This window comes from Phoenix dactylifera, chromosome 13 (assembly GCF_009389715.1).
Source record: "Phoenix dactylifera cultivar Barhee BC4 chromosome 13, palm_55x_up_171113_PBpolish2nd_filt_p, whole genome shotgun sequence".
Taxonomy (NCBI): domain Eukaryota; kingdom Viridiplantae; phylum Streptophyta; class Magnoliopsida; order Arecales; family Arecaceae; genus Phoenix; species Phoenix dactylifera.
In genome coordinates this window covers 9,261,423-9,478,951 of record NC_052404.1, presented here as the reverse complement: position 1 = coordinate 9,478,951, position 217,529 = coordinate 9,261,423, and the positions used below count along the sequence as shown (strand labels likewise).

The window sequence follows — 217,529 nt, the reverse complement described above, 5'->3', positions numbered from 1 at the left end:
TGATTCCAGGGGAAACCAAAGTTTGCAGCATAGTAAGTCCAAGAAGAAGGCAGAACAACTGAACAACTTAAGTAGGAACCCCCAAGCTTCCACAATATTTCCATAATCTTCACCTACCAAATCCATAACCTTTATAGAAGTGATCATCTCCATTCTTTGTGTTTTGTGAAATTTCATCAATAGTACCCCTTTCTCTCCTGACACTAAACTGCATGTGTTGGTACCTTTTAATTGTCTACCTTTTGTTGGCCTGAACCCTACACAAACACTCCATAATGTCTTGAGATGATACTTTACTGGTCAAAATATCAAATTAGTGGGTTAGATTTACATGTGGATTCCTTCTCCAGGATATAGGAAATTTGATGACCAAGTACTACAATTAAATGTGGACGAATCAGGTGTAAATTTTAAATAATGACCTAGTGCACCATATTAGAGGACATGTGTGCCTTGTGAATGAAACTTTCTTTGTTAACTGTTCAAAAGCAGTTGGCTTGCATTTTTTTCTTCCTCCCTTTTAAATGCAAGAAGGGCTGATTATCACCAAAAGCTTATTTTGAGGATCAAGATAGTGCACCTCAAAGCACCGGCTAGCAGAATTAATAGATCGTTCAGGAAGTTGGAACTCCACTTATGCCTATATATATATATATAATTAGGCTTGGTGATTCAGTCTTCCTGGCTTCTTTTTGATGCGTTCTTCTAACTCTAAGCGCCGTCAGTTTGCTTGAAATTCTGCTTCAATATATTTAGCTTTAATTTAATAATAAGCTTATTTACAGAGATCTATAGGAGTGCTTACATTAGGTGTTTCCACGGACATCTGCATGTAAAATCAGCATACGTATACACTCACATAATAAAAGATGAGGAACTGTATTTTGGCTTATTGAAGTTCCTGCATTGGTGTAGAAATTGTTCTTACCAATCTTGCTATTGTCTTCCATTTTCTGTCTTCTCAAATATGCCTGAGCATTGCCAACTATTTCATACATGGATTTTAGACACTCCAGCATGCTATTCTTTTATAGCATGAGGGGCTGTTCAGATGCCCTAATGCTTCATCTGGAGAATAACTGCCAGCATTTGGTGTGGTCAATATGTGATAGAGAACAGGGAGAACAGAGTCTAGAGACTCTGGATCCTTGGAAATAAATCATCCACTAAATTGACTATTGTATCCAGTACATAGATAAGAATAGAGGATTCTATTCAGAGCTTAACTACTTGTGCTGGTGGACTTTAAACCAGTGATTTAATGGTGTTAAATTTGATGCCAGTGCATGCTATCCATGTGCAACACAAAAGTCATCCAAACATGAAACACCTCTTATTTGGTGCCGAATCATTATCGGTTCATTGGATCATTAACATCCATCTGTCATCATGCATGCATTAAGATCCATCTTTGCCATTGCTAACTCCCAGCTTTACTAGCAGGGAATGGTTTTGGATATGATTGTCGATATGACAGTCATTCCCAATCATGTTCATATTTGTGACAAACTATATTCTGACTGGTGAGTCACAGAACATGTTGTTCTTTCTGATTATTTCCTTGGTGTGGGCATGAAAGCCCCAATGATTGTTCACAGCATGGTACACCGTACTGGCCCGTACGAATCGGTTTGAGCTGGAACCGACACTGGATCAGCGTGGAATCCGGTACCGGAAGCTTTTCATTGAAAAACCGGCTGGTACGATTTTCGTACCGGTATGGACCAGTACAGAATCGGTACGTACCGATTTGGGTCATCACCGGTACGTCGATCGGTACCGGTACGGCGGATCTTGGTTTACAAGATCATATTTCTCTAAATTATAATAGTTACATAAATATTCTGGTTTACAGGGTTAGTTTATAGTTTTGTTACTATCCATCCACATGTATAAAGCCACTCATGAGAGCAGGCTTGGTTAAAAAATAAAAAGCAAAACGGAAAAACTCAGCAGTATATGATTGCAGGGATGTGGGAATATCTGTCCTTGGTAAGTCGGCCGACATTATCAACATCTTTATGATAACTCTGCAGTGAAGCAGCACTTTGTTTATGTTAAAATTGATTAATGAAGGCAGTAGGATACAGGGAGGAAGATTGAGATCAATAACTGAATTTGAAGAGAAATTACTTGTATTCTAGAAGCCATCTCATGGCATTAATTTCTATAGCATACATGATATATCCATCCGGTAGTTTAAACAAAGATTTCAGATTCAACCTTCTACTTCTTTACATGAAAGATGCTATTGAATACCACTCTATTCGCTGTCCTTTCCCTGTTCTCATGTGAATAGACCAACCCCCATGCAACAGCCATCCACCCTGTGTATTATACCAGTCTGCAGCTGCTACATAGGACAGGGGATTAGTAGTAGATTGATGATCGTTAACGGTGCTCAAGAGAGATTGCTCAGGCCAGTGGTGGATCCTCAGGAAACTATTCTCGGAATAACAGTAAACAATTCTAGCAACAAGGTGGGTCTATTTGCTTTAGTTGAGAATCCAATGGGAGTTTATAAGTTCCAAATCTCTCTGTGTAGAATAAGCAACAGAGACCAGCTGTGCCCATTGCTCTCAGGTGAGTTGGTAGTGCATGCCCTTTTAAGTAGATGGCAATGAATAAACCAGGAGGAAGAGTGAAGAGATCTCAGTATTATCAGTCAGTATTAAGTAGATGGTAACTCATTGTTCAGCCACCCTTCCTTTGTTGCACTAGAGCATTAGTCAGTCTCAGTATTCGAAAGTTGTAAAATTGTGCAGTCGCAAGGCATCATGATTCCTGAAAACTACACGTTAGAAGAGAAATTGGCACTGCCTACCCTTCACAGCTCGCAACATTCTGTCTACTTTCTTTGCTCATGAATCCAACTCATGTTGTGGATATCACAAGAATAGGATGGTGGAATTCTAAACAGGCCCTGGAACAGATCCTATAGACGAGAGTAATTGAACATTTGGAATGGTGCCTAAGAGTTGAACACCAACCGGCAACTGTTATGAAGAAATTGACAGAAAACCCAGCGATGGGCCGCATAGCTTTTCTGCTTTAACATGAGCAGCAACCTTAATAAATAAATATGAGCAGGAAACTGGAAGCAGGCAACAAATCATCTCAAACCCACCATTGGTGATGGCAGCGCTAGAATCCAGCAAACTCATGAAACATATGGAGGCAGTTGAAAGGGTGAACCGCAAGCTTCGTACTTTTGCGAGCTACTAAAAAATGACACATTCTGCTACAAGTATGTTGTACAAAGTTTTAAGGATGAAGAGTTCTATATTCACAAACTTAACAGTCACAAACCCTAGCTCACATAACAAACATACTTGCCATTTTAATAGCAACCTAAAACTTGTCTATGCTGATCCCATCTCTGAGGACTTCGTATGCACCTCTGCTCCTGGTTTTCTTCACCCCAGTGGTAAAATGGACCTTCGATCCCTCAGTTGTGACACAAGTCACTTTTGCCCAAATCAGAACTTTGGTCTTCATTCCCTCGATATCTGCTAGTTTTCCGTTCTCTAGATACCCAGTCACACTGGTGAAAAAACGCAAGACAGAGGAGTCCCTGTAACCAACCTCACATACAGAAGGTATAAACACAGTGAGCTTCCGTGTCTCTTCATTGAACTCATAGTTGGTGGCATCCCGAGGGAAGAGGCCTATTGGCAAATCATACTCCTGCAGAAGATCAGGCAGGGATTTCTGCATCTTTCCTGGAATTATTCATTTTTCAGTGAGGCAAGTCATGCCATCAGTCATAGCAAACGAAAAAATGAGAATAAGAATAAAAATAAAAGTTTGTAGTGAGGACATGTCATGCACCATGCATATTGAATTTATCAAAAAAAAGACCTAATAAACAAAGAAAGAATTTTTATATTTAAATTCTTTCATTTTTTTGAAGTATTCATAAAAGGATAAGTCAGAAGAAAGGAGAAGAGGGGAAGTCGGCAGCAATATTATCATATATCCCCAGAGTAACAAGAGGAAAAACTCTTTCCTTGACAGTTACAGCAGATTTTGAGTATGCAATAGTCTAAGCCAAAAAATGTTGGAGCAGAAATCAAGTTAGCCAAGATTGGCCCTGTAGTTCTCTGATGTCAACTAAATCGAGTTTTCACTTTTCACTTGAGACAATCATCATTTCATCAATGACCTAACTCATGGTCATCATGCCGCAGTGGTTCTCATCGCAAAGCAATTGCAATGCCTAGCGGCTTGAATGATGCCACCTTCAGTCCCACCAGAACATGAAAGCAGCATCAGTTCAATGAAGAGTAAAGATTCTTGAAGGAAATTCCAAGACCACTACAGGTAGGCTATCACATATAGCGAATGCCTAATGGAAGCATCATGACCTGCATGAGGCAAAGATGCAGTGATATGAGCCTTGGACAGGGCAAAAAGTTCTAGATATTACTTGTTTGAGAAAGAAGAGTTGACTTAAACCTTTGGAAACAAGCTTGATTGTAGGTGAAAATAGCAACGGCAAATTTTTACAGACTCAAGATTGCACTCATGGATCGTCCAAAGTAATTAAATTTGTTAAAGGCACAAATTTGATTTGGTTATACACTTATATGTTGAAAAGAGGCATATATAAGATAGATGCCATTAAATTTGTTAAAGGAACCAAGTAAGTACAAACCCTATAATGCAAGTCATCTTCCCCAGAATAGATATTTTGGTTACATCCTTGGAAACTCAAGAAAGTGCAACAGATAGCAAAAACTTATAAAATGAATTTCAACCGACATTGGTAGGAATTCACATCAAAGAAAAAAAAGATAATGCAATAAGCACAAAGGGAAATCTGAAGCAAAGGCTCCTGCTCTAAAACCAGTCATTATGAGGATTTTTTTTTACTTACACTGAAGAGAATGAACTGCTTAACATGCAAAAACGTTAAGACTGCAAATGTAAATGAGGACAACAAATTGAAATGTCAAATGGTGAAGAAGGATACTACACCTTTGAGTTTATTGACCAACCACTTTGCTCCTCCTTCAATGCTGCTAGAAAGTGACTGATTTCATCATTTTCAAAAGCTTATGTCAATACAAGAGAAAAGTCATATGGACACTTCAAAACTGTATTAAAAGAGAAAGCATTGGTCCAGATATGAACATAATATGAAAACATTTTGACTTGTGCATCATTCAGAAATCATGACCTCTTATTGAGGAAAATAAATAACTCTAATGATCAAGTATGTAAGCAGCAATTGCATCTCTAATACTCTTGGAAGTGTAGGACAAAAGAAACCTTTGTAACGCAAGTATTTGAGAATTGTAACCAGCGGATATAATAAGTGTACTAGCAGTCTAGCTGGCAATAGATATTAACCACAGTGGACTCCAGCCATTAATAACACAGATTCTCCTTTTAGCTCAGGAGACAAATTTGATATCATTTGACAGTATATTTGACTTATATTAATCACAGACATGGGCAACAACAGCCAAGGACCATGGAAGTGAGGTGGTTCTGAAGTAATTATCTACAAGCTTACAAGGTGCTCGAGTCAAGACACATTAAAAATAGTTGACTTCCAAACTTGTTCAGACTAGTATTATCTGCTGCATCCAATTCTTTGAATCCAACTATTGTCATTTAGTCTACCCAAAGAAATCAGCTGGCAACCATGAACAGTGTTTTATCATTCTAAAGTCAATTTTCTAGTTGGTAACCGAAGATATAAGTTGTTCTATAAGGAAATTCTCGAGCAACTCACAACTTTGCCTCATAAGCCTTCCCTCTTTATCTGAAAAATGAATCAATACGTAACCAAAAATTCTTTACAAGATCGAGCGAAAATTGACAAATCGATGCGAACAATTCACAGATTACTCCTCAAGGCCTTTCTTTTCTTTTATTTTATTTTTATCACATGTGCCTCGTATTCCCTTTTCATTTTTTTCAATTTTTTTTAGGTGCATTTGGTTCATGACTAGAATCGGAATCGGAATGGCTATATCCCTTGATGCATTTAGTTTGTGACCGGAATTGGAATCGAAATTGGAATGGGATTTGAATATTAGGGGAGAGTAAGAATTGGATTTTGGGAGATTGAGGCATTCACATTTCTTCTTGCAATTAGAATGAAAATGGGACTACCTCCAACCAAACAGCTGGAATGAGAGATCATTCCCATTCCTATTCTAGAGTTCAACTCCCCCCAACCAAACATGTCCTAAATGTCTAATCCTAATCTTATCACTTAACTTTCATGTCCTTGATATTTATTGTAACAGTGCATAGTGTCAATCCAACATCTACGCACAAAGATCTTCAAAGAGTATCCCTCAACTAAAGTTCCCAGGAATTCACAGCACCTACATGTTCATGAAAGATTTAGATGTCCTGAAAGATATATAGCACTCTTGTCAGCCACAGGAGCTACTGTAATCTCTCCCCAGCATCTCTGTTAATGATGCAGATCATACGAATACCAACTTTTCATATGCCAAGGAAGATGAAATAATTGTCTTGCAATAGGCATGCATATTTGACATGGTATCAGACAGGGGTTCATCCAAATTCTGTGCAACTATGTTCCAAATTTTTTTGAAAAAAATTATTACTGGGTACTACTTATGGCTTTTAAACAAAGTCAGGTGACAAGATTTAATAAGAGAAATAGCATTCTGATTTTTTTGAGTCATGTTCATTGATAAACACTTCTCTTTGATTCTTATAACATTAGCTCTTACCCTTCCCTCTTGCTCATAAACTCCCAAACTAGTGACATCAGTAGGTTTTTAGAAAATGTATCTGCTCATATCTTGCCGCTTTCAATCTTGACATACCAGATCATTATTCTTTCAATACAAAATTAACAAGTGAGAAGCCTCTTTTGGTTTAGCGACAAACTCTTCTGATGCCTTTTTCCTATGATCCTGTCAGTACTTGTTGGACATATGCCAAGTACCACAAATTACTCACAATTTCCAATGAGTGGAGAGAGGGTTAATATGGCAAAAAAATATACCTGTCATTAAAACCACTAAGGATAGCCAGCATGTTATCTTTCTTTATCTTCTCTCCAGAAAAAGAAAAAAACTCTTTATCATCTCCAACTTATCTAAAAGTATGAGAACTTAAATCCATCTGAAAATGAATGTGTTCCTGTCCTCTTAACTTAGAAATCAACCCTATGGATATCTTTTGTCCAAAACCAGTCTTCACAGGAGACGCTAAAACACTAAAATCACAATTAACTCCTCAAAAATTTTATTTGAGCATCATACTTGCTTCAGTAATCCTTCTTGCACCAATACGTTATCTAATTGTCCATAACAATCAGTTATCAGAAAACAACATTCTTGTGGAAGAACTTTCTACTTTAATTTCCCACACCACGACAGACATAATTAACCAAATCTCTCATATAAATTGAAGATCCTGAAGGGCAAAACTCTGTTCTGAACTCATTTATTCGACATATAGCATTAAATCTAGATCATGTTTGGACTGGACAAAATTCTCAATAACCCATTAGTTCATGATGAATAGTTCCAAGTAAAGACAAAAAGACAGGATCTTTATACAGGTTAGAGTGTTAGACTACAAGATCACCAACAATAATAAGTTCTGCTTTGAGATTAAACATCTGCATACAACTAATTCGCAATTTAAACCCCAAAACCCAATATTCTATTCAAATCAAAGCTTCCCTTTTCTCCGATAATTGATTCAAATTATTAGCCAGATCGAGTGCGAGAGAACAACAAATCAAAGCGATGAAAAAGGACAATTGCATGGAACCGAATTCTACTGCGGATAGATGGAGGAGAGTGGGCAGCTTACGTTGATGTCATCACCAACGGAGGAGATCTCCTTGCTGGCTCTCTTGTTCAACCAGTAGCCCCCCACCTTGTTCAGTATCTCATCCATCTCCCTCTCTCTCCCCCCTTCCTGTGGAGCCAAAATCTCAAAGTTCTAAACCCCCCCTCTCTTTCTCTGCTGCGGCAAGAAGAAAAACTACGAGGGAGCGAGAGGGCGGTAGGCTCGTGGATTTTTCTGGGACGCGATCAAAGTAGGATTTTTCTTCCACTAAGAAAGTCTTTGATTGGATTAGACCGTTCGGAGGGTCGTCAGATAATGGAAAGGTCGCCCATCGCAATTTTATACATTCAGAAGCTGATAGTGCCCAAGAATAGATTGCCTCATACGCAGCCATCTTTGAAATCCTACCAAAAAAAAGAGGCCACGTGTTATATTTATAGAAGGGCAATGTAATGTGGCCGCCATACCAAAAATAAAAAAAGTCAATAATATACTTCGCCTCGGCTATTTATAATAAATCAGTTTCTTAGAGTTCTCATCCATTTAACCCATGTTAACACAAGAAATAGTTAGGTCAATCCAAATAATTATAATCTAGTCCATTTAGATTTCAATTATTTAAAACCTACATAAAAAATTAAATCTCATTTAACCCGTATAAAATTTATTTAATATTTTAAAATTTAATATAATTTATCTATTAAATATATTATATGGATGGTCATATATTTAGTAAAGAGATCAGATTCAACATTAAATTTTTGATAAATGAGTAGAATTTAAGTTTGCCTCTACATCCAAAAAAAAGCCAAAGAACAATAAGTTATGGAGTGCTTTAGGTAACTCTTTCTCTCTAAACCATAAGGCTTCTCTGAAGTGATCGATATAAGGTCACTCAATCCACAACCCCATTTGCCTTTCTATAAATATACTTGTCTGGAAAGCCACGCCGCCACTAATCATGGTCCGAATATTTCGAAGCAAAAGGTGGCACCCACCCACGCCGCCAGTGGATCTAATTGATCACCGTAGTTGAATCATCCTTAAACATGACTATTCTAGTCTGCAACGCGCTAAGTATAATTCAAACCGGCCTATGCCACTCACAGCTCAGCCTCTAAGATCGAGATGTCGAAAACTTGACACCTACTAATAATAATTATTTTGGAGATTGGGCCTATAGCCTCCATCTCTACCATCCTAGGTATTCAAGAAAAGAAAGAAAGAAAGAACACATGTGATGCTGAACATTTGGCGGCCTTCCGATTCTGTTTAGAGCGCCGTGATTGACGAGGATGTTGGACGGTCTCGATTCAACCGATCTAGCGCTCTGATATCGATTATCGCCTCAAGTCTCAATATTAAGGCGCAATGGTAAAAATGTCCAACCCTTGGGGCCCTCATAATGGCCCTCGGCTCGAATAGAAATCCTAGGCGCCGTGGCGGTCTCTTTCCCTCGCTCCATCTCGGCTTCTCGCCCTTCCCCGCAAGGTACTCCCTTCTCCCCACAAGCTAGGGTTCTCCTTGCTTTCATTTTCTTTTCCGGGTCCACGCCTCGTACGAGTCGATTTCAATCCCTCTGTTGCTGGATTTTCGGTTGTCTCAAAGTTTTGTCTCCATTAGCATCGCTTGTGAGCTTTTTCTGAATACTGTCATTGTAAAAAATTGATGTTTTTTGTTTCCGTTTCTAGTTCTTGTGTCATTTGATCGAATCCTGGTTTCGTTATGGATTTCATTGCCGTAGACTGAGCAGGAAGAAATTAAAAAAGTTTTATTAATGTGGTGTATGCTTAGGTGTGGATCGAACTGAACATTTTATCAGAAAATCCAGTTTTATCACACCATCAGTCTACGGATTTGCTGATGCTCTTAGAATCAAACTAATATTTCGGATATAACTATGATCGCATTTAAGATGTAAAGATTTTTTTTCTTATGAAATTTCAGTTGTATATGTCTTTATATCCGTTTTACAAAATGCATTCCATATGGTTTTTAATTGGAAAGATTCAGCATATATTAGTTATTCTATATCATCTTGTACTCTTTTTACATTGATATATCTCTAGCTCTATATTCATGCGTCGTATTGGCATGGTTAGGCTACGAATATACTGGTTATGTTTGTAAAAAAATCATGCTGATGGTATCATTCCTTTGCCCCAGATATATGGTCTTGATATGTTGGATTTGTTTTAAACTTTCTTGTGGATGTAAATTGACCTATTAAAATCATCTTCGAGGGCATTCTTCGTTACTGTTGGACTATAGAGTACATAATTTGCATTATTTACAGGAGATGGCATGTCTATTGATTGCATATTTGCATAGATGATTGGCAAGATATTCTTATTAAGCAGTGTTAGACACAATTTTTTTGAAAGGTTGAAAAGCTGTTTAAGGAGGATGGCTTTTGATAGTATTAGTTGTTTTAATTCTTGATTTAGTATTTCTGCTATTCCCTTTTGTAGGTTTACGTTGTGGGCCTGATCAAAATGTTTACTGCACGGAAGAAAATTCAGAAGGACAAGGGCCTTGAGCCATCAGAGTTTGAGGAGAGTGTTGCTCAGGTTAGTCATGCACGAATTTAAATGTTTTAAGCTTCTGCCCATAGATTCTAAAAATTTGTTGTTTTATTGCAGGCATTATGTTATTTGGAGAACAGTAACCAGGAGTTGAAGAGTGACCTGAAAGACCTTTACATCAATTCGGCAGTGTAAGCGTGGTTTATTTGTACTTGTGTGAATGCTTTGTACAACTACTTAGAGATGTTGTTTGTAATTGTATTGGGTCACTTGATGCAGTCAAATGGATGTAGCTGGCAACCGGAAAGCTGTTGTTATACATATACCCTACAGACTTCGGAAAGCCTATAGGAAGATTCATGTGAGGCTTGTAAGAGAGTTGGAGAAGAAGTTCAGTGGCAAAGTGAGGCTTCCTTTTTCTAACTTGTAATGCTTCTTGACATTTGAAATCAAGTTGACTGTTGTTGCAAGGAAAGAAACAAGAGACTTAAACATGTTTGATGAACCACAAGTGTTTCTCTGTTTGTATCTATATTTGTTTCTTAGATCATTTTTTCTTGTATGCTTGATGCTAATGTACACTAAGTCTAAACGGTTTTCATGTGTCTCACAACATTTTTCATTATTAGATTTTTCTTCAACTTCATCAATAGAGGGTCAACCTGGTATATTTGGTTTTACTAATAGAATAATACTTAAAATGGTTTTGATAATTATTCAAAACATTGCTTTCTCTGTGAATATGAGTGGAATGGAGAGAATGGAATAATCAGGCATCACAGCAATGTCTGATGTTACATCTGCCTAAGCGTCTCAGTTGTATGCTTGCTGTGGAACAACTTCACTTTTCTGAAGTCTTATAGTTTTTTAAGGATTTCACTTCCTTGCACAGGATCTGTTGAAATATTTTATGGATTTCACTTCTTTGTAACAGACTGTTGAAACAGCAAAACTCCTTGCATTTTTGCTGCTAAAGTATGTATGCTACCCCATGAGTGTTCATGATACATGGAATTGCAGATTGCAGGGAGTTCCCCAAAGCTGAAAACTCTTTCTGGAAAATATTAACTTGCTTGGCTCTATGGTTACATGAGCCAACTTTGGCCCGAAGCATATCTGAATTTTGTATTTTCTCCATAATTTCAATTGTAATATTTTCTTTCAGTAATTAAAAGAAAATAAGTAAAATTTGTAAAGTCACCTTAGGTGATGGAAAACATTGTGCTTTGGTTATGACTAAGTATGATGCTGCAATTTGATTGCATAGGTAAGTGATCAAGATAATTTTTCTTTCTCAGCTCTCTATCTTCAATTTCTGCATATTTCAGATTCCTATAAGGCCTTCAAATAGAATAGTTTCATAGGCTTCTCATATGTTTGTTGTTGTTGTTGTTGTTAATATTTGTTTTTTATTTTATAAACTCAAAACTGAGTTTTTGTCATGTTACTGACTCTGATTTCTCTTGTAGGATGTGATTCTTATTGCAACACGAAGGATATTGAGGCCACCCAAGCAAGGTTCAGCTGTTGTGCGCCCTCGCAGCCGCACCCTCACTGCTGTTCATGATGCCACCTTGGAAGATGTTGTGTACCCAGCAGAAATTGTTGGGAGGCGTGTAAGATATCATTTGGATGGATCCAAGATCATCAAGGTTCTCTGGCTGATGTTTCTCTAGTTCTCTTATTAGATATTCTAGTTGCAGCTTATTGAGTCTGTTTCTTCTGGTGGAGATAATGTTTCTTAAAATGAATATGAGAGTCCAAAAGGTTTATATCTTTTATATAAGCGGGACAATGATTCTTTCCTTTTTAGATGCTGGGGCAATCTACTTTAGGGGAGCAAATTGATAAACTGTTTCTTTGGTTTGGTCCTTGCCAATGGCGGATGCGCCTGTTAATATTAATAATTATAATCTGCCTATTAATAATCAATAATTATAATCTGCCTATTAATAATTAATAATTATAATCTTGATAAGATTCGTTCGGCACCCCTTGATAAAGAAAGCATCAGAAAAAATCTAAAGATGTTTTCTGCATCATTGACCGGATGAGCTTACCAGGCGAAAATATATTTTGATTAGGAGGTTCTTATTTTCTAATGCTACCTCATTATTTGTCTATAAAAATAATTAATTTTCTATCTTCTCTTTTGGTCTATCTCTGTTCTTTTCAAGATCATGTACAATGTAAACGATCATGTGTGATGCTTGATTTCTGCAGTTTGACAACTTTATTGCAGCTACTTCTGTGCAAAACTGAAAACAGGTGCTTTCTTGTGACAGATTTTTCTGGACCCAAAGGAACGCAACAACACCGAATATAAGCTGGAAACATTCACTGGAGTCTACCGCAAGCTTTGTGGGAAAGATGTGGTGTTCGAATATCCAGCGACCGAGAGTGCATGAAGGTGCTACTATGGGTTGTCTAGTGAGAGTGCCTAGATCTTTAAACTTCTTAGTTGAGAGGCATTTGCCTTGGTTATTTTTTTATCATGGGGAATTAAAAGGTTTTGATGCCTTGATATTTATATAATTTCAATATTTTGTCTTTACTGCCATCTCATATAAGGGTTTTTAAGCCTTAAAAATTATTATGCATTCCACTTATATCTGAAAAGGACCTGTAGACGTTCTAGTTTCATTCGGGGCATTTGGTAGATGGGTGCTATCCTCGTGGAGAACCCAGTTGAATGGGTTCCTGTGCTATACTGGGTTATAGGAAGCACGTATAAACAAAAAGTTCTTGTGTTGCAGGAAGCTTCCCATCTCACAGCATTTTACCGAGACTCGTTTTCATTCCTTGGTCGCCATCCTAGCTAAAAGGTGAACTTCAAAGAAGGAAAATCTCACATTCGTCCCTCTTCTTCTCTCTCCCTCTTATGTTTTTTTTGAAAACAAACTCCGGCAGCACGACTATTAACCAGAGTTTTATTTTTTCAGGCATAAAGGACGTGAAAATCAAGTCATTTTGAAGGCCTGCAAATTTGTAAACGGATTGGTTTGCTTATATGAACACTTGGGAGGCCTCGAAGAAGTTCAATAATTCAGCACATTGCAGAATATCTGAGACTGCATCCATTAAATAACCGTCCAAGAGTCTTCTTCAAGCTAGATTTTTGTAAATTTTAGTTGTTGAGTAAGCACTAATATTCCTTCCTAGGTTGCTCGAACTTCTGCTTGGGATACAGAATTTGACGAGAATTTCCCAGTACTAGCATAAATAACAGAGCCAGTGAAGTCCCTAACAAATGTAACCTGCCCTGCATTACCTTCCCTCAATGATGATCGGGGCTTGTTTTTTTTTTTTTTTTTTGGAATTGCCTATCATTTCGTGCCATCCATATAGACAATGCGGTGTAAGCAACAATAGATTTGTTTAGTAAATTTGAATTAAATACTGACGACCAATCCAGCAGCATTTGCAAAGATGATAACTCAGGAATTGAAGGACAATGTTGATGAATTACTGACCAAACAATGTTGTGTATTCTCTATTGCCCCATTGCAAAGATCACTTCTTGGATCCAAATGATGAAGAAAAAAACCTTAGATTCCAACATTTGTTTGGTAGGTAATCTTCTCCCTGTCCGCTTTCCAAAAGAAAAGACAAACTCTAGGGGCTGTAGCCATTTCCCAAATCCGTCTAAAAACACCATCGTTTCTATCTTCCGGTACATTTTGGACAAGTGGGCTATTGGAGTGGCGCTCATCCCAATGATCGGGTCTGAGTCGCGCGCTTAAGCGTTATCCATTTTTGGAGCTAGTTCATTCAGTAGGTGAGTTGTTACACATTCTTTAGGAGATTTCAACTTTTATGACCACCATCGTACTATCTTAATCTACCAACACTCTTTGTGGAGCTTGGGTTAGTGCTCAATTGAGCACCATAATCCAGTTTCCATTCTGCTTACCAAAAATGACCTACTTAGAGCTTTCGATTCCGCATCCATATCTTTCACTTTTAAATGATCATCTTGCATTCCTTTTTTTTTTTTTGGTAAGTTGACCTCTCACTACATTCAGCCGTGAGAAGCCCAGAACAGTCACAATACAAAACACGATCTAACGCCAACGGCACAATATCAGAAATACCCCAAAAAATACTTCCAAAGTAGTGGGCTGTAAAGGAGGCGACCCAGTCCGTTGCACTGTTCATCTTCCGAAACACATACGAAGCCCGAAATGAACTCTTCCACGAGGCACCAAATATCTCGAAGTAGTGGGTGCAACTCAGACCTGGCTAGGAGGTAGGTAGAATGCCCTATACCATCTTCCACATGAACAAAGCACACGTGGATAGACACGTAACCACCAAATCTAGCACCCCTCCAGCCGGTGGGCAAACCCTGGATCTACCATCATCTAGAGATTAACTGATTGCGACTCTCGCCTTTCCGATCCGGCTCCAAACCCTTCTGCTCTTTCGTTCTCTGTACAAGAGACATTTGCTTCTAGCTAGGCTCTAGATCTACCTTCTACGATCCTCGTGCACCAGGCCTAACAAAGAATATCCCGAGCACGTTTGGAAAAGATAACGTCATCAGGGCCATGGATATTTGCCTTACGATTTGTACCATTTTCATGATGAGCGGCTATCTTGTTGTACGTGCAGTGCACATGCCCAACAGGACGGCTATATAAACGGTGAGCCCCCAAAGGAGCCGGCTCCGCTGAAGCCCTTCGCCAGGGACAAGTATCGTGTGAGTTCGTGGCGTGGGTTGAGAGGGTGAGAGAGAGAGAGGGAGCACTTTCTGCATCGCCGAGCGCTCGCTTCGATTGCCTTCTTTCCTCCACGATTTCTTCTCATCTTCTTTGAGTCGAGTGGAATCGGGAGATTTGGAAAGATGTCGAGATCGAGGGTCAGACGGGGGGAATTGCCCCCTCCGCAAGAGGTGATTCTCTTCGCTCTTTCGATTTCTCTCTTCTTTCTCTTTTTCTTAGTTATTTGTGGTCTTTTTCTCTGAATAGAAACGAGAACGGGACGGTGTTGCTTTCGGTACCAAAGGTTTATCATTTCTTGCTAGGGTTTTGAGATTTTAGCCTGTAGCGAGACTGGGATCTAGGGTCTAGCTTTCAGGCTTAGATCAAGGCATTGGATCGGCCGAAATTGATTTCGGGACTAAGAAAGACGAAGTACATAGAAAACGCAGTAAAATCTGGTGTAAGCGATTACAACTTTGAGGTTTCATTTGGAAATCTTGCTGTTCTTGGAGTAGCTATCCTGAAGATAGCCTGGAGATTCTTGATCACGAACATGATCGCATTTTCCCCCTTTTTTTAGTTTTTCCAAGAAACTTTGATTTTGTAATTCTTTTGCTGCTTCACATGGATTTCAAGGCTAATGGATGAAAGAAATGATCTATGATTGATGTAAGTTGCACTGTCTTGTAATTGCAGACTATAGAGAAGTTGGAGAAGATGGTGGAGGATGGAAATTATTATCCGGCCCAACAGATATACAAGTCATCTAGCGCAAGGTTTGGAGTTACTAGTTGTATTCAGCTGGTCATGTCCATGCTTCTTAAATTAAAAGCTTTTCTTATGTTTGAGATAAAGTTGAATGTGTGTGATAGCCTTCTGATAAACTTTATCATTTAAAAGTTTGAAATCTTAATAACCGTGCTTGCTGATTTTGCATTGATTATTATTTTTAAAAGTAAAGAAGCATCGTCTATCCAGTTCAGTCTCATGATGCGACTACAAAAGAGTAGCTGGATCATGGATGGTCTATTCTGTTTGATCAATCGTTAAATCTGTATTGTTGCTGATATTGATCTTCTGCAACAGATACATAGCTGTTCAGAAATATTCTGAAGCCTTGGATATCCTTCAGGCAGGCGCTTTGATCCAATTGAAACATGGGCAGGTTAGTTGCGTGATAGTTTCTTTTTTTGGAATGCCTCCCTAAATAAAAGATCCACTTGATAACCAGCGAGCTAGTCTATCATATCTTGATAGATCATGGATAAATTCTTACACACAATTAAGTTTGGCAATATGTTTTACTTAATGGTAGAAAAAAAGTTCTGACTGGATATTTTTCCATGAACTTACATTAAATATAATGTCCTTGAAGAAAATTAATTATAATAGGACTTCTCAGTGACACAGGAAATTTTGTTCATGATGAAAACAGTGAAGAGAAAAAAAAAAACTAAGAGAGTGAAGATAAAGCCAAGGCAATGCACTGTTCCATTGCTCTCGTTGCCCTAACTACAAGCAACTAAGTGGGCAGTAATCAGTCTAGTAATCTCTATGGCACTCGTTCAAGCATATAGAACATTCATTCTGTAGGTGCATGAAAATAAGTTTCTTGAATATTTTTTTTTTTAACTTCGAATTGTGTCCCCATGAAAGGAATGTTTAAAAAATCACCTAATCATTCGAATCTACGATCTATATGGAAGGGAAGTTTTGTTGATGCTTTCATGTTTAGAATGAAGAAGATCAGAGAAAGTCTTTTGAGCAGGAAAATTTGGTCACGTAGATCTTCTATTTCGCCGGAATTCGTCATAGGGGGGCTAGAGGTTCTGAAAGAAAGCCCCTTCTACTTCTACTATAAAGGCTCATATGCGCATTCATTAGATCAGAGGAAGAAAGCAAAAAGGAGTTCCAGGCTGGCTATAGGGAGGTGCAAAAGAAAGAGGTGCCGGGGCTGGAGATGCAAGAATAGCTTCAGCCGCATATGCCTTTAGTATAGTTAAGGTGCTTTCCGAAGGTGGAGGGTTAAAAATGCCTGCCATGTAGTTATTGAGTTCAGGAGATCCACTTGAAAGGATATTTGTCACCATAATCTTGAATAGCCAACTCTGAACCATAAGTTGGAAGTGGAAACTATTTAATATGTTCGTTAAGGATTTTTATATCATGTCTGAGCAGGGCAGGAGCCAGCGCAGTATTCTTAATATATCATGTAAAACACCAAGTACATTTGGCTGAAGGTCATGTGACAAAGGATTATAAGATAGACAGTTGGCATCTGGTTAATCAGTCTTGCTAGCCTCTTCTTCCATGTGAGGGAGCAAAAATTTGTAGTGAAACTGGAATGATGATCTGGTAGTCACTTATCTTTGTCCTGTGCCAGTTTTCTCCCAATCATAATGACCATTGGCGTGGTAACTTCATTCATCTTGTTGTCTACAACTATACATTCACCTGTAAACAAACTGCAAATGCCATGTTTATATATTAACTAAAACCCAGCTAATCTAAGCATAGCATTCTGATCAAGGGACCACAGTTATCTTTATCTATTTTTTCCTTAATATAGGAAAGGCCATATAGTGACACTCAAGTTTCACCACGTTTCACCCAAATTAACTAGGATAAATAATCAAGCCCACATCTTATATTCTCCATCATTATAAGTTTTTTCAATAGCTCTTATCCAGTCAGCATTTTTTTGTTGAAATAATTTTAACTATTGCATTTTGTGTTCTTGCTATCTATCTTTTTGTAATCACCGAGCTTAGATCAATTAATGTATTCCATTTTTTCTTGAAACTTAAAACTTCCACAGCAGATGGAGGACAAAAGGGGGAAGAGTTACCCTGTTTATATTCTCCAAATAATTTTAAAGAAACTAAATGAGCCCTTTATCATCAACCATTGCTGATTCCCAGGTTTCTGGTTTCCATCACATAATAGAGAAATTTTCTATCAACTTGGATATCTGCCAATTGCAAGTCAAGATTAACAAATATTCAGACACTTTTTGTATTTGAAAATCCTTGCACTTAAGTCTACTTGTGCTATCAAAAATTTGTGTACTTCTCAAAAATATTCTGTTTTACAAGTTAGCTTATGTACTGCAAATTTTGAATTAGCTATACGAATGCTGCCTTGTTACCTAGAGCTATAAGATAAGAAAGTTTTAATTTTTCTTTGTTCTTTTATAGAAATCAGTGAAGTGGCAGTTGGATCCCTTAATTTACTGTGTTCCCTTAATTTCTAGAACACTTATATCAAGACTCGTTATGGCCTTGGAGCTAAATCTAATTCCTGTTTCCAACTGCAAGGTTTTTTCTCTTCTTTTCCCTCTTGCTTCTCGTAATTTTAACATTCTTAGTTGTTGATTGCTTCCGTTGATTCTTTGGGAAATAATTCCTTGTGGGCAACAGTGTTGATGATTTTGCCCCCCTTTTTTCATACTTTCAAATGGTAAATCACATTTTATCTTTACTATATGTGGTATTTTAATGTTGCTATATCCTTCCCCTTACCATCTAATGCTCTCTCTCTCTCTCTCTCTCTCTCTCTCTCTCTCTCTCTCTGGGGTTCTACATTACTTTTTGAAGTATTTTTTCCCTGAAATAAGTTTTTATTTGACCTTAAAATCCTTTTGTCTCCTGTCCTCCTGAGCATAGTCCATCAATACTTGATAATATGAGAGATCTGCTGCAGCCTTCAATATGTTGCCAGAAATAACGCATTGGAAAGAAATAAATTATGGTTCAGCCCGATTGAGCCACTATAGGCTTTATATTGTTTTCACAATTTCCCGTTGAAAATTGGAACTTTTGTCTTATACAATTGCCATGGCTGCAGGTTACTTGTGGGGCTGAACTGGCTGTGTTGTTTGTGGAGACACTTGCCAAGGGAAAGTTACCCTATAGCGAAGAAACTCTGGGTGAGGTTCTTTTCTGCTGGTGCAATATAGCTTATATGTGTTTTGCTTTCAATTATGTGGATAGTAACACTGGTAGTATTGCATTTAACATGTTAATTTTGTAGCTGCGTAATGCACTGGGTTATGCGCTATTTTCTTTGACGTATGAGTCCAGTGATTTTCTGCCATAATGTTTGTGACTGATATGATTTATCTTTATTTATATATGGAAAGGCCTCATGAGCTAGGGTCCTTTAGAATCAATATGCTGTAGATAACAAGGGTTTTGGGGAATCTGATTACCTGTTTATTCTAGGTGCTAAAACTGAGAACATATACTTGTTTATGTAGATGGATAGTTTTTGCCTAATCCAGGCTTTTTAGTTATTTGCAATTATGACTGGCTAGTTCTCTTTAGATCATCTCAGGAAGATTTATCAAGGTTTCCCAAAGATACCTCTTCCACAGAACTCGGGAGATGATGACGATGATGACATGCAAAAGCTCTCAGAAGCTTTGATGGCGGCAAAACTACGTGTTGAGAGTTGCTCATCATTTTTGAAAGCTGCAATTAGGTAATTTGGTTGTTATTGCTGTTGATCAATTGAAGATGACACACTGATACCATTGGTCTTTTTTTTATCATTTACATGCTATTCTAAGCAAGTTTTGGAATCCTGGTTTTTATTTTTCTATGTGTGTGTGTTTTTATTATTTCCTAAGAGCCTTGTCCATGTTAAAAGGAGGGCTCAAAGAACATAGTTCTCAAATCACCCTGGGAAATCATGGAAATGAACTTTTGTACTATTTGAAATACTAGGCTTATAATGACTTTTACCAACATTCTTGATGAAGGAAAGAGATAATAATGGTCTTGGTGGAGAGGAAGTTGGTTTCTTCAGCGGCAACACATGCATATGGGACCTGTATTGCCTACATAAAACTAATTTATAGTTCCTTTGCTCTGGCAAAGCCTTATTGTAATATCATTTAGCTGATCACATCTTTGCACTAAAGTGAATCTACATTTTGCATTGTTGAGATTGCATAGTTTGCTAATGCGACAAGCCCAAATGGGAATGGTGGAGGCTGAGGTGATGGCAACTAGTAAAAAGAATCTCAAACTGTATTATAAATGCTGATTTGATATAACTGATTCCCGATGGTTAGGTCCAGGTTTCATAGTTATTGTCACCGCTCCGTGTATAATCAAATCTCTTTTTGCATATTGAGTCCTCAACAAAAGAAAAAAAAGCCAGAAAGGAATGCCCCACAATATATATGCATGTATGTATGTATATATGTATATCATCTGCTTACATAAAATAATGATGTCTGCAAGATATATCAAGTTGCCATCGTCTGCCTTTTTACTATACCCTTTGTTTTCTTCCTACTCCTACCCAACTTTCTAAGCTCAATATAGATTCTGGTATCTTTATTTCCTAAACCTTGTTTTTCTTTGCATGCGTTTATGTAATTTATGCATGTACTTACACTACTAATGGTCATTATCTTTTCGTAGGTGGTCGGCTGAGTTTGGGGCTCCCAAAAATGGATCTCCTCAATTGCATGATATGTTGGCGGAATATCTATATTCTGAATCTCCTGAGCCAGTATGTTGAAATATGGACTACCATTTCAACAAAGATCAACGATTACAAATTATATTTTGTGGATATCTCAAACTTATTAATGGCAAATTGTCACACCTCTTCTTGTTCTTTTTCTGGGACTACTATCTCTAAATTGCATGCTGCACTACAGGACATGACAAAAGTTTCTAGCCACTTTGTTCATGGAAGTGATCCAAAGAAGTTTGCTTCCACCCTAGTGAACTTCATGGGCACGGTAAGGCCTGGACCTTTTCCATAAACTAACCTAAGCAATTTTACTTGGGGTGCACTAAATCTCGTCTACTTATTTCATCACTCCAAGGCACTGTTCTCATCAGTCTAACATGATAAAGTACTTGTGGGCACTCTTCTCATCAGTCTAAACACTCCAAGGCATTGTTCTCTTCAGTCTAAACATCCCACCACCGAAACTTACAAGAAATTTCGATCTTTTTTATTTTTTTGAGCTCTGCTAAGAATGATGAATTACAGTTCCATATTATAATTGCATGTAATATGTTTAGTGCCAGTCAAGAAACATAGGCAACAAGTTATTGATATTAGTTGAAATTGCTCCTTTTAACTCCTCTGAAATCCATTCACATGAGTTTGTCTGCTGTAAATATGAAATGACAAACCATGGTTGTGCATGATGCATTTGGCATGTCAGGTGATTTTTGTTCTTATACATCATACATCTGGCTGTTTATGCCTTCATTGTTGGTATTTTCCATTTGATTTATGATATCTTGTTTTATTGAATGGGTCAGGATTTGAACTATAAATTCATTCTGTATAGTGTGTATGTGTGTCTGATTATGTGCATTTGGAGAAGCATTTGTCTGTGTGCAGCATTGACATCTTGGTCATGAAATATCATGGTCTCATTTTCATAGCTAATGAATCCAACTCAAACTACCTTCTTTTGCTCTTGTTTTAATCTTCTATTCCCTGTTATAACAATTGTCTAGGCCGTTTTAAGTAACTGAACTTTTGTTTTTGTGAATAGTGCTATCCTGGGGAAGATGATGCAGCAATTGCACGTGCAGTCCTCCTGTAAGTTTGCTTGATATTCGATACTTCTCCATGATTAGTGATGTCATGCACCTATGTAACACAATCTAATGCCAGTGTTACCTTGAGCAAATATATCCTGGTTGCTTCCAAGTATCATGCCATACTTGATTACATTGGCTGTTCAAGAAATTTAGGAAAAAGATCTTATAACAAAGCAGATGTACAACATAACTTGCAAACAAGGGAAAATGGGCCTTGCTGGAACATTGGTTAGGCATATGTGTCAATAACTTAAGTTGAACTGTCATATGCCAAGATTGTGTTATCATCATTTTCTTGATAGGTACCTATCACAAGGGAACCTGAGAGATGCCAATTACCTCATGGATGAGCTTAAAAAGCAACTGGAATCCAAGCAGCTTGATTTCCCCTGCTCAGATTTGACCCAATTTATCGAGTATCTTCTACGGACGTAAGTCTTCTTTGTTTCCCGTTTCTGCTTGATCATTTTTAAGGATATCTGAAGGCCTGTTGGCAGTACCATGCATAGCTTGCAATATCAAAAATGAAAGTCTGGAGTTTGTTAGAGCAACTAAATGATTTTTCTCCATTTCTTTTTTTTTTAAATTTAAAATAGTAAACTTTGAAGAAACATATATCTCTTCATATAAGAAAGAATGAAATCTAGGCATTGTTAAGCTACGAATAACTCTTTCATATGATGTGTTCAAGAGAGCATGATCTAGGACAACTTCATTACATATGCATATACTAACTACTATTTGTAAATAGATGACATTGAATTTAGAGAAAGAAAAGAAGAAAGGAGAAGCCAATAGAATTGCAGACTACTCTGGGTTCCTTTAGCTTATGTGCACTTTACATAAAGTGGAACTGTGAATAGATCCATCTCTAAATTGACTGGAATGGCGTACTTTCAATCTATGGAATTGAGAATTTGTTAAAAACAATGAAAGAGAAAGAGGTAGTATATCAATAAAAACATGATAAGTGCAAATTTAAGTGCTAAATCTTATTAGGCATTCTTTCATATAAAGCTAGATTATGTATGCCATAATATGATCTAAAACAATTTCCAGACAAGTTTTAGTAGATCTAGTTGTAGTATTGAATAAATGAAACAAATTTTCAAGTGAAAGAAGTCTTTTGTAAACTAGTGTTGATACATCAATGATAGACTTCGTGGCAAGAGTATTGTCCTTCACCCATGGACTTGTTGTTTCTCAACCACTATATTCTGTGGCTTCTGTAGTTTCTGCCTCAAGTTTTGAAACCTAAGAAACCTTGAAGAATTGCTATATTGTCAAAATGATACCAGATGTATGGATGGATGCAAAATTTCATGCAGTTGTTGATATGTCTATACACATACAAAATTTTTCCTTATGGACCATAAAACACTAACTACCCATATAATATACTAGTTTGTTGAGCACGTGCACCGCATGTGCTAGTCGCTAGAACGAGAGAATAATGCTCACAAATGGGTTTTGCAACTCTTCTTCAATAGTTTGATGACAATGTAATAATCCTAAGTAAAAGAGAAAGCTGGGCTACAATGTGAGCCGAAACACATTAGCTTAATTTTAAATAGACGATGAACTACTTTTTCCAACTCCATTTGTAAAATCTACAATTCCAATCTATCTCTGCACTATGGTAAAATTTGATAGAATCCAGCATAAGATAACCGTCAGTTCTAATAAAAATTTTGAACATTGCAAAGTCAACAATAGAGAAAAGAACAAATAAATAGAGAAGATGGTTAGAGCTGTGGGATTATCAAGGAAGAGTCGTTGATCTTGGCTTTGCTTTTATAGTAATGTAATAATTGTTGATTCTATTACTTGGCCTTTAAAAAGTGTTTTTCCTTTAGGAATACTACAATTTGAAATACCACGATATACAAGGATGACTGAAAGCTAAACTACAACTAAAACAAAAGCAAGTTGCCCCCTCTCTAATTTCCATCTGAAGAAGGAAGTACGAGTGTTATAGACCAACCTGCTAGAATTCTTGTGGGCAAAAACAATATACTTTCCAAACAACACACGAGCATCTAGCAGGATATTTAATTATCATTTTCTCAACAGAGTTTTGAAATGCATATAAAGAATTGACTGCAACTTTAATACGCTTGAGATTGGCTTGCAAGGAAACCATGGGTACATTTAATAACATGAAAATAATATGGAAAAAATAAGTTACCAAGGTGTTCCATCCACATGTTAACAACCTGAGTTTCTTATATTTATTTTTTTGTCAGAAAGACGCATTCACATGTTCTATAACATTCATTTCAAATAACAACCATGAAACTTTGAGTTTATTAGAAAAATATAGAAAACTATGAACATGTTATTCATTAAGGCTCTAGGTGAACTGGAGCATGTCTACATATCTCACAAAACACTGCAAGAAGTATCCTCAAGCTAGAAGCATTAAAGCTAGGCAAACATGAACATTACACAACTTTAAGATATGATTAAGACTTATTTTTTGAAAAGAAAGAATAGATTAAGTGTTATACACGGCAATATTAGCTTTCCATCTTCATTCAAGAAGGAATGAAGAACAATTGTAATGAAAACCACTAGAAAGGTTTAATGAGAATTAAAGGTTGACATAAGAGTTGGTTGAAGATTTAACCTATTTACTTGCTTTGTTGCCTTGAATTTAAGGATTGTAACACTCCCTTTGAATAAAGATACTTTAAAATATATTGGATATTATACAGCCAGCAGTTCCTCAAAATCATCGAAGATTAGTTGTTCTTCTGAGCCATTCTAGTTCCAAATATATAAATTCAAACGGTTAGGCAAGCAAGATCACAGAAGGTTTAGACGGGAATAGATTAACCTTTTGACCACCCACAGGGTATTATATATTATAGATAATAAATAAGAAGGGGAAGTAAAAGAAGAAACTGGAATCTCACGCAAACATATTGGTAAACATAACAAAGACAATCCCATAGCATTACTCTGGACTTCCAATACAATGAAAAACTGACACCAAAGATGAATCCCATATCCTTAGCTATCATCGGCCAAGGAGTCCAGTTATCCACATATTAGGATCCAACTTTAAGATGGAAAAGAGGCACATTTAAAACAAAGAGGGGAGAGGGGGGAGAAAAACCTGTTCAACATGGCTCGGCGGCCCTCCCAATGGATAGCAACATCATAGCTTCTGCTCTAGCATCCCTTGGCACGATGCTTGAGACTTGTCTAAAGTCAATGATGGCCTTGTGTCCTCCATCAGTACTTGTCTTTAAGCACCTTTCCATCATGGTTGTTGGGAGTTAAATGATGGTGTCTGAACAAATTGACTCAACCCACACCAAAAACCTATGGAAACCAATAAAGTCCAATCACCACTAATATCAGACCCAGTCATTCGAATTAATGTTTTAGGCTCGGTGGGACAAAATGGCGGTTAGGATGAAACAATATGTAGGATGAACCTTACCACTTTTAGATATAGGTTATGAATATGTGTATGTATGTGTGTGTATAGAGAGAGATAGAGAGAGTACTTGTTGCAGGGTTGAAGCTTCAATCAGATTAGTGCAGAATCAACGATGTTATTAATTTTGTATATATTCCATTCATCGTGATCTTCAACATCCAAAATATCTAGAAACCAAAAATCATGTGTTTTTTTTGTCTCCGCTTGGTATACAGATCAATGATTTCTAAAACACATGATTCTTGGCTTTAGGTTTTTTACATTGCATGCAGTCCATGTCGATTTTTCAGGAGTTTGGCCATGATGGGTCCAAAACATGGAAACAGTCTCTCGGCATGCTGGGTTAAGGCTGCATACATTTGACCCTCCTCAGACCCCGCAGTGGCAGGAGCCTTGTGCACTTGGATGCCCTTTTATTTATCTATGTATGTGTGATGCTTTGGTAGAGAACAAACAATACTGATATTTGTATTTGATTTCGTGTTAAGCAGGCTGGAAAGGGATGCTTTTCCACTTCTTAAGATATTAAGGCAGAAGTACAAGTCAAGTATTGACCGGGAACCTTTATTTGATGAGGTATTTTTTTTTTTCTTTTCTCAATAGAAGAACTATTGTTGGTTTAAAGCATCTAATTTCTGGTTTATTAGGCTGCTGGGATATTATTATATAGTCTTCCTTCCTGTTTTTTTTCATCATTTTATCACTTGTACAAGTGCCACTAAAAGTAGAATGGGGATTTGTATTATGGGAATATTGATCCTTTTTTCCTGTATATATAATATATTAAAAAATTATTAATGATGGGATCCTTAGGCATGAGTCTGAATATTGTGCAAGTGCGTGTCTGCATTCATGATTTGTGCTAAATCTGGATTACAAAAAGGAAGCTTGGTCTGCAGAACCATGTCTTTCTATCAATTCATGATTCCAAAACATAAGTGCAGTGAAGTTAATAAGATTATAGCATCTTTGAAGTTTTTTTCTTTTTTCATCATCAAATGCCCCCCACTTTCCTCATTCATTTGTCCACCATCCTACCTGACATCAGATCTCATGTCTCATCCTTCACCTCCCTATGGCTGTTGGTTGAGCCACCACCTTCACTAATGTCCGTTGGTCTTACTGCAGTAACCAAATACAATTTTGCTTCTTGCCTTCTAATTTGAGTTAGGGGGGGGGGGATTGAAAATCATCACTTCTAGATAGAAGGATTGTAGAATATCTGGTCATTGAAAATGCAGTAAGGTGATTAACAAGTTGAATGGAAGAGCATTGTTAGACTCCTGAGGAGGTTGGGCTGGTACAAGGCATCTTCCAAAATTAGGCAAGACCATCGCTAACAGCCTGTTAGGGTAATTCTAGGTGCTAGCAGCTTCTGGGATGCGTTTGGAGGACTGAAATCATTGAAATTTATCGTTGATCTTGTGAGGTGTTATGTTTGGCATCTGTTTCAGATTAATTTTTAAATGGTAATGATGTCTCAACCAATGTCGACTTCATAGATCTCATCAGTTTTCGAACCTCTTGTATGACTCGCAACTTGTATCTGTTTCATCCTCTTGGAACAGGGCAATATAAGATCCTTTGTAATTAGAACTAGAGCTTGTTCCAATAATCTACCAAGAAAGACTATGAAAAGGTTCTCAAAATTTCTAAGCCACATTGTGTAATGTCCATGTGATCAAGATATACTGTAGCTGGGAGAGCCATTTAGCAGTGGCTGCTAGTTCGAGTGGAGAGCTGTTGTATCTTCCTTAATTATTTCAGTATGTTTTCTCTCCAGAGTTTGGCTTATGTTAAGAATCCATGGTTTTCCAAAACAAGATCAGTCTAAGAAGGCTCCATGAGAGAATTTTATTGACTTTTTGAGTTTAGTATTCTACATGATCATTGATGTTAATACCATCCTTCACCTGGAGACAATTTTTGTCATGTCCTTGTCGTAATAGGGTACATAGCTCAATTTTCATGGGAAAAGTTTGATGGTAATGTCATTTCCTGTAATGGCACGTCTAATTTGGGTTGTGCCAAGCAAATAGCTTTCGAGCTAGCGGAGAATGCTTTATTGGCAAATTTCGTTTCTATAAGACTATGGCATGCTAAGCAATTTACAAGCAGAGGATCTACAATGTGTCCCATTATCATCTGACGTAATCAAAAAGAGTCTCTTATTATCTAGTCATTTTTGTTGTGTTTGTTGGAAAAAAAAACTTTTATAGTAAAACTTTAGATACTCTGATATTTTTATTGAATGTGTTTCATTCAACTTACCTGACTATGATATTTGTTATAACTCATAATTTTGCAGTTATTAGATGAAATTGCAGAGAAGTTTTATGGAGTGCGGCGCAGAAGTGGCCTACAAGGCATATTTAGCGATCTTTTCAAGGTAGGTATGGTTGCCATTTTAGTTGTAGATGCTATACTGATTGTTTTTATTGAAAAGGCTCTGACATGTGAAGTGCATATTCTGAAGAGCACTATTGTTTACCATAAGATCGCTACGGTGCCTTTCATAATTTTGTAAAAGATCTCTACAGTGCCATGTTTAATGTATTAGAAGCATATAAAATATTCCAAGAAACATGGAACTCAAAATTTATAAATAAAAGTAGAATTTGTAAATATCATGATCTTCTTCCTTTGTGGTGCCCTTTTTGCTACCAAACAAATCCTAAAATAAAATCTTAATTTTTTAAATCCCAATTATTTGAATTAAAGACAAAATTTATAACTTTGGTAGTAAAGGCCTCTGGACAATGCCTTTCCTTTTTAATTGAAATTGTCTCTTCATCCAATGCGAGGATGGAAACAACTTTATTCCGTATATATTTTTCATCCTTTGAATTTAAGTGCTGCATCAGCAGCATTTAGTGGCCTTTATGAAATCCAATGTTTCACATGCCGAGGCAGTATGTAGCAGAGGCGAGGCATCATGATCATATATTATATTATGCAATAGTTTGACAAGAAGCCTCTAATGTTGAATAAGCAAAGTTATCTAAAGTCTAAACATTTATAACAGATGTCTAAGTTTTATGTTTTAAGTTTGAGGTTTTTACTTTAATAAGTGAGTAAACAAAACTGGAATAGAATTTAAGAAACTAAGATGTGTAAGCTACAAAAAAACCATCCAAGTGGATGTGATAAAGCATCATGAATGGATTGGAAATACTGCCAGTTTCAACTGTTGATGCTAAAACCACCAATTTGTACATGTTTTAGCTGCTTGAATCTCATTTTCAGCATTTTCCATTGGAGAAATAAAAAAGAAAACCCTACTTTAATATCACTGCGAATTTTTTGTTTTTCTGTCGGGGTTCTCAGGTCTGATAAAACTAATTAAGACAATTATAGGTTTTAAACTTGCATTCATGATTATCTATCTTGAAGACAATTGTAGGTTTCATTCTGTCCTATTGATTTGCACTCATGATATTCAGTATTATGTGAGGTTTGAAAGCAGTATGACCACCAGCTGAAGGTTGTAGTTGGCAAGATAAGAGCAAATTTGTGAAGGCCACTGATAATATTTACATTCCCCACCGATACATGAGCTAGAATTACATCTTTTTTGGCAGATGATGTGACGAGCAGTGCAAAGAATCGTATTCTTATCCACCCTCAAGACTCGAGCTTGGACACAAAGCTTGAAGTTTTCTGGAGCGAAGTCAGTCTAGAAATGACGACACAGTAATTGCGCAAGCTATCAGTGAAGTCAGTCTTCTCCTAACAAGCATCATAGCGGGGATATCCTCTGGACAGCAGCTCAGAGGCAGATTTGACTGTTATTATCTTCTGTTGATCGTGAACTAGGTCTAAATATAACTTCAGCATTTGTAATAAAATTATCCATTCATGAAATAATCAGGCATGTTGCAATCAATTATGCTCCCCAAATTTGGTACGCTGAAATTTGTTTGGTTTGCATTTGTAGAGGGATATTGGTTCGTGAAACTATTGTTGAGTTGCTTGTTGAGAATATATGATAAACAGATCTGACCTGAATGTGGGAGCTGCTGAGACCAAACGGTTTATTGCTCTTCAAAATTGATATATATATATATATATATATATATATATATATATATATATATATATATATATATATATATTCTCATAAAATATTTATTTTGTTATTTTATTTTTTATTTTTATTTTTACATATATATATATATATCATCTAATATTGTTAAAAAATTAATGATTTGAAATTAAAATGATTAAAATATTTTTAATAAGTAGATGTGCAAAATGGAGGATAACAAAAAATAATTTCAAAGTTTTATTTTATTTTTAATTAAAATAAATGTGGTTTTTATTAATGGAGGACTGTTATGTTAGGAATATTTCTGTAAAAACAGTGTTTTAATGGATATATAGAAATAAACATAAATTTGAAGGGAGTATTTATGTAAATTTGAATTTGTTGAAGGTATTTACGAAAAAAAAAATTTTTTAGGGAGAGTGAAAGAAGCGCTTCAACGGTCTTCTACAGTTTGCGACACCTTTTGATCCAAGGTAGTGGAGCACAAACTTCGGTCGAAGGCAGCCGGCCAACTGTGTTGGGTGAGGAGAGCAAAGCCCAATCCACTATAGCCCAGCCGGCCTGGCCTCTTCTTCATTTGATCCCACAGGTTTGATATCGCTTGGACCAGAAATGTCGGGCATCATATACCATCCTATCCTATGTCTGATAAAATTAATATCAGAAGGGGCTACCCTAGGCTTTTCCACTAAATCTCCGAGCTCCGGCCCTTCCGACATGATCCGGCGTCCGAGGAGATAACGCTCATTGTGGGACGAGTGCTTTCGAATTAAACGAGATGCTGTTTTGATGCTCCAGATCCTCTTTATTTGCAATCCAAGGGGTACGAAGTTATTTGTTTTCTTTATGAAGTTCGATATTTCTGACTGTTGTAAAAAGTTGTTGAGCGTTCCTTGCATGATCATCAATTCTCTATGATACTCAGACTCCATCTAACTGTGATTCCCTTTTTGTTACAAGCTTCCCAAAGAGTTTTAGCTCAATGCTCTTTAATATCCTTAGGATGGAAGATATCTTTTTGGCTAGACAGTGGTTTTAGAGTGAAAAATAAATAAATAATGCACGTAGCTTAGTGCTTTTGGGCCTAAAAGATTAAAGCAGCTTAATTGTTTAAAGTTTAAGCACCACTGTTTAACTATCCTTCTCTCTGGGAAAGGAGCTTTGAACCCATTAGCTATTGTAAATTTACAGTTAGTGACAAACCACTATGTGATATCTTATTCTGGTTTGGAGCACTAACTTTATTTTGGGAACATCAAAAGTGAAGGGGCTTCTTCGCCAGAAAAAAAAGCACAAAAAGAGGGGGCCGTAAGGAGCTCCACCAAAGCATTGTATGCAACTTTATATATGTTACTCATCGTATATCTTTCAAGGCCTGTGGCTGAAGGAAGTTTGTAAATAGATTTTAATTTGCTGCATGTTTTTCCAACACGGCAAAAAGAGATCAAGTTGCCGTATCTTGTGGGAGAAGAGGTCTTTTCGTGCATCTTTACTGGTAGATATGATTTGGGACAACTTCCTCGAAACTTGTTGCAGATCCCCAGTTGTAGTTGTCCATCACTTGGTGGTCCTCAACATTGGCTTATGCCTTCCAAGGCTGGGCACCAAGCTTGACCAGGAGGGTGGAATAGAGAATCCAAACAGATCGAAGGCGAGGACCATAACTTAATCATTTCCAATCTTTTCTTTAGATACGCTTGGACTTAAGTAGAAACAAGATAAGATCAAGTGGAGCCACCATACGTCTGTTAGATTTTGATCTATCCTGCAACCAACTGCATGTTATTCTGTCCTCTGATGCTAGGTGGGAAATTTTTTAATCTATAATTCAACTACAACTAGCAGTTTGTTCATGGATTTGATAAGAATGCAGTTGAGCGTCTGCCGTTGTTTACAAACGGTACAACCTAAAAATTGTTTGATCTAGGACCTTGAAGGTTCACACTTCAAAATAAATTGTTATTAGCATGGCAAGTTTTATCTGCCATATACCATGACACTGAGAAGAGATTGACAAATAAAATCTTTCTTTCTCAAAATAAGCTCTTCAATTCTCGGAGGGAAGAAGAAGAACAGAGAGCGTAGAAGGTCTATGCAAGTAGTGGTTTGGTCTAACCATGTATTCTTGACAAGCTCGAAGCAGGATACTTATTTACAATCATGAAAAGCCTACTATTTTTAGCCCCTATTTATCCCCAGAAGGAACCTGATTCCAAGAAAAAATTTAAATTCACCCAGGAGCCTATATCAAAGCCTAGGTGGATAAATTATGCCCGGCACCATATGGTCATGCACCATACCAATCATCTCATCTCCTTTCTATGAATCTCATTTATAATGCGCTTATCTTGGTGATTGGCTGACAGGAAAGAGATGAAATAATTGGTATGGCGCATGGCCATATTAATGCATGCTGTTTATGATATAATTTGCTTAGATAAGAAATCCAGATTTCAATTTTAAAAAGCCTAGTATTTTCAGCTCCAATTTATCTCCAGAAGAAGTCTTGGTTTTGAGAAAAAGTTTCGATTCGCCTAGAAGCCTGTATCAAGGTCTAGATGAGGAAATTATATCCTACACTACAGGTACCATGTGGCCATGCATCCTACCAATCATCCCATCTCTTTCTTATGGACTTCATTTATAATGCACTCGTCTCACAGGAAGGAGATAGAATAATTGGTGTGGTGCATGGCCATATTGGTACATACAATTTGGCTTTTTTTTATTTTTTATTTTCCCTCATAATACTTGACCCCCTCAGCCCCTTTTTTAGGATTCTGGGATCTATCCTCTCTCGCTGGCGCCTTCAGGCGTGTCTGCTGCCAAACTTTGTGAGCGAAGGCTGAATTAGGGGCTGGTGTTAGCCAAGAATATTTTTGGTGGTGAATCACTGTGTGGTCAATTTGAAGAAAAGGCTCGGAAAGCGACCCACGAAGAAGAGGAGGAGGAAGATAGAAGGGTCTGGTGAGAAAACGGGTGGGAGGAAGAGAGGGGTGGTGGGAGGTAGAGAGGGTTCGATGATAAATAAGAGGCCACGGGGATCTATTAAAGGCAGCCTTACCAACTTGCAACACAACTTGCAAACCATCCCACCCTTTATTTCAAGCAGAAACAGTACGCAAGAGGAGGGAGAAAAGAAGAAAAAGGATAAATAAATGAAGCACAGAAGGTTGGCGATGCAAGAAATAGAAAAGTCCCTCAACTTGGCCTTCTTTTAGGAACAAGTTGGGGGTCGTCAAGGACAAGTTGCACAGCGGGCCAGCTGCTGATTCACATCTGCATCTTAATGCAGCATGCATCTCCATGAATAGAATATAGATGGGACAGTGTCAGTTTTTCCATTAAAAATTATAATACGTACGAAGGAATACATTTGCGGATGAAAGATGCATGGCTTGCATTTGAGTAGGAAAGAAAGCCCAACCCATTGTCAGTTCTTAACAGTTTTAGCTACAGTATTATTAGAATGGCTTTGGACCATAGCAAAAATATGGATGAGGTAGGAAGAAGTTTCAGACTTCGTTTTCATAACAATGTCCATATACAATGGTTGTAATTAATCATCAACAATAGTGAGGACATGATATGTGCTGTGTGTGGGCATCGAGTACATACCCCATCATCTCACAATTGCACAAGTTCAAATGGACATTCACTTTTATTCAAATGATTTGGAAAAAGATCTCTCTAGTTCTCTTTGCCAATGAACAGTTAGTGCAAGGACCTGGACTTTCATTTCTAGAAGAAAAAAAAGGGAAAAAAATGCTTGATAAAACGCGTCGACGATCCCCAGAGGGATGTATGAGACGGTTATTATAGGATGCAGGCATAGCAGGGTCCTTGTAGAAATAAACTCCATTAGGCTCTTCACTGAGTCCAAGTGGATACCTTCCTCCCACTCGATTCGTATTCCATTTATAGAGACACTATTACAACAAACTAGTTACAAAGACAAAAAAAGTGTTGGAATGAATCTAGATGGAACAGTGTACTTAGGGCTCAAAACGAACAAGAATAAAAAAATTCAAAAAGATAGAGAGAAAAAAAACAAAACACAGCGTGCACAAGTTTATCCGGTTCGACTGTTCGTCTGTATCTACAAACGAGGATGGAGCAGAGATTCCACTATAACCAAAAGAAGGGGGAATACAAAAACAAAGCTAGCTACCTTTCGGTGAACCCTAACCCCAATGCGTCTCGTCTCACTTGTCTTGCTAAAATGAGAGGCAAAAGATAATGTATATCCAAATGAGTCGAGTCCATACCACAAGAGCTCCACCCTTGCACTTCTAGAAGAGATCAGCAATGGGCATCGGGCTTGGATTTTTTTTTTTTTTTTATATGTATAGATTTGTGAACTAAATCATAAAACGAGATAGATCTCACACTTAACAGTAAGTTATAACAAATCCAAAAAGAAAAGATTACGACAAACCAAAGTAAGACAGTCAGTCAGCTAAGCATCACTGATGACTGATTGAAGATAAGATCCAAGTCTCCTAAGCTATCATTTGGTCGCAAGTGGACAATGGTTATATGTTTTAGAAAAACAATTACATTAATCAATACCCAACAATGTTGGCTGATGCTCATTAAAAAATGTTTTCGGGCCATAGTTTCTTTATCAAATGCACTGGCAAGGTCACATTGCATAGCATGATTGATTTGATAATAGTTTGAGGATAATGAAGTTTAACATTTAAAAAAAAGGCCAATTTGCTGCTTGTAGTATCCACCGATAAGCTTGAACTTATCGTCAACATGCATTACCCCGTATATATGTTCCACATTTGGAGAGCTTGTTTCATCCAAAAAATATTTTTAGACATTTCTTATACTATAATAATGAGAAAGCGATGGTATTAGAGCGTGATATTAAACTAATGCAGATATCATGACCTTTGGAAAATTTCTATGGTAATGCTGGGGAGGCTAACTATGCAGCAAATTGAGAAGCCAACGGTAGCATAATGACTAATTTACTAACAAATGCTCCTTGGAGTGGAAAGGACGGATGTTCTCCAAAACAGCCAGCATGCTTGAGCGAAAAGAGATGACATCCTTTTTTTTTTCTTGTCCTTCTAATCATGGTTCAATGTAACTAGCCAACCCTTCTAATCTTGGCACTTTTCAGCAATAGTTTTATTTTAATACCAACTCATCACACTAACAAACCACTAACTTCATATTTTTTAAGAAAAAAAATATATGATAAAATCATGGTAAGAATGTCACTCTTATTTCAAATCTTAATACAAAAAAAAAAGACTCTAATAATCAAATACACCATCCATTGCAAATAGCGCCTTGGATCACACATTTTATCAAAAAGATAAACCTTGCTTTAAAAGCTGAGTATGAACAAATCTCATACACACACAGAGAAAGAGAGAGAAGGGAGGGGGGACCCTATTCACAATGGTCTGTAATACTTGTATTTATCCTAAAAAAAGGGGGAGGGGGAGGAAACGAAAACAAAAGAAAGAAAAGGGGAAAAGAAGAAAAAGAAGAGAGCTGAGGCTGGTGCTACGCGGTACGACGAAATCGTCGTTTCGCTTCAAGTGGGTGGGCGGGCGCGATAGCCTCCACGCCGAGGGGGAGGAACCCAGGGGGGGAGGAAAAAAAGAGACAAACCATAGAGCTCGCAAGAAAAGGCCCCCCGTTCCAGCACCTAATTACGGGTCTGCTCTCGCGACGGCGCCGCCGCGCCGGGCGAGGTTCTCGGCCGTGCGCGCGAGCGACTGGAGGTTGCACTTGACGATGGTGTCGACGAAGACCCGCGTGTCCTCCCTCGTGTTCCCGGCCGGCACGTCCACCACGTACGATTCCACCACCACCGTCCCCCCGCCGCCAGCGGCGGCCTCGTGGAGGGTGGTCACCGACCGGTAGTTGGCCAGCCGGTGCTCGCCGCCGACGACCCGGAAGCTGAGCACGTGGCGCTCGTCGTCGAGGATCTCGAGACGCTCGGTGCTGGTCACCGCCGGTAGGCCGGAGACCACCCGGACCTCGCGGAGGGTGCCGACGTCGCCGTCGCCGACGAGGACGTGGCAGCTCTTGACGAAGTGCTTGTAGGTCTGTGGCTTGTCGAAGCGGCGGACCACCGACCACACCGTCGGCACGGGTGCGGCGATGGTCTGGACCACGGCCGAGCAGCACTGATGCGGCCCCAGCGCGTGCTCGTGGTGCCGCGCCACCTCCTCGGGCACCGCGTGCGCCGTGCATCGTTCCTCCGCCGCCACCTTGCCGCCGGCTATCGGCCCCTGGGTCATGCCGTTCCCGTTTATGGCCCCGACGCCGGCTGTCGTGCTGAGCCTTTGGCGTTGGACGGAGGACTTCGGAGGAGTGCAAGGCATCACTCAGCAGTTCTAAAGAGAGAGATGGTTATTGGGTGAGTTGGGAAAGGTTTATATATGAGAGAAGCGTTGGGAAAGTATGGCGTTACATGAGATTTATTTATTTAAAGATTTTTATAGCTTACAGGAGATTTATTTAAAGATTTTTATATATTTAAAGGTTTTATTTAAAAAATATTTTTCTAAAGATTTTTTTATAGGGTACTAACCTTGGTTGTAACGCAAATTGAGCAATTGGGCTTTTGTTTGTTGGATTGAAGATTTGGGAGGGTGGATTTTGGTGGTGTTTCCAATGGGCTGTTTTAGTGGTGCGGAAAGTGGGGAGAAAGCGGAGTGGTGGCGCGGGGGAGCTGGGGTTGGTTGGGCAGTGTAGTGGTTAATTAAAATCAGGGTGATTGATGTCTGTGGGTAATAAAATAAGGAGCCAGTTGGTTGATACCCAACTGTCCTTTGGCTGGACGCTTGTGTGATTTCCCACATCACCCTTTGCTTATTTCTGATCTTATATGAATATCCAACTTGTACATTGTTATGCTAAAAATATCACCATGAGTTATAAATTGGCTTTTTTTTTTTGTGCTTGAAGAAGGGGGGCGGGGGACAAGCCAATTCTCGCATAGCAGCCTCCACTAGGCCCCAGGGGGGTGGACAAGCCAATTCTCGCGTAGCAGCCTCCACTAGGCCCCCACTCCGCAAGGAGAATGTTCGATGCGGGCAAAAATGACCGTGTGTTGGACACCCTGGCCGGTTATACTCATATCCTCTCCATCCGTGGGCCCGGCTCGGTTATCCCTCTGAGCTCCGACACGAATACCATGTATGAGTGCGTCACATTTGGTACCACCGAGGCTACCAACAAAACGATACGCCCTTCCAGACCTCATGTCCGAGCAGAGAGCATCCGGTCTCCACAATTTAATCGACGCTCGTGCATTTCAAACTCGAAATCACTTGGTTAGAAGTAAGCCCACGCTCCCATTGGGCTACCACCTCAATGGCAAGTAGCACTTGTTTGCCAATTTGTTCTACTTGGTATGAGCAGTGCTCGCTCTATCTACAAAGCATATAATTGTAAATGGTGGTTTTGAATGTAGATGAACTATTGTGTAGCATTTGTCTTGAACATGCAAACTTCATGAATATTGCTAGGTTATAAAATTCTCGATGGTCGTTGCTGAGATGGCAAAGTTTATTATATTTTCATATATATATATATATATATATATATATATATACTTAGTTGGTGCTTGTGTCACGACATGTAATGAATAATATGAATGAGATGTAATATGCTCATCTCCATTCATGTACTCATCTCCATCCTTTTTTTTATTTAGGTTTCTATTGAAGTATATCTAGTAAAATTCTCTCTCTTTTTGACATCGACCATCCAAAAAGAGAAAAAATTATGTGTGCTAATTGTTATAACTCAATTGTTCTATGATGTGGATGCTTTTGAGTTTATGCAAATGAATCTTTTATATAAATGGATCTTTCAGTGTCATGTGACGCCAACACCAATTGCTTAACTTTTTGGAAAAGGAGCTTGTAATACCAAGGACCAAAAGTAAGCGAACCCTGTATTACTAATGACAATTCTACAATTTGCTAATAAATTATTAAAAGTTCTGAGGTCACAAACTCAAATATTCTAAGCTTAGATAGCACGCTTTGGGCATAATGGATTTTGTAAGAAAATTGCATCAATGGAGAAAAGAGGTGCTTGTTTACAATTTATAGTACACTCCATTTAGCAAAAAGGACAATGATAGTTCGGACAAATCTATGGTCGTCTTCCCTATCTAACCTTGAGGGTTATATATGTCATTCAATTAAGGACTAGCCCCATACAAGTAGGTGATATTTTACGGATTACTAGACAACATGATGCCCATTCCCTAATTTTCTAGCTAAACAAAGTATTAGCAAATGGGTGCCCAACTTGCAGGGCATCGTGAATTGATGTATAAGATAAGAATCGGATTAAGACTAACAACAAAGCATTAGTGGTAAAAGAACAGCTCGAGCTTGACTTGGAACAAGCTTGGTTTGAAACTAAATAAACCAAGCTTGAGATAGTAATTCAAGTTCAAAGATAATTTCAGACCAAACCAGAAAAACATCCAGCTCATTCAAGCTTGGTCCTATAATGCTTGGTTTTTTATAGAGCAACATAATCAATAGGAATTTAGTATTTGTTTTTCTAAATTTTTGTTTTATAATTAATGCTTTAACTAGCATATAATTTGAAGTATGGATCCACTAAAAGTTTATTTAAATTAAAAAAATGAAATCAAGCTATAGTTCGAGTTTGAACCGAGCTTAATTCAAGCTTGAAATAATTTTTTTGGCTTGACCATGGATTTAAGGCTCCTCTTTAGTTTGGGTCAAAATTTGGCTCAAATTCTCGATGAGCTCAAAATAATAATAAATGAATCAAGCTTGAAGGGGCAATTCGAGCACAATACTAATTTCAATCCAAGCACGATCAGACCTAATCTGAGGCTCCGTTCATTTACGCATCCCCCATCCCCTTCCCCTTTTTTTTGTGGTTTTATGGTACAACATTCATTTACACCCCTGGACGGGAGTTAGAGGGAGTAAAAGACAAATGAGAGAAATTCTGTGGACTTCCATGAAAGCTTTTAACCTCAAACTCCTCCCCACATGTGCCGCCGAGTGTGAAACGCGCTGCGACGCTTCCTTTTCTTTAGCCTTTACTTTTATTAGTTTCGTAGTTTTAATTACGCCCACCATCACAATTTTGTCCCTCTCTTTGAAGCAAGTACATGTATACGCGAGATTCGGCGGTATGGTAGACCCCAGGGCTAGCCCGCGGGGGTCGCAAGGCTTTTTTTAAAAGAAAACCAGGTCCTTCGGTCTGCGCCGACGGAGGCGACACTGGATCCGGTCACCGCGAGAGACAGAGCTTTAGCTGTGACCAGCTGTGATGGGAAGGTTTTGGCTTGTGTGATGGATGCCAATAAATATTGCGACCAGTTTCCTAGAAAGCAGTGTGAAGTTGATATTGGATTTTTTTTTTTTTAAGGTAAACCGAAATCATTAAATCAACCTAGGACGTAAGCAACTGAAAGAAAAAAAAATCTAACAATTCAAAACAAAATATCTCACGCCATTGTTAGTGGTGTAAGTTCTGTATGATCATCCAAACTACTGTTCTATTAAATTCTCAATAAATTTGTTTCACTTCAAAAGATAAAAAAATGATCCGATTCTCCAACAACCTTATCTCAAAGAATAACTATAAATTTCTGTAGATGTTGAATCAGTAAGCTACCTAATAATGGTCACTTCAAATAATATTTGACGTCTTCAAAATTTTAGTTACATGCATCATACCTTCCGATGCAGCACGTAATTCAGCGATGAAAACTAAGTATCAAATAATCTAATAATTTTTACCATCATTGTTGCACCACTTGCATTCTTAATGATAAAGCTCATTATTATTTAAAATATTGCCATCAAAATGAGAGGATGGTTTAGCCATGCAAAGCTGTTCATGTTGTACATGGAAAGATGATTAGGAGAATGAATTTTGATGCTCTTCATCTACCGAGATAATTGGGTAGCGAGTTACACTCACTATTGCACCATTTAAATGGGTATTACTTAGTCAATGCAGGGTAGTTAAAATAGCATGTAAAGAAATCGAAACATAGATTGCAGGCGGGTCCATCATTCATTTAAATGACCTACGAGGCCATGATGCCATGGGTCCGGCTTGGAATGTTCTGAGTCCCACTTGTCGTGTCAAATAATTTGTTTGGATAAACCTTTGCAGCGTTCCTGATCGAGGGAAGATGCCGAGTCATGGTCGCCCGTGATGAGAGGAACACTTGGAGATGGAGATTGGACCAGCAACACTATAATTTTGTTTCTTATGATTGTAGACGAGTTGACATCTGGATGATGGTGATCGACAGGCATTCCGAGATGCGATCGAGCTAGCTCTTGTCCAAATAAGTAGCCATTCTCATGATGTTGGAGTTGAGTGAAATGTCCGGCAAGTTTTTAGATATCTATTTAAAATATAAATATTTGTTTTATATTTTTATTTTTTGCGTTTTTGGCATCATGCTTGAAACACAAATTGTAGAGGAAAAATTATTTTAGAGTGCCAATCGAGCCTACTATTTTATGAATCCAATACTAGATTAGAAACTCGCTATTCAATCTGTAATGCACCAATTCTCTTGAGGTTCGGCTTGTAACTTCTGCAGAAAAAAATGGTTTATTCTTTCGCAACTTCAACTATTGAATCATACGATAGCCATATCAAAATTTATGCAAAATAGATAGAAAAAAAAATAGTGTCTTGAGACTTGTGTAAGATATGATGCAACAATTGATGTTGCGATAGAAGCACCCTTAAAATTACGCAATACTGAAACTCATTAGTGCGACAAATAGCATGAAAATGGGAATCTAGTTTCTATTAGGTAATGATGTGTTCATCCTTGTTCTCAAAACAGAAGTTTCCATGAGTCAAGAAGCTGAGGGAAGGGAAACACTTCTTACTATTCTAACTGTAAGAAACCTTTTGTAACAAAACAGTTGTTAAATTTTGTTTATCTGCGCAACCATGGCATGCATCTGATTATTAACTTTATATACATACATACATGCATATATACATATACATACATACATACATATATATATATATATAGTGTCGTCGCTGTCTGGACCAAGTCACGTAGTCGAGTTACTTCCTGCGACTAGGGATCCACCGTCAGTGGAGGTAACCTGTGCCTCCTTTGCGAGGAAACTGGGGAGGGCAAACTTGGGCTAACTCAGCCCAGATTTGTTCAAAAAAATCCCAAGAGTCTAGACTTGGTTATTTTTTACTCTCTTCGTTTGGTCCCTATTAGGGAGAATCCATTGGATGGTTTTTTATTTATTTGTGCCGCGAGAATAGATATATGGTAAGCCAATAAGTCCTCCCCAAATGATATAGATCACCAGCGAACTTTTATCTGGCAACAGAGAAAAAAGTGTTAAGCAGCCTTGCAGGATACAGCCCCAAGTGCGCTTGGCAGTATCTGAGCTGCTCAGAGCTATGTTGTGATTGTTAGGGCCTTCTAAGGAGTATAGCTTGTCTCAGTTGCAGGCAAGAAAGTTTAATCTGTTCCCATCTATTAACATCTTATGTTAAATCTTCATCAAATATCTTGTACAATTACCACCAAGGTTACACATACAGGTAGGTATCAGTACGTAACGACCATACCGCACCACACAGATACTGAACTGATATATGATATAAAAAATATACCGACCCTCGGTATACCAAAATCGGAGAACATACTGAACGTACTGATATTGTAATAAGATGGTACTAATACCGAGACGAAACAATGAACATTGATTACCACCAAAAAAATATCATACAATTTTAGGATTATAACATTTTCATTATGATTACATTTCTGGTTTGCCTATAGTTATATCTAACACCTGCTTAGAGTGGATCCGTTATTGGAAACAACAAATAAGAAAAATCTGTAAAGTGGATGACCTTAAGTACAATATGTAAACTTTTCTCCATAAATATTGGTTTCTGCTAGTACCACATGATATCTTGTTGATACCCAAAAGATAGGAAGGGATGGCATCACTTTCTCGAAGCATGCTTCTCCTTGCATCTGAATTAAACCACTACTACTTCCACCGATTTGTCCTCATAAGCACCGTTCGTTGCCTTTGTCCGAAAGTCTGTCCGCCTCAAATTTCAGCTCTGCTGCCAAAGAAAAGTTTGTAAATGAGATCATTCACGTACATTGGCCTCCTGCCCAACACGAGATGTTGACCACAACATCTCTTCTTGCGCAAAGGAACTGCTGATGAAACTGGGAGAAAAACATGCCTTGGCAGCAAGCAGGTAATGTAACCTTAAGTGCAGGAAAAGAAAAGGTTGAGAACCGCTGAGCCACAGTATTATTGTTTACAATAGCATGATCACATGATGACGTCTACTGAGACCGAATCTAGTTTTAAACAGAGCTAACTTATCAAGTCAGCTGGTTGGAAGCATGAGCTTGGTCATTTCCAATCCTTAAAAAAGGTCAAACAGGGAGAAAAACAAAACCCTCAAGTTATATAAATTCCTTCAAGATTGAAAAATTGAAAGTTTTGAATTTTTTCAAATATGATCATTTTCTTCTCTGTGAGAACTTGGTAGCCCAGGCAGGAAGTGGAAGTAAATGTGAGTTTGGGTGTGGTAAGAAAGGAAGCAAACTGCCAAATAACAAAGATTATGGAAACGCCTATTGTAATGATATCATCGGAACACATCTATTTGATTATTGCATCTTTAAAGAGAAAGTGTAAAGGTTTGAATAGTTAGAAAAATTAATGACAAATATTGTTTGATCAATTTTGATGAAAGAGAGGTAGCATGGAAGACATTTTTATCACACACGGACACCATGAAACAAGAGCCGGAGTGGGAACAAGATTCTGGAGAGGGTGTCCAGCCTGGTTAAGAAATTCCAGATACTTATGTTTGACTAGAAAATCCTGTATGTGTTAAATATTCTTTTATCTTTCAAACAACATAGATGTTGAATAAACTATGACCAAAAAGATGGTTAACCCCCAAATCCTTGCATCCACTTTTTATGTTTGGTAAATATGACATTCTACAGCCATTCTTGTCCATTTTCCATGAATTTATACTGCATAAAAGACCATTCATGAGGAGAAAATAGAAATGCTACCTTATATTCTGATCATAAGTAAAATGAGGCTGATGGCTATGGAAAAATTGGTATCACCACGAAGCAGGATGATACAATCTCCTATTTATAATATTATTGTAGAATGAGATTCCATAATTCATAGATATGAACATGGAACAAACAAATAACTTACTTGTTATAATGGTTAACTCAACTATTTCAACATCCTAGCTTACATGACCGCCAATAATACATAAAACTCTCTCCCGAAGCTTCTGAACAGCCTGCACACAATCAAAATATGTTACAGAGAAACTATATATATTGGAAGCAACTGATGCAAAATCAGAATCGTCTTTTTGAATATTCTAGTTCTCACCCAATATGATACTTTTGCCCATCTCTGAGCAGAGTCTGCTGCTTCCTTGAGATGTAAGCTGCTGGGAAGTTTATAGGAAACACAATATGTAGAATTTTCTGTCGCCTCTGCTACCCAAAGATGATTCATTTGGTCCCTTGCTCGCTTGGCAAGATTAAAGAAGCCAACCTGCAGAGGAAGCATAAGACTTACATTACACAGGAAGATATTCAGTAGCAGCAAACTCGGTAGTCTTGCAAATTTGAAAGGGAACAATATATATACAAATGGCTATTACTGAAGCTGCATGTAAAGAATGTCATCCTTAAGATAGTTGAATACCCAGTACCTAACCCATAATGTCAAAATGACTATAAACATTTAAAACCCATTATATTTTAAGTAATTATATGAAACAACAAAGAAGATGACTACTCAATCATCATATACTAGGAATTTGAAAATCATCCAATTCCAAAGTTTTAAGAGCAATGCCAATATTTCTTTTAGTGTTAGAACGTATGATACTAAAAATCTTCCATACAAACAAATAGCCCATCACATACTGTGCTTCCTGAATAGGTGTGGCTGAAAAGTGCAGATGAATCATTGTCAATCATGGGCGAACAGAAACTGACAGCAAGCAAACGATCATATTGCCCTTCAAACAAAGATTCCGAACTGCATGTGGATCCATCAGTCAGGAAAATCCACTGCTTTTTCTGGCATCCAGATATATAAACGTCTCCCACATGCACGATTACAGCTGCAATATCAAACTCACTGGAAGGAAAATAAGACTAATTTATGAAGGGAGAATGATAGGGGGAGAAAATGGAAAGCAAAATTGCACAACATTCACCTTGCTAGAGGTACCTCACCCAAATTTGACAATGTAATTGATTTGCGAGGGGTGAAAAATGGTCTGCAAAAAACAAATATGACATATCTTTGCTTCTGAAATTTAATCAAAGAAAAATGCAGCATTTGCTTACTCAAATTTATCAGTCTGTATGGCACAGGTTGGTTTCCATACTGTAGAAGATCCTCTAGCTTGTAAGTAAAGGATATTGGTACCAAAGTTCAGTGGCATGAGTCCAGCAACAGAATATATCTTTCCTTCAACAAGATCAACTTTCTGATGCTCAGGAATGACAAATCAAAAAAAAGAATTTCTTTTAGAATGCCTTGTGGAAATAAACTAAGGTAACAGAAGATGCGGGGAAGGGGATCATAATTTAACTGAAGGAATGCAAGTAGATAGACAGTTCGAAAGGGGGTCCAAAATAAGGAATTTGGCAAGTAAAATGACTTCAAAGATGCTCTTATCAACGAGAGGGGATGTGGAAGCTCTGCATGTCAATGTATCAGAAAGACAACAATATATCAATGCATCTCTCTCCCCTTTAACTTTTTTTTATATGGCTTTCTCATTTTTCTTTTTGGTACGTGTTTTATTTTCCCACAGGGTGGAAGAAAAAAATAATAGTAATATGAAGCATAAGGTCTCAACCACACCTGCTTTTCAGTTGGATTCCAGATTGTTATCAAGCCTTCCCTTGGTTGGCACTTTCTGCATGAGCCCTTACTGGTTAATCCCACCACCCTCACTCTCATAAAAGGGGTTACATCCCTGGAATTGAGGCCTGCATCTTCAAAAGATTTCTCAATCTTCTTCTGAATATAAGACTGCCTGAGTGCCTGATGTTGGATGAATCTTCACTCAGTAAAGTTTTTACAAAAAATTATGAAGAAGATTTCTTAAAGCACACCTTTTGCTTTGCCTGATAAGCTGAAAAAGAAATTAGTTGTTCGGAACTCATATCTGCCATTAACACCTCAGGCTCAGCAGCAGCCTCAAGAATCTTTAAAATATTTGCCCCTTCATCGCTATCATTATCATTGTCAAAAACATCCTGTTGCTCAGACATAATATCGTCTACAATTTTTGATCGCCTGAAAATTTATCTTGCAATCAGAAGCTGTATTGGAAAGAGTGCGATTGGGATTACTGTTCTACAGCAAATAAAGCGGGCAAACAAGCAAAAAGAGATGCTGTTCCTTATATCATGAGTAAAGAAATAATCTAGGAAACACATTTTGAATAACCAGGTTGACACCACAATGAGTGAGCAAGGTCGACTACTGTTTTTCCATCCAATAGTAAAAAATGTTGCCACCCTCCCACCAAGCATATTGCCAGAGCATTACCAATTCCAATCAAAAGCAAACATAGCGATAAAGTTACTCTAGCTTATAATTTACCATGCCCATTTATCACTACAATCATTACCATCAAGTTGTCGGATCCTACTTATATTCGTGCATAGAATCAAACGTCAAGACTATGAGAAACAACAGATAGACTTAAATTTGAGAGAATACAAACACTATGAGTTCATTATCTCTAACAAATATTCAATGCAAAGATTTTTAAGCTTCAGCAGTACTAGTCCTATCTGTTTAGGCCGAAATGGATCAGTTTGCATCAAGGGTAAACACAAACTAACCCCTAATTTTAGGTTTTCTTTAGTTTGCTGACTTTTACTTAAATACCTCAAAAATAAAAGGGCCCCCTTCGGCCCTTGCTTTGAACAAAACAGGAGACCGGAGTGGAGCCCTCTTCCGCAGCTTCCCGGCAGCTCTCTGGCCTCCGCCTCCTCCGCGCAGCAGCTCCCCGGCCTTCCGTTGGCTCTCCGCCGGCCTCTCTCGGCCTCCCCCTTCTCTCTCTTTTCCTCTCTCGTTCTCCCTCTCCCCCGCCTCTTCTACTGTGTCGGTACAGGCCCGGCAAGGTGCAGGCCCGTACCAACTCGTGCCACCGGGCAACCAGTACGGTGCTCAGTACCAATTCCGCCGACCCTGGTGTCAACTCTCAATACTTTCCTTTTTTATCTTGGTTAAACAAACAAACGTAAACCTTGATGGTCCAAATGCTTCAAAAAAAATCCTTTCATTGTACTTTGTAGGGATTAAACAAAAAACCAACAAAATACATTACTCTTCTTAGTAGCGACATTTTTGATATAATGTACCGCTCATTTAATTAATTGGCTGCTTAAAACTTAGAAAAAGAAATGCTTAAATTCAGTATAATTGTGAATTCTACTAAACAAATGATGAAGAAAAATATTGGAATGCACTAGACACCAAAAAAGTTTTAAAATTGCAAAATATAATGAATTTTTAAGCATCTAAAGTTCAAACAAGTAAACCATCTATGTTCATGGTACAAAATACCGGTATGTTCTATTAATGTTATTTATATGCAACATGAACTTCATTCTAGACCTACTGAGACCGCACAAATACAGAACTTGTACACCAAAAAAATACTCTAAATGTTGTGAAATAACTTTCTTGGTTTCTTTTGTTTTTTTTCTATTTTTACAATTATCTTATCTTTCCAATTTTTATGACTGGAAAATGGAGCAAAGCTGCCTATTCCAAAACTCGTAAGCCTGACCAAAACCAAAATCCAGTTTTTTCGAAGCTTGATTTAATGTGTAGTCAAACTCTGTCCGTTGGTGGTTTCTATATATCACTCATTATACATGCACTTCTATTCTATCAGGTTACCAACAGCAAAAGCAAAATACCTCTGGTGGTACAGTTGAAGGGCTTTATGTTCCATCCTTTCTGATCCTACAACAGATCCACCATCAGGGAACCTGAATTGCACATTGATGAATTGATACTAGGAAGATAAACATTGTGCTATTCTTGCAAGACAACAAAATTAGGACCAAATCACTATTCACCTCTCCTTATATAAAACAGGATAAATCCTGGTAATCCCAACCAATGTCCTTGGAACTTTACCCCCACCTGCCTTTATGCAGCTAAAAGCCAATGGAGCCCCAAGACCCTTGCCTGGAAATACACATGAAGAAGGCATGCTGAAGAAGGCCACAAAGAACATAACAATAAAAATAATAATAAAGTGCAAACAGATAAACACCAAAACAAGTCTCAAGACTAGTGTCGCAACTGGAAAGTGCATACATAATCCCAATGCATCAGCCCAGTGTGCCCGATACGTCCCGTTACTATGTATCAGTAAACTAACTGTTTTTGATGCCTGAAAAGAAGCAAAAGACAATGATAGGCTCTAACATTCCAAATGTCAATCTTAAATAGTTTATAGAACTTGATAGACAGAATGAACCTCAAGCGGTGAAACAGGTCCAACCCAACCTTGCAAACCAGCACCCCAGATCTGAAAAGGTTTATTTTGTCAAGTGTTGAATGGCTGAAATCTGATAAGAAATAATTAAATAATGTAGAAATATCAATGAACATCCAATGTACCCGAAGCTTCTGGCCAACAAATAGCTTTCCGGTCCGGAGTTGTTTTGACAGTAACACATCTAAGAAAGCATCCAATGAATACCTGCAACAATGAAAAGTTTAGAGCTCCAAAGGAGCTTAGTAATCTTTCACACAAGGCATAACAAAGGCATCCATTCACCATCCATCAGTAAATTCTATTCTCATATTGCGGTTACTTTCAACTGTAATTGAGCTGGTAAGCTTGTTGTTATTCTCATTTGGACCAGTCATATCATCCATTTTACAGATCTCTGTTTCAGAATAATGGATTGCTGAAATACATAGAACCATCATAGAAGAAGGTAATGCATCCCCATCCAGAATTTTCTTTATTGCTGATCTATGGCCATAGTTGACTTCTCTCTCATACCTGACATCCAATGATAGCACAGACATTATTCCCATGCAATTTAAACTTTTGCATGTTGGAATTAGAAGATAGTGCAAGAATTTCACCTGTACTTTAATTCCTCGAGCACATTAGACACCGTTAAGTACTTGCCACTAGCTTGAACCGGATAGCATCGTTCGAGGCTTGCAAGTTTCCAAACAATCCATTTGTAGTGGTTTGCGACCCACCTAAAGGGAAAAATATACAAGAAAAACCAAAATGTAGCATCTAGCTAAACAAAAACTAAGTGAAAAATTAACAATTATCTAATTAGATGCAGGATTGTTTTAAATAATAAGCACATCTCCAAACTTCGCCATATATAGAAGAGCCACAGAAATTGCATTAATCACTATCTCATCCAGGATAGGAACCAATTAATCGAACTTAAGTATGCCCCAGGGGAAGGTGAATGATAATACGTTATGTTTGCCAAAACAAGGTTAAATCAGCTTGAATCTAAAAGTTTGTGCCAAAGTTCATGTGTCTTTGCCTCTCCACAGGTGCCATTAAAGGAGACAGGAAGAATATGAATTTAGGTGTTTGTTCATGTGAAACAGAGGTCAAGGGTTGCTCAAATATAAAACCTAGTCACAAAATTCCCTAAATTTTTGAAAAGAAAATTTAAATTTTCTAGGGAAAGTTGGTGGTACTGCAAGTTATTCTATTTCAAAATCAAAACTAGCACAACCCTAGTTGCCTATAATCAAGGATTACATGACTCTCAAATTCAGGAAGCATGCACATTAAAGAAGTGTCAATATCAGGGACATTGATCAACAAAGGAAATAAATAACTAATAATTTGATGGTGTTGTTCCTTTTTTTCTATAAATGAACTTGGCTGTTGTATGCTAAACATGCCATATGATTTAGAAATAGCAACACGGTGAAACAGCATAAGTTTACCATATAAGCTAGCCCAACCTAAGGTTGGTTTTCATATGATATGGTAGCAATTCAAAATGAGCAATCAAAAAGTGGGTTAGAAGCATCAAAAAGCGAGTGCAGGTGCAAGAACAAGATAATATATCCCCAACTAAAAGATCTTGATACAAAAATACAGATTAAGATGCAGTAGGCAGCCAATGCTGTAACCTTCAATTCATAAATAAAACGAAAGAAAGAAGAACATATGCTGAAAATAGAATAAGAGTATAAGGGTAATATCTGAGAAACAGGGAGGAAGCACAACAAAACAACCATGCTGAAGTCATTGGAACAGCACAGTCGTTTCTCTATAACATATTCTTAAAGATGCTTCCTTGAAAGCTGATTCCTTTCTAGACATATGACAATTAATATATGGCCCTTAAGACAAACTCCCTAGCCCACCATATTTCCATATATGGAGTCCAAAACAGCATCTAGGATCAAACCAAACTTTTTGATTAGAAGCTCTATTTCAAATTTATTGTGGCCCGACAGAGAAAACATTACCCGTCAACTAACATATACCATTGATTATTTATGAATTAGTGTAAACATTTATGTAGATGTCACATCTACTGAATAGTCTGAATTATGAAGATATTTTCAATAATAACATATGAACTATTTTTGTTTTAATGTGTTTCACCGCTGATATTTTCCAAAACTTCTTTAGAATTTTTGTTGTGTTATAAGATTTTGCTCTTAAATATTTTGACGATTTGTATTATGATAACCAAATTTTCAGTAGAAATGGTTGAGAGAGGCAGTAGAAATGGTTGAGAGAGGTAGCTAAAACATAATGCAGTTAGGCTGAAGCTATGAAAAACTTGAAGAAGCTTTGAGCAATAGAGGATCACTATAATTTTAGGTCTGAGCTTTTTTTCTACAACTGGCTAAAACCAAACATCAAACCAAGGTTTTCAGTCTCAGAACCAGGGACCATATAGGTACCTTAGCAGCATGGCTTGGGTGTGTATGGTACACCACCATACTAACACATGATATGCTGCTGGAGTTGGCACAATAGCTTACAGTGCTGTATTGAGCCTCTGTACCATACCAGATCGGTACAGTATGCACCACACCAAGCAGTGCAGGCTGGTACCAAATCCTTGTATCAAATTTCAGCTGCGCTCAGGACAGTATGGAATCTTATTGCTTCAATTTTGGTGATCATTGATCTAGTTTGCAAAACACATAATCAGAATGAAAGAAACTTTTCTTTCAAATTAGGACCATAGAACTACAATGATATACAGGTGAAATTTTAAAAAGATCAGCAGAACATACTCTTTAGTTGCACTTAATAATGAAGCACCAGACTGAAGCAGCATATTTTGAAAGGCTTCTGGCCCAATTTCATAGCCACCAGATTCATCACGAAATCTGTATTGCAGTGCATTATCTGCATTCATGTGTTTCACTTCATCTGGTAGATGTGCCAGCTGAATAAAAATACAGGTCAATATACTGACAGATAAATACAATATATAAATAAAAAGGAACTTCTAATCAGAGAATCAAATACCATGTTTTGCTGACTAGTGCATTTGCCAAAGAAATCCTTAATATTCTTTCGCTTAAATTGAAATGGATAATGAGAGGACACCCTCACTCTGCGACAGCAATTTTCTGACATGGATGTATCTACAAGAAGTAGGTCAATTAATATACTGCAAAAATATGGTAACCATACTTTCAATAACATTGCACCAATTACCAGTAGCCAAGGAAGAGATGCTGCCATTTAAAGGAGCAGTGAACCTGAATGAAAGCTAGCAAGAACACATCATAAGTACAATGACACATTGGAAATATGATACTGCATGAAATTACAAAAAAAGAAATGGAAGTCAAACAAACCTAGAACTACGTGGCCTTTTAAATGGAGAGACAGAGCTTCTCCTTCTGAGCCTTTTCTTTTCGCTGGAAAGCCGATTTATATTTGCATGATCCAAACTAATGTTATTTGAAATATCAACCAGTGTTCCACCTGATGGTCTGCATTCTGGAACCATTTTCACAAAGTCAATGACGGTATGAGTTACATATAGGTCTTTGTTTGAAGCCTTTGCATGTGAGACTTTTTACCATTTGAATGATGAAAGTTCTCCACAACAAACTTACCGATATTCACTTGATCTAGCATAACACCCAGAGAATTGGTACCCTGAAGGGGATGTGATGACGCCTTTTGATTGGCAAATGATTGTATGCAAGGTAAGGGTTCTGACACAGATTTGCACTTTCCAGCATTTTGGTGCACAGACGAGATGTTTTCTTTATTCCAAAAAGTCCTGCCACAATCGCTCTCATCTTTAGGAACCAAGATAAATGGTTGATCTGCTTTCTCATCATTCTGTAGAACTTCAGAGTCTGAATCAACAAGAAGGCTCCTTGCACGCTGTAATGCATCACTAGAAATCTGTATAGATCTTCCACCTGCAGTGTGGAATTTAATATGCATCTGGGTAGAATTAGATGAATGCAATTCAAACCCCAGAGGATTTTGAAGTGAATCTTTAGCCAACTGGTTTCTTGATAAGGAAAAATCCTTTGAATATCTTTGGACTGATTGTGCATCCATGGGGTCAATTCTAATTGAGCCAGTATTACCAGAATTCACATCCCATTTGAGCTTCACATGTGGATTTTCCCTCGGAGTAGTTATCCTGGCATCCAAATGATCCATTGCAAGCTCGAAACATTGTATAGAAGGGTCATTATGCCCCTCCAAACCCAGCAAAGCAGAAGCCCTAAGAAGACCAGAAGAAGATAAATTTACAGTTTTACCAGAGCCTGTCTGGAAAAGGGAATCAGAGAAACTGGAGTTTCCATCCACTGTATGTTTGTGCAGCAGGTCTGCAAATTGAAATTTAGAGATTAACAAAATCCGACAATCAGATAAAAGAAATATATGTGCTAAAAATAATTGATCATTGGCATTTATCCATACATACAAATCCTTTTTCATGAAGACATGAGAAATATGTAACAAGCACACAGCATAGTTATTATGCTTGTGGCCAATGCGTTGGAATGCCAAGGTAAAGGTAATCCACGTTGATTGACTTAACTGATATAATGATATTTGATTGAACAAGAACTTGTCCATTGATATAGTTGCGTGGTAACAGATCACTACAAGGCTTCACTCAAGGTGTCAAAGCTCAACCATGCCATACCAGACCCTGTCTCATGCCATAACAAATAAATCAACCTCCACTGATACAGGAGTATCATCCAGATCTGTGAACCATGGGTAGATATGAAGGCCCATATCTCGTACCACACACGTATGAATGATATGGGGGCAAACCTACGGGATTTGAAACCTTGGTTGAAATTTAAATCCCTGCTGCTTAGATCATTCTCGGATATAAGTAATGATGTTATAATGAACAAGCATATAACATAGCAAATGTTCGCAAATAAATTAACATCGTTGATTGGATCATCTTGACAAAATTGTTGCAAAAACAAATAGGACAAAAATTTGCTGTATGTGGAACTACATTATAGGACAACACTTGTCTTAGTATCTATTGTGCATTCTGTCATTCATTTTAAGCATTTGGACATAGATCATGCATTAGTCATTACACAGCTTCCATGAAAGCATCTATTACCGTGGTGTCTTACTGATAAGGTATGAGCCATAGTCTGTTGTACGGGTCAGTACGGACCGGTACGGTACAGCTACATTTTTCAGTTCCGACCATTCACAATCTATACCGGTCGGTACCGGTACGTACCAAACCGGTACCGGCTCGAACCGACCGGCCCGTACCGGCTTCAAATTTTTTTTGGCTTTTGGCCCGAACCAGCCAAACCGGTACAGTACCGTTCGGTTTGGTACGGTACCGGTATCGTACCAGTACCGGCGCCCACTGGTATGTCGGTACGGTTAGTACGGCGGACCTTACTATTGATTCCACTACTAGGGGACCTTCATAAAAAGTTTAGGTACCAACAACTGCAATCAGCTCAACTATTGTCAATTACCTAAGTTGGAATAAATCATATTACTGTCCTATGCAATTTAGTTTCATCGGAATAAATAACTAAAAAGCATCATCAAAATCTAACAAGTTACGAACTTATGTCTCAGCCAACAAGAAAAGCTAAAAGAATTGTTCTTCTAGCATTTTTTACATCACCAAACTAACATAAGGGATAAGCAAATAATCTCTCTACATGGGTTTTTTGGACATCCCCAAAAGTTGTTAGAGTAAGAAGGCTTTTCAACATTCCATGTGGTACTCCTTATATGGTTCTGTAACACCGCTGCTACGGTAACATTGCAAAGGCACTTCATATAATATATAGCTAATTTTCACCATCGCATGTGCAGGTTGATACGAAAGAGGTAATTCACCTTGAAGAATATCAAGCATTATTTTGAAAAAGAAATAACAGAAACCAATACAGGCCCACATAATGATGTTAGTGCCATGTTCATCAATGTGTCACGTGCATTGTTGGCAACAAATGGGCATGCACCTCATCATAGCAAATAGTATTTATTTATGCAAGGTCATGCAACAGATAGCGATTTGCAACAATAGTTGGTATTGCATTTAGTGGTGCAGGTTAGTTGGGGAATTCTGTTGTTTTTGTCATTAGCATTGTAAAATTGTTGATTTGACATCCAACCATACATAGGGAAATCTTTGCACTTCTTGGTTTTCTTTCTATCCTTCCCTTAATAGCACAGAGAAAGAGCAGAAGATAGGTTGAGTATGGACAATACAACAATAAGATGCAACCACCAAGATATATTGATTGCTCATTGCTAAGTCTTTTCAGCCACGCAAAATGATAATGGTCTAGAATCATATTCAGCAAAGAAGATTCAAGAAATATATACAATTCTATTATATGCACTTAGCACAAAAAGGTTGAATTGCTTTCAAGTCAACTCGGAATAAGAAAAAAAAAAAGAACTAATATGCACAGAACAAAGAAAAACAGATCAAAATTAATCACCTCTTTCCAAATTATGTCCATCTTGAAGAACAGACTGTGCTTTTTTAATAGAAGGCGGTTTTAGTAATACAGACCTCCCAGATTCAGTGCAAACATAGTAGCACCATCATTATTGCTACCAACTTGAAGAGGGTTCAAAGATTCCAAAGTCAGGGGAAAAATACAGGTACCAAACAGTGAATGGCTTATCAATTGAGAGAGCAGAGAATATGTAAAAGAAATTATTTTCAAATATTTTATGAACCTACGAACATGATATATTTATGATCCTGCACTTTGAGAACTTTAGAGTATAGCAACTATGGTTTATAATCTGCTTGCAGAACATTAACAATTGGCCCATAGGAGTATGCATGCTCATAGGTGGGATAAAGTGTTGAATACTTAAATTACAAGGCCTGAAAGAGTGCAGGTTACCTTGTAACATCACCATCCAACTATAAAGCAGTATCTAGCTTTCTCATGCCAATTGGATTATGCCAGTTGACACTCCTGGGAAGTAGTGCTGGAGATTTGAGGAGGGAAAAGAAACCATACTTAGGGGAATAATGTAAGGTATTTGAGATCGCAAGGCCCAGATGATGGTCAAGGTTCACATATGTGTAACAAATGTACAGAAAAAAAATCTAGCGTGGAGAAAAGCGCAGGGTTAGGCTTCAGGTTAACGTAATTTGGGGATGACCAATAAAAATGGTGAACAATTTCATATACCTGAAGATAACGACTTCGTTGGCTATATACAGAGAGATTAGGACGTTGTTGGTGAATGTTTTTTCTTGAGCACACCGCAGAACAGGTAATGCACAATATGAAATATGAATCTTTCCTTTATTACTTGATGGTTATAAATGCTAGATGTGAAACTTTTCTGACTTGTCACATACAATGCACTAATCAAGTATATCATACACCAATGTTCGCACTTTACCGGCATCCTTATGGGGTATATGAATGCACTAATCAAGTATATGAATATATGGGGTAAATAATGTGCACTCACATGCATACCTCATTTAAAGTTTCAGATCAAGTTTGCACTGTTCTATTTCAAATGACAAAAGATTCCAAGGATTTGTTTGACCAAATTTGGTTTTGAGAGACACGCAAATAGCAACTAAGAAAGATACCATTTCAAAATACAGAAATAAAGGGCAAAAGCAAATAGACAAGAATTAATTAAAATAAAAGATGAAAAACTGACAATTTACCTTTCTTAATATTTTCTCCTTCAAGAACAGCAGTTGCCTTCCTGATTGAAGACTGACTCACCATAACTGACTTTCCCGATCCAGTACAAAACATTGGAAAACCCCCATCACTGCCACCACCCTCCAAAACTGTTGCAGCTCCTAAATGCAAATAACACATATATGTAAAGAGACAGTGTGAATGCAGCATTAATTAATGAACTGTACCCAAAATTATTTTAGCACGTTTCCATTTAAGAAAAAAATAAAGAACAATGGAAGCAATCATGTCATAAAATATATTCTTATTGAATTTATTGAGATGTGCCCAACAAGAAAAATAGAGAAAAGAAATTTAATGTTTTATGATTTCTAAAAGATATGTAAAATCTTACAGATTATGTTTATTTTCATCTATAACCAATTCAGAATTTTTTGACAAAATATCATAATGTGTTGCTTTAAAATTTAAAAAATAAAATAAAATTCTGCTGGCACCACAGACAAACTTAAAGTTCCTCTAGATGCATTTATCATTTTAATTCCAACATACACGAGCAATAATTAAAAGAAAGCAGGGACACTCTTGGTAATTAAACATCAGCAATATATAAATAAAGGGCAAGAAGTGGTTAAAATCAGAGTACACAAAGAAGAGGAGCAACAGAGTCACCTTTGTTCGTACCCACTGCTTCAAGAACAGCTGATGCTTTCCTGATAGAAGACTGCCTCACTCTAACTGACTTCCCAGAACCAGTATGAAACATTGGAAGGTGCTCCGCACCCCCATCCTCTAAACTTATTTTAGATCCTAAGATAAAAATGTATATCAACATAAGCCGATGAACAAAAGGCATGATTCATTTGTGAACTACTCCTAGAACTTTTCGCTATTGGATAATGAAAACAATAAAAAAAGAAGCAAGATTTACCTTTCTCCATATCCACTCCTTCAAGAACAGCTGCTGCCTTCCTCATAGAAGACTCTTTCACGGTAACCGACTTCCCATAACCAGTACGAAACATTGGAAAGCCCTCTGCACCGCCACCATCCTCTGAATGAAAAAAAATAAGGTTTTATAACTATAAATAAGAAGAGGCACGATTTATTTGTGAACTTCTCCCAATCTTTTTCTTCATTGATTGAAAAAGGAGAAAAAGAAATAAAAGAAAGAATGCTGGCAAGCGGACCCATAATAATTAAAAAACAAAAATTTTACGACTCGATGGTGCATTTTATCTAAGAATTTACATAAGAACTGTTGATCTACCTCTATCGGTAGCATCTCCTCCTTCAAGAAAAGAACTTGCCTTCCGAATCGAACTCTCACTCACCGAAACGGATCGTCCCAATCCCGTACGGAACATCGGCACTCCACAACGAGCCCCATCACCACCTTCTATGACCTTCTGACGCGCTGGGGAAAAAAATAATCACAAAGAATCACGACGAATGGCGGGAGAACGCCTTTTCTCAAAGATTAAATGGGTAAAAATACCTTGGATCACGAGATCTTCCATGGATGGGAGGCGAGAATCGGGGTGGTTCTCCTCGCCAAGAACAAGGGTTTCAGGCGGCGGCTGTTCCGGCCGGCGCCCGGGATCTCCGCCTGCTGCGCTCCACCGGAAGTGGCCGCCGGCAGTCGGAAGAATCTGCCACGTCAATCGATCCCGCGACGTCGGCATGTGCCTTTTTTTCCGTAAGGAAAGAAAGTGAGGAAGGATGAGAAATTCTGCGGTGCGAAGGAGTGAAAGGGGAGGGAAGAGAGGCGGGAAGATGGAAAGTTCTAAAATAGAGTCGGTGCCGCCTCCAGAAGGGCGAACGCCAGTAAAAGAACGCAACGCCTCCGGACCCCGGTGCTCATTTGTTGAGAAGCCCCGGACCCGGCAATTTTTTTTAAGGTATATTCGGGTTATCATTTGGATGATTTAGCTAAAAATTTTATTAGATTTATGAATTACAACCATCGAATTATGAATTGGGTGAGATCTATATTCATAAACATTCAAAAATAATTTTGAAGTGAACTGACTATAAAATCTCGATAATTTTTTTTTTTTTATCTCTATAAATTTCACACCAGCCTACACTGAAGTTATTCCTGTATACTTATATGAATGTAGGCCACAGCTGGTAATCCTACAATTTTTTTGATTATACTTTCAACCTATAAATTTAATAAAATTTTTAGCTTAACCATCCAAACAAGTTCTTAAGGATATTTTTTTTCCCAATGGATGAAACAATAAAGGAAAAATGGAAATGAACTCCCATTTCATGATGCATCAAAGTGGTAGCTTCAAAATCAGCATTAACTCCAATTCTCACTGGTTCACGTTTAATATCTTGTGAAAGTTTCTATAGTCCGGCACACTGCGATCCTGAGACTAGTTCATATCTACTTCTATGGCCAATTGCGGTTTTTTTTTTTTTTGAAATAATACTTCTGCGACAAAGTTAAACTAGTGTTTCATTTTTATTTCTATGACCAAAAAAACAGTCTCTTTCCGAGACTGTTTTTAAAAAAAAATCCTCTTGCCGCGAGTTTCAACAAAGTTTCTGGTATGTTGGATTGCCGTAACTGAGAAATCCAGCGAGTTTCAACTAGACCAAGCACGTCGTCTGCTGACACTAGTCAATATTTAGCAAAATTTTTATGGGAAATTTCAACGAGTTTGAGCACGTCCCACTTGCTAAGATTAATTCATGCTTTACAAAAGATAAATTAATGTTGGTTGCAAGTTTCACATAGTTCCAGCATGCTACAACCGAGACTGCCATCATAAATCTCTTCAATCTTCTGTTTTACCAGTTACATTGCACCCTGCAATCTTCAGTTGTGTCAGTTATGCTGCACAGTTACTAAAGAATCTAGATGCAGGATAGATTCTTAAAAGGTTCTTGATCATGTTAGAGACCACTAAGTGGGTATTGACATGAAGCAATGTTCAGGATCAAGAATTGAAGCACAATATAGACCTCCCTATCTCTCTCTCAAAAACAAAACAAAACAAAACAAAAAAAACAAAAATATACACAGGCAGGGGCAGGTTTTAAAGGGTGCTCCTGTCTGGTTTCGGAAAACACACAGTAATTCCCCTTGCTCCGTGATAGTCAATTTCAGCAATATTGTGTTTTGCACCAGACGGAAACAGATAAAGATCAATACCATTTCATAGGGAGAAAATGCCACAACAAGAACTTTAAGGCAATGGATTCCCAGCATTGATCATATGAAGACCTATCACATCTGAATTAAGGGCAAGGATCCAATGGCTCCAGGAGATATCTAGTTTCAGCAACAGTCTTGAAAGTATTTCAGCCTGCTTGTAGAAAGTGACTGGGCTTCCATTGCCAGAGTCAAAGTTCATGAGTGACCTCCTCTGGAGTCATCACTTTCAAAAGATTGTCAACTAAAAAGTTTGGATTGGCAGGGGGCAAAAAGATAAATAAGCTTGGCACGAGGGACATGATTTTTGCCTCTTCCTGAGCCTGTTGTAATCAGCAATATGGTCCCAATTTTATTGGATGTCCTGAAGACACAAGCATGATTTGATATGTCAATAATTTTAAGATTCTGTCACCCTATTTAATTGTCCCAAAATTTAAAGATTTGGGATCCATCAAAACCTATTCATCATGAGTACAAACAGTCAAAGTAAAGCCTAGTATCAAACATAAAAATCATTTCTTTCTTTTTGGTACAAATTAAAATCATTTGTTCAGCTAGCACTTAACATCTCCAAATTGAATTCGTGAAATATGTCCAAGTCGAAATTTGTATCCGGCGAAGAATATGAAACCATGGAGTTGTTGCCAAACAGGTTTCCTCATTCCATTGCACCTGAACAAAATATCCAGTGACGTGTGTAAGCCAGTGAAGTCATCACGGTTCTCATAAAGAATGCATTAATTTCCCTACACTTGGAAATAGTTGTTTTGAAACAGTAAAAATAGATTCATGCAGCGAATACTAGATTCATTCTAATGGCTGATGTAAAGTCACGTACCTGTTGATTCTGCAAGATAACCGGTTGTTCTCCTATTTGTGATAAGTTATTGGTCCTTCATGCCTACTTCTACCAGTGTAGAGTTTAGTAAAATATTTTTGCAATAATATAAAATTAAAAAGTGAGGTTTACAGAATGAAACTGCAAGAACTATTATTCAACTTGCAGTACTACTTTTCCATCAGTATACTTCCTTTCCGGGTGGAAAATGACAAGGTGATATTCTCACAACTAGAGACAAAACTTATATCAAGTTGCACAATCCTCAGTCTGGAAACATCCAAGAAATTAATCATGTTTCTTTATCATCTGGAAGGTCTTTCTCTGATCTTCCTCCACCAGCTCCCTCAGAAGCTCATCATCAATATCATCAGCCTGCCTCGAAGAACTGTACTCAATGTACTGGCCAATGAAAATCATCTTTGACATCCAGCCCTTCCGTGCATTACTTTCATACTTGCCCTCTTCCCATGTCCCTGATGCCAATAGCAGATAAACGTACACCACTCTCTCCTGACCTGGCCTGAATGCTCGAGCGATTGCTTGCCTTGTCTTTGAGTGATTCCACTCTGAGTCCAACATAACCAACCTTGATGCTGCTGTCAAACTGATGCCTTCAGCACAAGCAGTGGTTGATGCAAGCAAAACCTTGCTTTTTCCTTTAACGTCTCCGTTGAACTTATCCATGATTTTTGCACGCGTAGACAGCTCTTGATCGCCTCGAAGCACCAAGACTTCTTCTTCCCTATGCCATCCAAAAACTAGCTCAAAATACTCTACGAGCAGGTTTATAGGAGAGATATTGTGACAGAAAATCAGAACTCGCTCCCCTCTGCTAGCGGACTTGTGCACAAGATCTATTACGAACTTAACTTTAGGACCACACATGTAGTTTTCTTTACAAGCATCAATATTCTTTAACTCCTCTGCACTGAAATAATTATCTACACCTGCTATTGCTTTTATCAGACATGGGTGGATAGAACCAACTGTGATTAGTGACTCCAGCTCAAGTGGGCACCTTTTATGTGTTACTGAGTTTTGCAGTTTCGTTAAAATTTGTTGCTGGAGATCTGTTGAAGACAACAGGAGAGTGTAGATTTGCAACCCAGGAAGCATGTTTGATATTTCGCCTTCATGAACGTCAACAAATCTGCTCGTGATTCTGTTTAACAAATCTAAACCTTGCTTTCTATCATCTTCTTCACTTGATTCAATTTTTTGGCCAACTTTTTCTACAAAAAGTTTTCTAGCTAGTCTTTCTTCACGATTTATTTTCTTTCCTCGCTTGTGCTTTCTGCTATGGAAAATATTGACCATATGTGGATCCAATTCACTTATAGCATCATGAATAAAGTGAGGTCTTGCTAAAGATAGGGTGTTGAAATATTCCTCAAAGTTGTTTTGAAATAATGTTCCAGATAGAAGAATTCTGTATTCAGTCTTCACTTTCATCAGAAGCTTTCTCAACTTGGAGTTTGTGCTTCTTGGGTTGTGACCTTCATCTAGAATCAAAAGCCCTGGGCTTTTCTGCAACACACCTGCCATGAACTTCCTATATTCAACATTTGAATCTTCTTTTGCCATGGAGAAAAAAGATGAGTAATTCATAAGAAGAATGCTCGGTTCTTCGTGCCACTTCCTTAACTTTTCTAGACAACTCATAATGTACATCATTTTTCTGTTTGGCCTGCGAGCATCTATAGAAAACATTCTAATTTTGCAGGCTGACAATTCTTTCCCATAGCATTCTTCCCGATGAATCAGGTATAGAGGAATTGAAACCTCCCATTTCTGAAACTCTCTGCACCAGGTATGAACTGCTGTCTTGGGAGCAAGCACTAGAGGTCGGCTTCGAGGAAATAGTTTCAAGTAGCTGACAAGAAATGAGATTATCAGCAGTGTTTTTCCTGACCCAGGAGAATGCGAGATCACACAGCCACCAGTTTTGCCTGACTGATGATTCATCTCTTCTGGCTTCAAAGATCCAGCAACGTTCCTCCATATAAATTCAAAAGCTCTCTTCTGGTGAGGATGTAATTTAGACCTAAAATCAGGTATTAAAGTCCATATATTGTCACACCCTTCTGACAATGAAATGTCCCATGAGGAAATAGCCTTACTTAAAGGATCCGATTCCAAATCATATAGCCCCAAGAAGCCAAGTTTCTTTACACCAAATTTCTCCTTGCAAGTGACCGAATAATCACCCTGAAACAACATGAGATAAACATGGAAGGAATTATGCATGAATAAGATGTGGCACGAAAATCATCAAAGGAATCATGACTGCTAGCTTTGAAGCTTACAAATGGTGGTGAAACATATCTTATTTCAGTGCATATAAAGTTGCATAACCGACAAATAACTCCAATATCCTCCTTCAGCATGTAATCATGACGGCACTGTGGCTGCTCTGGATCTCTCATTGAACTGTTGGTGGTGCCATCAAGAAATTTCGAGTCCAATACCTGAAAATTCCCCAATGTCTTTATTAAAGTAAATAAAAAAAATGAACATAAGTTTTTATAGCAAAAAGATTAATGGTTATTTAGCTTTTCATGGAAATGTTAACAGTTCTGCCATATTTCATTCTGTTGTGGGTTAATAAAGGCAATAATATATAAGGACCAATGTGTCAACCAAAGTAAAATAAATATTATCCTCGAAACAACAAGACAACCAGAATACATATACACCATTAGTGATATTTCTCAGCTATTACCTTTCACTCGGTATGTAAAGAACTGGTTTCAGAAAAAATCAACTCATGACTCACAATAATTTTATAGCAAGATATTCATTATTCATTATTCTCATTTATGATTTAAGTGTATTGATAATGCAAGAAATCAATAACACAATACATTTAGAAGCAAGAAACTTTTCTTTTTTTGCGCCATACGTTTCACTGCAGAGTCTTTCTGCCATCTAAAATTTTCTCGTTAGGTGCTCTTTCAAATATAACACAATATAAAGACACTACATCAAGAAAAACTATAATATTTTGAAAAACTTGATTGTACCCGCTTTTGTTCAAGAAGGGTGAGTGTAGTTAATGATTGTTCCATTTCTTTCCACAAGTCTTCATGCTCTTGATTCTGATGTTGAGTATCAACTGATGGTGTCCACCTAAAATATGGCGGTTCTTCTGGGAAGTTTGTTGGTTTATGTGTTGGCCACTGAACAACAGGTTCAATGTTTCCTTCAGTTTCACATTTGATGTTCCCCATGCACTGTTCAATCAAATGTTTGCACTCGGCTGCACTTAATAATTTCTTTCTGGTTGAACCCCTTTTCATATATGGCTGGGAAGAGAGATGGTCAAATTTATTAGATAATGAGGAGATAATTCCTCTTCGAACTCTTTTGCATAAGTCTTTCAGTTTCATTTTATTTTGGACCAGAGAATGATGCGAATGAATTTTCATACTCTTCCCCTCAGATATGTTCATTTGCTGCACAGTTGCAGCAGTTCGTTCTTCTCCAGTGGACAGACCAGATCTCGAAGAATAAGGAGTTGGTGTTTCATCTTGGTCCATTCTGTTCATTTCACATGTCACATTTCTCATAGAGCAACGATCAAAATTTGGTGAAGAATAACTACTAAATCGATCTGGCTGTAACTTGCGACGTTTAGAATGCCTCAAATTCATGTGATCATATAAAATCTCAACATCTGAATCATTGTCTGCATCACTATCATTTATATCCATCTCAATGGTTCTCTCGGGAACAGGCATTTCCTTATGTGTCCCCAGGACAAAAGTTTCAACCTTAGGTCGCAGATATTCATTGCATCTTTGAAAACAGATGACCTTTATGCTCTTATCAGAGCTTCGAGACACTACATCACTATCACCATCTGATTGAACATCAGTTGTACTGGGTCTTCCATCACTGTAAAGAATATAGTAAACTATCTTGTTTTGCACCAACTTCAAGTCAAAATCCATTCTTTTCAATGTAGATAATACAAGCAACCATGAAATTTCAGAAGAAAATGCGTCATTGAGAAGTTTACTTTTACTTGAAGAGATACAATCCTCGGTAGAATTCCATTGGTGGCATCCATTTTCACAAGGCTCATTTTTTAGCTTTTGAAGTATGGCAATATTATCAATTGTAACTACCTCAGCCACTCTTTCATTTGTGCTCCTTTTCATGCTGGTTGGGGAATTACTCTTGCAATAGATCACAGAAAATAAGCAGGCACATCGATTAACATGAGGAGTTCTTTTGATTGAGATAATTTTGGCATCATGCCATGAGAGCAACTGCAGGAAAGAGAGATATTTAAAAAAATAATATTCAGATTTAAAGAAAGTGCATATATCTATTGTCACACTCATGTATTAGCAGTTTATTATTATATGTAAACTGTTATCATGTCAGAAAAACATATAATTTGGTAAATCATAATAGTAGAATGCAAGATTCTGCCCAATAAAGATCCTGCAAGTCAGGTTGATACAAAGAGGCAACTACAAACAGACAGATTTGATTTAATTTATCAGGTGGAAATAAACATGCAATGATCATATGCACCACCAAATCATTTAATCTACAATCTACTTAAAGCTATGATAAGGTGGCATACAGGTGTCTGTAGTTCTTCATCAGAACTCGTCGCAATTGGATGAGCTGAAAGTACGCACACATCTATACCAGCCTTCAGGAAATGCGAGCAATCAAATGAGCTTGCTTTTCTAGACCGCATACGTAGACAATCACCAGTGATTTGATCCTCTAGCATAGATCCTCCGTGATTAAATTGAACAAAAATGCTTCCACTCTTGATGCTTACATGCTGGGTTCCATGCCAAGACCCATGATAAAATGCCTCAAAAGCTGCAAGTGAGCATTATATATACAAGAGATCAAACAGATTGTTCAATAGAAACACACAGAAATATGAAAGTTTTTTATTTTTTAAATAATAGTACAGATACTCAGAAGTTATGAAGGTTAAAAGCATTAAAACTGCAAATCAGAATCCTAGAGTCCAGTATGTTGCTAAATGTGAGTCAAAAGTGTTTTCTAGACATATCTAGTCCATTCACTAGAACCATTTAAATTTTAAGGAAATTCAAATTGAAGTCAAACAGCCAATCTAAAGTTCAAATATCCTTGGAAAATTATGAACACTTTTTCCTTCTTACGAGTTGCATCAATAGGATGGCTGCAGCGAGAAGTTGGTCCTTTCAGCATAATGGTGAGAAATGTCAATTGAAGCTTAACTCAACCAATCACACCTGTGAGACGAGAAGGTAGTTCAAATAAATGAGCAGTCACGAAAATCCAAATTTCCATTTTGAATAGAAATTATTAAAATAGGTTAATACAAGTTATGCATGGCAATTATTTGCATGGACGCAAAACTAGGATGAATAGGCATATCTATGTTCTAAGCATCCTATAGCTAATATCTAATTAGTCAATAATTGAAGAATAATGACACATAAAACTGAAGTCAACTGGCAGGGATGGGCTAAGCATGCTTTTAAAAGGTAACCCTGAATACCCGACCCTCCAGATTCTTAGGAAACTGATAACTAAATATATACATAGATATCCACGTACTATTATTTTTGAGCAAAACTACTAAACATATTTTACTACATAGAATGCTGATATTTGTCTCCGGCCTGATTCATGAATGGTTCAGTATGGGGCTGAATCTGATTCACTGGAATGGGGGCATGAGGTCGGCGGACTATCATTTTTCTTTTTTTTTCTTCTTATTAGTACAAAGCAATACATCAACTTTTTTACTAAATGAGAGTTGGACTTGGCTTCAATCAAGTAGATCTCCACTCAGATCTAGTCAGGTCTAGATCAAATAATGGAGATCTCGCATCAATGATCTTACTCGTTGGATATAATCTACTACCTCCAAATTGTTTGCATGCCAAAAAGCATGTAATTTGAAGACCCCTAGCCAAATGTAGCAAGTGGTCAAAAAATTGGATAGTTCAAACAGCACGAAATAATGCATTCTTTTTACCACTTGATGCATAGACCTGGAGTCTCCAAATCACGTGATTTTTTATTTGTAAACATTTTAAAGGTAATAGATCACATCCAACAACTCGAATCGTCGATGTGGGACTCCCATCGTCCGATCTAGACCTAATCAGATCTGAGTGAAGATCTACTTGAGTGTAGCCAAGTTTTACTCTACTAAACAATGTATCTAGATTTCTCAAAAAAAAAAAAATCAATGGTTTTGAAAGTTCTATGTGTTGAGAAATATCGGATTTGTCTATTTGTTACTTTGTTAATAAAATCAACATATTACACAAGAGAACTTAAATAGATTCTCATTCTATTATGATGAAAAATATTAACATATGTACAATATAGCAAGTTTGTAAACATCCTTCACCTCCTATGCACAACTGAAGTATGCATTCTAGTCTAAAAAGAAAAAGTTTTCATTCTGCGTAACTCTAATTTTATAATTAAAAAGAATTCTAGTGGGCCGAATGAACATGGGCCCCACCCTGTAATCGGAAAGAAAAGGTACAATTAAAGATGAACAATAATGTTAAAAGAAAAAAAAAATGAGTCAAGCAAATTTTGTTCTCTAGAATGATAAAGTACAGATTAAAAATTAAAAAAAAAAAAATCTAATGGACCATGGAAAAAAGAAATGTTTTTAAAATCGACCTGTCAGATTGGTCCAATCGGCTGGTCCGATGAAGTCAACAGGACATCACGATAACATCACAATTATATTTTTATTTTTTAAAATTTTCTAAACATAGGGAAAATTAGAAAAATAAGAAAAAAATTCCAAAAGAAAACTAGTGAATGGCAGTCAGGAAAAACTAGTGGCATACTTTATGGTGTCGAACTAGTGTCATACTTTATGCCAGTCAGGAAGTTATATCAAATATAGGCCACTAGGTTCATCCAGCAAGTTATTATGCGTGAATGACAACTACTGGCAGGAACATTGGCTATAAATTAACCCATCAACAAAAAATTAAAGCAACTTTCAACAAATTCTCATCATTTATTGTACAAAACAAATAAGTCATACGTCCTATATATGGATCAATGGACTGAAACTAAACAAAAACCCGGAAATTGGACTAATTTCAACATAACAAAATGGACCGAAACTTTATACGTTCAACTCAACAAAAACCCTAATTTCCATCAAATTGGACTGAAACTCTCTATTTTTCACTCAGCTCGAACAAGAATCAACCCTCGGGATGCCCAGTTTAATATTTCTATCGTTCCAAGAAGAGTTCAAAAAAAAAAAAAAAACCAATTTTTCGTGCAGAGAAAAACCGCGAGAAAACTCTGGATCAGATCGGGAGAGGGAAAGAATCAAATGAAAGGGCCGTCGTGATGGAAGGGAAAGAATCAAATGAAAGGGAAATGGGACAGGAAAAGAACGTGCACCCTATGTATAAATACACAAATCCAACATGCTAGCATCCGATACCACATAAAAGAAAGAGTATAACCACGTGCTTGTTATTAACCATGGAGGCCTGGTCTTTAAGAGCACATAGAGCATGCTTAAGTTAGCACTTCACACCAGAATCCAGATACTTCGACAAAGAAAACAAGAAATCCGAGTGAATATATGGTAAAAGATGCTGAGAGATTTCGGAAGGTCTGAAATTTTAGGGTAAATAATTAAAAAAAAAAACTACGAGAGGAGTAGCCAAGAGGGTGGACCACGTTAGCGCGGACCTTGGATCTTGGCCTCTACGTCCGTTCCGCTAGGAATCGTGCGAACGATCGCGATTCGGAGACCACGAAGGAGCAGAGAAGATGGGGAAGAGGAGGGATGTATCCTCTTCTTCTCGGCTCGTTGTAGGGTGACGGGCTATATAGGGAAAGATCGCAAAGCGGAAATCACTGCGATTTCAGTAACGATGGGGCGTTAGCTTTATATATATGTATAACTTTTGACCACATAGTCTATGGTCTTTCAGTTTGGGTCGGGTCGGTCGAATTCGTTGGAGTTTCAGTCGGCTTAGGCTAGGTGACGTGGAGTTAATTGATTTGTTTTTTTTTTAGGTACGGCCGCAGCTCACATGCGACGGATATAGGTGCAGTCGATAAAATTAATTTAAACTTTAAAAAAAAAACACTATCTAATTATTGATTTTGTAGTTAATTTTTGTGCCGGACGGTATCTGCAAATCTCTCGGTAAGACGAAACATATGCACCATGCCTCTTATGTTTAGATCAGGAATAATTTTTTTGAGTAGCATAGTTATATTTAACAATTATAGTATAAAAATATCTATACAAATTAAATAAAACAAAAGATTTTAGAAAGGGAGGGGGGCGGAGTGTCGGATATCATTATTTGCGGCATGAGTAGCCACCTAATTTATTGCAAGATCTATCTAAATATGGACTGCCTCAAAAGAACTTACACATAATTCTCTAGGTATTAGAAAGTAATATACGAACACCGTCAATATGAACTTCCTTTTTAGGCATCCAACTAGTCAAAATTTTTGAGTAGCCTACTAAAATAATATGAGATGCCCAAAGAATATTAATAGCATAAATGAAATCTTCTGACTCTCCTTTTAGCTTTGGAGCTATATTATCACATAAATGAAATCCACTTATATCTATAGAGGAATTTCTAGAACTTTGGATCATAAATCTACTCGGCCACAAGCTCCATAATCAATCATGCCACTATCAAAGTTATTTTTGAGAAAGTTAAAGCTAGTGAGTTCTAAGTAAAATGAAATACATCAGTAGTTACAAATTTGCAGATAAGGAACCATAGAATTTTTCTACCCATGCGAGACCCCCCGATAACATTGATGTGAGCCCAATAACATTGATGCGAGTGAACTTGGAAGCTCAAAGATAGGCCTCCATAAGTATTGATTAAAGGTTTTGTTGGTTATTTTCAAATATTTGCCCATTAATATCCTACATATAAATATATCATTGTTCTCCTGCAAATTTCTTAATGACTCTTCTTTACTATGATGAAGAAAGGAATGTTAAGGCCCAAAAAAGGGATGGTTGTTGCATTAGAGACAATAGTGAGCTTCTGCAGCATTGTCTGAAGGAAGTAAAAGGATAGTTTACAAATCAAGAATTAGAGATCTACAGCAATTATTTTCTTCATTTCTTACCGAGCAAACATTTTCCCTCAGTCCAAATTTAATTTCAACACCTTTCCTCATTACGAATCTACCACAGATCATGTTGACCAGCCGGACCCACACCAGACTAGGCCATCTCCATCTTGGCTTGACTAGTCCTACCAACCACCAAGGGGTCCCCTGGTGGATAAGATAAATAAATCGCTTACCCATCATCACTTCGTTTCATATTAAAAATAAATCAAAAGATTATCACACCTTTCTCGACAAATGCATAAGATTGCTGATAGAAAACAAGGGGCTCTATTTTTTCACTCATGAATCTTAATTACCGTGTTTTGTAACTGATTAGCGCACACATCCGAGACAGAGAAAGCCATCGCCGAATGCCTACAAAGGTGTAAAGAGTAGCCTAGAGACTACCCGCGCCCAATTTGAATTCAAGCTCAACTCGATTCGGCTACTATCAAACTTGAGTAGTTTGAAAAGTTTTTTTTGAGTCGAGCTCAATCCACAAAATATCCAGCTCGAAAGTTCCTAAACCTAATAAAAAAATATATATTTTATTTACAATATATATTATTTTAATATTTTAGAAATATAATATTTATATATTTTAAATATGATATAATGTCTAATTTCTAACTATAGCCTTTAATTATAATTAAGGTTCAAACTTAATTTTAAATATAGTTCTGTTGATATTCGAGTTGGGTTAATATTAAAATTTGTCCAATCTCAAATTGGGTTTTGAGCACGAATATTTGTGCAACATCCTCTTCTTGATGAAAAATTTTTGGTACCACATGATCGAGTTAGGAGCGAATACCGGAATTGGAGGTTTAACCTGTGAATTGGGTGTATCGAACTCAGATTGGGGATTTGGACCGTACATACAGCCAAAGTCAATTACGGCCGCTGTTACAGGAATAACCACCGCCACGCAGTGACGCAATAGTTTTTCCCCGAGGATAAAGGAAGCGATGTGCCACCAAGGTAGTAGCCTGGTGGTAAGGGGGCGATAATTCCGCCCAAGTTGCCCGGGTTTGAAACGCACGGGCGTCGATTAAATTAGGGGACCAGATGCCCCACGCTCGGCTGACTTGTTGGCGGTTATGCTTTCCTTCCACTTGTACCAAGGTGGCACTAGGGTGACGTACCCACACGTGAGGCGGTGAACCCAGTGGGGTGAGCCCACGGGTCGGGAAAGGCACGCGAAATCTGCGACCTGTATCGAACATTTCCTAGTGGAAGGGGGGCTCAGTAATGGGGCTGCTACGCGGGTGGGCTGGTCCCTCTCCCTCCCCTCCTATTTTTGACCAAAAAAAAGAAAGCGATGCGTCGGGGCAGCTCGTCACTCTTCCGGAACGTTTGGCTGACACGTACCAACAGCGACGGCTGGTTTCTCGCCACGACGCAGCCCACGTCACCCTCTGTGTTTGGTGCGCCCGTCGTTCGCCCCTGTAAGCAAAGAGGGGCACCCTCTCGGTCTTCTATGGTCGGTGGGAACGCAAACCACCTTCTGAAGAACGGACAAAGAGAAAAGGAGGAGGAAATATCTCAGCCGATAAGGAATCGAAAAAGACCGGAGCGGAGCCCTAGAAGAAGATCCAAGAAGAAGAAACCGTAGGAGAGGCTCACAGAAGGAGAAACAAGGTCACAAGAAGCAGGAGAGTAGCAGAAATGACAGAGCCAGAAAGGTAAGAAATCCGGTTCTCGTTTCAGTGATTTCGATTCCATCATCATCTTTGCTCAAGATTTACTTTCTCTTTTCTTGTCCTTTGTGATCTCGAATTAGGGTTTGGGTTCCCTCTTCCTCATCGTCACCTGGTAATTATTTCGAAAGTTTTTGTCTGGGATTTGGGTTTCCTTGAGTCTTTACTCCTTTTTTTCGCGTTGATCCTCGAGGCCTAGGGGTTGTAAGTTATGAGTTCGATTCGGTTGTCGTGTCATCAAGTTTGATGGATGCTGCGGTGCTATTTTGAGGACTGGAGTTTTGATGTTACAGAAAAGGGGAAGATTAATTCGGTAGTACTGGAATTTGTTGAATCTGGGTATAAAGTTCGCTGTCTTGCATTTCGATCGTGAAATTTCTTTATCGGGTGTGGCGAATATTTCCTAAAACCGAGTTGAACCAGGCCCCGCATCTTGAGGAGTAGCGTGGACCAGAGTGTCAGGCTTCTGGTTCTCAAATTTTTGCATATTTGATAGAGTTTTGAGTCTGAATTGTATATGGTGAGGATGGTTATCTTCTATTGGGATAGGACATACTCTGATCATCATCATCATTTTAAAGAAAGTGCACAATGAAGAGGACGAGGGAAATTGCATAACGAAGAGGATAAAGAAAGTGCACACTGCAAGACTGGAATTTATCTGGTAGTAAAAATCTTTCTTCTTTGAAAACCTCGAAGTAAAAAAAAAAAAGCAGTTAAACTTTACATTGTGAGACTGGAATTTAAATTTTACACTGTGAGACTGGAATTTATCTGGGAGTATAAGTTTTTCTTCTTCGAAAACCTAAAAATAAGAGAAGAAAGGCTAGCATATGGGGTAACAGATATTACTAGATCATCTCTGGAAAATTCTGTTGACTTGTAAAGAGAGTTGGTGCACTGGGTTCGAGGTAACTTTGGATGATGTTAATGGTTGTTTCATTGAAGACTTTTAAAGTTCATTTTAATGGGCTATTATTAGTTCGACTGAACCCCACACACCATCATTAACTGATCTTTGGCAATTATGTATCTTAACTAATGCTGCTCTCTATGATGATAGAAGAAGGCCCTTGATACTCATGTATCTGGGTAAAATTTGCAAACCATGTCAATCCAAGTGCTCTTTCTCTTCACGCAAAAATCAAGTAGTTTTGCTCATAGTCCATTATTTTCATATGGTTGCTATATAGCATAGATAATGGAGTCTGTTATTGAGAGATATGAGGTTATTGTTTGTTTGGTTATGAACTATATGGGAATTTGGACCATGGATGATTTGAGAGACTGTTCGAGATTCAAGAAAAATTGTGTTGAATTTTCACTTTCTAGAGACATTGAGGTGCATATCAAGCTGGCGGAGAGTGGCTGTATATTGGTTCAGAAGGAAGGGTTGGAATAAAAGTTTGACAAAGAGAGAGAAAAAAAAAACAGTTTGCGATAATTGACTTTCTAGTTTTGGTGATTCAGTCATGTACAATGCTATGTCTTATGTCAAAATGATTCCAAAGACAGGGAAGAACATGACAAATGTATATGAGTTGCATTTCTAGGGCGACTCAGCTCTTTTCAACATTTTACAGTAAGCATTGTGGCGGCCTGATTTTTTTCCCTAAGGAGTCATGGAACTGCATAGAAACATTTGTAATGAGATTTTCTATGTGAACATGATTGTAATTTGATAGTAAGATCAACTTCTTATTTTTGAGACATTTTAAAATTGTGTGATTGAAGTAGTCATCGGGCAATCCTTTTGCTACATATGATTCTGGAGATGAATGGAGCTTTACTTACAGGAGAACAAAGCCAAAATCGTGAAATAGAGATGTTATTGGAAGGCATGTCTTGCGACTCTAGTGGTTGACTTTCCTTTGACATCAGGGAATCTTGTTGGGAAGTACAAAGGCCTCAGATATTTATTGATGATGATCTTGGGAGGCCACCTATGTGCTCTTCTATAATCTATCATTGCTTTTTTCTCTTGTCAGTCTGAGTAAAATAGCTGATTTATGGAGGTCTGTATAATTTTACTCATCATTCTTTTAGTTTTTACTTGTTTTTCCTTGGCATATCCCATATTATTGGCATGGGGTTTATCGGGAAGAGGAGGAATGGAGATGAGAGGGAGGAAAACGAGGAAAGGGGGTGGTGGTTGGAGGTGGGTGGGTTGTAAAGTCTATCCTTTTTTCTTCTCATTTTTCTTTCTTTTCTTTCTCTTTTTACATTTTTTTTACTAATTTAAATTTCATAGTTTTATTTTGTATTCTGATTGATCACATGGTCTACTGATTGTATTGCATCTGTGCTGTGATTTTTGTTGAAGTAGAATTTGGAGAGCAACAAGGGATGGGTGCATTGATTGCATCAGATCACTAGGTACGAATATTGATAAACTCAATTCTCTTGTCCTTTTTTTGACTTATAAAACTTTCCTCCAAATCATCTTAGAACTTCTTATAGTGATGCCCCAAAACAAAATTGCTTTCTGTTAGTACTGAAGAAACTGCCCACTGTTAGTACTGAAGTTTCTTGTTTCAAAGTCCCACTAGGAGATGAGTTGTAGGGCGTGGAAATGGATTGAGGCCTCTAGTTGAAAGAAGCATATGTTAAAACAGAATATGTTGAGTTTGTCTGCTCAAACCATTATGAAGAACTCAAAACTTTTGTAACCAAATCAGGCAACGGTCTTTGTCTCCTAGGAGATGTTTGGTTGGCAGGAGTTGATCTCTGGAATGGGAACGAGAATGAGTGACTCATGCTTTAGCTGCTTAGTTAGGAGGAGTCCCATTCCCATTCCCATTACAGGAGGGAATGAGAATCCCTCTAATATTTAAATCTCATTCTGCCAGGTTTACTTTAAAAAAAAATTGATTTTCCAAAAATTTCTTTTTATTTAATTGATTTTCCAAAAATACCTTTCTGTTTAATTGATTTTCTGATTCCGATTTTGATTCCAGTCATCAACTAAATGCGTCGGAAAATATGACCATTCTGATTTCCATTCCAATCCATTCCATTTCTGATGCCGCTTGTGAATGAAATGCATCCCTAGAGCGGAGCATTCGGTTTTCAACAGATGCATGGGTCTTAGTTGTGTTTGTGTATGCTTGGTACGGGCCAGGATATTTCTATCCTGGCTAACTAGGCTTTGTTCTAGTAAATCCCAGAGATAGTGTCCAGGGAGTTTTGTAGGCATTAAGGTCTACAAGTTAATTGGAGAAAGGAATTATAGCTGAATGCCCTATTTTTGGTCAACCGTCCTTTTGATAACTTCATTATGGGTGCCTTAAAATGCGGATGCTTTTTGATACAATTGTGTGTGTGAGATTGGTCAGTTATTTCATCTTGACATTGCGTAGACATGGTTCATTAACTTTGCTAACATTCTGTAGTTTGTACATGAGCTGTTGAATGCTTTTGTTATTTCTTTTAATATTGTGAATTTATTTCTGAAGTTCGTGCTGTCCTATCTGTTCCTTTCCTCATGATTCTACCTTGTTGTCTACGGTTGGTCCCAAGTGTAGTGTTATTGTTCACCATGTAATTATACCGAACAATGTCTTTTTTCAGGAAGAGGAGAGCCCGAAGGTGTCGTAATGGACCTAATTCTGTGTCAGAAACTATTGCCTGGTGGAAAGAGCATAACCACAAGCTGGAATGCGCTTCTGATGGCCACAAACATATACAGAGAGCACCTGGAAAGGGTTCAAGGAAGGGTTGTATGGAAGGTAAAGGAGGACCAGACAACCCACACTGCAAGTATCGTGGTGTAAGGCAGCGTACATGGGGCAAGTGGGTTGCTGAAATCCGAGAACCCAGTCGGGGCAGTCGCCTGTGGCTTGGGACTTTCCCTACTGCTGTAGAAGCTGCTCTTGCTTATGATGAAGCTGCAAGGGCTATGTACGGCTCCTATGCCCGTCTCAATCTTCCGGAGTTTAACAGCTGTGCCAATACTCCAATCACAACTTCAGAATCCTGCGAATCTACCACTACATCACACCACTCTAATGTCTCTGATGTTTCAAACCCTCGGCAACCCATCGTGATCATGCCAAGGCAAGAACCAGAGGATGAGATCAGAAATAATGGCCTACCACCTGCAGCAGCAGCAGCGGTTGCCAAGGATGAGCCCGGCGAGGAATTATTTGGGCCACTCGATCAGATAGAGGATCTTCCTGAAGATAGGTTTGACATTGGAGACATGCTGAGGGCGATGGATGCTGATCTGACAAATAGGGGTGCTGGTGGTGAGGGTATCAATGGCATCGCATGCCAGTCGGGTCCTGTTGTTGGTGATATTAACTGGCAATGTAGCAGTCCCTCAGCTTTCTCATTCCAGTTGCAGAATCCGGATGCTAAGATGCTGGGAAGCCTGCATCATATGGAGCAAAACCCTGCTGGCATGGACTGTGGTTATGATGATTTTGTCAGGCAGATGGAGCACGGGCTTCCTGATGATTCGGCAATGCCGGAACTAGGATTTAGTGACTCGAGCTTTTTCTACAATGGGCATGAGGAGGGCGGAGGGGAGTGAAGCATCTGAGCAAGGTGCCCTGTGCTGGCTGTTCTTTTGACCAAGTTCTACCGAGATGGTTTAGTTTTAAACAGCAGGAGTTCTGACATCTGACCGTTTTTTATTCATGAGACTGACAGAATAAGTTCTCCTAGGTTTTTTCAAGTATGGGGACCGAGCTTTTGGTACTATTAGTATTAAGTGTTATTATCCATTCTGCTTTGTTTTGGTCCAATCATATATGCAGGCATTGTACATTACAGCTTTTTAAGCATCGAGTTGATCAACCGTGTATAAAAGGAAAGGACGTAGTAGCTTGATGTTCAGAAAGGTAGAATCAAGTTTGTGTCTGGCTCTTTACTCTGGGAGTTGATTTTTGGAAGTATTGATGCATCTATATGTTGATTGGTTTCATCTAAGACTTACCGTGAATGAGTTGAAAGATCAATTTCACAACCACTGAGCTGAACTCGGTGGTCCGAGCTGAACGTAGCAGGCTTGGTAGTGGTTGTGGTTGCTCTTAAATCTCTTGATTTCTAGATTTGGGCTATTTGGAGTCTCCCATATACCAGGTATTTGGGATCAATGGAGTCTTAATTTCATGTAAGCCAAACCATGTAAACGTTTAATCAAATAAATTCTGTATCCTTCATATACTCTTATAATAAAATAAGATCTGTATCCTTTTGAATATCCGCACAATGGAAATTTGTTGCGTTCATGAAATGCTGGCTTTGGCAGCACGGATTCCCCGTGTATCGCCAGCAACGGGAAATTGAGCAAGGAACATGGCTTGTTTTGGCTGATCAAATAATTGATGAATGTTAATACCAAAAAAAAAAAAAAATTGATGAATGCGATGACCATCAGCCCGGTTCAATCTTTATACAGGAAAATAAATCTTTACAGAGTATTATCTCACTTTCCAACTGCCAGACATTCTAAAGGCATGTTTACTCTATTTCTCACCTAATATTATCACTGTTACTCCCAGACATTCTAATGGAATATAATCTTTGTTTTTACAGAGTATTTTAGATCAAAGCCAAGATTCACAATTCGGCAACATCACTGTAACTGCCTGTCTGTTTGACGCCCTAATCAGGCCTAAAAAATAAAAGTATACCTCAACGGAAAATATACGGACCTGGAGATGCACTCAGGCTGTGCAATTAGAACTTGCGAGACTCTGGTGTAGTTCTCAATAGTAACTTGTTTAAAGTTAGCGGAGCGAGCCACCTGATGACGGGGTTCGCATCCCGTCCCGTTTTATCAGTGTCCTGCAATCCAATTGGAGAATTGATTTTTCCAACTTCAAACAGTAGGAATCCAATCAAAAACAATAACTTGGCTGCAATAATGCATTGTTTTTAAAATGAGCAAATTCATACCTATCTAATATGCAAAGAAGAAGGCAGGATAAGAGCTGTCTTACCACTACTTTTCAAGCTAGCAAGCAAAACAAAGATATGTGGTGGTTATTTTTAAACTTCGAACGTTTCTCCTGGTAATTCGTTCAACAATTTGTGTGTCAGTTTCCACTCAAAGCTTCTAAAATGGATCAATTAGTGAAGAGTGGTAGTTGAGACAAAGTTGCATCCTTTTAACCTGAGCATCAACCCGAACAAAAGAAAAAAAAGTCCAAACCAGTCTCATCTACAAATCAAGTATGCAGATAGCATAGTTATTCTCTCATTATTATTGAATAGTTACTCGGTCCATAAGCAGAGGATTACACAATATGTTATTTTATATGGACAAGAAGTTAAGAACTCCATAGCATATTCTATCAGCAACGGACCTGGGAATGCAACATGACCCGAATTATGTTGAGAATATCAGCAAGGATAAAGAAAACCAGTTCAAAGAGCACATTGATTTTTTTTAATACCCATGAACAATAAAGATTCTCTATGAAACAAGGAGTTTGAAAGAAATAAATTTTGTTCACCCTCAGCATCTTTTCTCCTTTTCACCCATTCACTCAGTTGTGCTATTAATCTTTTCATATTCATGTTCTGTTCTTCCTCTTCGTTTTCACCATACTTTTTGAAATATAAAACTGTCTTCTTCCTTCTTATCTTCTTTCAGTTCTCCTTTTGGCAATCAGAGCATCAACCTACAGTTGCCCTTTTTTCATCTCTTCTTCTATCCTTTATCTGATTTTACATCTGACCAGAAAAACAAACAAGATCTCATCGATTGTCAATTGTAAAACAGAGTATATCTCAGAAGAATGATTTCTGAGTTTTGCATCTCTCCAAATTTTCCATCTTTGAAACCTTGTCTCTTAATCCATTGAGACATAAAACCAGCCCATTTTGCATCTATTTTGATGATTAAATCTGTATCGATTTACAAAACATTTTCAGGCTAATGCAGCACGACTATTGGTTATATCAAAATATCACTTTATGCATAAAAAACCCCTAAACTTATATAACAAATTACATCCATCTCCATAAATGCAACACACCATATGGAAATAATTACCTAAATGTTCTCCTTCTAAACTTTTGATCACACGATCAAAAATAAGCATGACAATATGATCCATTGGACTCATTTGGTTAGCGGGTAAAGTAGGACCAACAGAAAAATGGAGAGATGCCTTATATTTGGTTGGAGTTTTCAAAAGAAAGAGATAGAAAAGTAGCTTTTCTATAGGAATAAGATTTCTATATTACACGAGAAAGAAAAAACCCATATAAGGCGCTGAAAAGTCTAATTCCCACCGGCTGAAAATTAGAATATATTTTTTTTTGAAAAAGTGTCCTTAAGCTTTTAGATTGAATAAGGTAAGATCTTTCCATTTATTAAAAGCATAACAAGTATTTTACATAACTTTGTTAGAAAAATCGATGTTCAACCAAACATAAGTCATTCTGTAATATGCTACTTTTCCATAGTCAACCAAACATATAAAAACCATTTTTTTTAGGCATGGTATACTTAGGCATCAGTCAGAAAAAATATTCCGAAAAATCCTTCTCGCAAACCAAACGATTCCATATTATTTTTCTCAGAAGCTTAAGAGTATATGAAGATCCAAATAATAGAGACCCCTCTCTAGAATTTTAAGTTGAAAATTTCCACAATTTCTGCTGATGTTGGAAATAAGTACCTGGTCATATTTTAAGTATTAACATCAATTTAAAAAAAACACAAATAATTTAGATCAATTATATGTAGCAGCAATCTAGCACCAATACAATATATATGCAACTTGCAACACCTAACACTTGAGAGATATTCAAATTGTAGGAGATGCAATCGAAGGATTTTTTTTTACAATTTATTAATGAATTTCATTCCCAAGATAGCCCAATTTCAAGATTTATGATAAAATATGCATCAAAATTCTTCAACTACAACAAAAGAATCCACGAGAACCAATTCAGGAACTCCAACTATTCATCAGAGATCAACTATAAAAAAGAAATCCATAATCTCTAACCTCAAGAAAGCACCTTTTTTCGGAAAAACAGCATTCCTTTCTTCACCGTAGCTTCTCCTTCACTGCGTGCTTCTTGGCAGTCTCCTTGACCTTGTCGATGTACCCCTCAATTGGCGGCGTGAGCGTGGCCATGTACCGGCTCGCCGGGAAGGGCGTGAGGTCCGGGACCAGCGCCGTCGCCCAGAGGTGGTCCGGCAGGGTGGCGATGGCCTCCTTCTTGAGCCGGAGCAGCGTCGTCTCCGCCGCCTGCCTCGTCCGGTGCTTCCGCATGAGCAGCCGGCTGTATTCCTTGGCGAGCCGGCGTCCATCCTCCACCGTGAGATCGTACTTGGGGATGACCTCCTTGTCGACGAGGCCGAGGGTGATGAGATCCAGCCCCGGCGTCCCCATAATGACGGGCTCCTCCTCGGAGGCGACACCGCCGGCCTTGGCGCGGGCCTTCTCCTGGTCGATCTCGCGCTGGCGCTCCTTGGATATGAGGCCGAGCCTCTCCCGCTCGGCCTCGCGGGCGCGCTCCTTGGTGGTGAGGTGGCGGAGCGGAGTGGGGGCGTTGAGGCAGGAGTAGAGGTGATCACGGGCCTTGGCCCGCCCAGCCCGTCCAGCCCGGCCCGAAAATTTTCGGCTTGGGCATTGAAAAAGCGCCCATTGGTCGGACCTGGGCAGGGAAAGCGGCCCGACCAAAAAAATCGGGCCGGGCCTGAAAACTTTTAAAAATGACCCGATTCGGCCCGGCCCGACCATAAAACATTGATATAATATATTAAAATTTTTTTGAGAAACCCTAAAGACTAAAGACTAAAGCCTCCCCCCCCCTTCCCCTCCTCCCGCTGAGAGCCGCAGCGCACCCCCCCCCCCCCACTCCCTCGCTGAGAGCCGCCGCACCAGGAGGAGCAGCGAGCGACGATGGCGGTCGACGACAATGACGAGGCGGTGATCGCCGCGCTCCGCGCCTCCCGCTCCAACATCGTCTCCATTCTCCGTGCCTCCGCCCGCATGGACAAAGGCCTCGCCGCCGTGGACGCCCGCCTCTCCCTCGGCCTCGACTCCCTGGACGCGGTCACCGAGGCGGTGGCACCGCTACAGTCGCAGGCCATGGCCACCAAGGCCCTCCACGCCCGCATCAACCGCGCCGTACCCCCGGCCCTCTCCCTCCTCCGCAGCTTCGCTCTCGTGGAGTCCCTCCAGCGCCGCCTCCTCCGCCTCTCATCCAGGACCTCCTCCTTACCCCGTCTTCTCGACTTCGTCGACTGCGTGGACCGCCTCCGCGAGACCATCGCCGCCGTGGCCATTTTTGCCCATTTCTAGATTCCAAAAAAAAAAAAAAGGGCCTGTTGGGTCAGGCCTGTCGGGTCGGGTTTCGGGTCGGGCCTCTAGGGTCGGGCCTGGGACCAGATTTATAAGGTTGGGTCGGGCCTGGACAAAAATTTAAGCCCGACAGTCGGGCCGGGCCGGATCTGGGCATAGCCATCGGGCCTAATTTCTGCTGTAGAGCCCGGCCCGGCCCGGTTTTGATCAGCTCTAGGCAGGAGTCGACCATGCGGTTGCCGCATCTGCTCGGCCCGATTTTAATTTTCACCGCACGACTCCTCACTCTTCAGTCCTCCCTAGGGTTTGTGACGTTTGTCCAGTCTCGAATTCACATTTTCACTGCGCCGCCCTCTTCCCTCAATGTCGCTCTCCTGATCTCCCCTCTCCTCTCCTCCGGATTCTTCGCCTCTGCCCTCTCCTCCGGACCTCCGCCTCCACCCTCTCCTCCCCCTTGTCGACTACTTCCGCCTCCCCGCCAACAGCGACCGCAGCAGGGACCCGAGCAAGCCCGCAGATTGCGATGGAGGTAACGGCGCAGCAGCTCAAGGGTTTTGACGGCTCGGATCCGAGAAAGCCCATCTACGTCACAATCCGAGGGACGGTCTCCATCTACTTGGCGAGATCGATCTCATAGTTCTGGACTAGCTGGACGAGGCAACGATGGGGAGCGGCGGATGGGTTGGGAGAAGGCAGCAGGCGGCGGCGAAGGAGCCGTGGTCGTAGTTTTATGAGTCGTATCTCTCTCAAGTCTCAATCTCTTCATTTCAAACCAGCAGGCACCCCACCTCTCTCCCTCTCTCTCCGTCGAACCCTCCCACCTCTCTCTCTCTCTCTCTGTCGAACCCTCCCACCTCTCTCTCTCTCTCTCTGTCGAACCCTCCCAACCTCTCCACATCTCTCTCTTGCTGAACAGAACCCCAAGGTCCCCAACCCCCCACCTCTCTCTCTCTGTCGAACCTCCCATCTCTCTCTCTCTCTCTTGTCGGAAGAAACCCTGGTGGATGACGGCGATAGCGGGCCGAGGAGCGCCGATAAGCTCCTCGGTGGGGAGGACGAGGGAAGCACCGAGCACGGCCTCTTTTATTTTGAGTATTTTATTTCTGATTATTTACATTAATATTTAGTTAAATGGGTAAGCATAAATCAACCCGACTTGTTCAATCGACCTGTTTATTAAACAGGTTAAATGGGTCGGGTCGGGTTGTTGGGAACCCGCCCATGCCGCTGATATTTCAAAAATTTTTCAGATGGCAGCGAAATCGGCATGCACGGGTTCGACGTTCATCGCATGAACGTTGTTTCGAGACCTTTCGTAATTAGATAAGAATTAAAACTTTTAAAACTATTAGGAAGATCAAATCTTCACCTTGTGCGGGTAGATGATCACCGCAAATCTGAATTCGTGGTTTTGGAAGAGGGTTCGCTTGAAGCCGTTCAAACGTCCGGCCTCTACGGGTATCCACACGAAGTAGAGGACTGATCAAATCTTTCTTGTCTTCCCGGGGTGCTAGCTCCCTTGCAAAGACTTTTTTTGATGGCTGATCTCCTCTCTTTCAATCAACCCTTGATTGTGCTTGAGAGGAGGAAGAAGAAGGATGAAGATGAGGAAGAAGAAAGAACCCCACGCAGCCTTCTTTTGTTCCTTGCGTTGGATGAAGGAAGGGAAGGGGAGGAGGCCGCCAACACTTGGAGATCCTTTTCCCTTGCTTGCGGCTGAACTAAGAGAGGAGAGGGGCTGGTGGCGGCAGCAAGAGGGGGAAGAGAGCACACACCTAGGGCGCCGGCCCTAGGTCCCTTTTTATAAGCATCAAGGGCTCCTACAAGTTAGGAGCCCTTGACAGCCTTCTTTCTTTGGAGCGCCGGCCACCTTCTCTCTTCTTGTCGCCCTAAGCAATTGGAGAGGGGCTGATGCCCCTCTTAGTTGGTTAACCTAATCCTCTTCCAAAGAGGATTAGGTGCCTCTCTCATGGTTTCATCCTAATCTAATTAGGATTAGTCAAATTTGGTTCAATCTATGCTAGTCCCAATCCAATTAGGACTTGAATGAATCATGACTCAATTGAACTCTTCAATCCTAATCCAATTAGGAGTCATGTTGATTCATTAGATTATTAATTAATTAGGACTTAAGGAATCCTAATCCAATTAGGATTTGTTTAATTTTAGTCCTAATCCAATTAGGACTCTATTTGAATCCGAAGTCCTAATCCGATTAGGACTCTAGGAATCCTACTCCAAGTAGGAATCCAATTTTAATTCAAAACTCCTAATCTCATTAGGATTTTAGGAATCCTATCCCAAGTAGGAATCCCAGTCCTACTCCAACTAGGATTCCCAGTCCTAATCCAATTAGGACTCTAGGTATCCTACCCGAAGTAGGATTCTTGTTTCAAGTCCAATTAATTAATTCCCTTTGTTCCTTCTTCAACTTCTTTATCAATCAAATTGATTACTTGTGATTCTTAATCACGATTTCAACCATCGGATCGGTCAATACTTCTAGTGTGTGTGACCCCATAGGTTCTATTCTGACTGGTAGTGAGATATATTGTGATCTCTATCTCAATATCATTGAAAACTCCTTTCAATGGGTTGGAACGATTCCAACTCAACTCATTAGGGTTTATCGATCATCAAGATAATCCCTATGAGTCCCACCATCCACCAGTGACACCTAGCAGCATGTAGTGGCCACCCAGCAGAATGGAATGATGAACCTCTAGGTGCAGTTAACATGTGATACAGTCCTACTATCGTGGATCCCTACAGGACGGAGGTCATGGACAACTCGTCAAACCCCATCGTCTGTCATATGTCAAGATTTGTTCGACTTGAGTTCGATAGTGGAAAACTCTTTTTCACTTTATATTACTGCCCTGGCCAAGGTCTTAGAACTCAGTCTAACAAATCACATAGGATCACTCCTTTTCTATCAAGGTCGATAGATTCCTTATAGGTGCATACCCTACTCCTACAGTGAACCTACTGCAGCCAATCTACACTGCATGGACCCATATGGCTAGAGACCATGTATGTGTGCAGTCAAACTACAATAACCTCACTGTGAGTAGCCGAAGCACCGCAGGTCAAAGGACCAGTCACACTACTGCAACATCAAGCAAGTCACTGACGAGTGGATAGACATCCAAGTGACTTCTTGTCTTGGTCACGCTCAGTACCCTTGTTCTCTAACAAGCACCTGCACTATCACTTCAGTGTCCCTACACTGTGGACTCAAGTCTCGTCCATCCAGAAGGAAAGTGATCTGTGCACTGATCGGATCGATCACCGTCCTCGTGATGATTCATTGATCAGGAGCATTTAGAAATTAATCACCAATGATACATGGCTCAAATTCTCAACTCTTGAGAATATGTATCATCATCTTATTAATTCCTTGGACGATTCATAGACACATAAATAATATGAATGAAAAGATGCCTTTTATTTATTCAATAATAAACAGTCAAGTACAAAATTATGTCCCTAGAATCAACAATGTGTCAGCCAAATTGGCTTCTAGGGCATACATCTAACAATCTCCCACTTGCACTAAAGCCAATTTGTCATATATCTTAGGCCCATCTTCTCAAGGTGGGCTTCAGTCTTTTGCTGACTCAGCTGCTTAGTGAACGGGTCTGCCACGTTATCCGCGGAGTCTACTCTCTGCACCTCTACATCATAGTCGCGTATGAAATGGAAGCGCCGCTCTATGTGCTTGGATTTCTGATGAGACCATGGCTCCATAGCTTGTGCTATGGTGCCAATGTTATCGCAGTAAAGTGTTATGGCATCTAATGACATTACACCTAACTCTGCAATTAACTTTTAATCAGAAGGTTTCCACTGCACCCTTAGATACGGCTTAACATTCAGCTTCTAAGGTAGAATCTATAATGATCGGTTGTTTGGAACTCTTCCAATTTACTGAACCACAATTGCACATATTCTGATGTAGACTTTCTATCATCAATATGTGTGCATCCTTCTACCTTCAACTCTGATCTTCTCCCAAAGACCAAGAACATGTCCTTAGTTCTTCTCAAGTACTTAAGACTGTTCTTTCACAGCTATCCAGTGCTTTTTTGCCTGGATCCGACTGATATCTGCTTGTGACACTCACAGCAAGAGCTATATCAGGTTGTGTACACAGCATGGCATACATGAGGCTTCCTATTGCCGATGCATAGGGAATCTTGCTCATGCGTTGAATCTCTTCAGATGTGTTGGGGCACATCTTCTTGGAGAGATGAATTCCATGCCTTAGGGGTAAGAGACCCCTCTTGGAGTTTTCCATGCTGAACCTTTTCAGCACCTCCTCTATGCACATCTTCTGTGAAAGGCCAAGCATCCTTTTAGATCTATCTCTATAGATCTTTATTCCCAAAATTTAGGATGCTTCCCCAAGGTCTTTCATGGAGAATTCTTTTGACAACCAGACCTTGACCGAGGTTAGCATGGGAATATCATTCCCAATCAGGAGAATGTCATCTACGTACAGTACGAGAAAAACGACAGCACTCCCACTAACCTTTTTGTAAACACATGGTTCCTCTTCGTTTTTGATGAAGTCAAACGTTTTGATTGCGTCATCGAAACGAGTGTTCCAACTCCAAGATGCTTGCTTTAGTCCATAGATGGACCTTTGCAGCTTGCAGACCTTGTGATCTCCATCACTGGAAGTGAAACCCAAAGGCTGTTCCATATAGATATCTTCATCAAGATATCCATTCAGGAAAGCAGTTTCTCGGAATCGATATCAGATATCGCCTCGTTGTAGGTTTTGGGATCCTGTATGCGATCCCTATCTCCCACTAGGAACATTTCCTCGGTATCCTCTTCTAGTATACCAAAGTATCTATCAGGAGGATGGGAGACCCTACTAGATCTACGAGGTGGTTGAGGGACATCGTGTACTGGCTCTGTATGAATGGGTTCAATAGGATCCATGACTCGTTGCTTTTCAGAGACTTTCTCTTCAAGCTCAATTTTCCTCCCACTGCCTCTATCAAGGATAAACTGATTTTCCAAGAAGATGGCATGACGGCTCACAAACACATTGTGATCCTCTGAGACGTAAAAATTGTATCCTAATGACTCTTTAGGATATCCTATAAAACGAGCACTTATGGTCCTAGCCTCTAACTTGTCCGCCTGTAGTCTCTTGACGTGGGCCGGATATCCCCAAATCTTGAGATGACCCAGACTTAGTTTCTTACCATGCCATATCTCATACGGTGTAGTAGGAACGGATTTAGAGGAAACTTTATTCAATAAATAAATCGCTGTGAGTAAGGCATCTCCCCAAAGGAACATAGGTAAATCAGTGAAGCTCATCATGGACCTGACCATGTCCAACAGGGTCCGATTCCTCCTCTCTGACACCCCGTTGAGTTGAGGTGTACCCGGAGGTGTCCATTGTGAGACTATGCCGTTTTCTTTGAGATAGTCCCGGAATTCTCCACTAAGGTATTCTCCTCCTCGATCTGATCGAAGAGCCTTAAGAGGTTTTCCAGTTTGTTTTTCTACTTCATTCTTGAACTCTTTGAACTTTTCAAAAGACTCAGACTTGTGTCTCATAAGATACACATACCCATACCGCGAATAATCATCGGTAAAGGTAATGAAGTAAGAATAACGTCCCCTGGCTAGCACATCGAATGGGCCACATACATCTGTATGTACTAGGATAAGTATTTCAGTGGTCCTCTCCCCATGTCCTACAAAGGGCAGTCTAGCCATTTTTCCTTGAAGGCAGGACTCGCAAACTGGATATGACTCGGAAGTCAATGAGCCTAAAAGCCCATCTTTATCCATTTTGTTCATTCTGTCTTCTCCAATATGGCCAAGCCTGAGGTGCCACAAATATCTTTGGTTTTTCTCATCTCTGGATCTTTTGGATCCTTTGGCACTCACTTCTTGCTCGGTAACGTTCACAGATACATCCATATGTAAATGATAGAGACTGTCAATCATGAAACCACGTGCGACTATTTTATTTCTTAAATAAATAGAACAGCAGTCTTTGTCAAATGTAAAAACATGACCTTCCTGTGCTAGACATGAAACAGAAATCAAATTTCTGCTAGCAACAGGTACATAATAGCAGTCTCTAAGTATTAAACTAAATCCAGACGGTAGTCACAGATGGTAGGTGCCTACAGCCACAGCAGCAACTTTTGCCCCGTTGCCAACCCGAAGGGTTACCGCACCTTCCGCCAGCCTTCTACTTTCCTTTAGACCCTGCATGGTAGTGCACAAATGAGCACTAGAACCAGAATCTATAACCCAACTAGAAGTAGAAGAAACCGTTAGATTAGTTTCAATTATGAGCAAGTCTATACCTTCCGAAGGTGTGTCACCTTTCTTGTTCTTCAGGCTCTCGAGGTATGAAGGACAGTTTCTCTTCCAGTGGCCTTCGACATTGCAGTGGAAACATTTTCCTTTGTCGTTAGCCTTTTTCTTTTGAACTTCCTTCTTTGGCTTCTTGTCTTTCTTCTGCTTCTTAGCAGGCTTCTTTTTCTTCCAAGTAGACTTTCTCTTGGAACCAGAAGTCAACTCAGCAGCAAGGACATTGCCCCTTGAACCTTTCAAGGCTCCCTCAGCAGTTACCAACATGTTTATGAGTTCAGTCTTAGTGCATTCAATCTTATTCATGTGGTAGTTTACTATAAACTGACCAAATGAATCAGGAAGTGACTGTAGGATCAAATCCACTTGTAATTCCTTGTGCATGTCCATACCGAGCTTCTCAAGCTCCTCTAGGTCCTTGATCATGGTCAGACCGTGATCATGGACAGACTGCCCCTCGCGCATATTCGTTTTGAAAAGCCTCTTGGACACTTCAAAACGAGCTGTGCGACTCTGCTCACCATACAACTCTTGCAGGTGTGCCAGTATGTCCCTAGCAGTCTTTATATTTTCATGCTGGCATTGGAGTTCATTAGACATGGATGCCATCATATAGCATTTTATTCTAATGTCATCATCCAACCACTTTTTATGCATTTCACGCTGAACATCAGTAGGACGTGCTGGTAGTGTGGGGATATCTGAATCGAGTATGTAGCCTATCTTCTCACAGTCCAAAACTATTTTGAGATTTCTAAGCCAGTCTTTGTAATTGGTTCCGTTCAGTCGGTTGGTCTCAAGAATACGGGTCAAAGGGTTTGAAGCCGACATTGTATCTGCAGAGAGTAAAGATTCTAGTTAGACTTTTGTACTTGATCCTAATCTGTTCTAAGGTCTTTTAGAACAAATGTAACTCCCACTATTTTCTCGAATCCCTCACACTCCCCTGGTAGGAAAACGGAAATCCCACACGACTAGGGTTTCTAGTGGGTACTGCGGTCCCACCGATTTACATGCCACCTCACCTAACAGTTATTGGTGACACATAGATGGATGAGTGTACAACTCTTGTATAATGCTTCTCAAGCATGTTGCAGTGTTACTTGGTCTCTAAGCCATGAAGACCTCACCTAACAGTTATTGGTCCCATTTCTTAGTTAAGTCAGACCCACCGTATAACCGTAGGAATAAAGTCGTCATTGGGTCCTCACCTAACAGTTATTGGTGCCCAACCCCACCTTTACCCTACAACATCTCATGTCTATAGAGAGGTCCAGCCCCCCGATGCAACTTGACCACTGTGTCCAGCCGAGACAAATCAACATCAGAAAAGCCTTAGCAGCTCTACTACAGTGGAAGACCTATTGACTTAATATTGGTTAATCAGGTCTTAGTGTTTGCAACTTGAGCCCTTCATAAGAGGTAATCGAACAATTGGCCAGGTAAGCAGGTGGGAGGCTCTCCTTACTCAGAGAGTAAGGTTCTAATTAAGTAACCACCTTTCATGCTTTTCTAGACACCAATTAGATCAATTAATCTAATATGACTTGCTCATGTCGGTTCACTCTCGACTTGATTGAGGAGGTTTTGATTTAGGTCTCAATTGGATTTGCTACATCACATGTAAACCTATCTACCCGACTCGCATTCACATCTCATGCAAACGGTACATCACAGGCAGTTATAATCGCAGCATCAAATAAAGTTAAACTTTAAATAGGTGATGATCATGGATTCTAATTAGGTCGTATTACAAGCACATGCACATCAATTGATCAAGTGGTCTTCAACTCTTGAATTGGTTCTAAGCCTCCTTGATTCGATCCTTGATCAACTCTTGATCCCATCGCCATCAACCGCTTAGATCACCTTTCATCTCATGCCTTTGCTTCAACTTGATCGTTGATGTACATCACATCACAGAAATACAACCAGATGTAAAATAAAAATAAAAATAAATTACATCTCCTTTTAGGAGGCACGCAGGCCTCTCAAAATATCAAATAAGATGCATGCAAGCATCTGAAAAATTACATGACATCGCAGATCACATCGCAGGTCATTACATTTGATACCAAAAGGGTTTGAATCCTATGATCATCACCGTATGCAACAATTATAATTTTCAGATCTGAAAACTAACTGATTGTATCATGACATAGGTCGCTGATCATGCTAATCATGATTCTAAACTTTGTAATCCAATTAACAATGTATTTAGAATCATCTTTTTATCACATAAAAATCAGCATGCAAAAAATCAGCACCCCTGAAAAATCTGCATGCAGAATTTTTCAGCATGCATGATCATTCAATTTTCAGATCTAATATGCCTTTAGATATTTAATTCTTACCTTAATCTACGAAGCCTAGGCTCTGATACCACTGTTGGGAACCCGCCCATGCCGCTGATATTTCAAAAATTTTTCAGATGGCAGCGAAATCGGCATGCACGGGTTCGACGTTCATCGCATGAACGTTGTTTCGAGACCTTTCGTAATTAGGTAAGAATTAAAACTTTTAAAACTATTAGGAAGATCAAATCTTCACCTTGTGCGGGTAGATGATCACCGCAAATCTGAATTCGTGGTTTTGGAAGAGGGTTCGCTTGAAGCCGTTCAAACGTCCGGCCTCTACGGGTATCCACACGAAGTAGAGGACTGATCAAATCTTTCTTGTCTTCCCGGGGTGCTAGCTCCCTTGCAAAGACTTCTTTTGATGGCTGATCTCCTCTCTTTCAATCAACCCTTGATTGTGCTTGAGAGGAGGAAGAAGAAGGATGAAGATGAGGAAGAAGAAAGAACCCCACGCAGCCTTCTTTTGTTCCTTGCGTTGGATGAAGGAAGGGAAGGGGAGGAGGCCGCCAACACTTGGAGATCCTTTTCCCTTGCTTGCGGCTGAACTAAGAGAGGAGAGGGGCTGGTGGCGGCAGCAAGAGGGGGAAGAGAGCACACACCTAGGGCGCCGGCCCTAGGTCCCTTTTTATAAGCATCAAGGGCTCCTACAAGTTAGGAGCCCTTGACAGCCTTCTTTCTTTGGAGCGCCGGCCACCTTCTCTCTTCTTGTCGCCCTAAGCAATTGGAGAGGGGCTGATGCCCCTCTTAGTTGGTTAACCTAATCCTCTTCCAAAGAGGATTAGGTGCCTCTCTCATGGTTTCATCCTAATCTAATTAGGATTAGTCAAATTTGGTTCAATCTATGCTAGTCCCAATCCAATTAGGACTTGAATGAATCATGACTCAATTGAACTCTTCAATCCTAATCCAATTAGGAGTCATGTTGATTCATTAGATTATTAATTAATTAGGACTTAAGGAATCCTAATCCAATTAGGATTTGTTTAATTTTAGTCCTAATCCAATTAGGACTCTATTTGAATCCGAAGTCCTAATCCGATTAGGACTCTAGGAATCCTACTCCAAGTAGGAATCCAATTTTAATTCAAAACTCCTAATCTCATTAGGATTTTAGGAATCCTATCCCAAGTAGGAATCCCAGTCCTACTCCAACTAGGATTTCCAGTCCTAATCCAATTAGGACTCTAGGTATCCTACCCGAAGTAGGATTCTTGTTTCAAGTCCAATTAATTAATTCCCTTTGTTCCTTCTTCAACTTCTTTATCAATCAAATTGATTACTTGTGATTCTTAATCACGATTTCAACCATCGGATCGGTCAATACTTCTAGTGTGTGTGACCCCATAGGTTCTATTCTGACTGGTAGTGAGATATATTGTGATCTCTATCTCAATATCATTGAAAACTCCTTTCAATGGGTTGGAACGATTCCAACTCAACTCATTAGGGTTTATCGATCATCAAGATAATCCCTATGAGTCCCACCATCCACCAGTGACACCTAGCAGCATGTAGTGGCCACCCAGCAGAATGGAATGATGAACCTCTAGGTGCAGTTAACATGTGATACAGTCCTACTATCGTGGATCCCTACAGGACGGAGGTCATGGACAACTCGTCAAACCCCATCGTCTGTCATATGTCAAGATTTGTTCGACTTGAGTTCGATAGTGGAAAACTCTTTTTCACTTTATATTACTGCCCTGGCCAAGGTCTTAGAACTCAGTCTAACAAATCACATAGGATCACTCCTTTTCTATCAAGATCGATAGATTCCTTATAGGTGCATACCCTACTCCTACAGTGAACCTACTGCAGCCAATCTACACTGCATGGACCCATATGGCTAGAGACCATGTATGTGTGCAGTCAAACTACAATAACCTCACTGTGAGTAGCCGAAGCACCGCAGGTCAAAGGACCAGTCACACTACTGCAACATCAAGCAAGTCACTGACGAGTGGATAGACATCCAAGTGACTTCTTGTCTTGGTCACGCTCAGTACCCTTGTTCTCTAACAAGCACCTGCACTATCACTTCAGTGTCCCTACACTGTGGACTCAAGTCTCGTCCATCCAGAAGGAAAGTGATCTGTGCACTGATCGGATCGATCACCGTCCTCGTGATGATTCATTGATCAGGAGCATTTAGAAATTAATCACCAATGATACATGGCTCAAATTCTCAACTCTTGAGAATATGTATCATCATCTTATTAATTCCTTGGACGATTCATAGACACATAAATAATATGAATGAAAAGATGCCTTTTATTTATTCAATAATAAACAGTCAAGTACAAAATTATGTCCCTAGAATCAACAATGTGTCAGCCAAATTGGCTTCTAGGGCATACATCTAACACGGGTTACCTGTTTATTAAACAGGTCGGGTTTAGGTTGTAATTTCTGACCTGCTTAATAAACAGGTCAGGTTTAGGTTTATACTTTTCTGACCTGTTTAATATCTGACCCGACCCGTTTATGTCTGATCCGACCCGATTGCCATCCCTACGTAGCGCCCAGATTTGTTCTCATCTCTTGAGAGCCCCCACCCTCTAGCTATTTTAAAGTAAATTTCGATGGAAGCTTGTCCGTCAGTGGAGATTAGACATGTGTGGTATTTGTGATCAGAGACCATAGCTCCAGACTGATTACTGTCGGAGGGCGTCATTCCTTTGAGGCCTCGACATTTGGGGCGGAGCTCAGGGCAGCATGGGAGGGGCTATCTCATGTAAGACATGTGCTGGGGTGGACATGATTATTTTGGAGGGAGATTCCGTTGTCTTGATTAATCACCTCTAGGCAGAGGGGCGGAAGGAGGTGGAGCACCCGATACTGTTTGACGTGCGTCGGATGCTACAGAAGTATCGGTTTATCTAGGTCAAGCACGTCCTTCGGAAGGCGAACCAAGCTACTAATTGGGTCGCTTCCTTTGTTGCTCAGCATTCTAAAAAAGTTTTTATGGTCTCAGCAGTCTTTAGTTCCTTCTGCATTCTATAGTATTCTTGATAATGATGTAGATGGCTGTGTTCATGTGAGAGCAGTTTAAGCAGCCGACCTACCAAAAAAAAAAAGAAAAGGAGTAGTCTCGGCCGAGACTATTGAGTAGATCCTATATAAGGGGACGTGGGCGGCAGATCATTCGCTTATTGGAGAAGTGTGCTGCGAATATCTATTAGAAGACGAACAGAACTGCAAACTGGATTATCCTTTTTGCTGCTCACCACTCTAAAAAATTTTTTCTGGACCATTATGTCTTTGTTCCCCCATCTTTGAAGCGTATTTTTTCTCTGGACTCTCACGGCAGTGCTCACGTGAGGCTGGCGTAAGCAGCTAATATACCAAAAAAAAATTAGTGAGATTTGGGTACACGGACCGGGTCAGACAAACCTGAGACAAAGGAACATATTTGGTCTAACTCTGAACCAACTGACCTAAAAGAGATTGGACCGATATTGGCAAATTATTGTCCAATATCAGTTCAAATTTAGCCAAAGCATCTAACTTGATTCGGGACAAATCGATTTAGGATTTTCAAATAATTATTCATCCTATATTTTCATATTTCTGCAACCAGGTTAATGCATAATTAACAAGTTTCTTCATACATTTTTTAACTGATATTACATGTCACCGCATTAATGAAAAATCAAAAATAGTTCTTTACAATATTTTAATTAATTTAGTGGACATCTCATGTCCTCGTTACTTACTGTAGAATGAAAAGTTATGAATAATTCTATTAAAACTTTTAAATTATATATCAGTTTGTGAGACATTTTCTATATATAGTGGCTACATAACCATTCTATCACCACTATGTTAAATCATGTCATTACAAAATTGACAAAAGTCCCCATTTTTTTTAATTATATTTCAGCGTATATTTCATTTCTTGGCGGTTTTATGGAAAGTTTCTGTGTAAACAGCAACCATTGTCGGCTCATGCGGTGCCGGAATTACCTGAAGAATATATGAATTTTACCGTAGCATGTCACGCCATGTCTAGTGCACGTGACATGCACGCGAAGGCCGAGTTCTATCCCTCCGAGACGCCCTTCACTTTCCGAAATGGCCAACCGATGCTCCGCGTCGCTTCAGGCTTAATAAGGCGGCGAGCCACTGACGGGCTCGCCGGAACCCTAACCCTAGCCCCGGCCTTTCTCCTTCTCCGCGATGGCGGCAGCGGCCCTGGAGGAGCTGATATCCTCTGCCGCCGCTCCTCCTCTTCCGCCTCCTCGCTGGCTTCGAGCCCTAGCCTATCGATCTGGCGGCGGAAAAAGGAGATGGGAAAGGAGGGCCTCTTCGTGGTCCAGCAGCTCAAGCGCCTGGCTTCCGTCGGCGGGCCGAGGCTCGAGCAATTCATGCGCTCGCACGTCTCCCGCCTCCTTCGAACCGATCTCTTCGCCGTTCTCGCCGAGTTCCAGCGGCAAGATCACGTCTTTCTCTCCATGAAGGTCAGAAAGCTTCTTAATTTATTGCTTCCAAGTCGATTTTTTCTGTTTTCTTGGCAAATTAATTTGTTAAAAGAAGAATCAAATATCTTATATCGGCTATTGTTTTCACTATGATTAGTCTAAAGACTAAGGTGGCCTTCATTGTTATTTTTCCCTATAAATCAACTCTACTACGTTGCAAGTAGACTTTGAATTTTTTTTCCCCGTAATATTTCTTCTTATATGTTCCCTTTCGGGTGCACCAACAAAACTTATCTTCCAAATTTAAGTATTTAGTTATATTTATATTCGAATTTGTCATAGTCTATGAGGAATATTAAAAGCCTATTTAAAAGGTTGCTCAAATTCAATATCATGGATGGTATTGATATACTTTGATAAAAATTTTATAGCAAGAGCTGCTATAGAAGATCATATGGAAGAGTCGTTAAAATCTGCTACGTCAGCAAATTTGTGGATCTCAGGGAAAACTTCTACTGAGCAGAAGGGGCTCTAATGGAGCTCCTGTTAGTTCTTCCTGGAGAGGATCCCACCATGATCTACGATCCCACCGCCCATGACTTTTCCTCCTCTTCTCCTCCTGACATCTCTGTCCACCACCTATGTCTACTGCCATCTCTGGCACCTAGTCGACCATGGACATTGTATTTTGTTGCTGACAATAGCGATCCCTTCCTCTTCTATTCCCTCCATCCCTGATTCTTTATTTCTAACCCTAACAGTAATTCCATTTCTGATCCCTAAACCTAGACACACAATCAATACTTCTTCTTCTCCATGGTTGATGTGTTCCCAAAGTTCAAGTTGCTAAACCTCCTTCTCCTGGTATTCTCTAGCAAGCTCAGCATCTCCCATGATGGCCTTGATTTCTAGCAATTCATGGTCACTCACTCCATCACTGGCATCATCACACACTGTCATGTTCCTTTTTGGCACTCTCAGGATTGGCATGCAAGCTTGCTCTCCTCCCTGCCGCACCCTCCCCAGTTGTCCTCTATTAGGCCTTCCTGTCCGTCCTCCCACTCAAGGGCCTTGTCAACCACTACTGTGGCCTTGGCACCATGGGCCTCACTGTTGGCCCCACCTTTCTATCTACATCTCCATTTGCAAGATCTTAAAGGAGCTTCTTTCTCTGGGGAATTGTAAAACCCAGTCACCCATGCCTTATCAGGGTTTCTTGCTATTGTGGCCAGTGATGCGGTGTTCAAACTGAAGCAGAGGTGGTGGTGGGAGGTGGTAGCAGGGTGGGATGAGAACTAGGGCTTATGAAAGAGGAATAAAGAATATTGGTCATGTTCAAAGAAGGCTAGGCTTGCATAACGCGGTGATGCTAGTGGCAATGCTGGCGTTTAACTAGGTGGGCGGAGATAGTGATAGTTGAGGTTGCTATGATCGGAGTTGTTGGAAGGAGGAGGAGAGAAAAGGCAGGGGTGATGCACTTCTTTCTATGATACCTATTTTGTGGGGTGGAATAAGAAAAGGGAGTGGATATGGCTTACTTCAAGAGAAGCCGGTCTTTTAAGAAAGCTTTTTATGGACTCAACATGATGTTTTATTCATGAGGAACCAGATATATAACATACAGACTTGACAGCCACCCTTACTACATGTCTAACCAAACCGGTCCATATCCTAACAAGTTAGCTACATGAGAAACAACACAACAACAAATTAACTATGTTAGCTTATTCCCATATCCTTTAATGGCTCCTAACACAAATAGCCTATATGGTCCATATCATTCGCCCTTGAAGCAACCTTGCTTCAAGGTTAGCATCAGTTAATGGATCCAACAGCGCATGATAGCTCGGTTGCTTCCAATTCATGTGTCACTTCTTCATCTTTGCACTTTTGTTCTTCCTCAGTCCACAAACCCTTCATGAAGAAAAGCTTTTGTGTCTTGCATCAATGACCTGTCGAGAATTTCTCAGCACAGTTGTAGCAGAGATCTCTATCTCGTCACTCTCTCGTCTTAGTGGCCTTTAGCAAGACCTTGGCTTCTTCTGTTAGCTGCTAATTTTTCTTGTAACCTGGTAAATCTGATTGCTGCTAAGAGTGATGAAGGCTGGAATGATTGAACACTTAGGAGAATCTCCTCCTTCAATCCTCCCAGAAAGCAGCCAATCACGAAATGCTTATCAAGACTTTCAGTATGGTTGGCTAAGGTCTTAAGGTCGTTCTGATAGTTTTGCACCGATCAATATTGTTGAAGCTCTGTTGCATCTTCATACTCTGTGGATCCAAAATGGACTTCAAGAGCATGAGTAAAATCTTGCCATCCCATGTGGCCCCTGATTTTTTTCCATCCGATGATACCATTGAATTGCTGTTCCTTCAAGGTGGAATGAAGCTTGGAGCATTCTTTGCTCTACTGGAGTTTGATGATAAGAGAAAATTGCTCCGCCTTGTATGCCGCCATAAGGATCGGTGCCATCAAAGTGGGATAGTCTAAGTGCATTGCTCAAGTTTGAATACCTCCTTCATACCTCTCTGTGTGGGAGAAGACTCAAGTTGATTCACCAAGTGGTTGGACGAAGATTCTTCCTTAGTGCGAATCACCTCCCTTATGCTGCAATCATTCTTGGAATCTATGTCTGCAATCTTCTGGAAGACCTCATCGAGGCGTTGATGGACAAATTCTATTGTACTTCAGCTAGGATGAGACCATGGAGCACAGTTGCCTCCCTCGATTGACTCATGACCTCATCTAGCTTGGTAGTTCTGATACCGTCAGCCATTGTAGGTTTGATGGCTCTGATAGCGATAGATACATGCTTCTTTCTATTATGGCCTATATTGTGTGATGGAATAAGAAAAGGGAATGGCTAAGAAAGCTTATATGGATGCAACATGATGTTTTATTCATGAGGAACCAAATATATAATATGGGACACTGCACTATTCAATGGATTCCACAGACATGCAAACAGCAAACGGCCTATATGGCACAAATCAGGGGGTCACAATGTAGAGGTGGGCCGGCATTATTGCTGACGGCTGACTGGAGATGGTGACGGATGGAGGTGGCGGTGGATGGATGTATTGGGAGGAGAAGAGAAGAGAAAGGCAGGGACTGAGGGGTCTCAAAGAGATGGTGTAGTCTAGTCCAATGTGTTGGGATCCTCTCTAGGAAGAACTATTAGGAGTTCTAGTCTATAGAAGCCTCCTTTAAGATCTGTGACTTTGTTGATATGGCAGATTTTATCAACTCTTTCATATGGTCTTCTGTAGCATCTCTGCTTTAGAATTTTTATTCATTGGTATGCAAAGGATCCACATGAAGCTGTAGTTTGACCCACTGCATGGAGGTAGGTTTGGTGGCAAAACATTGTGTCCTTGTTCTTAGGTGTGCCATGTTGGAATAACTGACAATCTTAGATGTGTAAATGCAGAAGCAAGGAGCTTAAACTTAATGTTGAAAGCAAGATTGCTTGCCTGACATTGTATTTCAAATTTATGTATACACAATTAATAGAAGACTTCAGTGATTACTGCCACCAAATGTGTTAAACTTGACATAAGAGTACTTTTGTGCATTGTTTGAATGAAGTGTCGCAACCCATGAGGAAATCTTATTTTGATTGATGTGCATCCACTGGTGATCTACTAATTGATAGGTTAAATTGTGCTCTGCCCATAGTTTGTCTGCATTACGAACTCACGCCTTAATAAGAGTTGATTTCTTCCTCATCAAAAACCTTTTGTTGGTCAGATGAAAAGGTTATGGCTTCTTCAATTTTGTCATGTTCCTTGTAGAAAAATCTGTTGGTCACTGGTCATCAGCAAGCACTCTCTTTTGAAAAAAGAGGATAACAATATTAAATATTCAATCATCTTTTTGAGATTTTTTCTCAGTTGAATTTAAAATGAATGACCATAAGTGGTTAAATGAGTGTTCAATGATTATCATATGAACAGCAGCTGCAATCAACACATCAAAGACCAATAGCTTGTCCCAGATCTTATCTTTATTGGGTTTTATAGTTTGAGCAGCCAGATTTTTTGGCGACTCACCAACATCTTTACATACAGAGATTTGTCATGAGTTTGAATCCTGCAATAAGTTATGCAATTTGTGTGACTCTGTGCAACAAATTAAGGATGTGCTAAAAACCGGCTGAACCACGAACTTGGCGTGAACTGGTCTCTTCAGTTCAGTTTGTATTGTCTTTTTTTTTTTTTAATTCGGTTTGGTTTTGGTTTGAATTTTTAGAAAGCTGATTCAATCCGACCCGACGCGGCCCATGTATGTGTGTGTATGTATATTTCAATTTTTTATTTTTGTCTTGTATTTTCTCTTATATGTAAAATAGAATTTTTATGTTTAGACTTAGCCCAGCATTTAGTCCAGTCCATTGAACACACCCTAGATAAAATGGAATTTTTATGCTGAGACTTAGCCCAGCCTATTTAGCCTAATCTATTGAACATCAACCTGATAAATCGAAGCGAACCGAACCAAATTTCTCGGGTTGGTTTTAAACGGTTTTTGTAAATGTTGGTTCGGTTTCTGTTTCGGTTTTAAGAAACTGATTTAGGTCGGTTCAGTTTTGGGTATATCTCCAAATTGACCCGACCCGTCCCATGCATGCTCATACAATGAATTCATGGTATATTTGTTATTCAATTTCTATATATGCCTGTTTAAAGGTTCTACTTACCCGTTTGTTTGATCAATCTTGCTAATGAGATATGGATTTCCACTTGATTTTCTGCTCTTTCTTTTTGTCTTTCTTGGTGTCGTCAAACAGATTCAAAACTGAGGACAGAATAAGATGCTCTAAATCTTGCTCTTTTTCTGCAATAGAATTTGTATTGTTTTGAATTCCAAACTTAATGAATTTTAATTGAAGCCTAAACTTCATGAGATTTGAGTGTTGTACTATCAATTGGAAATACTTTTTGAAGTTTTTGATGCAGAGTTAAAACTATTTTGTATCATGCCTGAGTTGGACATCAAGCAGTTGTGACGCAGGATGCCATACAGTTCTCAGTAATGAAACTTAGTAGCACATAAGATTACATAACTACCATCTAATGATATCTAAAAATATGGACCAGCTTTGTTTATTTCCCCATTTCTTGACTAAGTTGTGTAATTGCACCAATCAGCAAGGAAGTTCACATTGCTGCATTTAATGGCACTAGAGCTTGCTATTATTTTGATTGGTCTCTATATGATGCTTGCAGCAATTCCCTTTATTGCAAAAGATTCTCTCTATTTTCTTTCACTTCAATGATGTTGTCTTAATCAAGAGTTCCTTTCTGGCCCTGCAAGACCAAAATCTGTTTGCTTTTCTACCAGGTTGTGGCTTAATGAGGATTGCAAGTGCACTGAACTGCACAATATTGGCAAGGTTATTCAATCTTGATGTTGTTTGGAAGAGTGCAATATTCAAACGCTGTGTATTAAGATAGTGCATCAGCAAATCAACGTGAAATTTTTAAATATTATTGCTGAAGTATGTTCAATAACGAATGCTATATCTTAGTTAAGAAACCAAATGTAACTCCCAAATTAAAAATAAAATGCTGAGTTTAGGTACACATGATGTTGAATACACATAGGAAACTACTTAAATCAATTGCTTTTTTTCAGATATATGATTCAGTGCGGAAAGAAATTTGGTACCGGCCTGATATGTATTTCTACCGAGATATGCTCATGATGCTTGCAAGGAATAAGAACGTGAAAGAGACGAAGCAAGTTTGGGCAGACTTGAAGAGCGAGGGTGTCCACATTGATCAGCACACTTACGGCGACATTGTTAGGGCATTCAGTGATGGTGGCTTGCCTGTGCTAGCCATGGAAATTTATGATGATATGAGGAGCTCACCTGATCCACCACTCTCTCTGCCCTTTCGGGTTATCTTGAAAGGTCTAATACCATATCCTGAACTGAGGGAAAAAGTAAAGCAGGACTTCTTGGAACTGTTCCCTGATATGATTGTGTATGATCCACCAGAAGATTTGTTCGATGAGCAGTGATAAATGGTATCCTGTAATCAAATTGAAACCGATTTGCATTCACAACTAGCAGTGACACAAATTATCAGAAATTATCTCATGCAGAGAAGAAAATTGATCAGGGGATGCGGTACAAATTTGGTAGATGGAGTCTCATGGGGTACACATTTTAAGGGACAATCCGAAAGAGAGTTACAACTCTTCCACCAAGATGCTGAAAGATGATCATCTAGATGGAGAATCAAGACAGTACATTTTTGGTGCATATATTCTTGCAACTGTTTGTGTTTTAATGATATATCTATATAGTAAAAGGACTAAATCTTATATATGCAATCTTCTCATTTATGAGTGTATACTGTTAAAATTTACTCTATGAGGAGATGTCTTGTATTTTATATAAAATTTGGGTATTATAAAAGGGAGAGGAAGAAAAGAAACACGAGGCAAGTATTTGTGAATAATTACAGGCATCATATATAAGGGTTCTCTTTTTCCATCAATGTCAATGGCAGGATGCGAGACCATCATTCAAAATCAAGATGGCTTTATGATAGATGTCAATCTAACATCAACTGTTATCTAAATATTGGATCGAATGAGAACAAAAAGATTTGAAGTTATCTATACTTTATTGCAACACAATGTCTGCGAGGGGATAATCTTGCAGCTCTTGCCAATTCCCTTATGACACTTGGTAGAGAGAATGGTACTCTAGCATCACTGTTACTTGTAAATTGCACAAATATGTTCGTGTCATACGGCATGCCGTGTTGGAAATTGCATCACAGTTACTTGCAAATTGCACCAATACTCAACTTTGTCTTTATCACAATACATGATGTCTGTCAGGTGATAAGTCTGCAATGTATGATTTCAATCCTTGCAACTCATGCCAATTCTCTCAGGGTACATGGTTGAGAGAGCACTACTCTGGCATCATAGTTGGGAATTACTATTGCGTTCATGTTGTATAGCATGCCATAGCATGCCATGCTGGAAAATGGAATAAATTCTAGAATGTAGTATCATTCTTTTGATAAGTATACTCTACAATGTTTCTTTTCCTTAAGCTTTTCACCGAATTGAGAATGGAGGATGAGTGTGTTTACTATAACACAAGTTCTATAAACAGGTAGAAATTTCATTGAATATGGATAGGTATTAGTATTAAGGTTGCAAATGGGTCGAGCCTACTCATGATCTAATCATATTCCGATCCAATCCATCTTTGAAAACTCGTAGGTTAGATTGGGTTCAAATATTGATTCTATCTAACAAATTTCAATCGGCTTGATCATGTTAACAAAAAATACGTCCGACCAACTCAAACCTACTCCAGTCTAATCTAAAAACTTGAATCGTATAAATTTCCTTCTCCTTCATTTTGGATATCTTTTTCAATTCATTGAAGGAATTTTCATTTAAATTAATTCTTCTTTTTTATCTCAACAATTACAACTCCTCTCATCTATTTTTATTTGAGTATATTTAAACATTTATATTTCATTATTTATTTCTGTAAATTCTTATTTACAATGTCTTTAAGTATTTCAAGATATCTACTTTTATAATCGTAGTTTGTAGAGTTAGGAACGACCAATTACTTTGATAAAAAAAGTTCTTGACCATTCAAGGTCAAGTTAATTATCAGATATGATATTTTAGAGCTAGGTGCATGACTGTTAGCTCGATCCGATCCGGTCGTTATCCGAATCCGAACATTTTGGGTAATCTAGTTTATGCCCCGATCTAGTCCGAATATAACTTCCCTCTATCAACTGGACCCGACCCAATTTGATCGGCTAATAGATTTGGGCCAAGTCCAAAATCTTGATCCAATTATAAAACCGGGTCAGGTCCCCTGTCCCCGGTCCGACCCGATCCGTTTGCAGCCCCACTTGAGAAAAGCGGGCACTACGGAGGATATCGTGGCAGAGAGACCAGTGAAGGGCCGACGAACAGAGTAGCGGAGGGTTGCAGAGATGCCGTGCCTCAATCTTTCTACCAATGTCAGCTTGGACGGAATCGACACCTCCGCCATCCTCTCGGAGGCCACCAAGACTGTCGCCAAGCTCATCGGCAAACCCGAAGCCGTCGGTTCCCCTCTTCTAAACCCCTCTCTACCCTCCCTTCGTTTCTTAGTATCATCTCTTCTCCATCCGCCATCTCTTTATTTTTTTTGTGGGTTTTCCGTTTCTTGATCCATTTAAACTGCTCTGATATGAAAGACAATAACTTGCTTTAGGTTGTAAGCGATTTTCTATTATGTCTTGTCATCCTGTCAGTAAGTCCTTCAGTGTACTTCTTAATCTAATTTTCTTCTGGTTTGTCAACATTTTACTATTTGAAAGTCAGTTAGATTCGATTCGTATAAGAATAAGCTGATTTCTCTATGCAATAGAACTTTTTTTTAGGGTTGTTATCTGGCTAGGGTTACTGCCCTAATTTTATGAGCTGAAGACAGGATTTTGTTTTTTCAAAACGCGATCTTTTTATTTGTCTTAGTTAATTTTCTGTTTATTATTAGTTTCGGTGTTTTCCGTGATAGACTTCCGTGTGCATTGGAGATTTTTGTATTATGAAGTTCAATTTATTATCTGGGGAATTGCATCTCCACATATTTTTTTTCTATTCCATTATCTTGGGGGGTACCATAGAAGGTTGTCATCGAGTTTTTAATGTCCAGTCTAATTAACGATTGGTTCTTACTGGTTACGATCATTGCTGGGGTAACTTATATTAGCAGGTCAAGGTAGAGTAGAGTGAGGGAAGTGGAGATGTAAATCCCCTCATATTTTTTATATGTTGACTTAAGTACTAATCTGATGCCCTGCGGAAATATGAACCTTCATTTTATATCTTTTGTCGAACTTACTAACTCGTTGTCTGTAATCACAGAAATATGGAATATTGTTGCTTCAAACTAGTTTCTGCATTGTTTTTCCTAAGCTATTTTATTGCATGTTATTATCTTGATTTCTTGTATTCCTCAGTAAGGTTAGTTGGGTTTTGAATTTAAGTTGCCTGAGGAACTTAGTTCTTTTGGTCACCATAGTAACATATTAATTTACTTTTGTTTTTCGTCTGTTGACAGTACGTGATGATAGTACTGAAAGGATCAGTACCAATGTCATTTGGAGGTACTGAACAGCCAACCGCATATGGTGAATTGGTTTCGATTGGTGGCCTGAATCCTGATGTAAACAAGAAACTGAGTGCTGCTATTGCATTAATTTTAGAAACAAAGCTGTCTGTTCCCAAGTCACGGTTCTTTCTCAAGTTTTATGACACAAAGGCGAGCCATCTGAACTTTTCAATCTGACCCTAAGATGGGTCATTACTGGTTAATTGTTTTTCTCATTGCAATTTCTTTTCTTTTAGGTCCACCAAACTCAAGAATATGCACAATGTTTGCATGCTTTACATCAGCAGTAAATCATGTAAATAACCACTCACTGTTTAGATATTCTTAGTATTATGACCCATGTTTATCACCATTAGTTCTAGTTTTGAAGTATTTACTTCTTGCTAGTAAGAGTAGTTCTGGAACATAACATTTTAGTTAAGGTATTGATGGCTTTATTTTTTTCTACTTTGCAGGGTTCAAACTTTGGGTGGAATGGTTCTACTTTCTAGGTTCTGTGCTTGCCTGGTCTGTTACATTCATCTGCTGGAATGCATATGCTATGAACAAAATGTCTATTATGAACTTGAGACTTTAGTTGGTTTGGTCAGTTAACTGTGATATTTTACTGTTGATCATATCTACTTGGAAGAACATCAAGTTGCCAGTATCGTGGTCATCTTTATCTGAACTAGTGGTGTTACTAAATACATAAATACTGGATTCTGCATGATTTCTATTTCAGCTGATTGTCTTTGTGATTATGGTAAAGTATCATTTTCTGATGATTCTATTTTCATTACTCAAACTGAGTTAGTGGAATCTGCAGGACATGTTTGGTTGCAAGTATCTTTATCTTCAGTAGTTTTATCATTGCTTTATTTTGTTAGTCAATCTTAATGTCAAAAACATTGGAAAAAATGACCTGGTTATATTTTGGTATAAAATCTGGGGGATCACAATTTATGCATTAGTTAGCTTGAGTGTTTTGTCATGATGTTGGCTTCATGTAATCTCTATAAGTCTATATGCCGCTAAATAATATATTTAATATAGAAAAAGGCATGAATGGTCAAAAACATTACTTAAATTCTCTAGGCAGAAAGCTCAGTTCTTCTTCTTTCGTTTTTGTTAAAGGTTCCATTAGCAGTCATGCACTGGTCGTAGTTTAATATTTTTCTGATGGTTGCTTGGCTCACATTATGAAAAGCTTGTAAGAGCCGATGAGTTCTCCAATTAGTCAATTACTGTTCATCCAATTTTGTTGACAAGAGCATGGCATGTGTAACGTGGAGTCACAGAAATGGGGAGCTTTATGAAGATTCACTCGGAAGCTTGAGGGATATATAGTAGAATAAATTCATATCTGTAGTATCATGTCTCCAGTCTCATAGTAGCACTACCCATCCACTTCTATGTCCTTGTTTGTCAGCTTTCTTAGCTGAACGGTTGTTAACCAGCTCTACAAATGTTATATGAGCTAGGAGAACAAATGAATAATCTTCCCTGGCGTAGAAACAAATCCATTGGTAATAAATAAATAAGGGCTCTCTCTTTGACAGAGAGCCTTCCATATGCTTAAAGTCTTAGTAGAATATGGTATGCCTTTCTACTCTAGCTTATAGAATAAGGCAACTCTTGTCACGTAACTGTAAGTCGGAAGATTTAGGGCTGATGTATGCTTGTGCTGGTGGAGCAATAGGATCACCTAACACCACAAGTTTTGGGAATTTGTTTGTCTTAACATAGATCATTAGGTGTTTAACAAGAATAGAATTGTATAAATTCATAGTTCACATATTACAATCATACAGATCATTGGCCAAGCACAAATTTACATGGCAGCAACACAATCTTACTTTGTATGAGTGGCATAAATCCTAATCTCATGCTACTTTCGAAGGGGAAGGTAGAGTAATTCTCTGAACTCTAACCTCCTTGTTTCACTATAAAAGGTTCTCTGTTTGTTGGGCCAGTAGGTTAACCAAATCCAGCCTTTGATTTCCCACTCCATTTTCTTCCCTAAAGCTCTTCCACACACCTTCCACTTCACACTCTCTCCATACTCATCACCTGCAAAGATCACCCCTCCTTGTTTTGTAAAAGGCCTGGAGGCACTTGAGTCACGGTCTCTAAACCATGCTCTTGGTTGAAGTAATTCGAACTTTGAAGGCCTGGAGGAGAACACTTCTCTTCCTTTCACCGCATCATGAAGAAACCAATTCAAAGTCGCACTATCTCCATATGCTGATTGCTCAAATTTCCATGGTTTCATGCTCATAGTTACGGTTTCTGTGGCTGAGACTTTGAAACCGAAATAAGAATTTGGGGGATCAAATGAGCCTTCAAGGGCCTTCTCGAGGCTAACTTCATGAGTAGGATTGTCAGAAGATTTACTTAATGAAACCGACAACACATCAGACTGCAGCATTGGAGTGAGTTGCAAAGCTATACGAGATGGAAAGTGTTTCTCCTTAGATCCATAGCCTCGTTCAGCCATTAGAGTTTCAGATACCAGTGGGTTCACGTCGCATCTGGCATCAATGAAATGAGTAAGGGTGCTTCTAGTTGAATTATCACTTATTAGATAAACTAAAAACTTCAGAGATATGCGGTTCAGCTGGATAGTATGCATGTTCGACATTATAGTCTAGTTGTTGACTTTGTGAACATGTTCAGGATGGATTCTCAGGATTTTCCTAGTTTGTTTACTGACTGCAGCCAATGAATGACATGGATGTAAAGAGTATTGTCATGGGGTTATTTAGAGCCAGATGATGCTTGTCAGTGCATTCATAGATACATGTTTGATTTGAATTGATATAATAGCACACTAACCTTATGTTGTCCACAGTCACCACCACATCAATCCAGCTCTCCCGGAAGATGACCTTGTAAGCAAGTTGGATGACGCCTTCAAGTTGTTGGTACTTCAGAGAAAAGAGCAGACGTTCATCCTGTGTTGTAGTGCCAGGATCATCGATGCTCATGGCTATGATTGGGCAATATAATTGTACTTTCCATAGCCCACTTGCAGAGAAGGCATGTGAAAACAGGGGTGAAGGTGTTTTAAACGAGTGATTGGAGGCTTGAAACTCTAGAATCCAGTTCGTTACAGCAAGGTTTAGTGATCTCATCCATTGCTCTTCAAGATTGGATCCAAGGATTCGCACAAGAAGCTTTGATGCTTCTCTGGATCTTGAGCTTGCTAATTGGATCCTCAAAGTGTCCAGGCATCCTCGGCGAAGGTTGTTAGGGGCTTCATAGATGCAGATAAGGAAAGCAAGAGTGAGGAATGCAATATTGAACACATCTCTGAATTCATCTATAATTTGTACTGCAGGGAATCTCAAAGAGGATTTCTTATTGGGGCCGTACATGAGAACACTATTGATGATATCAAAGAAGAGATGGAGAACATCTTCTTCTTCCAAGGAAGGCTGAGTTTTGGTTTTCAGGTGAATAGGACTGGATGTCCAGAGGGAGATTGGCATATTAAAATATGCATAGATGGAGAAGGAGACATATGTGTTTTGGCGCTGGGAGCTTTTGGTGACTGAGAGATTCATGGAGGGATGTGTTGATGTTGTCGTACAGATGCAAAGAGATCTGAAATTTGTGTTCCATTGGGTGATTGGAGAAAGGTTATTGATCCATCCCCATACGTCTGGAACAAAACTAGAAGCCATGAAAAGGAGCTTGTATTACTAGAAACCCCTCTATGCATGCAAAACTTGGTTATATAACAGTGAACTTGAGGTCCACTAAGATAAGTCAAAACTCAATAGGTTGCTTACACTGATTCTTACATGGGAGAGTTTTATACTGTGAAAAAGTAGAATTTTCTCTTTCTATTAGGAATTTGGAGCAGAGAACTCGAGGTCTTTGAATGATGACCAACCTATCTGTTCTAATACCATCTCCTGACTCCATATTCCCTTTATCAACTAATGAAACTTATTCATCTGTTTCAGATTCTGCACATGAGGAAGTTTGCTTGTTCTTTAAAACCGATAATCTAGGTTTATTCATCATTATCCTATAAATTAGGCTAATCAGATAATTCTGTACTTTCAATTGGTGGATGAGTTAGGATGTGCTGTTCCGCACGCACTCAGAAAGAATCCTTGGTTTGGAAAAGACGGAATTTGGGCATATCCATTGCACAATGGCCTCCATTTCATGCAACTCATTCTGTTCTGTCCTTTTGAATACAGCACATATCTCTTCCCCATTAAGCTTCAACAAGCTTTTTCTTTGAAGCAAAGCCTAACTTACGCATTATTAGGCAAGTTAGGATTATATTCTTGGCTTCTAGTAGTTCTATTGTTGATTTTGAATCTTAATAAAGTACGAAAGTCTGGAAAAGGGGCTCATCTATTGATGTAGAAGGCCATTTGGAGCACCAACTTTCCTTGTCATCTTGTATGTATCCTTTCCAAGGGAAAAACTGTTGCTTTACATGTAAGAATTCATTCAAGGTGATATCTTTTTCCCAAGGTAGTTGATTCGGGAAGGGAATTCCTGCTCACCAACCCTCCCAACCCCTAGCTTCCTAAAAATAACGGATGAATAGTTAAATATCTACTAATAATGGATGAGTATGGCTGTGTTTGCAAGTGAGAAGTTTGAATCCAATGAAGGAGGGATCACCCTCAACCTAAGTTGCATTAGGCTAAAGATGACAGTAGTTCGTAGCCTCTCCCATGCAGCTCTTAGTTCAGCTTTCGTAACTGTGCAATGAGACAGATTTAGCAAATAACAGGTGCCCTTCCAGCTCCAGTCCCTTTTAGAGGGAGCGCTCGAAGAGCATGAAGGTCGCCAAAGCCTTGAGGCATCATTGGAAGTATCATCATATGTTGCTCGAATAAGTTCTTTAGCATGCCTGATAACATAGATGGTAATTTCATGTGCAATACCGTGCTTACCGCGAAAACTCTCGTATTCCTTCTAAGTAGTCAACCATTATAACAAATAATGCTCCAAACTCAATCATCAGTCATACTGTCCTGAAAGATTGATTCAGGTTAAGCTTGTGATTAAGAATATGCCAGGTTTGTTTAGCAAGATCACAATGGCATAGGATATGATTAATGTCTTCCTTCCCTTACAGCAGTCACAATACAAAGAATTAGACATGGGATCACAATGAGCTAAGAGGGATCTATGAGAAAACCTATTCCGACAAATCTGAGCTTTCAACGATCACTTAAAGAGCTATACCATCATTCATGTTATGGGAAGGAGAGGTAATGAAGTCACGCAACCTGATTTTAGAATATTTGACTCGACCCGCACCAATCAATTAGCACATGGATTAACAGAGATTGGATTGGAAGCAATGGCTTCAACCATCTCCATAGCAAATTAGCAAGCATCGTCTCATTTTCTGTTTTTAGTCGATAGATTCGCCCATTTTCCCAGATTAAACGTCAAAGGTGATCTGTCAAGTGGAATATTAGATAACCATGAGCTTCACAACAAAGTAACAGACCCACCATTATCCAAAATCCACCGAAAGGCAGATATTTTTCCAAGTAGTGTAAGCAGACCGAGTCGGGTGATAGCCTGCCCGCTCACCTTTATTCGGAAGAGACCACTTTGGAGGATTTGGGCGAAATATCTTCATAAACTCATGCTGCAGCGTCCTCTAGTCCAGATAAACTATGGGCCGAGTTCGTCTTAATACTATTTGTAATAACTTGGGACCTCATCCAAAAAAAGCTAGCCGGAATGTATTTTCTTAATTCCATATAAATACTCAAGATCTTTTTTGCAAATAACCGATGTGAGACTAAATACACATCTACACTAGTCCTCACATGTCCTTTTCCATAGCTCTTGGGTCGGCAAGCAGTCTTCCAAGCTAGCAGCTGAAGCTTCCTTTGATTAGTTGTATGGCCCCATGAGACGGATCAAAATATCTTCTCTTGAAAAGTAACAGCCGAATTAGAAAGAACATAGAGAGGGGCAGAGCAAAGCATAGATTTGACCAAGTAGATCGTGTCAGCAAAGAGCAGTTGACGCCATTAGTCCTCTTGGAAATATAATTGAAGTCTGGAGATACACTTTGTGGCCAGAAAATGGAGCACCTGAGTATCGCTGGACTTCTATTGGGAGTCCTCTTCTTCCATCTCATGTGCCCAGCGTGTGTGCTCTTTTTTTTTTTTTCTTTTCTTCCTTGCTCTGAGATTCATGCGGGGATGTTAGGCCTGTGCAGCTTTTCAAGCCGGTCAATGGACCGGGCCCTTCCATTATCATCAGCAGAAAAATGGATACGAGACCCCTGGATCATCGTTTCATAGCTGATAAACTCTCGAGGAACCATTCCAAACAGCATTTTGCTGTCCAAAAAGCATTTCAGACCACAAACTAAACATGTATGAGGAGAGAGGGCATCCTCGGCAAAGTGTAATAGGAGATGTAAACCAGCAACTAGAAGCACCATCAATAAATGACAGAGAAGATAGAATTAGTAATGCACTCTCGATCTAATAAGTTGATTACGGAAACCAAAATTATGAAGGACTGCCATAAGATAATCCTGATGACTGCTATCATAGGCTCTCTATATCCATCTTGTTCACCATGAGAGCTTTAGTAGTCAAAGCTTTTCCCATAGAGTGCATCATTTCTCGTGCCAGCATACATTATCAGCAATATTTCTACAATGCACAAAGGACCCCTGCTCTTATTGACATCAACTTTTTGGCTTATCGGATTGAATAAGATTTTTGCTACCAACTTATAGTCCATGTTACATAAACTCATCGATCTATAATCATTTGGCTCCCAATACTGCTTATTTTTAGGGATTAAAATTATAGAGGTAGATTTTTAGTCATTACTTGAAAAAATTCTTTCAAAGCAACAATCCTAGAAGCTCTTAAAGAAAACAGGCTGTAAATCATCGAGACCGAGGGCTCCTAGATTATTCTCAATCTCCACTTTTGTAATTGGAACAACCGATGAACTATTCTCCTCTGCAATCAGCATACAGCATATTTGGGATTGACGGGAGCTCTAATTGCACGGAGGGAATTAGAAGAGTCCATTTCTCCAAGAGATAGCACCAAAAATAAAACTGATTTCAGAATCTAATTCAGTTTCATGGACCACTTCATAATCTGAGCCATTTTGGTGATTTGATTTCTTCCTCTTCCTTATGATGGTAGATCCCCTTCAATGAGCTATCTCGCACAAGATTTCTGTCTCCAAAATATTAGATGCGTAGAAGATAAAGTCATGAATGTTAAAAAAAATAGGGATCGACTCGCGATGGATGAAAAGCAGATTAGGAAAAAAAAAACTATGAACTGGACAAAATTGACACTGCTTCATTCTTGGTTCGAACCAATCGAAATCCATTATGCGTGGGTATAATAGATCCTTTTAACTAGGCCAAAACCGCTTCCTTCTCGCCTTCCAAGTCAAAACCCCAGTCGCCTTCTAGTCTCATGGCCTCCTCCGCCTCGCCGCCCCTCCTCCCCCTCTCCACCGGCCAATCCGCCGCCGGCGCCGATGCCACTGCCCCGATCTCCACCCCAGCCTCCCGCCGCTTCCTCTCCCGCCTCTCCGACTCCATTCGCCGCTCCCTCGCTAACCGCCGACCCTGGTCGGAGCTCATCGACCGGTCCGCCTTCTCCCGGCCGGACTCCCTTGCCGAGGCCGCCTCCCGCGTCCGCAAGAACCTCGCCTACTTCCGCGTCAACTACCTCGCCCTGCTCGCCGCCGTCCTCGCCCTCTCCCTCCTCTCCCACCCCTTCTCCCTCTTCGTCCTCCTCTCCCTCCTTGCCGCCTGGTGCTTCCTCTACCTCTTCCGTCCCGCTGATCCCCCGCTCGTCATCCTCGGCCGCACCTTCTCCGACCGTGAAACCCTCGGCGCCCTCGTCCTTCTCACCATCCTTGTCGTCTTCCTTACCTCCGTCGGATCCCTCCTCATCTCCGCCCTTATGGTCGGCGTTGCCATTGTCGCCATCCACGGGGCCTTCCGGGTGCCCGAGGACCTCTTCCTCGACGACCAAGAGCCCGGCGCCGCCACCTCCGGGTTCCTTTCCTTCCTCGGCGGAGCCGCTGCCTCTGCCGGCCCTGCGGTCGGCATCTGATGTGGATCTGACGGTCATGTGGTTACATTCATTGAGGTTGGTTACGTAGGGCATTCCCTTCTCTCCCCATTACCTTGTATTGGTATTTGGTAGGTAGGAGAAGGAAGATATTCTTGGAAAATTAGGGTTCTTTATGTATATCCACGGATGATTGGTTCGAGAGAGGTATAGAACTCTGGATTCATGCAACTTTTTTTGGAATTGTTCTCCGAGTGCATCAGTGGAATTGTTTCAGATCTATTGAAGAATCTTTGCTGATATGTATTAGTCTCGTTAATCCCTGTGTTATGCTTTGTGGGAAAATTTTGGTGCTTTTTAATGTGGTTGTTCTGGGAAGTAAGATTAGACCTGGCTGTTTTGTGTTTTGTACTGTAAATTCATGTTTCTATACTTGATATTTATTTTATATGAATATCTGAGATTAATCACTGGAAATTTCAGATCTGGGAGCAGTTGATAGGGATCTTAGAGGTCGTTTCCGGGATTTGAAATCCAGATCTTGATCTATCTGCTGTCCAGCCTCCTATAATTTGCTTAGAGATGAAAATAATTTTATTGGAACTTACATAACTTCCAAATGTTTTATGGTATATGCTCAAGTTTTTTGAGATAGTTCTAACTCTTTTACTGCTGTCTATCTGACATACGACCAATAGGGCCTTGTCTTTTGTTATCATGTTTAAGTGATCATGACCTTTTTTTGTTGTCTAACCTTTTAGAGTTACGGATTTATTTTTAACTCTGGATTGCGAAATCAGAACATTCCTATGAAAATCACTTCACAAAATTTATTGTTTGTATTAAACTATGATATTGTCATTTTTACTGTTATGCAAATAACGGACGGCATTTTAGATACCCTGATGCTTATCTAGTGTTATCAGTCATAAGACATCTAGCAAACATAGGTTTGGAAATTTGTGTCAAAAAATAATTGATGATTATTTATTTTAGTAGGATTAGAAGTTGAAGGAAGTTTTTGTAGTACGTTATGGGGTCCTTTATCAGGTCATGGGAAAAGAATGTCCAAATTATGTTGCATCAGTTACTAAATATGTTTTGAGTTTCCTATGTATAATCAGTTCTACTATTCTGCTTCGTTTCTTCGTTTTGATTTTTCACTTTTCCATGTGTCATGTTTTGGATTTCAAAATTTCTAGATGATTAACAAGAAAGCATAGTTCTCAATAGCCTAGGCGTACCCTAGGCGATGGACCTTCCTAAAGCTTAGACGATAGCCTATGTGATGAGGTGACTACCCAGGTGAGGTATTTTGTACAAAATTTACAAATAATATATCTTCATATATTTTAATTTTTGATTAAAAATTGTGTTAGTCCCAATAAACCATCCATATAACATGATCCGAAGGTACAATGGTAATAATTAGTCATGAGTTTTACTTAAACATAACACTTCAAAAACTTTCGCAATTTTATTGTTCGTTCTAAACTTATAGAACATAATGCCATGGTTGTCTTAGCAACATACAGAAATCATATTAATTTTACATGGTGCTACTACTACGACAATAGTAGTAACACTAGTATGTTACTACTTACTACTATGATTAAAGTAATGATACTACTATGTTACTACAATATAAAAATTGTGAAAACAAAGCATAATACAAGAGAAAAAAAGTAGGAGATTGATTTTTTTTCATTTTCCTAAAATAAAGAAAATACAGCACAACAAAAAGAATAGAAGTCAAGGTAAAACTACAAAATCCCCCAATCTATATGCCTGCTTCAAACACATTTTTATATTCTATCTGATTCAAGCACATTTTTATATTCTCAATCCAACTCAAGCTAAAATGCAGAACACAAGCCAATATAAAAATTAATGCATCATCAATCACTAGAAAAGATCTAAAAACTCTCAATAACATCAACTGTAACTCCAATAGAAACCAAAAAGAAAAACAGAAGGAGAGAGGGAGAGACAAGGAGGTCGATAGAATCTCCGACTACTACTATTGCTGCTGCTGTTGCTAGCATGATTTCTACGGCTGCTGCAGCTACTCCTAATATTGCTACTGTTACTGCTTCAACTACTACTGTTGTTGCTCCTATTGCTGCTGCTGCTATCATTTTGGTAGAAAACAGGGGATGTAGCCCTGGAAATGGCTCGTCCTTGGGATTAGAACTAGGGCTCTATAGCTAGTGATCGTGAACCAGATACTTTGTTTCTAGGGTGGACATTTTGGTTCTTGGTTTTTTGTTTGATCATCTTTTGGATGGTTTGCCCTGAAGTATGCTTGGGGTTGTGGGGTGACCTCTGGCCTTCATTTTCCTCTATGTTCATCTTTTTTATTGAAGGATTGGTATTGAAGGGCACTCTGAGTAGAAATGAAGAAGGGGAGTTACGTAATAAAGAAATTTGAAAAATCATGAGCTGACATTTGTACAGGTTTTTTCAACCCAAAGATAGTAGGGGATGGCTGGCAAGATTCATGGAAGGGTGAATGAAGGGAATATGCTCTTCTACAGTGCTGTGTGATTAATGCATACCAATATAGTTGTAAGGGAAAGTATATTAGTCATCGGCAACAACACTAAGCATAACTGAGGTTATGATTATTATAATCCTTGGAAATGTGTAAGAGTTTACATAGATGACGATACAAGAGAGATGATTCCGAGATGGATGATGAGTGTGGCCATGTGGTGTTATTGTTTAAATCCCTAGAGAAGAAGGAGAGGGGAAGACTGCTATCTTTGTTGACATCATGAGTAAAATGGAATCAAATTTATGCATCAAGGGAGAGTAAAATTGGATTTTAGTTTATCAATTCTTATCTAACGCATGTAATAGGTTGTTAATTGGTAACACATCTCCATTTTCATTCAGTTCCTTGTGAGTTAAAAAAAGGAATCGGCACTTTCATGAGGTTGGCCATTTCAAAGTCCATAATACCATCTATGATATAGGTTTAAGCCATACTTTTCGCATCAACATTCAGTTCCTGATTAGTTGAGGAAAGAAAATGGTTAACCTTTGTCTTTATAGCTAAAGAATAGTTATGTCTATGATGCATGTAACTGTGGCCCCTGCACTTCAGGATCTTAAGAAACCACAATTTAGGTCATGAGTCTTTGAACTTCACTATCTCAAAAAGAAAGTCTACCATATTGAAATGCTGACTCATACAGCTTTGACTTTCTCACATGGTCTAGCATGGAATTTGAATCCAGTTGTGCTTTCTATAATTGAGTGTAGTGGACTGGTCAAAATTTCAGAAAGTCACACTAGAATGGAACTCTTTATTTGGCAATGGTACCTGAAGGAATGCTGGATATGGTAAAAAGATGTGTCATAAGAAATTGGTTTTTTCCCTTAAAGGCAAAATTTTGTGAAACAATATTCGGTTTAATGTTATGATATGCAATACTTGGATCTAGTTTTTTTGTAAAAATATCTGAGGGCATTCTTTCCTCTTTTTTTTTCTTTTAATGGAGAGACTCAGCTAGGACCTTTTGGAAGAAGAAAAGTGAGAAGAGCTATACTCATTTGGTGGGTTCTCTTTTGATCTTCCACTTGAAAGGGGATCTGCCTTTTTGGTTTAGAAGGGAGTGCAATCTATTCATCAGGGTCATCGAAGAATGGCGCCCCATAATGCCCATGTATAACACACAACGATATTGTGGTTGCTTTTGTTTATATGACAGCTAGTAGCAATTTGGTAAATGAAATTGCAAACATGGTTGTGAGATGGTGAATTATTGGGTAGTAGATGATGAGCTTCGCTAGTTCTCTATCCTTAACTTGTGGCATTGAATTTGTCAGAAGTTTTTGGTAAACTAATGTTTATCTGAATATTGTAAGAATCCTGCCGCGCAAAGCAAGCCATGGTTCTCCAACGAGTTTTGACAGGGTTCTGGTCTCCCAGATAATCAATTCAGACTTAGACTTATTTTTGGATTTTTTTTTCACATTTTAGGTCAAGACTTGACTTCAGACTTATTTTTTCCTATCAGGAGGTGAGTCTTGTCTCTGGAGGGAGAGGAGACCCGCGAGGGTGAAGGAGGCTCCCCAAGCCATTCAAGCGGGAACGGCCTCGTCAACCTTGAACTTGGCGATGAAGATTTTGTCTCCAATGTGGAAGTACCCATGAAGTGGGGAATGTCCAAAGTAGAGGAGACATGGCATTCAGAGTCAACATTTACATGAATCACAGCCGCCTGCTTGGGCATCATTGATGCCGGGAACAAAATCATCCCGAGTGAGCTGATGGCCTTGAGAAGAGTAGACTTGTGTCGGTATTTTAGATGCATTACGAACTAGGAAGCTCTGAAGTTGAGGTTGTGAGGGCGGCCACCATCTTTAATTAACCAAGGCTTAGAGGAGAGGGTGAAGAAATCACCGCAGAATTAATTAACATTTTTCTGATTCATTTCCTTTGAGGTTTAGGCTCCGTTTGGCAGAGTTGTTGGCGGTAGAGTTTTCGAAAGTACAACTTTTTGAAGTAAAGTTTTTATAAAAAGCTATGTGCTGTCTGGTAACTAAATTTTTAGATTGTTGTGAGACTTTAATCTGTATTTGGTAGATAAACTGAGAAAATATTTTTCGTATGACAAAATGACTATAAAGCAAATTGCATTAATATTATACAACATAGCATAATAAAATATAATATGTATTAATATATAAATATATAATATAGTATAATATTACTATAATATAATATAATATTATTATAATATAGTAATATAATATTGCATATTATATCATAATAATATAACATAATTTGATATTATATAACATAATATATCAATGTATTATAATATAATGTAATATTATATTATATTTATAATATAATACAATAATAAATATATAAAATATTATAATTATTATTATATATTATTATTATTATTATTTGTAATTATTATATTTTATCTTGAGTATTTTGGTTCCAAAAGAGAAAAATTTATAACTCAAAATAGCTTTCTGATGGAGCCTAAAAGTGCTTTTTTGGAGAAGCTCTAAAATAAAATTTCTTTCAAAAAGCTGTTATTTTCGAATATTTTACCAAACACCTATGTTGTATCTAAAAATACTTTTGGATAGCTACAAAGTGTTTTTTGGCCCTTCAAAAGCTCTGCCAAACAAAATCTTAATGAGTTTACCAAAAGCACAAAAAGAGAGTGTAACTTATTGGACTATGGAACTAAAAAAAAAAAAAGCTCATGGTTTTTTTTTTATTTTTTTGTTATGACGGGCTATTTATGTTATTTTTATATGAGTACAACTAAAAAAAATATATATATTTTGAAGTGTTTTTAAAGTCGATGTCAGGTTAATAGATGAGCCTTGTAAAAAAAAAAAAAAATTGTCTCCTCTCGTCAGTCTCCAGATATCCTGCAGCATATCGTGAATATCTATCCTCCTGTTCGGCTTCCGGATTCATTCGATTAGTGTAGCAGACATCCGTGAGGGGAATGAAATCAGCTCTCAAGATACATCGTGACGTCCATACGGCCCTCGGGACTGAGTTACCGTCCGCAGACTGCAAGCCTAGAGATCGGGGATGAATTAAGACACGACAACCTTCCGAGCCCTCGCAGATCTGGGTCGAAATGACTCGATTCTGTCTGCAATTCTGTGTCCAAAATGGCTTTAGTGACTCGATGACTCGATTATGCTACTCACGGTTCTATAGAACATCTTATGAGGACTCGCTCGACTGTCGACACGTGTCGGGCCTATGCAGACTCTCCGCTTCGTAGCTTTCTATTAAATTCTTTTTTTTTATTTTTTTCCGGTATAGTTGAAATTAAATTCTTCTGGGTCATATTGTTGGTCTTAAGCTGGGGAATTAAGTGTAAAAAATCTTAATATGTTTATATATATATATACCTATAACTATATATAGAGACATAGGTATCGGCTAAGAAATAGTTTTCTTGGAGCTCTTTGAGAAGAGATTTCTTGCGGTCGTTACTGTTGTCCACAGTAAATATTGAGAGAGAAGGGGGGAGCGAAAAAAACCAAGAACGACACTGAGCATGAGACAGAGGAAGAACCACGAACGACACCATGCACGACAGAGGGATGATGGTTCCCACAGTGGAGCTTGATCCCTCCGGGTACACGTTCAACCTCGAAGACAAAGAACTGATCGAGCATTATCTTGGGTCCCAAGGTGCACAGAGAGCAACAGTGTCATCTCAGTCTCATCCCCGAGCTCGACGTGCACACCACGGAGCTCTGGAACCGTGGAAGCAAGTTTAATTGCACATATCATCTCCATCGATCTATCTATCAAATTCTTGCATGCATGCTTTTCTTGCTGCTTCTTCTGAGCTAATTAACATGGATTCTTGCACTTGCATTGCATGCGCATAGTTGAATTCAGGCATGGGAGGAATAGAGATGCGTTCTTTTGCTTCTCCCCGGCGACTCGTTTCGACGCCTCCAATGGCGGGCTGCTGCGCGGTGCTGGCAACGGCATATGGCACGCGCCTCATCCACTGCAATGGTGGCAAAAGATGACGAATCTCAAGTTTATGCTACGAGCAAAGGACGGTGACAAATCTGTGGCCACCTCTTGGACAGTGCATGAGTACTGGCTTCTTGATTCTGTGCTTTATCGCATGCAGAAATTAGGGACGAGGCTGAGCGATGGCCATCATCTGTCATGCCTCGATGACAGTTGGGAACTTTTTGACTATTATCTGATATGTTTGATTTGTGCGATCTAATTAAAGAGGAATGCTTGTTCTTCTGCCGAAAGCAACGTCTACTGGAAAAAATATTGGACATCTTGATCTCGATTTTAACCGACCTTCTTGACTTTAGAATATTTGAGGTAAATAACTTAAATAAATCTGAAGTGCGGTGCGGGTATGCCGATACTGTACTTAATGCATGATCAGCGTAATTGCCGCAGCGTGTTGCTCGCACGGAATGGTTACCATGTTATAAACATAATGCCAACTATTATCCTATAGTTAAAATACGTCGCGCCAAATTAGGTAATAGATCTATATCCTACCCTACATAAAGAGGTGGCTCAGGGATCCTCAGGTAAACTCATTTAAAGACTCCTCTCTACAATTTTTCTCTCTTCCACATTGCTGCTTTACTATTCTGATTTAAGCATCGGAGAGTCCTCGCCAAAATTTTTTTAGCAATTGGACTTCTTACAGATTAGTCTTGAAGGCGACTAGTTCTTCCTCACATCGGTCTCATCCAACCTCACTCAATTTGGTTCTTACTGACCATAAAGCGGGCCGAATAGCGTGTTAGCCTCGGCTCAGAATTTAGCAGAAACATGTTCAATAATTATAACTAAGAACACTCAAAAATCCATTAGGGGTCTATTATGCATGCATGCAAAAAAAAAAAAAATCAAGCTCATTGCTAATTCGGCAATCCATAATCAACCAATCTTGTACGTGGCAATAAATTTCATGAATTGCACTGATTTTCTCTTGCTATGTGGTAAGAGAACTATTCATGCATGCATAGCATAAGTCTTGCAGCATTACTCCAGAGCATTGAAATGATTAAAGTGAAAAACATATTTTGATGACTAATATGATTCCATGAAAAGTCAGCCATCAGGATTTTCCCTTTTTAAAACACCAATTTATTTTATTACTAAATTCCTCCTAATACATGATGAATGTGAATTGTTTTAAGAAAAAAGTTTTTTGCATGAATACCCTTCTAAATATTGGATTTTGCGTGAATACTCTTCAAAAATTGATATTTGCATATATATCCTTATAAAACTCTGTTATTGTACAAATATTTCTATTATAACGGTTGTATTAATTAAAATTAAAATTAAAATTTAAAATGACATTATTATTCTTACTCGCTCCCCCTCCCCCCCCCCCCTTCCCTCCTCATGTATCGGGATCTTGATCACGGGCGTTCGCCTGCGGGCAATCGCGAGAGACTGCTAGAATGTTGGAGCTTCATAACTTGTCGAGTGTGCTTTGAAAAGTGTGTTGATGGATGGCTATGATCCGATCAATCAATAAGACTTTACTATTCAAATATTTATCACTTTTTATGTTATCTAATAACATGCTCTTCTTTTGTTACTCTAAAGTAATATGTAAAGTGGGAGAAACAATAGGAGCATACAAAAAGGTAATTACGGCGACCGCTACTGTCATTTAGCAGTCAAAAATATCATGCGATACCACCACCAAACTTAGTTTGGATGGTACATCCTCTTGCCACTTTATTAACTTGATATTCTTGTACAATAAGTGTTAGGCTCGATTTGCTTGGGAGCTGGACTTTGACCCAGTTAGGGAATGTGTATATGGTAGGGGGTTGGTTAGAGCTTCTCTTCGTTAATATATATGTCATTAAACAAAAGTCCTGACTGCAAATCGCCATACCTTCAATGAAAATTTTGTAAGCTAGGGATTGGAGGATTGGGATTTAAACTTGGTGGTGGTTGAGACAGCCAATGGAGCAAAAAATAATGACTTTTTTGCAGGTCTTAATTTCGTGGTTGTGTAGACCTTGGGAGATGATATTCTCATAGGAAATAATAATACATTTACTTTTTGAGGGTTTTTTTGTAAATAAAGGAAAATAAGGATCTCATCTCATGTTAGAAAGGCTTGTCTTTGGGATTACATCTCTTGCATCCTTAAAATTGACCATTTGGCGGTTGCGATCCTTCGACAACCCGACCAGCTTAATATAATGAAGGGCTCATCCTCCAAGAGCTCCATCTATGAAGGCTACCATTTTTTTTAAAAAAAATAATAGATGCTATGCACATAATAAAATATAATTATATTTTTTTAAAATTGTTAATAAAAAGTTATTCCAATAAAAATAATAATAAACATCGTAGGAAGGACTTGGATTTTTCAATTTCTGATGAAAAGCCATATTCTATGGCAGGAGGTCAGAATAAATATAAGATAGGTTGAAAAAAATGCAAGCTGCTAGGTAAAAACACATGCATTTACTATTTATTATTCTTTATAAATAATTAGAATGGAGAAAAAAAAAGAAAGAAAAAAAAAGAAACAAAACAAGTGAAGAATAGTTTAGGATTAAAACTAGACTGGATGTCAGATAATTAAATTTTATGACCAAAAAATCAAAAATATTAGTAAGCATATAAAAAATCAAGTTAATAGTATATTAATATTATTATATATTTTTTATTATTTTTTTTAATATAATATAAAATTAAATAAAATTAGATATTTAAATACTAATTAAATAATTTTATATATATATATATATAATAAATATGATTATAAATATAAATATTAGTTAGATGCTTAAATTTTTATAAATATACAGATAAATTTGGATGCTAAAGTAGTTTTGAGCGGATGCTAACCTAGCCCCTTTCGCCCGTTGAACAGCCAAAAAGGATAGCGGATTTTTACCTCGTTCCGCCAACCGAGCAGTGACGCTTTAATTACTGTGTGGAGATCGGGCATCGATGCCGTTCCCGAGCCGTGGGACCCACGGATAAAATAGCCGTTGGAGAAGCACCACCGGAGAGGCTACGCCCGTTTCATTTCCCTCTGCCGACGCAAGGAAAACTAGCCGTTTGCCTCCACACAAAAAATGGCTCCCTGAACAAAACCATCTGACTCGCCTAGTTTGTCTCCCCAAGAATAAGATTCCCTCGTTTAAACCCATTCCTTCATCTCTCTCTCTCTCTCTCTCTCCCCCGTTCTCTCCTTCCATCTTCTTCGTTCCAATAGGCGAAAGTAGCAGAAGAAAGGGAAAGGAGTAGCATTCTGGACCAGTCATCTTCTTCCTTAATTACTCCCTTTGTTTTTTGGTACAGCTTCCTTACTCCCTTCATCGACATGGATGATACAGCAAGACAATGCCAGATTTCAAGTGGGGAGAATAGAAACGTGAAGTACCAGAGCTCCAAGTCCAGGAGAAGCCCATTCGGAAAGCTCTTCCAATGGGAGTGCCTGTTGGCCTTCCTTGGCATTCTACCATTCATGGTGATTAGCCCGGTTTCTTGCCGGGCTTGGGATGGAGTCATCATCACCCAAGCCGACTACCAGGGCCTCCAAGCCTTCAAGCATGCATTGGATGACCCCAGAGGGCTCCTCAGGAGCTGGAATGGCACCGGCCTCGATGCCTGCTCCGGCGCCTGGGTGGGGATCAAATGCGTCCGCGGAAAGGTGATAGCTATCCAGCTGCCATGGAGGGGACTGGGTGGGCACATCTCCGAGAAGGTTGGCCAGCTCACCGCATTAAGAAAGCTAAGCCTCCATGACAACTCCCTCGGTGGCCAGATCCCCTCGGCGCTCGGGTTCCTTCGTGATCTCAGAGGCGTTTATCTCTTCAACAATCGCTTCTCGGGCGCCATCCCACCTTCCATTGGTGACTGCCTCGTGCTCCAGACTCTGGATGTTAGCAACAATTTGCTCACAGGAAGTATTCCCTCTTCCATATGGAACTCCACAAGGCTCTACAGGCTCAATTTTAGCTATAACAACCTCTCAGGAGTGATCCCCCTCGGCGTCACTCACCTCCCTACCCTCACATTCCTCCACCTTCAACACAATAACCTTTCCGGTTCCATTCCTGATGCTTGGGGAGGGAGGGAAGATAACCAAGCCTATCAGCTTCGGACGTTGAATCTAGATTACAACTTCTACTCGGGAAGCATTCCCATTTCCCTCGGCAAGTTGCCGATGCTAGAACAAGTTACTCTTAGCAACAATAAGCTCAATGGAAGCATACCTGAAGAAATGGGGACTCTTCCGAGGCTGCAAACTCTAGACCTTTCTCATAACTCCATCGGAGGAAGCTTCCCTCCATCTCTCTGCAACCTTTCCTCATTACTTCAGCTCAACCTTGAGGGCAACCACCTTGAGAATCGGATCCCAGAAACCATCGATAGGATGAAGAACCTTTCAGTCCTCTCGCTTGGGAGGAACCAATTCGATGGTGAGATTCCGGCCGCCCTCGGGAATATTTCCAGCCTTTCTCAGCTGGACTTATCGGGGAACAATCTCAGCGGACCGATTCCGGCCTCCCTCGATCTTCTAACCAATCTCACTGCTTTCAATGTCTCCAACAACAACTTATCTGGTCCGGTCCCCGTTCTCCTCTCCGAGAAGTTCAATTCCAGCTCTTTCAGGGGAAACATCCAGCTCTGCGGGTACAGCATTCTGGTCCCATGTCCTCCTCCCCCTCATCCGAATGTTTCTTCTCCAACGATCTCGACGGTGCCCCATCACCACCGCAAACTGAGCACCAAGGATATTATTCTCATAGCTGCAGGGATTGTTCTCGTGGTTCTATTTCTACTCTGCTGTGCTCTTCTCTGCTGCTTGGTCGGACGAGGGGCTGCTGCTGCGAGTGATGAGCGCGCAGCTGCCGGAGCGGGAGCTGGGACAGGCGAGAAGCCGGGGCCTGCGGCGGGGGGAGCTGAAGCAGAGGCAGGAGGGGACGCCGGGGGGAAGCTCGTCCACTTTGATGGGCCGCTGGCATTCACGGCTGACGACCTTCTGTGTGCGACGGCGGAGATCATGGGGAAGAGTACCTACGGGACCGTATACAAGGCGACGCTGGAGGACGGGAGTCAGGTCGCGGTGAAAAGGCTAAGGGAAAGAATGGCAAAGAATCAGAGGGACTTCGAAGCGGAGGCGAGCATGCTCGGGAAGATCCGGCATCCGAATCTATTGGCTCTCAGGGCTTATTATCTGGGCCCCAAAGGCGAGAAGTTGCTGGTATTTGACTATATGCACAAGGGAAGCCTCGCAGCTTTCCTACATGGTAAGCTCTTCTTTGAATCCAATTTTAATCTGCCACCTTTTAACCAACTCTAATGGAGCTGCCCTATCAGACCACCTTGTCCTTCTAAATATCTTGGTTTTTTTATTCTTTTCCCTTTCTCCAGTTACCAATAGATTACTGCATTGTATTGCTAACCACATGAAATTAATTACGTACCTCATTATTTCTGCTTCATATAGCCTAAATTGTACGTGCTTTCGATCTCCAATTGCTAGTTTGCCGCTTTGCATCTTTTTCTTCTACTATATGAGGCTACCTTAAATCGTTCTTGTTTCTTTTAGCCTAGATGGTACTCACCTTTCACACATTTGATTAAAGTTGGCAATCCAAACTCAAAGCTTAGAAGCAGTGTGTTATCGCTAGAACTGGACATTAAATGTTAGTTTTGCGTTAAACTCCTTGAAGAAAAGTAGTTCTGAGATTAAAGACTTTTGATCATCGATTAATATATCATTCGTTCTATTTGTGTTGCTTGTCGTCGATCTGCAGCTCGGGGCCCCGACACACGGGTTGATTGGCCGACGAGGATGAGCATAGCCATGGCGGTAGCGCGTGGCCTATGCCACCTTCATGTCGACATGAAGATGATCCATGGCAACCTAACGAGCAGCAACATCCTACTGGATGAGAACACGGATGCCAAGATCGCCGATTTCGGCCTATCCCTCCTCATGACCAGTGCCGCCAGTTCCAGCGTGATTGCCACTGCCGGCGCACTCGGCTACCGCGCTCCCGAGCTCTCCAAGCTGAAGAAGGCCGGCACGAAGACCGACGTCTACAGCGTCGGAGTGATCATGCTGGAGCTCTTGACGGGAAAGTCCCCCGGAGAGACGACGAATGGCATGGATCTACCTCACTGGGTGGCGTCGATCGTGAAGGAGGAGTGGACAAATGAGGTGTTTGATCTGGAGCTCATGAGAGATGCGGAGGCCGGGACGACAACCGGGGATGAATTGCTCAACACGTTGAAGCTGGCACTGCATTGCGTGGATCCTTCTCCGGCTGCCCGGCCGGAGGTTCAGCAAATCCTGCAGCAGCTGGAGCAGATCAAACCGGAATTGGCTGCTTCTGCGGGCTCGTCCGTTGAAGAAGGTGGCGGCGGCGCCACCGCGGTTGAAGCGTCTAAATCCGGTGATTAGGTTGGTTGGTTTGGCTTCTAGGGGGGGGGGGGGTTATTCTGGATTCTTTTGTTCCTGATTAAGTTCTGGTCGATGGTTGGGTAGGTATTGGGTTTAAACGCTGAAACCTGTATATATGTTCGATGCTTAGGACAATTATTTGTTATTCTTATTAATGTTTGCAGGGTTGCTCTCTTTATCACAAGATGATGCTGGAGTGATTGAACTAAATTGATAACAAAAAAATAGCATTCAGGAAATATGTTCGATGCTTAGGACAATTATTTGTTATTCTTATTAATGTTTGCAGGGTTGCTCTCTTTATCACAAGATGATGCTGGAGTGATTGAACTAAATTGATAACAAAAAAATAGCATTCAGGAAATATATGTCTTAGCAAGTGAGTAGACATGGTCACGTCCTTCACGTATTTCCTGCTGTAGATTGTTTTGGATGCAACTGAATGATGTGATGGCAATAGTTGATGGTTGCCCGCGATTTGGATGCCCAGCTACTAAACAAAGGGTGCAGAAGAAGGGGGAAATAGGCGAAAGGAGGACTCTACAGTAGCTTGGATTAGAGTTTTTTCTTGTTCAGACTTATTAACCTCCAATTCCCTTTGTCCTTATTGCAATGGTCTTGACCATCCTTATTCTTGGATAAAAAAATGAAATGCAGTTTGCAAATACAAATCTAAAAGAAAATTTGGACTGTACTAATTAATCATATAATGCAGAAAAATATCTGATCTATTTCAGTGTTTGGATTTCAAATTCCACTTATCTTTGTTTCTATCATGAAAAAAATAGATGCTCCCCCGTGAGACAATTTCACATAGATCTAAAATTCTTCATAATTCTCCGACAGACGCAAATAATCTTCTGCTGATAAATTTTCAGCAGTGTATCAGTTTTTATGACCCACTAATAGAACAAATCACAGCTTTCTTACCCCAGGGAATGTTGTGGGCCAACAATAACTCCATTCGATTGTTAAAGTTTGTATTCACAATCATTTCTTGTCACAGCAACCCGCAGGGACCAACAAGGGCAGGGTCCCACTTAGAACCCTAACAGCTGAGGAGCCGTACACCAAAAGTAATAGAATAAAAATAAAATAAAAATAACTCCACCAAAATCTCTTTATTATGGAGTGGTTGGTTCTACTTCCTACTTGGTAGTGTACATGGGCGTGTGGGCGGAGAGCAGGCTGGAAAAACACCTCAATTTACTTTTGAAGTCTTATCACGGTCGAGCATATGCACTCGTTTCTTCTGCCACCGCTGCCCAAACATTCGCAATTTTCTCTGCATAACCGACCTGTTCAACATGCAATACGTAAGTGCTTACAAATGGCCGAGTTCTGGACCAGATGAGCAAACAAGAAATTAAACAAGTTTATGATAAAAAGAAAGCTTCATAATGGAAAATGTCAACTAGATGGTAGATGCTTCCATATCATGTTCAATTACAGTGTTAAAGACCAAGTGAGGATGCTCAAAGATCATGCGCTCAGTGCAGCTTTGTTGAAGCACATAGTGCGCATAATGACCTTTGCAGTCCCCAGGCCAGTCATAAACCAAGTATATGTACCACATAATTCTGACAAGGTACCATGTATCATGTGGAGAAAACTTCAAGTCATTTAAGTGATACTGAGAAGCACTAAAGGTCCTAGATTTCCTTCAACCAAACTTAGCTGTTACCTATTTTGGATTTCCTGGCAGAACTGTGAGAGAACAAGGTGATCGGATAACAGATATCGAAACAAAATCTGATTGACAGGATAGCAGAAAACCTAGTTCATTTCTTTATGCTTCCATAATGCATTAATCGTTCTGAAAACATTCACAGCATCAAATGCCCTAAAGGCAGATTACCCATCACATTATTCATGAAAAAAGAATGATGAAACAAAAATAGAATGGATTGTAGAATTCTGACCTTAGAAACAAAACCATCATGTCCAGTTGAGTGACCTTCTAAACTGCAATCAATGCGTAAAGTTTGACACCAGTTTTACTTAACAGAATTACAGCACTTATATTAAATATTAAATGTCTTCTGCATGATCATAGTTCAAGGAAGATTCTATCTCCTGAAAGAGCATCCCTATGACCCGGTAAAAAACCAGTGAAGGAGCGCAGATTCTATGATACTTAACAAGGCCATTAAAGAAGAGATTTTTAGCACAACTTGCAAGCTTATAATATTTGACCCCAGTAATATTTGTTCAATGCCTTCAAAAGACAGAAGACCACCTTAAAATTGGAGTAACTCAAGACCTCAATCAAAAAAGCTAGCCAGAAGATGTTATTTAGGTTCTTTGCCCTATACAAGTACCCAAGATCTACCCAGTGCATAGCCGATAAAGGACTAAATGTACATCCACATGAATCTTCACATACTCTTTTCATTTAAATTTTGGAATCCTCAACAGACTAAAAATCTAAATTCATTTAAATCCAATCACAAACATTATGGTTAGCCAGCAGTCAATTCAAATAACCCCGTGCTATAGAGTCCCCTAATCCGCATAAGCTATAGACCGGGTCCACTCTGACACTATTTGTTACAACCCAATACATTTAAAAAGACTAGCCTAAAGATATTATTTGGGTTTCTTGGCTCTATATAAGTACCCAAGATCTACTTAGTGCATAGCCGAGGTGGAACTAAATACATGCTCGCATAGGTCCTCACAAAAATGAACATCTACATCCTATACATTTAAATTTTCATGCCAACACTAATAGGCAACATACTCAAAATAGAGGAAAACCTTGAACCAAAGTACATTAACAACCACAATCTTTCTATAAGGACCAGTCAACCTTTTGTAAGCTTCTGTCAATTCTTGTAACTGATACCCTGCCATCAGTTATCAATTTTCATTTTGCAACTCATATAAGAGTTTTCTACTGTCATCGGCAACCATCAAACACTAAGAGACTAGCCCAGATAAAAATGACTGATTACTTAGCAGATGTAGAGCCTTACACTTTTACGTTCTCTTGGAGAGTAAGATAAAAACCTTTTAGATTTCAAAAGATCTATTTTATATCTTACTCTTGAAATGTTTGGAGGCTGCAGAAACTTAAGCATAATTGGGTGAAAAGAAACTAAAACTTGAATGCATGCATTCTCCAACCATCATCATGGTTAAAAGAAAATGAAAGATTCTTCACTAAATATAATTGATAGCCGAACATCTAATACTTCAAAGCCATTAAGCAAAATGTAGTACCTGATTTATTACAAAACCCTTCAGCATACTTAGAAAATCATCATGCCTTTCTCTGTCTAACCTCTCGAGTTCACTCCGGTTATTTTCCTGCATTAATGTTAATAACTGTATCAGAGATCTGCATCTCCAAGTTCAATCATAATCCTCTGTCCATATAATCATAATTTAACATAAGTTAGTAGAAATACACGAATTTGATATTTCAATGTACATTCATTTTGGACAAACTTATCAGGTGAGAAGCAACAGCAGAGTAGGATCAACAAAGCCCAAGCAAATAACGTTGAAATATAGAAATATTCGTAATCATAAAAAACAAAGTACAGAAAATCTCAAATATAAGATTTGTCAACAAATTTATGAGCAAAATGTGTGCTCTTTTATAGTTATATCAAAAGGAAATATATTAAAATAATGTATGAAAACAAGCTACTATTTAGCTAAAGCAAGCTACTATCAAGCTATCTTAAACAATATTCAGAAAGAATTTTTATTAACTTTCTAAATAAAAGGTGAGATTTTCAAAGAACAATACCCCATTCAGCTGAAAAAAATATACAACAGGAACTCTTGAGTGTCTCTCTCCATTATACATTCTAAGGTTTCCTCACGTGACAATCACATGAGGAAAGAAACATGATCTCTTTTAACAATAATATCTTTTTTGGAATTCCAATGCAATATAATCTGTTACTTATTCAACATGGAAACCTGATTAATATTTCTAGAAAATGGTTGCTGCAATAACTCTCCAAAATCCACCCCCTTTTTTCTCTCTTAGCATATTAAACATATTTAGAATAAAACAATTCTTTAATCACAGCCAACCGTGTTCATTGCAAGATTAGAGTTTTCTTTTGAAATTTGTGAGGTGGCAGCACAAATGATGCTGCTACAACAAGGACATCAGGTCAACATTTAACATGACTCATAACCCAGAAAAGACCTGCTAGCCAATAAGCTTTACTGAGACATATAGTTGAATTTAACTTCTAGAGGAATGTATGTATGGCTAATGTCAGGAAATTCAAAGAGTGAGAGATGTACAAGAAATGTATCTGAATTTGAATTTTTGCTCAATGGTGGCAGCAAAACTAACCAAAAAGTGATGCATAATGACAGATGAACTTCAATGATAATGATATAAGATTCAGCTTTATGAAATGGGTGAAAGGAAATTGTTGTAGCATGAACAAGAGAGATTCTGTTGTCAGAGTAGACCATAATTTTATCAGATACTAGGATCAGCACTTCAAAACCATATTCATGCAATTATATTCAAGCTCCCTAGTGGGTCGCCAATTTGCAACACCGGAGTCGTTATAAGAGATGAAAAAGGAGGAAGAGAGCAAGCATGGACCATTTTTATGTACAGAGTCTTACCAACGACAATCTCCGAACAATTTCACATACTGTTTCAAGAAAATGCTCGTTTACCAATTCAAAATATTTTCTATAGACAAGATCATAGAAATTTATGCCTGTTCAAGATATACACTGCTCAGAATAGGATAAACAGTAGTCTGAAGGATGAAACAGAGGCCAAAATGATCATGATAATTAAAGGTATTCTATAGCAACCTAGAATTTTGTGGATTAATCATTCATAAGATTTTTTTTTCAATTGAAATCCTTTCAGCTTACAGAAAACAATAAATCCTTTAAAATACAAGACCATTTGATGCACTACCAATTTGTGGTAGTCGTAATGAGGAACAACAATCACATTTACTGTGTGGAGTGCTATACAGTATGGCAGGCTAGTAAATTACTATAGACAGGCTTTTACTTCTAGCTGATTTTGATACCTTGCACGCCTACAAAGATGATTTGCAAATATTAACCAGTTGGGCATCTGATAATAATACAACTTCTATTGTTTTTTTACTAACATTTTGCATAAACTTTACAGCAGCACAAGGTTACCTGAAAGGCTTCCATATCAACAGTTTACATAATATTACAAATTGCATGTTTATAAGGGTTAATGTAATCAACATATAAAATAATAACCAGCTGATTGTTAAACAAATCCTTTCATCCTTTCAATTATCCAGAATGATGAAAAGGTCACAAAGAACATAGACAGAAAAGTTATAACAGCATTGGGTTGAAGTAAAGCATTGTGCGCCACTAACATGTCAATTATAAACTAGTCAAATGTGTTAGTTTATAGCATTGTCACTGCAGCAATACAGATCCAAAAAAGGACCCTAAGTGTTTAACTATTGTAAGTGATCTGTAAGAACTGAATTGTAATGTGAATGAATAAGTGCAGCTTTTTCTCTTAGATGTAGAAGAGAACAACGTCAATTCAGATTACAACATGAAAACAAACTAGGCTGATGTTTAATAACTAGCTAAAACATTCTAATTGGTTTCACTTATGAGACATGTAAAACATGATAACATGACTCTTGAGAAGATGTGTTATGTTTGACTCATTCTTCATATTTTTATGAGCACTTCCATCATCAACCCTGAGCTAGGAAGGATGTGGGTTGACAATGGGCTCACAATGAATGACAAAAAGAAGCCGAAACTATGAAAGAAGTATTAATTTAAGAAGGTGAAATTTATGAAATTAAGGATCCATATAGCAAGCCTCAAATACTTCAAACAAGGCAAAATGGAACTTAATGTTGTCATGGTTCAGAACCCCCTGGCACTTAAATATAACTGATACCTTACTTGCCTGTACTGATATGAGTGAATTATTCAGGCATTAGATAATCCTAGTCATCTAATTCTTTGCACAGATGACTGGTCCCCATAAGATGGCTGAAAGTGTTGAGCACCTAGCACAGTAATATTGCAGAAGTTTCATAAATGAGTTCCTCATATGCAGAAACCAAATTTCATAAATGAGTTCCCACATGTTTCCTTAGTTATGCTTTATCTATACAATTACATAAATATTAACCGGCTCTAGTAAGGAGAGGTATTTTAATTCGTGCTGAAGGTTGTACGAAAAAAGGTGAAAGACTTGAGACAACATCAATGCAGATTGTGAGGAAAAACATGGAGGAAGCTTGGAGTAACATCAGGTGTAGCCCTAAATCGAAAAACTTGGTGAATAAGGATCTAGAAAGCCAACCCCATATAGTTGGAAAAATTCTTACTTGCTAGATGGCTATGTTTATGGTCATTTCCAAATTTATTTGCAAATTCTTACTTTCTAAAGCCTGCTGGTAATAGCCTCTGAAGTTCATACATTATCGTTAATTAGTTTAACAAATAGGTAATAGAAAACTTAAAAAACTTGATATAATTGACACAATTTCTTCTGCCAAGCATAGGTAGCTGTACCTTGCTCTGGGCTTTTATGTGACAGACTGAAAACATTACCTTGATCCTTTCATACTCTCTTAATGCACCGCATTTAGCATCTTCAGTAACTCTCATTGTTTCTTTCAGTTCTTCCACTTTTCGCATTCTTGATCTGTCACCACCAAATATCTTTGAGGATGCAGCTTCAAGTTTATCAATCCTTGTGTGCAAGGAGGACAAATCTGACTTTAGAGTTTGTACAGTCAATAATGCATTGGCCCGATCAGAGAATGCACTGTTAACTGCTAACATCAGACCTAGACATTCATGCAGAGTGTCCTGCCATAAAGCATTTTTTAAAGAACTAAATAAACAATCACAAAAAAGGCCCTGCTGAGGAGCTTTAGCCTTTACCAAAATCGAAATTTCATGCTGTAATCAGTTCAGTTATTACCAGATGTTTGACTGTTTGAGCATTTAATTCTCGATATAATCTACTTGCTTTTACAGCAGCAGTTGCTACACTTTTGGCATCAGCAACTCGTACTCTCTGAGAATTATATATGGCTTCCTCATTCTCAAACTTAGTTAATTTGATGAATGCCAATCCCAACTGTCCCATTGTTTCACCAATATCTTGTTGAGCTTTAACGAGCGCTTCAGCCTGCATAAAGAAAGCAAAAAACTCAACTTAATGGGAACATCACATGCTGCTTACCGATGTATTCTCTATTCCCACACAAAATAATATCATGCTCAAGAAAGCTACAAACATGAAAGAGCAAAGGGATAATTCAAAACAAAAAATAATGTAAAACAAATGGAGTAAGACTAATGCTATGTACTGAAACAGATCCATAAAAAAATAGAAACGTTTGAAAGGGAAAAAGGAAAAAAAAATGTTGAACACGTAGACATGTATCCTTAAGAATTTCAACACCTGTTACTCTCCGACATCTCATGAAACTATTCTATGGCTAAAGAAATAATAACATTTTATCATTTCCTTTCCAAATTTTATTGTTTTTGTTCAGACTATATCTCTCTTCCAATGATAACGCTATCATTCTTCAGGGTTTTGAAGTATAGCATTCATTAGAAAAGCCTCCATGGGAGAACTACCATAACATTTTTTTCAATAGCATCTCAAGTCTCACAGCTAGTTATCCACATTGCACTTGCAAGTGATGAGCTTAGCTGTTTCACCTTCCAGCAAATTACCAACATTCGCATTATTGTTATGCTTCCCTGATTAAATATATATCACATATGTTTTCTGCCTCTCTACTTGACATTCAACAGAAGATCCGGTTGAACTTAAATAAAATTAAGCTAAATATCATGGCCCCCAACATTATCCCATTGAAGCTAATCCGTCCAAATTTGCAATTTTGATCTAAATTAAGCCATAACAAGTTGAAATAAATTAGGGCACGATTTCAATCAGGAACTGTAATTACTACCCACCTGCTGAGAGGCCGTGCTGAGCTGCTGCTCGAGATCCTGCATCTTCTCTTTCCTCTCCAAGAACTCCTTGTCCTTCCTCCACCACCGGAGGCTTCGCCCCTCCCCAATCATTCGCCACTGACTGCTTAAGCTCCTTGAATATCCTCAGCAGGTCCCTTCCCCCCTTCGCTGGCTGCACCGCATCCTGCGGCGTGACGTGCCCCGCCGGTCCCTCCCCGAACAGCTGCTTCGGCAGCCTCACTGCCCCATCCAGCATCCTCGAGGCCATGTCGGTGATTGCGGGCAGCGGCAGCTTCCCCTGGGCCTGCAGGAACACCCGAAGCTCCTCGCTCTTCCCGATCCCCGGGTGCACAGCCAACCTCCACAGGTACTTCTCGATGGCGGATCGGCGCTGTTCGACGAACTCGTGCTTCTGCATCACCTGGCTCTCCACCACGTTCTTGTCGGGCCGCGGCGGGATGAAGTACCCCCGGTAGGCCTCGGCGAGGCGGTCGGCGAGGGTCACCACGTCGCGGAACCGCCGCCGGACGCGGAACTCCGCACCGCCAGCGCGAGTCCGTGAGGTGATGAGGTAGGTCACGTAGGTGCCACCCCCGGGAACGAGGGAGTTGACGGCGTCCTGCTCCTTTTGGGGGTCGGAGACGGTGATCTTGGCGTACTCGGAGACGGCGTCGCGGTCGGATCTGGGGGAAGAGGACTCGCGGCGGTGGGAAGGGCAGTCGAGGGCGGCGCCGTTCTGGCTGTCGAGGGGGCTGAAGACGACGTCGGCGTAGGAGGGGGGATCGAGGAAGGAGGAGGAGGAGGCGGTGGAGAGGGGGGAGTGGGTGAGAGGAGGGGATCGCCGCCGTCGGCGGCGGCGGAGAGGGAAGAGGACATGGCGCTGCGGTAGTCGGAGGGACCGTCGGAGAGGACGAGGCTTTCCATCTTCTCCCGGCGCGGTGATCCGAACCCGGGGTGGGTCTCCGGACCCATCATCTTATTCTGAACGATATTAAAAAATAATTTGGTCGAAGATCGTGGGGTTCTAGATGGGAGGACGGGAGGAGAAGGGCGTGAGGACCGTGGAGTCCCGACGGAGAAGGGGAGGGCACGGTACGGTGGGCCGGCGGTGAGAATAAGAGAGAGATGGGGTCAAGATGCGCACGTGGTTCTGGGGGAAACCGAGCTCTGCGAGGCAAACGGGCACGAGTTACATGGCTCGGTGCGAGAAATCCGAGAAGGGAGCTCCTTCCAGGTCTGGGTTGGGGCGCACCTTTTTAAGGGTCTCCGACGGTGCCTTGGCTGGGTGTCGAGGCGTGATTTGCATGTGTACGTGTTTGCTGTTCTACTTTGAGCACAGATCTAATAATGGCCATGCTGCGAGGGGAATAAAAAAAATCATAGAAAAGGAGGAAAAAATGAACAGTCAAGTTTGTAATTGCTTATTGCTCAAGTGATCCCTCCAACCAGACGTTATCATGCGGAAAATGATTTCGCACCTAGCTTTAGGAGATATCTCCTATGCCTTTACTCAGGAGGAGGAGGAGATATCTCTAATATTTTCACTTAAGATTTGAATTGAACTTGTATGGTACTAAATTCAGTGAGCATGAATTTGAAATTTATCTTTCATTTGTAAAACTAGTAGTATATTGCTTAACCACACAAGGAAAAATTATAATTTTAACATCACTGTGAGAATGAGTGGGGAAGTAGCTTTACTCACCACAACTATTTATTTTAACATATATAAAACACGTCTCCCTGTGTTGTATGGAATGATGGTTTCTTAATATAAATATACTAGATATATTTAGTTTTTTATTAGATTATGAACATTTAGTAATCCAGTTGATCTCGGGCTTGGCTTTATTTATGGACCTATTTGTTTAAATTTATGTTCAAGAAGATTATTGGTCACTACCTGTTGCTAGAAATTGGACCCGAGGGTGACCACTTGCCAAGGAGAAGGAGCTCCGGTGCGGATGGTACATCGACGGGTTGTGTCCTCCGGGGGACCTGTAGAAAAAAGCCGGTGGCCGGAGCTTCCGACACCGGCCCTCCGATGCTTAAATCAGAGGAGGGTTTGATTTGGATAAGGAGACGAATTGTATATCGGAGTCTAAAAATCAGAATCCAAAAAAAAAATCTCCCTTTAAAGAGGAAGAAGTTCCCTTTTTATAGGAGGGATACAGGGTTACCTGTGATGTGACCAGATGAATTAAATGAGTTACCGTCATGATTGAGTGTGGTCATCTGAATTAATGCATTGCCGTGGAGGACGGGACTGGAGCCAATGAGTTGTTGTGGGTGACCGGACGTAGTTGAGTGAGTCGATGAGTTGCCGTAGATGGTTTGAGATTTTTAATAAGCCGGAGATCCGTGGAGACCATGCGCATTAATTGTTGACAGTCGTAGCAGGGTATGGTCCCTGGTTGATGTGTCGTGGCATGGCAGGCAAGCAAAGGATGGTACGGTGAGACTGCTGTAGGGCATGGCCGCAGCATGTGGACGACGAGCTCGGTCTTCTGAGCTCGGCCTGCATGAGCTCGATCTGCATGAGCTCGGCCTGCATTAGCTGGGTCTGCATGAGCTCGATCTTCTGAGCTCGGTTTTCGGAGCTCGGCCTGCATAAGGTCAGGCTTTCTATCGGATTTGGATGCTTTAATTGTACTTGTGGGGTGGTCCATTTTTCCCCCCAACACTACCATCCTTTATCATTTAAACACATAGCATCACTAGAGCATTTCAAAGTTTTCTATTTCAAGTTTTCCAAAATTTTCTCTAGCTAAGGATTCCTCTTCCACAAGATTTTAATGTTTATAACTTTGGTTCTGCCATAAAAAATTGATGTATAGTTTTTGCAATCATACATGATATTTCATATTCAAATCATTGCATCTTAATTGTACTCCCCTTCTTTTTTTTTTTTGATATTTTGTGAGAAGACGCGCTCTTTTATTATTTTTTATATTATTTTAAATAGAAGGGATAAGACAAGACAAATGCTATTTTAAACTTTTTGATTGGCACGTCCTTGTAATTTTTATATTTAGGAACTCCTCTCCAACCAAAGCAAGCCTATTATTTTCTCTCCCCTCTTGCTGTCATTATTCTATCTAGGGCACAAATTCAAATAGTGTGCACTTTTTTTCACTTTGTATAATTTTTTATATCTCCAAGCAATGAAAAGTTGCTTAGTTTGAAGAGTTCATTAGTTCCTAACTGTACCAAAAAAAGAAAAAAAAAAAAAAAGGCAGTATGGGGCATGAGTCTCCAGCCATCATAAAGTTCAGAAAGATTTGAATGTAAGCAATTCTATTCTTCTGTATGAAGAGACTGTTGTCATATTTATGAATCAGTGACACCCAAATTACAATAGAGTGGCCGTATTGTTGTATTGGGACTTACCATATGCTTCTTAATTGTACATATGGGATCAATTTCAAAACAAGTGATGATTATCTCGTGAATGGATGAGTATACAAACAATGCACGATGAGAAGTTGAAACTTCTCCAAAGATGATATTTCTTATGATGTAATCTTTTATATTAGATTCATTTCTAATGAAGGATGCTCATCATTGACCCCAAAAACAAATGAAACACTAATTGTCTAGATTCCATCACAATTCCATATGTTCATGCTAGCTCATGAATATAGTGTCCCAATTATGCTACTCTCATACTGAACAAAAAGAACAAGCATCACCACCCCTAGCTCATTGATGGATGCCTACAGAATCATGTCATATATAAAAAGCGGCAATTGCCAGTCGCAGTATAAAGGTAAGTATAAGAGAGGGAAAAAAAAAAAAAGGGGGAAAGAAAGGAAAAACTAAACAACCAGAGGATAGAGATAGGCGACAAGCGCCCGAGGACACGAACAAGCGTGTTTGGATACCTGAAGTGAAGGTTTACTTTTCTCATTCTTTTTTCTACCTTTTCCTTATTGAAAAAGTCTTCTTGGTGCCCTATCCGTTGGGTGGACCCCAAACAAACCAAACAATGTTGGATGCATTCTTTTTTCGAAAGACCGCGACGGAGCGTGCGGATTCGCACTAGAGGCCTTAGAGCCGGCGTCTCTCCTCTGAGAGAAGCCGCCGGTTCGGCTTCATTAACTTGTCACCAAGGAATCATTTAACTCACGCTCCTTCACCGACGCGAGCCGCCTTACAAAATCACACCCCGTTTTGTCCTACCGATCAGTGCCATAATAGTTAAAAGAACGAGAGAGACACCAGAACGCTGGCATGAAATGAAAAGAACGCCGGCAAGCGGAGTCGGCCACGTCAGCTGATCCGGCTTGCATAGGTCTTCGCCTTCCGTTTTGTCTTACTGATCAGTGCCATAATAGTTAAAAGAACGAGAGAGACATCAGAACGCTGGCATAATCATAAATTTCCCAGTTTTCGCGACACGGCGAGCGGAGTCCGCCACGTCAGCTGACCGGGATTCCTTAGGTCTTTGCCCTTGTTGTTCTATGATGCGACCCCGGCGCGTGTGCGGCGTCCATCAAAAAACCCCCGCCCGCTCCCCGCCCTCATTTCTCTCCAACCTCACTCCTCTCCCTTTCTATTCTTTCGGAAGTCCGAGGGGCATCGAGGAATAGAGAAACCCGAGAAACCCTAGCTCTCTTTTTCCCGTTTTCCGCCGAAACTCTAGTCCCAAATCGGAAGCTCAGCGGTCATGGCATCCAGGTTTGGGCTCGCCGGAGGGATCCCGGAGCGGCGGGTCCGGCCGATATGGGACGCCGTCGACTCCCGGCAGTTCAAGACCGCGCACAAGCTCGCCGTCGGTCTCCTTGCCAAGTATCCTAACTCTCCTTACGCCCTTGTAAGATTCTTCCATCTCTATAATAAGTTTCTTTTTTATTTCCTTTTCTGAGCTCTTTCGGATCCCATCATATTCTCTCTCTTTCTCGATCCATTACTTTTTTTGGGTAAACTTTCTTGGTCCGTTTCTTTGATCGCATATGAATCAAGAACTCAGTTCCAAGGTAGAAAGATTCGTCATGGGAACTTTTTGATTTTGTTCTGTGGAAACAGTTGTACCATTGGACGAGTAAAAAAGAAAGATCACATATTTTGAACAGCTGCATTCTTGAAAATTAATATGAATGAGCTGGACCTGTAAACTGTTGACACGTTAAAGAAGAATATTTCTTGGAAATAAAGGAGATTTTTTTACTCCTCAAATTCAAAAACTGATGTAATGGCACATCAGCGTTTCGGTTAGCGCACGCAATCACCAAGAATACATGAAAAAAGAACAAATCTTGAACAATCTGTATATTTTTTTCAATAAATCATCGTACTTACTTCCATAATTCACATACAAGCTTTATTTCAATAAATGCAAGATTCTTACCAATGTGAAAAAGGCACCTGCTTTTTTTTCTTGCTATAAAATTGCTATAAAATTTCTTTCCAACATTTACATGGTTTGTTCTTTTATTTGCAACTACATGGATATGTTTTGCGTCTATAAAAAAAAGGAATGAGGAGTGAACTAGACGGATGAATAGTTATCTTTGTTACTGTAGAATTGATCAGTCTATTCTGTTATACATCTGTCATAATTTTCTGAGTCCTAGGAAGCAGTAACATGCAAATATGATCAATGAAAACTAGAATCATGAAAAAGAAATTTATTATATAGAGACAATAATTTGAACCTGTAGAATTGATTAGTCTATTCTGTTATACATCTGTCATAATTTTCTGAGTCCTAGGAAGCAGTAACATGCAAATATGATCAATGAAAACTAGAATCATTAAAAAGAAATTTATTATATAGAGACAATAATTTGAATTTCGATTCTTTTCGTCTTTGTATCAAATTTTATTTTTGTGTAAAAAATTGTGAAGATCGTACGCTGTATAAGAAATTGTAATTGTCCTAATTAGTCAACTTAATTAAGAAGTTTTGCATCATTTTATACCATTAAATGGATAGCTTGGTCTTTACCAAAACACATGCTCTGTAAAGACTGAAGGACTTGCAATCCAAAAGGGGTTTTGTTCGGACAACCTTTAAAAATGGATTACGAGTGGAAGAATCTGCTGGCGGTAATTGACAAAGCATAGTTGAAATGAATTGGTTCCAGATGCCACACCTTGCATGTCAAAATTGACCTTAGGGAGAAATGTGACATAGAAAGCTTTGGTAAGCATATGAAAGAAGATAAGTTTGAATATGACCAAAAAATTTACTTATTAATGCGATAAAGGAACTTAGCAGGAAAGAATTTTTAAAAGAATTGTTTATTATCTACTGCATTCAAAGTTATTTATGTGCGAATTGAAAGGCGAGCAAAGCTATTTTGTTCAAGGCTGATAATGAAAAGGCTTGCGATAAAACATCGGGAGATTCACACAGGAAGAATGGCTTATTACTTTATAGGCATTGATTGATTCCATTGTTGTATAATGAAATTGAAATGGTCAAGTTCTTTACCTTAATAAATGGTTCATAAGAAAGGATTCAATTTTGTGCATGTGAGGGCACGTGACAAGGATGTCTACCTTTTCTTTTCTTTTCACATGACTGATGAGGATCATAAGATTTGTGAAGGTAAATTGAGTTGGTAGGAGAAATCATCACTTATGATTTGCTACACAGACCCCTTTCTTGTTTCTCAACGATGGTATAACTAATATGATGGAAATATGCTAAACATACATTTTTTAGTAATTAGATAAAACTTGTTAAATGTTACATTTTTGTTTTTTATTTATTTTTATTGCATTACTGCTTTCAAGTTGTCTTAGTGATGTTTCTATAGTAATCAAGATGAGCAAGCAAGGATTTAATGTGGGAGTTGATATGTAGCTAAAAGTTTGAAAACTTGCATGTTGTATGCATGGGTCTTTCATTGGATTGATTGTTGGAAGTTTGTCAGGCTTGACAAGCTAGTGGCCTCTGGTTGTCAAAAGCAAGAGTTGAAATAAGAGAGGAAACATGTGCATGGCAAGGAACTGACAATTGTAGTGACACAAAATGGTAATGCATAAATAACAGAAAGTTTATAATATTGTTTTTCCCTGGTTTTCACAAAGGCAATCTTAATTGTTGTTTATTTAATGGAATCTTAAATAGTATACCAAGGAGAAAAAAAACAAGTTTTAGTCTCTTGGATGTGACTGACAAGTAGATATTTTTAAGCAACATTTTTTTTGGTCAAAATTCAGGTAGATCTCAAATTTTATTATTTAATATGTGGTGCAGCTCTTATTGAATAGATGTCATGATACTACACATTACTGTGACTAATATATTTGGTAGCTGGAGATGTGACCTGATTTACTCCACTTAAATGGTCGTAGCTGAAAAGGGAACAAACAATCTACTGAGACAGCCTGTTGGTTATAATGCTTGATTTTGTTCAGGTTTAATCCAGACTGAAAAAAATTAAAACCCCAAATCGGGATATTATAGTTATATTTAAGATATGATTTCAAAATTAAACCAGTGGAAAAGAAAGAAGCTATATATTTTGATTTGTCCCATTCATAGTGTCCTACCTTATGCTGTGGTACATTGATGTTCTTTTTTTATCTGTTGTTTTCTTCCTTCAACAAAAGTAAAATATGCTATGGTCAGATTTTTGATTTGTGCTGTGCCAGAACCAGGACACCTGTTACCATCAGCAAATGTAGCCTCCCAGCAGGATCATAGGTGAATGTAACCCAAGACAGGCTGTGTTGTGATGTAGCAGATGTGGCAGGTTCTGTAACAGCTGCATCACAATGTTATTTGTAATTTATTTTTTAGAAATTTCAGAGAAATCAATTTCTTCTAGGATGCCAAAAAAACTATTTCTCAGTTGGTTATTTGTGAAAGTAAAGGATCTTTGGTCAGGAATGTAGTTTTTTATTTTTTTGTGACTGGGTTGTTAATTGAACCTAGATCAGTTCTTTGGTTTAAAATTCTGAGATAATATTGCTTACATTTTTCTGGAGTTTCCATTTCTAGTCCATTATATTGGTGAATCTATGCTCAAGATGTAGTTATTTATGTTTCAACGGTCGTGTTATATGTCATTGTTGAAATATGTGTATTCGCTTTTTAGGGTCATCACCTTAGGTGGAAACTTATCTGAATGGTAAGGGGGGCATTAGCATTGCAAACCATCTTCATCTCCCACAACTTTCATTCTAGCCCTATTATGCCTTGAACTTCTCTTTTTAGATCCTTTTAACAGAATCTCTGTCATCCTTATTATGACCATCTGTTATCCTTGTAGCATTCTAGGATCATTCTCTTGTTTGAATTACTGTTAGATTTAGTGCAATGTCTTTCTGCATATATTTATGTATCTGTATATATATGTGTACATGCATGCATGCATGCATGTGTTCTACTTTCTGCCTGTTATTTACTTTTATTCCTCTGGTCTGCAATTGGTTGTGAAATATCCTTAAGTCTGATTTAGAAATTTATTTATGCTAGGCCCTCAAAGCTCTTATTTTGGAGAAGATGGGAAAACCTGATGAAGCACTGAGTGTTTGTTTAAATGCCAAGGAGCTGTTATATTCAGATAATGTGGTTCCCGTTGATGACCTCACTGTCAGCACTTTACAGATCGTTTTCCAACGGCTTGATCGCTGTCAGTCTGCATTCTTATCTTCATTTAAATTATGTTATCTAGTTCTGGCAACTTATATTTTTGAACATCTTGAGTTTGGTGGGCACATATTCTTACAGTGGATCTGGCTACTTCTTGCTATGAGCATGCATGTGGAAAATATCCAAACAACTTAGAAATGATGATGGGTCTTTTCAACTGTTATGTTCGTGAGTACTCATTCGTGAAACAACAACAGGTTTGATGGTATCTGTGGCGTGTTGCTTTTTTTCTTGATCTTTGGTTTTTCTTGTAATTGGTATTTGATGTCAGTAGTCTTATATTGCAGCATTTAATGCTTGTTTATGGGCCTTTTGGCAGACAGCCATTAAAATGTACAAAATTGCGGGTGAAGAAAGGTTTTTGCTCTGGGCAGTTTGCAGCATACAATTACAGGTTTTTCATGTTCACTTTATGCATTCCTTGCCCTTTTTCTTTTTTTGTTTCATTTGCATCTGTTCTGTAGATTCAGGTGTATTGGCTTGTACTCATCAGTTCACTTTGTGATTATATTAATCGCGATCATATTAAAGCAGCATCCTATGATTGGTACACATTTGTAATATTTGTTGCCTCATGGGATTGAACAATCTTCTGAGTTGCTATATTTTAGTTTACTACATGCTGAATCTACCTTAGTTATGGTTTGATAAAAAAAGCATATTGGGTTTATAGCCTATGCCTGATATGGTACTTGTGCAATTTCTTCCAACATGAGTGGGAACTATTTAGGTGAAATGATTGAGTGGAAGAGTTTTTTCCATGGTTCACAAGAGGCTACTGGTAAGTCAATCCTAGGCATTCAGATAACCAAAACAATAAAAACGTGTTTTTTAATGCCTAAACAATTGTGACAATGGAACCTATGGCTCATCTGATTTTTCAAACTTTTCTATCATAGCATTTTTTTCTCATAGTCTTTCCCACACCAAAATATAATATTCATGGAATTATGCTTTTGCACATCCGAGCAGGCTCATTTTTTTATTTTAAGGTTCAGTGAATGTGCAAAGAAGTTTGGAATCAGATACCCAAATGGTTGTGAAATTAGGTTATACTTTGGGTATAATAGTTTTGTAAATTCTAAACTTAGAGAGTTCTCAATCATGATTGATAACCTTGTTGGTCATATAAAATTAAATTTCCTGTGGTTTGCAACCAGTATCTTGGTAGTATTTGGCCTGGCAAAACCTATTTGGGCTATTGATGCAGGGCCAGAGAGGGCTGGCCTATGGTGGATGGAAGGACTTGGGAAAGGTTTAGATTAGGAATAGATTTAAGATGATTGCTTGCTGTCCTAAACCTGTATGTGGGGCAGCAGTGATGAAATTTTCAAATTAGAAGAAAATAAAAGGTCAAATTAGCTTGTTGTAGGGTGTTTGTGATAGGGGTAGAAAGGAGTAAAAATGTTTTAAAAGGTTCCATGCTAAAATGTGAGGGTGTGTAATTGATGCATAACTGAAATTCGGAAAACAGTTTAGGCAGAATAAAAACGTTATAAGCAGAAACAAAGATAACATCAGAGGAAACTAGAGGAGCGGGAGACTAAAGAGATATAGGTGAGAACAAGATGATTGAACTTGGCCTTGAATTTTAATTTGTTTCAGTTGATTCGCATATAATGCTTTGCCAGTTCTAATAGGTCCTTTTAAAACTTTCCATTGTGTTTTTACAAGTAAACTAGAACTTTAATCACGTAAGCAAGATTCGCCTTCTCCATGTTGAATCTCGTATTGGTACCATCCTATTACAGTGTTGGTATGTAGTACAGTACGAGATGGCGAGATGTACCGAGTGTCGGTGGTACAAGATGGTGTATTGTTCGGTACCGATATGGTATGATATATCCGGTATGATATGGTACCGACCGGTACAACAAATCTTGCATGTAAGTGATCTCCAAAATTTTTTCTAGAATGAAAAAATTTGGAATCTCACAATACACTACATAGAAAGTACTTAAAATAACAAAAAGGAAAAAATCTCACAATGCTATGATAGCCCAGTATATTTCTACAGTAGGAACCTTTCAGACTAATGCTACTTAAACCAGAACTCTAAAATTCACTCTAAAAGTTACCTAAATAAAAGTTCCCAAAATACAAACAGTTTTAGGTCAGCTAATTTTTATCCAACATGAGCTATTATGATCACATAGTGACGGTATTATGATAAACCATTGAGGATTATGTTAAGGTTGTTTAGATGGTCAAAATTTATTGTTGAAAAATGTATAGAGTAGTTTTAGGATTAAATGTTGAAGGTGATGATTAGGCATTACATTATCAATGACATTGGCTTTCCCCTCATAGTTCTATAAAGTCAAGTGACATTACATTATCCAAGTTGGTGTAACTTCCATCATCCTTAATGGTCATAACCTCTTGCATAAGAATGAGAGGGTCATTGAGCAGCTGGCATTGTTATATCCAATAATTTTTTGAGTCACCAATGAAAGGCTATGACTAGATGTAAAACAGTTATAAGGGTGTATGGTTGGTCACATGCTATACATGCAAAAGTACATAATCATATTTGTGTAGGTATCTACTGTAAAGGGAGAAAAGGTGCTAAAATTGAGGTTTGGACAAAATTCTTTAAAAGCCAGCTGAAGAGATAAAGGGAATCCGCCCAATGGCTAAAGATAAAACAAAAATATTACTTGATCAGAAGTTGAAAACAATGTTATATGAGCATGGACATGAGTCTGATTCAGCATGAAGAAAAATAGGATACAGGTCATAAATAGAATTTTTCAATAAATTTTGATTCAAATGATGAGCATATTATAGAAAATATACAAAAATATTTTTATTAAAGGATAAATATTTCTAGAAGATATTTGAAGTAATAGGGGAGTGATGGAGCAGTCGTAATAACATCTTTGTTTTAAATTTGAACTTCTTTGTGTGAAATTTTTGTTTTACTATTTTTTTATTACACAAAAGTTTCAAATAAATGATACACAACTGATGTGTCACTCTCCAATTGCTCCTTTATTGCGGGCACTAGTTGTGTTTTTCTTTTTTCTTTCTTTCTTGGTTGAGGTTTGTGTTACCATTCACCATGTGATTAGGACTATCACTATATCACATGCGAAATAGCTGTAAACTGGTCTCTCTATGGTGTACTGATGGCAAAGTAGGCATTTTGGCTCTGCAAATATCCCAATCCAAGACCTGGATTATATTCCATCTCAATGTCTTCCGAGAAAGCATAATTGCACTCTGGTTTCCTTCCCTGTCAATCTCATTTTCTTTTTTTTTTTTTTTTTGATAAAAGCGGCATTTCATATAGCTCTAACTTGAGTACATCCAGCCATATCAAAAGAAAGTAAAGCATACAGGGTAGGAGGAATATCTCCTACAGATGTCCATGTGACCTCCCCAGAATGCCGGGCAACAAAAGAGGCAACCCAGTCTGCTGCACTGTTTGCCTCCCGAAAAACATGTAACGCGCGGAAATCACTCGACTCCTGCGCCAATCTCCGAATCTCACTGATGAGAGGATGACCATCACCATATCTGTCCACTCCCCGAATCCACTCGATCACCACAGAAGAGTCCCCCTCAAGGCATATATGCTCAGCACGAAGTACCCGCCTCGCATAGGATATCCCCTCCCAGGCTGCCCGCAGCTTCGCACCGATAGCAGTGAGTCCCGGCGCACAGCGGCCACCAGCTGCTATCAAACCACCCAGATGGTCTCTGATGACAAAACCAACTCCTCCAGACACCCCGTCCACCGACATACTACCATCAAAGTTCACTTTGAGATGACCAAGGGGTGGGGGTACCCAAGAAACTAGGGCGAACCTGGGCGCTGTGACAGCGGAAAGAGTATCCCAGGTGTCCTTGGCCATCTCAGAAGAAGACCTAACGGCAGTAGTGGTAACCTCCCTGGCAAGACGCATAGCTCTGTCCACCACCACCCTCGGGGGTAACCGTCTGCCCTCAAAGATACCAGCATTCCTGTCCAACCAGATAGAATGAGCCAAATAAGCCCACCGGATCCCGGCCTCAACAGTACTGGGCCTCCGCATGAAAACTCTCAACCAATGAATCCAATCCTGTGTCGACTCGACTGAATAGGGCAACCAAGATGGTGATCGGCTCTAGATTCCCCTAGCTCTGGGGCACTGCAGGATCACATGATCAATCGTCTCCACAGTCTCCGTGCACTCCTCACAACACTGAGTAATCCTCACCCCACGCCGTGCTAACACACTCCTGGTCGGTAGGCAGCCCCATGCCACCTTCCATATGAAGAGCGCGACACGCGGGTGAATCCGCATCCTCCAAATCCATCCTCCATCTATCTGTCGGGCTGGCTCTCGGCTCAACAACATGGAAATGTCCCTGGCTCGCACCTGCGATCGCCCTGTCGGCATCCAAACTAGTCTATCCGACCCCTCCCGGGCCGGAATAGGTAGAGCCAGGATCATCTCTGCCAACTGCTCCCCAAAAGCCTCTCTAATCAACTCAACCCTCCAACACCCCCCTCCGGGCTCCATCAAATCTCTGACCCTGAGACCGACTAACCTCGACGTATCCACCATGACCGGGAGTCTACTCATAGGCTGCTCCGTCACCCAGCGATCTTCTAACACATCAATGGATCGCCCATCACCAATAGCCCATCTAATCGCGGGAAGCACCAACCCTGCTCTAGCGCAAATCTCCCTCCAGATCGGTGAATGGCGACGCCCCGCACGGGCCCCAGGCACCAGACCGCCATACTTGGCCCTCATCAATGAGGACCACATGCCATCAGGCTCTAACACAACTCTAGCGGCGTGCCGTGCCGCTAGGACCTCTCGTCTCGCCACCAAGGACTGCACCCCCAAGCCACCAAATCTCGTCGGCTGACATACCACCTCCCATGCCATGAGATGGATGCCCCTTCCGCCTCCGTTCCTCCCCCAAATAAAGTTTCTGAAGATCTGCTCAATATTCCTCACTGTCGCAACCGGTATAAAAGAGGTAGATAATAGGTAAATCGGGATCGAGGAGAGAACTGACCGTACCAAGATAATCCTGCCCATCATAGAAAGTGAATGTATCTGCCACCCTTCCAACCTGTGCCTGATGCTGATCTCCAGGGAAGAGCAATCACTGCTACGTAGACGCTGACCTGAGATCGGCACTCCCAAATACCTCAACGTACCCTCCTGCTCTCCCACCTCCAAAATCTCTAGTATGGAGGTCTTCACATCCGGTTTGGTCTTCGAGCTAAAGCAAATTGCTGACTTGGATGAGTTGACCCGTTGACCAGACACAGAGCAATAATCCCAAAAAATCCTCCGTACAATCCGTGCTGCCTGTCTCGTCGCCCGGACTAACAGAAAACAATCATCGGCAAATAGTAAATGGAAGATCGGTGTGGCATCCGGCACAGGCCTGTAAACCTCCAGCTCCTGGGTGAACACTGCATGCCGCAGGGTCCTAAAGAGTGCATCTGCACATAAAATAAACAGTAATGGGGAGAGGGGGCAACCCTGACGCAATCCCCCAGTAGACACAAAATACCGTGATGGCGTGCCATTTACCAGGATGGCGAAGGAAGGAGCTCTGATACATCCCATGACCCATCTGACCCAAGTCTCGGGAAAGCCAAACCCCTGCAAAGATTGCTGCACAAAATTCCATCTCATCCTATCATAGGCTCTCTCCATGTCCAGCTTGATCCCCATCAAACTAGTCCTACTCGAAGCCTTACCGAGATCAAACATAAACTCCTGGGCAATAAGGACATTATCTGTAATACTCCGCCCTCCCACAAAAGCCCCCTGCTCCGGACTAATCAGTCTCGGAAGAATCTCCCTCAATCTAACAGCTAGTAACTTCGCTGTCGCCTTGTACAAGGTCGTACACAGGCTGATCGGGCGAAAGTGGCTAGGCTCGGATGCATCCTGTCGCTTCGGTATCAGGGTGACTAGGGTCCTCTGCCAATTTGTAGACATCACGGCTGTGCTAAAATACTGCTGTATGGCAGCCGTCACCCCCTGACCAACAATCATCCAGTACCTCCGAAAAAATAATGGTGGGAAGCCGTCCGGACCCGGCGCCTTGTCCCCCTCAAGGGACCACAACACCTCCTGAATCTCCCTCGCCGATACCGGCCTAATCAGTGCGGCCTTATCCTCCTCCGCCACCCGTATCAGTGGCGGCACGAGACCCTCTGAGGTCCCAGTACCTGTCTGCTCGGACCATCTGGCCCTGAAGAAACCCTCCAACACCCTCCAAATCATATCTGGGTCCTCCACTGACTGCCCATCCTCATCCCTGATCGACCTAATCTTGTTTCGATGCCTCCTGATCACTGCCGCCTGGTGAAAGAATCTAGTGTTCCGATCCCCCTCCTGGATCCACTGTACCCTCGATTTCTGTCTCCAAAAGATCTCCTGCTGTCTCAAGAGGGAATCATGCATGGCAAGGAGTGATCTAAGCTCCCTCATCTCCACCTCCGCCAGACTCCCCCCATGGCTTCCTGAGCCTGCAACCTGGCAATGGCCTCCTCAGTCTCCTCAATCCTCCTGAAAATATTCCCTACCTCCTCACGGTTCCACCTTCTCAACCTTCTTTTCGTCAGCTCCAACCGGCGAGACACACGATACATAGCATCCCCTCTCACCGGTACACCCCATGCCTCCCTCACAATCTCCCAAGACCGTGGATAACATGTCCAGAACTTCTCAAATCTAAAGGGGGAACGAATAGAAACATCTGCATCAGTATTCACCAATAAAGGGCAATGGTCGGACGCAATCCTCGGCAAGTGACGAACATGATAGTCAGAAAAGCACTGGGCCCACCCAGCTGTGGCATAGACTCTATCCAGTCTCTCCCAAATCCGGGCCTGTCCCTGCTGATTATTGCACCATGTGAATTTTGGGCCCGAAAAGCCCAAATCTATCAATCCATTTGACATAGTGAATTCTTGGAACTCCCGGATTTCCCTCTTATAAGCAAAGGCCCTCCCTCCCATCTTTTCCTGGGGATCAACAATACAATTGAAATCACCTGCCAACAACATAGGATAGCCCTGATTGATAAGCTGAGATGCCTCCGCCCACAACCGCCTCCGGACTCTATAATCTGTACTGGCATACACTGCTGCTAGAACCCACGGCCTTCGATTAACCTCCGAAATCACTAAGATGACCTCTTGTCTACAGACATTGAAGACATCTAGTTTATAGTCACCCTGTGCCCAAGTCACAATAATACCACCTGACAATCCTAGAGATTCCACTGCATAGAAACCCCAAGACCTTGGAACTGCCGCTCTAGCCTTCTGAAGGCTTCGCCCGGATAGTCGGGTCTCAAACAAAACACAAATTTCAGGTCTATGCTGGTGCACCAACCTGCGAAAAGCCGGGGCAAAGGAGGGCTCTCATGGTGCACATGGTGCGTCAGCATGACCCACCTCCCTCGGGCCACTACCGCATCTTGGATCCAATTCCACATCCTCATCACACACCACCTCCCCTCCCTTCTCCAATTCACTGTGCATCACCCCCTTAGCAGACGCCATCAGCCGCTGCACAGCAAGGTTATGTGACTCACTGTGAATCTGTGCCAAATGTCCCACTGTCTCCGCTGAATTCACACCCAAAATCTTCTTGGATCCTTCCCCAAAACCCTCACCACGGTGTGCCGGCTCCTCCCTACTTGGAACACAAAGCGTGCTTCCCACCAGAGCTGAGTCAGAGAAGAGAGTTCCCCCAGCACAGTTGCTGTCACTGTGTTGGCGTGCCAACCGGCACACAGTCTCCCCTCCCTCGGAATGCACCGTGGCCATAGAGCCTTCCCTACCGGTACGAATGACCTCCTCTTGTTCGCCGGCTTCCGCTACACCCGCCTGCACCATCGACCCAACCTCAACTGCCACCGGCTCACCGGTCACCGCCGCCAACAGCTCCGCCGCAACCGACGCAGCTCGTGTCAGCCCCAGCCATGACGAGGTGTGCTTCCAAGGTCGCCGGCCATCTCCTTCCTCCGCCCGCCTCCTCGAGGCCGTGTCCGCCGCCGCAAGGGGTGGCGGCGAGCTCTTACTGCGCCTGCGGCCACCTCCGACCGAACGGAACCCCCTCCCCGGGGAGGAAGATCCCGATTAGGTGTCATGGGCGGGCCAGTCGTAGCCGATATCCCGAGTTCCCTATTCGGCCCGAAAACTGGCGGAGCCCGCTGGGTCTTAGGTGGACTCCGGGCCCTTTTTAACGGACTTGGGCCCGGCCCAGCCCTGCCCAGATCCGCCTGGCCCATCGAGGACGCCCGATTCCCCCCACCGGGTCCCCTCACTGATTCACAGCTGGACTCGGGCTGCTCACCGGGTTGACTCAGGCCTTCGCCCACCTCTCCCGTCGAGCCGCCCAACTCCTCCTTCTCCGGCGACCTCCGCCTAGCTACTTTTGTTGGCTTTTGCCAACCTTCCAAGTCCTGCGGTGAAACGGGCATTCTCGGCCCCTCATCTCCCTCGCATGGCGCTACAGCAGACGTCGTCGGAGCCGAGGCCTTACTGGTACTCGCCCCGGTCGTCTTCATCTTCCCACTCCCCCCTTTGGGAGCCCCAATGCTATCGATCCAATTCATGGAGAGCCAGGGACCATAGATCAGTGGGTCCTCCGATTCCCCTGGCGCCTTTCCTGTGTCTGAACACCGAACACCAACTCCAGCTTCCGCCTCCATGCCTTCTGTCGTCGGGGAAGAAAACTCACAAGTCTTCTCCCCGTGACCGATTCGGCCGCACCGGTAGCAGTAGTTGGGTAAGTTTTCATAAACGAACTCCTGCCATAACTTCCTCTCCAATCCCTCCTTAGCTCCCTTCAAGAAGATCCCCGGCTTCAAAGGAACTCTTATATCGAGCTCCACTTTCACCCTAGCAAACCCCCTCTTCCTCCCTTGATCAGTGGCCGCATCCAAAGCCAAAGGTCTCCCGGCCGTCGCAGCTATCTGGAGTAGGGTCTCCTTTGCCCAGAAATCCAGCGGCAGCCGTGGGAGGCGCAGCCAAACTACCACCCGGCCAGCACCACCGGAGCCGGTGATGAAATTCGGCCTCCAGCGTTCCATTGTGAAGAGTTGGCTGGCTACTAAGCACGGCCCCCTCGCCAACATAGCCTCACGATCCTTCTCATAGGCGAAGCGAACCACCAGAACCTCATCAGCCATGGTGACGACCTCCACATTGTAGTTCAGATTCCCCATCCGCCTCAGCTCCCGCCCTACCCACTCCGCCGGCACCTTCCGCCCCACAATCTGCATGAACACCGAGGTACTTCGCCACTCCTTCCTGGTCATCTCCAACCTTTCCTCAGGGACCTCCAATACCTCCGTGAAGCGACTCTGTAAGACTCCCAACTCCCGCTCCGAGATCCGGTGACGATTCCATCTACCCTGGTTCGCCGAGCCCTTTGCCACCGCCGCCCACGACACACCCCTCGGATCAGCCCGGAGAGTCTGGCGCCCCACCGCCTCTGAACTCCCTCCCTTCCCCGTCTCCCTCTCCTTAGCACTGTTGTCAGCCATTGCTCCTCCCAACACCCGTTCGAGAAAATTCCCAAGAGACCGCACGACTATTGATGCGGCTCTCTCACACACTCTCACACTCTCTCTCACACTCTCCTTTTACTTTACTCGGCCTTGAACAGCTCCCATGGCAGACCAAAGTGAAAATATTATTTTACTCGGCCTTGAACAGCTCTCATTTTCTTTCCTTAGGGTCAGGGAATAGCAATGAGCGGTGCAGAGGAAAGTGATGAGTGTGAGAGTGTGAAAAGGTGTACAATAGCATGGAGGGTTTTCTAAATAATAGTTTTCCCAGGTTTGCTCCATCTTGTCCTTTTTTTCCCCTTTGACCTCTCTACTTTTTCCCTGCCTTCCCTGACTATGCTTGCTCCCATCCCTTTTGTGTTTGGATTTGGTGGAGAGCTGTGTTGGACTCGCCTGCTGGACAACTTCCACTCTTTACTAACCCTGAAGACCTGACTTTTGGTTCTTTTGCATATCCCATGCATCTGACATCTATTGACTCGTGGATGCATGTTATGGTGGCATTTTGAAGTTGGATGTGCGTCCTTGTAACCCTAGGTGAAGAGCTATGATTTGGTGAACATGCATGTGCTAGTCATGATATCGTATGTGTTCGTCCTTCACTTGATTTGTGTGGCTACCTCGTGACAATTATGTTCAAATATGCTGTTATTGAAGTGTGGATTTGTTGCTAAGGATAAGCATTATCCTAAGTGAATAGCATCAACTTTTTTAAGATATGATAATTATAAGACAGGCTTTTAATGGAACTAGCATAGATATCTTGTAACTGTGGATAGGTTTATATTGATCATGGGCTTGCTTGAGGCTTGCCAAATTAGTCTTAGGTTGGCTAATTTTAGGCTTCAAGTTGCGCTAAAAATTTTTAGGCATTATTTGGGTAAGTTTGCCCTCATCTCAATCCATGTCTGGGGAGTGCTTTTTTCTCTTCTCCTTTTCCTCCTTCCTTTCTGTGCTTTTGATCTCCTTCTCTCTACATCCTCTCTATTCCTTATCTCCCCTCTTGTTTTCCTTCTCCTTTTCTACTCCTTCCCTCCTCTTCTCTTCTTCCTTTCATTATTCTGCATCAAAATGTTAGACTCTTTGGTCTTGAATCTAAAATTAGCAGGCTAATGTGAAGCCATATCGAAAAAATAACATCAATCAAGTTTGTAGGGGTCACATATATACTTGGAATGACTTCATATTTGTGATCATCTTCTATTTTGGAACTTGACCATCATTGTTATTATTAGCAATTAATGTTGTTAAGTGTGGAAATAATAGCAGTTTTTGGTAGATAGAGTGAGCTTGGACTTGTGAGTGGCCAAGGTAGATTACAAGATGAAGCAGGACGTGATAAGAAAAGCTGGTGCTAAATTCCAGTTGGTCAATAGATAATTGACTGATCATTTTTTATTTGTTCCATTTCATTATAATCATGGCTTACATGTTCTAGTTTATCATAGTCCAGCAGGGTTGCATGTTTTTCTCTTGTATTTGCGACACGTCAAGGTGGCAATTGGTAGAAGTATAAGAAAAACAAGAACAAGGAAAGCTATTCCAAGTGCTTATACGAAATAACCTTTGGCTGTCAAAATTTTTGATCAAGCTAAAAATTGGAATAAACTATCCATATTTTTTTTGAAAATGGCAAAACTACCCTTGCTTTTGTAGTATGTTTTATATAACAATATTGATATTTGAGTCATAATATTAATAATTTAGATATAATATTAATGTTAAATAGTAATATCATATATCATAATTGCCATATTATAATATTATAGTATAGTATATTTGCCAAGAATATAATATAACTAAAAAATATATTAATATTTTGAATCCTATGATAATACCAAATAATAATTTTATGATATTATATTATGACGATATATTGTTCATCATATCAATATGGTATTACATGATATTATAGCATAATATTAGTATAAAGAATTTTGGTAATTAATTTAAAATATTAAGAGAATATCATTACACAATAAAATAATACATACAATAACATTATTTTTAATAAAATATATGATCATATTTAAAATTGTTATAATATAGTTTTAATAAAATACATTATAATCTTATAATATAATCTTATTCTATATGTATTACTATTAATATATTATTGTGGCAATATTTTGCAACAAGTTATTACATTAATAACACTAATAATTATTATACTATATCTTGATATATTAAGATATTATATATTTTAATTATGAGAACAACTCTATAATATTTTCTTATTTTACTAAAAAAATGTATTCTTCTAGTAATATTATATATTATACAACATATCATATTACGTTTGTAATATTGATTTTCTGTTATAATATCTATATGACATAATTTACAATAAAAAGTTAAAATCTGGGATACAATCTAAAGGGGTGAATTTGGCACAGACACTGGGAATTAGGTCTATTACAAGATGGACACGGAATAACCTGTCCAAAAAAGGAGCTTCAGATGGTTTGACCTATGCCCAGCCTATTCCAGACCTATGCCCATTTTGCGTTTGGTGTTAGGCTGGCATGAGACCCTATTCTAGGTTTTGTGCTCTGCCACACTCCAAATGAATTTAACTTTCTCTGAGTTTGTTTTTCCAACCATTCTGTTGTCGTCCTAGTGTAAATGCCGTGCATACTTGCTTTGAGGCATATAGCTGCTGACAGCCCATGCTTAGTTGTTTATTCACTACATGTAACCTTTTAATTTCTTCTTGTTGTACTTTCTAAGTCTAATGTCACAAATTTGGAGTGACCAAAATGCTTTTCATACAGTTTGATTGATTGCTTGTGGTAGGTATTATGCGGTAGTGGGGGTGAGAAACTATTGTCATTAGCTGAGGCTTTACTCAAAAAGCACATAGCTTCACATAGCTTGCATGAACCAGAAGGTAGGCTGTTTTTCTTTCTCTTGTTCTTCTATGTAAAAATCTTTTGGAGGTCTTTAATTTTTCTAGATGTGATGTTACTTTTATTGAGAGAACTTGTCAAATTCAATGCCAGCCCTTGTTATTTATATCTCAATTTTGGAACAACAAGCGAAGTATGAAGCTGCTTTGGAAGTTCTTTCTGGTAATTTTGGTTCTCTTATAGGAATTGAGGAAGACAAGTTACGCATGCAGGTAGTTTTTGAATTCCATATCTCCTATTTCATGTAGCAGTCAGATTTATTTTATCCATTTATCCTCATTTTCTTCAGCTTTTATCAAATTGTTATTGACAATTTGATTAAATCACTTGCACGCGAGGACACTTATCTTGTTTTACACAAATATCATGCAATGAAGATATTGTGAGATCATTCTAAATAAGTTATTCGTCCTCCCATTCAGTTACTCTTTTGGAGCATGAATTAACTTCTTTATGCAACATGAAAAATAAGCGATAAGTTGGTAAGGGATTCTGTAGTTAAGTGTATCTGTTTCAGTTGTAGTCTCCTGTGTGTCATTGCAAAAGTAGTTAATTTGCGTCCATGTGACTGCACAAGTACACCCATGTAGAATTTTTGTCTTGCATAAATAATGTTTGAGAAATAATATCAGAATAAGCTGTATAAATAAAGCTTTGCATGCATTTATTTTTGAAGCCCACTCTTAAGATTACTGATGATGATGCTGAGACACCATCTTATCTGCTAGAATCTCACCAGAACCTAGTAGGTGGTTTGAAAAGTGAGATACATCATTGGACAAGGTTTCATAATCCCATGCATGGTGATGCTCTAAATCTGCCAGAAAATAAGTAACAAACTGATCTAAATGAGATGAAAATCAAATTTTTAGGAGTTAAATTTCTTTCAATGGATGAATAATATACTTCTTCCCAGCTGGCCACCCTGTACTTATTTCTGACAGTAGTGAAACAATAGCAACTATATGACATTCAAAAGTGATTTCATATTGATTGATCTATCAACTGCTCTCTGTCAACTTCTAACAATGTTGACAAGTGGGTCAGTTGTTGGCACTTACACTAGCTACTTTGAGTTTGAATTTTAGATGCAAATAAGAAATGTGAAGAGGATTTTTGGAGTCTGATAAGGGATTATATGTTCTTACAACAGGAAGCCTACATAACCCACAGATTTCATTTAGACAATAAAATTTCATGACATGATGTGAAACAGGTGCCTTATTTTTAGCACATAAACTGAGAAAACACAAGCATGAGGCTTTCGAACTGGAAGTTGCAGTCATGGGTAATACATCTAGCGACCAATTATGACTATGGAACATCATCCCACAACTCATGGTGTTAAATGACAAGTGGAGAAGAGTAGTTTTTGGGAGTATCCAACATACATAGTTGCTTCAGAATTCATATATACTATTGCTGGATTTCAAAGTGGACTAATGCTGGTGTAGATAGACCTATACAGATATCATAGATGAATTCAGGACCTCTGTTGCTTCAATATACACAATTAGAATAACCTAGGTTTCTCTAGTGCTTCAATATATGCAATTAGAATAACCTAGGTCTCCTGAGTGTTATCTGTTTATAATTCGCTAGATCTCAGTAAATGCAGTGCATGATATTTTCAAGAACTGTTTTATGAACCGTGTCCTGTAAATCGAAATTGTTCACACACACAGTCACCCACACATACTCTCTTTCTCTCTCCTTGATTTGGTTTTTATATATACTTCTTTAGTTATTTACTGAAGAATGCATGAGGAGCCTCTAACCTAAATAAGAATATATCTGTAATGGATTAAGATGGGACACTTTGGGTTCACTGATTTGCTGTGGGCTTCATGGATAGACAGTTTAGAGGAGTTTGCATTATAATACTAGAGGTTATCGAAGTACAACATGTCCATCAAACAAACATCAATATGAGCTCTAATATTGGCATTGTTATTTATCTCTCGACCCATGAAGTTCAATAGTGAAAGCCTTTCCTATGGCTACCAAAAGCTACTAATGGTTGGGCATTCGTAAGAAATCTCTTTCGTTGCTTGTTCATTGATTTTAGAGACGATATGGTTGAAGTATAAAAGCTCCTAGTTGAAGAATAGATCTTAATATGCTTCTTTTGCATGAGGACTAATTTGCTAGGTACCATGCTGACTTTTATTATCAAATTTAAGTGAATAAGTATAGCCCAACATCCATCTTGGAGTTAATCTACTGAAGTTGGACAATCTTTGTGTCGTAAAGTTATTTCACGATAGCTAGCTTTGAAGAGGGTTTATCAAAATGTACTGCATACTCTTCGAAGGGTTTGAGGAGTGTCCAGAGAGCATGCAAAAAGTAGTGGTAAAACACTAAGTAGTAAAATCTTGAGCTTAATGAACACCAATTATGGCTTGATGCTCTTACACGGAGATAAAGGAGGGAGCTAGAAATGGTCCCATAGAATCATCAAAGAGTGCATAAGAATATATAATGGGTGGAACAAGGATCATTTATGAAATGGCTTGGAAAGCAAACAACATGGATAGCTAGCTGATATTACCACCACCAACTTATGTTAGTGGATTTGGATTCCTAACATGAAGGCGTTACTACCATGATGCATTAAGATGTACGACTAATTAAATTGGAGTTGTAACTTTGTTGTGATGACAAGTACCACGGATGGAGAAGGCAAGACCAAGGTCTATTGCAAAGTGATGTTTAAGATGATACCTTTGATTGGTAATGTTTTGTCTACATAGAGTGGAGAGTCACAGACTATAGTCCTTTTTAGGAGGAACAGTATATGAAGAGATTGACCTTTTTCTCCTGGATTGCCTTTGTGAAATCAGCACTGAGAACGATCTAGTGAATCAAACCATGCTATGCATGAGGACTAGAATTTAGCCCATTGATTGCTTTTTGTTTGACGGTGTTGAAGGCCATCATAAGGTTGTGTTCAAATCCTCTGGATGAACACTAAATATAGAGTTGTTTGTTGATAGCTCTTAGTGAAAGCATAAAGGACAACAATAGAAATTGCTCTATGCAAAAGGAGCATCTTTGATCTTATCTAAAAATTAGTGTAGGCAACAAGCATTGTTTGGATAGGCTGATTCTATCCTTTATTAAATAAATCACCATCAAGAAGAATATTCTTCATGACAATTTAATTGAAGGCTAGTTTGAAGCACTACCATGCAATCCAAGCATACAAAGAATGCTTGTCTCTGATACATATGAAAGCTGATTCTAGTCACTGGCATAATCCCAAGTGGAGCCACAACAAATCAGATAAGCTTGATCGTGTTCCTTTGAACAGTGGAAGTTGTTTTTAGCATGGTATACGATATCATATTGAACTATTGTTTGGTCGGCATCATATCATACCGAACATGAATTGGGGATGGTTCATGGTCTAGATACGATAATTGGCCTGAATTGGTGCGGATCGGTCCTTACCAGGTCGAACTATCTGGAATCGTAGTGTTTAAAGCAGTTTGGCCTGGTAAGGGTCCGTATTGGTTTAAGGTATAAAGTGAGGAGAAATAGAGAAGGACAAGAGAAAGCAATGTTGGCGGTACTGTTTCAAATTGCCTGATTCGGGGGCGTCGAGCCATACCAAAGGACAATCGGGATGGTTCCGGCCATTAGATCGAGAAACCGACGAGGGAGGGGGAGAGGGAGAAGGAAAGAGAGGAAGAGAGAGAGGGAGAGGGCGGCGGAGAGCGAGAAAGATGGAGGGAGTGGGGGAGAGAGGGCTTTTGAAGCCTTCTCTCTTCCAAGTTGCTGGAGACGGGTGGAGACACGGGCTCTGACCTCTACTGACTTCACTTCAAAAAATTCAAAAAAAAGAGGCCGAAGCCCTCTATCCCCTCTCCCTTTGCCTATCTCGCTCCCCCTCTCTATTCCTCTCTTCCTTCCCCTCTTCCTCCTAGCTTCTCTCTCTTTTTCTCTTTCCTTCTCCCTCTCCCCCGCCCTCCGCCTCTCTCCACCAGCCCCTCCTGCTCTCTTCCTCCCTCCTTCCTCCCTCTCTCCCTCCCTTCATCCCTCCTTCCTCCCTCTCCCTCTCCCTCTCCCTCTCCCTCTCCCTCTCCCTCTTTTGTCCTCTCTGTCCTTCTCCGTCTCTTGCTCCCTTGCAGGTTTTTCTGTTGGTTCACGTCGGAATAGCACCGCATGGGAGTGTACCATATCATACTGCCGACCTACCGGCATGGGTGCCTGTTCCGATACTGCGGACCTTGGGAGAAAGAGAGGGAGAGAGTGAAAGAGTGAATAGGTGGTTTGATCCAGGTAAGGGCCTCTTCATTTTTCTTTTTCTATTGCATCCCATAAATGGGCAAAAGTTGCCAAAATTTTTTTTTAATAAAGTACATCACATTTAAACATCAAAAATGAACTCGCAAAACCCTAGTTTCTACTCAAAACTAAATAAAAGAAGCTTAAAAACCTTGTAAACAAAAAATTATGTTATTTTTTGTGCATTGATATGGTTCGGTATTGGTCTCCAACTAGTACATAGTCCATTACCAGTATTGTGAAGCTCTTTTAGCATTAAAATCATTGGCAACCAAAAGGGACCTCTAATTTGGGAAAGGTATGCACTGGCACATGTACATGTGTGTATCTATGTAAAGTTTGGCTGAATAAGCCATGTCATTCTAAAATAGAGGGGCTTCAGCCTTTTTTTTGCTTTATTGATGATATGTACATTCATTGTCATATTTCAGCACTGATAACATTGCATTGGGAAGCAAACCACTCATGAGGTTTAGTAGTATGTCCATTGCTGTTATGCCATGGTTTCCTTTTTTCTGGGAAGAAAAATGCTACTTCCTCAAATTTCTCCCTTGCTCTAGTTTGGTATGCTTTATAGAGTCCCACAAAATATCATCTCCTAACCGATAATTTGCATATAAAAATTTCATTAAACATAATCTACCATGATTTTGATGGTGATGACATTTAGGTGTTTTATGCATTCTATGTGGTTATTGTACCAAATTACAAGGTTTGTTGCAAGCTTCTAATAACAAGGAGTAAAAAAGTTTTTCATTTTTGTCCTTCATCCTTTCTTATGGGAAAATCATTACAATAACCATAATAATTCTTTATAAGTGATCTCAAGGCCATTTGCCCCTCTTGTTCATCATGAGTTAATCCATGTCCTCATGATTTAATATTGAATTATGAGGTGTGTATCCTACACATGCACATATGGAGAACCCAGATCCTCTTGGTGCAAACTTCATGGCAGGTGCCATAGAAATTGATAATTTCCATTGCTCCTTTTCTTTTGTTGTCCCCAAGTTCTAGGCCTGTTTTGCTGCTGTCTGTCATTATGTACGTCGTCCATAGTTTAATCAAGATATCAAAAGTTTTGGAGGTTACTTAATACTTAGTTGCCTATTTATAAGTGGACAGGCAAATATCATAGTAGTAGAGCTAGGATGCTACCAAACACATGTTAGGCAGTACAAATTGACAATTCACACCAAGGATCATGATCTGCACAATGTAACATGCATATCAATCAAATTTTAGTATATGAAGATACCTCCAGATTAAAACTTTAATTGGACCATTTGTGATGTGATTGAAGCCTTTCCAATTTGTGACCATTCTGTGTCTGTATAAAGACCTGCAGAGCATTTGATTTTTGACCGATCTCTTCCAGAAAAATATATAATATTTTTCATTATGTTATTTACTTCAAAAAAAGAATTAGATTAGTCTTGCCTATTCTCTGTTTAGATGGCTCTCCATTTTCTTAATTCCACCAATCAGTTGTAGCTAAACTCTCTTGTTGGTTATTTGTGTATATGCCAATATATGCTTAAAAATTCATAAATTCAACCAAGTTTTCTCTGCTAGTTGTTGAAGTGCTAGCTTACGACTTCAAAATTTATCTTATTTTTTTGTTTGACTTCAAGTGGACAGGGTAGACTTCTTGCTCGTGCATGTAACTATGCTGCTGCTACTGAGATCTTCCAGAAAGTCCTACAGTCATGGTATGTCTGTCATGCCAGTCTGTCTTTAATAAGAATACTAGTTAATTCTTTCTCTAGAAAATTTACAGATATTTTAGGACTTAAAAGGCTAGATATTAGATCATTTCTTCAATGATGTGAGTTGTGATATTTTCTTTAAATTTCCTGTAGCAGAAAGTCAGATGGAAGTTAGTTGAAGTTCATTTCTGTTTGCTGGGAAAAGCATAGTTGTCTTTTTCTTTGCTAAAATGTTGCCAACTTACTGCTTTAAAGAAGTAATGCATTGCTCTTAATGTAGGTTCCTTCTGTAGTTTGCATCCTTAAGACTGGCATTCCTTTATTTTATCTGTGATGGTCTTCTTTTGGTTGGGCAGTCCTGATGATTGGGAGTCCTTTCTCCATTATTTTGGCTGTTTGCTTGAGGACGATATGAACTGGTCCAAAGCAAGCACTACTGATCAAATATGTTCATCAAGTTCTGTTGATTTTCAAGCTTGCAAGGCAAATCATTTGACTGTGGAAGTGGTACCTTCTTTAGTTACTGAAAAAGACTGTTTTCTCTATTATTGTGTTTCCCTGCATATATTATGATTTCTTTTCTTCAGACGAAGATTTATTTGTGAATAATATACATCTCCAGTTTGATTCACGCATATCAAGTGCATTGTCATTTGTACGGAAGTTACACATGGACATCCAGAATGATTGCCTTAGAGGTCCTTACTTGGCAAGTATTGAAATTGAAAGACGATGCCGTCTAAGCGGAAAAGCTGATGATGGCAAATTTATGGAGGCTTTGCTTAATTATTTTCACAGGTTTGTCTTGAAACTTGTTTAAATTGGATACAGAACATGGGCAAAGTGTTTTTCTGATTATTGTAAACAACTTGATATATTCATGAACTTATCATTTGAACAAATGACTGTCCCAACTACTCCCAAGTTGATTGAGACGTTGTTGAGTTGTCCTCTGAAATACAAAATTCTTGGAGGAACTGTACATGGATTACAGAGTAATGAGGTTATTGTATGATGTGTTGCTCCTATTGTTTGTTGCTGTTTGCTTGCTTTTTCACACACTGGTTTATAAATATAGTAACAAATTTACTTTTTTGTTTGAGTCTTCTGCATATCCCTCATCTATAGTCCTTTGAAAAAATTGGTTCTTTTAAAGTGAGAAGAAGATTTGTTTTGTTACTATTTGTTTCTACTATGCCATTAATCTTTGTCAAGGAAGTTCTTTCAAAAGCTTACGTTGAAATGACATACTTGGGTGATTTTTTTGGGGAAAAAGAAACAATTGCTTCTTTCAATCTATCCTTTCAACTCTTGGGTGGCTTCATGGTTTTTTAATGAGTCCCACTTGTCTGCCTGATTTTCTTTGATGTTATGTCTGATGATTCTATTCAAATTGAGCAACTCTGTCATTGTGATACGGTAATTAACCCAACTAGTTTATGACCGAACCATTTCTGTATGCCCTTTTTGATCTGTGGGTCCTGTTCTGATTGTTTGACCAATTCAATTACGTCTACTTAGCTGCCTGTCAACCTGACTCAACCATCGACTTGTAATTCAGGCTCTGGTCCTGCTACCCCATTGCATTTTAGTTATTTGTATGAAGATGGTTTCTGCATTCATAATTTAAAGATCAGCCATAGTCATTGTTGGAGTTCCTGTAACTTTGTTGTCTAATTAGATGGCTGAATGATACAAATTCTATTCTTATAGTGCTCTAACTTCAGCTAACTATCAAAACACTTCTTCATGGCCTTTTTATCTGGGACATGCAGGTTCAGTCACTTGTCTTGCTTCACTTCTGATGTGGAAATGTTCATCTGCATCTTATCTGAAACTGAGAAAGCCGAGTTATTGGAGAAGTTTGTAAAAATTTTGGAAACTTCATCAACATCACCAATAAAAGCACTGGGTCAGGCTATAACAGTTTTTAAGATTCAAGAACTTTTCGGTGTCATGTTTAAATTCCCTATCAGAGGTATGTTACTGTATTGCTCGATATGTATGCTGGTATATTGCTTTGCAAGATATAGCTACAAACTTTATACTTTAGTCAACTGTCATGTAGTGTGCCCTATCCTTGGAAGTCTCCATCTGGCTTGTTATAATACAAGAATCTAGTGCAGTCATGTTGTGGCTTAGTCATCTAGAACTTATAATCAACTTGTGATGGTTTATGCTTCTATTAATTGTGCGTATGCTTAATTTTCACTTCAATGGGGCATTCAATGGTCGGTTTCTTTAATATATAAGTAATTATGGTTAGAACTGGTAACTGAGTTTATATTCTTAAGTTGCCGTTGAACTTGAGAATGTTCTATCAGCTATACAATGTGCACTGACTACCGAGCATGACAAGCATCACAATGATCACATTGATGAATGCTTCTTCCAACTAAGATCAGTTTATGTAATTATTGAATTTTGTCGCAGTTTAATTTGATTATTGTTTATCTTTCTAATCCAAATTAACTCAATTGACAATAATATTGTTCTTAGTTGGTTCAGTTGTGGATGGCAGGTTGGATTGTTGCATAATATATTTCCGAGTCATTTCTTCTCCTAGTTGGATGTGCTAGCTGATTCCATCAATTTACATTCTGCAGTTTTTGGTTCTTGTGGGACATATGTGATCTTCTTTTGCTTTTTCTTTTCGTTTTAAAAGACAGCTGATTATCTTACTTCAATTTTAAAAAGACAGCTGATTATCATATTTCAATTTTGAGTTCCCCCTACAGATATTGGGCTGCATTGTATTCAGTCCATTAGTTTAGTGGATACTTACACCATGGCTAATTATTTTATTAGGTTATCTAGTTTGATTTCTCTGTATTAATTTGCTATTCTGTCATGCTCAGAACTTGAAGGTACTGCTAAAAGAATGGTGGAGATGTACTGTAAAAACCTCGTACTTTCAAGGGACTTGGATCCTCAAGAAAACATGCATGGAGAAGAACTTTTGCCTATGGCAAGCAATGTTCTTGTCCTGGTAATAGTTCAATTACAGACATACATATATACAGAACTATGTTTGTTAATTAGTTGTTCTGTTAACATTAAAATGCTGCACTTATTGTTTTAAGACTAGATAAAGATAGGATTTTGTTGCTTAAGTCCATCTGAGATGATTCATTATAATCAGTTAATGAGTAAAATAACTATTTATTCGTTCTGTCCAGTTTATTGCAGTGTGAGCCAATCCGTGTGCTATTCACATATTATTCTCGAATTAGCAATTTGTGTATTATTTGAGCATTATTCTCGAATTAGCAAAATGTTTTTTTTTCAAAAAAAAATTGTTCCCATCTCTCTTGAATTATACAGAAAAACTTGTCTTTTTTTGACAAATTAAAAATGCACATTATTCGGATGGATCAATGTCAGGACTTCAAATCGTTCTTCTTGGCTGTGAAGAGTCCTGCACTTCTTCCTTAAGAAGCTTCGCTCCTCTTTTTGGTGTTTTTTATATCAGTTTATAAAGGAACTCAGGGTACAGCACGCACAAGTGACCATCAGTCAATGCTATAACCTCTCCTTATTTCTCTCTTAGTTTTAGAGGAAGTGACTGCTTGCCTTAAAGCTTGGCTGCCATACCCATACTTTTTTGTCTTTTTCTTATTGCGATTTAGTGGTGTTTGTGTGGGTGGCCAGGGTGGGAGCATGGCCTTGACCCCTTCTTCTCTCTATTGTTAATGCTTGAATTTCATAATATTTTTTATACTAATTTTGGTGGTATATCTGAATTACTTTATAAATAGATAAACAATGTCACTGAAAAATCCTAAAAAAAAAAAATCAAAGCACTAGAAGTTTTAAAACCACAATTTTTACTAATGTTGGTGGATGTCAAATAGAACATTTTAGTCTATGATCACGCTATGGTGGACTTATAAGTCTTCATTTAAGGTCTCAAAGGACTGCACCGTAGAATAACTTTTTAGTTGATGTACTAGAGGAAAGTTGATTTTACTGGATAATATAGCATAAGGATTCAAATTCCGGTGGTATATCCTGTGGGACATTTGGACAGGGCAGTCATGAGTATTGGGAGTGGACCATTCCACTATCATCCCAACATCTCGTTTAGCACGTCTTGGGACATTCCCATCCCAATTCCCAAGTGTTATTGAATCATTGCTACAGCATGAGAAACTGCTTAAGAAATGAAAAATGTTTAAAAAGGTCAAAAAATGATGGTCCAAATCATGGTATGCTGAACTGGGTCATACCGGCCGATTCAGCACGTACCGAACCGGTCCGATCCCTGACCGGTCCGGTTCAAGCATAGAAAATAGTTATGGGTTGGAATCGATCGGTACGGTTGCGTCCCAGTTTGCACTGGTACGAATCTGGTGCCGTATTGTACCGGTACGCACGCTCGTGCGCGATCCTGCGGTAGACCGGTTTGAAACCGGTACAAACCGTTCCGAATCGGTATTGTACCGGTCTGGTAGGCGACCGGTACCGGTACGGCATGCCTTGGTCCAAATTAAGATGATCTCCTTAGAAAATGCTATTAGCTAATGCTGGGAAATATTTAAAATGGCAATCATCATTATTAAATCATTGATTCAAGTGGCAAAATTACGTATAACAAGATGGAAAATGCTTTCCTGCATTAAAGAGCAAATTTATGCAGCAATTCTGAAAGTCCAGTAATCATTTAACATTGCGCTATTAGGCAAGACAGTTATTAGGAAAGGCGATTACTGAATTATTGAATTTTGACCAGCATACTGTGTTCCTTGGCAATTGAAAGATATTCCCAGGTTAAAAATTCAAGGATCCAGAGTTTCAGAGTCTGGCTGAGTTTCTTGAATTATGTTGAGGTTGATGAGGTCATAGAATCATTAAATGACTATTAGCACTGAAGGATCTGAGTACTGATTAAGTTGTGATTCGCATAGGCAAAATTTTGTCGAGTTTTTTTTTTACTATTTGGTTTAGATAGACAATGCTCGATGAGCAATGCATGCTCTTGGTATCATGGAGTTAATTAATCTCTTGGGGCTAATGCTTATAATTTATAACCACAATGATGGTACCCCCTCCAAAGATACTGAGAAAATTCATACCAATATATGCCCAATATATGCCACTCAATTATCTCTATGATATGTATTGGGCTGTATTGAGGTTTGTACTGTTCTTAGCCCCAATTTCTGTTCCACAATAATTATAAGCAATCACCAAAGAATCCATATCGGTAATAAATATTATTCTTTTACAAAATACAATCATATTTACTGGTGCAATTTATGTGTTTATTCATAATATCATGATATTTCCAATAGGCTGTTTCAAAATTAACTATATATTCATTATATATGATTTGGTCTGTTTATCATTGCATTTTTTTATGATATGCCATATGTTTATGTTGAGGACTTGATTAATGCGAGCTATAGAGTTGATCTAGTAGCTGTATTGCCTGTCATCAATATTTAGCTCAAGAATCTTTTTTTTTTTAAATTCCCTTCATGGTTTAAAATTATGATTCTATCTATGTTATGTATAACAAGTGTCCTGATAATTGGATGCTGTGTAACTTATAAGCTTCATGTTGCCTTTTCTCCAGTTAATCTGTCAATCGTTTAATTGTATATGATATGGTTGTTTAGTACGAATATATGGTCAGAGCTATTGACTTGATCTTCTCTTCAATATCGCAACTGTTGAGAGCTGGCGATACCTTTCTGGCTTTATGAGGCGTAACAGTATCAGCCTGGCAATGATGTTATTCTTATCATACGGTTGAGAATCTACATTAGAGAACATATTGGTTTCTCTATGAATTGTTGAATTCTTCTGCCATGGATTATACTTTTTCAACAAATAATACTTCCTCTTCATTATAATCATCATCAGGATCGTCGTCATTGTCGCTGATATGTCTAGGACCTTTATTCTAGTTAGTGTGAATTTTTTTTTTCCATTGGAAGTTGCTATTTCTCATCATTCTTTTATAAGTATCTTATGTAATTTTGTATGGTTGCTAGCTTCCTCATTTTTTCACTTTCATATCTCACTTATGCTTTTGTATTAAGATCCTATTAAGTATATCTTAGTCAATGAACTCATCTCAGTTTGGTTAATTCATACAGCTTTTCTGGCGTACAAAGAAGTTGGGATACTTGCTGGAAGCAACTATGGTTTTGGAATTTGGCCTGAACATCCGAAGGTAAATTTGGTTCTACCACATATTTTTTTGTATCTTCAATTTGATTACTCAAGTCTGTTGACATCTTTTATTCAAATATCCTGTCCGATATGCACCAAAAATATCACACGTGCACATCAATGTATGCTATCAATTGTGTGCTCTCTCAGAATTGCATGTAACTCAAATATTTTGGTTTTCCTACCATCCTTTCCTTTCTGGGAGACATCAAGTATTTCTGGTGTACAAAGTGTTCCATGACATCTCTTGATTATTTTACTGTTAGAATATCGTGTTCCTCGCTCAAGAGCTTGCTCGTGTGGAATTTCTGGATTGGGAGTTGCAAACATCAAAATTGGAGAGTGATTAACTATATTTCTCGTATCACTTGTTTATGATGATGATTTATCTTTATATAATGTTCGTTATATTTCTAGGTTTGATTTCTGAAAGGTAATAGATATATGACAGATTCTTGTTATTCGTCCTCTTGAGCTCCTTAATACTGAATATAATCCTGTTTATCGGTGATGTTCAACAGATATGTCTGGCAGTACAAGATGCCTTTGATGCATTTATATTCTTACATGGGGGCTCTTCCATTAGCATATGAGTGGTAAATTTAGAATATAGTTGATCTACTGGTTCTGATATTTATTTATTGTATCAAGTTGCTTTCCTCATTTGAGTAGTGATATCACCATATCTCAGTGTTTCTTATTTCTTGTCTGAGGTTTATTTTCTTATGCAGGTATGTTACTCTTGATGTAAAAAATATTCTACTGGAGACGGTCTCCCACCACATCTTGCCCTACATGTTGAAATCACCACATTGGCTGGAAACTGCCAATCTTATGAAAGAGTATCTGAAGTTTATGGATGATCATTTGAGGGAAGCTGCTGATCTTACCTTTCTTGCATATCGCCATCGCAATTATTCGAAAGTATGAAAATTTACCTATACCATGCATCTTTAGATCCTTAAGGTGCCATCTGAGACATGATAGATACACCATAGTTTTTGGACATAATAGTGATGCCTGCAGTTTTTGTTGTACAATGGATGCTACAGTTTTTTTTTTTTTTTACCATAGTTGGCAGACAAGATCTGGTAATAAAGTTAATAGGCATGAACCTGTGAATACGTTTCATGGAAATGTTTATAGCATATGATTTGACACCCTTTCTAACAGAACCTTTTAAATAATTTTACAGGTTTTCTAGAAAAATGTAATTTAAGTTTAAATAAAGAAATCTTCTGCTGATTGTTTTCAGTTTTTCTATCAGAGATACATGTTGGCTGAGCAAATGTTTATACTCAGTGGTCAAGTAATAGATATTTATAAAGCTCACCATGTATCTGCTGCTGGGAACTAAATTATTCTCCTGGACAATATCTAAGACCTATCTTCTCTAAACGTGTGAAGCCCAGATGTGTTTGATGTTCATGGCGTGTTATTCATTTGTCTGTTCAGGTAATTGAATTTGTTCAGTTCAAAGAACGCTTGCAACATTCATATCAGCTTTCAATGGTGAGGCTTGAAGCTTTTATCCTACAATTGAAGCAGAAAGCAGATAATCTTGAGGAAGTAGAGGTGAGATGCTTGTCATCTTTGTCCTTTTGTTCTATATTGATTTTGTCAAGTTTTTGAATAAAATGAATCAAGGTTCGTCTTCCCAGTACTGGACCCTGTATTAGTGCCATCCTAATACACTGTTGCTATGCCTTGTTTGGGGGTTGGTTTGGTGCACCGACACTCGGTATGCTATCTGTATCATGTACCGATTTGGTATTGATATGGGACGGTATGTCTAGTATGCATCAGTACCGACCGGTATGACGTACATGAAATAAACTAATAAGTTCATTCCTTTTATCTGCAGGGCATTCTTGAGAATGCGAACTATGGTATTCATTGCTTGAGCTGTCAAATGAGGATAAACTGAAATTCATGACATTCAATGCGGATCTCCAGACACGGCCTTGGTGGTCCCCTACTCCTGATATAAATTACCTTTCAGGTTAGACATGCCACTCTTCCTTTAATGGCATTTGCTCTATCATGTATCACATTTCTGGTTTCCTTGAATCTGCATCCCCACTTGCTGATTTTCTTCATGAGAATGATTCAAATTCAATAAGTCACGTGCATGTGCATGTGTGCGCACATGTGCTTGTTATTGGGTTGGAGATGGAGTGATGTGCTTGTTACTGGATTTCTTAAATGCTTTATTTTCATTTTACAGAACCATTCGAAGAAGGATCTGCATGCCTCAGAGAGAAATTGGTATGCTTTTTAATGATAGTTTTTCAATTTTCTGTTCCAGATGCTGTTATATATAAAAGTTTTATAAATATGTTCTGCTGCATACTTTTATAAATATCTATTGCATTTTACATATTACACAAGGCTTGATCTATCTGTCTATGTGTACTGTACAGATCATTGATCTTCCCTGCGATGTCTGTTAATTATCAATAGTAATTTTATTTTTGTTTTCTGGTGTTATTGCTATTTTTTAATGGAAATTTTTGTCCATATTTGATCTCCCAACATTTTGTGAACAAAGATGATATTTTGTGTTCTTGCGACCCGACATGATTATGTTTAGAATGTTGTAATATTATCCCTTAATCTCTAATTGCTAACAAAAGTGGCTTCCCTTTGATTAGAGCAACGGATGTGTATCCAGAATCTTGGCGTTTTTGACCAATTCTAAAATCCAACCTGAAAAACAGAAGCTGTAGGGAATACTAATATTACTTATCCAAGCTAATTTCTGTTTTATTCAGTCAATGGAAATAGCATGCTTCTGAATTTTCTCATATTATATCATGGCATAAATTCATAATTGTGTTATCACTTGTTCTATTATATCCTGAGAAAATTTCATTCTTGTTGGGGAGACTAGCGGGGTTATAGTCTCGTTCATTATAGATATTTATAGGTAAGTGGTAATTAAGCTCCATAATGGCGTGCGTTTTAATCAAGAAAATAAAGAAGAAGAAAAAGGACTTATCAAAAAAGTGAAGGAACTATGGAACTCATTATTTTCCTCTTGAAGGTTAAAAGTGATAAAAATAAAAAACTTAATTTGATTGCTGCTCTTGGTTTGTCTTTTGTTAAGGAATGTGCATTTCTCAGGGGCGCAGCCATGTTAGGCACCATTTTTGTGTTAATATAGGAGATAGTGTAGGACCCAATTTTTTTTTGCTTAAGCCCCCTCTAGAGTTTGGATTCCGAAAGGACTCCCCATCTCTGCAATCTCGATGGCCCCCTCCCAATATTGAAGGCCACCCCTTCCTCGGCCTCATGAGATCTCACAATCACGATGAACTTATTATTTTAACAACCCAAGATCCTAATTAAATCTTTTTAAGATTTTTTTTATTCTGATTTTTAAAACCTATTGAAAACTTAGGCCATAGGCCTGCTAGTTTTTCACGAAGCTCTATCAAAATCTTTCTCAAAGGTTTTCCTTCTCTAGATCTTATGGAAACTTGGATATAGAGACCAGCAGATTGGGAATTTTACTCAACTAACCTATATCATACACTCTTCCTCTTACCATCTCAATTTTCAAATCTCAACCTTGCACCCAATGACCGGATCATCACCTCTCCCTCTAAAAGAATTTCTTTTCGCTCTCACGTGTAGCTTGCTTTAGTTTTTTCTTATAGTCTGCATCGAGCTTTTGCAAGTTCTTTAATAAAAAATCACGCACTTTACCAAGGGAAGAAAAGTAGCTCTCCAGCTACATAATTTTTTAAAAAAAGTTTAATGTGAATATGGGAATATGTGACCATGGCTTATTGCATAAGCACGCATCCACTTGTGATCAATTTCGGCTACTGGGTGTAAAAAGAATAAGGAGAAATGCCTTTTATGCCTAATATCTGAATATTGATTAATTGTTCAGAAAATAGCTGAAAATTGAGCAGCATCAATCCATTGTCCCCTAATCAATTTTTTTCCCCAATAGTTCTAAAAAATCCATTTCTTCAATTTTAAATCATAAAATAGATACAAGTATTTTTTTTGTTCAAAAGAATAACAACATTATAGTTTCAGTAAACAATTTTTTTCAGTAAAAACTTTTTAATTGATTGTTACAACAACATTATAGTTTCTTCCAGAAAGTAACTTAACATCCCCCATCCCACATGATGCGGGGGTATTACTATGTTAGAATTATTTTAGTTAAGTTTATGGTTATAAAAGGAAGAGAAAGATCGATAGTATCAGTTTCTGCAACTTGACTCTTTTAAGCTATTCTGTACTAGATGGTTTTCAGCTACTACTCGAAACTTACTAATTCGGTAAACAAGATCATTACAATTGTAGGTTCAGTTCTTCAAATTTGGATATACACCACTACCGCTCTCTCTCTCATACACACGCACACACAAACACACGTGTGCACGCACATCCGCACCCACACACCCATCTGAAATAGCCCAGAAAGTACTCCATGCATAACCAGAACCAGAAAAAATATGCGAAAACATCTTTTTCTTCCTGTAGCTCTCATTGTTTTTCCCTATTTTGAGCTGAATTCCCAAGACTCTCAAAAGTCAAAACAAAAGACAAATTTTACCGATTGATTTGCTATCTTTATTGAGTCTTAGGAATTTTTTGCTTAAGTCTTTAGGGAATGGCTTTTACTTATTTCTTGTTTTCTTACAGTTTTTCTACTAGGTTTTAGTTATTTTAATAGGGAATCTTGAGTCCTAATATGAGTAGGCCTATAATCTAAAGATCCTACTTGGTGTCTAGATGAGTTAGACATTTGGATTGTGATTTAGAAAGATTAATGGTCTTTTATGCGAGATTCAGCGATTTACTATCCTATGGGAAGTATTTGGTTATGTTTCATTAGAGAAGTGAATAGATTTAAGGCAGCAGAGATTTTGGTTGCTGAGTCCCATTTTTGAGTGAAATTATGTTAGGATCCTAGGTCCATTATAAATAAGTTGGGAGTTCTTTTGTGATTAGGAAACATTGTTCTAGGTTGTTTGCATGTCTACAAATATTGGTTCAGGAGGAGCCATGAATTATGTATGCTTTATGGATTTATTGAATGAAGGAGCCCTCTACTGTTGTCTCTTTCTCTCTATACTTCTCCTCTATTCAATCCCCTCTCCTTTTCTCTACTTCTACTCTTTTCGAAAATGACCACACAACTCTAGAAAAACCTTCAAAAAAAGCTCCAAAATAACTACCATTGACTATTCTCTCGGCATTTTACGGGTTGTATGACAACACTGGCTGAACTGAATGTTTATCCACAAATTCGAGGATGCTGAGTCCTTCAAGCAACAAGTGTAAGTACCTGCAATGGTACTGGTGGTTTAAGCCCTTGTTATTTGTGCATCCTACATGTATATGAACTTTCATGAGTCTGAAGGTCCTAACTGTGTTGTTTGTGCATGTAGTATTAATTGATATGATGAGAACGAAGGTGATTATTGAAATGGGATTAGTGGCTTTGCTAGATATAGTTGTGTAACTTTAGTGAAACACAATAGTACCATGGAGTGATATTGATGTCTGATTGAAGTTGCAGACCACAAGGTATCTGTGAAAAATGATTATAGTTCTTTTGTTTTTGACTGGGGGAAGAGTACATCGTCAAAGGTCAGTATTGATCTATTGCAATCATCTCAGCTCTAGCAGTTTGAAGATGAGAAAAATACGGATCTTAGAAACTTTAAAATAATGAATGCATCTATGAGGCTTTTTTAATATGGTGTGTGATGTGGATGCTGATGAGATTTAGTAGAAAGTGTATAAGAACATAATAATGAGTTTGACAGTCGGGAAGAGCATCCTTTCGCATGGATCAGTGTCCACGATGAGAGTGCTGCGTAGAAAGGAAAAGCAGTTTGGATGAACTCACAAATGAGTAGATAGAAAATGAAGAATTGTATTAAAGGATAAGGTTGGTATGGATCAATTAAAATCATTTCATAATATACATCCATAGGAATGCCAAATGTACATGGCTTTGTTGGTTAAAGCAGCTGTGTAATTCATTCCCTAACACATTCCTCCTCTACTTGGTTTTCATCTACACAGCTGTTTAGATTCAGCATCAGTGTTCCTCGTTGCATTAAAGATCTTAGTAGGCTTCTGTAAGGAGAGGTACTTGTATTATTCGGAATGGTCAGTAATGAGAGTGGCAACAAGAGCCAAATGGAAGTTGACATAGAATTTCAGAAAGCATAGTTTGACCGGTGTTTTGGCCTCAATAGCATGCATAAATGCTAATTAGAAAGCAGACTACCGGGACCAACTTCCACCCCTTAACAGAATCATAAACTTCAAAAAAACAATGTGTAATCATTGAGAAAATGATGATGGAAAACAAGTCTGCACAGAAATGCTCAAAATGTGTTGTTTTTTAGGTTTTTCATGTAGTTGTGATCTCACAAAGTTTCTTTCAGAAGCTGAATCCTTCTACATACACGTGAAGTGGTTAGTGGATAAGTTTGACACATGGCACACACTAAACACACTGTGATACTGAGAAAAATATGACATGTAAAAATAAAAATAACAACGATAATCACAATGATGATGGATGAAATTATAATGGTTTTCCTCTCAAAAAATTGAAATTGGTTTTAATTTTGCTCAAATATTTTTTTGGCGATTATCTATAAATATGCTTCAACAATTAGTTGTCTATTGTCAATCATAGTGTTAATTGCTGTGAATAAAATGTGTTGTTCAAGTTTTTATTTCTTTCCAAGTCATTAACATTTTTAAAGTTTGTATCCAGTATCAGCACAAAGTGGCGAGAAGGAACAGATTGCAAGAAAACATATTGAGACAAAGTCTCTTATTCCTCGATTAGTTTATCTGTCAATCCAGGCCTCTACCTCTTCTCTAAAGGAAAATATTGAGCCTAATGGTTCTGTCTCTGATGTGAAAGTTGTTGTGAAATGAAATGTCTTCTGGAGAGATATGCGAGGAGCATTGGTCTTCCTTTTGATGATGCGATTGAAGTGATTCTTGGGATTACCAGGGGCCAAAAGTCCTTCAAGGTATTTGCTTGAATTACTTTTAGCTTTCACAAAAATTTCTCTTACATTGATCACATCCTTGGTAAAATTGTTCAGAATAGAAAGATAAGCATGTCTTAAATGGTCAAGATGTCCACTATTCGTAATAGTTAGTTTATTGTGCTCTAGAATCTACTAAGATATAGTCACGCTTGTTGCATCATGACTAGTTATTGGATGGATCAGGTGCATGGTTGGTTGAGGGCTTTTTTTCTTTCAATCTTTTGCTTTTAAGCATGGATGGATGGTTGGGTTCATATATATATGCATATTCTTCAAAAGAAAACAACAGGTGTCTATATAATTTCAAAGTTTATCAAAATGTTATTGGCAAATGTCTTATTTTATTATAAATATAAAATATTTATAAACATTACAAACTTCAGCTATTTATATGAAAAACCAAGTTTTATATTTTTAAAAAAAATAATAGAAGGTAAGGGACTAGTTCGGGAACAAGATTTCTTAAGGGTTGATGCACAAGACGCTTGAGCTTTTTGGGTCTTCATGGGCTTGCTATCATGTCCAGCCACAGAAGGCACTTGGGTTTTATGTCAGTACAAAGATGCTATTCCTCAGGAAGTTTGATTCCTTTTTTTAATTTGGTAATAATATGACTCATTTTCTAGACTCATGAACATTGGAGCTCTTTTTTTTTGTGGACTAGATATCTGTTAGATGGCATGCTTTATTATTTCTTTGTGAATTTTATCAGTGGATGCCATAGGTTAGGTCTGGTGAACTGTTAAATTGAGTTGCAATTGTGATCTCGATTCAGACATTGTCAGCTGGATTAACTTTGCCATTTTTCAATGCGTGGAATTTGTGCTCCCATCACCCTGGGCTTGTCAATGAAGAAGGATGTGGTCTAACATCATGGCACATTGTAAATTCTTGGTTAAGAGTTGCACTACTGAGCTCTTGATGCAGGCACAACCGATACTAACAAGTCCTGGAAGTAGTCTTCCAGTTCTGGTACAATTGGTAACAGAATCCTTTTCTTGGCATGTTCTAGTAATCCAGTCCTGTATAAAATCAATGCTTCCACTGGGAAAGAAGAAAAAGAAAGGTGGTGCAGTGGATCAAATGAACTCGCCACACTTGCAGGCTATACGTGATTCAATTCAATGTTTAAGTGATGCAATACAAGGAATCCAAAAATGTGTAGGCGATCAAATCAAGAAGCCCGAGGATCAAAATTTGGATATTCTATTGTCTCATGTGCAAAGGGAGGACTGTGTTGAGGGGCCAGGATATGTGCACCAGGCTTTACAAGAGAGTGCATCGGCAAACAGCTCTGAACTTGGTGACAGGATATCTGGAGCTCTACAATCATGGAATTCTGCTCATGTACTGAGAAAAATAATAGCGGCACAAAATAAATTGCTATCACATTTTCATACTATGTGGTTCAAAGTTGAAGCTGTTGGAGTCATTGAAACAGTCACATAGGGAAGAGAATTATGGGGGTACCCTCAAGTGGCTCTATCAGGATTTTCTGCATATTTTCGGTTCTGTTCTGGTGTTTGGTCGGAGAAGTTCCTGCTAAACGGCTGTTGGTATTGACCTCCATGCTCTGTACCTTTACAGTGAGAAGTTTGATTTCATTAATTTATCGTACATTTTTTTTGCGAGTGGATATGCTCCCAGTTGTAAGGAATGAGGTCTGTACAATGAATAAACCATAAATCTTAGGTTTCATATAAGAAACTTGCATTTGCTGACAGCATCTCTCTCATGCTGTGTACATCTGTGCGTTTGTAGCCTGCCAGTACTCCAGCGAAGTTGCACTTTATGAAACCTGTTGCCGTCAAGATATCTCAATCTATTGATTGTAGATATAAGATATGAAATACCCGAATTGGCTATTGGACTCAATTGTTAGTTAATCGAAGGCCTGGACTATCATGGACTAAGTATACAATTTATATAGTTAAGCAGAGTACAGTGGATCCAAGTTGAGCCTAAATATACAATTTTATTTAAAGCTGATTTGCAGTCCAAAGTGGAGCAGAGCTTTGTTCCCATTTAATTTTCTTTCCTAACACTCACTATTACCACTTTAAGATATACGTATAGTACATACATACAGATACAGCATGCATGCATGCAGCATATGCATTGTCAATTAACATGCACAGGTAAGAAGCGATCAACTTGCAGTCAGAAAAAGAAAATCTTTATGAGTGCGAAGCATCAGCATGAAAAATATGAAGGAAATTGCGCGGGTCATAATGCTCTCATGTCTCTCTTCTAGGCAGGATGGGCATGGCCTGGAATATGAGCCCAAATCATGCCAGGGGGGAGCTACACGTAGCCGGTCACAGTCGAGAACCAAGGAGGGACATCATGTGCAGCTCACAGCTCATGGCTTAGGGCCACTCTGCATGGAGCCCTCGTCATCTATCCATGGAGGGATCCTACCATCCTTTTTGCCTAAGCCGAACGAAGTAATCCCAGTTACTTGGTAAACTAAGAATCTCTCTTTCTTTCTCACGCACAAACACGCAACGTGTGTGAGAGTGCCCCAGCCAAACAAGGCTCTCAACGAAATGTGCCGTCTGGATGCACGCCACCTTGGTCCTCTTCCCAAATGAGATGGTCGCGATAGGAGCTGGTACTCTGCGGACTTCCTCCTGATTGGATTGAGACAGTTGGAGGGCAGGAAAAAAGGGAAAGGGTCGAGCTAAGAATGATGATTATTGATTCTTTGAGCTTGGCCGGTGTTTCTTTTGAGTGTTTGAGATGAGTTATTGATTCATCATATCTAAGAATTGATATATGCCTCTGACTGTTGTTAAATATATGTATTATAAAAAAAAAAAGAGGGTCCAAAGATCTATCATCTCTCTTAAAAAAACTCAATTTTGTATACAATAATGATGAAACAATAGTAAAACTAATGATGTGCTGATTACGATGATGAACAGAGGAATGTGGAAGGGAATCCCACTGATGTTCTGAGACAATCAAAGAAGAGTGGAGCGGCTCCAAATGTTTCTGATGCTTTCCTCCGATCATCAAGCGGCCCTCGATAACGAGCTTCTTCACATCGCTAGGCGCAAGATACGGGGCCGCCGAGGCGGCCTACAAAAAGCCATTCACCACCTCAGTGCTCATGCTGGCCCCGCACGGCAACCAGCCTCCAGGTCGCTAACTACATGGCCGCCCGGGCCTGTTTGAGCATCCGAGTCACCTTCGCAACCACACGTGCCTCGACACGACAGCGCGCAAGCAGGGACCCACACAATTCCCGGTCTCCCAGCGCCGCCGCCTACTTCCCGAAATCATCCCGGTCCAAATAAATCTTCTTCAACCGTTGGCCTGGGCCCAATTGCCCACCAACAAGCAATGCGGGGCCCAAATAACACCGTTTTCCTTATTGCATCCTACTACCCGCCAGGCCAGGAGTATTGACATCCCACACACCCCCACCGGTCCAATTCGACGAAAACCTATACGAGGGACCAAGGTGTATGTATCTGTTTCAAGTATGCATCGTGGTCAACTAGTGTTGGGGGCACCAACATCTTCGCCGGCAGGAGCACCCGATGGACATCCATGGCTACGGACTTCGCTGGTTCACGCCATCAGGTGGACCCACTGGTGAGGAACGCGCTCGGCGTGCTGCGAACGGGTGGGCGAGCAATCCAGGGGTGCGGCTTGCGCACCGCCATCTGAATGTCCGTATCACCTGGGGCTCGGCAATGCTATCCTAGTGAGAATGAGTTGGAGAGCTGCAGTCTCTCAAGCCCCTCAGCTACCTCCCCAAGTCTAGGAGATTTTTTACATCGCTGCTCATGCATAAGCATCGCCGTCAGAGTCAAGAAAAAGAAGACGATATAATAGGAATAAATGCAAGCCAGTCTAGAGAATTCTTAAGAAGATGAGCGGCAAAGAGGCAACCTAATCAGTTGCTCTGTTCATCTCTCGATACACATGCACAGCTTGAAAGACACCACACTCCCTCAATAGCCGATGTATGTCGTCTAGTAGTGGGTATTCTACCCCTCCCCCTAACCCCTTCTTTAGAATTCCTTAATCACCACGGCCGAGTTCCCTTCAAGAATGATACTCCTAGCCTATCTCTACCAGCGGTCCCTGATCACAAATGTGACTCTAGCTCTATCTCCACCACCATCAAAATTCCTTTAAGATTGTTATGGGTAGGGCTTCCAAGAAGTAAGGACATATCTGGGCATTGTAACAGTAGAGAGGGAGTCCCTAATGTCTCTAGTCATCCTAGATGAAGCAGCCACAGTAACCTCAGTGCCTTCAACGACTTGATGGATTTACAAGGAAAAAAATGTAAACTGGAATGGTCCTACCTTTTGTTGTATTTGAGCCCATATCACAATGGACCATTGAGTTCCTCAATTAGATTCACAACTGCCAGTTCCTGCAGTGCCTAATTGGAGTCATCAAAAGTACGTAATTGGAGCCAACTTCTCAGATTTTTGGAGAATAAAAAAAAAAGGAAGAATAAAGAACAGCAGGATCAAACTTGAGTACATCTCAAGCAGTCCGATACATAGAAGATCAAGTAAATTACCTTTTAAATCGATCATAGCACCAGTAGCCATTAAGCCAGAAGCTAACATATAGTGATCGATTTGTAATCAGATGATGGCCAATTTGATGGAGGCTTGAATAGTTCAAGAATAGTTACAAAATTGTTTAATCGTGGACACCCACTTGCCATTTATTTTCCAATTTTCGAGAAAAAATCTTCTGGATTATAAGAAGAAAACACTTATGGGCAAAATTAAAGAAAAAATTGCGATAGTTTGAAGAATAACTTTATTTGATGCCGCCTTGACGTCACTCCTCGGTCTTGGACCCTGTCTCGGCAACGACACTCCCATCATGTGAATTCTGTTCCCATCCACCTCTTGCTGTCAATAACTCTTCATAATTACTCGCTGGGTTTCCCTCTGAGCACGGCTCACAGCCTTTGAACTATATTAATTAAATAAAATCCTCCCAGTTCACGAGAATGCTTGCCCTTGCCCTTTCCCAATTCCCACTCGCCCTGCATTCATAAATCAATCAATATTTTAATTTTCTAAATTAAAAAACTAAGCGTAAAATAAAATTTTAATTAAATTATAAAATCTTTCTCAAAAATAAAATATCCTTATACTCAATAATTTTGATATATTAAAATTTATTAAAATATCTTACTTTATAATCTAACAGAATACTAGCCAAACAATTAATATTAAATAAAAAATAAGTATAGTATAAAAAATAATTTTAGATATATAATGGACACATAAAAATATAAAAAATACATACATCCTTATTTTTGTTTAAGTATAATTTTAAGTTTATATAGAAAGTAAATAATTAATTTAATAATATTAATTTAATTAGATGTAAGTATAGATGTTGTAGAACTGTTTGGGGGGGGGGGCAGGCGTAATAAATATAAATTTTTTTTGTAATTTATTCTAAAATTTTACGGCCATGGACTTTTTTTTTTCTTTTTTTCCCTTTTACCGTCTCTCGCACGAATCCCAAAGCCAAAAGTGCGTGAGGGTAATCCGCTGGTAGTGGGTCCCGCTCTAGAGCCGATCCACTTGCAACTCGAATTCCGAGAACAAAGACCAGGGCTACGCCCGGAAACCAAGAAAAGGCGGTCTTCGCGGTCGCTTTTTAATTTCACTAGCAAGTTGCTTTCAGACCAACCAAGTGTCGACGACGTTTAAGGACCATATGTTTACCGGACACAACCATCATTTTACCCAAGAAAAAAAAAAAAAGAAATGTCCAAACCCATCATGACCGTCTCGATGGACCCTTGCAGTTCCTATAAGCTGCAAGCAGGAGGAAGTGGACTTCAGTACATCTTGTCCCGTAAAAGCGGAGAAAGTGACAAAACCAATTCATGCCTAGATCGGTGGTCCGCTTCTCCAACTTTTGGTACATTTCAACTGCTCCCATCTATTCCAAAAACGAGGTTTTCGGCCTAGATTCAAATCGGGAAACTGGGCTCAAGCCCGTTTTATGAGCTCAGGACCTACAGCTACAGGACGGCATTAAAAGACCGCTCCAATCTCGGTAATTCTGGAGCCTGGAGACACTCATTCCACAGTAGATTTGTATGCGTGCTCGTGAGCACATATTTCTTTAAATCATCTCAAAGATAAAGTACTTTTGGTGGTAAGAAAAGAGCCGTAAAAGTGTTGGATTTAAGCTTAATGGAGTGTCTGAAGTCTTTGGGATTATATCCCAAGTCACCTCTCGACTTATTACTCAATTTGAAATCAAAGCTGTCGTAAAAGCCATGCCACATGCGAGATTGCTTTTTTTTTTTTTTAACCTTTACTCCATAATAATCACTTGTTACTTTGTATAGAATCCAAGCGAGATCTTATGACACTTATCATGCGTGCTCTCCTCTCCGTCAAACAACTATAGACTTCTTTATTCGAATTTGAACTTTGAACCCGCCAAAAAAGACGCACTGCGCTGGCAGGTACGCATGGAGTCCGTACGGCCCGATGCTGCGAAGCTTTTGTGACACTCGGCCCGGCTAGCTTTAAGCCCAGTTGGCACGAGCCCACGTTCTCGATAGCAAAGAGTTATGCGATAAATCGGACGAGCCACGTTCTCGATTCCCGCCGTGGTTTCAAAATTTGAACGGCCGGTTGGGTCCATCGGTGGGGGACCCGGAACAGGACACAAGCTAAAAAGGGTTCCCTTTGGGGCCCACCTTCGTGCTCGTGACAGGTGCTGACGATACGGTAGAGCTAGCCACCTCCAGACGGTGTACCACGTACACCAATTGCATCAAACTAGGTTCCTCGAATTACCCGTTCGATGTGCCTCGAAACCGTTCAGGACCGTCTGATGAGTTGCAGTTTTCACCCCGGCTGGCCCAATGCAATGTAGAGCAATTAAGGCAAATGTCACCACCTGGTCAGGTGCGACGGGGCGGCGAAGACAGGGTTTGGTTGGCTGTCTCATTGGAACGGAGACTTCGATTTTGGCCGACCTGGTTCCAAGATCGGAATCCAAATGGAGGGAGCGATCCATATCGATTCATTCTTTAATTGGTGGTCCGTTGTACCGCCAGCAGCTCGTAAGATGCCGTCCCCGGGGCACGGACCACCCATGCTCCCGAGCCGCTCCGGAATAAAAATTCCAACCCTCAGACCCCACGCCTCTATTATAATTGTCACCCCCTCCCTAACCACCGCTATAATTCATACCTCTCACCTCCTTCAACTCAAACCTCTCCTTGCTGTCTCGCGGCATACATACCACCGAATCCCCAAAAAAATCCATTCTTTTTTTGTTGTTGTTGTTCTTCTCTCCTGGTTCTCTGCGATTTGAGATGTCAATGGAGGAATCGCCGGTCTTGCAGCCCGGGCCGTCTCCCAAGCCGACAAGAGGTCACTGATGAGCTCCCTGATGGAGGCAGCCGCTACCACCCTGCAGAGGTCATCTTCCTTCAAAGAGGACTCCTATCTGGCCTCCAATCTCAAGGCCGGAGAGCAGAGAGCTCTCCAAGAGCTCAAGAATCTTCTCGTGTCCGTGTCGTCCTCCAACTCATCGTCGAAGCCTCTCACAATGTGGGGGGTTCCCCTTCTCGGGCCGGCCGCCGACGAGAGGGCCGACGTGGTGCTGTTGAAATTTCTCCGGGCGAGGGATTTCAACGTGGCCCAGGCGCACGCGATGCTGGCGCGGTGCGTGGAGTGAGGGAGGAGTTCGGGGCGGACGGCGTCGTCGACGAGGAGCTGGGGTTCAAGGAGTTGGAGGGGTGGTGGCCTACATGCACGGCTGGGACCGGGCCGGCCACCCGGTCTGCTATAACGCCTACGGGGTGTTCAAGGACCGGGAGATGTACGACCGGGTGTTCGGCGACGGGGAGAAGCTGAAGAAGTTTCTCCGGTGGAGAGTCCAGGTGATGGAGCGCGGGGTCGGCCTGCTCCAGCTCCGCCCCGGCGGGATCAACTCCATCATCCAGGTCACGGATCTCAAAGATATGCCCAAGAGGGAGCTCCGGGTGGCCTCCAACCAGATCCTGTCCTTGTTCCAGGATAACTACCCGGAGATGGTCGCCAGAAAGGTAGATCCTCATTAGTTCCTTTTAGTTTTTTTTTTTTTTTTTTTACTTCTTTTTTCTTGGCCTAGCTTTGGTCGCTTAATTTTTTCTGATGTAATGGGGTGCAGGTGTTTATAAATGTCCCTGGTATTTTAGTATGCTGTATTCGATGATTAGTCCCTTCCTAACGGAGAGGACCAAGAGCAAGTTCGTCATCGCCAGAGAAGGGAATGTGGCCGAGACCCTTTACAAGTAATTTATCGACAAACACATTCTTCCATCTGCTCCTATCTCTCTCGTTTCTATAGTTTGTTTCGGTTTTATACTTTTAATTACGAGCTGCGATCCGGATTCTGGAATGGTATCTGTTTCTGACTTGAATTTGAACAGCATCTATTGTTCTATTGTTCTGTTTCACCGATTTATTCTTAAATGCTGCTATGGAATCAGATTCATCAGGCCGGAGTTTGTGCCGGTCCAGTATGGAGGGCTGAGCCGGCCCGGGGATCTGCAGAACGGTCCCCCCAAACCGGCATCCGAGTTCACCATCAGGGGTGGAGAGAAAGTGAACCTCGAAATCGATGGCATTGAGGTTTTTTTTTTTTTTTAACCCCTCCGAATTACTTGAATTCCGAGACTACCTGCCTGTGTTTTTCCTTATAAAAACTTGCAAGCATGCTAACTTAAGAATCTGCTGTAAGAAGTTTTGGAGAGGGTCTAAAAAATAAATTACGAGATATTTGTGTTTGGTTCTTGGATTAGGCCGGGGCTACCATAACGTGGGACGTAGCAGTGGGGGGATGGGAGTTGGACTACAGCGCGGAGTACGTGCCGAGCGAGGAGGGGAGCTACACGATTCAAGTGGAGAAGATGAGGAGGATTCCGGCGACCGCCGAGGAGCCGATTCACAATGTCTTCACGTCCAAGGAGGCCGGAAAGATGGTGCTGTCCATAGACAACACCAGCTCCAGGAGAAGGAAGGTGGCGGCCTACAGATACTTTGTCCGCAAACCCTCGGTTTAGCTACATGGTTTGGAGTGCTTTTAGCTTCTTGTTTTATTAAGGAGGACAATAGCTTTCATCTATGTTAATATAAGGAAATGTACCCCTTTTCCTCTCCCTCCCTCCCTCCCTCTCTCTGTCTCTCTGTCTCTGCGTTAAACAAAGCGGATAAGTTGAGTATTTTGTTTATTACCAACAAGAAATGCTACTCTGTTGTGAGGTGGTGTTGGGTTGTGCTTCGATGTTCTAATCATTGCTTCTAGGTCCTACGCCCGGAATCAAGGTGTACTTTGACAAGAAAAAGGATTGCCGGGGGCATGTGCTTTGGTGCCAGCATGAGCTAGTTTCATATCCAATTGTCGAGACATGGTGTTATAATTTTAATCATACTCAAGGGAAATGAGATGAGATGACTGTATTATATGATTCTCTCTCTCTCTCCTCTGCCCCACGGATTTCAAGGCACTTGATTTTCTTGCTTAACAGTTAAATGGTTTCTTACTTAAATACGACAGAAACGGGCAAGCAAAGATTTTTTTGAAGAGTCATCATAAGGATAATCGCTGATGCGTACTTGCACATAATTAACAGCATAATTCATGAGCATTTTGTTTGCGAATAATGTCGAAATGCCTGCAGTTGTCAAAATGATGCTACATTCGGGGAAGGCACCTGCGGTATCTACGTATTCACTTTCTTTGCTATCAGCCATGGCCATCTAATCAAACAAAAAGGACAGTAGTGGGTGACGCCTGCCCATCAAATAAAACAGAATCTTTCTTGTTTAACTCGAATCCTTTGTCTAATACTGTAAAAATATATGGCCGGGCGATGCTGCGAGTCTCAACTATGGAGGCAAAACTTTATATCTTGTTTTTTGCGACATTCTCGATATCATACTTTAGAATATAACAGGATGAGATGGAATGTAATAGAAATAAAGAGAGGGATTGGCTTGCCTACTTCCAACAGTCAAAAAAAAAAAACTGAACACTCCAAAACCCGTTGTAACAGGGATTTGATGCAATTAATTGTTACGATCAGTGCGATACAGAGTGAGGTTTTGAGGTGCGAGGAGTTGGGGTGGAATCAGTGGGCAATGCTCGGCAATGGAGCTTTTACTTGGATGAAAAAAATATAATTACTCGTGAGGCCAATAGGGCGACCGACTAGATGGCAGCGTATGTAGCGTGCCATTTGAAAGTACCTTATGGATCGGAGAAAGAGATGCCCGGAGCATTTCGGAATTATAGGATATATCGTACCTGCTATATATATATATATATATATATATATAATATATATATAATATAATTATTGGCTGCGAAAGCAAAAAGAAAAATACAAAGCTCAAAGGATAAGGAGCGGCAGATTGGTGACGGTGGTCAAGGGGGGAGTCACGGGTGATACTAAAAGTGCAGCGTACGGTCGACGGTGGTGTCCGTTTTTGCTCCATCCTCGGGAAGGCTGTGATAAAGCAGCGGAATTCACGGTGGTTTGGTTCACCATTTTGGCATCAGAAAGTCCTTACGTCTCTATCCCAAAGCTGAGCTGAGGGGGGTCTGAAAAAGTATCATCCATACGAAACTTATTCCTACAGCGGATTGAAACTCTACTACGATAGATTGGAGCTTGTCCAGAAACAGCTTTAAACATTCGTTGCTGCAGGGCTGCAGGATATCACAGACTGTCGAGAAATGTATTACCTTCCGGATCCTTATGTATATTGAGAGATAAACAGAGCAATTGATTGGATTACTTCTTATGTGGCTCAGCATTCTATCGACAAGTACCAGCTTTGAATATTTATTGCTGCAAGATGTCCACAGATTCACGAGAGCTTGTATATCTTTCGAAATCCTCATGTACATTAGATGACGAACAAAACAGTTAATTGGATCACTTTTTATGTAGCTCAGCAGGTTGTAGACCAGATACTATTCTTCTTTCTTTGGTTATGTTTTATTTTTTGATTTTTTTTTTGGATGTACTAGTATAAGATGGTTTATTCAAAAAAAAAAAAAAATCCTTCGCTTCTTTCCGGCTTCAACCTGCACTCCTTCTGAACCCACCGAAGGAAATAGGTTTTGATTGCTTAAAAAAAGACTCACCGATTGCCCTGGCGCGGGCTGCTTAAATCCGGTCCCATATTCATATAGATTCTTTGGAAGATCACAGCGAATCAGGCACACGAAACGCCCATTGGGTGGTTTGGTGCAAGGTTTCTAAATCCGAGATATTTCCCACCTCGGCAAGCGACCTATAGATTTTTTTTAGGTTTTGCACTATATTTTAGATTTTGGATATCTAACTCAGCATACAATAAATCCACAATTATCAACTATCTTCAAATAAATTTCAAAATCATTTAGCTGAAAATCTATGTAAAAATTAAAATAATCAGAAAAATATACATCAATATGCGTGTATCATATCAAACAATATCTAAGGTTTCATTGACTTATATTAAATGAGATGATATGACCAGTCATGCCCCCACCTGCCAGGGACGTGAGGCACCCCAGTGCCTATGTGAGGGCTACATGAGGGGAAAAACACGGGACTCCCCTGCCAGATATTGTCCAGTTCTAGAGCTTCACGCAAGCGTCCTTCACCCCTCCTCGATTTTGTTTTTTTTCCAAAACGCGTCTGCATGATTAAGAGACACCCGTCTCATATGCCCAGGCTTTGGAACGAGTCTTTCCAATATGGAATTATTAGGCCTCACACTCTTTCCACCATCGGACAAGAGTCGTCTCGGCTTTGATACCAAAAGTAACGCCCCCGCCTGCGTGAGGCACGTGAGGCACCCAGTGCCCACGTGGGGCCGCATGAGGAGGGAAATACGGAGCTCCCATGCCAGATATTATCCGGTTCTGGGGCTTCACGCAAGCGTTCTTCACCCCTTTCCGATTTTGTTTTCCTCCCAAAATGTGTATGCAGAATTTGGAGACACCCGCCTCATATGTCCAAGCTCTGAAACGAGTTTTTCCGATATGGACTATTGGGCTTCACACCCGATGTTCTTACTCCACCCATGGCTTCCCTCCCTCCAATTTTAATTTTTTGGGGGGTGAGGCTTGGCTCTGATGCCTCATTGCATGTAAATATTGCGGTGGTATCTCCTTTTGCATCTCATCCGGAGGCCTTTACCTTTCTTATCCTTTCATTCCCCTCTTCCGGTCTTTCTTCTTTTTATTTTTCTTCTCTTCTCTAGTATCTGTTCATTTCCCTTAACGAATTGGTGGTGACTTGTCACCGTGTTTCCTAAAAGAAAATGTAGATTCAGCACTACCCTAGAGAAATAAAAACTAAAAATGTCGAGGGGCTGTTTGATATTGCTTTCCTTTTTTGTTTTTATTTTAAAAACCCAAGAAGAAAAAAAATGTACGAGACTGAAACATATAGATGATAAAAAAGTTTTATATTCTTTAAAAATTATTTACAAAATCTTTAGATATTTTGGTAGCAAAGATCAATTACTTTTAAAAAAGTAAAAATAAAAGCAGGAAGGAGCAAAAGAAGTTATGCAAATAGTATACTAATTTTCATATAGTATTTTCCTAATTTGCAGAGAAACAAAAAATACAAAAATAACAACAATACAACAAAAATTCGTAACTTTTGGTGTGAGATCATGAGAATCTTTGATAAGACACAATACACATTATGTACCAAATATGAGCATAATTCCTTTTGTTTTTTTTTTATATAAGAACTCTTCGAGTCAGCTCTACAATAGATATCGATCAGTGATCCAAATGTTTCCAGTAGGTCAAAACAAGCTTTTAACTTGAAAGATTTTGTTCGACGATCGTTTGAAAATTTTACTGTATATATATCTTTATGTGGAACAGTGAGGAGGCCTATAAGCACAAGGGACGAGTTTAACATGAATAAAATGTTTGATACATTCCATTTACAGGACCACGTTTTGCTAAAAGCCAGTGGCAATATATATAGTGGGTTAGGACCATTTGTTAATCTGAGTGCCAGGTGCTCTTGTATTAGAAAACTTTCTTGGGAAACTGAAAATGGATGCGCTAACCCAAATCTCCGCTACTAATATACTCACTGGATCATCGTGCTTCAGATAAACTAATTCATATACTCACTAGATCATTGTGCTTCAGATAAACTAATTCTGCTTTTGCTAAGTTTTTTAAATGCTGCTCATCTTTACATTTCCTCCATAAATATATTTTTTTTGGAGCGCAGACATCTAGAACGGCACGCTACCTGAAGTAAATCGACTGCACCGGTCCAAGATTTGGGAAAAAAAAATATTTTATTAAAAATTGAGTTACACAAAAAGACTCTTGCAAGAGAGGATATTCTCACTTCCTTCCTCTCTCTCTTTTTTTGTCACGCCACATTAAAGGAGACACAAAAAATAGAGCATTATATGGGTGGAATATTTGATTCCTACCTAAATTCAAAAGAAACCAGCATCCACTGAAAACAAACTTTGATAACTATTAAAAGACAAAAATAATTATTTTAGATAAAATAACTAAGTAAAATAAAATTATTTATTCTAAATGAGATAAATAAATAAAATAAAATTAGGAATAGGATCTTAGTATAAACGAGCAATGATTGCCAAACATTTAGCAGATTTCTTCCTTGCAATCAAAATTTATGTCCCAGTTGCAAACTTGCAGCCGGTCAATCTGGGAAGAGTCTCATAGGATGTTAGTGAGATGGCTTATTGAGCTTTTGACATTTCTACCGAAATAGATCTCAACCAAAGTGAAAATAATCATATAGGAAACTTATTGTCAGTCAGTTGAAAGTTCTCATTTGCAAGTAATAAATCCCTCAAGAAGGTCTTCGCCGCGAATTATGATCAGAGCTGCATGCAACTTCAAATTTTTTTCAAAAATGAAGGAAAAAAACAAGGACATGTTTACAGTGCTTTCATTCCAGCTTGCCAAGATGTAAAGAGTAATAAGAAAACAGCTCATGACAATGATAATCACGCACATCAATAAATGAGATTTACCAAATCAGCTTGTTGCTATCTTTGTCTATGTGTTTACTATTGTACAGTTTAGTTAGCTTGATTTTAGGACATGATTATAGCTATACCGTGTATATATTCCTATGCGAGTAACAGTAATAGATGTTCACAATTATCTTTAAAGAAAATGTAGTTGTTCTAACGATCATATACAATTGAGAGTCCTTATTCTTGGAGGATGGCAGAAAATTTTGAGCAAATCAAGGATGACCGCCAATTTTAAAGGCAATAAAAAAGAATATGATGGCACAGATTGCCATTTTACTTTTTCTGATCTCAAACCACACCATTCATGTTCTGATTTTCCCTGTCGACACTTTAATTTCAGAAAGATCTAAACCTGACCCCCTAACAAAATATTTTTGACAAAATCTGCATAATTTGTCTCTTAAGTTTTGATGCTCAACCAAAGTAGAACTAATGATAATGTTTCATCTCCAGCAAATATATAGTATTGGCACAGGAATTTTTTACAAATTCACGTTATCCTACTGGATTTGCACTGATGATTGTTAAAACAAATCTACGGAAGACTGAAGCTTGTTAATAAAAAGAAAGAAAGAAAGAAAGAAAGAAAATCCCATCGTGGATGTTGAGAAAATAAATGACAGAAGGATATGATTAATGGAGATACCGCCATCTTGATCTCTATGTATATTGGCAAGCCAATCATTAGTCCATTAATGGAGTTCCACGTCTTTTGTTCTCTCCAGCAGCTTCTCTCTCACAGCCTTGAAGGCAAGATCCAGCTTGTCCAGCTGCTCCATAATAAAACACAAGCTTAGATAGGTAACTATGATTAAGTGGCCTGCAACTGTGCTTAATTAGGTTAGGGCTCATACTTCCTGTCTCGCAAACTTATTACGTACGAACAGCCCGCAGTACAAATCAAAGCTATCCTTCGTGGTGTTGTCTCTCTGCACGGTCTCGGTTAGCCAAGATGAGATTTGTCACTCTTACCTCTCATCTAAGTACAAGTGTCATCCATTGCAGCATAGAGCTGTTGTTCTAGGTTTCATGGCACTGTGTCGCAATGGATTCCACTTCTTGCAACAAGTAAGAGTTCCATGCAAGCATCAAAAAGAGGAGTCAGCGAGTCTAGATGGGATCAAGTTATTGTTACCAGTTGAAGAAGTGCTTGGAAGCCTTTTGTGTCCATTGGTGTGGGCTTGATTCCCATCTCTGCCAATATCCTGTGATGAGAGAATAGGAGTCGAAAAGAATCGAAAGACATGTTTGAATGGTTAAGGGGGGGAAAAAGAGGTACCTGCCAAAGGTGTGAGCCAAGAATTGGCTCTTGGCTGCCATCTCGTCATGCTCTTGGCACGACATTTCCACCATTCTGCAGCCCTACGAACGAACCAACACATCAGATATCTTATACTTCGAGGAATAGAGTATAATACTTGAGTATAATAGAAAACCAAATCATAATTCATACATACGTCGTTAGTGCTCTTACCTCAGCTTGGAATATGCCCAAATAGTTGTCACAAAGAGCATGGTCCCTTATGCGGACTTTCTCATAAACCAAAGGCAGCCCATTCCACCCTTCTTTTCCACTCTCCGGGCCGAACATGGGGTGGGTGCAAAGCACATCAGACTCTTCAGGTAGTACCTTTGGATTAACATGACACGCCAAAGGAAAATAAACAATGGCATATAGCACCTTATTCCTATTAATATCGGGAGGTCTACGGCCATTGCCCGGACAAGCTAAGAACCGGATATATCAACATACCCGTAGAAGGAGGTCTCTTGGGTATTCCTTCACGGATAGCACATCCACGAATAGCAGAGGCATTCTGAGACGACCCATGGGGATCGACCGGATGACATCACCCAAGGATAGGATGGATGTGCACAGAAGTATCACCTGGCCACCTGCCTCCATCAAGTCATCCATATCCCTACACAATCAAACAGCATTCCATTCCATTTCCTTTTCCCTGGGACTAATTCTAAATTTTAGAACACGATATTCCCAAGAAGAGCAGTTTTCTTTTGTTTTTTTTTTTCCGGTGGTATCCACGAGGAACGACGAAGAAAGTGACAAAACTATAGGAGTGAAAAACTTTACCTGAAGAAAGTGATGCCCAATTGGGAGCAGAGGAGGGAATAATCGGACCGAGACGTGGCTGTCAGGATGTGGCCTTGCTTGACGAATGTCTTCGCTAGAAATTGTGCGAAAGGGCCGAAGCCTATGATGGCTATCTTTAGTGGTCCATTAGGAAGGGGAGTGGAAGAAGAAGAGGAGGCCATGGCGAGAGAGAGGGAGGGAGGGAGGGAGGGAGACGAGCCGACTAGGGTTAAGGGCCCCCAGTGGGGAGAGGCGTGCAATGGATGGAAGGGAAGGGCAATCTTCGCGCTTACGAAATCTTGTACCATGTGCGCCGACCGGAAACGTATCCACGAAACAGATACGGTCGGCTCTCTTCCCGGGATCCGTGGGCTGGTCCCGGAGCACACAGGAAGGGCCAGGCCTGATATTGGCCTATGGATTGAAACCTTGGGCTAAGCCCAGCCGAGTGGCTGCCAAACTTGATACGCCCGAAGGCTCTCAACTTAGCTTCGGATCAGAGATTAGAGATATAACTCTCCCAACCAGAGGGCTAGCTTCGGCCATTAACAGCAGCCCCTTCTTTCCTTCTATGATGCAGTCTTCTGGCCCAGCTTGTTCTGGCAAAGCTGTACTGGGCGGGATAAAGTATTGAGATTTGTTGTATTGGGCTTTAATTTTTGCGATAAAATATTTTTCTGTTGCAGTTCTTTAAGATTTAACTTTTTTATAGCTTTTTAATGAGAAAAAATAATGGAAATTCTGCCTTCTGGGTTTCGGACTAAGGATATAATTGCATGCATTAAGAAGAGAAGAGGGTGATGTGGAATGGAGATTGCCAGCTGACCTACAGTGGCCATTATATTAAGTAATTATCAAAAATGGCTATTATAATGGTATTATAACGGGAACAATAGGAAGGAATGAAGGGAATATCTTATCGAAACGATCATATTTGTTTCATAAACAATTAATAATAATAGAAAAATAATGGTATTGTCTTTTCCTTCTTTTTTATTGAATATATATTTTTTGGATCATACAATCATTTTTAGAGACAATTTTGAAAAAATATTTTATTTAAAAAAGTACAAATAAAAAGTTGTTATTTGTGTTATAGCAGTATTTCATAACAAAAGATAAGATTATAACAGGAAATAATGGACAATAACAGTCGTTATATTTTTTATATTATTTAACTTAATATGTAATGGGGGTGGCCAAAATTGCGATAGACACTGTTATAATGCTTCTAATATCTTTATCTAAAACCATTTATTGTTTCATGACCCTCCACTTTAACCTATCAGTAAACTATGTATTGCTTTTACCTGTTATTGTTCTTTATGTGCACTTTCAACATACAAAGATATAGAATTGCAACTACGCAAGAAATCAATTGTTTTCATAATTTTATGTATCCAAATACTAGTCAGACCCAACTTATTAAACCCTCATATTGAATAATAATTTCACTATTTCATCTATATAAAAAATATCTTTATAAGCCATATGATATGATGTTGATGAAAGAAAAGATAAAAACTCGTAGCCTCTCCATATTTATGTGCACACGGGTGCCACTTGTTTATTGGTAGCTTCTACTCTTTTAAGTTAAATCTAAACTTTGCCTATGGATTCAGTCCCAAGTAAGCCCAGCCAATCGCATCTACATCTAGCTCACCAAACTGCCATGTGGGCTGTAGCACTATAAAGTCCTGGGCCGACCTAATTCGCTACCAATAAATCACACCTTTATACTGCAACCACACAAAAAAAGAGAGAAGAAAATCACACCTTTATACAACTAGATTTGATTCCCTTCCACATATGATTCTCACCAAACCCTCCCTTGCCTCCCACCCTTCAAATCCCACAAAGTTCTCCCCACCCCGGCCCCAATCTCCCATCAAACGGACACAATGAAGTCATCCCATACAACAACCATCCCTTCATCCACAAAAGAATGTTCCCCGGGAATATATAAACTCAGATAGTAGCAAACAAAAGGTTACGACAAATCCAAAAAAAAAAAAAAAAGACAAGGAGGAGAGAGGTGATAGAGAGAAAGAAAAAGGGACAAGAAAAAGAACAACCGCACTAGAAGCCCAACCAGGGTGTGCCAAGCCCTTGTTCTGGCTCGGCGGTCTTGAATCTTGGAATCTAACAATTGCAAGCGTGTCTGGTGGTGTCTGGTGGTGAGCCTGGCATGTGCCGGCCATTGGATAGAGTTTGGACAGAGGGAATAAGACGACAAATGGGGCCACAGGTTAGGTGGCTATCAAATTCATCAAATACTTAGTTCTCATCCATTGATTTATAATTATTGTCGGAAAATGAAAGTATTTTTACGTTCATCTAAAATAATGCACATTTATAAAAAAAAATTATTATGAATTGGATGATGATATTTGTGGCCAATTACACATATTTATAGGTATTTTTATCGAATTTTTATATATTTTACTTTTTGATTCTTATAGATATATTTGCTCTAGATTGGTTTAATAAAAATCGATTTACCAAATACAAACCCACTGTCCGACCTTCAATTGCCGCCAGTTGTCTTCATTAGTAGTTCATGCGCATTAATTACAATCCCGGATGGTCGTCTAAGCCAAGGCTTAAATACTTGTATTCATATCACGTTGTGGACAATGTTTGTGAGAATTTTATTGGAGAATTGATGGATATGGAATGTGCATTCAATCTTACCAACCGGAATTTGTGCAGATTTGTTGCACAAAGAAACAAAAGATTTTATTAAATCACAGAGGTCGAGCCATGAGCAACACTTAACAAATGAGAATTGATCGGCTGGTTAGGTGTGTCTGGTTTTTTTTTTAACCAAAAAAATAGACCGTTCTATAAGTGCTTTTTTTTGCGACTAATTTATTTGAAGGGTAGATTCACCTATACCTCCATCATGAAGGAAATGAACCAAAATAATGAAACCTTTAATATTGCAAAATAGTCTAACTATTCATCTCGAATATCTTGGCATCTTACATTAAGTGGGAAATTGGTTCTCATTTATTTTGATCCATCATCTACACTAGATAGATGATAAATTGTAATATTTCTAGTTTTCTTTTTTTTCACATGAATAGTACTTTACTCTCTAAGATTTAATGAAAGTAGATGAGGTATCATTCATTTAAGTAAGATATTTGAATGGTATAGAGCTGAATCCGGAACAAAGGTAAAACAATACTAGATAGTTACTATCCCCCTCCAAGAAGTAATTCCAGCTCTTTCCTCGGAGAAAAGAAGTAATACCAGCTCTTTTACATTGTTTCACTTCTCCAATTGCTTCATGATTTCGAAAGCATTTCTCATTCTCTTTCTTGAAACCTTGGATTCACCACTTCTCTAAACTAGATTCAAAAGCGGATGCGTCCACTTGCCTGTGCAGGTGAAGAGCTTGCGTGCACTATGAGCTGCATGCACAAAGCATTAATTGTCGATCGATTTTATAACAATTATTTGATTGGATAGGGAAAAAACATGTTCCAAACCATTGTGCCAACGACTGTGCCCCTTAATTTCTCATGGATTCCTCGTAGAGCCTAGTTTTAGGTTTTGTAGGAGTCGCCACCTTTCCCAAGTATAAAGAAGATCCGAGCTGCCCTCTATGAAACCTTTTTTATTTTTTATTTTTTCATAGATATATGTTTCTATCAAACCTGAGTTCTACAATGCTACAATCATCCATTCCTGTAAAAATGAGCAATTATTATTGAATCAAGCTTGATCATAACACCGCCTAGGAACAATAATTTCAGAGCTCAGAGGGGAGAGAATGTATGATGAAGAGCTATAAATTAGCATATAATTATTAGAACACACGTAGTAATACACAACTATGCTCAATTATGCTATAGCCTTACAGCTGTTAAAATTAAAACAGTTATATAGTAGCTAGGCCACACGTTTATTAGTCCATGACCTATGAAATTTTTTTATGCACCACTCGAGCATTGCTCCTTCCCAAAACCCTAATTAAAGTTGATATTACTAAAGTGGCTCCTTTTGATTCCAAAGAAGGGGTCTCACCAGGCTTGAACCGTTGTAGGTTGGCTGCCTCTCCTTTTTGTATCCATCCCCTGAAATCACTAATGGGTGTTGGAAAGAATAGTTCGTGGTGTGATTCTCTGGTCTTGTAAAAGATTAAACATCAAACAGTTTTCTATGTCAAATTATAATTTAATCAGTGGCGATGCACCCATTTAAGCAATTAAAATTGTGCAACAAGTTTTGATCAGCACGATTGCATCTTTATACAAATCCGACCTTCGAAGAGACTTCTAGTCTACAAATTAGCTGAAGGGAATATCAGTTTCAAACTCTTGGCACGGCATTTAGAAGTCGAAGCAGCGATAGATTTAACCAGATTTTCTGCTCTTCTTTTCTAAATCCATCTAGGCTCGGTCACCAAATGAAAAATTAAATGAGTCTGGCCACAAACAAATGTGATAGTAGCACACAATAGCGAGACAGATATTTCGTAAAGAGATGAACAATTGGCTTCTTCAGTTTCAAAGGGCATACGCTGCTGATCAGATCGCTAAAAGTATAGCATGATGCAGCCCATTGAAAAACTATATAATGCTGCTATTATTCTCAAAGTTAGACCTCGCAAAAACATGGAGATTTACTTAAAATTTATTGATAAGTATTGATGGAGAAATTGTTGGGGACATCTATCTCGACTTTGGTATTAACGAAGATGAACAACTTCGATAAAAACTAAGGAGCCAATTTGCATGTCTTAATGAAGACCGGCAATAATAGCAACACTACTGTCAATGCATGATCAGCACGATCGCCATCGTATGCTGCTCATGCGAAACGTTTTCCATGTTGTAAAGTGCAGCTAGCCATTAAAGCACGTTGTTGCTAAATCAATAACCGATCAAATTGATTACCCTATATAAAGGGACAATCCGAGGGTTCTTAAATAAGTTTATTCAGAGATTCTACTCTGCAAAGATTTCTTTTTTTCATACTGTTACCTCACTGTTCTAAACGTAAGCATCGGAGGGTTTTCGCCGGAAACTTTTCGGCGAGAGAATTTCTTGCAATCACCCCTGGAGGAAATCAATTGTTCTGCACCTTGGTCAACTCGTTTAGTTCGGTTCACGTCGATCTCAGAGTCATCTGAACTGCACTCCGATCTCGATCCAAGATTATATGGTAAGAGGTGCATTTATATTCTTACTAAAAAGAGATATATTTCGGGTGCCTTCGGTCAACCTGACAGTGATTAAACAAAATTATGAACACATAATTGAATCCCAATACATTATTTGGCTAGGCCATTACTTGGCTGGTCTCTATTCACGGTTGGTAGAACTGCTTTCCCCATACTTGCAAAAGGTAAATTTGTGACCACCAATAATTACTTGAGGTAACCTTTAGAACATAGAGATCAGGTCAAGGTATAGAATCGCCAAAAAAGCACTTCAAACTCTAGTGAACGTGGAGAGGTGCTTTTGTCCTTTAATTAGTAATTAGATAAGCTTGGGAAACACATTAGCCCACCTTTTAATACGGATTAAGGTGAAGTGCATGGGACTCCACCTAATCGAAGCAAGGGCTCGTTCGTCCTTTTGGATTCATGGCTTTCATGCCCGAGTTATCGGCATTTGAGTTCTTGCTCCTATATAAACCATAGCCGTTTGGAAGAAAGAAAGGAATAGGAACGGAAGAAAGAAAGTGAGGAAAAGGGAAGGTGAACATGGGCAACAGCCTTAGGTGCTGCTTGGCTTGCGTCCTTCCCTGCGGCGCGCTTGACGTCGTCCGAGTTGTCCACCGAAATGGCCAGGTCGAGGAGTACAGTCGCCAAGTCTCTGCAGGTGAGATCTTGGCAGCCAATCCTGACCACGTCTTGAGCAAAGCCGTGTTCTCAAGGTGCTGTTCGCCAGATTCTACTGGTCTCCCCGGATTCGGAACTCAAACGAGGTAACATTTACTTCCTAATCCCAGCATCATCAATTCCAGAAAAGAGGAAGAAGCATCAGAAGAGGAAGCATACGAAGACTAGCACAACTGCCCAAGTACCAGATGAGAACAACTATTTAGCTGATATCCTCTCGGAGAAGAAGACGCGCCACCGTCGCCATAGAAGCGGTCGAGTCGGGGTGCGACGGCCTCATCTCGAGAGCATATATGAGGAGCCATGAGGCAATCCGGCATGGGAATGACGGCAATTCCTGGCCGGAATGTGGCCGGCGGAGAGGCCAAGTATTGGGTCGGTTGCACCAGGGGCAACGTCTTCTTTATGCCATGGTGGGTCTTCCGTGGATACCCATGTAATATTCTTTTCCCTTCCCACTTTATGGAAGTGAGCAGAAGCCGTGGAATTCTTTTTATTCTACGTAGATCTTTCTTTTTTCTAAAAGAGATGTCGATCGGCTCGAGGTGCAAATAAAAGAGAGAGAAGATCTAAACCAATGGCCATGTACTTAAACCAATGCTAGGTTGTACGAAACGGAGTTGAAAGCTGTGCTTCATTTTGCCATGGTTCATTACTTACCATTGGACTGCTTTTATTATGGCAAAAAAAAGCCCACTTAAACATCATTGCAGCTACCAAGTAATAGATCAGGAACACAGCTTAGGATACGCGCATGCCATGGCTCAACTAAATAGTACTCTATGAGCAGTAGTTTGTTTTTGCTTTTATTTCTTTGAGCAGAATTCATAAACAGCGACCTGACCTTTGTAATGAGCTACCAACATGATGCTCTATCATGACGAGGGGCTGCTCATACCTCTCTTCTTACAGATAGGAGGTCTAGGATTCAAAGACTTGAAGTAGTGTTATTTCCAAAAGATTTCCTTTCAAGCAATTGTATTACAGGGAGGACACCCCAATAAATATGTATGTGTGGGAATCAAGTATGTCTATGGATAGTTTTCATCTTTAAATTAGTGCAAATCATATGAGCAGCAACATAACAACTATCTTGGTTGGTAACAACTACCTCGTTTGCATCTAAACCTCACAAATATGATATATGCGGTAGTCGAGGTAGGCTTGGTATTGCTTGATTAATAGTACGACCATCTCAAGATGCAATTGGTTACTTTGTAGCTGCTGAAAGTACTACGACCATGCTAGATCCTATCTGGCAATGTCTTGAAAAGATAATATAGACGATTTTTTCCCCCTATCGTTTGAGTACCATGAAATTTGTATTATAAGTTTAGAATCCTAGAATAAAGAACTGGTCTAGTAGGATATTGAAGTAAAATAATCAAGACAAACTGAGTGCCTCCACCCTGCAAATAAAGCTACAATCAGTGGTTATTTTTTCTTCTTCACATATCTGTCGGAAAAATGGAAATATATTCTTTTCATCGAAGATTTTGTGCTCAAAGCTTGGAGAGGTGTTTTTCTTTTTTATTTCAAGCGTTCAATATGCATAATTCTTCCATCATTAAATGATTTGATTGGTGGTTGTAAGTTGCTTCAAGCATATATCGTCATATATATGTAGAATATTAATTTCCCACCTCTTACCAACTCGGATAAAAATTAATTTTACAGGAGCATGAGTTTCTATATAAATCTTTTATAAGGGAATTAGAGTGGGCATCCTTATAATATATGCCTGTATTATTTCTGTTTCATTTAACTATCACTCTTTCACCAACTTGGATAAGACTAATTTCACAGAAACCTTAGTCTTCTGTGGAGTGTAGGAGTGGGGCTCCTAGCTAGCTAGTATATGGCCATGGCTGCAGTTTGATTAACTATAGTCTATTGTGTAAGCAAAATTTCTAATGAAGGAAAGAGATCAAATTCGGCTCTTCTACCAGAAGTCTCCCCTTGCTTGGAAGAAAGAGCTTGTGTAAAAAGGATAAGGATGGTTTGTTAGCTACAGCTAATATGTTCTTTTCTTTAGTAGAAGCAATTGACCGAGACTCTTGGATCAACTTAATAGGAGAGAAGCCATTGGTAACATCCCCGACAAGAGATGTGCATCAGAATATTATAAATGAACATGATTCGGAGATAAGAAAAGGGGTTATTATACATAGAGACATCTAAGAAGCTACGAAGATTTATAAACTTGAGGCATATAGTAAATATTATAGAATTTTGGATCTTCTTGAACGGCACAAAGAACTCAATGATTGAGTCTAAATGCCCAGGTGTAATCGTAGAAGGGGTCTGTAAAAATACAGAATGTAATTAGGATACCCCATTGACCATCAAGGCACAAGAGTATTTCTTCTTCTCACGTGCAGGCACGCGTGATTCTCTAATTTGTGTATGACCCGCTAAGATATGCATGCACTGCATGAAGTGAGATCACAAAGGAAGGGGTGGTACATCCAACTCTCATTGAAATACACTGATGGTTCCATGCAAACCACATCGTATGCATTGAGATGCACAAGATATGCAATGAGTTAAAAAGTGATGTATATTGCAGAACTACATTGGGCATTCAAGTGGCCTTATGAGCATCAGATTGACTCACCTATGTGTTCCCATGAGTCATTTTTCTCAAGATTCTTTTGGTTGCCCAATAATTTCCTACAGACTACAGTGGTAATCTCTTGCTAAACTCATGCAATCTTCTTTGACAGAGGAAGTGTTGTTTCTATAGATCAAGAGCTGTTTGATAATTCAGCAGGATTGGGTTAGATTTCCTACATGGGATTTATGAATTGGATAGCCTATTTAGGCATGGCCTGTGTCAACCCCACACTCGGAAGGAATAAAAAAATAACCATGGATTTCTTTTTATTTGTTCAGACGACAGGTCCACAGGCCGGGACTTAGGCCGAGACACATGGACAACCTCTTAAACGGTTGCAGGCTTGGTGGGCTAACAAGAAGACTCAAATAGGCCTTCTTAGAAGCCCATAATAGACAACATGAGCTTCAAATTTTGGCAGGCTCTAACAGCACTCTGAACTTAAGACCAGCCCTGCCTGACACAAAACCCAGCCCGTGTTAGGATCAAGGCCCGATATCACCTGGCCACATTCAGACTGGACCACATTCTAGCCCAACACGTAACTTTACCCCAAAATTGGATCTGGGTCGCAGCCAGCCCACTGTCACAAAGAAGCTTAAATCAGTAAATCAGTAACAAATCAGTTGCCTTTGCAGTCATAATCATGGATATCAAACGCTTGGACTATGGATGTTGCAAATAGCCAAAAGATAAAATAATTCCTTCTTGAAAAAAAAAACAATTAAAAAGAGAGGATGGGCATCCTTTGTCTGAGACCAAGCCTTTTTTGGATGATGCGCAGGGGAGCATCATCAACCAAGCTCGGCCTCCACCTTCCCGCCAAGCCCCTGCTGCGACCTCTACTGTCCACCTCCGCCTCATCCCCCACCCTCGTCTGCTGCCTGCACTAGAAATCTGGGAGAAAATTAATGAAGATGTACGATTAGGAGTATGTATGTGTTTAGTCTTACATTGGTTATTTTCTGAATAGATCTTGTATATTTATGTAGGATCAAGAATTCTAAAAAATATCTTCTGGCTAGCTTTTTTTGAAAGAAGTCCCGAGTTATCATAGAGTGGATCCAAGTCAGGTATATTTAAGCTGACCACAAGTTGATCATAATGAAAAAAGTATGTGAGGATCCGTGCAGACATATATTTAGTCCCATATTAATTATTTATTAGATATATCTTGAATACTTATACAGAATCAAAAAATTAAATAATATTTTTGGCTAGTTTTTTTAGGTGACCTCTGAGTTGTTTCTTAACTTAGAGTTGAAAGCTTGACTGGTCGTCCGCTGCAGCCTAACAATTCATTGAATGATGCTCCTGTGAAGGGGGCAAAGCACTGCACATGAGAGTTGTGCAGCACACCGGTCTTAAAGCAGGACGTAAGTAGCTCTATATCCCAAGACAGACCTCTCAGGCACATGGCCAGTACACATGCACACAGGCCTTAGACCAAGACAGGATTTCTGTCCAGAGATATGGCCATAATTGTGGATATGGGAAAGATGGGGCTTGTCCTATTGTTGGGTTAGCAGCACACCTCACATTCACCTCAAAGAATATGGAATGGGGACGCAATAGAATGGCTGGCAAACAAGCAGAGATTTCTCCCAGTCAAGGCAAAAAGGGATTCATTTCATCAATAAGTCACATAGTCATCCACTAACCCTGCCTCCCATCCATAGAGCCTCTTAATCAGGCCTCTTTCTACTGCTCTGCCAATCTCACTGGTAGAGAAGGCCAGGAATTCATTAGAAAGGGGATGCTGGATCCCAGCAGGATCTGTTACAGCATCAGGTAAGACAGAGGAAGTGCAGTAAATGTAATGGCACTGCAGCAGCATATACTTCTTATATGGTGACAGAAAATTAGATCTGTCTCAAAGTAGGTGCCAGCAAATAGCAGTGACTCAATCTAGTCAGGAGACAGATTAACCCTTTCAGGTTCTTCAGAAGAATAAACTCGTGCTGGGATCTAAACTTTATTCATTGTTCGAGGAGCTGTCAGGGTCTGAATGATCTGGACACAATGCCGCTGCTCATCTTGAGACTAACCTTAAATAAACATGAAGCGTCTTTCTTATGAGAAAGCTACAGTAGGTGTAGTTCTTTTCAGTCATGAGCTTTCTTGCTTTTCTTTTTCAAAGAGAAACCATCATGGGAGATTCCTGAAATATCAACTTTCCAGAGGAGCTCGCCCTCGAGTCCTCGACTTCAACAATTTTCTTTTTAGGTTTATTTGTTCAACAAAGTTTAGATGACCAATGTAAACTTTATTGGGACTCAATCTACCCAACCGTACTAATAACGTATTCAATTACATTGATTATTACAATGGCCACCTTCGTTTTAAAAATTCAATAATTTTACCGTGACTGCTAAAAAAAAAAAAGGCTCCATTGCATTTCATCATGTTTGCAGAAGGAACAGAGAGCATGGTCATAATTATTAAATTAACTAAAATATTTCAAGACTAATCACCACCATTCTATCAATGGCAGACTTTAATATTTCTCCCACCATCCTTTGCCCATGAAATGAACAGAAAAAGCACAGGGCAGAATTGGGAGAGTACTAAAGCTGTGTCAGATGAACTAATAAGCTTCACTGATAGCAATGCTGTCTGTATATAAGTATTGCCAGCCCTTAGTAAGTGTAGACCAATATTTTATCTTGCCCAAAAATTAATATTGCAGATTTAGATCGATAGATTCCAACGCTGCATGTGGCCATTGCATGTCAACTATAAGATCACAAGTATTCATAGCCCAAATATTCAGTTCGTTTTACACAAATTTAAGACCAAGAATTGTCATGGGACTATTACTATCATGCAAATTTATTGTGATGAATTGACCCTAAAATATCCAAAGACTAGTGATACATGTAATCCGATACATGAGGCCGTCATCTTCCCAACAATCCAACCATTTCAAAATACTGTTTGTTAAAAAAATAAATGCGTATTTGTCCTGCTTCTATCTATTTTTCAGTACAATTGATACAGTGGTTATCCAACAAATCCTACATTAATTACAGCAAGCTTTAGGACTAAAAAGAAAAATAAGATCAGTGCAAAAAGAGCATGATAAGCCATTCCATCAAAATAAGATGAACTATTTGATGTTTGAGAAATTTCAATTAATATAAAAATATAACAACTCTACATTTTACTGTAAACATTCCCATGTAAAATGCAAGCAAACAGCAAGAATATGTTTAAATAAAAAAATAAATAAATAATGCAGCTAAATGAACTGAACCAGAGAAGACCCATTACAAAATGAAAGAATATTCATACTGATAACGTTGCAACAAATTGAAATCTTCATTTGCTTAAACAATGCTACACATTTTCTCAATTACTGTGGAAGCATTAAAAAGAGAGGAGAAAAAAAAAAAAAAGAAGCAATTCCTATGGAGAGCAACAACAAATGATACAGGAGCACTATATGTAACTATGCCTGTGTGAGTGTTTTAAAGCGGTTACCGGTCACCACCACTGATGAACAAGAACCCCGCTCTTCCTGAGCGAAGTGAACAGCTTCAAGCACTCCCCATAGGTCTTCCTGTACTTCGGCGTCCGCTCCCCTGGGCAGCACCGCTGCCAACGGTTATAGTGGGCACTCCAGAAAGAGCTCATCGATCAAACAGATGGCCCCGGTCTCGAACAGCCTCGGCACCAGATCGAACTCCGTCCCCTCCACGTCCATCTTCATCACCACAAAATCACTCTCCGACACCGTCCTCTTCAACCACTTAGCAAAATCAAAGCCATGAATTGAATGCACCTCGCCGGACGACACACCTCCGGAGAGCCTGCTGACCGGCCTAATCCGACCCATCCCGCGGCCACCTTTCTCTTTCTCGACATCATGCTGCTCCGGGTCATGGTTGATCTCGAACGCCAGGGTCTCATTGCGCACCCACGCAGCGAAAGGCAGCAAATTGACGTTCTTCTTGGCGGCGTACTCGTCGTGGAACGCCGGGTCGGCCTCGATGGCATAGATATCGAAGGTGTGGTTCTGTTTGGGGTACTGCTTCCTGAACCAGCTTCCGATGCTCGAGCCGTAGCTCCGGGCGCCGACGTCGACGTACACGTACCTCGGTTTGAAGCTTATATCCACCATAGATGGAAGGTATTTGATGTTCTTGATGTTTCTCTTCAGGGCGATCCATGGCTTCAATGGCTCCTCTTTAATCAGAGGCTCCGCAGATTCTAGAAGTCGGAGCTTATGCTCGGGGATGGAGCACGAACTGCTAGGACTCGAATCCTCCGCCTCCTTTCCGTCGACGGCAAGAATGTCACCGTCTAATTGCTTCTGGAAAACGATCTCGTGGATGGCTGAGGACGAATCCGGACCGTCGAGCTTGCGGAAGCGTAGCTTCCAGAATGAGGGGAAGAGATCGATGAGGGAGTGGAGACTGTACGCGTTGCCGGCGGAGGCGGTGAGAACGGCCAGGAAACCATCGGGCTTCAGCGTCCGCACGATTTCCGAGGCGAGATGCGCTAGCCGCTTCGATCGGTCGAGGCTCCGGCCGGCGAAGACGAAGTCGAAGGTGCCGTTGCGGAACGGCAGGTGGAGGAGGTCGCCGCCAGCGACCACCAGCGGCGGGGCCTTCTTCTTGGCGACGCCAACGGCGTCGAGTACGCCGATCTCCTTGAGGGCGAGGACCTCGTGGCCGGTGGGGGTGTCGACGCAGAGGGACTTGGCCGTCGGGGAGACAAAGCCGTCCACGAGGAGGTCCTGGAAGACGGCGGAGTAGTAGTCCACGGCCTTGCGCCACTCTCGGGTGGTCCAGAGGGCGGGGGTGGCGCCAGTGGAGCCATCGGCGACGCGGACAAAAGCAGCGGAGCCGGCGGAGGCGCCGCCGCCAGCGCTGGTGACGCTGAGGCCCTCGCCAGGAAAGGGGAGGAGGCAGAAGTCGCCGGAGTTGCAGGGCCCACCGTAGACGGTGACAACGTAGACGAAGCGGACAATGAGAACGAAAACGCCGAAAAGCAGCACGCGGACCACAACGTTCTTCACGGAGCTCGATTTCGCCGCCGATTCCATGGATGAAAAAGAATAGAAAGAATCAGGATTATAAAAAACATACGAATGCAAACCCTAAATCCAGCGCTGGCCGGAAACCTAACGGATGAGGTGGGGACGGTGAGGCGTTAGCGGGAGCAGAAGCGGGCGGAGGTGTGGTTAGCGCCGACGAGGGGGCGGGGGGAGGGCGAGGAGGGGAAATGGGAGGTTTTGATGAAAGCAAAATGGGAAGCCATGGGGTAGTCCGTTGCGATCGCTAGCCGCTTCTTTCTCTCCTGAGATCGTCGCTCTCCCGCTCTCGCCTTTTCTCGCTCTCGTCGCTTCCGCCCCCGCGCTCTTCGGTGGGCGGTTTCTTTACCGCTTCGCATTCAATAAGACGGCAGAGGACCGGCACCTTTATTTATATATGAGCCCCTGTACGGGGCGAGCCGCTTCTTATACCGTCTATATAACCACCACTGCCTTTCCCGTAAATACCTAAAGTGCCACTGATTTGGGATCCGGTCCGGGTCACGGGAATTAATTTGGGCGTCTGCGTTCTGTCGTCGCATCCGATGACAGTTAGATAATCTTAACGTACGACGTCAAAAAGGCTTTAAGTTATAATGAATTGTGTCGTGGGGTCCACCGCGTGTCCGTGATGCAACTCAGATGGACGGACTAGATGGTGTTTTTTTAAAACAGGATCCCGTGATCTTGATTCACGAGGATGCTCTAACGGTTACCTGGGAAAAGGCTGCGAAAAGCCAGAGCGAGACACGAAAAGACAAAACAGAACGTGCAAGCCGAGGGAATGGCAGTTCGGTAATTAAACAGAAGCGGACGGTTATTTAGTAATCGACATGGTGGCATTGAGGAAAGCATTCGGGTAGTTCTAAATACACCCCCGATTGCTCAGGACACCCCCCAAAAATTAAAAAAAAATTAAATACTCTCTACACCCCCCCATTTGCTAAGGACACCCCTAAAAAATTAAAAAATCCTAAATTACCCTTCACCCTCCCCACCCCCTCACCTAAATTGCTCTCTACACCCCCCAAACCCCCCCCCCCAAAACCCCGCTCTTCCCCTCCAAAACTCCACTCCAGCCGGCTTCTCCCTTCCGCCCAAAAAACTTCGCCTCAAGCACCTCAAGCACCTCGCCGGCGGCCAAACCCCCTCCGTCTCCCCCTTCTCCCTCGCCCAAAACCCCCCCGTTCCCCCTTCTCCCTCTCGTCGCCGGCATTCTCCCCTTCTCCCTCTCGTCGCCGGCATTCTCCCGGAACCACCTCCCCGGCCATCTCCCGAGCAACGAGCACCTCGCCGGCGCCTCCACGACCACGTCGAGGTAGCTCCCCCCCCGCCTCCAGTGCTCCGTTCGGCACTGGATCGCCGAACAGAACCCTTCTGTTCGGCTGAACAGTGCCGAACAGAAGCCCTCTGTTCGGCAACACTCAACCGAACAGAAGCCTTCTGTTCGGCTGCACGGTGCCGAACAGAAGCCTTCTGTTCGGCTGCACAGTGCCGAACAGAATGGTTCTGTCCGGCTCTGAGCAGCCGAACAGAAGCCTTCTGTTCGGCTCTGTGCAGCCGAACAGAAGCCTTCTGGTGCCAAATCGCGTGCCGTGCTGAATTTTGTGCCGAACATTTATGTATGCAATTAAATTATTTTCTTTGATATAGCCTAACATTGAATTTCTATATTTTCAGACATGGATCCCCGTCCCGCCAGAGTTAGACCTACGGCGTCAGCTAGGAGACGTCGTGCTAGGATTGCTTCTCCCGAGCCTGCTCATATGCCATCGGACTCTCCTGAGTCAGAGCATGATGATATGCCCGCTAGGGGCGAAGACGATGAGTCCGTTGGACCATGTCCAGGAGGTCCAGAGGATGAGTCCGTCCTGATCAGTTTCAGGACGCATATAGCAGCTTCCATCTGGAGGCAACAGGTATTGTTTATTTGTTATAGCATTATATTTTGTTTATTGATGTTTTATAAAGTAGTAGTAATTATACATTTATATTACAGGAACGAGCTCCACTAAAGTGCATGAACCATACTGCCAAGGTTGGTGAATGGAAGTGGTGGTCTTCAAACCAACCAAATACCAGGTTCAGAGCACTATTGAGGCAGTCGGGCCTCGTAGAGTTAGTACAGTGCTCTTATCGATTCATCGATAAGATTCTGATTTCGGGCTTCGTAGAGAGATGGCAGCCCGAGACGAACACCTTCCATATACCATTTGGCGAGATCACTATCACGTTGGATGATGTATCCGCCATTTTAGGGATTCCTGTCGCAGGTTCCTCAGTATCAGTTTCTCCTGAGAGGATGAGTGATCGGGATGCTGAGGAGCTACTTGTGGAGTTGTTGGGGGTGTCAGCTGGAGACGCGCGTCAGGAGGTACTGTCATCGCGCGGTCAGTCTGTGAGGATGGAGTGGCTGAGGACTCAGTTTCACTCTGTATCTGATAGAGACAGGCAGCAGAGGATAGAGTGTGCAGCACGAGCCTATTTGTTATTTTTGTTAGGCTGCACACTCTTTGCTGATAAGAGTGGGACCAGGGTGCCTATAGCGTATCTGTGTTTACTGCGGGATCTGGATAGGGTGAGCACATATGCCTGGGGTACAGCTGCCTTAGCATATTTGTATCGGCAGTTGGGGATTGCGTCGAGGTCATCAGTGAGACAGATCAGTGGTTATATGACGCTTCTGCAGGCATGGATTTATGAGCATTTTCCAGCACTCAGTCCTCACCCGTCGCTCGAGTATACTGATGCCAGTCCCCGCGTGCACCGCTGGATGCCCGGTACTCCATCCCGTACCACGATGGACCATTTAGTGGTTCTACGTGAGTCATTGGACCTTTTGAGCATCGATGAGGTACGTATCATATTACCATTTGCTTGTGTTTGTCAGTACTTTTAATATGCGATATAGTATTAAACTGAAATGGACCTTTTGTTTTACAGGTTATTTGGGATCCCCATCATCGGCTTCGGGGAGATCGCCCATATATACCCGTCGCATTTTTTAGTGGCTCCATCAAGTGCCTTGATATCGTAGAACCCTATCATCCAGAAAGGGTTCTTAGACAGTTTGGTCGTATTCAGACCATCCCTCGAGCGCCACTAGCCCCTACGCGAGCCAACAGAGGTTCCACAGCAGGCTCGTACCGGATACATTACTCCTATATGGATCAGCTTTGGGAGCGGTGGGAGGACCACGTGCTGAGCCAGGCGAGCAGGAGCCACCCAGTTACCCGGCCATCAGACAGCGTACCGGGATACATGGAGTGGTATCTCCGTATCACGCACGTTGCAGTTCAGCCTCCTCATCTGCGCTCGAGTACTCATTCTGGAGCTAGGGGAGGTCATGATGATGCTGACATGCACCGGCGGCGTAATGCAGCTGCACTCGGTATCAGTACCGACATTGTACGGATGGGTCCCTCAGAGGCTACGTCACTAGGTGCCGGGCACCTATATGATGCTATTTCTCAGATGCATCAGGTACTTCTGGGTGATGAGCCTGGCCCGAGTACAGCACCCTCTCATTCGGATCTAGGACCCTCTCATTCGGACGTACAGCAGTACACGCGTCGACGATGGCGTCATAGGGATTGATGATGGAGCCTTTGTAATCTTTGTAAAGCCTTTGATATTAATGAAAAATATATATTTTTGGTACATTTACGTGTAATCTTTGTAAAGCCTGGCCCGTTCTATTTTACACAAATATAACAGTGCACATAACAATCAATCTAACAATGCGAAGACAGATATTTTTTGATTTATATTGATGATGGAGTTTCACAGTACATGACTCTAAGAGGCCAAAAAAATTTACAACTTTCAAAAATTGTACATATATAAATAATCAATCTAACTCTACTGTCTCGCTAATTATAACATTAGGTGAGATGCTCTCTTTGAACTGTTGAATCCGTGCTTCATATGAATTTTCCCATCCGGTAGCACAAGGAAGATGATATTTTCGCCAGTTGGTCGCTACTGGCGGAACGGGATGTCCCGGCAACAAGAACACCTTCAAAATTAGAAATAAGAAAATATTAATAGCTACAAAATTATAAATAAGCAAAATTAAATAAGCAAAATTAAATATTCGCAAGTGTTGTGAACGTAGTACCTCAACAAAATGATTTCCATTTACGAATCCGATAGCGATATCTTTGCGGGATAGAAGAGGTACTGGCACAGAACGGAGAGGTAGGAAGGTCAGACATTGTTGCAACGAGAGATGGTATAGGACAACATTATAGCAGGATGTTATAAGATGACCCATGTCCGGCATAGTCATCCATCTGTCATATGGTGGACAATCATCATAATATGATAATGCATGAGTGATCTCAGCAATCGTCCCTTCCACACCATATAATGTGCGATAGTGGTCCGAATGACATTGCAACTCTTGCAATAAATCCTTCCTAACACGCACCCAGTCATCTTCTCCAAATCCCAGTAAGTCAGCTATTGCCCTAAATCCGCAATTCCCATCAGCTTTTACATCCTTGATATGCTGGATGTATGGTCTCAAGGCAGAAGGAATAGCATCAATATAGATAATGGGCGTATGTGACTGGGCTCTAGTACGAAAAACCTGCAAATAATATCAAATGATAGAAAATATGTAACAATGGCAGAACATGTCCCGTATCGGCACATCTCGGCACGGCACATCCCGTATCGGCACATCTCGGCACGGCACATCCCGTATCGGCACATCTCGGCACGGCACGTCCCGACATGTCCCGTATCGGCACATCTCGGCACGGCACGTCCCGACATGTCCCGTATCGGCACATGACATACCGGCACGGCACGGACCGTCCCGTAGACGTTGTGATACCTATTGTAAGGAAATAAATATTTGGTACTTACCTTTTGCTTGGGCCGTCTCTTTTGAATCTGAGTAGATGGATTGCGGATGGTAACTTTCTCAACACCAGGTGAATAACTATCCTGTCCAGATAGAACCAACTCAAACGCAGACGGGTCACGTCGAGTAGACGTATCAACCTTCAGTGAAGCGCGCCCACGTGAACCGGTCTTCCATTTTGCAGGCTCTAAAAGAGGTGTACTATCTGGACTTGCAATCTCTCGTAACTTCTTGATCATCTGCAATTGAGAAGCCCCATCTAACTTCTTGAATCGTAGCGCAATCAAATCTAACTCTGCATCACAACTCAACTGAATTGGCTGCACGGGGGGGGTAGGCAGAATATCAAGTTTCCTCCAATGAGGATCTATGCAGTCGAGAGGAATGGGCCGACCTTCCACCCTGTACCGCGCAATCTGGTGAGCACATGGTATACCATGTGTGCGTCGAATAGCGCACCCACAATTTGAATCATCAAATCCAACTGAATTGGCTCGTTTCGATTGGGCGAGGACATGATTTAACGCACTTATAGATATGAAACCTCGCAACTCTTTGAATTCAGCTGGCTTGAAGTTGTGCTGCACTACCAATAAACTCTTCTCCAATGAGGCTTTAACGGAGCTGTGCTGCAACTCAATCAATCCATGTATTCTAGTCCAAGATGACTCGAAACTTCCTTGGCTTGATCCAAGCTGCTTTTTGAGCTTTGCATGTGCACTCTCGACCCTAGTAAACAAATGAAAGTTAGATATAAGAATTGAGGCAAATTAAAATTAAATGAGTCTTTATTTGTGATACCTATTTGTCGTCACATTTCCGTAGTGCCTGCATGTATCAGTCCACGCCGCAACAAATCTTTCCTTGTATTTGCTCAGCCAAGTATCTGACACATACTGTAGTGCATCTGGATAGGTACCGAACTCTCTCTGCAGTGCACTCCAGCGATCATTATACTCGTCTTCCGTGGAGGACAGCACTAGTACATTCCAACTCATAATAAATTTATCCCATTTCTCCTTCAATTCGAAAAATTTTTTGCACTTGGCCAAAACATTCCTACTAATATGCCATCTACATAATAAATGTCTAGCAGTAGGAAATACTCTATGAATTGCATTCATCAAAGCCAAGTCTCTATCTGTAACAATCAACTCAGGCAAAACATCATCAGCTATGACACTGCGCAATCTCTCTAATGCCCAAGTATAGCTTTCTTCCCCCTCAGAATTTAAGTATACAAAAGCAACTGAAAATGTCATGTCAGTAGATGTCACCCCCACAATCTCTAAGAGCGGAAGACGATACCTATTCGTCTTGTACGTGCAATCCATTATCAACACACGGGGAAATGCACGGAACAAATCAATGCTGCCAGGGTGTGCCCAAAATAAGTCATGCACAACATCCGTATTAGTACAATTCCTATGCCACTCAATATATTTAGCCTCTGATAATTTACCTAATAGATGTTGCATTTCAGACCTCCCGGCTTTCTCTGCAACCTTAAACCGTTGACGTACATTGTAGATAGTCTTGATAGTCGTAACATTGAGGGCATCTCTTTCCTTCAATGTGGATAATATGTCCTTTGGACGAACCAAACTCTTCGACATATCCACTAACAATTCCGTCTCCTGCTCAGATAATCTCCCTGCATATGAGTGCCCCTCCAGATTCTCTGCAGCGGGATGATTGTGCACTCCACATACGACCAGTAATATCCAATCATCCGCAGTATCCAATTTCTTTCCTCTTAATGCAAAAGGGCATCCACACTTCTTTGTCCCACAGGCAGTCTTTATTCGCTTTTCTTTTGTGGTTCGGTACGTCCCACCCCTCTCACAACCTAACGTAATTCTGGGTTTCTTAGAAATGGTACCTGCATCGGATGATTTGATTACAACAACAAAACCATTTCGCCTCCCAGCTTCACGACACCAATTACACAAGTCCTCTCTACTCTTGAAGATCTATACATTAAACAATTTATGTAAGTACACAGTTGTAAAAATAGCTCGCTAAACTAATACAAAATTGCACAATATATTATAATACCTCGTAAGTTGTAAATTCGCTTGTGTAATCCAGTACAAATTCTGATCCAATTATACTCGATTCGGTTGTAGCATAGCCCTACATATAAAATAATTTATCACCAAGAATTAATGAATCAGAGGATCTGTTCGGCACAAAATTCAGCACGGCACGCGATTTGGCACGAGAAGGCTTCTGTTCGGCTGCAGAGTGCCGAACAGAAGCCTTCTGTTCGGCTTCAGTGTGCCGGACAGAAGCCTTATGTTCGGCACTGTGCAGCCGAACAGAAGCCTTCTGTTCGGTAGAGCGTTGCCGAACAGAAGGCTTCTGTTCGGCACTATGCAGCCGAACAGAAGCCTTTTGTTCGGCGATCCAGTGCCGAACGGAGCACGAACCGTGAAAAAAAAAAACTTTCGAAACAAGGTGGAACACGTACCTTTGCGGCCGATTCTTCGTCCCAAATCACTAGTTGCTTGTCCATGCTTCGAATGGGGCTTAAATCTCCTTCAAAGATCGCCTAAACGATGTAAATGGATCGAGGGGTTTAAGGGGGGTTTGAGGGGTGGTTTTTTTTTTCCTTTTCAAAACGAAACGGAGGAGGAGACGGAGGAGGAGGAAGGGGGGTGTACTGAGAAAATTTCAAGGGCAATATGGTAATTACACTAAAGGTTAGTTTGGGTAATTTTTTTTTTGGTTTTTGGGGGGTGTCGTGAGCAATCGGGGGGGTGTATTTAGAACTCCCCAAAGCATTCTCAGCGCAGAAGCGATGAGGGGCGTGAGAAGCCAGGAGCGTTGCAATATTTGGACCCGGCATCACTCGCGTTTTGATCCGTTCAAATTGGCGGTGTCGCACTAGGCGATGCAAAAGGCGTTGCAAATGTTCGGGGCAGGGAAGAAAAGCTCCCAATTTCTTTCCCCAAATCTAGGGGTCAAAGTGGGCCCGGCTGCCCACGCGTCGTCGGGGGGCCTTTCGGCTCTTTCCGCATTAACCCACGCCTTCCCCCTTCAGCACGCGGATCTAAAATGCCCCCGGTTTTACCAAAAAAAAAAAAAACCCGGAATATGCTATCTCATATTCCGCCCATTCGCTGCACCTTTTTCTAATTCTTTTTTTTTTTTGCTTTTCATAAGTATACACGATCATTTACTCCTCTTTTAATTTAGCATAAAAATTGTTATAAATATGAGATAGCATTACATAGGTCTTAATTAAATGTTGCATTTCCGCCGTTCTCATGATGGATATCTGGTTGGCACTAGCATGGGTTCCAGGACGGCATAACGCCTGTAGTTCTCCTCTTTTTATCCTAACCCCTTATTTTGTTCGGGGGACATGGAGACCACCTTTAAGGCATATCATGGCCAAGAAAAAAAAGGGTTAGATCTTGCTTAAAGATTAACATAATTTATTTAGATCCAAATTTAGCTTCTTCTGGCTTTTGGGCCTACCCTTCAGGCTCAAGCCTAGCTCGAGCTTCAAATTTCAAGCATGATCTTTAGATTCATGATCCATTTTAGATTTTTGAAAAAAATACTTGAAAATATTTTAAAAAATACTAAATATATAGTCAACAAACTACACTAGATTCATATATATCAACAAGAATTATTAATTAAAACTACAAATGTATAAAACATAAATAACTAGTAAAAAAAATTTATTTCATATGCTGGTTTCTGTTATGGAGCATCAAGATACATCCTGAATGAATGAAACCTACATAAATGAGCTGTCATTATTGGCTATGTGCACCACCATATGGTGCATACGATGTAGACAATAATTTCTCGGTGGACCACCGTCAGAGATCCACTTTGGACTAATGGGTGGAGATTAATCAGCAGAGCCACGTCACTTGTTGGTCCCCTTCAATTTAGGTAAGGAACTAAGAAACTAGGCACTCAAATTTTAGGCCTTTTGGTTGTCTTGATTTATATATATTTTTTTTAAAAGATCATTGGCCCTAGTAGAAAACATAATCATACGCAGTGCTGAAAGTTTGGTTACCAGTTAAGACTTCAATGAGCTGTCCCATCTGTTATTCTTTTGGAATCAATTTTGAGAATTATATTTTCGGATTACTATTTCCATCTCATCATTATTAATCATATCTAAACCGCATAATTAAAGAATTTCATTACCATTAGCAATCACTTCAGCTGAAAGTTCAATTTCATTACGCAAGAGTATGCTAATGAGATTTTATCAACTGCCATCTCTTAGTCAAAGAAAAACTTTTTGATGGAGCAATTGGCTGATAGCTTTCATAATCTTGAAACAGAAAAATATTTTCACTATAACAATATGAGTGATATATTTTTTTTATCTGCTGGCATCAACCGCTTTTTTTTAAAAAAGAAAAATTGATGAACAATGCTACATAAACAATTCATCAAAGAGTATGATAAAGTTGTCCTGATAAAAGGAAAAGGGGGTCAAGTCCTCACTTCAATCGAAAATTTATTGCATGGGTGACCAAGACCTAAACATGTGCTCCTTCATGCCATATGTGAAATATGAGGAATTAAATAAGCATGCATTTGACCAGAAATTCATCAAATGTGTGGTGCGTGACGCCAATGTCATAGCCGATCAACTAACCTTATATTTTTCTATGATGCATGGAAATTCTTTGCAAGGTTAGCATATTATTTACATTTTCATTTTGCACACCTTTGCTTCAATTTTCTTATCGTTATTACGTAACTATGTGACAATTGCATGGTACGGAGCTTTAAGCTGAGGTGGACAAAATGAGCAAAATTCAGTTGAACGAGACATCAACGAAGCAACATGCATGCATGGCATCAAACATCTTTGGGTTGGCCTGGCACGGGGGAGGGCCCTTGTAACAAACACATGCATGTGGATGTGGGCGACGAGGGCGGAGTACCTTTGTTTGCTGGTGGCGTGGGGTTGCCTTTTTTTCTTTCTTTCTTTTTCTTTTTTTTTGTTACATCGGCACCTCACATATAATGGGTGTAAGTGCAACCCATAAAGTCAAAAAGCATAAAAAAAATATATCGTACCGATGCTTGAATGTCCCAAACAAAATCCTCGGAGTAGTGAGCTGCAAAAGATGCTATCTAGTCTGCTGCACTGTTGGCCTCTCGAAAGACATGAATGGCCCTCTGGAAGGCGCACTTCCCCAACATACTGTGGATGTCGTGTATCAGCCGCGACCAACCTGCTGCATGACCCGCACCCTGGATCTACTCGATCATTGTGGCTAAATCTTCTTTCAGAATAATACGATCCGCGCTCAGCACTCTTCTCGCATAGAAAACACCCTTCCATGCGGCCCTGACCTCGGCACTGATCACAGACTAATCGAAGATTCGTCGGCTCCTAGCCGCTATAAATTTGGCCTCTTGATTCCTGATAACAAATGCGGCACCTCTCCTATCACCCTTGTTGCTGCCGTTGAAGTTTAAGTCAGAAGGTGGGGTTGCGTTTTACTTAGGCCTTTCGGATGAATGAGAAATGAGATCAAGGATCTATCAAAATTTTGGACCCATGTCATCACTAATGCATCAGATCCAATGAGAGCGCTGCAAACAAGCATGGGCAGGAATAGTATTAGAATGGCTGACCCTGGAAGGGGCCTTGTGTCCACCCTGGAAGGGTCCTTGTGTCCTTAAGAAAATAAGAGAGAAATGAGATCAAGGACCTTTGTGTCCTATTTTTAAGCCCACCTACGACCAATAGGTACCTCTCAAAATGCACTCACGAGTTCCCCGCTGCCCTTGGGCCCATGGAAAGCCAACTCGTTTCGTGGGTCCACTCAGAACCCATCCTACCGGCAGTTAAAGTGCCTCATATATCGGGCAAAGTAGCATCAAATCCATTGTAGCTTGGAATCGACCGTTTGGAAAGCTCGTTTATGGATGCGACTTGGTTGCCGTGGGCCCATCTTCCAAAAATGGTTGATGCGCCGCTTTTAAACTCAGACCACTCCCCCACAAATAAATTGTAGGCCGGCCCAGCATCAGAACGCAGCTCGAAGGCCCGTCCAACTCAAAACGAAAGCAGAGCTCTGATTGACGACGGCGGAGAAGAATCTCCTCCATTTCGAACTATGCCGGAGATTAGGTCTATTCACTAGCTGATCTTTAAAACAATATTTTGTTCCTAGGGTCCTGCACTTGTGATTGGCTTACAAGCTCCAGCCTTAAGCTGATAGCTTGGTTGACTTTTTATAGTTTATTTAGAGGAACCTCGATAAAATTGCAGGGATTTGGCAGACACCAGTTTATATGGAAGCAAATGAGGATTGATCTTACACTGATAGAATACAACACTGCAATGCCATGCTTCATAAGGGGATGTACGAACTAGTTTTGTGCCAAGAGTTTCTTGCTTGATAGATTATTTATAATAGCTTTTCTACTTGTGTGATATAAAAAAAATTGTTGGATAATGAAGCATTAAGCTACAAGTAATAGTCCTGGTAGAGATAAATAATATCTAAGTAAAGATGAGGCTAGCCAAAATATATTATTTTGGCTTTTATATCGTATATAAGTATCCAAATCTATCCTATGTTTGGATAGGATTTGGAAATAAGATTTGTAACATCCAAATCTCGATCATCAACTAAAGTTGGGGGGCCTATAAATTTTAATATGAAAGAAATTGACAATGCGATAGAAGGAGAAGTTAATATAGGAGTTAAGATCTGTCTTCAATTCCCCCAAAAAAATTATTGTAATTTCTACTTTACAAAATCTGGTTTTAATTAGGAAAGGAGTTCAATTGATATTGTGAAATGGCGAACCCCGCTGGTTTAAATTGAGGCTTTGTATTGGATTTATAAGTATTGGCGGGTTTTTCTTGCTTTCCATCCTATTTTCCTTTCATCTTGAATCTCACTAATATAAGTAGAGAACTTGTATAATGATTCTATTTATTTTTAGTAAACAATGGCTTGAGCTCTACTGTAAAATATTTTCTTACTTTATATTTATCGTGGAGTGGTATAAATTGAGCAAGTTAAAAAAAAAAAATTCTACTACTTAATCATATCAAGTTGGTATCGAAGAGCAGAAAAAAAAAAGCTCCCATGTTTAAAGTACATCGAAATATAAAGACGACGATTACTTTTACTTTTGCAAATGATAATGTGAAAGAACGTCTATTCAATTGAAAGAGAAGGTCATGATCTTGTAACTAGGGTACTCAAAATCCAAATGAAGATTCCAAAGTTTCTTGTTCTTTAATTTTAATTTAGCAGCGTCTAAATTTGCAAACAAAGGGAGTCCCTATCTAGAAAAATTACTAAACTATTATGGTCTTATTTAGCCGTTTTAAGTAGGTTTGGATGAGGTTTCAGATATGATCCACCATATTGAGATCCCGATCGCCGACCAAAACTTTCTAAAGCCATAACAGATTTAACCACAAGCCAAACTTATAATTTTTAAAATATTATTTTATTTTGCAAAAATACAACCCCAATTAGAAGACTACTCTGACCAGCATTACGAAAGGTACACCTCATGAGCCTTTGGAGCATGCTTATACCTATATTATAATTTAAAAAAATCAATTAAGACTCGAACATGGTATAAATAAAATATCAATATAATAGTATTATTTATTTTTAATAAGAATAAAAATATATTTTTATTTTTAATTATATTATTACATTATTTTAATGGATTCCAATAGAGCGGGCCCCGGTCGGAAGTGGAGAGCATTGAATGGGCATCGGAATCACCGTCCAACTAAACAGAGGACATTGAATGCGGTCTCTTTCTGGAGCCTCGAACATGGGCACGCGAATCATTTCCCATCACTCCCCTCGCACGCGCCCGACCACGTCACTTAAAACGGATAAGAACAGTGACGCGTCCCGGATAACAACAAATCGCTTTCCCCCATGTCTCTTCGCTCTGGTTTCGAACGAACCCACCTACGGTTTTCCCCAGTACACAGTTTCATCCTTCTTCCGTCCGTTCTACCTCAATCACCACCGTCCAATTTCAATCCTCCCTAGGATTCTCCGCCAATCACGCGGATGATATCGCGCGGCTGGCTGGGGTACCGCGTAAGGTCCAAATTACCCCTGTATTTCATAAAAATAGCAGGAAGCTCATCCATCAGGTAACCTGTCTCAAGAGTAACATAGTGTCATTTTAGTTATTTTCTTTCATCTTGAAGGTCTTATTATTTCCGAGAGGTTTATATATCGACGGCTTATCCCAGGTATCCGAACTCGTATCGGGCGCTCGAAAGGGGAAGGGGATTTACCTGTCTGTCTATCTATCTATCTACCGTGTATTGGGCGGCGATGGCTGTAATTTCGGGGAGAATGGGGTCGGTTTTGAATCCGGAGGCGGCGCCGTACGTGCCGGGGGCGTACCGGGCGGTGGAGGACTTCTCGGCGGAGTGGTGGGAGCTCGTCCACTTCTCCCCCTGGTTCCGCGACTACTGGCTCCGTGAGTGCTTCCACGAGCCCCAGAATGACCCCGACTCTTCCGACATTTACGACCCTGCCCTCCCCGACGACATCGACTCCCTCTTCTACCCTCCCCACCGTAAGTACCCCTTCCCTTTCCCACTTTAGCACCAAATCTTCATCATTTCATCTAAATCAAACGGCCGATGGATGCTCTGCAGAGGAGGAGGAAGAGGAGGAGGAGGAGGAGGAGAGGGAAGAGAAGCGTCGTGATGATAAGATGAAGTGGGAGGTGATGACTTGGGGAGCGGAGAAGTGGAAGGGGCGGCGTGGCTTGTGGGAGGAATCGAAGTATGCGGAGAAGGCGCCTAAGATTGTGAAGGTTAAGGTGAGTCCGAGGACGATCCAGCAGCCGACGAGGTAAGAGCGTGGCCGTGCAAGAAAGGAAAGGATGGGAAGTTGGGAGCTGAGGACTGCGTTGCTTGTGTGCATTTGTGTTGGATTTGGTCTGTACATACGTTTTCTAATTGCTTACTCGCAAATAAAAGATCAAGGAAAGAAGTCGATTCTTGTCCCTGGCCAATCTTCTTTCCCCCTATCGCCCTTTTCTACTGCTGCTTGCCCAGCCTTCTGTGGCCATGTTTTGTTTACTTGTTAGTCTCTAATGTATAAATTATATAAAACACTTGTTTTGGACATCCTAGTACTGTGTCTTCAGAAGATGAATGGCTATTGAAACGAGAGATCGCGAAGAAAGTTTTCAATCAACGGATAGCGATCGCCAAATGAGTCAAACCAGAAGCCAAAGCTTTTTTTTTATTATTGATATTTCAAAGCAATGTGGATGGATTTGGATTAAAGAAGTGTAACAGATCCAATCTGGAAGGTGCGCCCATCAGGCATGAATCGCATCCACATGGGCTGATGCAATGGCGTGCTTGATCTGCTCCATCAGATTCATGGGCTGTCATCGACGAATTGGGCCCATTCAGTTTAACTTCGAATCGGAGAGGATGTTTTGGAGCATCTACAAGAAAAATTGGTGTTAGACCGAAGCATTAATATTTCAAGCATGGACTGGTCGGTCTGATCAGAAACCTTGCTAGTTTCAAGAAGATGTTTTCGGGGTAGAGTTAGTTTCGGTTGCTGTAGGCATTAGGTTTCAATCGGGGGCTCAAATGTGATCCTCGTTGTAGGCATTATGTTTCAATTGTGGCTCAAATATGATCCTTTGCAGTGCATAGGCTGCTCGTTGGTCATCATCAGAAGATGGATAATCATTAACAAAATAGGATGTCATATGTGGAATGTGTTGTTTGATAGCATAGATGGTGGTTATCGAGAGCTGCACAACACTTTTGATAGCAGCTATCAAGAGCTGTATAGCACTCTGTGGCACGGCCCTGGGCATCATAGAAGAGCTTTCTTGCCGAAGTTTCAGCTTGGTCTAGAACCTTACCTTTTTTGAGTAGTTGGGTTGGGTTGGGTTGTGCTCGGGTCCACCACACTTGTTTTCGACCACGTTGATTCAATTCCTATAGTGGATTCCGACTTAGACCTAACCCGGTCCATGGACACCGACGGATGGTATATAGGGTAAAAGGGGTCCATCCGCTATCCGGTTGTTGGGAATTAGGTTCCAGAGTTCGCAGCACGGCAAGCTAAATGAGATAAGTGGACTGAGCTTATAGAATCATCAAATCAAAACATACCTTATGGTTACGTGAAGTCAAAGATATGTGGGAACTAGATTTGTGAGAACCGATCACGACAATGATTCATATACAAATCTGTACCCACTGGTCCACATTTGAATCATTCGATCGGTAGTCGATAACAAGGGCATAATATTATTTAACTTGGTTGTGAACACATTTTTATGCAAGATTTAGCACATCCTAGGAAAGTGAACTTAAGATGTAGCCTGGTCGCTCTTGTATAAACCGCAAAAGTTTTGGCTTATTGTTTATGTAATCTTAAGTAATGACTCTTGACCTAGTTGTTTAGTCCAAACTTATTGACTTGACCAGGTTCATCAGGTTTTGATAATGAATTGCGTAGGTCAGATGGTTTTAAGACATTGTCCTGCTGGTTTTTTGGGTGGAATTGAGAACATCACTAGTTCCTGTCAAACTCTGTTCAACTGGGTAGTCTAGTCTAGCTTTTTTTGTTTTTTTTTTGATACTAAGGGAGGCAAAAGTCTTCCAAGACTTTATTAAAAGAATTGGTAATTACAGAGCGGATGAGTTACAGAAAGTAAAGAGTCTGTCAGATCAGTACTGCATGTATCAGTTGTAACCAAACAAATCTATAAGAAAGCAAAGAAGATAGCTATTTGTTAGCTATATATAAGTCAAAATAGAAACAAAAAGAAAGGACTTTATTATCTTTTGAAGAGCAGACACTATATAGTAATGGCTAAAGCTCGAGACTTGGCAAATGACAGTAAGCAGAAATCGAGTACTCTAGTCTAGCTTGCTTGTTATTTGTTTTGATGTCATGCATCCTCGTGTGCAAATTTGTGTGTGGCAATAATTTGAATTCTGGCCTACATTTTTATAGGAATAAACTTTGAATCCAAATCCAATAAGAGGTTCAAGTGCTGGAGTACTCGATGCTTTCATGGAGTGTGCACCCACAAAAAAAAAAAAGATATAATTTTTTAACGGTCATCTCTTTCTTTCTTCGTGCCTGCTTGTGCTCTAGGTATTGTTTAGATTTCAAGCACTAGCATTTTCTTCCATGATTTTATTAGCCTTTTGCTAGACATTGGATCAATACATGAATGTTTCCATCTGATCTGTTCATTCACACACCAAAAGCCGAAATGACGCTGCTCTGGACAGCAAGTAATGACATTTGACGACATTTAACTTGTAGAGCTAACTATCATTTAACTTGAAATTGAGGCATGTTCCATTTTTTTCCAATCCAACCATAAATTACATGTAGTTGGTTAATTCAAGTTAAGTTACATGTCATTTTTCCCTTTTGCTTGAGATAATAAGACAATGCCTCACATACTTTTATGAGGATGAAAGCTTAGCTTTAAACCCAGGACACTGGCACGCAACCTGCAACTCCTGGTAACTTCACCAACTTTGTCCTTAGTGCCTTCTAATTAAATGTCAGATTTGAGTTAATGCAGCCCATATCACATTAAATGTGTAATTTGAGTTATTTTTATTCATCGACAAGGACACTTTGGTTCTGTTTTTCCTCCCAACGATGGCACTTTGATGCACCTCTCAGCCTATCCATTTGCATCTTTAGGCCTTCCATTTCGACATGATGGTTTGGTGTATCTCCGCACACAGGAGACACCTTCCATATCAAACAGCAGTTTGGACCTGGTCATATGCTTGACCTGAAACATCCCTAGGTAAAACGACGCTTTCAGCTATTCTACAAAATTATCATGAGGATCCTTGGAAAAGGACCCCTGTGAGAAATGTCCATGCTCTCAACAACAATCTGGCTTTTATTGATCAATCCAAATCACCAGCTCTAATTGCTGTAGCATAATAAGCTAAATGAACAAACTTTGAGCTACTTCTCCGATGTTTCGAGAGAAAGCAGCAGCAGCAGCAGCAGCAGCAGCAGCAGCTTCTTTCACACAATCTCGATAAAATGGTGGATGATTCGGGCCACCTAAACCCGTCGACCAACCAAGACCACAAAACGTGCCCCGCAAGACATATCTTGTAACATTAAAAAAAGGCATATTTTGATAAACTAAGATTCTTTGAAGGAAAGATATGATCAAAATGTCATCAAACATGTCGCCAGGCCTATCAAGATATGCATAGTTGATCTGAAAGTTATTTCAGCTCTTAATTTCTTACATACCTCTTTAGAAAAGGTCGTACTCTTGATCCTCTTTAATCCCTCCAATAGGAGTCGCTTATCTTTTTAAGGGACAGGGAAATTTGATCAACTGGATGGTGGTATTTTGGCAGCAAAAAGCTAAAAACATGAAAGTTATAGCAGAAGCTTCTCATGGGTCAGAAATAGGACTAGTTGACCGAATAGAATTGCGAAGTAAGAAGACCGTAAAGAGGTGCAGGATCTATAGCCCACGATCTTTGACCTTTCAGAGTCTTGTATTCAAATGAGAGTTGGTTGCAGCTGTTTATTTAAAATGTCTCACTAACCATACCAATAAATATAATCAACTGTGACTTGGACGCATCATTCAATTTCGTGTGTCGCCTAGCAAGGAAACCTCCAAGGTGATAATAACATAACATCTGATCCATGGTTATGATAGAAGTAATTTATTCGGTCGTTTTCTGTTTTTTATTTGGCGAACTTGTTTCACACGGCTTGCTCTTTTCTATTGACTCTTCTTCCCTCTCCTTACTAGCTCTACAGTCTTTTATTTGCATCTTCTGCTTCTGATCTCCAAGAAAAGCAGAATAGGATTTAAATGCGAATTCATGTTTTTCTGAGTTTAAAATTACGTGAACAGAAGTAAAGTGAAGTTTGTCAGCAGATATTACGCCAAAATTTAGAGATATTTGACTCCAGAGTACATGACTGACAAAATT

At 39.9% G+C, this 217,529-nt stretch overlaps 19 protein-coding genes across 34 annotated transcripts; 10 read left to right on the top strand and 9 right to left on the bottom strand.

Moving 5' to 3' along the window:
* Positions 1-3,181: 3,181 nt before the first annotated feature.
* On the bottom strand, positions 3,182-8,112 carry LOC103720211 (uncharacterized protein At5g01610-like). Its single transcript, XM_008809814.4, has 3 exons — positions 7,819-8,112; positions 4,981-5,035; positions 3,182-3,722 (listed from the first exon to the last, which is right to left on the bottom strand). The coding sequence occupies exons 1-3, from the start codon at positions 7,903-7,905 to the stop codon at positions 3,352-3,354; spliced, it is 513 nt and encodes a 170-aa protein (XP_008808036.1). The 5' UTR covers positions 7,906-8,112; the 3' UTR covers positions 3,182-3,351.
* A 1,067-nt stretch (positions 8,113-9,179) lies between these two features.
* On the top strand, positions 9,180-13,667 carry LOC103720212 (40S ribosomal protein S7-like). 2 transcript variants are annotated; one of them, XR_606107.4, is made up of 8 exons: positions 9,180-9,288; positions 10,269-10,367; positions 10,440-10,513; positions 10,602-10,725; positions 11,792-11,974; positions 12,608-12,732; positions 13,079-13,147; positions 13,265-13,667. XR_606107.4 is itself a non-coding variant. In XM_008809815.4 (6 exons), the coding sequence occupies exons 2-6, from the start codon at positions 10,293-10,295 to the stop codon at positions 12,728-12,730; spliced, it is 579 nt and encodes a 192-aa protein (XP_008808037.1). In that variant the 5' UTR covers positions 9,180-9,288; positions 10,269-10,292; the 3' UTR covers positions 12,731-12,915. The 2 variants fall into 2 exon arrangements, 1 of the variants encoding a protein (XP_008808037.1); XM_008809815.4 differs by lacking the exons at positions 13,079-13,147; positions 13,265-13,667 and having other exon boundaries at positions 12,608-12,915.
* Positions 13,668-14,995: 1,328 nt separating this feature from the next.
* LOC103706694 (Golgi to ER traffic protein 4 homolog) lies at positions 14,996-29,065 on the top strand. 6 transcript variants are annotated; one of them, XR_604010.4, is made up of 14 exons: positions 14,996-15,216; positions 15,722-15,801; positions 16,112-16,190; positions 18,223-18,342; positions 18,872-18,953; positions 19,351-19,507; positions 20,458-20,548; positions 20,700-20,783; positions 21,558-21,604; positions 21,909-22,037; positions 25,348-25,441; positions 25,549-25,633; positions 27,366-27,446; positions 28,639-29,065. XR_604010.4 is itself a non-coding variant. In XM_026804510.2 (13 exons), exons 1-13 carry the CDS (start codon positions 15,169-15,171, stop codon positions 28,640-28,642), a joined length of 1,080 nt encoding a protein of 359 aa, XP_026660311.2. In that variant the 5' UTR covers positions 14,996-15,168; the 3' UTR covers positions 28,643-29,062. The 6 variants fall into 6 exon arrangements, 4 of the variants coding, with proteins under 4 accessions (XP_026660311.2, XP_008789118.2, XP_008789119.2 ...); XR_604009.4 differs by having other exon boundaries at positions 25,348-25,633; XM_026804510.2 differs by lacking the exon at positions 25,348-25,441 and having other exon boundaries at positions 27,373-27,446; positions 28,639-29,062.
* A 5,257-nt stretch (positions 29,066-34,322) lies between these two features.
* On the bottom strand, positions 34,323-35,511 carry LOC103696437 (abscisic acid receptor PYL4-like). Its single transcript, XM_008778065.3, has one exon. It carries the CDS (start codon positions 35,459-35,461, stop codon positions 34,784-34,786), a length of 678 nt encoding a protein of 225 aa, XP_008776287.1. The 5' UTR covers positions 35,462-35,511; the 3' UTR covers positions 34,323-34,783.
* A 5,313-nt stretch (positions 35,512-40,824) lies between these two features.
* LOC103696436 (protein BREAST CANCER SUSCEPTIBILITY 2 homolog B-like) lies at positions 40,825-56,222 on the bottom strand. Of its 4 annotated transcripts, none has more exons than XM_026800892.2 (25): positions 55,851-56,222; positions 55,623-55,769; positions 55,284-55,406; positions 55,025-55,162; positions 54,373-54,513; positions 50,303-51,037; positions 50,039-50,183; positions 49,896-49,939; positions 49,704-49,822; positions 49,466-49,620; positions 47,309-47,431; positions 46,992-47,222; positions 46,832-46,913; positions 46,689-46,739; positions 46,526-46,601; positions 46,282-46,393; positions 46,120-46,191; positions 44,296-44,479; positions 44,042-44,224; positions 43,519-43,661; positions 43,386-43,448; positions 43,090-43,306; positions 42,545-42,712; positions 42,359-42,449; positions 40,825-41,376 (listed from the first exon to the last, which is right to left on the bottom strand). In XM_026800892.2, the coding sequence occupies exons 1-24, from the start codon at positions 56,035-56,037 to the stop codon at positions 42,393-42,395; spliced, it is 3,696 nt and encodes a 1,231-aa protein (XP_026656693.1). In that variant the 5' UTR covers positions 56,038-56,222; the 3' UTR covers positions 40,825-41,376; positions 42,359-42,392. The 4 variants fall into 4 exon arrangements, with proteins under 4 accessions (XP_026656693.1, XP_038988929.1, XP_008776286.1 ...); XM_039133001.1 differs by having other exon boundaries at positions 40,825-41,334; XM_008778064.4 differs by having other exon boundaries at positions 40,825-41,225.
* A 1,649-nt stretch (positions 56,223-57,871) lies between these two features.
* Positions 57,872-66,236, bottom strand: LOC103696435 (SNF2 domain-containing protein CLASSY 1-like). Of its 2 annotated transcripts, XR_005514552.1 has the most exons (7): positions 66,079-66,236; positions 63,525-63,617; positions 62,963-63,213; positions 61,389-62,639; positions 60,672-60,833; positions 58,363-60,573; positions 57,872-58,196 (listed from the first exon to the last, which is right to left on the bottom strand). XR_005514552.1 is itself a non-coding variant. In XM_039133000.1 (6 exons), the coding sequence occupies exons 2-6, from the start codon at positions 63,571-63,573 to the stop codon at positions 58,651-58,653; spliced, it is 3,636 nt and encodes a 1,211-aa protein (XP_038988928.1). In that variant the 5' UTR covers positions 63,574-63,617; positions 66,079-66,236; the 3' UTR covers positions 57,872-58,650. The 2 variants fall into 2 exon arrangements, 1 of the variants encoding a protein (XP_038988928.1); XM_039133000.1 differs by having other exon boundaries at positions 57,872-60,573.
* A 2,703-nt stretch (positions 66,237-68,939) lies between these two features.
* Positions 68,940-74,371, top strand: LOC103696434 (dehydration-responsive element-binding protein 2B-like). Of its 2 annotated transcripts, XM_008778062.3 has the most exons (3): positions 68,942-69,170; positions 71,512-71,561; positions 72,756-74,371. In XM_008778062.3, the coding sequence occupies exon 3, from the start codon at positions 72,907-72,909 to the stop codon at positions 73,717-73,719; it is 813 nt and encodes a 270-aa protein (XP_008776284.1). In that variant the 5' UTR covers positions 68,942-69,170; positions 71,512-71,561; positions 72,756-72,906; the 3' UTR covers positions 73,720-74,371. The 2 variants fall into 2 exon arrangements, with proteins under 2 accessions (XP_008776283.1, XP_008776284.1); XM_008778061.3 differs by lacking the exon at positions 71,512-71,561 and having other exon boundaries at positions 68,940-69,170.
* A 174-nt stretch (positions 74,372-74,545) lies between these two features.
* LOC103696441 lies at positions 74,546-77,896 on the bottom strand. The gene is made up of 2 exons (XM_026800891.2): positions 77,156-77,896; positions 74,546-74,978 (listed from the first exon to the last, which is right to left on the bottom strand). Exon 1 carries the CDS (start codon positions 77,894-77,896, stop codon positions 77,198-77,200), a length of 699 nt encoding a protein of 232 aa, XP_026656692.2. The 3' UTR covers positions 74,546-74,978; positions 77,156-77,197.
* A 13,335-nt stretch (positions 77,897-91,231) lies between these two features.
* Positions 91,232-98,102, top strand: LOC103696433 (pentatricopeptide repeat-containing protein At1g62350). The gene is made up of 2 exons (XM_008778059.4): positions 91,232-91,631; positions 97,231-98,102. The coding sequence occupies exons 1-2, from the start codon at positions 91,257-91,259 to the stop codon at positions 97,618-97,620; spliced, it is 765 nt and encodes a 254-aa protein (XP_008776281.3). The 5' UTR covers positions 91,232-91,256; the 3' UTR covers positions 97,621-98,102.
* Positions 98,103-99,450: 1,348 nt separating this feature from the next.
* Positions 99,451-101,497, top strand: LOC103696432 (macrophage migration inhibitory factor homolog). Of its 2 annotated transcripts, XM_026800890.2 has the most exons (4): positions 99,451-99,695; positions 100,697-100,897; positions 100,984-101,042; positions 101,203-101,497. In XM_026800890.2, the coding sequence occupies exons 1-3, from the start codon at positions 99,585-99,587 to the stop codon at positions 101,035-101,037; spliced, it is 366 nt and encodes a 121-aa protein (XP_026656691.1). In that variant the 5' UTR covers positions 99,451-99,584; the 3' UTR covers positions 101,038-101,042; positions 101,203-101,497. The 2 variants fall into 2 exon arrangements, with proteins under 2 accessions (XP_026656691.1, XP_008776280.1); XM_008778058.4 differs by lacking the exon at positions 100,984-101,042 and having other exon boundaries at positions 99,452-99,695; positions 101,203-101,493.
* LOC103696439 lies at positions 101,334-106,242 on the bottom strand. Its single transcript, XM_008778067.3, has 2 exons — positions 103,565-106,242; positions 101,334-103,260 (listed from the first exon to the last, which is right to left on the bottom strand). Exons 1-2 carry the CDS (start codon positions 104,413-104,415, stop codon positions 102,618-102,620), a joined length of 1,494 nt encoding a protein of 497 aa, XP_008776289.2. The 5' UTR covers positions 104,416-106,242; the 3' UTR covers positions 101,334-102,617.
* A 1,909-nt stretch (positions 106,243-108,151) lies between these two features.
* On the top strand, positions 108,152-109,125 carry LOC103696438 (PRA1 family protein B3-like). Its single transcript, XM_008778066.2, has one exon. It carries the CDS (start codon positions 108,184-108,186, stop codon positions 108,829-108,831), a length of 648 nt encoding a protein of 215 aa, XP_008776288.2. The 5' UTR covers positions 108,152-108,183; the 3' UTR covers positions 108,832-109,125.
* A 9,297-nt stretch (positions 109,126-118,422) lies between these two features.
* LOC103721516 (probably inactive leucine-rich repeat receptor-like protein kinase IMK2) lies at positions 118,423-121,923 on the top strand. Its single transcript, XM_008811767.3, has 2 exons — positions 118,423-120,579; positions 121,090-121,923. Exons 1-2 carry the CDS (start codon positions 118,647-118,649, stop codon positions 121,737-121,739), a joined length of 2,583 nt encoding a protein of 860 aa, XP_008809989.2. The 5' UTR covers positions 118,423-118,646; the 3' UTR covers positions 121,740-121,923.
* A 723-nt stretch (positions 121,924-122,646) lies between these two features.
* LOC103721499 (sorting nexin 2A-like) lies at positions 122,647-130,930 on the bottom strand. Its single transcript, XM_008811738.4, is given in 7 exon segments — positions 122,647-123,037; positions 124,965-125,051; positions 128,313-128,573; positions 128,689-128,898; positions 129,702-129,773; positions 129,775-130,554; positions 130,557-130,930. Coding segments are annotated over 7 exon segments (1,605 nt in total). The 5' UTR covers positions 130,677-130,930; the 3' UTR covers positions 122,647-122,962.
* A 3,172-nt stretch (positions 130,931-134,102) lies between these two features.
* LOC103721500 (N-terminal acetyltransferase B complex auxiliary subunit NAA25) lies at positions 134,103-171,740 on the top strand. Its single transcript, XM_039133163.1, is given in 25 exon segments — positions 134,103-134,517; positions 138,136-138,292; positions 138,391-138,509; positions 138,632-138,706; positions 150,658-150,751; positions 150,864-150,982; positions 156,702-156,772; positions 157,126-157,276; positions 157,392-157,567; positions 158,545-158,747; positions 159,628-159,758; positions 162,874-162,950; positions 163,471-163,545; positions 163,681-163,873; positions 164,405-164,524; positions 164,814-164,841; positions 164,844-164,951; positions 165,177-165,275; positions 169,716-169,865; positions 169,868-169,980; positions 170,528-170,580; positions 170,754-170,807; positions 170,809-170,888; positions 170,891-171,395; positions 171,397-171,740. Coding segments are annotated over 25 exon segments (3,249 nt in total). The 5' UTR covers positions 134,103-134,370; the 3' UTR covers positions 171,548-171,740.
* A 1,819-nt stretch (positions 171,741-173,559) lies between these two features.
* LOC103721501 (patellin-6-like) lies at positions 173,560-179,386 on the top strand. The gene is given in 8 exon segments (XM_008811747.4): positions 173,560-173,635; positions 177,341-177,700; positions 177,703-177,765; positions 177,768-178,075; positions 178,180-178,189; positions 178,192-178,303; positions 178,502-178,643; positions 178,814-179,386. Coding segments are annotated over 8 exon segments (1,332 nt in total). The 3' UTR covers positions 179,075-179,386.
* A 4,232-nt stretch (positions 179,387-183,618) lies between these two features.
* On the bottom strand, positions 183,619-186,411 carry LOC103721502 (arogenate dehydrogenase 1, chloroplastic-like). Of its 3 annotated transcripts, XM_039132996.1 has the most exons (7): positions 186,157-186,406; positions 185,818-185,986; positions 185,539-185,694; positions 185,344-185,426; positions 185,200-185,269; positions 184,919-184,993; positions 183,619-184,834 (listed from the first exon to the last, which is right to left on the bottom strand). In XM_039132996.1, the coding sequence occupies exons 1-7, from the start codon at positions 186,336-186,338 to the stop codon at positions 184,757-184,759; spliced, it is 813 nt and encodes a 270-aa protein (XP_038988924.1). In that variant the 5' UTR covers positions 186,339-186,406; the 3' UTR covers positions 183,619-184,756. The 3 variants fall into 3 exon arrangements, with proteins under 3 accessions (XP_038988924.1, XP_038988926.1, XP_038988925.1); XM_039132998.1 differs by lacking the exon at positions 183,619-184,834 and having other exon boundaries at positions 184,923-184,993; positions 185,200-185,258; positions 186,157-186,411; XM_039132997.1 differs by lacking the exon at positions 183,619-184,834 and having other exon boundaries at positions 184,925-185,258; positions 186,157-186,411.
* An 11,496-nt stretch (positions 186,412-197,907) lies between these two features.
* On the bottom strand, positions 197,908-200,062 carry LOC103721505. The gene is given in 2 exon segments (XM_026810191.2): positions 197,908-198,245; positions 198,247-200,062. Coding segments are annotated over 2 exon segments (1,563 nt in total). The 5' UTR covers positions 199,681-200,062; the 3' UTR covers positions 197,908-198,116.
* A 12,724-nt stretch (positions 200,063-212,786) lies between these two features.
* On the top strand, positions 212,787-213,679 carry LOC103721506 (protein EARLY RESPONSIVE TO DEHYDRATION 15-like). Of its 2 annotated transcripts, none has more exons than XM_008811752.4 (2): positions 212,787-213,118; positions 213,201-213,679. In XM_008811752.4, the coding sequence occupies exons 1-2, from the start codon at positions 212,872-212,874 to the stop codon at positions 213,401-213,403; spliced, it is 450 nt and encodes a 149-aa protein (XP_008809974.2). In that variant the 5' UTR covers positions 212,787-212,871; the 3' UTR covers positions 213,404-213,679. The 2 variants fall into 2 exon arrangements, with proteins under 2 accessions (XP_008809974.2, XP_038988923.1); XM_039132995.1 differs by having other exon boundaries at positions 212,800-213,118; positions 213,213-213,679.
* Positions 213,680-217,529: the final 3,850 nt, after the last annotated feature.

Excerpts from the sequence above, each read along its gene's own strand:
- LOC103696432 (XM_026800890.2), top strand. The coding sequence starts at position 99,585 with ATGCCGTGCCTCAATCTTTCTACCAATGTCAGCTTGGACGGAATCGAC. Across the intron at positions 99,696-100,696 it reads TCATCGGCAAACCCGAAGCC|TACGTGATGATAGTACTGAA; the intron begins GTCGGTTCCCCT and ends GTCTGTTGACAG. Across the intron at positions 100,898-100,983 it reads TCAAGTTTTATGACACAAAG|GTCCACCAAACTCAAGAATA; the intron begins GCGAGCCATCTG and ends CTTTTCTTTTAG.
- LOC103696441 (XM_026800891.2), bottom strand. The coding sequence starts at position 77,896 with ATGGTCGGGCCGGGCCGAATCGGGTCATTTTTAAAAGTTTTCAGGCCC.
- LOC103696437 (XM_008778065.3), bottom strand. The coding sequence starts at position 35,461 with ATGCCTTGCACTCCTCCGAAGTCCTCCGTCCAACGCCAAAGGCTCAGC.
- LOC103720211 (XM_008809814.4), bottom strand. The coding sequence starts at position 7,905 with ATGGATGAGATACTGAACAAGGTGGGGGGCTACTGGTTGAACAAGAGA. Across the intron at positions 5,036-7,818 it reads CCGTTGGTGATGACATCAAC|TCACTTTCTAGCAGCATTGA; the intron begins GTAAGCTGCCCA and ends TGATGAAATCAG. Across the intron at positions 3,723-4,980 it reads GTTGGTCAATAAACTCAAAG|GAAAGATGCAGAAATCCCTG; the intron begins GTGTAGTATCCT and ends GAATAATTCCAG.
- LOC103696435 (XM_039133000.1), bottom strand. The coding sequence starts at position 63,573 with ATGCTGAAAGGACCAACTTCTCGCTGCAGCCATCCTATTGATGCAACT. Across the intron at positions 63,214-63,524 it reads CCATCCTATTGATGCAACTC|CTTTTGAGGCATTTTATCAT; the intron begins GTAAGAAGGAAA and ends GCTCACTTGCAG. Across the intron at positions 60,834-61,388 it reads CCCTTCTTGAACAAAAGCGG|GTATTGGACTCGAAATTTCT; the intron begins GTACAATCAAGT and ends GGGAATTTTCAG.
- LOC103721502 (XM_039132996.1), bottom strand. The coding sequence starts at position 186,338 with ATGGCCTCCTCTTCTTCTTCCACTCCCCTTCCTAATGGACCACTAAAG. Across the intron at positions 185,695-185,817 it reads CAAGAGACCTCCTTCTACGG|GTACTACCTGAAGAGTCTGA; the intron begins GTATGTTGATAT and ends GTTAATCCAAAG. Across the intron at positions 184,835-184,918 it reads ATAAGTTTGCGAGACAGGAA|CTGGACAAGCTGGATCTTGC; the intron begins GTATGAGCCCTA and ends ATTATGGAGCAG.
- LOC103721506 (XM_008811752.4), top strand. The coding sequence starts at position 212,872 with ATGGCTGTAATTTCGGGGAGAATGGGGTCGGTTTTGAATCCGGAGGCG. Across the intron at positions 213,119-213,200 it reads CCTCTTCTACCCTCCCCACC|AGGAGGAGGAAGAGGAGGAG; the intron begins GTAAGTACCCCT and ends GATGCTCTGCAG.
- LOC103720212 (XM_008809815.4), top strand. The coding sequence starts at position 10,293 with ATGTTTACTGCACGGAAGAAAATTCAGAAGGACAAGGGCCTTGAGCCA. Across the intron at positions 10,514-10,601 it reads CTTTACATCAATTCGGCAGT|TCAAATGGATGTAGCTGGCA; the intron begins GTAAGCGTGGTT and ends CACTTGATGCAG. Across the intron at positions 10,726-11,791 it reads AGAAGAAGTTCAGTGGCAAA|GATGTGATTCTTATTGCAAC; the intron begins GTGAGGCTTCCT and ends TTTCTCTTGTAG.
- LOC103706694 (XM_008790896.4), top strand. The coding sequence starts at position 15,169 with ATGTCGAGATCGAGGGTCAGACGGGGGGAATTGCCCCCTCCGCAAGAG. Across the intron at positions 15,802-16,111 it reads TACAAGTCATCTAGCGCAAG|ATACATAGCTGTTCAGAAAT; the intron begins GTTTGGAGTTAC and ends CTTCTGCAACAG. Across the intron at positions 19,508-20,457 it reads TTTTTGAAAGCTGCAATTAG|GTGGTCGGCTGAGTTTGGGG; the intron begins GTAATTTGGTTG and ends ATCTTTTCGTAG.
- LOC103696436 (XM_026800892.2), bottom strand. The coding sequence starts at position 56,037 with ATGCCGACGTCGCGGGATCGATTGACGTGGCAGATTCTTCCGACTGCC. Across the intron at positions 55,407-55,622 it reads AGGAGATGCTACCGATAGAG|AGGATGGTGGCGGTGCAGAG; the intron begins GTAGATCAACAG and ends TTTTTCATTCAG. Across the intron at positions 54,514-55,024 it reads AGCAGTGGGTACGAACAAAG|GAGCTGCAACAGTTTTGGAG; the intron begins GTGACTCTGTTG and ends ATTTGCATTTAG.
- LOC103721516 (XM_008811767.3), top strand. The coding sequence starts at position 118,647 with ATGGATGATACAGCAAGACAATGCCAGATTTCAAGTGGGGAGAATAGA. Across the intron at positions 120,580-121,089 it reads CCTCGCAGCTTTCCTACATG|CTCGGGGCCCCGACACACGG; the intron begins GTAAGCTCTTCT and ends GTCGATCTGCAG.
- LOC103696438 (XM_008778066.2), top strand. The coding sequence starts at position 108,184 with ATGGCCTCCTCCGCCTCGCCGCCCCTCCTCCCCCTCTCCACCGGCCAA.
- LOC103696439 (XM_008778067.3), bottom strand. The coding sequence starts at position 104,415 with ATGGCTTCTAGTTTTGTTCCAGACGTATGGGGATGGATCAATAACCTT. Across the intron at positions 103,261-103,564 it reads GTGACTGTGGACAACATAAG|ATGCGACGTGAACCCACTGG; the intron begins GTTAGTGTGCTA and ends CATTGATGCCAG.
- LOC103696433 (XM_008778059.4), top strand. The coding sequence starts at position 91,257 with ATGCTCCGCGTCGCTTCAGGCTTAATAAGGCGGCGAGCCACTGACGGG. Across the intron at positions 91,632-97,230 it reads ACGTCTTTCTCTCCATGAAG|ATATATGATTCAGTGCGGAA; the intron begins GTCAGAAAGCTT and ends GCTTTTTTTCAG.